This window comes from Oncorhynchus nerka, linkage group LG4, assembly GCF_034236695.1.
Source record: "Oncorhynchus nerka isolate Pitt River linkage group LG4, Oner_Uvic_2.0, whole genome shotgun sequence".
NCBI classification, from domain to species: Eukaryota; Metazoa; Chordata; class Actinopteri; order Salmoniformes; family Salmonidae; genus Oncorhynchus; species Oncorhynchus nerka.
Window position 1 is genome coordinate 22,378,754 of NC_088399.1, and position 288,358 is coordinate 22,667,111.

The 288,358-nt window shown below is 43.7% G+C and overlaps 5 protein-coding genes and 1 non-coding gene across 30 annotated transcripts in view; 1 reads left to right on the forward strand and 5 right to left on the reverse strand.

Moving 5' to 3' along the window:
• Positions 1-83,168: 83,168 nt before the first annotated feature.
• Positions 83,169-83,297, reverse strand: LOC115129108 (U6atac minor spliceosomal RNA). The gene has a single exon (XR_003863630.1). It is a non-coding gene; the product is annotated as a U6atac minor spliceosomal RNA (small nuclear RNA).
• Positions 83,298-97,187: 13,890 nt separating this feature from the next.
• Positions 97,188-211,720, reverse strand: LOC115120520 (formin-binding protein 1-like). Of its 18 annotated transcripts, none has more exons than XM_065017363.1 (18): positions 211,410-211,720; positions 176,918-177,033; positions 163,909-163,965; positions 163,526-163,673; positions 145,455-145,517; positions 142,405-142,509; positions 129,103-129,231; positions 123,916-124,062; positions 120,917-121,120; positions 118,965-119,147; positions 113,429-113,443; positions 113,131-113,166; positions 109,148-109,257; positions 102,840-102,972; positions 102,548-102,678; positions 102,254-102,426; positions 101,944-102,102; positions 97,188-100,161 (listed from the first exon to the last, which is right to left on the reverse strand). In XM_065017363.1, the coding sequence occupies exons 1-18, from the start codon at positions 211,431-211,433 to the stop codon at positions 100,154-100,156; spliced, it is 1,941 nt and encodes a 646-aa protein (XP_064873435.1). In that variant the 5' UTR covers positions 211,434-211,720; the 3' UTR covers positions 97,188-100,153. The 18 variants fall into 18 exon arrangements, with proteins under 18 accessions (XP_064873435.1, XP_064873427.1, XP_029505358.1 ...); XM_065017355.1 differs by lacking the exon at positions 211,410-211,720 and adding an exon at positions 201,215-201,336; XM_029649498.2 differs by lacking the exon at positions 211,410-211,720 and adding an exon at positions 201,215-201,333 and having other exon boundaries at positions 118,965-119,060.
• A 16,928-nt stretch (positions 211,721-228,648) lies between these two features.
• On the forward strand, positions 228,649-234,427 carry LOC115120624 (RNA exonuclease 4-like). Its single transcript, XM_029649579.2, has 8 exons — positions 228,649-229,364; positions 229,495-229,901; positions 230,296-230,448; positions 232,989-233,182; positions 233,361-233,449; positions 233,547-233,621; positions 233,721-233,795; positions 233,892-234,427. The coding sequence occupies exons 1-8, from the start codon at positions 229,149-229,151 to the stop codon at positions 234,033-234,035; spliced, it is 1,353 nt and encodes a 450-aa protein (XP_029505439.1). The 5' UTR covers positions 228,649-229,148; the 3' UTR covers positions 234,036-234,427.
• LOC115120633 (calcium channel flower homolog) lies at positions 233,801-245,114 on the reverse strand. 2 transcript variants are annotated; one of them, XM_029649589.2, is made up of 5 exons: positions 244,499-245,114; positions 238,765-238,837; positions 238,489-238,614; positions 238,228-238,335; positions 233,801-237,840 (listed from the first exon to the last, which is right to left on the reverse strand). In XM_029649589.2, the coding sequence occupies exons 1-5, from the start codon at positions 244,602-244,604 to the stop codon at positions 237,753-237,755; spliced, it is 501 nt and encodes a 166-aa protein (XP_029505449.1). In that variant the 5' UTR covers positions 244,605-245,114; the 3' UTR covers positions 233,801-237,752. The 2 variants fall into 2 exon arrangements, with proteins under 2 accessions (XP_029505449.1, XP_029505456.1); XM_029649596.2 differs by lacking the exon at positions 233,801-237,840 and adding an exon at positions 237,847-238,102.
• A 2,590-nt stretch (positions 245,115-247,704) lies between these two features.
• On the reverse strand, positions 247,705-252,160 carry LOC115120651 (pentatricopeptide repeat-containing protein 2, mitochondrial-like). 7 transcript variants are annotated; one of them, XM_065017369.1, is made up of 7 exons: positions 251,954-252,124; positions 250,280-250,647; positions 249,756-249,899; positions 249,391-249,508; positions 248,859-248,933; positions 248,648-248,761; positions 247,705-248,522 (listed from the first exon to the last, which is right to left on the reverse strand). In XM_065017369.1, exons 3-7 carry the CDS (start codon positions 249,815-249,817, stop codon positions 248,433-248,435), a joined length of 459 nt encoding a protein of 152 aa, XP_064873441.1. In that variant the 5' UTR covers positions 249,818-249,899; positions 250,280-250,647; positions 251,954-252,124; the 3' UTR covers positions 247,705-248,432. The 7 variants fall into 7 exon arrangements, 5 of the variants coding, with proteins under 5 accessions (XP_064873441.1, XP_064873440.1, XP_064873439.1 ...); XM_065017368.1 differs by having other exon boundaries at positions 250,280-250,656; XR_010463756.1 differs by lacking the exons at positions 250,280-250,647; positions 251,954-252,124 and having other exon boundaries at positions 247,705-248,128; positions 248,278-248,522; positions 249,756-250,262.
• A 15,579-nt stretch (positions 252,161-267,739) lies between these two features.
• Positions 267,740-288,358, reverse strand: part of LOC115120662 (microtubule-associated protein 1B-like) — a 41,145-nt gene continuing 20,526 nt past the window's right edge. The window contains exons 3-7 of the mRNA XM_029649614.2: positions 278,822-278,904; positions 277,243-277,383; positions 272,023-276,997; positions 271,668-271,906; positions 267,740-271,508 (exon numbers count right to left, since the gene is read on the reverse strand). Of these exons, the coding sequence (XP_029505474.1) occupies positions 271,353-271,508; positions 271,668-271,906; positions 272,023-276,997; positions 277,243-277,383; positions 278,822-278,904 (5,594 nt within the window). The 3' untranslated portion in view covers positions 267,740-271,352. The remainder of the gene's footprint in view (positions 271,509-271,667; positions 271,907-272,022; positions 276,998-277,242; positions 277,384-278,821; positions 278,905-288,358) is intronic.

Genomic DNA, 288,358 nt, shown 5'->3' on the forward strand with positions numbered 1-288,358 from the left:
GCGTGTGTGTGTATTTGTGAGTATGTGTGTGAGAGAGACAGAGAGACAGAGAAAGAGGGAGAGAGAGAGAGAGAGAGAGGAGAGAGAGAGAGAGAGAGAGAGAGAGAGAGAGAGAAAAAAAAAAGAGAGAGGGGAAGATAGACAGAGAAAGAGGGAGAGAGAGAGAGAGAGAGAGAGGGAGAGAGAGAGAGAGAGAGAGAGAGAGGAGAGAGAGTGTGAGAGAGAGAGAGAGGAGAGAGAGAGAGAGAGAGAGAGGAGAGAGAGTGTGAGAGAGAGAGAGAGAGAGAGAGAGAGAGAGAGAGAGAGAGAGAGAGAGAGAGAGAGAGAGAGAGAGAGAGAGAGAGAGAGAGAGAGAGAGAGAAAGAAAGAAAGAAAAAGAGAGAGGGGAAGATAGACAGAGAAAGAGGGAGGGAGAGAGAGAGGGAGAGAGAGGAGGAGAGAGAGAGAGAGAGAGAGAGAGAGAGAGAGAGAGAGAGAGAGAGAGAGGGAGAGAGAGAGAGAGAGAGAGAGAGAGAGAGAGAGAGAGAGAGAGAGAGAGAGAGAGAGAGAGTGAGAGAGAGAGGGAGAGAGAGAGAGAGAGAGAGAGAGAGTGAGAGAGTGAGAGGGAGAGAGAGAGAGTGAGAGAGAGAGAGGGAGAGAGAGAGAGTGAGAGAGAGAGAGTGAGAGAGAGAGGGAGAGAGGGAGAGAGAGAGAGAGAGAGAGAGAGGAGAGAGAGAGAGAGAGAGAAAGAAAAAGAGAGAGGGGAAGATAGACAGAGAAAGAGACTAACTTCAGTACATTTCTTCTTTTTATTTTTATTTTTTTTACCCCTTTTTCTCCCCAATTTCGTGTTATCAAATTGTTTTAGTAGCTACTATCTTGTCTCATCTCTACAACTCCCGTACGGACTCGGGAGAGACGAAGGTTGAAAGTCATGCATCCTCCGATACACAACGCAACCAAGCCACACTGCTTCTTTACACAGCGCCATCTAACCCGGAAGCCAGCCGCACCAATGTGTCGGAGGAAACACCGTGCACCTGGCAACCTTGGTTAGTGCGCACTGCGCCCGGCCTGCCACAGGAGTCGCTGGTGCGCGATGAGACAAGGATTTCCCTACCAGCCAAACCCTCCCTAACCCGGATGACGCTAGGCCAATTGTGCGTTGCCCCACGGACCTCCCGGTCACAGCCGGTTACGACAGAGCCTGGGAGCAAACCCAGAGTCGCTGCAGTACAGCGCCCTTAACCACTGCGCCACCCCAGAATGTACATTTCTAAGATTATTTTAGACTCCTGCTCTGAGTGATTAGATGATAAGATAATTATAAGAAACAGATTTGATTATGTAATAACCCTATGTTTCTTTTCCTTTGGACAACAAAACATGTGCCCTTGTCTGTTTCTGTATGTGTCTGCATCTGTGTAAGTGTGCATATATGTACAGCACAGGAGGTTGGTGGCACTTTAGTTGTGGAGGACGGGCACGTGGTAATGGCTGGAGCGGAATAAGTGGAAAGGTATCAACAACATCAAACACATGGTTTCCATGTGTTTGATGCCATTCCAATCACTCCGTTCTAGCCATTATTATGAGCCATTCTCCCCTCAGCGGCCTCCACTGATGTACTTGTTAGGAATACTGTCAGCTGAATGAGTATCATTTCAGCAGATAAGTGGATTTGAATTATTCTCTCTCTCTCTCTCTCTCTCTCTCTCTCTCTCTCTCTCTCTCTCTCTCTCTCTCTCTCTCTCTCCTTCTCTCTCACAAACCCAGAGTAGCTTTCCCTCTGTCACCAGATGCGTCAAAGACGGCCATGGAGGGTTTTTCTGACTTCAGACACTTCTCCATACTACAATATGACTGTATGAGAGTGTGAGTACCATATAAATATAATGACTAGAATGGGGTTGGAACCTCTAACCCTGGTAATTTGGGGGTACACTCATAATGGCTGACTGGTATTGAGATGACATAATTCATTATATTTCTATGATGAGTACAGTATGACAGTCTTGGAGAGCATCTCAGCAGTCTAATGGCTTCCTCTCCTTAATCTGATGTCAAAGAACTGAACTGGAGTAATACAGCACATGGTTCTGGTTCTCCATCACTTTCACTTCTCCTCTGATTTCACAGCAGTGAAGAAGAGGTAGAGGAAATAAAGGGAGGAAGCTATATAGAATGTAACTTGGCAAATGCATGATAAAGGAATCCAGTAGATGTAGCAACAGCTTATTTTTGCTTGTTTAAGTTACAGAAGTTATTTTAAACTAAATCTCAGCATTGGCTGACACCTGGGCTCTCACATACAGCTACTCTGTCCTATAGTTTTCTAGTCTCAGAAATGCCAGACCTCGGAGCAATGTAAGCTAGGCAACGGCATAAGGTCTGGGGAGGGTGTCAGATTCTCTTGGACATTTCGAAAGGGGTGAACTCTCTATAGTCTTTCAAACTTACCCCTGCATCCCCCAAAGAGCACACTACCCTAACCCTAGCCCTAAATGTCTTCAAATCTTAGAAACGCCCCTGCAAATCATCCCCATATCCTCACATCCCATCCCAACCCATCCAAACCCAGACCCAGGGCCCATAGCACATATGGGCTCCAGCCTGTGCTCTTGGCTCTGACCTGTCCCTTTCGCTCTCTCTCTAGTTGATGTCATAAATTAAACATCACAGTACAGAAAAGGAGCGAGAGAGAGAGCGACAGAGAGAGTGATGCTAATCAGAGGGTCTGGGGTGGGAGGGTAAGGTGGTACGGCGCCGGGCCAGCTGAGGATGGGGTGGGCAGGGCAGGTGGGTGTGGTTCTGTAGGAGGAGCCCCTCCCCACAGCCGCCCCAGCATGCCCACATGGCACCACGGCGCCACGTATGAAGTGGTGGAAATGTAATAAAATTTGACTGTGATGTCACCAACGGGGATTGAACGTTCCTTTTCATAAAATCTGGATAACATTTTTCATCAGTCTGTGTCACAAATAGTACCCTATTTCCTTTATAGTGCATGACTTTTGAACAAACAAAGTACATTATAGGGAATAGGGTGCTATTTGGCACACAGCCTCAGTCCCAGTCCCAGCTGGATTAATTTTGTTTTGGTTGGTTGCAGTTTAGATGGGTCCGGGTGTTCTGGGGTCATTCTCCATGCAGATGGGGTGCCATATGAGATGAGGGAGCCATAAAGTGCAGTGCCCATAACAGCATAGTCACAACTGAGGGCATAAAGCATATTATGTCAGTGAAAAAAGTATTTCTGAACATGTAAACAATTTGTGGATAAAACCAGAAAAACAAATCAAATCAAATCAAATGTATTTATACAGCCCTTCGTACATCAGCTGATATCTCAAAGTGCTGTACAGAAACCCAGCCTAAAACCCCAACAGCAAGCAATGCAGGTGTAGAAGCACGGTGGCTAGGAAAAACTCCCTAGAAAGGCCAAAACCTAGGAAGAAACGTAGAGAGGAACCAGGCTATGTGGGGTGGCCAGTCCTCTTCTGGCTGTGCTGGGTGGAGATTATAACAGAACATGGCCAAGATGTTCAAATGTTCATAAATGACCAGCATGGTCCAATAATAATAAGGCAGAACGGTTGAAACTGGAGCAGCAGCACGGCCAGGTGGACTAGGGACAGCAAGGAGTCATCATGTCAGGTAGTCCTGAGGCATGGTCCTAGGGCTCAGGTCCTCCGAGAGAGAGAAAGAGAGAGCACACTTAAATCCACACAGGACACCGAATAGGACAGGAGAAGTACTCCAGATATAACAAACTAGCCCCCCGACACATAAACCAGCATAAATACTGGAGGCTGAAACAGGAGGGGTCAGGAGACACTATGGCCCCATCCGAGGACACCCCCGGACAGGGCCAAACAGGAAGGATATAACCCCACCCACTTTGCCAAAGCACAGCCCCCACACCACTAGAGGGATATCTTCAACCACCAACTTACCATCCTGAGACAAGGCTGAGTATAGCCCACCAAGATCTCCGCCACCGCACAACCCAAGGGGGTGGCGCCAACCCAGACAGGATGACCTCATCAGTGACTCAACCCACTCAGGTGACGCACCCCTCCCAGGGACGGCATGAGAGAGCCCCAGTAAGCCAGTGACTCAGCCCCTGTAATAGAGTTAGAGGCAGAGAAACCCAGTGGAAAGAGGGGAACTGGACAGGCAGAGACAGCAAGGGCGGTTCGTTGCTCCAGAGCCTTTCCGTTCGCCTTCTCACTCCTGGGCCAGACTACACTCAATCATATGACCCACTGAAGAGATGAGTCTTCAGTAAAGACTTAAAGGTTGAGACCGAGTTTGTGTCTCTGACATGGGTAGGCAGACCGTTCCATAAAAATGGAGCTCTATAGGAGAAAGCCCTGCCTCCAGCTGTTTGCTTAGAAATTCTAGGGACAATTAGGAGGCCTGCGTCTTGTGACCGTAGCGTACGTGTAGGTATGTACGGCAGGACCAAATCAGAGAGATAGGTAGGAGCAAGCCCATGTAATGCTTTGTAGGTTAGCAGTAAAACCTTGAAATCAGCCCTTGCTTTGACAGGAAGCCAGTGTAGGGAGGCTAGCACTGGAGTAATATGATCACATTTTTTGGTTCTAGTCAGGATTCTAGCAGCCGTATTTAGCACTAACTGAAGTTTATTTAGTGCTTTATCCGGGTAGCCGGAAAGTAGAGCATTGCAGTAGTCTAACCTAGAAGTGACAAAAGCATAGATTCATTCTTCTGCATCATTTTTGGACAGAAAGTTTCTGATTTTTGCAATGTTACGTATATGGGAAACAGCTGTCCTTGAAATGGTCTTGATATGTTCTTCAAAAGAGAGATCAGGGTCCAGAGTAACGCCGAGGTCCTTCACAGTTTTATTTGAGACGACTGTACAACCATTAAGATTAATTAACAATCTTGTATAGCCGCCTCAGATACGATACATTTATGCTAATGTCACGCCCTGACCTTAGAGAGCCATTTTATTTCTCTATTTGGTTAGGTCAGGGTGTGATTTGGGGTGGGCATTCTATGTTGTCTATTTCTTTGTTTTTGGCCGAGTATGATTCCCAATCAGAGGCAGCTGTCTATCGTTGTCTCTGATTGGGGATCATACTTAGGCAGCCATTTTTCCCACTTTCTGTTGTGGGATCTTGTTTGTGTGATCTTGTTTGTGGTTTAGCGCTACATTACTTTAAGTGTTGTTTATCTTTCTTGTTTTTTTTGCTGTTAATTTAATACATTTCGAAATGTACGCCTACCACGCTGCACCTTGGTCTCATTCCGACAACAGCTGTAACAGAAGATCCCACCACCAAAGGACCAAGCAGCATGGTCAGGAGGAATGGACCTGGGAGGAGATCTTAGACGGGAAAGGAACCTGGGCTCAGGCTGGAGGCAGCTAAAGCGGAATGGCGACATTATGAGGAGTTGGCTCAATGAAGCAAGCACGAGAGACAGGGGGGGGGGCACGGGGAGATTGGCGGAGTCAGGGTTCAGACCTGAGCCAACTCCCTGTGTTTACCGTGGGGAGCGAGTGACTGGTCAAGCACCGTGTTATCCGGTTCTGCGCACCATGCCTTCGGTGCGCAGCCACAGCCCGGTGCTCTCTCTGCAAGGTCCCTGCAGTTGCCGTGCTAGAGTGGGCATTCAGCCAGGAGGGATTGTGCCGGCTCAGCGTTCCTGGCCTCTGGTGCGTCTCTTCGGCCCAGGTTATCTTGCGCCAGCTCTACGCACGGTATCCCCAATTTGCCAGCACAACCCAGTGCGGCCTGTTCCAGCTCCCGGCACTTGCCGGGCTATGGGGGGTATCCAGCCAGGACGAGTTGTGCCAGCTCTGCGCTCCAGACCTCCGGTGCGCCTCTACGGTCCAGTGTGTCCTGCGCTGGCTCTACACACTATGCCTCCAGTGCGCCGTCATAGCCCAGTGCGTCCGGTGCCAGCTCTCCACACTCACCGAGCTAGAGTGGGTATCCAGCCAGGATGTGTTGTGGCAGCTCCACTCACTAGGCTGCCAGTATGTCTCCTCAGTCCGGTGAGACCTGTTCTGGCTCCACGTATGAAGCCTCCAGTGATGATCTATGGCCCGAACCCTCCAATAATAATCCATGGCACGAAGCCTCCAGTGATGATCCATGGCCCGGAGCCTGTAGTGATGATCCATGGCAAGGAGCCTGCAGAGACGGTCCCCAGTCCGGAGCCTCCAGCGACGGTCCCCAGTCCGGAGTCTCCAGTGACGGTCCCCAGTCTGGGGCCTCCAGCGACGATCCCCATTCCAGAGTCTTCAGCGAGGAGCTGCAGTCCAGAGCCTCCAAGGGGGTTCCCAGTCCAGAGTCTCCGGCGACGATCCACGGTCCGGTTCCACAGCAGCGGAGGGATCAGTGTAGGGAGCGGGGGCTACGTCCCGAACCGGAGCAGCCACCGAGGGTAGATGCCCACATGGACCCTCCCCTATAGGTTCAGGTTTGCGGCAGGGAGTCCACACCTTCGGGGGGAGGGGGGGGGGGGGGGTACTGTCACGCCCTGACCTTAGAGAGCTGTTTTATTTCCCTATTTGGTTAGGTCAGGTTGTGATTTGGGGTGGGCATTCTATGTTGTCTATTTCTTTGTTTTTGGCCGAGTTTGGTTCCCAATCAGAGGCAGCTGTCTATTGGGGATCATACTTAGGCAGCCCTTTTCCCCCTTTCTGTTGTGGGATCTTATTTTTGTTAGTTGCTGGTTTAGCGCTACATTACTTTATGTGTCGTTTATCTTTCTTGTTTTTTTTGGTGTTCATTTAATACATTTCAAAATGTACGCCTACCACGTAGCACCTTGGTCTCATTCCACGCAACACAACCCAGTCTCATTCCGACGACAGCCATATACATCTGTCCATTAGATATTGACTTTGGTATGTGGTATTTAATTTTTTTCTCCCCAATTTCATGGTATCCAATTAGTAGTTAGAGTCTTGTCCCATCCCACTCGGGAGAGGCAGAGGTCAAGAGCCAAAACACAACCGAGCCAAGCTGCACTGCTTCAAAGCCAGATTAAGCCAGATGCCAGCCACACCAATGTGCCATACACCTGGCGACTGTGTCAGCGTGCATTGCACCCGGACCGCCACAGGAGTCTCTAGTGTGCGATGGGACAGGAACAACCCTGCCTGCCAAACCCTCCCCTAACCCGGACGACACTGGGCCAATTGAGCGCCATGGGTTTCCCGGTCGTGGCTGGCTGCGATAGAGCCTGGACTTGAACCAGGATCTCTGGTGGCACAGCTAGCACAGCAGTGCCTTAGACCACTGCGCCACTCGGGATGCCTCACCTAGCTATCAGAAAATTAATCCACTAACTGTAAGTCGCTCTGGATAAGAGGGTCTGCTAAATGCTCAGCACCATTATCCTTTACATAATTATCCATTACTGGACCTAGCACCATTATCCATTCTCCATTGTGGTACCCAGCATCATTATACATTACAGTATCCAACTCCCTTATCCATTACAGTACCCATCACCATTACCAACTACAGTACCCAGCAACATTATCCATTAGAGTACCCAGCACCATTATCCATTACAGTACCCAGCACTGTTATCCACTACAGTACCCAACACCATTATCCATGACAGAACCCAGCACCTTTATTCATTACAATACCCAACACCATAACAGAGCCCGGCACCATTATCCATTACAGCACCCAACACCATAACAGAGCGCAGCACTATTATCCATCACAGTTCCCAACACCATTATCCATTAAAGTACTCAACACCATAACAGAGCCCAGCATCATTACCCATTACATTACCCAACACCATTATCCATTACAGTACCAACACCATTATCCTAAACAAAACCCAGCACTATTATCCATCACAGTACCCACCACCATTATCCTTTAAAGTTCCCAATACCATAACAGAGCTCAGTATCATTATCAATTACAGCACCCAACACCCTTACCCATTACAGTACTCAACACCATTATCCATTACAGTACCAAACACCCTAACAGAGCCCAAGCACCATTATCCATTACAGTACCCAACACCATCATCCATTACAGTACCCTACACCATTATCCAATTCAGCACCATTATCCATTACAGTAACCAACACCATTATCCCATTACAGTACCCAACACCATCATCCATTGCAGTACCCAACACCATCATCCATTACAGTACCCAACACCATCATCCATTATAGTACCCAACACCATTATCCATTACAGTACCCAACACCATTATGACCTGCTCCTTCATTTTACAAGCTCCTCCATGCGTGTCACAAATAAGGGATTTCCTTGTTTCTTTCACACAGCACTGGGAAGGTGTGTTTGTGTACATGTATGTGTGCTTGTGAGTGTGTGCGTCTGTGTGTGTGTGCATGTGCATGCCTGTGAGTGTTAAAGAAGGAGGAGAACCTGAACTAAATGGATCCATCCTCCAGGCCCTGGCTCTGAGATAAATACTTAGCATGTTTGAGACGGGTGCTCCTGGCTGTGTGTGTGTGAGTGTATGTGCCTGTGTGTGTGCGTGCGTGTGTGTGTGTGCGTGTCTGTGTGTGTGTGTGTGTGTGTGTGTGTGTGTGTGTGTGTGTGTGTGTGTGTGTGTGTGTGTGTGTGAGATATGAGCATGGATATGGTAGGCCTTAAGCTACCTAAACACAAGAATCTCCAGCAAAATGTAATGGGTGAGCCCATATTCTGACTTTATTCAATACTTTGGACTGTAGGAATGTTTGACAGGACTGTCTGGGTTAGAGAGGGAGACAGTTACACCACTTAATGACATTCATACCATCTCTCTCTCTCTCTCTCTCTCGCTCTCTCTCAAGGCTGGTCCTACCATTGGCTTAGAATGTATGGTTCTGTACAGAGGGAACTGAAAGGAAGTTCTCCAGACAGAGTGGAGTTGAAGAGGGACACGTATTGTATCCCCACTGACTGACTCAGAGTTCCAACTCCGCTGTCTGGTCTGTTACAATGGGAGCGCTATTAGAGCTGGTTGCACCATTAACAGTTTTGGGAAAACAGAACAGAACAGAGCTACAGAGCCAGCTAGATTACCTCACTCACACGTGGCTGGTGGAACCATAATTGGGGAGGACAGGCTCATAGTAATGGCTGCAACGGAATAAATTGAATGGTATCAAACACATCACACATGGTTTCCACGTGTTTGATACCTTTCCATTTACTCCTTTCCAGCCATTATTATGGGCTGTCCTCCCCTCTTCAGACTCCTGTGACCTTCACAGTTAACCTCAACCACTCTCCTAGATGGCTCACAATGTTTCTAAGAGCTCTACTGAACCCAATTGGAATGTTCAATGTAATGATTTGTAATGCATCTATGAAGGCTTTATGAAGAGTTTACAAAGTCGTTGCTCTTTAAAGTTGGATGACTGTTAGATATCCATTGTTATTTAATAAATTCATAGTTAGGAATAGTCACTAGTTAAGAATAGTCCAAGGCACATACACAAACACAAACACAAACCTTCCCCCCTCTCTATAGTGTAATCTTCCCGTTTATCCCAGTGAAATACTGTTTCCATCTGATGTGATGCATTGCAAACATCTTATTAAGGTTTGGCAGCAGTCTTATGGAAACTCTTAACATGGCAGCACACAGCCAAGACACTGATTAGTCTGGATAAACACTCTGGAACACACAATGTAAAGTGTCATTACTTACAGCCCTGTGCTAGATTCAATCTGACGTGAACAAAAGCACACACACACAGACTCACATACGCTGGGATAATCTCACATACTGCAAACACATGTAGATTCAACCTACACACACATGAACACACATACACACACTTTGGGTTTCCACATCTCTTCTCATAGCATGGCAAAAAAGAGGTGAGTCGTTTGCTATGTACCGGCTTGCACTTTCAATCCAGATGTTTTTTAGTGAATGCATAGTCGGAAACGGGTGGGGGGTCTTATTCTATGCGTCTCTCTCTCTGTGGTGTGTGTGTGTACGTGTTTGTGCGTGCGTGCGAGCGAGCGAGAATGTGCAGGGGGAGGTGTTTTGGGAAGGTAGAAGAGTTAGTGCTGGAAAATACTATATGGTATAAAACTGCCATGGAATCTTTATTAAGACAGAGCGGGAAAGCCAATATCTTAAGTATGCAGATGACCACAGGTTAGAGAGTGAGCGAGAGAGATAGTTTTTGGGCGGCGGGTAGCCTGGTGGTTAGCGCATTGGGTCAATAACCAAAAGGTTGCTAGATCAAATCCCTGAGCTAACAAGGTAAAAATGTGTCATTCTGCCCCTGAACAAGGAAATTAACCCACTGTTCCTAGGCTGTCATTGTAAATTAGAATTTGTTCTTAACTGACTTTCCTAGTTAAATAAATACAATTTTAAAAATTCCCCAACGTTGACTTAAGAAACTGGCTCAGGGAGTCAGAGTTCCCAGTTGTGTGACTATGGGGATTGTTCTCGTAGGTGACTCATAGAGACATGTTCAAATAGTATTGGTTTTCTTTCAAATACTTTGAGTGTTTGTAATAGTCCCAAAAGTGTAAACCTTGCCCATCTGGCACTCCAAGCAGACTAAATCATTGGTTCCATTGCACCAGCCAAGCTCAATTAAGTACTGTACAGCTACTGTATTTAAAATATAACAAATACTATTTGAACCAATGTCAGGACTCATGACAAACACAACCCACCACAAAACCATGGTATTCTGTTGTAGAGGGATGTTTTAAGTAGAGCCGATAAGTAACACCTTGACATAGATAAGCTAATGGAGTCATAGATGGGAAAAGAGTGGGAAAACTGGCTTGTGTTTGTGCTAGTCAGTGGAAGGGCCGGAGTACTGTGTGTCTAGCCTCACAGTGTCTAGCAGAAAGAGAGTAAGGGAAAGAAAGAGGTTGAAGGTAGGAAAGAAGGCTAAAGGGAGGGGGGAATGGACAGATGGAGAGCGACAAAAAGGAAGGAGAGTGAGAGAGAGAGAGAGAGAGAGAGAGAGAGAGAGAGAGTGTGCAGGGGACAGGTCAGAGCCAAGAGCACAAGCTGGAGCCCATATGTGCAATGGGCCCTGGGTCTGGGTTTTGATGGGTTTTGATGTGAGGATATGAGGATGATTTGCAGGGGCATTTCTAAGATTTGAAGACATTCGGAGCTTAGCCCAAAGCCAGTCAGGGGTCCGGGACATCTCCCCCAGCAAAAAAATAAGTAATTTCAACAGCTAATTGCATGAATTTGGTGTACTTTGAGATGAACGTTGAGAGATTAGAACATTGAGAGATGACATTTTTAAGGTACCTTGCACCTTCCACAGCAGACACTGACAGTATTCATTTACAGTTGCTACAGTGGGTCTCTCTACTCTGGAACACTCTCTACTCTGGAACACTCTCTACTCTTGGACACTCTCTACTCTGGAACACTCTACTCTGGAACACTCTATACTCTGGAACACTCTCTACTCTGTAACACTCTCTACTCTGGAACACACTATACTCTGGAACACTCTCTACTCTTGAACACTCTATACCCTGGAACAAATATATCTACAGTGAAAGCGAGAGGAAGAGTCTAGACTGTCCTAGCTTGCCTGAGCCCTGCTCTTTGAAGTGTGTCAGTGATGCGTGCTGTCCTCTCAGGGCATGTGCTCTGAGTTCAGATGAGCCTTACTCTAGATCTCTGACTTGAATTTGATGGATAGACTTAAAGCCATGTCAGGATTCACTTCCTTTCTCCTCACTCCCTTTATTTACTCTCCCCTGTGTACACTGAGTATACAAAACATTAAGAACACCTGCTGTTTCCATGACATAGACTGACCAGGTGAATCCAGGTGGAAGCTATGATCCCTTATTGATGTCACTTGTTAAATCTACATCAATCAGTGTAGATGAAGGTGAGGTAACAGGTTAAAGAAGGATTTTTAAGCCTTGAGACAACTGAGACATGGATTGTGTATGTGTGACATACAGAGGATCAATGGGCAAGAGAACATATTTAAGTGCCTTTAAATGGGGTAAGGTAGAGGTGCCAGGTGCACTGCTTTGTGGCAAGAACTGCAACACTGCTGGGTTTTTCACATTTGACAGATTCCCCTGTGTACAGTGCATTGCAAAAGTATTCACCCCCTTGGCATTTTTCCTATTTTGTTGCATTACAACCTGTAATTTAAATGGATTTTTATTTGGATTTCATGTAATGGACATACACAAAAAAGTCCAAATTGGTGAAGTGAAATGAAAAAAATTACTTGTTTAAAAAAATACTAATAATAATTAAAAACTCAAAAGTGGTACGTGCATATGTATTCACCCCTTTGCTATGAAGCCCCTAAATAAGATCTGGTGTAACCAATTACCTTCAGACGTCACATAATTAGTTAAATAAAGTCCACCTGTGTGCAATCTAAGTGTCACATGATCTGTCACATGATCTCAGTATATATACACCTGTTCTGAAAGGCCCCAGAGTCTGCAACACCACTAAGCAAGGAGCACCACCAAGCAGGCGGCACTATGAAGACCAAGGAGCTCTCCAAACAGGTCAGGGACAAAGTTGTGGAAAATTACAGATCAGGGTTGGGTTATAAAAAAATATCAGAAACTTTGAACATCCCACAGAGCACCATTAAAAAATTGAAAGAATAATGCACCACAACAAACCTGTCAAGAGAGGGCCACCCACCAAAACTCACGAACCAGGCAAGGAGGGCATTAATCAGAGAGGCAACAAAGAGACCAAAGATAACCATGAAGGAGCTGCAAAGCTCCACAGATGAGATTGGAGTATCTGTCCATTGGACCACTTTAAGCCGTACACTCCACAGAGCTGGGCTTTATGGAAGAGTGGCCAGAAAAAAATAAGCAAACATGTTTGGTGTTCACCAAAAGGCATGTGGGAGACTCCCCAAACATATGTAAGAAGGAACTCTGGTCAGATGAGACTAAAATTGAGCTTTTTGGCCATCAAGGACAACGCTATGTCTGGCGCAAACCCAACACCTCTCATCACCCCGAGAACACCATCCCTAACAGTGAAGTATGGTGGTGGCAGCATCATGCTGTGGGGATGTTTTTCATTGGCAGGGACTGGGAACCTGGTCAGAATTGAAGGAATGATTGATGGCGCTAAATACAGGGAACTTCTTGAGGGAAACCTGTTTCAGTCTTCCAGAGATTTGAGACTGGGATGGAGGTTCACCTTCCAGCAGGACAATGACCCTAAGCATACCGCTAAAGCAACACTCGAGTGGTTTAAGGGGAAACATTTAAATGTATTTGAATGGCCTAGTCAAAGCCCAGACCTCAATCCAATTGAGAATCTGTGGTATGAATTAAAGTTTGCTGTACACCAGCGGAACCCATCACACTTGAAGGAGCTGGAGCAGTTTTGCATTGAAGAATGGTCAAAAATCCCAGTGGCTAGATGTGCCAAGTTTATAGAGACATACCCCAAGAGACTTGTAGCTGTAATTGTTGCAAAAGGTGGCTCTACAAAGTATTGACTTTGGGGGGTTGAATAGTTATGCAAGGTCAAGTTTAGATTTTTTTGTCTTATTTCTTGTTTCTTTCACACTAAAACATATTTTGCATCTTCAAAGTGGTAGGCATGTTGTGTAAATCAAATGATACAACTTCCCCAAAAATCCATTTGAATTCCAAGGTGTAAGGGAACAAAATAGGAATAATGCTGAGGGGGGTGAATACTTTCGCAAGCCACTGTATCAAGAATGGTCCACTACCCAAAGGACATCCAGCCAACTTGATACAACTATGGGAGGCATTGGAGTCAACATGGGCCAGCATCTCTGTGGAACTCTTTTGACCACCTAGTAGAGTTCGTGCCCTGATGAACTGAGGCTGTTCTGAGGGTAAAAGGGGGTGCAACTCAACATTAGGAAGTTGTTCCTAATGTTTACTATACTCAGTATACATCCATTCATAATTTCTTTCTATTTCTCCATTTCCTATTTCTTTCCTTTCCTAATCCTCTGCCTTTCCTGTTGATTCGCATCTCTTTCTCTCTCTCGCCCCCTTGATTTCTTATTTGTGATTCCACTCAACCATTCGGAACTGCGAGAACATTTGAGAGAGAGAAGGGGGATATTATCCCTGGACTTTATACCATTTGTGTTCTGTCTGATCGTTCTTGAGTCTGAGCCAGTAGCACAGTAGTCAGGCATAGATGCGGTAAAGAGGTCAATGGAACGCAGACCGTGGAGGATAGAAGGATTACACTGATGCCATCTAGTGGCCAAAATCGAAATTGCCCCTGGGCTGGAATAATACATTATGGCCTTTCTCTTGCATTTCAAAGATGTAACAAAGAAATACAAAATAATGTTTTTTTTGTCTTTGTACTATCTTTTACTGGATCTATTGTGTTATATTCCACTACATTCTTTTTACATTTCCATAAACTTCAAAGTGTTTCCTTTCAAATGCTACCAAGAATATGCATATCCTTGCTTCAGATCCTGAGCTACAGGCAGTTATTTTAGGCAAAAATTTGAAAAAAGGGGCTAATCCTTAAGAGTTAACATTTATTTTATAGCATAACTGCACTGTACCAGGACAAAAAAAATGCAGTGAATGTTCCTGGAAAAATGCACATTGGTTGGTGGAAACATTCGGGAGAGACTCACATTTGAAGAGAAACCCTGTTAAATTAGGGATTTGTAGAAGGGTGAGGTAGCACTTTCCAGCATCTCCCCAAAATTACAAGGAGGCTGGTGGTGAGGGGAAAGGGATACTGATGGCGGCAGGGAGGGAAGGAAGGAAGGAGCGAGGGAAGAGGACAAAATGGAGAGAGAGATATAGAGAGTGAGAGAAAGGCCTGAGGGGGAGATTAAGAGCGGGATGAAGGAGAAAGGGAAAGAGGGAGGAATGGAGTGAGGAGAAGGGGGTACTCATCTCGACTGGGAGCTGCTGCTTTCTGGCTGTTAGCTATTAAACTACGCAACACAAGGAAAATGTACACCCAGAATCTTGTTAAAGCTACCATGGCAGGCAGTCTGTGTTCGTAATGTAGAGTTTTCACAGAAAAAGGGAGAGGATTAATGACCTAAGTGCTTTAAGCAAGATGACATAGTATTTTGTGGCCAATTTGATGTAGTTTTATGTTGGCACAACGCAACACACGGTATTCAGATGGTCTGATACAGAGTTGAAGTGATGTATGTCATGTGATGTCAGGTTAGGTTAGGTTAGGTTAGGACAGGGGAAGAGGGGGTCGGTAAACTCTCTGGATAATGAGAGAAGAAGAGTTAAGAGTAAGTTTTCCTGAGTGTAAGCAGATAAGCAACTACAATACTCTTATCATATAGAATTGATTGGGAGTGAGTGTCAAGCCAACACGCACTGTTTTTTCAACATAATGGCTAAGAAATCAAGAGTGCACAAGCATCTAATTTTCTGAGGTCACAGAGTTTTATAGGTGTGAGTCCAGTGGTGAAATGGATAGCTGGTGCAGGAGCAGCCTATGGAAAGCAAGAGGGCATGGCTAACGATGAACAGTGTTACAGCCACGATTCACACTCTCGTGAAGAGAAACAACCCTTAGAGCTTGAGTTTATAAAGAGCTGGTTTTGTACCTGGTTCTCCTGAGCACAACACAACTGTGTTAGCCCACTGAGCTAATGGTTCACTAAACCAATTCCACAACAAGGACACCTACACTCTTAGAAACAAATAGGTGCTTTCTAGGACCTACAAGGGTTCTTCGTCTGTCGTCATAAGAGAACCCTTTGAAGAACCCGTTTTGGTTACAGGTAGAACCCTTTTGGGGTTCATATACATCCCTTTCCACAGAGGGTTCTTACATGGAACCAAAAAAGGTTATCCTATGGGAACAGACAAAAAACTCTTTTGGAACCCCTTTTTCTAAGAGTGTAAGATTAGCTGAACACTTGGATAATTCCTGCATTATATAACATTGTATACTCAAGAATATAATAATTGATTGAAAATGAACATTCTTAGAAAAAACGGTTTGTGTAAAGACGTTGAGAGATCGGAGGGCATTGAGAGTCGCCGGTGAAGAGAAAATGCCAGTGGTTAAAAATTCATACATTTTCACCCAAGGATCACATAGTTTTCCCTTGATCCACCAAACCGTCAGTTAAAATTTCAGCCTTTAAAAATGCTGTGGTTTTTAATGGCACTCCAGGACATGAATCCCAGGCCCCTGTATCATTAGTCACGCTTCTAGGAAACGCCATGGGTGATGTGTGGAAATTGTGAGTTCGCTGACCATGGGGTCATTTGGAAGCTATGGGGTCTGGAGAGTGATGGACGAGGGTATAGAATGAGTAATATCAGCCAGCACATGGCGTCATCATCAGTCATTACCAGTCAAGATTCTGGCACACTCACAGGTACTCTTTCTCTCTTTTCTCTCTCTGGTGCTCTCTCTCTCTCTGTATCTCTCTCTCCCTCTCTTCCTCCATCGCAGTCTCCTCTTCCCTCTCTCTTTCGCTCTCTCTCTCTTTTCCGCACTCTCTCGTTCTCTCCTTCCAACATGAAAAAATACTAGTTTACTGTAGAATACTACAGTACTTACTATAGAATTCTGTAGTAAACTGTTGTATACTGTAGAATACTATACTTCACTGTTAGTATCCCTCTTTCATGTGGAGTACTTAGTATGTAATTCTGTAGTATACTGTGGAATACTATGGTAAATACTACAGTATTCCTCTTGGAGTTTGCCAAAAGGCACCTAAAGACTCTCAGACCATGAGAAATGAGATTCTCTGGTCTGATTAAACCAAGATTGAACTATTTTGCCTGATTGCCAAGCGTCAGATCTAAAGAAAACCTGCCACCATCCCTACGGTGAAGCATGGTGGTGGCAGCATCATGCTGTGGGGATGCTATTCAGCGGCAGGGACTGTGAGACTAGTCAGGTTAGAGGGAAAGATGAACAGAGCAAAGTACAGAGAGATCCTTGATGAAAACCTGCTCCAGAGCGCTCAGGACCTCTGACTGGGGCAAAGGGCAACGGGGCAACAGGACAACGACCCTAAGCAAACAGCCAAGACAACGCAGTGGCTTCGGGACGATTCTCTGAATATCATTGAGTGGCCCAGTCAGAACCCGACTTGAACCCGATCGAGACCTGAAAATAGCTGTGCAGCGACGCTGACAGAGTGTGAGAGGATCTGCAGAGAAGAATGGGAGAAACTCCTCAAATACAGTTGTGCCAAGCTTGTATCGTCATACCCAAGAACACTCACGGCTGTAATGGCTGCCAAAAGTGCTTCAACAAAGTACTGAGTAAAGGGTCTTCTTTTTTTATAGACATTTGCTAAAATTTCTAAAATCTGTTTTTGCTTTCACATTATGAGGTAATGTGTGTAGATTGATGAGGGGAAACAACTATTTAATACATTTGAGAATAAGGCTGTAACGTAACAAAATGTGGGGAAAGTCAAGGGGTCTGAATACTTTCCAAATGCACTGCATATATACCATAGTATACTATAGTATTTTTTTCATGTGGGTTCACACACACTGTAGAGCTCCATGGGGAGTTCTGAGGAAACTCTGAATAATGGCTAAAAATGTGTAGAGATGCTTTTAAAATATGGACCACCTGTCTGTTTTTTGGTAGCACGGTAAAAGGAATGAGTGAACAGCTCGATCCAGAAAGAGAAAATGTAGAAGAAAAAACAACAAATAAAGGAAACAGTAGGTGTCTTTCAGACAGGACCAAGAATTTTATTGAAGAAGCCAACTGGCCAGGTTGTGCTTTCTGGACTTCTGAGATGAGCAACATCACAAATCAAATCAAATTGTATTTGTCACATTACTTACAAGCCCTTAACCAACATTGCAGTTCAAGAAATTGAATTAAGAAAATATTTACAAAAAAACGCAAGTAAAAAAAATTAAAATAACAAGGCTTTATATACAGGGGGTACCAATACCGAGTCAATGCTAGTCAAGGTCATTTGTACATGTAGGTAGGGGTAAAGTGACTATGCATAGATAATAAACAGCTAGTTGCAGCAGTGTAAAAACAAAGTGGGGGGGTTATTTCATTTCATTTCAAACACCAGTCTCAACGTCAACAGTGAAGCGGCGACTCCGGGACGCTGGCCTTCTAGGCAGAGTTGCAAAGAAAAAGCCATATCTCAGACTGGCCAATAAAAAGAAAAGATTAAGATGGGCAAAAGAACACAGACACTGGACATAGGAACTGTAATCGAGCCTGTAATCAAACCCACAAATGCTAATGCTCCAGATACTCAACTAGTCTAAAGAAGGCCAGTTTTATTGCTTCTTTAATCAGAACAACAGTTTTCAGCTGTGCTAACAAATTTGCAAAAGGGTTTTCTAATGATCAATTAGCCTTTTAAAATTATAAATTTGGATTAGCTAACACAACGTGCCATTGGAACACAGGAGTGATGGTTGCTGATAATGGGCCTCTGCACGCCTGTGTAGATATTCCATTAAAAATCAGCTGTTTCCAGCTACAATAGTCATTTACAACATTAATAACAATGTCTACACTGTATTTCTGATCAATTTGATGATATTTTACTGGACAAAAAATGTGATTTTCTTTCTAAAACAACGACATTTCTAAGTGACCCCAAACTTTTGAACGGTAGTGTATATATACACTGAACAAAAATAAAAAGTCAACATGCAACAATTTCTAAGATTTTACTGTGTAACAGTTCATATAAGGAAATCAGTCAATTGAAACAAATTCATTAGACCCTAATTTATGGCTTTCACATCACTGGGAATACAGCTCTGTTGGTCACAGATACCTTTATCAAAAGTTCAGAAAACCAGTCAGTATCTGGTGTGACCACTATTTGCCTCATGAAGCATAGAGTTAATCAGTCTGTTAATTGTGGCCTGTGGTTGTACACATCAACCTAGAGTATCCAAACATTCTCAATATGTGACATGCCATGGAAGAACTGGGACATTTTCAGCATCCAGGAATTGTGTACAGATCCTTCCGACATGGGGTCTTGCATTATCATGCTGAAACATGAGGTGATGGCACGACAATGTATCTTTGTGCCGGTATCTTTGTGAATTCAAATTGCCATTGATAAAATGCTATTGTGTTCATTGTCCGTAGTTTATGCCTGCCCATACCATAACCTGACCGCCACCATGGGACACTCTGTTCACAATGTTGACATCATCAAACCGCTTGCTCACACAACGCCATACACGCTGTCTGCCATCTGCCTGGTACAGTTGGAATCGGGATTCATCCGTGAAGAGCACACTTGTCCAGCGTGCCAGTGGCCGTCAAAGGTGAGCATTTGCCCACTGAAGTTGGTTACGACACCGAACTGCAGTCAGGTCAAGACCCTGGTGAGGACGACAAGCACGCAGATGAGCTTCCCTGAAATGGTTTCAGTTGTGCTGTTTCATCATGGCTGGTCTCAAACGGACTGGACTGGCCTGGTTACACGTGGCCTGTGGTTGTGAGGCCGGTTGGACGTATTGCCAAATTCTCTACGACGTTGAAGGCGGCTTAGTGTAGAGAAATGAACAATATATTATCTGGCAACAGCTCTGGTGGACATCCTTGCAGTCAGCATGCTAATTGCTGTTTAATTGCTGCTTAATCAGCTTCTTAATATGCCACATCTGTCAGGTGGATGTATTATCCTGGCAAAGGAGAAATGCTCACTAACAAGGATGTGAACAAATGTGTGCACAACATTTTAGAGAAATAAGTGTAATGTTCGTTTGGAACATTTCTGGGATCTTTACATGTTGCATTTATATTTTTGTTCAGTGTATTTATAAAAAATGGTGTTAAAGGGGATTTGGCATTTAGGTGTAGCCTACAACAAGACACTGCACAGAATGGCAAGCCATCCCCTTTTACAGAACCACTGATACAGCTGTGGTCAATTCCATCTTAACTCAAAGTCAATGCTGGATGCAAATTCCACTCCCTATGGAGAACCTCACTAGAAATTGGAAACTCACAAAAATTTGAATGGAACTGACCCAAACTCCGGCCTCTGTCTCTGTGCTGCTGGCCGCCCATGCCAAATAGCTTTGTGCTCTGAGAGAGAGACAGACTTGATTGTTTGTGCTGGACAAATCTTCAAGAATGGGGCTAGGAGGAGAGGGTGGGGGAGGGGTGGGGAGTGGGCAACAATTTATTTAGGGAGGACGGGTGGAGCCTCTCCCATGTCACCCCAGTCAGTCATTATGTCCCAGTCTGTCTGTCTGATTAAACAAGGTTATATTTGAGTTCTGTTGACATGGGATACACACACTGACCTTCCCTTACTTTTGTAACAAAATTAAACTAGCAAAGACACAGACACACACTCTCGTACACACACACATGCGCTCTAACACTCCCCAGGTGACATGTATGTTTAAACTCATTGACATTAGCCTCACCCTCTCATCCCCCTTTCTTTCTTTCTTTCTCCCTCTAATATGAAAAGTAAACCAACACACAGTATGTTTGACATGGCTTTCAGCTGTGTGTGGATGGAAATAACTGTTCCACCTCTCTCTCTCTCTCTCTCGCTCTCTCTCTCTCTCTCTCTCTCTCTCTCTCTCTCTCTCTCTCACACTCTCTCTCTCTCACTCTCTCTCCCTCTCTCTCTCTCTCTCTCTCTCTCTCTCTCTCTCTCACACATTATGTGTCCCTCTATATTCAGAGACCCTATTTCCAGTCACACTCAATCCCACCCAGGAGAATAGACTGGAGATTATCAGCCAAAGCAGAAGCTCTTCTGAACTAATCATCTTGGACAGCAGGGTTACAGTAACTGTGAAGACACTACTACACAGTCAATGTTTGCTCAAATTCTCCTTTTGGAATTGAAGTAATAATAATACGTTCACCAAAACCATAACAGTCAGTCTAGGCTTCCCTATTGGATCTGTTCTGCTGTCAATCAATATCCTTAGGAAAACCATAACAGTCAGTCTAGGCTTCCCTATTGGATCTGTTCTGCTGTCAATCAATATCCTTAGGAAAACCATAACAGTCAGTCTAGGCTTCCCTATTGGATCTGTTCTGCTGTCAATCAATATCCTTAGGAAAACCATAAACCTGGAAGCCTGATGACCTCGTCTGATGACATTATAGGCGTCACCTCCATGAGCCCCTAAGCTCCTCTCTGTAAGTCCTGTGCACACACACGGGACTAACACACAGTGACCATGGCGACAGCAGTCAGACAGCGTGTCACACGCAGCAGGCAGGCGGGGCTGGTGACATCACGTCCCTGTCCTCACCCCTGAAGCAGCATGGTTAACGACTCGTGAATTTAACACCGACATAGTACGAGGGTCTGAGAACATCTCAACGACAAGTGGAAGCATGGTACACGTCATTGTTACTGTAGCTGCATTACATGTCATCGCTATGGAGATGACAGTAGCTATTAAGTCAACAGGGTCTGTCTTGCAACAGTGTTTTACAACATGTGACAGGGATAAGGTAGTATGGTAAAACCAGACTGAACAATGCACTCATTTTCATTTCATTTTAGTTTTGGGCTCACAAGTGGCGCATCGGATCCTGAACTGTTTCACAACCGGCCGTGATCGGGAGTCCCAAAGGGCGGCGCACACTTGGCTCAGCGTGGGTCGGGTTAGGGGAGGGTTTGGACGGGGTAGGCCGTCATTGTAAAAAGAGAATTTGTTCTTAACTGACATGCCTAATTAAATAAAACATTTATTAACTAGAGACAACATAACGAGCCTGAACTGGAAAGCTAGAGCTGGAATTGAGACCCGTTGTCTTGTAAGTCCTAGCCTCAGACCAGGCCTGGACCAGATGCTGTGTGGTTTCAAACATAAAGCTAAATTATAAGATCCATCATAGAATTTAATGGCATGTGCTCTACTGGCCCCATTCCATCATGAATTGGGGCCACAAAAGGCCCAGACACCCAAGGGGCCTCACATTCCCTTCATGTTCAAGCACAACTCCAGGTGGACACAACAGGCAGCTTTATGGAAACTCACCATGGTGACATCACTCACATGTTTCAGTGTTCAAGAAACTTGAGAGGGAATGTGTGTCAGTAAGTGTACTAGTACTATTCTCACATTCTTCAATCATAGAAACAGGAAATAATACTCTGATAGAAATCATACAGATTTGTGCCATTCACCTGACCTGTTCCCCTCATTGTACAGTTTGTGTGAGAGGGAGTGTATGTGAGAGAAGGGTTTGTTCTGTGTTCTGTATATCTATGTTATTGCTTGAGGAAGGAGGAGGCATTTCTACAGAGAAAGCAGAGAGAGGAGGAACAAACTCATTGTTGGAGGAGACCGCCCCATCCATTTATTACACCACCTTTCTTTCTCCCTCTTTCTCCTCCCTCATTCCCTCCCACGCAGGCACAGATAAGGTTTTCCTATAGTGCCTCCTAAGCCGATCATGTAATAGCAGAAACATATGTGATCTCTCTCTCGTTCTCTCTCTCTCGTTCTCTCTCTCGTTCTCTCTCGCTCTCTCTCGTTCTCTCTCTCGTTCTCTCTCTCTCGTTCTCTCTCGCTCTCTCTCGTTCTCTCTCGTTCTCTCTCTCTCTCTCTCTCTCTCTCTCTCTCTCTCTCTCTCTCTCTCTCTCTCTCTCTCTCTCTCTCTCTCTCTCTCTGCTGCTGCTGACATAATGTTCACAGGCCCAGTGGTCCAGAGGGAGGGTCGGGGAATCACGGTGAACTGAAAAAGGCTATTCATTATTTTCTTTTTTCCTCTTGTGCTTCCAGTTCCTCCTTTTTTACTGTTGGTTGAGTAGTTTCTCCTGATTCTCCTTCTCTTCTCTCTCTCCTTCCCTCCCTCTCTACCACTGTCTCTCTGTTACCATGTCGTCCTACTTTTCTCTCTCCTACAATTTGTATCTGTTCTCTCATTCTCTCTCTACTTCCTCTCCTATCGTCTCTCTCTGTTGTGTGTTGTCGTTCGCCTCTGAGCCCTCTGAGCAGCAGTGTTAAAACAAGTCCCTGGCCTGTCTGGATCGCAGCTCTGGATCGCATCTCCGACATGTTTTTAAAGTGAACAAAAGTACCCGACAGCTGTACATTTGTCTTGGCGTACACTTTTGAAAGAATTCCATTCCACCCCTCTGTATCCCTCGTTTCTCCACCTCTTTTTTTCTCTTTCTCACTCGCTCCAATTCTGTCTCTGAATCAACCTTTTATTCCTCTCTGCTTTCTCCTCTCTCCTAATCTCACTTACTGTCTCTCTCCTATTCTCTCTCTCTGTCACTCTCCCATTCTCTCTCACTGTCTCTCTCCTAATCTCACTCACTGTCTCTCTCCTATTCTCACTCACTGTCTCTCTCCTAATCTCACTCACTGTCTCTCTCCTATTCTCTCTCTCTGTCACTCTCCCATTCTCTCTCAGTCTCTTTCCCAGTTTCACTTTATCGTTCACTCACTTTTCTACTCTTTTCTCAGCTCTCTCTCTCCCACCTCTTTTATCTATTTCTCAATGTCTTGTCTGCCTCACTCTTTTCTTTTCTACTCTCTTCTCTTCCCTTTCTCGCTATTCTCCTTCTTTCCCCGCTCTGCCTCTCTCAAATGGCTCTTTTTTCTCTCTCTACTACCCTTCTCTCTTGCTCTCTCTTCTCCTCTCCTCTCTTCTCTCTCTTTTCCCCCCTTCCTTCTTTCTCACTCCTACACCGGGTTGGCTATAGTTACCTTGGGGTCGAGAAATACAATTCAAAATGATCCTGTTCCAATTTTCCAACGGGAACAATGTCTTTAAGCCAATCAGTGGGCTGTGGGTGTGGTTTTGGCCAAAGCCAATCTCAAGCCAGGTAGCATCCAGTTAAAGAAGGAGAGAAGGAGAGCGAGAAAGAGAGAGAGAAAGAGAGCGAGAGAGAGACAGATTTTACAGCAACTTAATGGAAAAGCCATACCATTATAGCAAGTGGAATTATTTTCAAGACCATATCCCAAACAGCTTGGAATTTTAAAAAACTATTGAAAACTAATTTTCTTTGAGATTCTGTCTCGTGAGTGTAGTCTGGGGAGGAGGGGGAGGCAGGGGAGACTTGGGGAAGGGAAGGGTAAGTGGAGGCTTAAGGAAGTTAAGAAAAGAGGGGAAAATGGCTCTAGAGTCTGGGAAGAGTAGAAGCAGACTGCAGCTAGGAGGGAGGGAGGGAGGGAGGGAGGGAGGGAGGGAGGGAGGGAGGGAGGGAGGGAGGGAGGGAGGAGGCAGAGATCCCCCTCTCCATCCATTGGGAAAATAAACAACAGAGTCTTCCTGGAAACAATCAGCAATATTTTTTACAGGACCTCCTCTTAATGAGGCTAAGTGTGGTCATGATGACGGGCTCCAAGCTCAGTGTTATCTATTTGTCAAACTCTGTTGCCATCTAAGGACCACAACTGAGCTTACCATCTCTGTGGTGATGGGAGACAAAAGTCCATCCTAGGTAGTGTCATGGATGTCAAATAAAAAGGGCCTCGATAAGAAAGGCAGAACAGGATTTGTCAATATCTTGTTCCAAACAGACAAGACACACTCAACAAGATAAGATACACTCAACAATATCTCAACAATAATGTCAGCTGTTACAGCTCACTTTTTTGAATCTTGATCTTCCACTTCCATAACAAAATAGGGATGACTCATTCCCCATGGTTCAGAAGAATTAAACGTCAAACCAGTGGATCCTAAACTATAGCACAGCAGCACATGAAGGCACACAATTGAAAATCTGGTCATATCTAAGTCCAAACCGGTAATCATCTTTCCCTGCTGTTCCGACTCTCTGTTCAACCACTCCAGTGGAAGAACAGTGGAGTATGGACTAAAGGAGATACTGTGGACAGTTTGGGTTTCTCTTCAACTGCTACTTTCCTGGTCTGGAATCAAACAACAACATCTTAAATCATGCCTTAAACGAGCTTGGAGGAGGTGCTGTTGTCTATCTTTAAAGCTATGGTTCAATCTTTGTTGGGAATTAATGCATCGCTACTGTTGCCGGTGTGTTGTCTTTTTTTGTTTTGGGCCAACGCCTCCTGGTAGGTGACAGTCAATTAAGGTGTCAGGTGAAGTGACATCAAGTTTGATTTAGGAAGATGGCAGATGACAGACATGCACATTCTATCAACTGTTGTTTCAAACCTCTCTCTCTCTCTCTCTCTTTTCACATTAGTCTCACCCTCCTCCTCCATGCTGCCAAACCCTAGGGTCCGTGCGGCAGGAGATCGAGCCAAAATAACCATAGATCAGCTTCAAACTTCAGCACACAAAGACCAAACACAACATTGCAAACTAGTGTATCAGTTACTCTAAGTCAGCTTTCAGGGTTTTTGAATTTCTGTCTCTGTCTGTCTGTCTGTCTGTCTGTCTGTCTGTCTGTCTGTCTGTCTGTCTGTCTGTCTGTCTGTCTGTCTGTCTGTCTGTCTGTCTGTCTGTCTGTCTGTCTGTCTGTCTGTCTGTCTGTCTGTCTGTGTCTGTCTGTCTGTCTGTCTGTCTGTCTGTCTGTCTGTCTGTCTGTCTGTCTGTCTGTCTGTCTGTCTGTCTGTCTGTGGAACGCTGAGTAAAGTGGAACGCTGAGTGAACCCCTATAGAGCCTGCTGCTGTTCGTTTCCAGTGGGATAGATTCAGATTCAGAAAACTTTAATGTCCTCAAAGAGGCAATTCATCTTGCAGCAGTCATAAAATATATAACATCTAAAAATGTTAAATAAATAGCAAAGGATATTTACAAGGCAATAGGCAGGGTAAGTGCAATTCATAGTGCCATGGCTAAGTGCAATTAGTCCAACATTTGTTAAGTTGCAGAATTGCATTCGGAATAATAAAGTACTTGGCCCAATTTTTTTTAACCTTGGGTAGTCTGTACCTGCGACCAGAGGGAAGGAGCTGGAATTTTATTCTCCTTATGAAGGGCTCTGGCCAAGTAGAGAGTTGACAGTTCTTGCTGTTGCTGCCCCATGATTTTTCCGTAAGTCCTGACTATCTAGCCCAACCTATTTTTCTGTACAACCTTAATATTCCCAAACCAGCAGGTCAAGCAGTAGGACAGAATGCTCTCAATTAATGATTTATAAAAGAGATGGTTACATCAACATTAAAAAAGTGCAGTTTCCGTAGGAAATACAGTCTGTTGACCATTCTTAAAAATAGTGTCAGGACACTGATCCCAGGACAGCTTGTTGTCAATGACTAGCCCAAGGTATTTGTACTCCTCCACTATTTCAATGGGCTCACCTTTTATCAGTGATGGTGTGTGCATGGTAGTGTTCCTTCGAAAGTCAATCACCATGTCCTTTGATTTTGATCTAATTAAAATGAGATGGGATGACTCACAACAGACAGTAAAATCATTCATAGCCAGTCCGTGCTCCACCTCATCCCCTTCGAGAAGACTGACCAAAGCAGTATCGTCAGCATATTTGATCAGGTGGCGCCCTGTGAACTGGCTCTGGCAGCTGTCTGGATACAGTATGTATAGTACTGGTGAAAGAACACTGCTCTGGGGGGTTCCTACTGAAGTAGTGCGCACCTCAGAGAGTGTGTTGTCAACTCCTACCTGCTCAGACCTATCAGTTAGGAAGTTGGTGATCCATGTGATAAGCATAGCATCAAGTCCAAAGTCTCCTCTCAGTCTGTCTGCAGGGACCAATGGATTGATTGTGTTAAATGCTGAGGAGAAATCTGCAAACATGATACGCTCATGGGTTTTACCAGATGTAAGAGTGAAAGGATGGCATCATCTGTCCCTCTCTCTGACCGGCATTGGAGGGGGTCAAGAAGGTGACTGTTGGTGTTGAGGATGTATGTCTTGATCTTTTCAAGAGATTTAATCAAGAGAGAGGTCAGAGCGACAGGTCTGTAATCGTTTGATGCAGATGGATGAGAGGTTTTTGGGACAGGTACAACAATAGATTTTTTTCCATAGAGATGGAATTTCCAATGTATCCAGGGACCACTGAAAGAGAGAGCAGAAGACACCGCTCTGCTGAGTGGAACAGTGTTTCAAGACATGACAACTTATGTTATCAGGCCCCGGGCTCTTTCGTGCTCCAGTGCTTTTGAACACTCGTTGTACAACTTCCTCATCGATGACAAGCTCGCTCTTGGTTGCCATGACATCCTTCTCCAGACAGGCCAGGGGAGCGGAGGTGGCCACTGTTTCAAAGCGGGTGAAGAACTTGTTTAGTTAATTGGCTGTAGAGAGGCACACCCTCTCATCCAGGCAGGGTTCGATACGTTGCCTACCTTTGAAGGGGGTGTTTGCCATATTCTTAATGCCCAACCAGGCAGACAGTCTCCCTGTAACATTATCTGTTGCACCTTATCCTTGTACTGGAGAGTCTCCCTGTAACATTATCTCTTGCACCTTATCCTTGTACTGGAGAGTATCCCTGTAACATTATCTGTTGCACCTTATCCTTGTACTGGCATCTCGTCTTTTTTATCTCTTTCTTCACCTCTCTCTGAAACTCTTTCATTTTGAGTGGATTCCCGGAGACAAACACTTGTTTCTTCTCATTAAGCAACACATTCAATTCTTTGGTCACCCATGGTTTGTTGTTAGCAAATATCGTGCATGTTTTTTGGGGATCACCTAATCAACACAGAATTCAATATAGCCAGATATTACGTTAGTCAACTTGTTCAGGTCAGCTGACGATTCTTCAAATACACTCCAGGTGGTACAATCAAAGCATCCCTGCAATTGATCAATACTGTCAATGTCTATAAGTTGGTCGTAGAAAAACAGTGTTATGATCTGATCCACCCAGTGGAGGTCTGGCCAAGGATGAATATGCTTTGGGGACCGAGCCATAACATAAGTCAATGATCTTATTTTTCCTTCTTAGACATCTCACATAAGTACTCACATGTAAGTACTCAAAGTGTGCTTAAGAGTACAGCTATTGAAATCCCCCATGATGAATTTGGGCGCATCAGGAGAAATCGCATCAAGCTCTTGAGTGAGGTTAAAAATGATGTCAGCTGCATTGACACTGTTTGCTCGAGGATGGATATAAACAACAGTCAGAAAAAGCTGGGTGAATTCACAGGGGAGGTAGAAGGGGCGTAGTGACACTGACAGTAGTTCTATATCAGTAGTGCAGATTTATTTCCTGACAATCGTAGTTTTACACCATCTATCATTTATCAGAACACAGACTCTGCCTCCTGACCAGTAGCGTCACTGTCTCTGTCCATATGAGTGATAGTGAATCCGTCAGGGGTGACTTCAGAGTTGGGCACCGCCTCCGACAGCCAAGTTTCAGAGAAGGCCATCACACAGGCCTCCCTGTATTCATATAGATACCATGAGTATCAATTTTTCCCTTAAGCGATTGGACATTGGAGAGCAGGATAGTCGGAAGCCGAATCTTTGTTTTGTTCCTTCTCAACCTCTGCTGCACACAGCCTTTCCTGCCCCTATACCTCTTCCTTCTTTGTAGTCCTTCACTCAGGTTGTTTTGTCTCACGATCTCTGCAGGTATGTCCCCTTCGGTCCATTCTCCCCAACGTGAGTTATTACATTGTGAAAGATAGTTTCTGCTGTAGCGGATGTGTGGTGCCGTCGACTTTCTCAGAAGTTTGCTGTTTCAGGTACCAGAAAAAGTCATCCAAGTAGGAGAATAATCCACTGTCGCTCTACCGTAGCCTAATCGGTAATCCGATGCAACATAAAACACTATTAAACTACTAAAAGCAAAGCAACAAAAACGGGCGAGTTTAAACAGGTTCATACAACAAACAAGGACTGTACAAACTCTGTAGGTCACCACTGCGCAGCGCCCCAGTCCATCCCTGATCGATAGATGATGCCAAGTATACTATTTTTATCCTGCCTTCCCAGAACCAAGTCCCTGGCCATCAAACATTGTTATGTTCACAGTCTCTCCTCTCTCTGAGGTTGTGTCCCGAAGGGCATCTTATCCTCTATACACTGACTGTATAAAACATCTTTCCATGACAGAGACTGAATCCAAATGAAAGCTATGATCCCTAATTGATGTCACTTATTCAATCCACTTCAATTAGTGTAGATAAAGGGGAGGAGACAGGTTAAAGAATATGTTTTATTCCTTGAGACAACTGAGACATGGATTGTGTGTTTGTGCCATACAGAGGGTGAATGGGCAAGACAAAAGATTTAAGTGCCTTTGAATGGGGTATAGTAGTATAGTAGGTGCCAGGCACACCGATTTGTGTCAAGAACTGCAACGCGGCTGGGGTTTTCAGGCTCAACAGTTTCGGGTGTGCATGAAGAATGGTCCACCCAAAGGACATCCAGCCGACTTGACACAACTGTGGAAGCAGTGGAGTCAACATGGGCCAACATCTCTGTGGAAAGCCTTCAACACCTTTGTCATGTCTTTACTATCATTAAATTGAAGAGTTTTTATCAAAGATTCTCTGTAATTAGTATTACGCGATCAAACTGATTAATCATGTAACTGTAATTAACTAGGAAGTCGGGGAACCAAGGAAAATATTCAGATTACAAAGTTATAATTTCCCAATATAACCTTTCAGATATTTGATATCTGATCAATTAATGAATTATCTACTTTACCTCACGTTAGCCTCATTCCAAACGTCGTAAATTGTTGGTTATCTGCACGAACCCAGTCTTCACTATGAGTCATCCATACATCAATTGTCTTAAATCATTTATTTATTACTAACTAAGTAATTCACAGAAATGCATAAACAAACAAACAAAGGCAATATGGTTACAAGAAATTATTGGAAAATGTGCCCTAGTGGGCTAAAACGGCATGGCGGCTTGTCAGACAAAAGGGAAGTGGGGTCGACTAAGAAGTCACTACAGAAGGAACACCTTCGTGAGAATGCTATTCATTGACTACAGCTAAGCGTTCAACACCATAGTACCCTCAAAGCTCATCACTAAGCTAAGGATCCTGGGACTAAACACCTCCCTCTGCAACTGGATCCTGGTGGTGAGGTTAGAACACATCTGCCATGCTGATCCTCAACACTGGAGCCCCTCAGGGGTGCGTGCTCAGTCCCCACCTGTACTCCCTGTTCACCCACGACTGCGTGGCCAAGTACAACTCCAATACCATCATTAAGTTTGCAAACGACACAACAGTGGTAGGCCTGATCACCGACAAAGACGAGACAGCCTATAGGGAGGAGGTCAGCGACCCGGCTGGGTGGTGCCAGAATAACAACCTATCCCTCAACTTAACCACGACTAAGGAGATGATTGTGTAAGGAGGACCAAGGAGGAGGACCAAGCACACCCCCATTCTCATCGACGGGGCAGTAGTGGAGAAGGTTGAGAGCTTCAAGTTCCTTGGTGTCCACATCACCAACAAACTAGAGTGGTCCAAACACACCAAGACAGTCTTAAAGGGGGCACGACAAAGCCTATTCCCCCTCAAGAAACTAAAAAGATTTGACATGGGTCCTCAGATCCTCAAAAGGTTATACAGTTGCAACATCGAGAGCGTTGCATCACTGCCTGGTATGGCAACTGCACGGCCTCCGACCGCAAGGCACTACAGAGGGTAGTGCGTATGGCCCAGTACATCACTGGGGCTAAGCTGCCTGCCATCCAGGACCTTTACGCCAGGTGGTGTTAGAGGAAGGCCCTAAAAATTGTCAAAGACCCCCCCCAGTCATAGACTGTTCTCTCTACTACCCCATGGCAAGTTGTACCGGAGCACCAAGTCTAGGTCCAAAAGGCTTTTCAACAGCCCCCCACCAACCCCTCTTTTAAGCTGCTGCTACTCTCTGTTTATCATATATGCATAGTCACTTTAACTTTACATTCATGTATATACTACCTCAATTAGCCCGACTAACTGGTGCCCCCGCACATTGGCTACCCGGACTATCTGCATTGTGTCCCGCCACCCACCACCCACCAACCCCTCTTTTACGGTACTGCTACTCTCTGTTTATCATATATGCATAGTCCCTTTAACCATACTGACATGTACATCCTACCTCAATTAGCCCGACTAACTGGTGCCCCCGCACATTGGCTACCCGGACTATTTGCATTGTGTCCCGCCACCCGCCACCCACCACCCACCAACCCCTCTTTTACTCTACTGCTACTCTCTGTTTATCATATATGCATAGTCATTTTAACTATACATTCATGTATATACTACCTCAATTAGCCCGACTAACTGGTGCCTGTATATAGCCTCGCTACTGTATACAGTGTCATGACGTTGCCCTCTTTGGGTATGGCGAGCACCCCTCCCTCTGCACCGGCCTTTTCTATGCACCATCCCCTACCCCCCTGTCTCCTACACCCAGGCTGCTGTGGTCAGAGAGAAGTCATAAATTCCTGGAGGAGATTATCTCCTCATGGCCACAGTATAGAGACAGAGTGAATTTTCATAGAGAACAAAGGAATTTCTTCCACTTCACACAACTTGAGGTCCGAACAAGATTTATGTTCTGGAGAAGGTATAAAAGATCGGTGAAGTATCCAGCTACGAACTGGTCCGTTTGGTACAATTTTGTGAAACTCATGTGAGTCAATACTGCCACATTACCATAACGCTGTTTATATAATAGCCTCAGATATGAGGCGTACATCTAATTGTTGTATAAGATTAATGAGTGAGGATGATACTGTTTGTGAAATTGTGTAATATGATTTTGGACTGTTAAATGAAGGAAACTCCAATTCCCTTTGGAGTTTAACTAAATCAGAGGACCGCCCATGAGCACAGTTATGGTCTGGCATCCTGGGACAGGCCCTTTTCTGCTCTTCCGAATAAAAAACCCACCCGGGTTTTCTATCAGCAGACCATGTTTCTCTCAATTACGAGAGGACAAAGGTTGCAGACCAGCTTACCTCGATAACGAGAGGGCCAAGGTTTGAGACAATTGCTGAATCTTTTAACCATCCCACGTGGTTAAACTCTTAGACTATCGATACCGACAGAATAAGAACAAGTCTTTGATCAAATTCAAATCAAATTTATTTATATAACCCTTTTTACATCAGCTGATAATTTGATATTAATTACTATCTGCAGCTAGGAATTTGGTATCATTGAATTCGAAGACCAACAACCGCCGAATCACCTATTCACGACAGAGAGAGAGAGAGAGAAAGAGAGGATGGACAGACTCTCCAACAGAAACAAACTTTTCAACAGAGATCCCGACGACACACTGAGCGTAAATATATATAATGATTGCAATTATTCCCGAATGAGTGAGCGTTCATGTGCAAAGGATTAGCATTTCAATTGTTATAATTATCAACTGTGTGTTGTCTTCTCAGTCGACCCCCACTTCCCTTTTGTACACCAAAAGGGAAGTGCCGGTTTATCCCACTAGGGAAATTTCTATCTACTGTTTGTTTATGCATTTCTGTGAATTATTTAGTTCGTAAATAAATTAAGACGATTGATGTATTGATGACTCATAGTGAAGACTGGGTTCGTGCAGATAACCAACCATTTACGACATTTGGAATGAGACTAAGGTGAGGTAAAATAAAGAATAAGTCATTAATCAGAAGACTAATTGATCAGATATTAAAATATCTGAAAAGTTATATTAGGAAAATTATACACTTTCCTGTCTAACTCTGAGCCCGCCTGCCTGACCACTCTGCCTGCCCCTGAGCCTGCCTGCTGTCCGGTACTGTTGCCCCACCTCTGGTTTACTGACCCCTGCCTGCCTTGACCTGTCTATTGCCTGCACCTGTTGGATTATTAAACCATTGTTAATTCGACATCTTTTGTTTATTTTATTTTTATATTTTTTTTAAATACCTGCCGGCCCCAGCCGCGAACTCAGGCTCTGTGTGTATTTAACTGACCCTCTGCCCATTCATCGCCATTTTACCTGTTGTTGTTTTAGCTGATTAGCTGTTGTTGTTGTCTTAGCTAGCTCTCCAAATCAACACCTGTGATTACTTTATGCCTCGCTGTACGTCTCTCTCATATGTCAATATGCCTTGTATACTGTTGTTTAGATTAGTTATCATTGTTTTAGTTTACAATGGAGCCCCTAGTTCCACTCATTATACCTCTGATACCTCCTTTGTCCCACCTCCCACACATGCAGTGACCGCTCCCAGTATAACCAGCTTGTCCAGAGATACAACCTCTCTTATCATCACTCAGTGCCTGGGCTTACCCCCGCTGTACCCGCAACCCGCCATACCCCTGTCTGCACATTATGCCCTGAATCTATTCTACCACACCCAGAAATCTGCTCCTTTTATTGTTTGTCCCCAACGCCCTAGGCGACCAGTTTTGATAGCCATTAGCCGTACCCTCATCCTACTCCTCCTCTGTTCCTCGGGTGATGTGGAGGTAAATCCAGGCCCCGCGTGTCCCCAGGCACCCTCATTTGTTGACTTCTGTGATCGAAAAACCCTTGGTTTCATGCATGTCTCATCAGAAGCCTCCTCCCTAAGTTTGTTTTACTCACTGCTTTAGTACACTCCGCCAACCCTGATGTCCTTGCCGTGTCTGAATCCTGGCTTAGGAAGGCCACCAACAATTCTGAGATTCCCATACCCAGCTACAACATTTTCCGTCAAGATAGAACTGCCAAAGGGGGAGGAGTTGCTATCTACTGCAGAGAGAGCCTGCAAAGTTCTGTCATACTTTCCAGGTCTATACCCAAACAGTTTGAACTTCTAATTTTAAAAATGAACCTCTCCAGAAATAAGTCTCTCACTGTTGCCGCCTGCTATCGACCCCCCTCTGCTCCCAGCTGTGCCTTGGACACCATTTGTGAATTGATCGCCCCCCCATCTAGCTTCAGAGTTCGTTCTGTTAGGTGACCTAAACTGGGATATGCCTAACACCCCGGCAGTCCTACAATCTAAGCTAGATGCCCTCAATCTCACACAAATCATCAAGGAACCCACCAGGTACAACCCTAAATCTGTAAACTGTTTTCAATCAGGATCTCAGCGATCACTGCCTCATTGCCTGTATCCGCTATGGGTCCGCGGTCAAACTAACACCCCTCATCACTGTCAAATGCTCCCTAAAACACTTCTGCGAGCAGGCCTTTCTAATCGACTTGGCCCGGGTATCCTGGAAGGATATTAACCTCATCCCGTCAGTCAAGGATGCCTGGTCATTCTTTAAAAGTAATTTCCTCACCATCTGAGATAAGCATGCCCGTTAAAAAAATGCAGAACTGAGAACAGATATAGCCCTTGGTTCACTCCAGACCTGACTGCCCTTGACCAGCACAAAAACATCCTGTGGCGGACTGCCATAGCATCGAATAGTCCCCACAATATGCAACTGTTCAGGGAAGTCAGGAACCAATATACGCAGTCAGTCAGGAAAGCAAAGGCTAGCTTTTTCAAGCAAGAATTTGCATCCTGTAGCTCCAACTCCAAAAAGTTTTGGGACACTGTAAAGTCCATGGAGAACAAGAGCACCTCCTCCCAGCTGCCCACAGCACTGAGGCTAGGTAACACGGTCACCACTGATAAATCCATGATAATCGAACATTTCAATAAGCATTTCTCAATGTCTGGCCATGCCTTCCTCCTGGCTACTCCAACCCCGGCCAACAGCTCCGCCCCACTCCCCAGTTTCTCCTTCACCCATATCCATACAGCAGATGCTCTGAAAGAGCTGCAAAACCTGGACCAGCACATATCAGCTGGGCTAGACAATCAGGACCCACTCTTTCTAAAACTATCAACCGCCATTGTTGCAACCCCTATGACCAGCCTGTACAACCTCTCTTTCGTATCGTCCGAGATCCCTAAAGATTGGAAAGCTGAAGCGGTCATCCCCCTCTTCAAAGGGGGTGAAACCCTAGACCCAAACTGTTACAGACCTATATCCATCCTGCCCTGCCTATCTAAAGTCTTCGAAAGCCAAGTTAATAAACAGATCACTGACAATTTCGAATCCCACCGTACCTTCTTCGCTGTGCAATCCGGCTTCCGAGCTGGTCATGGGTGCACCTCAGCCACACTCAAGGTACTAAACAATATCATAACCGCCATCTATAAAAGACAGTACTGTGCAGCCGTCTTCATCGACCTGGCAAAATCACCGTATTCTTATCGAAAGACTCAATAGCCTTGGTTTTTCTGACGACTGCCTCGCCTGGTTCACCGACTCCTTTGCAGACATAGTTCAGTGTGTCAAATCAGAGGGCATGTTGTCCGGATCTCTGGCAGTCTTTATGGGGGTACCACAGGGTTCAATTCTCAGGCTGACTCTTTTCCCTGTATATATCAATGATGTCGCTCTTGCTGCGGGCGATTCCCTGATCCACCTCTACGCAGACGACACCATTCTGTATACTTCTGGCCCTTCCTTGGACACTGTGCTAACTAACCTCCAAACGAGCTTCAATGCCACACAACACTCCTTCTGTGGCCTCCAACTGCTCTTAAATGCTAGTAGAACTAAATGCATGCTTTTCAACCGTTTGCTGCCCGCACCCGCCCACCCGACTAGCATCACCACCCTGGTCGGTTCCGACCTAGAATATGTGGGCAACTATAAATACCTAGGTGTCTGGTTAGACTGTAAACTCTCCTTCCAGACTCATATTAAACATCTCCAATCCAAAATCAAATCTAGAATCGGCTTTCTATTTCACAACAACGCCTCCTTCACTCACGCCGCCAAACTTACCCTCGTAAAACTGACTATCCTACCGATCCTCGACTTCAGCGATGTCATCTACAAAATAGCTTCAAACGCTCTACTCAGCAAACTGGATGCAGTCTATCACAGTGCCATCCATTTTGATACCAAATCACCTTATACCACCCACCACTGCGACCTGTATGCTCTAGTCGGCTGGCCCTCGCTACATATTCGTCGCCAGACCCACCGGCTCCAGGTCATCTATAAGTCTATGCTAGGTAAAGCTCCGCCTTATCTCAGTTCACTGGTCACGATAACAACACCCACCGTGTTCAGCAGGTATATCTCACTGATCATCCCCAAAGCCAACACCTCATTTGGCTGCCTTTCCTTCCAGTTCTCTGCTGCCAGTGATTGGAACGAATTGCAAAAATCGCTGAAGTTAGAGACTTTTATTTCCCTCACCAACTTTAAACATCAACTATCTGAGCAGCTAACCGATCACTGCAGCTGTACATAGTCCATCTGTAAATAGCCCACCCAATCTACCTACCTCATCCCCATACTGTTTTTATTTTATTTACTTTTCTGCTCTTTTGCACACCAGTATCTCTACTTGCACATCATCATCTGCTCATTTATCACTCCAGTGTTAATCTGCTAAATTGTAATTATTCACTCCTATGGCTAATTATTGTCTACTTCCTCATGCCTTTTGCACACACTGTATACATACTTTCTTTTCTCTACTGTGATCGTTGACTTGTTTGTGTTATTGGCTTGTTTATTGTTTACTCAATGTGGAACTCTGTGTCGTTGTCTGTGTCACACTGCTTTGCTTTATCTTGGCCAGGTCGCAGTTGCAAATGAGAACTTATTCTCAACTAGCCTACCTGGTTAAAGGTGAAATAAAAATCTGAGTCTTACCTTCATACCAGAAAAAGATGGAGAGACAGATACAGAAAGAGAGAGAGAGAGACAGCGAAAGGGGTCCAGTGCTGACTGGGTCAGGGGGGTGGTGTGCTGCCTGCCTGTTTGGAGAGAGGCCTGTCTGAACTTCTTCAGGATCGGTGTCCCTTCCACGGGACGGTTGCGCTAACGTAGGCTAAATTTCCCAGGACATAGACATATCTGATATTGGCAGAAAGCTTAAATTATTGTTAATATAACTGCATTGTCCCATTTACAGTAGCTATTACAGTGAAAGAATACCATACTATTATTTGAGGAGACTGCACAGTTTTCAACATGAAATTAACCTCTTAGCGTCCCCTGAGACGTCTGCGTCCCACCCAGCCATCAGGAAATGCAAATGCACTAAGCCAAATGCTAATAGCACTCGTTAAAACTCAAACGTTCATTAAAACACACATGCGGGGTACTGAATTAAAGCTACACTCGTTGTGAATCTAGCCAACAAGTCCGATTTTTAAAATGTTTTTCGGCGAAAGCATGAGAAGCTATTATCTGATAGCATGCAACACCCCGAAATACCTGAAGGTGACCTAAACAAAATAATTAGCGTAGCCGGCGCTACACAAAACGCAGAAATAAAATATAAAACATTCATTACCTTTGACGAGCTTCTTTGTTGGCACTCCTATATGTCCCATAAACATCACTATTGGGTCTTTTTTTCAATAAAATCGGTCCATATATACCCAAAATATCCATCTATGAAAACTGTGTGATCCAGAAAAAAACACTGTTTCAAAACGCAACGTCATTTTTTTAAATAAAAAAAGTTGCCTATAAACTTTCACAAAACACTTCAAAATGCTTTTGTAATCCAACTTTAGGTATTAGTAAACGTTAATAATCTATCAAATTGATCACAGGGCAATGTGTATTCAATAGCTCCACGTCTTCAAATCATGGTCGGAAATATCTCTTCCAAAACATCCTGTCGTACACCGGATGGTATGGGGTCTCTCTTCTTCGTTTGACCAAGAAACAACCTCCAGGCAATTGCCAAGACTGGCGACATCGTGCGGAAGCTGTAGGACTTGTAATCTCGGAGCCATCTATTTTGCTGTGCCATAGACAACACATGCAAGTGGCGCATTGATATTTTTTCCACTTTTTGGTGATCAGTTTTCCTTGGGCTTTTTGACGAAACACACGTTCTGTTATAGTCACAGCCGTGATTTAACCAGTTTTAGAAACGTCAGAGTGTTTTCTATCCACACATACTAATCATATGCATATACTATATTCCTGGCATGAGTAGCAGGACGCTGAAATGTTGCGCGATTTTTAACAGAATGTTCGAAAAAGTAAGCCATAGCCCTAAGTTAAACAAAAAATTATTAATAAACAAATTAGGCACATTTGGGCAGTCTTGATACAACATTTTGATATGCAATGGTTCATTGGATCAGTCTAAACCTTTGCAAATACACTGCTTTGCACATACACTGCAAAATACAAATTGCCTCTTGGCTGGAATAATACATTGTGGCCTTTCTCTTGCATTTCAAAGATGATGGTACAAAAAAATAATAAAAGAACGGTTGTCTTTGTATTATCTTTTACCATATCTAGTGTGTAATAATAACAATTTTGAACATGAAAAGTTATTAATAAACAAATTAGGCACATTTGGGCAGTCTTGATACAACATTTTGAACAGAAATGCAATGGTTCATTGGATCAGCCTAAAACTTTGCACGTACACTGCTGCCATCTAGTGGCCAAAATCAAAATCGCCCCTGGGCTGGAATAATACATTATGGCCTTTCTCTTGCATTTCAAAGATGTAACAAAGAAATACAAAATAATGTTTTTTTTGTCGTTGTACTATCTTTTACTAGATCTAATGTGCTATATTCTCCTACATTCCTTTCACACTTCCACAAACTTCAAAGTGTTTCCTTTCAAATGGTAATAGGAATATGCATATCCTTGCTTCAGGGCCTGAGCTAATGGCAGTTAGATTTGGGTATGTCATTTTAGGCGAGAATTTTTTTAAAGGGGCGGATCCTTAAGATCCTGAAAGACATTAGAGTCCCTCTCATCCATCACTGTTTCAAATAAACACACATACAGCCTCTCGTTTGGCCAGGAAACACGTTGCTACGCACACACATACACACACGCTCACACAAGCACACACGCACAAATGCACACAAACAAACACATACGCACACAGACACACGTACACACACAGTCATGGAATTTCATAAAGATATGCAGAAAGACGAAAGAAAACATTCTATATCAAACATAAGCAAAATGAGTCTGGTAAACCCTTTGTTGACAATGACCAACGGAAAACCTTTCCTTGTATATGTTCTACTTCAGATGACTGTCTCATTAATAATCTAGCTGAAGGGTCCAGTAGGTTGGTGGGGGAGTACAGCACTGACTTGGAGGATCTCTCTGGGTAGGGGATGCTTTGCTGTTGAGTCATTCCAGCCAGAGTGAGCCGTACCATGGCAAGTCATTGCCCCTCGCCCCCCTCTCGCCTACCTCGACCCCCTGGGACCAGGGAGGGTTGGAGGGTGATTTGGCCCCTAGCAGGAAGCTGGCTCCACGTGGAACTTCAGAATCCCTCACCCTCCTCTCTGGGTGATTGGTGATAGGGTTTTCCTATTGGCTCTTGCAAGGGACCAACAGATGTGAATCTGTTCATTGTAAACTACTCACAACATGGCTCAAGACACCCCACCCCCCTGGATATCTGACACACACACACACACACAGACACAGACACAGACACACACACACACACACACACACACACACACACACACACACACACACACACACACACACACACACACAGTGTCGGATAATTGGCCAATAATTTGTATCTAATGGCAGGTTTTGAGCATGTTGAGAAATATGTCAGTCTTACAGTTACATTATCCTTATACAGTTACATTATCCTTATACAGTTACATTATCCTTATACAGTTACATTATCCTATTAACTATCATAGCAGACCAGCTGGGCTGTTAACATGTCTGTGTTTCTGTTGTTTTAGTTGTTTATTTCTTCATTATTTAAGGTTAAAACTTCACTTGTTTTCTCTTCCTTTATCTTTTCACTGTCTTCTAAGCTCGCAGTGCTCCTGGCCTTCATGGTAGTCGCAGACCAAGTGTTAAGGGAGTGTTTTCCTACTATAAAATACCTACAATACAGAGAGACAGTAGTATAGAGCTGTGGCTCTGAATATTGTTTCAGTGAATTTGGTGATGTTTTTTCCCCTATTCAGAGAAATTAGTCATTGAAGTTGTTTAGTTTATGTCCCATCCGATATTCTGATATTACCAAGTTCTGACCACTAGATGGTGCTGTTCTTGCTATGGGACTGCCGAGTGCGTAGCGAGTAAAAATCCTCTGTCCTCGGTTGCAACACGCACTACCGAGTTCCAAACTAAATCTGGAAGCATTGTCAGCACAAGAACTGCTCTTTGGGAGCTCCATGAAATGGGTATTCATGGCCGAGCAGCCGTACACAAGCCTAAGATCACCATGCTTAATGCCAAGCGTCGGCTGGAGTGGTATGAAGCTTCCAACTTTGTGGCAACAGTTTGGGGAAGGCCCTTTCCTGTTTCAACATGACAATGCCCCCGTGCATAAAACGAAGTCCATACAGAAATGGTCTGTCGAGATCGGTGTGGAAGCCACACAGCATGGGGCTCACCCACAGAGAGTTAGCCAGCGATGACTCCCCTCTGCTTTGCAAGGGGTCACACCACTGGAATATGGAAAAAGTGATGGATAAGTACTCTCTTCTTGTCTGTCTGTCTGTCTGTCTGTCTATCGGTCCGTCCGTCCGTCCGTCCGCCCATCTCTCCCGTGCATCCGCCCCTTTTCTCCCTTTCCCCTTTATCTCTCTCAATCTCCCCATCTTTCAGTCTCTGTCTGTCTGTCTGTCTGTTGTCTGTCTGTCTGTTGTCTGTCTGTCTGTCTGTTTGTCTGTCTGTCTGTCTGTCTGTCTGTCTGTCTGTCTGTCTGTCTGTCTGTCTGTCTGTCTGTCTGTCTGTCTGTCTGTCTGTCTGTCTGTCTGTCTGTCTGTCTGTCCATCCGTCTGACCGTCTCTCCCTTGCATCCGCCCCTTTTCTCCCTTTCCCCTTTATCTCTCTCAATCTCCCCATCTTTCAGTCTCTGTCTGTCTGTCTGTCCGTCTGTCCGTTCGTCTCTCTCTTGCATCCGCCCCTTTTCTCCCTTTCCCCTTTATCTCTCTCAATCTCCCCATCTTTCAGTCTCTGTCTGTCTGTCTCTCTCTCGCTCTCTATACATTTCTCCCCCTCTTCCGTCCCTCCCTCCCACTCCGTGTCTCTGAATGGAGGATGAGGGGTTTGGGATGGTGGGAAAAAACACCAACCAGCTGCTTGAAATTGTTTCTTTTTCTCCTCCATGTTAACGTGTTCACCGGCTGGAGAACACATTCTTTCCACCTCTGTCAGCCTCGCGGGTCAAACTGAACCATAGCCATTCCTCCTCTCCCCTCTCTCTAGTTTACATAAAGAACTTACGCTGCTTACTGCACTCTGCTCTGCTTGGTGCAAGTCCCGCAGAGGGAAGGAGGGGCGGAGGGAAGATGGTGAAGGAGGGAGAGGGAGACTGAGGGCTGCCTACCAGACATTTGCAGTCGATCACACTTTCCAGTTTCCTCCCAGTGTTATTCAGGTGCCATTTATTTCTTTATTTAAAAAGGGGAATAAAGTTTTTAAATATTAACACTTGCAGCATGCCAGTTTCCATTTTTAAACACTTGACTTGTTTCAATAACAAGAGGGAGAGAGAGCGAGAGAGAGAGCAAAAGAGAGAGCAAAAGAGAGGGGGAGAGAGAGAGCAAAAGAGAGAGATGAGGGCAGGATGGAGAGAGTAAATCAGTGACAGACAGACAGACAGACACAGACAGACAGACAGACAGACAGACAGACAGACAGACAGACAGACAGACAGACAGACTCACAGACTCAGACAGACAGACAGACAGACAGACAGACAGACAGACAGACAGACAGACAGACAGACAGACAGACAGACAGACAGACAGACAGACAGACAGACAGACAGACAGACAGACAGACAGACAGACAGACAGACAGACAGACAGACAGACAGACAGACAGACAGACAGACTCACAGACTCACAGACTCACAGACAGACAGACTCACAGACAGACACAAACACAAACCATGTAAACGTTCTGTGAAACAGAGATCTGGAGAGTGTTCTGTGATTCACCATGTTAACATCTTTAGGCGTACAGTATGGAGTGTGGAAAGCACATTTGCTTACTCTTTTAAGTGGGTTGGGTTGTGTCTGTGTCTAAAACACTCCAACACACACATAGGCGCAACCACCCGCACAAACACAAACACACACAGCATAAACATACACACACTTAGGCAAGATATGTAGGGTAACCTACAATACATGGGACAACACTATTTCCACTGTGCCTCTACTGTTTACAACAATGACTTTCTACTGATTACAACAATGACTTTCTACTATTTAAATAAATGACTTTCTACTGTATACAACAATGACTTTCTACTCTATACATCTGATCTAAGGACATCAATGAGCATCCAGCCCTACATGGAAGGAACAGACACATTCATATCATCTGATGTCAAGTAACCCACACTCTCTGTGGGAGAGTTGATGCTGATCCCTCACCTCTGTCTCTCTCTCTCTTACTCTATCTCTATCTGTAAGTCTGTCTGCAGATCAGGAGATGACAGAGAATTGAGAGAGAAATTGATAGAGATTGAAAGAAAGAAAGAAAGAAAGAAAGAAAGAAAGAAAGAAAGAAAGAAAGAAAGAAAGAGAGAGATTGAGAAAGAGATTGAGAGACAGAGAGAGGGGGAGAGAGAAAGAGAAAGAGAGAGAGAGAGAGAGAGAAAGAGAAAGAAAGACAGATAGACAGAGGGAGAGAGAGTGAGAGAGAGTGGCCAAGTTTACTTTAGGCATTGAGTCATCGGGCTGTGAGATGTTTCCCAGGCTGTGTGTGTCCATCTATCACTCCTTATCCTAGCATCAGTACCACAGAGCCAAGAGCCAGGAGATCTGGGTGGGTTGTAAGCCTGAGAAGAGAACAGACCCAGGTTCAAATAGTGGTTGGATTTCTTTCAAACACTTTGGCTGAGCTTGATTAAGCTTGAGTGATGTAAGGGAATCAAACAGAAGAGTTCCAAAAGTGCAAAAAGTGTCCATCTGGAAATGTGTAAAGTATTTGAAATAATAAATACATACTAGTTGGACCCAGGTCGAGTAGAGAGCATAGGGAAACTGCAGTAGGCCAGGAGAAGCAGAGAGCCAGAGAAGAACATGTACAGGTATATGTGCTTATAATGAGCTGTGTGAAGGTGAATAATGCACACTGAGAACCCCACCACCACACAGGAGCTGATACATGATCATGTGGGGGGAGTCTGTTGTCTCCAGGGATGCTATTGGTGTGTAGAAGTACCAAGTAGGGATGGGCACGGTTATTTGAATATCCGAATGGATGTTATTAATCGAATACTTGCGAGAGTTTACATTTTTTGATGAAAAAAAATCATAGGCCTAGTTTAATGATGTAAAGACTTTGTCTCAGTAAAATAAAATTATCTATGTGACATTGCTACACACAAGGATATACCATGAAATTTGAATTCTTAATTTAATAAAACAACAAACAACGAGCAACATACAGGTAAGCTGTTGTTTAATCTGAATTAAATTGTTGTAGACATGAACGGGGAACACAGCAAAATAGTGTGAGCTAGCCTAGTTAACTAGCTAACCGGCTAGCTACAGTAACACCTGGCTATCTTAGCTAGCTTCTTTACATCAAACCGATTGATGCAGTAAGGACAGGCACTGCCAGATGGGATGTTAGATAACCTATGGCATTTACATGTTTATCTAACTAGCCCGAGTTCTACTTTTCCTCTCTCCCCCTCCCATGCACACACCACATGCTGCAGCGGGCACAGTCTCTCCTTGTGTGCAGGCTGTCAAATCAAGTGTCCTAGTTTAAACAAAGAAACAAAAACATATTTTTAGACTATCCGGATATCTGACAAAATGTCATGATATTTGAATAGTGAAATTATTTAAAATTCCCATCCCTAGTGCCAAGAGGCAAGAAGAAGGGGGCTACAGACCAGACTAGAACATGGTTTCACTGGTCTAGGAGTGGTGCTAGAGACAGAGGGCTAAGTTGTGAGAGGGGGGTGGGAGGTTAGGAGGTAGTACAGGAGACAGTGTTTTTCAGTGGTATGGCGAGGGAAGAGGGGGTTGTTGAGGTGTAGTTTTGTACAGATCCCCTGGATGAGGTCATTTAAACCACCTCTTACAGAGACCAAAGTTGACAGGGGGGGAAGAGGGTGAGGTCATGACTTTTTTCTCCCTGAGGCCCGGAATGGTGAGGGGTCAGAGGGGACGTGGTGTCAAGGGGAAGATAGATGGGGTGTCGAAAGGAGGGAGGAATGAAGGGAGGTACAGTAAATGACGGCCATTTACCATGTTCATCAGGTAATGGAAAGTGGGGGGTTATTTTCTCCTTTTCTCTCCTTTCTCCCTTTCTCTCCCTGTCTCTCTCTATATCTCTCTTCCTGTCTCTCTCTCCCCCTCTTTCTCCCAGTCGCTCTCTCTCTCTCTCTCTTCCTCTCGCTATCACCGTCACTCTCTCTCTCTCTCTCTCTCCCTGTCACTCTCTCTCTCTCCCTGTCACTCTCTCTCTCTCCCTGTCACTCTCACTCTCTCTCTCTCCCTGTCACTCTCTTTCGCTCTCTCCCTGTCACTCTCTGTCGCTTTCTCCCTGACTCTCTCCCTGTCACTCCCTGTCACTCTCTGTCGCTCTCTCCCTGACTCTCTCCCTGTCACTCTCTCCCTGACTCTTTCCCTGTCACTCTCTGTCACTCTCTCCCTGACTCTCTCCCTGTCACTCTCTGTCGCTCTCTCCGTGACTCTCTCCCTGACTCTTTCCCTGTCACTCTCTGTCACTCTCTCCCTGACTCTCTCCCTGTCACTCTCTGTCACTCTCTCCCTGACTCTCTCCCTGTCACTCTCTGTCACTCTCTCCCTGACTCTCTGTCACTCTCTCCCTGACTCACTCTCTGTCGCTCTCTCCCTGACTCTCTCCCTGTCACTCTCTGTCACTCTCTCCCTGTCACTCTCTGTCACTCTCTCCCTGTCTCTCGCCATGTCTCTCTCTCTCTCTGAAATTGTAGTCCATGATATCAACTATTTCTATGATAAAACTCGAACATCCTCAAACATAAACACATACTTGAATACACACACATTCATGTCCTCGTTTATTCTGACATTTGACTGCCAAATGGCATGTCTAACTGTTTACTCTTTTTACCATTTTGAGTTAGTTCAATGAACAGGCAGGAGCAGCGATGATGGGGAAAGGAGAAGAAAACCCAAACACTTGTGTTCCTTTAAGAGTAGATACCAGGGCTTTATTTTCAAAGGTAATCACATCCCAAAGACAGGCCTCTGTGAACACTGGCTCAGATGTCTCAATCTGAATGATTGTCTGACTGGCTGGTTGACTGGCTGACTATCTGACTTACTGTCTGACTGGCTAACTGACGGATTTCCTGACTGACTGACTGCAGAGCTCTAACAGTCTGTGGGAGGTTTGCTTCCAAAATAAAAACGAAGTGAAACAGAGGCGAGGGAGAAAGAGGAGGGTAATTTGGGGAAATTATTGGCTACCTAGTGAGTTTTCCCCTGATGTGTTCTCTCACTGCTCATTGTTGATTGTTAATTACTGACATATGTACAGAGAGGTGAGTAGAGGTACTGAACATGAGCAGCTAGGAAACACACACACATTTGCACACGTTCATGCATATGCACGCTGTAAAACATACAAACACACACACACGCACAACACGCAACTTCCAGAACAGAACAGAACAGAATAGAACAGAACAAAATAGAACAGAACAAAATAGAACAGAACAGAGCAGAGCAGAGCAGAATAGAACAGAAAAGAACAGAATAGAACAGAACAAAATAGAACAGAACAGAGCAGAGCAGAATAGAACAGAGCAGAGCAGAGCAGAACAGAATAGAACAGAACAGAATAGAACAGAACAGAACAGAATAGAACAGAGCAGAACAGAATAGAATAGAACAGAACACCTTAACCCCGTTGAGACGAGCCTTGCACAAGCCTCTGGTCTCTGGTTAGTCTCCTACTGGCTGAATGTCCTTGTGTTTTGGATAGACTGGAAGTAGTCTGGTAATTACAACACATTACAACACGTCTCAACATCTGGGTTTAAAACACTAGGAAAGAAAAAGAGGCTCAGAGGGAACAGCATGGTCTAATAGACTGGACGTAACATAGTAAATGTAAATCCAGGACACTCAAATTAGTATGATATGTTATGTTTGGTATGGTTACATGCCAATGCTGTTACATGTTACATAACCATGCTGCAGTGTCTGTCTGCTTGTATAGACTAACCATGCTGCAGTGTCTGTCTGCTTGTATAGAAAGACAGTCGGGATGGATGGTTGGGTGCATAACGCAAACGTCTAGCAAACCAAAACTTTAGCAATTGAGCAATTAGTAACTTTTCAACTACTTGCTTCTTTTTTTAGCTACTTTGCAAGTTAGCTAACCCTTCCCCTAACCCTAACCCTTTAACCTAACTCCTAAACTTAACCCTAACATTAACCCTGACACCTAGCCTAGCTAACGTTAGCCAGCTAGCTAACATTAGCCGCCTAGCTAGAATTATTAGCATATCTGTCACGTCCTGACCTTAGTTCCTTTTTTTATGTCTTTGTGTTATGTTGGTCAGGGCGTGAGTTGGGGTGGGTAGTCTATGTTCTCTTTTCTATGCTGTTATATTTCCATGTGTTTGGCCTAGTATGGTTCTCAATCAGAGGCAGGTGTCGTTCGTTGTCTCTGATTGAGAATCATACTTAGGTAGCCTGTTTTTCCCATTTTGGTTGTGGGTGTTTAATTTCTGTTTAGTGTCTGTTCGCCTGGCAGAACTGTTTCGTTTTCTCTTCGTTGTTATTTTGTGTAGTGTTCAATTTTTCTATTAAAATATGACGAACACTTACCACGCTGCATTTTGGTCCTCCTGTCCTTCCACCAACGAGAATCGTTACAATATCACACATTTTGCAAATTCTTTACATATAATATGAACTGCAATTCGTAACATATCTTACGAAATGGGTGATGGATGTCCACAAATTAATACATACCATATAAAACTTAACAATATCAAACTAAATGATGCATCTCGGATTTACATACAGCATAATACAAAATGCTCTGAGACCAGGTTGGAGGATAGGGAAAGGAAGGGGGAGGGAAACTCTTGATTGTGTTGTTTGATGGAGTACAGCCTGTTTTGCTGTTGGCTTCACTGTTGATGGGAGTGTTGCAGTGAGAGCTAGAGGTAGAGATGCAGCTGTGTGTTAGTTAGTGTGGCCTTAGGCTTGGTCTTAGTCTTAGCCAGCAGTGCATATTCAGGAGATGATTCACACAGCTGTTGGTTCATTCATCTCGTCACCAGTTTGTTTCTACTCTTTTTCCATCCGTTTGTGATCTGCTCTATGCTTGATGTTTTAGTGAAAACTTTTCTGCAGCTGAATTATTGTATTACTTGAGCTATGAAGAAATTAAATGTGCAATTGCCCAACCAGCTGTGTACAAATACAAATATTGATACCGTGGAGTAACTATGTACAACATGTTCTCTCTAGCTACGATGAAGAACAATCAAATCCAAGCCAACCAGCATGAGCACAGAGAGCGATCGTTTCTCAGCCCAGAAACAAGGGTGACGCAACGTGGTATCTGCTTCTCAGAAGCCAAGCTCTGACTGAAGTGTTTGAAAGACCACAGCACTGGCAGGGTCCAACCACACTGTGTTTGAAAAGTCACCAAGGAGAAAAAACAATAACATGGAAAATGTGAGACACGCAAAAGGCCAGAAGGAAGGAACAGCCGGAGATCTGGGCACAGTGAGAAGAGAACCAGGATTTGATCAACTTCAGCACCAAATCAAAAAATGGTCATGCTCATATGGGCCAGCAGTCATGGTCAAGCTGGGGTTTCCCCAGGCTATGGACATGGGTATAACCAGCTCAACCAGCTAACTTATATTTTTCCCTCAAATTAACAGACTAGTCTCTGCCTCTATAAGTTAAATGTTTAAAAAATTTCCTATCCGACGATATTCTGGAAATGTTACATTTATCAAATGTGAATCTAGTTCCACTGAGATAATATTACATGCAATAAAATACTAAGTGTTTCCCCTGAGAATCCCCTGAACATAACTTTTCCAACTTGTCTGCTGCGAAGGGAAAGCCCTCTGGAGGTTCTGGCTGACATTCGGAGGGAGGTGAGGCTGGCGCCCCCCGTCTCCTCAGGAGTGGTCCCGGATGGTTAGAGTGACTCAGAACACAGTCACAAGGGTGTGGAGAGGAGGGGTTGAAGGAAACCCAAACATTCTGGAACATTCTCATACAGAATGGGGGTGGAGTGAGAAGCTACACTGGACAGTCCATTAAGACAGTTCATATCCACTCATGAGGGAGTTAGAAAGAGAAAACTGTAGCCCTGAGAAAGTAGACGAGGGAAAACTGTAGCCCTGAGAAAGTAGAAGAGGGAAAACTGTAGCCCTGAGAAAGTAGAAGAGGGAAAACTGTAGCCCTGAGAAAGGCGAAAAGGGAAAACTGTAGCCCTGAGAAAGGAGAAAAGGGAAAACTGTAGCCCTGAGAAAGGAGAAGAGGGAAAACCTTAGTCCTGAGAATAGAGAAGAGGGAAAACCTTAGCCCTGAGAATAGAGAAGAGGGAAAACCTTAGCCCTGAGAATAGAGAAGAGGGAAAACTGTAGCCCTGAGAAAGGAGAAGAGGGAAAACCTTAGCCCTGAGAATAGAGAAGATTGAAAACTGTAGCCCTGAGAAAGGAGAAGAGGGAAAATCTTAGCCCTGAGAATAGAGAAGATTGAAAACTGTAGCCCTGAGAAAGGAGAAGAGGGAAAATCTTAGCCCTGAGAATAGAGAAGATGGAAAACTGTAGCCCTGAGAAAGGAGAAGAGGGAAAACTGTAGCCCTGAGAAAGGAGAAGAGGGAAAACCTTAGCCCGGAGAATAGAGAAGAGGGAAAAGGTCCATTGACCCAAGGCCTGGAAATGTGGCCAGAAAGTCATACAGTATCAGTGTGAGTGTCTGTGGTCCCTGGCTCAGTGCTGCAGGAGGAGTAGGTTGTGGTATTGTTCTGACATAGTGTAGGGTCCAGTGTGTCCTACGGGCCATGCTGGAGATGACTGTGCTGCAGGCCTCTCTGCTCCAACAGAGCGTAGTTGTGTCAGAGTGGAGAGGAGAGAGAGAGAGAGAGAGAGAGAGAGAGAGAGAGAGAGAGGGAACTTACACATGTGTGCTCTCTGGAGAGACTGCATTCCACGTGTTTTGCTCTCTCCATATCTCCCCTCTCCATGATTGTATTTTCTCTTGCTGCATAATGACTTTGTCCCTCCCCTTCTATCTTAAACTCCACATCTTTCCATTTTATCCCTCCTCTCTCATCCATCTTTCTCTTTTATACTTAACGTCTATCACAACTTTACTCGTACCTCGCTCTCCTCCTTCTTTCTGTGAAATCTGAGTAGATTCATTATTGCAGTCATCTAAATCATCTCCAAACCAAACCAGCCCATAGAACAGATAGCATCATGGAAAAGAGGAGGAAGTAAGGATGGTGAGAAAATGGAGGTAGAGAGATGAGATAAGGGCAAGTAGTAGTGGAAAAGGGAAGCAAGGAAGCAGGGACGAGTAGAGAGGGGAAGAAAATGGCATAGAAGAGGTACTAAAAGAGCCGAGAAGAAAGGAGAGAAAGGTTAACAACAGAAGAGATGGGGAAAGAAAAGGGATGAATCACAGGAAAAATGAGGAGAGCTTTAGTCTAGATAGTTATTGAGAGATAAACCAACGTTGAGAAACTCCCCTAATTGAGTAATACTATAGCCACCCGAACAGACATCTGGCCAACAGCTCTCTCTCTCCCTTCCTCTTTCACTCTCTCTTTCCCAAATCTCTCCCTCCCTACCCATTACCCTCCCTCCCTATCCCCTACCCTCCCTCTATCCCTCCCTCCCTCCCTCCCAAATCTCTTTGCCACTCACATCCTTCAGTCCTCTGTCATTTCCTGTCTATCAGGCAGTGGAGGCTGCTGAGGGGAGGATGGCTCATAATAATGGCTGGAACAGTGAGGATGGAATGGCATCAAACACATGGAAACCATGTGTTTGATGTATTTGATATCATTCCACTTATTCCTCTCCAGCCATCCACACGAACCCATCCTCACCAATTAAGGTGCCACCAACCTCCTGTGCTGCCAGTGTACAGTCTGTGTCAACCTGAGTGATGGTACAGGTTGTCAATTTGCTAATCTCACCTCCCTATCCAGTGTCATGGCCACTGTCTTTCTTTACACCCACTATTGATCCAACACCCTCAAAGACTGTATCTTACAGTAGTTGCCGAGACAAGGACAGAAGATCTGCCAGAAATGCTCATCCTGAATGAAGTTAGAACTCATTGCATCAAATGCTAGACATCTTTGTCCTGTCATACAGTTTGCCCCTATTCCTTTGTCATCAGTTTGATCAGAAGGCTGTAAGTAAACGCAAGTGCCCCCTAGTGGTCAAAACAGGAACTAAACCGTCAGTACCAGCCAGCTCCCTTCTTCCTACCGATCATCACCACCTTTTTCCCTTATCAGACAGACCAGCTGGAAATGCTATTAGTCTATAAACAACTAAACCAGCTCTGGTGTCCTCTAAAACAACAGGAAATACAGAAGAAAGTAAACATCTAAAACAGTTAAAGGTCCAAAGGGTGGGAAGGTTATCAGATTAGACCTTGAACCAAGCAGTCTGGGAGGCACTGGGAACATTGCTTACAGCCAGGAATTTACTTTTACACTAGTGCCATATCACTGTAATGCTTTCCAAATGGAGGCGTGTGGTTGTAGTGGAGAGCATTACACTTAGCCAGAGAGCTAAGAGCTTCTTCCCCCATAACCACACTTCAATTTCCGGCATGCCGTATAGAATATACCCCTTAAGAATAGATCTAATGTGATGTTTCTCAGCTGGAATGAGCGGGCTTATGACAACTCTGCTTGGCAGGGGTAATGTTTAATGACCGAAAGCTCAGGATGCATCAGTGTTTTGGCCGAGAATGTTTGCCCAGTTTGTTCTCTACTCTCTCCCCTCTTTCTCTCTTTCTTCTATGTCTTTCTCTCTCCCACCTCTTTTCAGCTGCCGATGTGTCACCGGCCCCTCTTTCCCTCCTCCAGCTCCCACATCTATCATCTCCTAAACACCCCATCCACACACACACACACACAAACGCACACGCACGCACACACACACACACACACACACACGCACACGCACACACACACGCACACACACACACACACACGCAGACAGTCGATCTGTTCCAGATGTGTGCTGTGCTGGATGATGTCATGGAGGCAGACCGGAGGCAGTGGGCTCTGATCCTGTTTTTTCTACAGAAAACATTTGGTTTCAGACGGAGGAAAGGAAGAGGGGGAAGAGCCAAGAGGTGATAAGTTCCGAAAGAGCTAAGCGGCTGCTTGAAAAAAGCTAAAAGTAGAGAGAGCTATCTCGCTCTGATTAGTACGCTGGATAGGATTGTCTGAGTCACAGACCGTTGCTCATGGAATAGACAGCCACACATACGTACACACACACACAAACAAGCGCACGTACACACACACACACACACACACACACACACACACACACACACACACACACACACACACACACACACACACACACACACACACACACAGTGTCGGATAATTGGCCAATAATTTGTATCTAATGGCAGGTTTTGAGCATGTTGAGAAATATGTCAGTCTTACAGTTACATTATCCTTATACAGTTACATTATCCTTATACAGTTACATTATCCTTATACAGTTACATTATCCTTATACAGTTACATTATCCTTATACAGTACTCAGAAGTAGGGGTATTGTAAAGCAGTTGGCTACTGTTGTATCCCATTTATGCCCCATGCAACATTGTACAAGATCACCTTTTCAATGTGAATTGTCAACTGATACAGTATAGCCTGTCTCTCAGCTTATATTGTATCAATGTTATTCTGATAATGAATGGAATATATTGTTATATACAACCCATGTATTTCAGCAGTGCATTGTACAATGCACTATAATTGGAAATAGTAGCACATAGTGACTCTTTCCACATTGTCTTATTGAAGCGCTGAAGAAGAATGATGATGTAGCATTTAAAGCCACATCCATATATGATTTGGTTTTACCTTCCAACATAAATGTATGTACAATTGATACATTTATAAGGTATAAATATAGAATTTTACAGTGTTCAGAAGTTATCAAACAAGTATGCAAAACTAACTACGCAAGAGATTTTCTTGTACGCAGAATGCGCTGGAGTAGGATACTAATTGCACTGACAGGCACAACTCAGCAGGTACTCTACAGACCGGCGACATAACCAATCAGAGCTGCAGTATCCCTATATGCAAATAGACCATTGCCATATATGTCATTCAGTATGATGTAATATAAATTAGGCCATGCTCATAAAAAAAAGAAATTGTCCTCCCTAATCTTAAACGGCACCGACTGCCACTGAATACAACACATTACTGAGTACCACTCTCCATGATTTCAAGCACAGTTGTAACTGTATGATGTTATGGATATGCTTGTAATTGTTAAGGACTAAGGAGTTTTTCAGGCTAAAAAAGAAACAAATGGAGCTAAGCAAAGGCAAATTCCTAGAGGAAAACCTGGTTCAGTCTGCTTTCCACCAGACACTGGGAGATTAATTCACCTTTCAGCAGGACAATAACCTAACACACAAGGCCAAATCTATACGGGAGTTGCTTACCAAGAAGACAGTAAATGTTCCTGAGTGGCCGAGTTATAGTTTTGACTTAAATCTACTTGAAAATCTATGGCAAGACCTGAAAATGGTTGTTTAGCAATGATCAACAACTAATTTGACAGAGCTTGAATAATTTTTTAAAGAATAGCGGGCAAATGTTGCACAATCCATGTATGGAAAGCTCTTAGAGACTTACCCAGAAAGACTGTGCTTCTACAAAGTCTTGACAAAGTATTGACTCAGGGGTGTGAATACTTATGTAAATGAGATATTTCTGTATTTCATTTTCAATACATTTGCAAAAATGTTTAAAAAAACACGTTTTCACATTTCCATTATGAGGTATTGTGTATAGATGGGTGAGAAAACATTTATTTTAATCTGTTTTGAATTCAGGCTGTAACACAACAAAATGTGGAATAAGTCAATGGGTATGAATACTTTCTGAAGGCACTGTACTTGTGAAAATTTCCGTAAGAACATGTCTCAAGCCCCTCCCCTGTTTCTCTAGTAACAGCATTGATGGACAGGAGGATGTTCACACAGGAGGAAGGGCTGGGTCCAACAGTCACACCCTGTGAGGTTATCCAGAAAGGTATACACACACTCTCCCCCAGACTACCAATGGTACCTGGACATCCCAAAAGGACATGCAGTCTGTCTGTTGGTCTGTTTAAATACGTCAACTGGAAATTGAACATTTATTACTGAGGTGGGGGAAGAGAGAGAGAGAGAGGCGGTAAGATGGGAGAGGGAGGTGAGGTGGGGGTCGGGTGTTGTAGCCGTTACTAGGCGACCTTTGCATGAACAAATTAGGGAGAGAAAAAGAGGTTGTGTCACAGGACTCCAGTGAGACGTAAACAGTCAGAGGTTGTGTAGTGTGGCTAGCCTGTCAGAGGTTGTGTAGTGTGGCTAGCCTGTCAGAGGTTGTGTAGTGTGGCTAGCCTGTCAGAGGTTGTGTAGTGTGGCTAGCCTGTCAGATGTTGTGTAGTGTGGCTAGCCTGTCAGATGACTCAGAGAAACGTGAACAGTCAGAGGTTGTGTAGTGTGGCTAGCCTGTCAGATGACTCAGAGAAACGTGAACAGTCAGAGGTTGTGTAGTGTGGCTAGCCTGTCAGATGACTCAGAGAAACGTGAACAGTCAGAGGTTGTGTAGTGTGGCTAGCCTGTCAGAGGTTGTGTAGTGTGGCTAGCCTGTCAGATGACTCAGAGAAACGTGAACAGTCAGAGGTTGTGTAGTGTGGCTAGCCTGTCAGAGGTTGTGTAGTGTGGCTAGCCTGTCAGAGGTTGTGTAGTGTGGCTAGCCTGTCAGATGACTCAGAGAAACGTGAACAGTCAGAGGTTGTGTAGTGTGGCTAGCCTGTCAGATGACTCAGAGAAACGTGAACAGTCAGAGGTTGTGTAGTGTGGCTAGCCTGTCAGAGGTTGTGTAGTGTGGCTAGCCTGTCAGAGGTTGTGTAGTGTGGCTAGCCTGTCAGAGGTTGTGTAGTGTGGCTAGCCTGTCAGATGACTCAGAGAAACGTGAACAGTCAGAGGTTGTGTAGTGTGGCTAGCCTGTCAGAGGTTGTGTAGTGTGGCTAGCCTGTCAGAAGTTGTGTAGTGTGGCTAGCCTGTAAGATGACTCAGAGAAACGTGAACAGTCAGAGGTTGTGTAGTGTGGCTAGCCTGTCAGAGGTTGTGTAGTGTGACTGCCATGACCTCGCTGCCTGTCCCTCCCTGAGTCTGGTAAATACCTAACATAATCTCCAAAAAAAATGCCATACCTGCAGAAACAAAGATATGGCATGGCTGGCCACTTTAAATATTCTCTTCTTTTCTTTCATACTGGTCCTCCATGGGAATCAAACCCACAACCCTGACATTGCAAGTGCCATTCCCTACCAACTGAGCCACACAGGACAACATTTGTGGCACTTGGAGCCATCTGTGGTGCAGTCTACAGATGATGGAGTGTGTATCTAAGGGTTGGAAGCTAACCGGTAGACTACTCCACCCTCATGTGAACTAAGATGAGGGAAACAGATCTCAATTCTAAAACCGAGAAAGAGGCCTAACTAGGAACCACCATTGATGAGGGCAACATTAAATTGATATATAAAGCACACATACTGTAGGGATGATATCAGTGCATGATTTACACCAAACTCTGAGTTACTGATATAAAAACACAATGTTTTGGGCTAAAGTACTGGTCCCATAGTGTGTTTGTCATTGAGTGTATGTGTGGAGTGTGACAGCAGCCTGTGTTACATTGTGTGGTCTAGCAGTGCTTTAACGGGTGAACTGATCCTGTTGGTGGCTTAGTCTTGAGCTAAATCAGTTGAGCTTTCTTCAGTCACCTAGCCTATGGAGCTACGGAGGCCCATAGCCCACCCACACTGAGCTTGGTCCCTTTCTCTCGGTTTGGTTCTCTCTCTGTCTCTCTCTCTCACACTTTCTCTCTCTCTCTAATTATAGTCAAAGGAGCTTTATTGGCATCTGAAACATATACTGTCAAAGCAAGTGATTCAAATGAATTACGCAAGTAATTAACTATTTCCTCTTCCTTTTCTTGAAAAACAACACAACAGGCCCAATTCCTTCAAGCATCAGAAAACACAGTGGGAACAAGCCATGCATCAAATGAACGATTGCTTTAATCCGATTCGCCCCTGTGGCTACAGTAATCCATGAGGTATAGGATGTTGGATATTTTGAGCTCAATTGCAAGTAGTCTGTGTCTCAAATGGCACCATATTCCCTATAAAGTGCACTACTTTTGACCAGGGCACAGGGCTCTCGTCAAAAGTAGTGCACTATATAGGGAATAGTGTGCCATTTGGGAAGCAAACTAAATCCCCTTGTAGTCCCTTGGCTGGTTCCACTACCAAGCCCACTGAGACGGACCAGCCGGTCGTCTCTAATCTAACCTGATCTGTAGGGCCACACTGGTCCCTTTATTCTAACGTGATCTATAGGGCCATGCTAGTCCCTCTGGTCTAACCTGATCCGTAGGGCTAAATCTCTCTAGTCTAACCTGATCTGTAGGGCCACGCTGGTCCCTCTAATCTAACCTGATCTGTAGGGCCACGCTGGTCCCTCCAATCTAACCTTATCTGTAGGGCCACGTTGGTCCCTCTAATCTAACCTTATCTGTAGGGCCACGCTGTTCCCTCCAATCTAACCTGTAGGAACATGCTAGTCCCTCTAGTCTAACCTGATCTGTAGGGCCACGCTGGTCCCTCTAATCTAACCTGATCTGTAGGGCCACTCTGGTCCCTCCAATCTAACCTGATCTGTAGGGCCACTCTGGTCCCTCCAATCTAACCTGATCTGTAGGGCCACGTTGGTCCGTCTAATCTAACCTGATCTGTAGGGCCACGCTGGTCCCTCCAATCTAACCTGATCTGTAGGGCCACGTTGGTCCCTCTAATTTAACCAGATCTGTAGGGCCACTCTGGTTCCTCTAATCTAACCTGATCTGTAGGGCCACGCTGGTCCCTCTAATCTAACCTGATCTGTAGGGCCATGCCGGTCCCTCTAATCTAACCTGATCTGTAGGGCCACGTTGGTCCCTCTAATTTAACCAGATCTGTAGAGCCACGCTGGTCCCTGTATTGTTGTGGATGATGGTCATAATGGAGCAATTTCAGAGAAATAGATTGATTTCTACTGTAATGTCCAAAACCCAATTGACCCTAACAACTATGGCTGCCTGCTTCAGGCTTTGAAATAATGGAGCAAAATAGAGCTTACTTAGGTTTCTCTTTCTCTTACTTCAGCAAACGTTATGGTGGTGCCTGTCACATATCCAGGTCTTTATACAGTAGTAGGCTACCTGTAGCTATTTGATTTTGGTTTGTACTAAACTGTAGGGTAACATGTAAAACAACCAAATATTTGGGAAAAATACTTCCGAACAGTGCATTTTTTGCTAGACCTCATTCAAACCAACATAGTGAGGCATGATACACTTGTTTTAGACTACCACATGATTACATCACTGTGCCAGAGGAACAAGGTACATTCTGTGGGTTTTCGTAAGGAAACAAACAATAACATCGCTGGACCTCTATCCATATTATTGTGACATTTCTGTCAAGCCAATTGCCAACTTTCCAACAAAATGTCTCAAGTAGCTATTCGCTTGTGATTTTCCCATACAGTATCATCAGAATGTATTTTTAGAGGGAAACATTTAAGAAAAAACTATTTATCAAATTAGAAGCCAATAATTTTGTAGCGGACAATATCAATAAAGTAGGCCTATATGTACTTATCCAAAGCTCTCAGTCAGTCATTTTCTAAAACATTTTATTTCGACCACGTTGAGGGCATTTCAGTCATAACCTTGTGTTGTAGTTGGGTTTTGTTCAATTTCTATAATGGAATTTATGGAAAACTATTCAAAGGTACTGTATCCAATAATCTCCTTGCCCCGGTGCTTGAATTAAAATGAAAAAGGAATGTTTTATTCTCACAGATTGTTTGTCCAAGGCCCAGCCCTACAGGGCCCTAAAAACAATGGGATATAGGATGCACCATCCTCTCCTGGACAGTCAGTTCCAACCCCTAAATACCCCTTCTACTCGGCCATAACGCTTCACCCCATAACTCAAATGTGCCAGCATCATGCTCTGATGAAATGTGTCCACCGAGCAAGCCTAGATATTTCTCCTGACCATCCATGATGCAACAGAAACCTGAATAAAGACATCTCCCATGGAGGCCACCTGTCATAAACTGCCTGTTTGTTTCTAACCCTGCCCTATTTGGCTGGGCTCGAAAACATGATATAGGATCTCCACTATCCACAACACACCACTACACACCACTACACAGCCTCCGCTCTCCGCCCTCCTGGACAACGGACTGTAACCAGACTATGTCCAACATTACTTTTAATAGATCTCCAGTGCTGAGGGGAGGAAAGAGATGTAATGGTGATGGAATTGACTGTCAGCTGAAGCAAATAATAGGATGGCATCATAATAAAACCTACATCTGTTACCAAGAAAATAATGCAATAGTCAAGTGAAACAAGCTGTTCGCAAAACCGGTTTCCTTCGATGAGTGTAAAGATGATTGATACTGTAGCTTTCAGGCCTATATTTGCTGTGCTATAGAATTATGTGCAACAACACAGCCCAATACCATGTATTTGGAGTCCAATATTCTAACCACCACTGAACTAACATTTGGGTTCTAACCAATGAGGATCACAGATTCCTGGCTCCACCATGGTGAGGGCTGGGAGATCTGGTTGGAGGACACAGGGCTAACCAGAGCCATGTCAGGGATCAAGTACATTTACATTTACATTTACATTTAAGTCATTTAGCAGACACTCTTATCCAGAGCGACTTACAAATTGGTGCGTTCACCTTATGACATCCAGTGGAACAGCCACTTTACAATAGTGCATCTAAATCTTTTAAGGGGGGGGGGTGAGAAGGATTACTTTATCCTATCCTAGGTATTCCTTAAAGAGGTGGGGTTTCAGGTGTCTCCGGAAGGTGGTGATTGACTCCGCTGTCCTGGCGTCTTGAGGGAGTTTGTTCCACCATTGGGGGGCCAGAGCAGCGAACAGTTTTGACTGGGCTGAGCGGGAACTGTACTTCCTCAGTGGTAGGGAGGCGAGCAGGCCAGAGGTGGATGAACGCAGTGCCCTTGTTTGGGTGTAGGGCCTGATCAGAGCCTGGAGGTACTGAGGTGCCGTTCCCCTCACAGCTCCGTAGGCAAGCACCATGGTCTTGTAGCGGATGCGAGCTTCAACTGGAAGCCAGTGGAGGGAGCGGAGGAGCGGGGTGACGTGAGAGAACTTGGGAAGGTTGAACACCAGACGGGCTGTGGCGTTCTGGATGAGTTGTAGGGGTTTAATGGCACAGGCAGGGAGCCCAGCCAACAGCGAGTTGCAGTAATCCAGACGGGAGATGACAAGTGCCTGGATTAGGACCTGCGCCGCTTCCTGTGTGAGGCAGGGTCGTACTCTACGGATGTTGTAGAGCATGAACCTACAGGAACGGGCCACCGCCTTGATGTTAGTTGAGAACGACAGGGTGTTGTCCAGGATCACGCCAAGGTTCTTAGCGCTCTGGGAGGAGGACACAATGGAGTTGTCAACCGTGATGGCGAGATCGTGGAACGGGCAGTCCTTCCCGGGAGGAAGAGCAGCTCCGTCTTGCCGAGGTTCAGCTTGAGGTGGTGATCCGTCATCCACACTGATATGTCTGCCAGACATGCAGAGATGCGATTCGCCACCTGGTCATCAGAAGGGGGAAAGGAGAAGATTAATTGTGTGTCGTCTGCATAGCAATGATAGGAGAGACCATGTGAGGTTATGACAGAGCCAAGTGACTTGGTGTATAGCGAGAATAGGAGAGGGCCTAGAACAGAGCCCTGGGGGACGCCAGTGGTGAGAGCGCGTGGTGAGGAGACAGATTCTCGCCACGCCACCTGGTAGGAGCGACCTGTCAGGTAGGACGCAATCAAGCGTGGGCCGCGCTGGAGATGCCCAACTCGGAGAGGGTGGAGAGGAGGATCTGATGGTTCACAGTATCGAAGGCAGCCGATAGGTCTAGAAGGATGAGAGCAGAGGAGAGAGAGTTAGCTTTAGCAGTGCGGAGCGCTCCGTGATACAGAGAAGAGCAGTCTCAGTTGAATGACTAGTCTTGAAACCTGACTGATTTGGATCAAGAAGGTCATTCTGAGAGAGATAGCGGGAGAGCTGGCCAAGGACGGCACGTTCAAGAGTTTTGGAGAGAAAAGAAAGAAGGGATACTGGTCTGTAGTTGTTGACATCGGAGGGATTGAGTGTAGGTTTTTTCAGAAGGGTGCAACTCTCGCTCTCTTGAAGACGGAAGGGACGTAGCCAGCGGTCAGGGATGAGTTGATGAGCGAGGTGAGGTAAAGGAGAAGGTCTCCGGAAATGGTCTGGAGAAGAGAGGAGGGGATAGGGTCAAGCGGGCAGGTTGTTGGGCGGCCGGCCGTCACAAGACGCGAGATTTCATCTGGAGAGAGGGGAGAAAGAGGTCAGAGCACAGGGTAGGGCAGTGTGAGCAGAACCAGCGGTGTCGTTTGACTTAGCAAACGAGGATCGGATGTCGTCGACCTTCTTTTCAAAATGGTTGACTAAGTCATCTGCAGAGAGGGAGGAGGGGGAGGGGGAGGAGGATTCAGGAGGGAGGAGAAGGTGGCAAAGAGCTTCCTAGGGTTAGAGGCAGATGCTTGGAATTTAGAGTGGTAGAAAGTGGCTTTAGCAGCAGAGACAGAAGAGGAAAATGTAGAGAGGAGGGAGTGAAAGGATGCCAGGTCCGCAGGGAGGCGAGTTTCCTCCATTTCCGCTCGGCTGCCCGGAGCCCTGTTCTGTGAGCTCGCAATGAGTCGTCGAGCCACGGAGCGGGAGGGAGGACCGAGCCGGCCTGGAGGATAGGGGACATAGAGAGTCAAAGGATGCAGAAAGGGAGGAGAGGAGGGTTGAGGAGGCAGAATCAGGAGATAGGTTGGAGAAGGTTTGAGCAGAGGGAAGAGATGATAGGATGGAAGAGGAGAGAGTAGCGGGGGAGAGAGAGCGAAGGTTGGGACGGCGCGATACCATCCGAGTAGGGGCAGTGTGGGAAGTGTTGGATGAGAGCGAGAGGGAAAAGGATACAAGGTAGTGGTCGGAGACTTGGAGGGGAGTTGCAATGAGGTTAGTGGAAGAACAGCATCTAGTAACGATGAGGTCGAGCGTATTGCCTGCCTTGTGAGTAGGGGGGGAAGGTGAGAGGGTGAGGTCAAAAGAGGAGAGGAGTGGAAAGAAGGAGGCAGAGAGGAATGAGTCAAAGGTAGACGTGGGGAGGTTAAAGTCGCCCAGAACTGTGAGAGGTGAGCCGTCCTCAGGAAAGGAGCTTATCAAGGCATCAAGCTCATTGATGAACTAATAAGGATGTTAAGCTTGAAAGGGCTGGTAACTGTGACAGCATGGAATTCAAAGGAGGCGATAGACAGATGGGTAAGGGGAGAAAGAGAGAATGACCACTTGGGAGAGATGAGGATCCCGGTGCCACCACCCCGCTGACCAGAAGCTCTCGGGGTGTGCGAGAACACGTGGGCGGACGAAGAGAGAGCAGTAGGAGTAGCAGTGTTATCTGTGGTGATCCATGTTTCCGTCAGTGCCAAGAAGTCGAGGGACTGGAGGGAGGCATAGGCTGAGATGAACTCTGCCTTGTTGGCCGCAGATCGGCAGTTCCAGAGGCTACCGGAGACCTGGAACTCCACGTGGGTCGTGCGCGCTGGGACCACCAGATTAGGGTGGCCGCGGCCACGCGGTGTGGAGCGTTTGTATGGTCTGTGCAGAGAGGAGAGAACAGGGATAGACAGACACATAGTTGTCAGGCTACAGAAGAGGCTACGCTAATGCAAAGGAGATTGGAATGACAAGTGGACTACACGTCTCGAATGTTCAGAAAGTTAAGCTTACGTAGCAAGAATCTTATTGACTAAAATGATTAAAATGATACAGTACTGCTGAAGTAGGCTAGCTGGCAGTGGCTGCGTTGTTGACTTTGTAGGCTAGCTGGCAGTGGCTGCGTTGTTGACACTACACTAATCAAGTCGTTCCGTTGAGTGTGATAGTTTCTACAGTGCTGCTATTCGGGGGCTAGCTGGCTAGCTAGCAGTGTTGATTACGTTATGTTGCGTTAAAAGAACGACAATAGCTGGCTAGCTAACCTAGAAAATCGCTCTAGACTACACAATTATCTTTGATACAAAGACGGCTATGTAGCTAGCTATGTAGCTAGCTACGATCAAACAAATCAAACCGTTGTACTGTAATGAAATGAAATGAAAATGTGATACTACCTGTGGAGCGAAGCGGAATGCGACCGGGTTGTTGAGTGAGGAAGTTCTATTCGGTAGACGTTGGCTAGCTGTTGGCTAGCTAGCAGTGTCTCCTACGTTAAGGACGACAAATAGCTGGCTAGCTAACCTCGGTAAATTAAGATAATCACTCTAAGACTACACACTCTAAACTACACAATTATCTTGGATACGAAGACAGCAAAGACAACTATGTAGCTAGCTAACACTACACTAATCAAGTTGTTCAGTTGAGTGTAATAGTTTTTACAGTGCTGCTATTCGGTAGACGGTGGACGTTAGCTAGCTGGCTAGCTGGCTAGCTGCAGGGCAGATAGCAGTGTAGACTACGTTAGGACGACGAAATACGATAATTACGCAATTATCTTTGATACAAAGATGGCTATGTAGCTAGCTAAGAAGAAATTGCTAAGATTAGACAAATCAAACCGTTGTGCTATAGTGAAATGTAATGAAATGTAATGAAAAATTATACTACCTGCGGACCGAAGTGCGAATGCGACCGCTCGCTCCAACCCGGAAGTTCCAAGTAGGAGTCATGGCAGGAACAGAACACACAAGGGAAAGACACTAAGAAAGAAAAGGAGAGTAGGAGGGAGTAAAAGGAAGAGTTGGGTTTTTTCGTAAAGGCAATTGTGACTTTACCGATACTCTAGAGAGAGAGAGAGAGAGAGAGACAACATCCAGAACAGAGAATAGATTGATGGGAGAGAGGGGAGAGAGACAACATCCAGAACAGAGAATAGATTGATGGGAGAGAGGGGAGAGAGACAACATCCAGAACAGAGAATAGATTGATGGGAGAGAGACAACATCCAGAACAGAGAATAGATTGATGGGAGAGAGACAACATCCAAGAACAGAGAATAGATTGATGGGAGAGAGGGGAGAGAGACAACATCCAGAACAGAGAATAGATTGATGGGAAAGAGGGGAGAGAGACAACATCCAGAACAGAGAATAGATTGATGGGAGAGAGGGGAGAGAGACAACATCCAGAACAGAGAATAGATTGATGGGAGAGAGAGAGAGAAACAACATCCAGAACAGAGAATAGATTGATGGGAGAGAGGAGAGAGAGACAACATCCAGAACAGAGAATAGATTGATGGGAGAGAGGGGAGAGAGACAACATCCAGAACAGAGAATAGATTGAGGGGAGAGAGGGGAGAGAGACAACATCCAGAACAGAGAATAGATTGAGGGGAGAGAGAGAGAGAAACAACATCCAGAACAGAGAATAGATTGAGGGGAGAGAGAGAGAGAGACAACATCCAGAACAGAGAATAGATTGATGGGAGAGAGAGAGAGAGACAACATCCAGAACAGAGAATAGATTGATGGGAGAGAGGGGAGAGAGACAACATCCAGAACAGAGAATAGATTGATGGGAGAGAGACAACATCCAGAACAGAGAATAGATTGATGGGAGAGAGGGGAGAGAGACAACATCCAGAACAGAGAATAGATTGATGGGAGAGAGGAGAGAGAGACAACATCCAGAACAGAGAATAGATTGATGGGAGAGAGGGGAGAGAGACAACATCCAGAACAGAGAATAGATTGATGGGAGAGAGGGGAGAGAGACAACATCCAGAACAGAGAATAGATTGATGGGAGAGAGACAACATCCAGAACAGAGAATAGATTGATGGGAGAGAGACAACATCCAGAACAGAGAATAGATTGATGGGAGAGAGGGGAGAGAGACAACATCCAGACAACATCCAGAACAGAGAATAGATTGATGGGAGAGAGGGGAGAGAGACAACATCCAGAACAGAGAATAGATTGATGGGAGAGAGGGGAGAGAGACAACATCCAGAACAGAGAATAGATTGATGGGAGAGAGGAGAGAGAGACAACATCCAGAACAGAGAATAGATTGATGGAGAGAGAGAATAGGGAGAGAGACAACATCCAGAACAGAGAATAGATTGATGGGAGAGAGGGAGAGAGACAACATCCAGAACAGAGAATAGATTGAGGGGAGAGAGGGGAGAGAGACAACATCCAGAACAGAGAATAGATTGAGGGGAGAGAGAGAGAGAAACAACATCCAGAACAGAGAATAGATTGAGGGGAGAGAGAGAGAGAGACAACATCCAGAACAGAGAATAGATTGATGGGAGAGAGAGAGAGAGACAACATCCAGAACAGAGAATAGATTGATCCAGAACAGGGAGAGAGGGGAGAGAGACAACATCCAGAACAGAGAATAGATTGATGGGAGAGAGGGGAGAGAGACAACATCCAGAACAGAGAATAGATTGATGGGAGAGAGACAACATCCAGAACAGAGAATAGATTGATGGGAGAGAGGGGAGAGAGACAACATCCAGAACAGAGAATAGATTGATGGGAGAGAGGGGAGAGAGACAACATCCAGAACAGAGAATAGATTGATGGGAGAGAGGGGAGAGAGACAACATCCAGAACAGAGAATAGATTGATGGGAGAGAGGAGAGAGAGACAACATCCAGAACAGAGAATAGATTGATGGGAGAGAGGGGAGAGAGACAACATCCAGAACAGAGAATAGATTGATGGGAGAGAGGGGAGAGAGACAACATCCAGAACAGAGAATAGATTGAGGGGAGAGAGGGGAGAGAGACAACATCCAGAACAGAGAATAGATTGAGGGGAGAGAGAGAGAGAAACAACATCCAGAACAGAGAATAGATTGATGGGAGAGAGGGGAGAGAGACAACATCCAGAACAGAGAATAGATTGATGGGAGAGAGACAACATCCAGAACAGAGAATAGATTGATGGGAGAGAGGGAGAGAGACAACATCCAGAACAGAGAATAGATTGATCCAGAACAGGAGATTGAGGAGAGAGAGAAACATTCAGAACAGAGAATAGATTGATGGGAGAGAGGGGAGAGAGACAACATCCAGAACAGAGAATAGATTGATGGGAGAGAGGGAGAGAGACAACATCCAGAACAGAGAATAGATTGATGGGAAAGAGGGGAGAGAGACAACATCCAGAACAGAGAATAGATTGATGGGAAAGAGGGAGAGAGACAACATCCAGAACAGAGAATAGAGAGACAACATCCAGAACAGAGAATAGATTGATGGGAGAGAGGGGAGAGAGACAACATCCAGAACAGAGAATAGATTGATGGGAGAGAGAGAGAGAACAACATCCAGAACAGAGAATAGATTGATGGGAGAGAGGGGAGAGAGACAACATCCAGAACAGAGAATAGATTGATGGGAGAGAGGGGAGAGAGACAACATCCAGAACAGAGAATAGATTGAGGGGAGAGAGGGGAGAGAGACAACATCCAGAACAGAGAATAGATTGAGGGGAGAGAGAGAGAGAAACAACATCCAGAACAGAGAATAGATTGATGGGAGAGAGGGGAGAGAGACAACATCCAGAACAGAGAATAGATTGATGGGAGAGAGACAACATCCAGAACAGAGAATAGATTGATGGGAGAGAGGGGAGAGAGACAACATCCAGAACAGAGAATAGATTGATGGGAGAGAGGAGAGAGAGAAAACATTCAGAACAGAGAATAGATTGATGGGAGAGAGGGGAGAGAGACAACATCCAGAACAGAGAATAGATTGATGGGAGAGAGGGGAGAGAGACAACATCCAGAACAGAGAATAGATTGATCCAGAACAGAGGGAGAGAGGGGAGAGAGACAACATCCAGAACAGAGAATAGATTGATGGGAAAGAGGGGAGAGAGACAACATCCAGAACAGAGAATAGATTGATGGGAGAGAGGGGAGAGAGACAACATCCAGAACAGAGAATAGATTGATGGGAGAGAGAGAGAGAAACAACATCCAGAACAGAGAATAGATTGATGGGAGAGAGGAGAGAGAGACAACATCCAGAACAGAGAATAGATTGATGGGAGAGAGGGGAGAGAGACAACATCCAGAACAGAGAATATATTGAGGGGAGAGAGGGGAGAGAGACAACATCCAGAACAGAGAATAGATTGAGGGGAGAGAGAGAGAGAAACAACATCCAGAACAGAGAATAGATTGAGGGGAGAGAGAGAGAGAGACAACATCCAGAACAGAGAATAGATTGATGGGAGAGAGAGAGAGAAACAAACATCCAGAACAGAGAATAGATTGATGGGAGAGAGAGAGAGACAACATCCAGAACAGAGAATAGATTGATGGGAGAGAGGGGAGAGAGACAACATCCAGAACAGAGAATAGATTGATGGGAGAGAGACAACATCCAGAACAGAGAATAGATTGATGGGAGAGAGGGGAGAGAAACAACATCCAGAACAGAGAATAGATTGAGGGGAGAGAGAGAGAGAGACAACATCCAGAACAGAGAATAGATTGATGGGAGAGAGAGAGAGAGACAACATCCAGAACAGAGAATAGATTGATGGGAGAGAGGGGAGAGAGACAACATCCAGAACAGAGAATAGATTGATGGGAGAGAGGGGAGAGAGACAACATCCAGAACAGAGAATAGATTGATGGGAGAGAGACAACATCCAGAACAGAGAATAGATTGATGGGAGAGAGGGAGAGAGACAACATCCAGAACAGAGAATAGATTGATGGGAGAGAGGGAGAGAGACAACATCCAGAACAGAGAATAGATTGATGGGAGAGAGGAGAAGAGACAACATCCAGAACAGAGAATAGATTGATGGGAGAGAGGGAGAGAGACAACATCCAGAACAGAGAATAGATTGATGGGAGAGAGGGAGAGAGACAACATCCAGAACAGAGAATAGATTGAGGGGAGAGAGGGGAGAGAGACAACATCCAGAACAGAGAATAGATTGAGAGACAACATCCAGAACAGAGAATAGAGAGAGAGAGAGAAACAACATCCAGAACAGAGAATAGATTGATGGGAGAGAGGGGAGAGAGACAACATCCAGAACAGAGAATAGATTGATGGGAGAGAGACAACATCCAGAACAGAGAATAGATTGATGGGAGAGAGGGGAGAGAGACAACATCCAGAACAGAGAATAGATTGATGGGAGAGAGGAGAGAGAGAAAACATTCAGAACAGAGAATAGATTGATGGGAGAGAGGGGAGAGAGACAACATCCAGAACAGAGAATAGATTGATGGGAGAGAGGGGAGAGAGACAACATCCAGAACAGAGAATAGATTGATGGGAGAGAGGGGAGAGAGACAACATCCAGAACAGAGAATAGATTGATGGGAAAGAGGGGAGAGAGACAACATCCAGAACAGAGAATAGATTGATGGGAGAGAGGGGAGAGAGACAACATCCAGAACAGAGAATAGATTGATGGGAGAGAGAGAGAGAAACAACATCCAGAACAGAGAATAGATTGATGGGAGAGAGGAGAGAGAGACAACATCCAGAACAGAGAATAGATTGATGGGAGAGAGGGGAGAGAGACAACATCCAGAACAGAGAATAGATTGAGGGGAGAGAGGGGAGAGAGACAACATCCAGAACAGAGAATAGATTGAGGGGAGAGAGAGAGAGAAACAACATCCAGAACAGAGAATAGATTGAGGGGAGAGAGAGAGAGAGACAACATCCAGAACAGAGAATAGATTGATGGGAGAGAGAGAGAGACAACATCCAGAACAGAGAATAGATTGATGGGAGAGAGGGGAGAGAGACAACATCCAGAACAGAGAATAGATTGATGGGAGAGAGACAACATCCAGAACAGAGAATAGATTGATGGGAGAGAGGGAGAGAGACAACATCCAGAACAGAGAATAGATTGATGGGAGATGGGAGAGAGGGGAGAGAGACAACATCCAGAACAGAGAATAGATTGATGGGAGAGAGGGGAGAGAGACAACATCCAGAACAGAGAATAGATTGATGGGAGAGAGGGGAGAGAGACAACATCCAGAACAGAGAATAGATTGATGGGAGAGAGGGGAGAGAGACAACATCCAGAACAGAGAATAGATTGATGGGAGAGAGACAACATCCAGAACAGAGAATAGATTGATGGGAGAGAGACAACATCCAGAACAGAGAATAGATTGATGGGGGAGACAACATCCAGAGAGAATAGATTGAGAGACAACATCCAGAACAGAGAATAGATTGATGGGAGAGAGGGGAGAGAGACAACATCCAGAACAGAGAATAGATTGATGGGAGAGAGGGGAGAGAGAACGCGAGACAATGAAGAGTGGGGAAGACAGTACATACATAGGAGAGCACTGGCAAAAAGGAAGCAATATATCTTGATTGGTTGGTGCTGGGGAGGGGGCGAGTTTGGGGGGGTTGCACATACAGTGCCTTCAGAAAGTATTCACAACCCTCGATTTTTTCCACATTTCGTTGTGTTACAGCCTGAATTTGAAATAGCCTACACACAATACCCCATAATGTCAAAGTGGAATTATGTTATTAACATTTTTTTTAAATTAAGAAAAAATGAAAAGCTGAAATGTCTTGAGTCAATAAGTATTCAACCCATTTGTTATGGCAAGCCTAAATAAGTGCTTAACAAGTCACATAATACGTTGCATGGACTCACTCTGTGTACAATAATAGTGTTTAACATGATTTTTTAATGACTGCCTCATCTCTGTACCCCAAACATACAATTATCTGTAAGGTCCCTCAGTTGAGGAGTGAATTTCAAACACAGATTCAGCCACAGAGACCAGGGACGTTTTCCAATGCCTCGCAAAGAAGGGCACGTATTGGTAGATGGGTAAAAAAAAAAGCAGATACTGAATATCCCTTTAAGCATTGGTGAAGTTATTAATTACACTTTAGATTGTGTGTATCAATATACCCAGTCACTACAAAGATATGGGTGTCCTTCCTAACTCAGTTAACGGAGAGGAAGGAAACAACTCAGGGATTTCACGATGATGCCAATCAACAGGCACGGAGTTCAATGGCTGTGACAGGAAAAAACTGAGGATGGTAGTTACTTGTAGTTACTCAACAATAATAACCTAATTGACAGAGTGAAAAGAAGGAAGCCTGTACAGAATAAAAAGATTCTGAAACATGCATCCTGTTTGCAACAAGGCAATGTACTCATGTAATATTGCAAAAAATGTGACAAAGTAATTCACTTCTTGTCCTGAATAGAATAGTGTTATGTTTGGGGCAAATCCAATACAACACATTGCTGAGTGCCATGCTCCATAAGCATAGTGGTGGGTGCAGCATGTTACGGGTATGCTGGTATTCGTTAAGTGCTGGGGAATACATTTGCTAAAATGTCTAAAAACATGTTTATACTTTGTCATTATTGGTTGTAGTGTGTCGATGGGTGAGAATTAAAAAACAATCTATTTTGAATTCAGGCACAACACAACAAAATGTGAATAAGTCAAGGGGTATGAATACATTCTGAAGGCACTTTATGTGTGTATCATAGTGAGAGTGAAAGGGCTGCATGTGTGTGTGTCTGTGTGTGCAAACGCACAGTGTGTGTGTGATTGCATGCGTCTGTGTGTGTGTTGGGGATTTGGAGAGGTACGGTACTATGTCATCCTAGGTTCAGCACTGGTCATACTGGCTCCAGGTAAGTGTGTTTTATCCATCTCTGGAATACTGTGGTCTAGGGTACTGTGGTCTGGAGTCCTGTGGTCTACAGTCCTGTGGTCTAGAGTCCTGTGGTCTAGAGTCCTGTGGTCTAGAGTCCTGTGGTCGAGAGTCCTGTGGTCTAGAGTCCTGTGGTCTGGAGTCCTGTGGTCTACAGTCCTGTGGTCTAGAGTCCTGTGGTCGAGAGTCCTGTGGTCGAGAGTCCTGTGGTCGAGAGTCCTGTGGTTTGGTCTGGCTGCTGAAGAGTCAGAGGTTGTCAAATGATGTGGAGTGTCCATCCACTCGGTCCATCTCACTGCAGTCACACACCGTAGAAAGTCATCATTTAAAACGTCCCTTCCAAAAATATCTAAAACCTACAAAGAGTGGTCAGGCAAACAGAGGTTTCTATGTGCTGTGGCGAACAGATTCCTTTCACTCAACCTTCTGCTATTCATTGTGATTCAAGGCAAAACGCAGCAGCAATTTATTTCCCAAATGTCATGTTCCATAATGGCACACGCACTCAAGCCACTATAAGACTTATGAAATGGAATAGGTGTGTGTGTACACGTGCACATACACATACACGTATACATACACATACATGTGCATGTGTGATTTATTGCTGGTGTTAAAAGAAGATGACGACTCCAAGAGTGTTACAAGAGTGTTAAACTCAGAGTCCCAGTGAGGTTTCCATTCCTCTGGTGAAAATGCCACTGTTGAAACGTAATTACACCCCAAGGTGAGGTCACAAGCAGGAATTCCATTGTTGGCAATTACATTTGTTTTAATGGGTCGTTTGGAAGGGGCAATACACAATCACAGAGTCACAGACACACACACACTCACTCACACAAACACACACACAGGAATAAGTGTACATACACACAAACAGAGAGAGACACCCACTGTGCTGTAAATGGAAGCACGGGGGTCATCCGTCAGTTGACCCTTGACCTTTCTAAGTTTAAAGCATCTCTGCATATCTCACAAACCATGCCTATTCTAGGCTTCTGAAATGCTTATATCCACATTCATAAAAGTGAATAGGTCTTGAATTCACTCTTGAATAGGTCTTTAATTCACTCCTGGTTCACTGCTGGCTGGGCGTGTTGGCTATTCATGGCTTTAATCAGTGTCATTACATTGCTCAAAACGAGGTTGTTCGAAGGCTTGAACGTAACCCCAGACTCACAATTGTTTTCCAGACCATTTTGGGACTGATAGAGAACTAATCAATTGTAATAGGGATGTGGGAGAACCATACTAAGCAAACACTACTTAATGATTACAACACTAGGAGTGTATGTGACAAGAAAAGATATGAGAGGAAAATGTAAAAAAGAGAAGACCAGAAAATGAAAAAGAGATTGAGAACGGGTAAGAAAAATAGTTTCAAAAGTTGGAAAGGAGATGAATTGTTGGCTCATGGCTTCAGATCTCTGGATCAATCTGGGTCATAATCTATGGCCACTTTCAGTCACTAAACCTGCCCCTCTCACCACAAGCCAAATCACAGCAGCTCGTACTTATTTTATGAATATATTTTTTCTTTGCACTTCCAGATGTTTCTCCTTTTTCATCAGGAAATCCTTCTCTCCCTCCCTCCCTCTCTCTCTATGGCTCTCTCGCTGTCTCTCTCTCACAAAGGCTTTGCGTGGCTAGGCAACCAAACATGAACCCAATGTATCCTATGACTCATCTTATGTAGAGCACAAACATACTAGAGGAGGCTGGTGGGAGGAGCTAAGGGAAGACAGGCCCATTGTAATGGCTGGAATGGAATAAATGGAAGGGTATCAAATTCATCAAACATGGAAACCACATATTTGGCTCCGTTCCATCTATTCCATTCCAGCCATATAGCTCTTCCACCAGCCTCCTCTGCAACACACACCATTTTGAATTTCTAGTTTAAATGTAATATGAAAATACTGAGACAGAAATGCTGAGCAAGCTCCAATGTACCTCAGGGGTAGAATACTTTCCTTCTGAAATTTAAGTCACTCTTCTTTTTTTACCTGCAAAGTTCATGGGATCCTACCAACATGCTTGCAGCAGAGAGAGAGAGAGAGAGAGAGGGAGAGAGAGAGAGGGAGAGAGAGAGAGAGAGAGAGAGAGAGAGAGAGAAATCTCTCTGGTTGCTTGGGGTTTATAGTTTGTGACCCACTGACCTCAGTCTCCATCTCCATAGATGAACTCTGCTTCAAGCCTTTCTTCCCATAATCATTAGCACCTAGCAAATGAGAGAGGCCAAATGATAGACTGTTCAGCAGTGGCCTGGCTGCCCGTTGCCTGCAGGAAAGTGACAAGTCATTAGTAAGTGACTGAAACAACTTCAGGCCTTAAAGCACAGGCAGGCCTGCATTTTAAATGGATGACATCACCAAATGGTGACTTGAAATGTTATGACCACAGGCTACTGTGGCTAGAAGGGCATGTTCACACACGAAAATGTACAGTCCACGCCAGGGGTACAACTTTCACTGGGGACGAGGGGACATGACCCACCCACATTCTAAAATTGCAGTTTTATTTTTGCACTGTGATACAAAAAGTGGCATGCATGGGTGTGCTTTAGGACCATGCGGATACCTCAGAGCTGTCGGGTAGGCTGTTTGGCGGTTTCAGACGGCTGAATTTAGTACTAGCAGACACCACAGAGCATGCGGACAGGCTGTGTGAAGGCAAAGCTTCTGAAAGGCTGGACCAGCACAATGCTGCTGTCTGCAGCTGCTGTCTGTGTGTGTTGCACTTTTTCTCCCAGTTGTAAAAGCATGCAGAGCAGAAGCTGGCTAATCTTTATTAACTAATGTAGCTGGCAAGGTAACTGCTGTTTGACTTAACAGAAATTGCATTTTATTTTATATTTATTCCCAGTGCTGAGCTATCTATATGGAAATCTTTTGTAGCCTTTTTGTCCCGTTTCAACAGAAGTAAATTAACTTGGGTAGTTTTCGCCAGTTGATGTACCATTCGAGCTAGCCAAAAGTTGGCTGACGTTACCTAGCTCACTAACTTTAGCTATTATTTTTGCTTCAATCACACTAGGCCTGAATCAAACGATGAAACCAGTAGCCAAATGATTGAAGATTTGAACCATTGATTCTATTCTTGGATAATATAATGTATAAATGTACACCAAGGTCATTCTTTGTCATGCCTCATCTGAGCAGGATTATATGTTGACTGTGGTCTCAGCAGGGTCAGGCCACCAGGGAAGACCAGTCTGTGACAGCACTGAGGTGAACTTTTGCAGATACAACACTTTATTCTCTCTAAGCAGCAAACACTGGACAAGTCAGAAGCTTCAAATATTGAACTATTTTAAGGTAGTCTGACAAACCTCTGAAGTTGATTTCCAAACTGTAACAAAACGATTGATAGAGGCTTTTCTTGATGATACAAAACATGTCATACAAAAATGTGAGGAAGACCTGGAATACACAATTGATGATGATGAATAGATACAGATACAGTATGATGAATGCCCAGTGATGGTCATATAATCTTGGACATACATTACTGCAGTTTAAAACCATCCACAGAACATACCATATGCCAGTGAAACTGAATATTATGCACTCAGAAAAGTCTTGTGAAGGCTGGCTGAAATCTGGCAAAGAGTATGTTATTTTATCTCAGCATGTCTACAGATTCTCCCTTCTTCCTGTTTATGTTTGCTTGGAAATGTTGATACTGGAGACTGTTATCGGAAGAACCTGTGTAACCTAGCATTTATAGCTACTAAGAAATGCATTGCCATTAATTGGAAGGTTGGTTATCTTCCCACAATGTCACAATGGATGGCAGAAATGTCAAGTTATGTATCTGTCATGCCTGCTCCTGCTCTTCCCCCCTAGCGCTCGAGGGCGCCGGGTTCCCCAGCATTACGCACTCCTGCCACCATCATTAGCACACCTGCTTCCCTCGTCACGCGCAACAGCGATCATTTGGACTCACCTGGACTCAGTCACCTGTGTTATTTCCTTCCCTATATGTGTCTGTCCCTCAGCTCTGTTCCCCACTTCTGCATTAACATTCGTATGTCATTTTGTTACCCGTGTGCTGATGCTGTTCCTGTCTTGTTGTCTGTTCCTCATGAAATGTTTGTCTCCCCGTACCTGCTTCTCGACTCCAGCGTCGGTCCTTACAGTATCACTAGATTTGATTTATTACAAGATTAAGGGTATACTGTGCAAATGTAATAAATTATGGGTGCTTTATTTGGAATACTGTATGACAAAAGGGGTCTGTATTGAAAACATTAGCTTTTAAATGTCGAGCAGTTACAAATTGATTTAATTTGATTTAATCAGACACCTGTCTGATTTGTGCTTATCTCAGTGGACTAATCCATTGAGGAAGCCGCGGGGATTCCATGGTCCAAGAATATGGGGATTGTGGCTCAGGGCATGTCTCTCTCCAGAATGTGCTCTCTCCTGCCATTTTGTGGGTATTCATTGTTTCATAACTTTATTGTGTGAATTGTTTACTGTGTCTATCAATTCCCATTTCCTATTTCACCAGTAGTAGGCTACCGTTAATTTCCATAATTTCTCATCTGCAATGCTTGTTTTGTTATGGTCATCTCTGTTAATGCATTCAATATATTATTATTAATATTATAGTCATTTACCGTTCTCATTGTCAGAGTGGACGTGTGTTTTGCAGAACCCACAACCCACAACCCATGCTACATTTGTGAAAAACAAGTTTTTGTTTATTTCATTCCATTTACGAGTTTGATCAATTTATTCATCGTCTTTAGTTTGAAACGCTCCTGTCAATGTTGATTAAGGACGCACACCTGATTACACATATAGAAGTAGGACTAGTCTACCTGGCCTGCATACAAATGCAGGCCTATAAATGTGCCCATTCGGGGATGTTTGATAGTAGTTCTGATTGTCTTAACTCACCACCACTAATGAGCTGTGGTAATTTTTCTTCACCTCAAACATTTACATTTACATTTAAGTCATTTAGCAGACGCTCTTATCCAGAGCGACTTACAAATTGGGCAAACAGCAAGTTAACAAAGTCTGTTTGTAGAATCAATTGAGAATGACAATAGTTCCTCAAAGTATTTGAACAATATTTCAAGCTTTCTCCTTTTCTATAACCACTGGACATGAAAGGGAAAAATGTAATGGTCTGATTCAGAGGAAACGTCATAAAATACCCGTTGCACAAATAGCCTACAGCTGTGTCTGTCCCAAACTTACTGACTCGAAACTCTGAAGGCCCAGAATATATTATACAATGTTTCAAGTTTGCTCACTCGAGTTTCTGGGCGACCCAGTTGATAGTTGATACAATGTTTCAAGTTCGTTGCAGACATGCCATGCGTATACTTGCAGGCTGCAATGTTTTAATGTTTTGGCTTTATATAGGCTATTTTTAAATAGTTGGCAATAGCAATAAAAGTTACTTTTAGATCATTTTTTAAATGTACTTTTTACCATTTATCTCCCCAATTGGTAGTTAGTCTTTTCCCATTGCTGCAACTCCCGCATGGACTCGGAAGAGGCGAAGGTAAAAAGCCATGCGTTCTCCGAAACACGACCCTGCCAAGCTGCACTGCTTTTTGACACACTGCTAGCTTAACTTGGAAGCCAACAGCACCAATCTGTCGGAGGAAACACCATACAGCTGGCGACCGAAGTCAGCGAACATGCGCCCGGCCCACCACAAGGAATCGCTAGAGTGCGATGGGAGAAGGACAGCATGGCTGGCCAAACTCTCCCCTAACTCGGACAATGCTTGGCCAATTGAGATACAAAAATGATTATGAATTAAATGAAATTGTTCCATGAAATTGTGCATATGAATATCCTTACTGACATGCATATTATGAATTTAACTGAGAAGGATCATACTGCCCTTCCTCCTCTCAGGAGCCTCCACTGACTGACATGTTGTTCATCAAAAGATCAGAGAAGGAATATAGTACTGAAAGCACAAGCTACAGCTAGCTAGCACTGCAGTTCATAAAATGTGGTGAGTAGTTGACTCAAAGAGAGAGAAAGACAATAGTTGAACAGTTTTGAACAAATTACTTTCTTCCAAAATGAAGTAGAAGCTAGAGAGAGAGAGAGCTAGCTATATTGGGTTGTATTTTTAAAACTTTCACTTAGGTAGCTGAATGCAACTAGCTAGTTTAGCCTACTCAAACACCCGGCTCAAACAGAGAGGGATGCTATGTTAGCTAGGTGGCTATGGCTGTCCAACACCGGAACTCTTCCAAGTCAAGGTAAGCTTTTGGTTTTATAAATGTATTGCCACCGTGTCCCGCTGGTGTAACTGCTAAACTGCTTTCTGACTGTACATTGTACTGCATGATTGTAGTGGGTTTACTAACGCGTTAGTTCTAGTAGCTTTGTTGACTATGAGGTGACAACGACTGTGTGTAGCAGTTAGCAGTCATGATATGAAGGTTTGGCTTATTTTTTGCCTGGTCACAGACAGCTGATCTGTTGCGAACTGAAGTCCACAAGTGAAAGGAAAAGGTGAGAGGAAAGCGCATAGATATTTGAGAGAAGGAATTACAATATATACTGTATACATGGAACAAAATTATCATGCTGTTTTTATATGGCTGCTATGAAAGTGAACTGTGTTTGCGTGTAATCAGGGGTGTACACATACCGCCGATTCTGTTGAAAAAAAAATCTTAAACGGAAGCAAACGGAACGAAACGAGGATAAACATAGATAGAATTTGTCCAATAGAAACTCTCATTTGCAACTGTTGGACTAATGAGTACACCCTAGATCCGATAGATGTGCAAGGGGTATTGAATGTGTCACTGCCTATCACCTTGATAACTCAAAATTCTCTCAACCTGTGCACCTACATTGTAAACGTGCATTCATAGGTTAGGTTGTAGCAACCTCATGAAGGATACAGGGAAAAAGTGAGTAACATGTAGTAGCCTAAACCAATCGATGTTACATTGAGCTGGGTGTATAGAATATGAATGACAGTCATCAAATATGCTGTAATAGAAAAAAGGCCATGCTCATAAAAAAAATCATCCTCTCTCATCTTAAACGGCACTGACCATCACTAATGTCAGTTCATGCTACAAGAGCTCTGATAGGTTGGAGGACGTCCTCTGGAAGTTGTCATAATTACTGTGTACAGTGCATCCGGAAAGTATTCAGAACCCTTCTGTCACGAACCGGCTCAAAGCCCGTAACAAAAGGGAGACAACGTGGAGATAAGGAGTAACAAAAGATATATTTATTAACTAAAGCAACTAAGGAAAATATACAATGGTGTGTGTAATCAGTAATGTAAGTGAGTGTTTTGCATGCATGAATGTGATAATGCAGGGTTTTGAAAGGTGCTAAGGCAAACAATCAAAAACCACCAAGAAACACAACAAAAACTATCAAAGTATCTGCATGGAGAGAGTCTCCTCCATGAATGGGGAAGTGGTGTATTTATCCTGGGAGACACCGGGCCCAGGTGTTTCCCATGTAGCTGACGACCCTCCCAACTCCGCCCACCAGCATCCTAATAAGGAAACAACAAAGAGAATACGGCAGACAGAGTGGGAGGGTCGTCACACTTCCCCTTTTCCGCATTATGTTAAATTACAGCCTTATTCTAAAATGTAATACATTAAAAAAAATCCTCATCAATCTACACACAATAAGTATTCAGACCTTTGCTATGAGACTCGAAATTGAGCTAAGGCGGATGCTGTTTCCATTGATCATCCTTGAGATGTTTGTACAACTTGATTGGAGTCCACCTGTGGTAAATTCAATTGATGGGACATGATTTGGAAAGGCACACACCTGGCTATATAAAGGTCCCAAAGTTGACAGTGCATGTCAGATCAAGAACCAAGCCATAAGGTTGAAGGAATTGTCCGTAGAGCTCAGACACAGGATTGTGTTGAGGCACAGATCTGGGGAACTGTACCAAAATATGTCTGCAGCATTGAAGGTCCCCAAGAACACAGTGGAACACAGTGGCCTCCATCATTCTTCCTAGAACTGACCGCCCGGCCAAACTGAGCAATCAGGGGTGAAGGGCCTTGGTCAGGGAAGTGACCAAGAACCTGATGGTCACTCTGACAGAGCTCCAGAGTTCCTCTGTGTAGATGGGAGAACCTTCCAGAAGGACAATCATCTCTGCAGCACTCCACCAATCAGGCATTTATGGTAGAGTGACCAGATGGAAGGCACTTCTCAGTAAAAGGAACATGACAGACCGCTGGGAGTTTGCCAAAAGACACCTAAAGGACTCTCAGACCAAATCAAATCAATCAAATAAAATAAAATCACATTTTATTTGTCACATACACATGGTTAGCAGATGTTAATGCGAGTGTAGCGAAATGCTTGTGCTTCTAGTTCCGACAATGCAGTAATAACCAACGAGTAATCTAGCTAACAATTCCAAAACTACTACCTTATACACACAAGTGTAAAGGGATAAAGAATATGTACATAAAGATATATGAATGAGTGATGGTACAGAGCAGCATAGGCAAGATGCAGTAGATGGTATCGAGTACAGTATATACATATGAGATGAGTATGTAAACAAAGTGGCATAGTTTAAAGTGGCTAGTGATACATGTATTACATAAAGATGCAGTAGATGATATAGAGTACAGTATATACGTATACATATGCGATAAATAATGTAGGGTATGTAAACATTATATTAAGTAGCATTGTTTAAAGTGGCTAGTGATATATATTACATCAATTCCCATCAATTCCCATTATTAAAGTGGCTGGAGTTGAGTCAGTGTGTTGGCAGCAGCCACTCAATGTTAGTGGTGGCTGTTTAACAGTCTGATGGCCTTGAGATAGAAGCTGTTTTTCAGTCTCTCGGTCCCAGCTTTGATGCACCTGTACTGACCTCGCCTTCTGGATGATAGCGGGGTGAACAGGCAGTGGCTCGGGTGGTTGATGTCCTTGATGATCTTTATGGCCTTCCTGTGACATCAGGTGGTGTAGGTGTCCTGGAGGGCAGGTAGTTTGCCCCCGGTGATGCGTTGTGCAGACCTCACTACCCTCTGGAGAGCCTTGCGGTTGTGGGCATAGCAGTTGCCGTACCAGGCGGTGATACAGCCCGACAGGATGCTCTCGATCTGTAGAAGTTTGTGAGTGCTTTTGGTGACAAGCCAAATTTCTTCAGCCTATTGAGGTTGAAGAGGCGCTGCTGCGCCTTATTCACGATGCTGTCTGTGTGGGTGGACCAATTCAGTTTGTCTGTGATGTGTACGCCGAGGAACTTAAAACTTACTACCCTCTCCACTACTGTTCCATCGATGTGGATGGGGGTGTTCCCTCTTTTTTATTTTACCTTTATTTTACTAGGCAAGTCAGTTAAGAACAAATTCTTATTTTCAATGACGGCCTAGGAACAGTGGGTTAACTGCCTGTTCAGGGGCAGAACAACAGATTTTGTACCTTGTCAGCTCGAGGATTTGAACTTGGAACCTTTCGGTTACTAGTCCAATGCTCTAACCACTAGGCTACCCTGCCACCTCTGCTGTTTCCTGAAGTCCACAATCATCTCCTTAGTTTTGTTGACGTTGAGTGTGAGGTTGTTTTCCTGACACCACACTCCGAGGGCCCTCACCTCCTCCCTGTAGGCCGTCTCGTTGTTGTTGGTAATCAAGCCTACCACTGTTGTGTCGTCCGCAAACTTGATGATTGAGTTGGATGCGTGCGTGGCCACGCAGTCGTGGGTGAACAGGGAGTACAGGAGAGGGCTCAGAACGCACCCTTGTGGGGCCACAGTGTTGAGGATCAGCGGGGTAGAGATGTTGTTACCTACCCTCACCACCTGGGGGCGGCCCGTCAGGAAGTCCAGTACCCAGTTGCACAGGGTGGGGTCGAGACCCAGGGTCTCGAGCTTGATGACGAGTTTGGAGGGTACTATGGTGTTACAAGATTCTTTGGTCTAATGAAACCAAGATTGAACTCTTTGGCCTGAATGCCAAGTATCCAAGTGGAGGAAACCTGGGGCACCATCCCTCCAGTGAAGCATGGTGGTGGCAGCATCATGCTGTGGGGATGTTTTTGAGCGGCAGGGACTGGGAGGCTAGTCAGGATCAAGGGAAAGATGAACGGAGCAAAGTACAGAGAGATCCACGATGAAAACCTGCTCCAGAGCACTCAGGACCTCAGCTTGGGGCGAAGGCACACCTTCCAACAGGTCAACCACCCTAAGCACACAGCCAAGACAATGGAGGAGGGGCTTTGGGACAAGTCTCTGAATGTCCTTGAGTGGCCCAGCCAAAGCCTGGACTCTGGAGAGACCTGAAAATAGCTGTGCAGTGATGCTCCCCATCCAACCTGACAGAGCTTGAGAGGATCTGCAGAGAAGAATGGGAGAACCTCCCCAAATACAGGTAGCCAAGCTTGTAGCGTCATACCCAAGAAGACTCAAGGCTGTAATTGCTGCCAAAGGTGCTTCAACAAAGTACAGAGTAAAGGGTCTGAATACCTACGTAAATGTGATATTTTTCTATATATATATATTTTTTTATAAATTAGCAAACATTTCAAAAAAACTATTTTTGCTTTTTCATTATGAGGTATTGTGTGTAGTTTAATGAGGGAACTATTTTATCCATTTTAGAATAAGGCTGTAATTTAACAAAATTTTGAAAAAGTCAAGGGGTCTGAATACTTTCCGAATGCACTGTAAGTGAGAACCAAGAGCCTCCTAGGTTTTGTATTGAAGTCAATGTACCCAGAGGAGGACAGAAGCTAGCTGTCCTCTGGCTAACGCATGGTGCTGCTGAGACTACTGTAGACCTTCATTGCAAAACAGTGCATTTTAATAAATTATTTGGTGACGTAAATATATTTAGTATAGTTTTATCGTAAAATTTATGTTTGCTATTTTTATTTTTATGAAATTCACTGAGGAGGCTGGTCCTCCCCTTCCTCCTTTGAGGAGCCTCCACTGATTCAGAAATAATTCCTCTCAGTAACTAGTCTATTCTTCTATACTGCTTTATTGCAATCTGGTAGGCTTAATCCCCAATGACCTTTTTTAATTGACTTTTGTTGACAATTTAGAGGTCCTCAAGCCAGCTGGCAGTTGACCATAGTCATGATGTTGTTGTAGGGGAGTTGGACAGCGTTTGGTGCTTTTCATTGGGACCAGCACAGCACTGTAGCTAATATAATCCAAAGGGCTCCACTCGGCTGTAGCCCCGGTCCAAGGAGTACCTCAAGTCTCAGCTCACCGTGTGGAGGGGAGTGGAGCGGCGGTGACAACATATCTATTCCAGATGGAGGAGAGGAACGACCAACCAACAGACCAACTGCTGCTGACCTACTTTTACACTCTCCCTTTTCAAAATCATGCCACTACATAATAATGAGTGTGAGTTTTTGTCACAACCAAGGCTTGTGGGAAGTGACAAAGAGCTCTTATAGGAACAGGGCACAAATAATAACATAATAATAATCAATAATTTACTCTTTATTTAACCATCTTACAAATAAAACCTTATTTGTTCATCGAAGATTGTGAATAACTCCACACAGGTTAATGAGAAGGGTGTGCTTGAAAGGATGCACGTAACTCTGCAATGTTGGGTTGTATTGGAGAGAGTCTCAGTCTTAAATAATTTTCCACACACAGTCTGTGCCTGTAGCTTTCATGCCAGTGAGGGCCGAGAATCCACTCTCACATAGGTACGTGGTTGCAAAGGGCATCAGTGTTTTAGCAGCAGTTACGTTTGGCTACATACGGACCGTTAGTGGAATTCCCGTGAGAGAGTAACGGTTCATGTGATTGGATGTTAATTATTTGACTAGGCTACCTGTATTTGACATTGTGTTGTTATTTCGCTGAACACTAGATGGCGAGAAAAAAACCTCACCCAAATGTATAGCCACATTGGAAAATATACATTTGTATTTTTATTTATTTTTCATGTGATTTTTAATTGGCGTACCCCCGACGGCCAGGGGTATACCTGCCGTAGAGGTTAAAACTGAAAGGGGAAAAATCAGCCTTGTGACAAAATGCATTATAAAACTGCACATTTTTCTCATGGCAAAATGTGTTGAAATGTGGGAAGTTAGCTGTCCCCCCCCCCCCCCCCCCCCCCACACACACACACACACAAAAAAAGTTGTTTGTGTCACATCCTGATCTGATTCACCTGTCTTTGTGCTTGTCTCCACCAACCCTCCAGGTGTCGCCCATCTTCTCATTATCCCATTTGTATTTGTACCTGTGTTCTCTGTTTGTCTGTTGCCAGTTCGTCTTGTCTTGTCAGGTCTTACCAGCGTTCTTTCCCACATTCCTTTTTTTCTAGTTCTATTTCCTAGTTTTTTCTGGTTCTGACCATTCTGCCTGCCCTGCCGTCCTGTACCTGCCTGACTCTGACCTGATCACGAACCTCTGCCTGCCCTGCCGTCCTGTACCTGCCTGACTCTGACCTGATCACGAACCTCTGCCTGCCCTGCCGTCCTGTACCTGCCTGACTCTGACCTGATCACGAACCTCTGCATGCCCTGCCGTCCTGCCTGACCTGCCTGACTCTGACCTGATCACGAACCTCTGCCTGCCCTGCCGTCCTGTACCTGCCTGACTCTGACCTGATCACGAACCTCTGCCTGCCCTGCCGTCCTGTACCTGCCTGACTCTGACCTGATCACGAACCTCTGCCTGCCCTGCCGTCCTGTACCTGCCTGACTCTGACCTGATCACGAACCTCTGCCTGCCCTGCCGTCCTGTACCTGCCTGACTCTGACCTGATCACGAACCTCTGCCTGCCCTGCCGTCCTGTACCTGCCTGACTCTGACCTGATCACGAACCTCTGCCTGCCCTGCCGTCCTGTACCTGCCTGACTCTGACCTGATCACGAACCTCTGCCTGCCCTCCACAAGCCCTTTTCCTGCCCGTGTTTCTAATAAATCATCTGAGAACCGTACTATCAGCCTCCCTGTCTGCATCTGTGTTGTGATAATTTGTTTGTCTATTAGGTGGGCCCCCTACCCCTAGGGCCCCAAATGCGGTAGTCCGGCCCTGTGCCTATCCCTATCTCACCAGTCTGCCTGCCTAATTTTTATTTATTTTTATTTCACCTTTATTTAACCAGGTAGGCGAGTTGAGAACAAGTTCTCATTTACAATTGCGACCTGGCCAAGATAAAGCAAAGCAGTTCGACAGATACAACGACACAGAGTTACACATGGAGTAAAACAAACATACAGTCAATAATACAGTATAAACAAGTCTATATACAATGTGAGCAAATGAGGTGAGAAGGGAGGTAAAGGCAAAAAAAGGCCATGGTGGCAAAGTAAATACAATATAGCAAGTAAAACACTGGAATGGTCGTTTTGCAATGGAAGAATGTGCAAAGTAGAAATAAAAATAATGGGGTGCAAAGGAGCAAAATAAATAAATAAATTAAATACAGTTGGGAAAGAGGTAGTTGTTTGGGCTAAATTATAGGTGGGCTATGTACAGGTGCAGAAATCTGTAAGATGCTCTGACAGTTGGTGCTTAAAAGCTAGTGAGGGAGATAAGTGTTTCCAGTTTCAGAGATTTTTGTAGTTCGATCCAGTCATTGGCAGCAGAGATCTGGAAGGAGAGGCGGCCAAAGAAATAATTGGTTTTGGGGGTGACTACAGGTGACTACAGGTGGGAGATGCTATGGTGACCAGCGAGCTGAGATAAGGGGGGACTTTACCTAGCAGGGTATTGTAGATGAATGCAGTAGCCCCAGACACACACACACACATGCACACTGAGGTGGCCTGCTGTGGCCTGGGCAATGATTCCTGATGGCTTTCACGGAGGAAGAAAGGGCGGATGGATCTCTGGAGGTCTGCTGCCCCCATCAGCCTCACAGCATTTCTGATTCGGGTTCAGAGAAAAGTATGGGGGACTTTGCCAACAATAAGCTACTGTATGTCTCATATTCACCAGCATAGTAAGTCTATGGCCTATCAAGATCTCTTCACATTCAAGGAATGTTCAGCTGAAGCTTATTGAAAACACATCTTTATTTCACATGCTTACAAACCAGGCATACCTTTTTGAAGGATGATGGATTGAAAGCAGGAAGTCTTAGCTCTTCTATCTTTGGTAGAACATGACTGCCCTCTTCTGGTTATTGAAAAACCCTACACAAAGAGTTCAGGATGTACGCAGCATTGAGTCAATGCGTTACATGCTGTTGTCTGTTGGTTATGCTATGGGGGCATAACTAGCTACCTAGTTTAGTGAATATGAATGCCATAGTGATAATTATTCAATCAAAACAGCCAATTAAATAATTGTCCCGTTTCATTTTTCCGGTCAGGATGTCTCATAATTCTTAAAATACTAAGAAAAATAGTATATATTCCTGTGAGGATGTACCATTAACAAAAAATTGGTTGAAGATGCCACGAAGTAAGTGACAATGCCTTAACCATATGTGTGTTGAAGACCACTAAGGGCCTCTTCCATCCTTGTCAAGGGGAGTGCTAACCTTCTCTCCTTTCATACAACACAAACTGTTACTGTCAAATAATCTCTATATATATGACTGCGAGAGTATAAACGTATTTCCTAGGGTTACTCAAATTGAATCTACCAATATGGCTAAATATACAATAACAAGTATAAAATATCCTATTTTCTAATACGTGCAATGTTTTTCTAAATCAGTTTCAAATTAGTAGTTATATTAATTTATTCGTTCTATCTACGAAAAAGCCCAGAATGCATTGCCTAAAACTTCCATATCATTGGTGTGAGCCAATGACATCGAGTTATTGACCGCCTCAATCCAGGAAGTCAACAACATATTTTAGCATTTAAACCAGACCGTTTTGGTGTATGCTATGAAACAACTACCTATTCGGTTTCTGATTGTAGTTGTCTACTTACTCCATCAGCTGACGCCAATTACGTATAGTAGGTTAAAGTTCAAACAGAACAGAATAGATTGGATTGGTTCAATGAGAAATGTCTTTAACGAGAGAATTTGAATGGGGAAGGGAAGTATGGCAAAATAACACGTTTTGAAATGTTCCGCTCAAGACAAAACAGTACTGCATGGATGAGAAGCATTAAGTAGCGTTGGAAGTTGTTGATATCCCTCTCCATCTGTGGTCAGATTATATACTTATTGACAGATGAGTGGTCAAAATGCTTAAACTAGGTATAGCTAATTTTACATTTATAGCTGCTGGTTGTCAGTTTACTTTACCAGTCTTAACTAGCTACGCCCTTTAGACGCCAATGATAGCTAACAGAAACCCAGCCTTCCTAAAGGGTAGGAAGCAGGTGTTTTTACTCAAAGTAACAACACAGTCTGGTCAAAGACTTAGTAGTAGGTAGGGTTACCTATAACAACAAACAGTTGTGTTTTTACATATCTATTAACTTATTTCCGGATATCTTCAGAACTACCCACAATGCACAATTTTCTCAACATCATATGCAGAACCGGTGCTACCTATCTAGATCCCAGCCTCAGTGGTAACGTTATTTACTAGCTGTGCTAGCATGTAATTACAAATCCATATGTTAAATGTGGTTACGTTTACGCTACATACACTTTAAAAGGGGGACAGTTAGCTATAGCTAGTTAGTATCTAGCACATGATCATAACTCTCAGCTTTACACCACTCCAGCCGAACCTTGGCATTGTGCATGGTGATCTAAGGCTTGTGTGTGGCTGTTTGGCCATGGAAACCCATTTCATGAAGCTCCTGACAAACAGTTCTGGTGCTGACGTTGCTTCCAGAGGCAGTTTGGAACACGGTAGTAAGTGTTGCAACAGACACATTTTTATGTCCTCCAGCACTCGGCGATTGTGGGTTCCTACCTAGACGTTTCCACTTCACAATAACGGCGCTTACAGTTGACCGGGGCAGCTCTAGCAGGACAGAAATTTGACAAACTGACTTGTTGGAAAGGTGGCATCCTATGACAGTGCCACTTTGAAAGTCAGTGAGCTCTTCAGTAAGGCCATTCTACTGCCAATGTTTGTCTATGGAGATTGCATGGCTTTGTGCCTGATTTTTATACACCTGTCTGCAACAGGGATGGCTGAAATAACTGACTCCACTAATTTGGGGTGTCAGGGGTGTCCACATACTTTTGATTATATGTAGTGTAGATAGTATGTGTAACAGCATAGTTGTCTGTCCTCATTCTCCTCTAGCTTTCATGCTTATCTTTGCTGATACACAAGTATTTTAAAGTGTGCATGTGACAACTGTTAAAAGGGCTTTATAAATACATTTGATTGTATGTGAGTCTGCACTGCATGTATTGTTTATCTAATCTTTGTCACTGGTGTGTTCTGTTTTCGCAGATGGTGCTGGTGAGAGGCACACTACAGCAGTGGACTTGTCCAACCTGTGGTTGTACTGGACATCGCTCAGGTAAGCTGACCCCCTTGCCTGGATACCCATCCACATCGCTCCGGCCAACTGATGTTTCTTCTCCAAGATGAGTCTGTATTTGGCTCCCTCCCCAATGATTTCTAGAATGCAATCAAATTATGGCCGTTCTGATTTGGTTCTAGAAGTTGTTGGGGAGGGCTAGGGCTGTGGGGGTCAAGTAATTCTGTCTGTCAGTTGCAGTTGTTGTCAGGCAAAAGAGTGCCAGTTTTATGGTAATTAAATGTTAATTAATAAGTCATTTTTGCATCTCCAGGCCTCTATGCGTACAAGCTGCTGATGCGAGCCTTTGGAACGTCTACATTTTAGAAAGTCTAATAAATCTATTTAATATACATCATCACAATAAATCCATTACTTATTTTAGTCTGGTCTAAAGAATATAATTAAACTTAGATAAATGGAGAGGATATTTTTCCCATTCCAGAGCGAGTGTGCATTTGAAATGGCTATGTTGAGCATTAAGGTGATCATTTGAAACAGGTCCTATATGCTGGATTTAGATTTATTTGGCAACTTTAGTTGTGAATGATACAAACCTTATTATGTCTTAGAAATCAAAACATATATGGACTGTATGGTGCGATATATAGGCTATTGAAACTTGCTCTCTGTTCCTTGCCTCAGGCTGTACAGTCGTGGCCAAAAGTTTTGAGAATGACACAAATATACAATTTCACAAAGTCTGCTGCCTCAGTTTGTATGATGGAAATTTGCATATGTAAACAATGTGAAATGGCTAGCTAGTTAGCGGTGGTGCGCATTAATAGCGTTTCAATCGGTGAGACCATGAAGTAGTTGTTCCCCTTGCTCTGCAAGGGCCACGGCTTTTGTGGCGGGGTGGGTAACGATGCTTCGAGGGTGGCTGTAGTTGATGTGTGCAGAGGGTCCCTGGTTCGAGCCCAGGTTGGGGCGAGGAGAGGGACGGAAGCTAAATTGTTACACATATACTCCAGAATGTTATGAAGAGTGATCAGATGAATTGCAATTAATTGCAAAGTCCCCCTTTGCCATGCAAATGAACTGAATCCCCGAAAAACATTTCCACGGCATTTCAGCCCTGCCACAAAAGGACCATTTGACATCATGTCAGTGATTCTCTCATTAACTTCTTGCGTCGAGCCATCCCGGATCCGGTATCGTGACTACAGCCTCAAGCTCATTACCATAACGCAACGTTAACTATTCATGAAAATCGCAAATGAAATGAAATGAATCTATTTGCTCTCAAGCTTAGCCTTTTGTTAACAACACTGTCATCTCAGATTTTCAAAATATGCTTCTCAACCATTGCAAAACAAGCATTTGTGTAACAGTATTGATAGCTAACGTAGCATTTAGCGTAGCATGTAGCTTTAGCATTCAGCAGGCAACATTTTCACAAAAACCAGAAAAAGCATTCAAATTAAATAATTTACCTTTGAAGAACTTCGGATGTTTTCAATGAGGAGACTCTCAGATAGCAAATGTTCAGTTTTTCCTGAAACATTATTTGTTTAGGACAAATCGCTCCGTTTTCTGCGTCACGTTTAGCTACGAAAAAAAACCTGTATCCAGGATTGTGTAAATCTATCCGCAAGCTCATTAGCATAACACAACGTTAACTATTCATGAAAATCGCAAATGAAATGAAATTAATCTATTTGCTCTCAAGCTTAGCCTTTTGTTAACAACACTGTCATCTCAGATTTTCAAAATATGCTTTTGAACCATAGCTAAACAAGCATTTGTGTAACAGTATTAGTATTAGCCTAGCATAGGATTATGCCTCTATTTCAGCATGCAACATTTTCCACAAAAACCAGAAAAGAATTCAAATAAAATCATTTACCTTTGACTTCAGATGTTTTCAATGAGGAGACTCTGTTAGATAGCAAATGTTCAGTTTTTACAAAAAATATTATTTGTGTCGACTAATCGCTCCGTTTTGTTCATCACGTTTGGGTAAGGAAAAATAAATTAAAATAAGTCATTAAAACGCGAACTTTTTTCCAAATTAACTCCATAATATCGACAGAAACATGGCAAACCGATGTTTAGAATCAATCCTCAAGGTGTTTTTCACATATCTATCGACGATAAAATCCATCGTGGCAGTTTACTTTCTCTTCTGAAGAAATGGAACGCGCATGGACCTACAGATTACGCACACAGGACACTGGGCGGGACACCAGGTAAATGTAGTCTCTTATGGTCAATCTTCCAATGATATGCCTACAAACACGTCACAATGCTGCAGACACCTCGGGGAATAGACAGAAAGCGCAGGCTCATTCCTGGCGCATTCACAGCCATATAAGGAGACATTGGAACACAGCGCCTTCAGAATCTGGGGCATTTCCTGTATGAAACTTCATCTTGGTTTCGCCTGTTGCATTAGTTCTGGGGCACTCACAGATAATATCTTTGCCGTTTTGGAGACGTCAGAGTTTTATCTTTCCAAGGCTGTCAATTCCATGCATAGTCGAGCATCTTTTCGTGACAAAATATTGCGCTTAAAACGGGCACGTCTTTTTATCCAATAATGACACAGCGCCCCCATAGGTTGAAGAGGTTAACATAGGTGTGAGTGTTGATGAGGACAAGGCTGGAGATCACTCTGTATGCTGATTGAGTTTGAATAACAGACTGGAAGCTTCGAAGGGTGGTGCTTCGAATAATTGTTCTTCCTCTGTCAACCATGGTTACCTGCAAGGAAACACGTGCCGTCATCATTGCTTTGCACAAAAAGGGCTTCACAGGCAAGGATATTGCTGACAGTAAGACTGCACCTAAATCAACCCCATTTATCAGATCATCAAGAAATTCAAGGAGAGCGGTTCAATTGTTGTGAAGAATGCTTCAGGGCGCCCAAAAAAGTCCAGGAAGCGCCAGGACCATCTCCTAAAGTTGATTCAGCTGCGGGATCGGGGCACCCACCAGTACAGAGCTTGCTCAGGAAGGGCAGCAGGCAGGTGTGAGTGCATCTGCACGCACAGTGAGGCAAATACTTTTGGAGGATCGCTTGGTGTCAAGAAAGGCAGCAAAGAAGCCACTTATCTCCAGGAAAAACATCAGGGACAGACTAATATTCTGCAAAAGGTATAGGGATTGGACTGCTGAGGACTGGGGTAAAGTCATTTTCTCTGATGAATCCCCTTTCCGATTGTTTGGGGCATCCGGAAAAAAGCTTGTCCGGAGAAGACAAGGTGAGCACTACCATCAGTCCTGTGTCATGCCAACAGTAAAGCATCCTGAGACCATTCATGTGTGGGGTTGCTTCTCAGCCAAGGGAGTGGGCTCACTCACAATTTTGCCTAAGGACACAGCCATGAATAAAGAATGGTACCAACACATCCTCTGAGAGCAACTTCTCCCAACCATCCAGGAACAGTTTGGTGACGAACAATGCCTTTTCCAGCCATAAGGCAAAAGTGATAACTAAGTGGGGGAACAAAAGTTGATATTTTGGGTCCATGGCCAGGAAACTCCCCAGACCTTAATCCCATTGAGAACTTGTGGTCAAACCTCAAGAGGTGGGTGGACAAACAAAACCCCATAAATTCTGACAAACTCCAAGCATTGATTATGCAAGAATGGGCTGCCATCAGTCAGGATGTGGCCCAGAAGTTAATTGACAGCATGCCAGGGCAGATTGCAGAGGTCTTGAAAAAGAAGGGTCAACACTGCAAATATGGACTCTTTGCATCAACTTCATGTAATTGTCAATAAAAGCCTTTGACACTTATGAAATGCTTGTAATTATACTTCAGTATTCCTTAGTAACATCTGACAAAAATATCTGAAGACACTGAAGCAGCTATCTTTGTGGAAATCAATATTTGTGTCATTCTCAAAACTTTTGGCCACGACTGTACACAGCTGTTCTCTCATCAAGTGGTCATATGTTCATGTTCACCAATCAGACTATTCTGAATTTATTCTTAATCTAATATGTAAAATTTGTTTTGATTTAGAATGGCCCATTATTAAATGGGCAGGCGCAGGGGGAAAAAGACGTCATACATATACTCAAATAGCAAATGGAGGCCAGGCGCTTTCCATCCAGTAGCACCTTTCTGATTCAGAGGGGTTGGGTTACATGCGGAAGACTCATTTCAGCTGAATGCATTCAGTTAACCAGGTATCCCCCTCTACCTTTTGTAGGCTACTTCAATTTTATAGCAGCGCATGTGCTTAACATGAGCAGCTGAGAAATAAATATAACAACACTTATTTCACTCCAAGCATCAACCACTATTTGAGGAGCATGTGCTCGCGGCCAGACAAGTGATATTCTGCCCAAACTCTGTATGCCATGGGCTCTCCAACCTTGTTCCTGCAGCCACCTAGTGCTTAATTTAGGAAACAATGTGAAATAATTTCAGGAACATCGCAACAAAACATACTTTTGGCCATGTAGTGTATGTGGACACCCCTTCAAATTAGTGGATTAGGCTATTTCAGCCACACCCGTTGCTGACAGGTGAATAAAATCGAGCACACTGCCATGCAATCTCCATAGACAAACATTGGCAGTAGAATGGCCCGTACGGAAGCGCTCAGTGACTTTTAATGTGGCACCGTCATAGGATGCCACCTTTCCAACAAGTCAGTTCATCAAATTTCTGCCTTGCTAGAGTTGCCCCAGTAAACTGTAAATTTATTGTGAAGTGGAAAGTCTAGGAGCAACAACTGTGCAGCTACACAAGCTCAAAGAACGGGGCCGCAAGTGCTGAAGCGCATAGTGCTTAAAAATGGTCTGTCACTGGTTGCAATACTCACTACCGAGTTTCAAGCTGTCGCTGAGTGCAACATCCGCACAATAACTGTTTGTTGCGAGCGTCATGAAATGAGTTTCCATGGCTGAGCAGCTGCACACAAGCCTAAGATCACCATGCACAATTACAAGTGTCTGTTGGAATGGTGTAAAGCTGGCTGCCATTGGACTCTGGAGCAGTGGAAACACCATCTTGCAGTCCGACGGACAAATCTGGGTTTGGTGGATGCCAGGATAATGCTACCTGCCACATTGCATAGTGCCAACTGTAAAGTTTGATGGATGAATAATGGTCTGGGGCTGTTTTTCATGGTTCAGGCCCCTTAGTTCCAGTGAAGGAAAATCTTAACGCTACAGCATGCAATGACATTCTAGACGATTCTGTGCTTCAAACTTCAAATCAAATCAAATTTTATTTGTCACATACACATGGTTAGCAGATGTTAATGCGAGTGTAGCGAAATGCTTGTGCTTCTAGTTCCGACAATGCAGTGATAACCAACAAGTAATCTAACTAACAATTCCAAAACTACTGTCTTATACACAGTGTAAGGGGATAAGGAATATGTACATAAGGATATATGAATGAGTGATGGTACAGAGCAGCATACAGTAGATGGTATCGAGTACAGTATATACATATGAGATGAGTATGTAGACAAAGTAAACAAAGTGGCATAGTTAAAGTGGCTAGTGACATAAGGATGCAGTCGATGATCTAGAGTACAGTATATACATATGCATATGAGATGAATAATGTAGGGTAAGTAACATTATATAAGGTAGCATTGTTTAAAGTGGCTAGTGATATATTTACATCATTTCCCATCAATTCCCATTATTAAAGTGGCTGGAGTTGGGTCAGTGTCAATGACAGTGTGTTGGCAGCAGCCACTCAATGTTAGTGGTGGCTGTTTAACAGTCTGATGGCCTTGAGATAGAAGCTGTTTTTCAGTCTCTCGGTCCCAGCTTTGATGCACCTGTACTGACCTCGCCTTCTGGATGATAGCGGGGTGAACAGGCAGTGGTTCGGGTGGTTGATGTCCTTGATGATCTTTATGGCCTTCCTGTAACATCGGGTGGTGTAGGTGTCCTGGAGGGCAGGTAGTTTGCCCCCGGTGATGCGTTGTGCAGACCTCACTACCCTCTGGAGAGCCTTACGGTTGAGGGCGGAGCAGTTGCCGTACCAGGCGGTGATACAGCCCGCCAGGATGCTCTCGATTGTGCATCTGTAGAAGTTTGTGAGTGCTTTTGGTGACAAGCCGAATTTCTTCAGCCTCCTGAGGTTGAAGAGGCGCTGCTGCGCCTTCTTCACGACGCTGTCAGTGTGAGTGGACCAATTCAGTTTGTCTGTGATGTGTATGCCGAGGAACTTAAAACTTGCTACCCTCTCCACTACTGATCCATCGATGTGGATAGGGGGTGTTCCCTCTGCTGTTTCCTGAAGTCCACAATCATCTCCTTAGTTTTGTTGACGTTGAGTGTGAGGTTATTTTCCTGACACCACACTCCGAGGGCCCTCACCTCCTCCCTGTAGGCCGTCTCGTCGTTGTTGGTAATCAAGCCTACCACTGTTGTGTCGTCCGCAAACTTGATGATTGAGTTGGAGGCGTGCATGGCCACGCAGTCGTGGGTGAACAGGGAGTACAGGAGAGGGCTCAGAACGCACCCTTGTGGGGCCCCCGTGTTGAGGATCAGCGGGGAGGAGATGTTGTTGCCTACCCTCACCACCTGGGGGCGGCCCGTCAGGAAGTCCAGAACCCAGTTGCACAGGGCGGGGTCGAGACCCAGGGTCTCGAGCTTGATGACGAGCTTGGAGGGTACTATGGTGTTGAATGCCGAGCTGTAGTCGATGAACAGCATTCTCACATAGGTATTCCTCTTGTCCAGGTGGGTTAGGGCAGTGTGCGGTGTGGTTGAGATTGCATCGTCTGTGGACCTATTTGGGCGGTAAGCAAATTGGAGTGGGTCTAGGGTGTCAGGTAGGGTGGAGGTGATATGGTCCTTGACTAGTCTCTCAAAGCACTTCATGATGACGGAAGTGAGTGCTACGGGGCGGTAGTCGTTTAGCTCAGTTACCTTAGCTTTCTTGGGAACAGGAACAATGGTGGCCCTCTTGAAGCATGTGGGAACAGCAGACTGGTATAGGGATTGATTGAATATGTCCGTAAACACACCGGCCAGCTGGTCTGCGCATGCTCTGAGGGCGCGGCTGGGGATGCCGTCTGGGCCTGCAGCCTTGCGAGGGTTAACACGTTTAAATGTCTTACTCACCTCGGCTGCAGTGAAGGAGAGACCGCTTTGTGGCAACAGTTTGGGTAAGTCCCTTTCCTGTTTCATTATGACAATGTCCCCGTGCACAAAGCAAGGTCCATAGAGAATTTTTTTTTTTTCGAGATCGGTGTGGAAGAACTGACTGGCCTGCACAGAGCCCTGACCTCAAACCCATCAAACAGCTTTTTGGATGAATTGGTACACTGACTGCAAGTCAGGCCTAATTGCCCGACCTCTAATACTCTTGTGGCTGAATGGAAGCAAGTCCCCGAAGCAATGTTCCAACATCTAGTGGAAAGCCTTCCCAGAAGAGTGGCTGTTATAGCATCAAAGGGGGGACCAACTCCATATTAATGCCCATGATTTTGGAATGAGATGTTCGACGAGCAGTGTATTTCTGTAGGGTATTTCTGTTGACAGCACGTCTGCGTGCTCGAGAAAGGAATAAAGAAGAGAGAAGGAGATGGGAACACATGGTGGTGAGATATTCTGTATAGCTAAAGGTAGTATCTCACCCAATTAATTTTGAAAATATAAAAAATACCCTTATTACTTATTCAAAAATCAAATTCAGTAATTGTAACTGTAAACCACCCTGCACAATGAATGAACCAACCACACCGCCAAGGGCTATACTACTCTCACAGACTCATGAATAGAAATGTTGGAGCATAAGGTAACCAGTCCATCCAGTATGCATAATAATACAGTCCACACTCAATGCCTAGACCAAATATGTACCAAAGACATTTTAAGAAATGTTGTTTGTTTTTCTGCCATGCATACTGTAGGCTATGTATTGTATAAAGGCACAATCATATGTTTACATCTGTATTTTTTTTCGTGCTTGGGCTCATAAGCCTATGAATATGCTCTGATATGCATATAGGTGTTTTTAATTAATCATCACCTTAGAAAGAGCTGTCCATTTCGTAGTGTTAGGTTTTGAAACAACATCCACAACAACCCTGTTTTACACTGTTTCAGTCTGCTGTTGAGCTTTCAGATTGATTGTCACAGTGAGGTGAGTTTTAAAAGTATGATAGGCCTTCTGTTTTGATGTTTGATGTGATTTTTGATAGCATTTCTTTTGAACCTTTATTTAACTAGGCAAGTCAGTTAACTTCTAGGGTAGGAGGCAGCATTGGGAATTTTGGATGAAAAGCGTGCCCAAATTAAACTGCTTACTACTCAGCCATAAAAGCTAGAATATGCATATAATTAGTAGATTTGGATAGAAAACACTGAAGTTTCTAAAACTGTTTGAATGATGTCTGTGAATATAACAGAACTCATATGGCAGGCAATAACCTGAGAAAAAAATCCAACCAGGAAGTGAGAAATCTGAGGTTTGTCGTTTTTCAACTCTTGCCCTATCGAATACACAGTGTCTATGGGGTCATGTTGCACTTCCTAAGGCTTCCACTAGATGTCAACAGTCTTTAGAACCTTGTTTGATACTTCTACTGTGATGTGGGGGCGAATGAGAGGGGAATGAGTCAGAGGTCTGCCAGGAGCCACGAGCTGACCGTGCGTGGTCACGTGAAAGTTAGCTTGCGCTCTATTGCTTTTCTACAGACAAAGGAATTCTCCGGTTGGAACATTATTGAAGACTTATGTTAAAAACATCCTAAAGATTGATTCTATACATCATTTGACATGTTTCTACGGACTGTAACGGAAATTTTTGACCTTTTGTCTGCTGCTAGTTACCGCGCGTCGTGAGTTTGGATTGTGTACTGAATGCGCAAAAAAAATGAGTTATTTGGACATAATCGAACAAAACAAACATTTATTGTGGAACTGGGATTCCTGGGAGCGCATTCTGATGAAGTTCATCAAAGGTAAGTGAATATTTATAATGCTATTTCTGACTTCTGTTGACTCCAAAATGGCCAATATCAATTTGGCTTGATTTGTCGTCTGAGCGCCGTACTCAAAGTTTAAAAAAAATCTGACACAGCGGTTGCATTAACGAGAAGTGAATCTATAATTCCATGCATAACAATCTTTTAGCAATGTTTATTTTGAGTATTTCTGTAAATTGATGTGACTCTGCAAAATCACCGGATGTTTTGGAACTACTGAACATAACGTGCCAATGTAAATATAAATATGAACTTTACCGAACAAAACATACATGTATTGTGTAACATGAAGTCCTATGAGTGTCATCTGATGAAGATCATCAAAGGATAGTGATTCATTTTATCTCTATTTCTGCTTTTTGGGACTCCTCTCTTTGGCTGGAAAAATGGAAAAACTCTGTCCCTTTAACCACTCTGAAATAAATGCAAATGGGGCAGCAGGTCGCCTAGTGGTTAGTGTTGGGCTAGTAACCGAAAGATTGCAAGATCGAATCCCCGAGCTAACAAGGAAATAATCTGTAGTTCTTCCCCTGAACAAGGCAGTTAACCCACTGTTCCTAGGCCGTCATTGAAAATAAGAATTTGTTCTTAACCTCTCGGTAGCGTCACACCTGTCAACAGCCAGTGAAACTGCAGGGTGCCAAATTCAAAACAGAAATCTCATAATTAAAATTCCTCAAACATACAAGTATTTCACACCACTTTAAAGATAAACTTGTTGTAAATCCAGCCACAGTGTCCGATTTCAAAAAGGCTTCATGACGAAAGCACACCAAACGATTATGTTAGGTCAGTACCTAGCCACAGAAAAACACAAAAAGCAGAAATAGAGATGATAAAATGAATCACTAACCTTTGATGATCTTCATCAGATGACACTCATAGGACTTCATATTACACAATACATGTATGTTTTGTTCAATAAAGTTCATATTCATATCCAAAAATCTCAGTTTACATTGGCGCGTTAAGTTCAGTAGTTCCAAAACATGCAGTGATTTTGCAGAGAGCCACATCAATTTACAGAAATACTCATAATAAACATGGGTAAAAGATACAAGTGTTATGCATGGAATTTTAGATCCACTTCTCCTTAATGCAACCGCTGTGTCAGATTTCGAAAAAGCACACCATGCAATAATGTGAGTACAGCACTCAGACAACAAAACAAGCCATACAGATATCCGCCATGTTGTGGAGTCAACAAAGTCAGAAATAGCATTATAAATATTCACTTATCTTCATCAGAACGCACTCCCAGGAATCTCAGTTCGACAATAAATGTTGATTTGTTCGATAAAGTCAATTTATGTCCAAATACCTCCTTTTTGTTTGCGCGTTTAGTACACAATCCAAACTCACGACGCGCGGGCAAGTCCAGGCGAAATTTCCGATGTAAAGTCGTAGACTTAGTCGTAGTCGTAGAAACATGTCAAACGAAGCATAGAATCAATCTTTAGGATGTTTTTATCATAAATCTTCAATAATGTTCCAACCGGAGAATTCCTTTGTCTGTTGGAACGCAGCTACGTCTCACATGAACGCGCGTGATTCGCTCATGCCACTCTGGCAGACCTCTGACTCAATCAGCTCCCATTCCCCCCTCCTTCACAGTAGTAGCATCAGTCAAGGTTCTAAAGACTGTTGACATCTAATGGAAGCCTTAGAAAGTGCAATATGGCCCCTTGGACACTGTATATTCGATAGGCAATGATTTGAAAACCTACAAACCTCAGATTTCCCACTTCCTGGTTGGATTTTTTTCTCAGGTTTTTGCCTGCCATATGAGTTCTGTTTTACTCACAGACATCATTTAAACAGTTTTAGAAACTTCAGTGTTTTTTTATCCAAATCTACTAACAATATGCATATATTAGCAACTGGGCCTGAGTAGCAGTCAGTTTACTCTGGGCATCTTATTCATCCAAGCTACTCAATACTACCCCCCAGTCCCAAAGAAGTTAACTTCTTGGTGACGGGGCAGTATTTTCACATCTGGATGAAATGCAAGCCCAAATTCAACTGCCTGCTACTCATCCCCAGAAGATAAGATATGCATATTATTAGTATATTTGGATAGAAAACACTCTGAAGTTTCTAAAACTGTTTGAATCATGTCTGCGAGTATAACAGAACTTATTTAGCAGGCGAAACCCAGAGGACAAACCATTCAGATTTTTTTTTTGAGGTCACTCTTTTCAATGGGTTTTCATTGGGAATCCAGATTTCTAAGGGACCTTCTCTTGCAGTTCCTACCGCTTCCACTGGATGTCACCAGTCTTAAGAAATTGGTTGAGGTTTTTCCTTTGTGTAATGAAGAAGTACGGCCATCTGGAACGTGGGTAACTTGAAGTGTACTGTTAGATAGAGGTGCGTGACCAGAAGGCAGGCTACAGTTTGTTTTCCTCCTGTATTGAACACAGATCATCCAGTCTTCATTTTGATTGATTATTTACGTAAACAAATACCTGAAGTTGTATTACAAAAGTAGTTTGAAATGTTTTGGCAAAGTTTACAGGTAACTTTTGAGATATTTTGTAGGCAAGTTGGAACCGGTATTTTTCTAGATCAAACCCTCCAAATAAATGGACATTTATCGACGGTATTAATCGAACAAAAGGACCATTTGTGATGTTTATGGGACATATTGGAGTGCCAACAAAAGAAGCTCGTCAAAGGTAAGGCATGAATTATATTTTTTATTTCTGCATTTTGTCGCGCCTGCAGGGTTGAAATATGGTTTCTCTCTTTGTTTACTATGGTGCTATCCTCAGATAATAGCATCGTTTGCTTTCACGGCCTTATTGAAATCTGACATGTTGGCTGGATTCACAACAAGTGTAGCTTTAATTTGCCATCTTGCATGTGCGATTTTTATAATAAGTTATTTGAATTTGGCGCTCTGCATTTTCCCTGGCTTTTGGCCAGGTGAGACGCTAGCGTCCCACATATCCCAGAGAGGTTAACAAGTGACAGCCGTAAGGGATCATAGCTTTTACCTGGTCAATCCGTTATGGAAAGAGCAGGTGTTTTGTATGTTCCAGTGTAAGCCTGACTCAGACCACTCACACAAGAAAAAAAGTAAGTTATTTTCAACATGTATTTAATTGGCACAGTTAACACAATACAAAGTATTCAGTGCTCTAAAACATAAGCATATACCAACTTGAACACAAACAAAAGTGCTACACACACCATTTGGCAGACTTTACAAAAAAAACAGTCTTAGCAAAGCAGAGAAAACAAAGTAAGGCCTTTAATACTTAACCTTAAAAATATATTTATTTCCTTTTTTGTCTTAGTTTAATCCATATTTATTTATATATATTCTCTCTAATTTCAACAAGCCATTTTCTTTTGTACAGGTGCACTGGGGCCTGGCTGGAGGTCTGGGTTGGTCTCAGTCGAGAGTTAGGCAGATTTTTCTCTATACTGGCTCTCTGAGTGGGTATGTCTGTCAGTCAGCACAGCATAGAGATGCACCTTCTGATGGTCTGCATAAAAATCAGTTTTGCCTTCTCACAAACAAACAAAACAACTGCCAAGTCAATATCTACACTAGTCAAAATAAGAGCTGGACGGCTGGGAATAGCAAAGTGAAACTTTGACCTGACCTGATTCTCGGCCACAGAACATGCAGATTTGCGCTGCTTGTCTTTTTAAATTATGTCAAGTAACTGGGACTCCACATGGTGATGGATCACTGTTCAATTGTGGTTCTGCTGATAATATACATGGTTTGCATTGATACAATTTCAGTTGCTGCTCCTTGAAATGTTGCTTGAGTAATAATACTGGAATACATTGTTTTTCAAAACACTTAAGGTGGAGTGCCAAATGGCACACTATTCCCTACATAGTGTAATTCTTTTGACCAGAGCAGGATCAAAAGTAGTGCACTATATAGGGAGCCATTTGGGACATACCTGAAGCTAATAATATCACTAATTGCTTCATTACACAAAACAAATGTTTTTCATTACTTTATCTACAGTGACTTCAGGCAGATCAAACAACTGGTTTCATCATCAAGTGGTTTGTAATTCAGGTGCAACAGTTTTCCAGCTAGAAACTAGCTACAAATTAAAAAGCAATCTCTTCGACCAAACACTGTTAAAAAATAATTACAAAATTAAAATGTTTATATGCGTTCAAGAAAGGGAAACAGTGGACATCATCATCTCTGTAGACATTGAGAGTAATCTTCCTTCACCACCTTTATAAAAAAACGAGATGTCTCGACCTAGTCAACATACCATAGATAATAGAATGGCATCTTACTCCCCCTGATTACTGCACAGTTGGGTAGAGCATGCAAGTTAAGCATTTCACTGTACTTGTGCATGTGACACAACTTGAACTTGTTTTTAGATTAAGTGGTAGCTAGGATCAACCCAGTTAAGGCCCAATAGGAAGTTTGTCTTGTCTCATATTCAGTCACAACATTGTGGGAAAGTGTGTGGATCATAGTATACAATACTTCCACACGCAGTAGTAAGTGGCCCAAGCAAACTACATGAGAATTTGAAATAATCTTCAAGTTCTCTTCCAGGGGACACTGTCTGTTGGATATACAGTGGAGACGTGAAACACCGCAGCATGTATCCACAGGATGACGCTAACGACCGCTTGCCTTCAACACACTTCTCAAACACGTACAATGTCAGCCAACAACATTACATACATACAGTATAACAAATAGACAAATTCAATGTTTTACTGTGCATGATATCATTCAGAAACAGACATTTTGGAATCCCACATTTTCTTCTCTTCTGGTAATGAGATTTGAGCTAGAGGAGTTACTGTGAGGGAGAGCACACACTCACTGTTAAAAACACAGGTAGGTGAACATGCTTTCAGAGACGACGAACAGTCAAACAGCCACAACAAAAAAACTAAATAAGGAACAGCTAGTAGATGATCCACAGGCACAGAACCCAAAAGGTGACGAATGAATAAACTGGTTAAGAAGTGTAACAGGCCGTGGGGGTTAACTTAAACAAAAAAGGCCGGGTGACGAGCATAAGCTAGCCCCCTGAACCAAGCGGGAGGGGGCGAGCCAAGGAGGAGACAGGGCAAGCATGCACACCGCACGCACCACCTGAGAGATGCCCCACCATAAGCGGTGACATGGCGCTCAACGACCAGCGACTGGCACTTGCAGGGGAGGGGAGGGGTGTGGCCAGAGAGGAGCAGACGGGATGCCAGTAACAACACATGATGGTACGGTAAGGTGAGAGAGTGCAGGTGAGTGAAGTAATGTGAACCTGTCTCCAACCCCACATTCCTGGAACTCCCAGTCCTGTCCCTTTCTCAGTCATGGATGGAGTGTGTATGGGGGATGTACATGATACTGACAGGCACCCACACGCGTACACACACTATAAATGAACTTCAGTCATACAGATGACAAATCAGAGAGTGGAATAAATGTGTTGTTTCCATGGAAACTCCATGTGATGCTGGATCTGGACTGTTCCTTCTGCGATGATGGCTCTGAGTCAATGAGTGAGAGATTCTGCAACTGCATCCACCTGATTGATTTGTATGGGAGTGTGGACTGGAGAGGGATTGGGTTGCTTCAGAGCTGGTCCCGGCCCTGTCTGACCACACCCTGCCGTGCTTTAGGAGGGGGGTTAGGGAGGAGTGGCAGGGAAGTGGGTTGGGACTCGGGGGGGCATTCGAGGTGAGAGAGCCAACAGCGTCCATGGTAACGCCGCATAGCGGAAGCTGAGTTAGTACATTGAGAAGCAAAGCTTTGCAGAGACAAAAGAAGCAAAATGATAAATGGGTAATAACCTATTAAAAAATAAAAGATTTACGAGCGCTCAATTTGGTTTGTTTTTCTCTTATTGTTGCTTCTGGTCAGAGACCGTTGCAGAAGGAGAGAACTCTACAAATGTATCAGGTTGGAAATTGAGATGCATCATAGGCCTCCTGCCTTTGCCTCGGTCATGTCGCTCTCTCTGACTTTCTGACCGTAAAGGAACGTGGTCGCTCTGTCGCTGAGGCTGCTTGCCCTGCCATTCCTGAGCCAGCTCTCACACTTTTAGGAATCTGCAATTTGAAAAAAAAGTATAAATAACACGAGAATCTCAGAAAGAAAATGTAGTTCACTATTCTTTGCATTCGTCTTCTGAAGGAAATATTGTTCTGTAGTCAGATAACTATCTAATCCAGAGAACCCAAGAAGCTCCTTCTCTCTGGCTTTAATATCAGTTGCTATACCTTAAAAATAGAATCTTTTGATTCTGCTACTGTTTCTAAATGTCAGCTTTGTGTGTGAATCTATCATTTCCAAAAACCAAGAGACACTTAAGCTTCTAACAATTTCAAACATGCACCAAAACATGTTAGGTAAAACATAAAATGACTACAAATTGAACATGCCTCACATTTAATTTGGACCCTGGTTTGGGGGAAGTGTGTTAGCACTGACAGAAATGGGATTACTTTACTGCTTGAGGAGAAAGGGTTGTGAAGGCATATTTGTTGAGCTTTTTGAGATTTGACAAAGTTGGAATCTCTTCCAAGAGACCTTTTGGGCCTATGATTGCACAATTCAGTAATCTTCAAAAGATAAATGCCTGGATATTTTAGAGGCATAAAACAGTTTGTCAACACCATACTTTAGCACAGATGCTTCTCAAATCGACTCATCTGCACAAGGGTGCTACTCAAAACCCATGCATGAGCTGGCAACCAACCAAGCACCAACGTTCCAATCAGCCCCACAACAGTCCGTTCTCACAATGTTCTCACCGAGAGGGAAAATGACGGTACAGCTCATTCTCAATCCTGTATTCCTGTATGAAAAGAAAGGTCCAGAATAGTCCAAAACTAAAATATATATATATATATAAAGTTGTCTCTTTCTTGGACCTTTAAGTATGTGATTGGTGCATGTTGACTGTAGAGGAGTGAGACAATCTAAGGGATAGGGGTTGTTATTCAAAACAATATATTTGTCATGAATTAGGTACAGCATGTAGTCATTATGTATAGCAGAATCAGTAATTTCTCATTAGCATATTTCTACATTGTACAATCTAGCATGCTTTACTACTGGGGACAGCAAGCAACTGGTGTTGATTTTTTCCCCACATGCTCTTTAAAAACTATCCTGTGGTTTTAACCCCCCAAAAAAGTTTATTTGAGAGCCTATATTAGTTATCTTCAAATACCACCTCTGTGTGGGAAGATGATACAGACCATCAACATCTTATGTTAGTCAAACACAGATACAGACACAAACTTACATTTGCCATTTTGTTTTCATCCTGACCTCAACTAGTCTATCTTTGAGGCCATTGGCTATGATAAAATATATCTTTGAGGTCAGTTGATTACATGTCTGGGGAGAAAGAAATGGCAGCAGATTCAAAAAGTTGGGAAATATGACCCTATGCATATCAAGAACAATAAGACAGCAGCACTCATTGAAATCCTCATTAAAACTGGCCTGATTCCCATTGAGTTGACTGGAGAGGTAATGACAGTGCTCCCGGCTGGCCACTCAGTGGCACTAAAGCAAACGAGGAGAGGATTCTCTCAGAACCAGTGGGAAAACAACGCTCCCCTAGATACCGATCTAGGATTAGCTTCCACAACCCTAACCTTCACCTTTCTAGGTTAAAATGCAAAACTGACCCGGGTGGAAACCCTGACAGAGCAAGATGGAAATTCTGATTGGTCCATCTTTCAGAGAGGGAGAGAGTGGGAGGAGTCTACTCTGGTCTAACCAACCATCACCCTCACTCCTCCCATCTTCTCTCACCAAATCCTTATTTTGTCCCATCCAAAAAGAAAACCCCTTCAGTTAAATGTATGTCATAGCACCTTTGGTGTTCGTTTCCAAAAAGACCTCGACGTAGGACGTGGGTACGTAGCCTTCTTCCTCTTCGTTCCTGCGGACCCTCGTCCAGCCATCACCTTTATCCTGCTCTATTACAAACAGCAGCTCTCCTTCTGTCACTGAGATAGTCCCCTCATTATGACCTGAGGGAGGAGGAAAGGAAGGAGGGAGGGAGGGAGAGAGACAGTGTAAAAAAAATAGGTGGGAAAGTAAAATTGTTGCGTTTCTCTCAAATAGTCAAATAGATGTGCCAGCCCACATTACCCGTGTTGTTGTCTCTGATTGGTGTATTACCTGTTAAAGGTGTATTACCTTCAAATGAGTAGACGGCTTTACAGGTGCCGATGGTGGGCAGTGTCTCCTCATCCCCATCATCAAACTCATCATCAAACTCTGGAGTGTTTGCTATGGCCACCTTGACCTGAGTCTCTGAACTCTGCTCCTCTGTGTAACTGCCATCCGGGCTGCTCAAGGACCACACACACACACACACACACACACACAGTAACTATAGCAATCTCACAACACATACTGTAACAAACTAGAAAGCTGTGTTGATTAATGGAGTGTGTGTTGTGTGTACTGTACCTCTCTCTGTCCTGTGCACAGTTGTTGTCGACCATGGTGCTGTTGCTGTTCTGTGACTCGTACAGACCACTCTGTCTCCTGGGAGTGTCACTCCTCGATGGTAACCTCCCCTCCACCTCCGCCAGCCATCCCTGGTAGGGACAGTCAGACACACACACATACGTTAGGGATGTGAGATGAGATCTGCTAGTGTAGTTCATTCCAGAGCTATACTAGCAACACTCACAGTTCGTCCAGCATCTAAAAATAAATTAATGTCTGGCATAGGTCAAGAGGGCTTAGGATGACTCACCTCGAATTTATGGACCTCGGACTGCAGTTTCTCGATGTTCATTGCCATCTCTACTAGCCGGGGGTCCACACTGGCAGGGTCTCCCATCTGGGGATTCTTCTCATACACACCCTTCATCTTAGTTAGGGCATCTCTGATGGATGGACACAGAGGAAGAGATATTAACTAATTTCATCGTCCGTTCCCCCGCAGAAATCTAATTAGCATAATAACCAAATCCCCATACATTTCTCAGTTTAAGCTAGAGATATCGTTTATTTTGCATTGGATCAGTGGCGACGTGTCATTCAGAGAAGAGCCCCACCTGTTTAGCCATGTTTTTCTTCTTTCTGTTTTGCATGTTATTCTGGCATTAATACGTGTCACATATCAGTTTGCAAACAATATAAAAATGAATCCATTATTGAGTTAATAAAGCTGCATGCAGGTGTTTCAGCCTAGCTCAGTTCTTTCTGTGGTGGTGGAGCAGCCAGCGGATAATACGTAACTAGGGGTTCTCTAGTTGCGCTGTGATTGGCTCAGTGTTATTTCACTCATGGGGACACTACGTCACCACAAAATCTACAGGTAGAGCTCGAAAATTCAAGTCCCTTGGGTGCTGCCATAGAGTTACATTAGAAGTGCCCATCCAAGAAGGCTCAAGGTCATTGGCCACAGATAAAATATATAATCACGTTATATCTACCATAGCTTTGATTGGATTGATGTCAACCTCATACTTTCAAAATCTTGATGACAAGCAGTCATCATCATGCATCAAGTCGGCAATCTACTGGCAAATCCTTTTCAATCCCTGCCATATAAAAATAGATTATAGATAAAACATCATCGGCCATTGGACATAAACATTACATACAACAATGAGTGATAAGGCGCCACTACAGCCCGGGGTTCGATCCCAGGCTGTGTCACTGCCTGTCGTGATCGGGAGACGCATGGGACGGTGCACAATTGGTCCAACGTCGTCCGTGTTAGGCCGACCGTGATGTCCTTGTCTCATCGTGCTCTAGCGACTCCTTGTTGTGGGCCGGTCGGTCCACTTCGGGCGTCAGAGCGACAGTGTTTCCTCCGACACATTGAGATGGTGCGGCTGGCTTCCAGGTTAAGCGAGCAGTGTGTCAAGAAGCAGTGCGGGCTCTCGACCTTTGCAGAGTCCGTAGGGGAATTGCAGCGATGAGACAATATCATAACTACCAAATGGATATCACGAAAAAGGGGGGTAACGCCATGGGCCAGAGAGTTTTGAATACATCGGCCATGCTGTCAATCCAGCATGATTTCTGCCACGTTCAAGACAACTGGGAACTCGGATAAAAGTAGCTCCGACTGGGAAAATACGGAAAATCATTTTGAACGGTCATCCAACTCTGAATTCCAAGTCTGGATTTCGGTCCTCTTTCTAGAGCCCACAAGAAGGCCCGCCGCGCCACATTCCTGTTCAAGTGAGCACAGCACAACAAGGTGAGTCCAAAAATATATTGTATGCTGTTGCATAAATTATGTAATATGCCAGGGGGATATATATACTGTAGCTAAGAAAGTAATATTTAGTGTATGTTGTGTAGTAAGCTGTTAGTAGCCCATGTACCTCACCCTAATAATTTGCTCCTTTTTCACCGCACAACTTAGCCTACTTGGTGGTGCAGATTAGGCCTATAGCCTGTTTAATATTGTAAGAGCTTTCATTGTCTGCTTATATGCCCCCTTTATTTATCCTACAGTTCTAACTTGCTGTACAGGGACAATACTGTAATAATGGCCCATGTTCTGAATTCTATCGCCGTGCATTAACAAACAGTTATATTGACTACGTCCATCCTAGCGCACTCATTGTCTTATTCTAAATTATGGATTGCCTCTTATGTGCGCGTCGTCCCCTTATGTCATAGTTTGTACATATCAATTGTCAGTAGAAACCACATTTGTTTAAGCAGGTCAGCCGTGTCAGCTCTGTTTTTTTAAAAGGCAGTAAATGAGGCTGAATGAACTGTTTCGCTGCCAGATGAGGCTCTGCTAATAGTCAGGTGTAGCAGTGTTAAGGTTTTGAGACAGCTTTATATATGTCCTAATAGTTTGTGGGCATCGTTTGTCACCGCTATAGTGCAATTAATGTATTGTTTAGTGTTGTGTAGTGGCTTTGCTGGCATGCATCAAACTCCACCCCCCCAATAAGTGGCTAAAATCGCCACTGCATTTGATTCTTCTCAATCCATCGCATTCTCTTATGTAACACCTCCCCATCTGCGGTGACAGAGCTAGAGCGGTGTTTGTCAGACCATGAGACATCCTGAAAATCGGTCTCTCACAAAATTGTGTGTAGGGGCCGAACGATTTGGCCTAAAAACTATTATGACCCCTCTATGGAAAGATGGGACTCTCACAAGCACGATGGTGTTCTCCATCTTGGGACTTATCTGAAGTCGGTACAGCCGATCTGCCAAATTCTGTCTGTAGCGTTTGAACAGTTTGGGCTACACACTAATATGTAAAGGTGAGACTAACGAACATGTACATGTCAGTTGTTTTGCTCCAGAACACCCACAGGTCTCACAAGACTTGTCTGAAGGTACAAATGTATGGAGTGACAAAAATAAGGAGTTAAATACAGTTGAAGTCTGAAGTTTACATACACTTAGGTTGGAGTCATTAAAAGTCGTTTTTCAACCACTCCACAAATTTCTTGTTAACAAACTATAGTTTTGGCAAGTCGGTTAGGACATACACTTGGTGCATGACACAAGTCATTTTTCCAACAATTGTTTACAGACAGATTATTTCACTTATAATTCACTGTATCACAATTCCAATGGGTCAGAAGTTTACATACACTAAGTTGACTGTGCCTTTAAACAGCTTGGAAAATTCCAGAAAATTATGTAATGGATTCAGAAGCTTCTGATAGGCTAATTGACATTATTTGAGTCTGTTGGAGGTGTACCTGTGGATGTATTTCAAGGCCTACCTTCAAACTCAGTGCCTCTTTGCTTGACATCATAGGAAAATCAAAAGAAAACAGCCAAGACCTCAGAAGTCTGAGTCTGGTTCATCCTTGGGAGCAATTTCCAAACGTGAAGGTACCACGTTCATCTGTACAAACAATAGTACGCAAGTATAAACACCATGGGACCATTCAGCCGTCATACCGCTCAGGGAGGAGTGTTGAACATACTTTGGTGCAAAAAGTGCAAATCAATCCCAGAACAACAGCAAATGACCTTGTAAAGATGCTGGAGGAAACAGGTACAAAAGTATCTATATCCACAGTAAAACGAGTCCTATATCGACATAACCTGAAAGGCCGTTCAGCAAGGAAGAAGCCCCTGCTCCAAAACCACAATAAAAAAGACAGACTACGGTTTGCAACTGCACATGGGGACAAAGATCGTACCTTTTGGAAAAATGTCCTCTGTTCTGATGAAACAAAAATAGAACTGTTTGGCAACAATGACCATCATTATGTTTGGAGGAAAAAGGGGGATGCTTGCAAGCTGAAGAACACCATCCCAACCATGAAGCACGGGGGTGGCAGCATCATGTTGTGGGGGTGCTTTGCTGCAGGAGGGACTGGTGCACTTCACAAAATAGATCAGCATGAGGGAGGAATATTATGTGGATATATTGGACCAACATCTCAAGACATCAATCAGGAAGTTAAAGCTTGGTCCCAAATGGGTCTTCCAAATGGACAATGACCCCATGCATACTTCCAATGTTGTGGCAAAATGGCTTAAGGACAACAAAGTCAAGGTATTGGAGTGGCCATCACAAAGCCCTGACCGCAATCCCTTATAAAATTTGTGGGCAGAACTGAAAAAGTGTGCAAGCAAGGAGGCCTACAAATCTGACTCAGTTACACCAGCTCTGTCAGGAGGAATGGGCCAAAATTCACCCAATTTATTGTGGAAAGCTTGTGGAAGACTACCCAAAACAATTTAACTTTTTATGGCTGCAGGGGCAATATTGAGTAGCTTGGATGAAAAGTGCCCATTGTTAACGGCCAGCTCCTCAGTCTCAGTTGCTAATATATGCATATTATTATTAGTATTGGATAGAAAACACTCTAAAGTTTCCAAAACGGTCAAAATAGTGTCTGTGAGTATAACAGAACTGATATTGCAGGCGAAACCCTGAGGAAAATCAAAACAGGAAGTGGCTTATATTTTGAAAACTCCATGTTCCATAGCCTCCCTTTGCTCCATTTAAAGGGATATGAACCAGATTCCTTTTCCTATCGCTTCCTCAAGGAGTCAACAGTCTTCAGACATAGTTTCAGGCTTTTATTTTGAAAAATGAGCCAGAACGATAACATCGCGTCAAGTGGTCACATGAGTTTTGAGTTTGGGTAGGTATTGCTTTTCCCTCTCCTACTGAAAGACATTTGCGGTTGATATATTATTGAATATATATTTTAAAAACAACCTGAGGATTGATTATAAAAACGTTTGACCTGTTTCTGTGGACATTATGGAAATTATTTGGAATTTTCATCTGCGTTGTTGTGACCGCTCTTTCCTGTGGATTTCTCAACATAACGCAACAAACAAACGGAGGTATTTTGGATTTTAAAAAATCATCTTTATGGAACAAAAGGAACATTTGTTGTGTAACTGGGAGTCTCGTGAGTGAAAACATCCGAAGATCAAAGGTAAACGATTAATTTGATTGCTTTTCTGATTTTCGTGCCCGAGCTACCTGATGCTAAGTGTACTTAATGTTTTATCGTGCGATCTATAAACTTACACAAACGCTTGGATTGCTTTCGCTGTAAAGCATACTTTCAAAATCTGACACGACAGGTGGATTAACAAAAGGCTAAGCTGTGTTTTCCTATATTGCACTTGTGATTTCATGAATATAAATATTTATAGTAATATTTATTGTATGTAGCGCTATGCTATTCAGCGGTTGTTGATGACACTTATCCCGATAGTGGGATTGCAGCCATAACAAGTTAAAGGCAATGTTACCAAATACTAATTGAGTGTATGTAAACTTCTGACCCACTGGGAATGTGATGAAAGAAATAAAAGCTGAAATAAATCATTCTCTCTACTGTTATTCTGACATTTCACATTCTTAAAATAACGTGGTGATTTTAACTGACCTAAGACATTTTTACTAGGATTAAATGTCAGGAATTGTGAAAAACTGAGTTTAAATGTAGTTGGCTAAGGTGTATGTAAACGTCCAACTTCAACTGCACATATTACCTCAACTATTTTTTACTTAACACTTACTTTTCTTAAAACTGCATTGTTGGCTAAGGGCTTGTAATTAAGCATTTCACTGTAAGGTCTACCTGTTGTATTCAGTGTATGTGACAAATCACATTTGATTTGATGTTCCAATTAAATATTTTTTCTATCATTAAAAAAAAATCAATCTCAAATAGCAAAATTATCCTTGGCATCGCCTACTTAAAACAATTCCAGATAAATTAGTAGAACCACCCCCCTCCCCCAGTTTACACAGGGCTTAGACGGTTTAGTGCCAAAAAACGGTTAAATACCGTTAAATACATGTAAAAAATATATATATACATATATATATATATATACACATATATATATATATATATATATACACACACAAATAACAAATGTTTCCTGGTCTTTCTTATATCACGCAGCTATAGGACAGACAATTTTTAACAAACTTCCTTTAGATTTTTTGGGGGGGACTATCTGTTGTTCTATGTAGTGAATCTGTTATTCAATGCGTTTCTATGGACTAATAGCAATAAGGACTAAAATATTTGAATATCAAATAATTGTTTTATATTTTTGGGGGGTACATCAAGTGGTTTTAAAATTCAAAATAGCTATATGATCCCTAGTATGACCTTCTTAAAACAATTCCATATAGCTTAGTAGTACCCCCCTCTCCCGGCTTAGACTCACATTGGTTAATAACACTCAGACGGAAACAAATTAGAGACCCTGGGATTTACAACTCCTTGGTTGGGTCTGAAGCTTTCTTGAGGCTTAAGCAATTTTTTTAAAGGAAAAATCTATAAAAAAAACTATTTTGGTATTTGTTTAATTAGTCCACTGTTAAGACAATCCAAATGCTTTTGCATGTTTTCAAGATATAGGATTTTCAAGAAGCAATGTGTCACTTGCCACATCATGATGATGCGTTTTGCATCATATGATGGCTTTTGCATCATCGCCGCAGTTTTACTGGGGACATTTTGTTTCCACAACAGGGCTGACACTAAAGGAAGTGAGCTTTTAGGGACGAGGTAGGACATCATTTCCAAACAAATATGGCTGAGGCTTATGTTGAAAACACAGACACAAACTTACTTCTGGTCCATCTCTTTCTGGATGTCCTTATTTATGTCGTCTATCTTGGCCTGAAGCTTCTTTCTCCTCTGCTCTGGGGGCAGGTGGCTGAAGTCCTCCGGTCCAGAGCCCTGAGAGACAGAGAAATGGAGAAAGAAATGGTAGCAAGAGAGTGGGAGAGAACAAGACAAGTTGGAGACAAAGTGAGTTTCAGGAGCGTTGTACACCCTCTTTGTAAAATATATGAATAACATGTAACATCCCTCTCGGATGTCCAGGCTCTCTATCTAACACTAGGAACCTTTAGGTGCAGTATCCCCCTTACAGAAAATCCATTAGGATAAATGAATTCCCTATCATTTAGGGTTGTGTATCTGATAGAGTTATGGCAGCTGGTGAAGGAGATACTGCAGCACTATACTCTACCACTAACCTCTGAGCTCTGGTTGGGGGGGGGTCTCTGTGTAAAGGTAAGCCCTACAACCACCTTTCACCTATTCAGTCCCAAGCCTCAAAAGTTATTAGGCTGTATCACTTCATATCCAGTCCATTTCTGTGTTCATTTCATAACTGTCGAGAGAGAAGATGACTCCTGTTAAAAGGAGGTAGTGTTTCTGAAATGAAATCTGTGGGACCATTTGAGGGCAGACGGTATAATGTTTCCTGATAAAGGAGATTCTTGGATAGAATACATATCGATCATCTCTGATGATGGTGAGTCATTCTCTCTGTTCTGTGCTCGACCTGCCTTTTGTCTTCTGTTTATGCTGCAGTTCAGAGATACAGCACTTTGTGGTGCTATTTGGTCAGTTAAATTTTTAAAACTTTTTTTATTTTCACAAATGCATGTATTACAATACAATAACTGGATAATTGTTGAATGCATGTCAATATAGAGTAACCCACTGGAAGTTTTATTTACTGTGGCATTACTCACATGTTCATGTATTATTGATGTAAGATTTTACCCTGCAGTAATATTATGGTATTTGTGTGATCATGAGCTTGGACTGGATCGGTTAAGGCTCAGACAATACTCTGTGGTAACATAGCAGAACCAAAGGACAACGTCCTACTGGCCAGGGGTCAGAGGTCACTGGAGTTTACTGGTACGTAAGCCGATTGAAACGCAGCAGCAGGCTAGGCTACCATGGCGATGACCTTCCTTACCCCATCTCTCTGCACCGCTGTGCAACACTTACCGGACAACATGCAACACAACAAACAGGTTTCATTCAATATGCTCTGGATCTTTATCCTATAGCGCTGCAACGCTGTGCAACACTTACCAACCAGACAACATGCAACACAACAAACAGGTTTCATTCAACATGCTCTTGATTATGCTCCAAAAAATACTTATATTATTTACTGTATATAAATAGTTAATCACAAGAATAAAGAACAACATGCTTGCTATTGATTTCTGTAGATGTTGGTAAAAACGAAATACTCCACACCACTCACAAGACAATATGCTATACATGTTTTTTTTTTTATCCAGTAACTTTTTTTTATCCAGTAATATAAAGTTCACACTCAGACATACAGTACCAGTCAAAAGTTTGGACACACCTACTCATTCCAGGCATTTTCTTTATTTTTACTATTTTTGAGATTGTAGAATAATAGTGAAGACATCAAAAATATAAAATAACACATATGGAATTATGAAATAATCAAAAATATGTTAAACAAATCAAAATGTATTTTATATTTCAGATTCATCAAAGTAGCCACCCTTTACCTTGATGGCAGCTTTGCACACTCTTGGCATTCTCTCAACCAGCTTCACCTGGAATGATTTTCCAACAGTCTTGAAGGAGTCCCCACAGATGCTGAGCGCATGTTGGCTGCTTTTCCTTCACTCTGCAGTCCAACTCATCCCAAACCATCTCAATTGGGTTGAGGCCAGGTCATCTGATGCAGCACTCTATCACTTTCCTTCTTGGTCAAATAATCCTTACACAGCCTGGAGGTGTGTTGGGTCATTGTCCTGTTGAAAAACAAATGATAGTCCCACTAAGCGCAAACCAGATGGGATGGTGTATCGCTGCAGAATGCTCTGGTAGCCATGCTGGTTAAGTGCGCCTTGAATTCAAATAAATCACCTACAGTGTCACCAGGAAAGCACCCCCACACAATCACACCTACATGCTTCACGGTGGGAACCACACTTGCGGAGATCATCCGTTCACCTACTCTGTGTATCACAAAGACACGGCGGTTGAAATAAAAAAATTGGACTCATCAGACCAAAGTACAGATTTACACCAGTCTAATCCCCATTGCTTGTGTTTCTTGGCCCAAGCAAGTCTCTTCTTCTTATTGGTGTGCTTTAGTAGTGGTTTCTTTGCAGCAATTCGACCATGAAGGCCTGATTCATGCAGTCTCCTCTGAACAGTTGATGTTGAGATGTGTCTGTTACTTGAATTCTGTGAAGAATTTATTTGGGCTACAATTTCTGAGGCTGGTAACTCTAATGAACTTATCCTCTGCAGCAGAGGTAACTCTGGGTCTTCCTTTCCTGTGGTGGTCCTCATGAGAGCCAGTTTCATCATAGTGCTTGATGGTTTTTGTGACTGCGCTTGAAGAAACTTTAAAAGTTCTTGAAGTTTTCTGGATTGACTGACCTTCATGTCTTAAAGTAATGATGGGCTGTTGTTTCTCTTTGCCTATTTGAGCTGTTCTTGCCATAATATGGACTTAGCCCTATTTGGTAAAAGACCATCTTCTGTATACCATCCCAAGCTTGTCACAACACAACTGATTGGCTCAAATGCATTAAGAAGGAAAGAAATTCGACAAATTCACTTTTAACAAGGCACAGCTGTTAAATCAAATTAATTCCAGGTGAGTACTTCATGAAGCTGGTTGAGAGAATGCTAAGAGTGTGCAAATATGTCATCAAGGCAAAGGGTAACTACTTTAAAGAATCTCAAATATAAAATATATTTTGATTTGTTTAACACTTTTTTTGTTACTACATCTGTCTTATTTCATAGTTTTGATGTCTTCCCTATTATTCTACAATCTCAAAAATAGTACAAATAAAGAAAAACCCCGGAATGAGTAGGTGTGTCCAAACATTTGACTGGTACTGTCCATTCAAATCTACTTGATTACATTTAATCACTGTTGACAGATCCTGATCTCTTCTAATCTCTACACAAAGGGTTTGATATGCATAGTTGACCATTCAATCATTATTACTACACACAAAGTTATTAACTAATGATTATCATGGATTATGTTATTGTGATAGACTAAGGAGATCTGCAATAATTTCAGGGCAGTTGATTATAATTGATCAATCCAAATTCTTCACAGGGCTTGAAATTTAGAGGTGTAGATAATTCATCAAAACATTACATTACATTGAATAAGTCCTGATAGAAACCTTTTTCAAAGCCCATCTCTATCTAATCTCATCCACCAGCCAGCTCTCTCTCTGTAGCAATTGAGCCTGGAGATGAGTTTAGTTTCTACCTGACAGACCAAAAGCTCCCATTTCCTTTGTTCCCATCTGTTCTGCATTTCAGTGGAAAATAAATGGTATTCCTGGAAGGCTTAGAATTATCTGGATGTTTTAGTCTAGCTCTTTTTTCATGCCATTAATTTCTACATCAGAACCTCGGAGTCTGGCAGCGAATGCTGAACAACATCTTTAAAGCCCTGCATTGTGAATGCACTGCATCTATCTCTTTAAACATCTTTGATTCTATCTACCCTCTATCTTTATCAGCTATGATTATGATTTATCTATTGGGATCATCTGTCTTTTATTCTAATGATTATGGTGATAGATCAAAGGGAATGGAACTAGCAGATGGACAGACAGAACTAGGTTCAAAATACTATCTGAAAAAATGTCAAAATCCTTCAGCTGTGCTTGTCTGTTGTAATGGATTAGAAAAGTGGCTTAGGTTAAAAGATTTCAAATAGTACTTGAAACCCAGTTCTGACAGACGGACATACAAAACAATAACAGTAATTCTGATCACCTCAATCAGATTCCGGACGTGGGAATTGAATGTGATCTGCACAGAGCACACAGGCACAGTGGGAGAGACACAACAAACAAGACACACAACAAAATAAACAAATGAGACAACAAGGGTCTGTAAAATCCATCGTCATGTCACAACAAAATGAATAAATAAGTCCGGACGAAAGGAACTGAACACAAACAACGGTCACACAGAATTATCAACCATTTTTGTGTTGCTAGGAGGACGTGCACGCTACGCTCAGAATACGGTTCATGCCACTACGGTCATGCAGTGTTACGGTCATGCTTACCAACTTGAGAGAAAGCTTCATGGGAGGAAGAGGGGAGAGGGAAACGGCAGGAGAAAGAGAACAGACAAGTCAGACAACAGCAGAATAACATGTAGCATTGGTCATGTTTCCCCCTGGCATAGCATGCACATGTACGTTGACATGGATATATTGATTACAAAGCAGCTCCTTAGCCACACTTCCCAATATGATGAAAAGAGGTGGGTTTTAACCTGGAAAGGGGAATGTAGAAGTATTGGATGCCTTGTATGATATATTGCTGAGCTTTGATCATCAAACCCACACCAAATATGTCCCTGTGGTATTGACCAAAGAGATAACCGGCACTTTCAAAACCAAACAGCAAATGCATAGATCCATCAGGTATGAGAGCATTTGTGAAAATGACCGATGAGATATGAGAGGTGCTAAGGGTCTGTGGTTCTTTGCAGATGCTGGTTAGTTTGGATGCTCATGTATATCCGTGGATATCGGAAGCCCGGTATGCCACAGTTTGTTCTGATTACAATGGAAAACTAAGTTTGCGTTACCACAGCAATAGGTCATGCCAAGACCATACCTGGTCATTCTCAGGACCCTTCTAATGTCTTCCTCAGCCATATGTTACTCTAACGTATGGCTCTGGTTAACTTTTTTCTAATTTGGCCAAGTTCAATGTCAGCTTTCAGGGATGAATGAAAAAATAAGAAAAGCGTTATGAATGACTTGAGATGATAGGTAAGCCAACTCACAAGTCTATACTGCACAGGACGGCAAATGAGAGCGAGCAACTTGAGAGAAGAGAAAGATGGAGAGAGACGAGTGGACGCACCCACACTCATTGTAGGGAAACAGGAGGTCAGATTAGGGGATGATTCCACAACCCTCTCCTCTTCCCTTCCTGAATCCCTCATTTCTTCCCCCACAATGACAGCATTGTAACAGCAGGGGGTGATAGCAGCATGTGTCATGGCTAAGCATGATGACAGTTCAGAGGCAGTGTGTATGTTTCAAACTGACTGGACATTCACTCCTAAAAGAGGTTAGCCTAAGTCTGTTTGTGCCAATCTGAGTTGGCAAAAGAGCATAACCAGACTGGAACTCATGCTAGGGAGAAGTTGCTCCTAGATTCAAAGCTATACCAGGACCTACAGTAGTAACGTTCTGTATCAATGAGTTCAATAAAACTATAACCATAATGACTTTCATTCACCTTCTTCAATGGTTAATTGAGGGGGAGGGGTCTTGCAAAGAAACAGTGACTTATGATTGATAACTGTTAAATTAAAGGACAATTAAGGAAAATTATAGATAGAAAGTAGAACTGGAAAAATAATTTAAGGCGGAAAAGAGGTTTATGTTAATTGCTTTGGTTTAATTGCACATGTAGTGAGGTCACTATTAAAGATCATTAGAGCTCATTGTTAGCTCCATAGTTCTAGAGAGGAGAGATACTTTAACACAGTGGGTCACTCCAGTCTGAATCATTGTAATGACTTATTATGAGGACGTAGTTTGTACGACATAAAAGAGAGATACTTTAACATGCACTGGGCTGCTATAGCTACAGTGAATGATTTGTAATCCAGTTAACAGCTCACAGGCTGCACTCAGGAGCTAGGATGAGGCAGGGTTATACTCACTTCAGTCCTGTAATCAAGTCATCCACATGGAATGGCCCAGGATCAGCCTATTTCTCCCTCTCTGTACACTTCTCTACACTTCAAATGGTTCTCACGTTTGTTATTTCCTTCAAGGAAATAGTCAAATTCCTGCGGGGTATATTGAGTCAAATCCTGACTCAGCAGACATCCCAGACAGACAGGTGTATATACAGGTACATATTCATACATGGTCTATATACATACAGGCTATGGTGCAATGGTGTCAGCACACTGAAAGAAGAGCTGGGTAGACTAAACTTCCTGAAAGTGTAACGAGCACCACAAACCCAATGTTGTGCACCCCAAAAAATAAGATATAGGAGCAAACGGTGGGGTGACCATCATCCACCATGCTCCAATCCTACTTCCTTAGTTTAAATGTAGTGCTTGTGACACTTTGAGAATTAACCACTAACAAATGTGCACTGCAGCAACAGAAAGTCCAAGGCAATTCTGCTGTTGTGACAAATAGTGCCTCAAGCTGAGATGTGGGACAGGAAATGAGGTCCTCTTTTGTTCTGATCATTTGACTAGTGTGGTCTTATGACAGGGCAGCAGGGCCATGTGAAATAGCCTGACGCAGTCACAGACACTAGCCTCATTTAGAAGGAAACAAAACTACCGAAAATGACTAAAGAAACAGATAACAGGAAATAAATGATTATTTCTATGTTTTTGTGTGACTGTAAATGTGATAAATGTGTGTGTATATATATATACTGGCAATGTTATCATCATTAAATGAGACTACTGTCTATGCCGCACATGGCCCAGACACACACATATATTTCCTAATGCAAACGAACACACAGTCGGCCAACATACGCACTTACGACATGTTGACTAGCCTCGAAAGCGTAAGTGGGTATGCCCAGAGTCCTCCAGTCTTTGTGATAACAGAGCAAGCGAGGGCGAGTAGGAGGCTGCTGCCGTGGTTATCAGAGAGAAAACAGCTTCATCAATTAGCACAGGGCTACTAATGAAGCTAATGGGTTTACTACTTCCCCCCCCCACACACACGCTCACTCATTCAAAGGCTTACATCATTCATCTCTCTCCCTCTCTTTCTGTCTTTCACACACACACTAACTAACTCTCATGATGCTGTCATCAGTTATCCTCACTCTCTCACATAAACACTCTCTCTCACTCCCTCCATCTCTCTCTCTCTCTCTGTGTGTGTATCTGAAGTTGGATCAGAGGGCCGGGCCCCAGAAGGCAGAGGAATAACAGGCCCTCCCACTGGGGCATGCTGGTGGAAAAATCCCTCTGCTGTGCAGCCCTCAGCCAGAGACTGAACCCAGAACCCCACCTACAGACACAACTAGCATGATATTCAAATACAGACTCATAACACATTTTATATAACCAAGTCAATGAAAAAAAGTAATAATATGCTCAAAAACTGACATTTGTCCTCTCAAAGATACTGTATCAAGGGAAGTAAACTTTTATTTCAGAACTAATATTCTGCTTAGTACTGAGCTTTATTAAATTGATAATGTGAATACTTTCACTCATTAACAGCACCTGTACAGTATAGTGCTGTACTACGATACAGACTAATAACTAGACCAGGCTGACCCAGAGATGGAGTACTTCTTTAAGAGGTATTCTGGATTACTATTACACTGGGGTGCTGTCCAACTGAGCAGGCGTTTAAGCAATATGTCCGCCCGTGCCAGCTTGGGCAGAGCAGAAAAGGCTATAAGGACACACCTGAAGCCCAAACCGATATTTCATTTCAGAATTGATAAAAATGTGGTTAATAAGGTAAGGGTCAGTTTTTGGCTAATCGGTTTAAGTGTCTGCTGTGTCCTTATCTCTCAAGGACAGAGAAGAAAGCTCTTGTTTTGAATTGACTTCTAAATAAAAAAGGTTAAATAAAGTTTAACACAAAAATAAAGTGTAAATGTATTCTTAACAATGTTAATATACAGACAAAAAAACAGAAATACTAAATCAATATGGAATATGAAAAGGGTTGAAGATGATATTGAGAGATTCAGATATAGCGATATGAATCTTCAAAAACAGGTCATCTGGTGCTCAATATATCAACCTGACCGACCAAAACAAAAACCAGAACTTTCTTATTCTCCCTTCCCTGCAATACAGTACTACATAAAAGGAATACAGTAAGGGACTAACTTAAATCTGCAACATTGACAGAAAACAATGCTTCAGATTTAAAACCACTACCCTGGCCTGCACGTTTAGAATATGACCGTTACTCCACGTCCTCTATTGAAGACGTTCACTTCCTGCTAGATTCGCCCCATTTCCTCATTCTCCTGACCTTCAATTATTTCCTCCTTGATATGATCCCAGAGAACATTGTTTTACTATTACTACTACTTATCCTCTGTTCTTATAGACGTCATACTGTCACGTCCTGACCATAGAAAGCCTTTATTTTCTATGGTGGAGTAGGTCAGGGAGTGACTGGGGGGGGGGGGGTGTTCTAGTTTATTATTTCTATGTGTAGTCTAGTTTTTGTATTTTTATGTTGGCCTGGTATGGTTCCCAATCAGAGGCAGTTGTCTATCTTTGCCTCTGATTGGGGATCATACTTAGGCAGCCTTTTCCCACCTATTGTTTGTGGGATCTTGTTTTTGTATTGTTGCTTTTGACCCCTTCAAGGTTGTACGTTCGTTTGTTTGTTTCTCTTTATTGTTTTGTTGCTGGTTCACATTTAAATAAATCATGATGAACCCAAATCACGCTGCGCCTTGGTCTACGCATTTCGTCGAGCGTTACACATACGTTGTGGGCCGAGCTATGAGAAATGTATGGCTCTGGTCCATTCCTTCTGTTGCCGTTCAGAAGATAGGAACATAAACAAACTTTATTCGTAGAGGCCGGAAAGAACACGTGAGCAGCCTAGCCCATTCCTGAGGTCAAGGGGAGCCTTGTGTGGTGCCGTGGGCATGGCCTGACCTGGACAGGGATCATGGTTTAGGAATAGAAACTCAGCGTGACACCAGATAGCTGCAGCGTGTATGTCTGCAGATAAAGAGGGTGTGTTGAACCTCAGGGGCTTGCTTCTAAAATAGCACTTCTAAAAGCCGGGCCTGGCCCGACAGAATCAGTGACTCAATCAGCATACAGCGCAACATCATATTCAATATACTCCGACTTTTGACTTTATGCATAATCATTATACATTATACTGTTACTGATATTCAGTTCGACCCAGATAGGCTGTTTAGGAGGAAGTCATTCTTGACTAAAGAACAAAACTTCTTCCAGTTGCTTATACTCTCCCCATTACTACTTTTAGCAATGTATTACTTGTGATTTCCTTCATTGCATCATTATGGCAACACTTCAAGGAGAGCTACAATATAGCAGGACACCTACTCATGTCTGTCACGAGGAGGGAGCTCAGACGACACGGTCATTGTGTGTGAAGCAGTTTTAGAGTTCAAAGTGGAGACAGGGTGGAGAGTTCGAGTTTATGTCTGGAGAGAGACGGACACAGACTGTGTGGTTCTGGTAGAGCAGAACTATGGAAGCATGCTAGAGAGAGCGGTACACAGAGACTGATACAGGCAGAACGCTGAATGGAGGAGGCTGGAGGATAGACAGATGTCCAAGATAGATTTGGCCCAGTACAGTTTTTATAATTTTTTTGTTGAGATGATTCCCCAGTGTTCCTGAGATAACATGACACTGATGATGTAATACACATAATATATAGCCAATTAATGATTAATAACGGAAGAATATAGGCCTAATGTCAACACTACCTGATGAACCTCCGTCATACAGCGGCGCTACAGAGCCCGGGGACAGGCGAGCACACACGCAACACACACACGCACACACACACACACACTCTCTCACACACAAACAACCACATCCACAGCACAACACACACACACACTTACCCCTCGCCTCAGGCTCCGGAGGCAGGTCATTTTGGGTTTGGAGGCCATGAACTCGTTGAAGCGGTTGGAGAGGGGCTCCTTGTTCTGCTTGGGAGACTGGGGGTCGTTGGGAACAGCACAGGGTGAGGGGGGCTGGAGGCTGGGGGCGGGGGGCTGGTGCGGGGACGTTAACAGGGACATAAGCTACCATTAAGAGGTAGCCGTGACCGAGGAGGAGGAAAAGGTGCAGAATCAAAACAAGAGGACAAAAAAGGAAGGAGGGAGGAACACAAAACGAGATAAATAAATAAGGGCCCAAATAATGTTAAAAACAGGTAAGAGAAAAACCCAACGGAAACAGAGACAACCAAGAGAGATGTCAAACACAAACAAACCCAGTGTCATACCCAGCTGTTATGTAGTAATGTAGTCTTGTCAAACAAACAAAGTAAAACAAAGGTCGAAGGTCGTAACGTAACCAGAGTGAGTGAGAAGCGTTAATAGTGTTAGAGCTAGGTGCTGCTGCAACACATTTAAGCAGACAGTTTCACAGAGAAGCACATGCAAGCTTCCATTTTGTAATATCAATTTTCTGGAAACCTCATCACATGCGAGCGGTTGGACTAGAAATTCCCCACATCCTCTGAGATGCGACAGCAGCTGAATTTCAGGTCATCATCACAGAAACCTAACTCTCTCTGCCCAAACCCTTTAATGCTCAATTAATGAGCTACCAGCCATTTGGGAGCAAGAGAGAGATCTGCAATTTGTACTGACAGATTGCTTACATTACTCAGTGAGTGAACATGCACACAAGAGCTCAGTATACCGGTCTTTTTAAAACCAAAGGAGTAAATAAATGTACGTAAATGGTTTGCAATATCATTTTTTTATATTCAAAGAGGAGTTCTGTTTATAGAAAGGGATACAACTTGGACTAGGGTCTCCCATCTCTGCTATGCTCGGATATAAATGTCTCACGTTTTCACCATGCTGTGTGAACGTGAGTGTGTGTGTGTGTCTCCTCTCCTTCCAGGACATTCTGTTCTCCTCACACTCTCAGGGTACAGTACGTGCATGGCCTCACTCAAAAGGTGAGGACAAATACTCTGTCATCAGCTGTCCCTTATGCTCTTGAGTTTGAACACAGACACATTATGAACAGGAGGAACACCAAACAAACAACACACACATCATGGGGTTCCCTCTCTCGGGATTAAACCTCAGGGAGTCGGAGCTAGGGAAGGACACCCCCGCACACACACACCCAAGTGCTCTGCTCTATCATGGTGCCACCTCAAGCTTAAAACCTCATCCCAAATGGCCCCATGTTAGACAGCTGAGTCACACAGAAGCAAGGGGCTGTGAGAAGGCCATTCCAGACAGACCACCATTGTAAGAGCACGATCAGGGAGTGAGACTGTTATTAGGCTACAGGACATACAGTCAGAGTGCAGAGGAGTGAGTTAATCTGTCATTTGAGTTTAACACCAGAGAGAGAGGGGGAGAGAGAGAGAGAGAGAGGATGGGGTGGTGGGACTCAGTTATCAATGTATTAGTGGGTTTTGGTTAAGTTGAGAGTTGGTGGCTCAACGACAATGATGGTGACGATGATGACTAGTGAGTAACCAGGAAAAGGATGGCAAATAATAACAACCACACTGACAATACTACTGACGTACTGTAACGACAGAATTATTGCAATTACAATGATAAATTAAAACGAACTGAACAGAACTATAACAATAACCAAAATAGAGCATTAAAGTCACATTTGACAGTGTAACCTACAACAATGTCCCCTGAAGTTACATTATTTAAGCCTTGTTATAGCCAAATGTGTGGCCAAAAACATTGGACATTCTTGTACAGGGAGAATGAAGTGATGTCACAACCACTCCACAAATAATACACTTGACCCTGTGAGGTATCACTATACACAGTACCTTTGAGTATGTGGGAGTGTATGTTACCTTGTTCTTGTTCTTAATGAAAGGCCACAGTTTGCCTTTGCTCTTGCCCCCGCCGGGACGTTCCTTGGCCTCTCCTCGTGAGTTGGACAGGCTGGTCTCAGAGACAGTCCTCTTCATGGTCTGTCCCGGCCCGTAGTCCTCAAACTCTACGTCCCCTGGGGGCTCAAACCCAGACTTGTACGACTCTACTACTTGCTTAGAGTCCTGGTGGGGTGGGGTAGGGGGAGAGATGGTAGAGTGAGAGATAGGAAGGGGAGAGATAGGAGAGACCTAACAGATCTATCTCTTATGTCAACAGTTTCATAATAACATTTGAATATGACCAGAAAACTCAATTTCTATTCCAAGAATTCCTAAAAAGCAGGTTAAATGTAAAAGTCCAGAAATATAAAGTGTCAATTAGGACACCGCTCATTGTTCACTACAGAGTTACAGGGTCTGTATCGGTATCTCTATCTTTATACTGATAAGGCCAGAGGGAAGAGGTAAGAGGTCATCAGCCTGACTGCTGCTGGCGGTAGAGACAGAGCCATAGGGTTCTGTGTAGAGAAGATATGGAAGGGAGCCATTCCATGTGAATCTATTATTCCTACTCTTTTTACTGGAACAGCACAGGCCTTCATTTAGTAATCTCCCCTCCTTCCCTTAGTGACACCCCAGGGATAGGCTTTGTCAAACCAGGCATGCAGCCAACATGAGACATCTCAATATATTAGGCTGATGATTTTCTATAGCTAGCACTAAAATAGCGTCCGCCATCTTGGCATACTGGATTGAATGCTTGAAAAATCCAATGTTTTTTTACTCAATGAGTCGCATATAAATGACTCACGTGTGTGTATGTATACTGTCAAGCGTGTGTATGTTTTCTGGTGAAGTGGGGAACTCATAGTTAACCTTGTGTGTGCAGACAGTGAAGTGGCCACATCCAGACTAGCTGCTCCCTCCTTACACAATGTAGTGTGATACTTCACGCAACACTCACACAAGCGAAAACTTTTACTTTGGCACTATACTCCAGCCTATTTTTTTTTTTATAGATCAAATGTTTAATATGAGGCGACAGTACAGAATGTCACCTCATATTTGAGTTTATTCATGAATAAATCATGAATAATGATGAGTGAGAAAGTTACAGATGCATAAATATACCCAACAAAAAATGCTAACCTCCCGTTACTGGTAATGGTGAGAGGTTAGCATGTCTCAGGGGCATGATCTTTGTGCCTCTGTACATTTTTACCTCATCATTATTCACAATTAATTCATGATTAGCTGTAATCATGGTAGCATCCACATTCATATAGAAGTGCAGAGCAACGTATTCTTATTATTATTTTGCTATATCTGTGTAGTATTGTGTTGAGTTAGGACCAGCCACTCTTAGAAAAAAGGGTTCCAAACGGGTTCTGTGGCTGTCCCCATAGGAGAACTCTTTTTGGTTTTAGGTAGAACCCTTTTCGGTTCCAGTTAGAACTCTTTTAGGGTCCATGTAGAACACTCTGCGGAAATGGTTCTACCTGGAACCAAAAGGGTTCTTCAAACGGTTCTCCTATTGGGACAGCCTTTTTGGTTCTAGATAGCACCTTTTTTTCAAAGAGTGTATGGGTCCAGACTGGTACCATATCGGTCAAACAACGGTAGTGGCAGCATCACGCTACTCTGCTCAATCAAGTACTCGCCCCACCTCTCAGTGACTCCAAAATGACACAATACATTATTTACCATTAATATCTATTGGGCACAACAATCTGAAACACAACCAAAAATAAACCTGCAAATGCATCCAACAAGTTTGTAGAGTTACATGCTTGATGTAGTCATTGCGTGTTAGGAATATGGGAACAAATACTACTACTACTACTTTAATACACAAAAGTGAATTTGACCTTCAAATGCTTGATTTCTAAATGGTAAATCTGATTTTTATGAAAATACCCTAAAATAAAAGGTGACATTCTGTACTGTCACCTCATATGAAACATTTGATCTCAAATCCAAAATCCTGGAATATAAAGCCAAATTAAAAGTTTTAGCTTCACTGTCCCAATACATTGCATTCGGAAAGTATTCAGACCCCTTTCACATTTTGTTACGTTACAACCTTATTCTAAAATGGATTTTTTTTTAAAATCCCCTCATCAATCTACACACAATAGTCCATAATGACAAAGCAAAAACTGTTTTTTAGATTTTTTTGCATCCTCTGTAGAGATGGGAGAACCTTCCAGAAGGACAACCATCTCTGCAGCACTCCACCAATCAGGCCTTTATGGTAGAGTGGCCAGACGCAAACCACTCAGTAAAAGGCACGACAGCCTGCTTGGAGTTTACCAAAAGGTGACTAAAGGACTCAGACCATTAGAAACAAGATTCTCTGGTCGGATGAAAGCAAGATTGAACTCTTTGGCCTGAAAGCCAGACACTACGTCTGGAGGAAACCTGGTACCATCCCTACGGTGAAACATGGTGGTGGTAGCATCATGCTGTGGGGATGTCTTTCAGCGGCAGGGACTGGGAGACATGTCAGGATTGAGGGAAAGATGAACGGAGCAAAGTACAGAGAGATCCTTGTCTGTACCTATCTCTCACCTTCTCTCTCTCCCCCCATAGGCCTCTCTTTCTCTGCACTCATTCTCTCATTATTGCTCCTGTTACATTGCTGTTTTCCCAGCTCTCTCTCTGAAACCATTAACTGTGGGAGTGTCAAGGGATGGGGCTTAATTTAGCCCAGAGATGATTGGCTGAGTCAGGCGGCTGAGTGAATGAGAAGGCTCCAAAGAAAGCATTCTCACCCGTTTTAATCCCAGGTCTTGTTATGACTTAACAGATGAGCATTTGAGGTGGATGGGTGAGGCAAATACCTCAGTATCTCTGAATTTTGTAAGGCCAAGAGCCTGGACTCTGGTGAGGGAGGAATACCATCAACAACACATAGTACCCACATGGTTCTAGCCTGGAAGAAGACTGTACATACAATCTTGTGCATGCATACTCACAGTCTTTGGCTCGATGGACTCAGCAGCCTTGGTCATTCCGTCTAGACATTTCCCTACAATAGGCAGCACCTCACGGTCCACCTCTGCGTATGTCTTCATGGACACACCCACCCTCTCGATCCGCCTCTCCTCCATCTCCTGGAGTTTCTACATACACACAAACACACAACGATCCTTATTACAATGCTGTAACACCAGCATCCTATTACATACTATAAGACAGTAGCTCTGTGGTCGTACCGCACTATACTGCTGCCAAGTATGTAAGGTACTGTAAATCTATGAAGATGTCTATAATTGGTTCAAAGATACCATAGTTCGGAGGTTGCTTTTCAAACTGGCTCTGACACCACTGGCCAGCAAGCCAACTCCATTACTATCACCGGCTGTAAAGAGGCCAGGGTTAACATCAGAGTCTGCAAGCCAACTCCATTACTATCACCGGCTGTAAAGAGGCCAGGGTTAACATCAGAGTCGGCAAGCCAACTCCATTACTATCACCGGCTGTAAAGAGGCCATGGTTAACATCAGAGTCGGCAAGCCAACTCCATTACTATCACCGGCTGTAAAGAGGCCATGGTTAACATCAGAGTCGGCAAGCCAACAGTGTTAACGTCATGTCATCACCTGGCATCACTATCATCAAACTATCATCTAACTCAAATGGGTTGCCAGCAGATGCACCAGTCTTCACCATGAGTGGGCACAGTCCGTTGTGAAGGAACTCTATGATGATCATCATCAACCTCTGTTTTATTCATCTACATTATTGTTAATTGTTAATAAGAGGACCAAAATGAAAATCTTTGTATTATTAACTTTAGTGTCATCTTCAAATGCATTGTGTCCATAAGTTGGGGTTGTAATGTATTTATAAATTGTCAATTAAATCAAAAGACATTGAGACAGATGAGGGCATCACTGTCTGTAGTAATGTGTATTTTCTTTACGTTATCTGGAATATATTGTGGATGAGGATGTAGTAATGTGTGGTATTGCCTGGAATATATTGGGGATGAGTGTGTAGTATTACCTGTAATATATTGGGGATGAGTGTGTAGTATTAACTGGAACATATTGGGGATGAGTGTGTAGAATTAAATAGAATATATTGAGGATGAGAGTGTAGTATTAACTGGAATATATTGGGGATGAGGGTGTAGTAATGTGTAGTAATACCTGGAATATATTGGGGATGAGGGTGTAGTATTGCCTGGAATATATTGGGGATGAGGGTGTAGTAATGTGTAGTAATACCTGGAATATATTGGGGATGAGGGTGTAGTAATGTGTAGTAATACCTGGGATATATTGGGGATGAGGATGTAGTATTAACTGAAATGTATTGGGGAGGAGTGTGTAGTATTACCTGGAATATATTGGGGATGAGGTTGTAGTATTGCCTGGAATATATTGGGGATGAGTGTAGTATTAACTGGAATATATTGGGGATTAGGGTTAGGCAATGTTTAGTAATACCTGGAATATATTGGTGATGACGGTGTAGTATTACCTGGAATATATTGGGGATGAGGGTGTAGTATTACCTGGAATATATTGGGGATGAGGGTGTAGTAATACCTGGAATATATTGGGGATGAGTGTGTATGTCACGCCCTGGTCGTAATATATTGTGTTTGTCTTCATTTATTTGGTCAGGCCAGGGTGTGACATGGGTTTATTGTGGTGCGTTTTGTCTTGGGGTTTTGTGGGGTGTTGGGTGTGTGGCTTAGTGGGGGTATCTAGCAAAGTCTATGGCTGTCTGGAGTGGTTCTCAATCAGAGGCAGGTGTTTATCGTTGTCTCTGATTGGGAACCATATTTAGGCAGCCATATTCTTTGAGTGTTTTGTGGGTGATTGTTCCTGTCTTTGTGTTTGCACCAGATAGGGCTGTTTCGGTTTTCACATTTCATTATTTTTGTAGTTTCTTCATGTATAGTTTTTTCCTTCATTAAAATATCATGAATCATCATCACGCTGTATTTTGGTCCGACTCTCCTTCACCACAAGAGAACCGTTACAGTGTAGTATTAACTGAAATGTATTGGGGAGGAGTGTGTAGTATTACCTGGAATATATTGAGGATGAGGTTGTAGTATTGCCTGGAATATATTGGGGATGAGGGTGTAGTATTATCTTGAATATATTGGGGATGAGGGTGTAGTAATGTGTACCTGGAATATATTGGGGATGAGGTTGTAGTATTGCCTGGAATATATTGGGGATGAGGGTGTAGTAATGTGTAGTAATACCTGGAATATATTGGTGATGACTGTGTAGTATTACCTGGAATATATTGGGGATGAGTGTGTAGTATTAACTGAAATGTATTGGGGAGGAGTGTGTAGTATTACCTGTAAAATATTGGGGATGTGGGTGTAGTATTAACTGGAACATATTGGGGATGAGTGTGTAGAATTAAATAGAATATATTGAGGATGAGGGTGTAGTATTAACTGGAATATATTGGGGATGGGGGTGTAGTATTACCTGGAATATATTGGGGATGAGGGTGTAGTATTGCCTGGAATATATTGGGGATGAGGGTGTAGTAATGTCTAGTAATACCTGGAATATATTGGGGATGAGTGTGTAGTATTACCTGTAATATATTGGGGATGAGAGTGTAGTATTACGCGTAATATATTGGGGATTGGGGTGTAGTATTACCTGGAATATATTGAGGATGGGGGTGGGGTATTATCTGGAATACATTAGGGATGAGGGTGTAGTATTGCCTGGAATATATTGGGGATGAGGGTGTAGTAATATGTAGTAATACCTGGAATATATTGGGGATTAGTGTGTAGTATTACCTGTAATATATTGGGGATGAGGGCGTAGTATTAACTGGAACATATTGGGGATGAGTGTGTAGAATTAAATATAATATATTGAGGATGAGGGTGTAGTATTACCTGGAATATATTGGGGATGGGGGTGTAGTATTACCTGGAATATATTGGGGATTGGGGTGTAGTATTACCTGGAATATATTGGGGATGAGGGTGTAGTAATACCTGGAATATATTGGGGATGAGGGTGTAGTAATGTGTAGTAATACCTGGAATATATTGGGGGTGAGGGTGTAGTATTGCCTGGAATATATTGGGGATGAGGGTGTAGTAATGTGTAGTAATACCTGGAATATATTGGGGATGAGTGTGTAGTATTACCTGTAATATATTGGGGATGAGAGTGTAGTATTACGCGTAATATATTGGGGATTGGGGTGTAGTATTACCTGGAATATATTGGGGATGAGGGTGGAGTATTATCTGGAATACATTAGGGATGAGGGTGTAGTATTGCCTGGAATATATTGGGGATGAGGGTGTAGTAATATGTAGTAATACCTGGAATATATTGGGGATGAGTGTGTAGTATTACCTGTAATATATTGGGGATGAGAGTGTAGTATTACGCGTAATATATTGGGGATTGGGGTGTAGTATTACCTGGAATATATTGGGGATGAGGGTGGAGTATTATCTGGAATACATTAGGGATGAGGGTGTAGTATTGCCTGGAATATATTGGGGATGAGGGTGTAGTAATATGTAGTAATACCTGGAATATATTGGGGATTAGTGTGTAGTATTACCTGTAATATATTGGGGATGAGGGCGTAGTATTATCTGGAATATATTGGGGATGAGGGTGTAGTAATATGTAGTAATACCTGGAATATATTGGGGATTAGTGTGTAGTATTACCTGGAATATATTGGGGATGAGGGTGGAGTATTCTCTGGAATACATTAGGGATGAGGGTGTAGTATTGCCTGGAATATATTGGGGATGAGGGTGTAGTAATATGTAGTAATACCTGGAATATATTGGGGATTAGTGTGTAGTATTACCTGTAATATATTGGGGATGAGGGCGTAGTATTACCTGGAATATATTGGGGATGAGGGTGTAGTATTGCCTGGAATATATTGGGGATGAGGGTGTAGTAATGTGTACCTGGAATATATTGGGGATGAGTGTGTAGTATTACCCGTAATATATTGGGGATGTGGGTGTAGTATTAACTGGAACATATTGGGGATGAGTGTGTAGAATTAAATAGAATATATTGAGGATGAGGGTGTAGTATTACCTGGAATATATTGGGGATGGGGGTGTAGTATTACCTGGAATATATTGGGGATTGGGGTGTAGTATTACCTGGAATATATTGGGGATGGGGGTGTGGTAATACCTGGAATATATTGGGGATGAGAGTGTACTATTACCCGTAATATATTGGGGATGTGGGTGTAGTATTAACTGGAACATATTGGGGATAAGTGTGTAGAATTAAATAGAATATATTGAGGATGAGGGTGTAGTATTAACTGGAATATATTGGGGATGGGGGTGTAGTATTACCTGGAATATATTGGGGATGAGGGTGTAGTATAATCTGGAATATATTGGGGATGAGGGTGTAGTAATGTGTAGTAATACCTGGAATATATTGGGGATGAGTGTGCAGTATTACCTGTAATATATTGGGGATGAGAGTGTAGTATTACCCGTAATATATTGGGGATTTGGGTGTAGTATTACCTGGAATATATTGGGGATGAGGGTGTAGTATTTTCAGGAATACATTAGGGATGGGGGTGTAGTATTGCCTGGAATATATTGGGGATGAGTGTGTAGTATTATCTGGAATATATTGGGGATGAGGGTGTAGTATCACCTGGAATACATTGGGGATGAGGGTGTAGTATTACCTGGAATATATTGGGGATGAGGGTGTAGTATTATCTGGAATATATTGGGGATGGGGGTGTAGTATCACCTGGAATACATTGGGGATGAGGGTGTAGTATTACCTGGAATACATTGGGGATGTGGGTGTAGTATTATCTGGAATATATTGGGGATGGGGGTGTAGTATTACCTGGAATATATTGGGGATGAGGGTGTAGTATTACCTGGAATACATTGGGGATGAGGGTGTAGTATTATCTGGAATATATTGGGGATTAGTGTGTAGTATTATCTGGAATATATTGGGGATGAGTGTATAGTAATGTATTGTAATACCTGGAATATATTGGGGATTAGTGTGTAGTAATGTGTGGTAAAACCCGGAATATATTGGGGAGTAGTGTTTAGTATAAATATAATATATTGGGGATGAGTGTGTAGAATTAAATACAATATATTGGGGATGAGGGTGTAGTATTACCTGGAATATATTGGGGATGAGTGTGTAGTAATGTTCATTCTGCTCCTGGTTGAACTTGGTCAGGTAGTTGGAGTATTCAGTCTTACTGTCTGCTGCAATCTGGTGTCTCATCTGAGCCTGCTGCCGCGCCTGAGGAGAAACAAACACACATCACACTTAATGAACTTGGTGCCTTCATGACTCACACGTGTGCACGCATACACACATGCACACACACCCACACTATCCCAGATGCAGGTCTGTTGAGGGAGCAGCAGTAGCAGAAGCCATTAGCAACACACAGTGTATGTTGAGTGATACACACACAAACAGGAAATAACCTAAAGAGCCATAAATACCCAACATAACCCTTGAATGAGAGGAATGGAATTCACCACAGACTACATACAGAGTTCTATGTCATGTCATCTGTCATGTGATACTCAGACAGTCCTCACCATAGTGCAGGTCATGGCTGCCCAAAGTAAGTTCCTTCCAACGGTAAACCAGGCCTGTCCCTCTCCTCCCTACAGTACACCAGGCCTGTCCCTGTCTGTCTCCTCCCTACAGTACACCAGGCCTGTCCCCGCCTGTCTCCTCCCTACAGTTCACCAGGCCTGTCCCTGTCTACCTTCTCCCTAACTTACACCAGGCCTGTCCCTGTCTACCTTCTCCCTAACTTACACCAGGCCTGTCCCTGTCTGTCTCCTCCCTACAGTTCACCAGGCCTGTCCCTGTCTAACTTCTCCCTACCTTACACCAGGCCTGTCCCTCTCCTCCCAAAAGTACACCCCGCCTGTCTCCTCCCTACAGTACACCAGGCCTGTCCCTGTCTGTCTCCTCCCTACGGTACACCAGGCCTGTCCCTCTCCTCCCTACAGTACACCAGACCTGTCCCTGTCTGTCTCCTCCCTACGGTACACCAGGCCTGTCCCTCTCCTCCCTACAGTACACCAGACCTGTCCCTGTCTGTCTCTTCCCTACAGTACACCAGGCCTAACCCCGCCTGTCTCCTCCCAAAAGTACACCAGGCCTGTCCCAGTCTACCTTCTCCCTACAGTACCCCAGACCTGTCCCCTCCTGTCTCCTCCCTACAGTTCACCAAGCCTGTCCCTGTCTACCTTCTCCCTACAGTACACCAGGCCTGTCCCTGTCCCTCACCTCCCAAAAGTACACCAGACCTGTCCCTGTCTGTCTCCTCCCTACAGTACACCAGGCCTGTCCCTGTCTGTCTCCTCCCTACAGTACACCAGGCCTTTCCCTCTCCTCCCTACAGTACACCAGGCCTGTCCCAGTCTACCTTCTCCCTACAGTACCCCAGACCTGTCCCCGCCTGTCTCCTCCCTACAGTTCACCAAGCCTGTCCCTGTCTACCTTCTCCCTACAGTACACCAGACCTGTCCCTGTCTGTCTCCTCCCTACGGTACACCAGGCCTTTCCCTCTCCTCCCTACAGTACACCAGACCTATCCCTGTCTGTCTCCTCCCTACGGTACACCAGACCTATCCCTGTCTGTCTCCTCCCTACAGTACACCAGGCCTGTCCCTGTCTACCTTCTCCCTACAGTACCCCAGGCCTGTCCCTGTCTGTCTCCTCCCTACAATATACCAGGCATGTCCCTGTCTGTCTCCTCCCTACAGTACACCAGGCCTGTCCCTCTCCTCCCGACAGTACACCTGGCCTGTCCCTGTCTGTCTCCTCCCTACAGTACACCAGGCCTGTCCCTCTCCTCCCTACAGCACACCTGGCCTGTCCCTGTCTGTCTCCTCCCTACAGTACACCAGGCCTGTCCCTCTCCTCCCTACAGTACACCTGGCCTGTCCCTGTCTGTCTCCTCCCTACAGTACACCAGGCCTGTCCCTCTCCTCCCTACAGCACACCAGGCCTGTCCCTCTCCTCCCTATAGTACACCAGACCTATATTTGTGTGTCTCCTCCCTACAGTACACCAAGCCTGTCCCTGTCTGTCTCCTCCCTACAGTACACCAGGCCTGTCCCTGTCACCCAAGCCATACCATATTTCTATCAATGTTAGGTTCCATTCGAATTGAAGGCAGTCAATTCAGGAAGTAAACAAAGATAATTTATTTTCAGTGACTTCTCAATACACTGAATTCCCAGCTATTTCTTTTTAATGTGTTTACATTTCAGAATTTTACATTCAAATCACTTGAATTGACTGCCTTCAATTTAACTGAACAAAAATATGAATGCAACAATTTCATTGATTTTACTGATTTACAGTTCATATTGAAATAAATTAGACCCTAACCTATGGATTTCACATAACTGGGATAAAGATTTACATCTGTTGGTCACAGATACTGTACCTCACAATTGCCCTCAGGATCTCGCAACGGTATTTTGGTGCATTCAAATTGCCATCGATAAAATGCAATTGTGTTCATTGTCCATAGCTTATGCCTGCCCATACAATACACCCCCCCCCCAAGACACAGAAACAGACACAAACACAGGGCTGGCATAATAATCAAATGGAGGAGGGACACAACTTCTTGACTACCACACCTATACAGAGTGAACAGAGCGGTGAATGTGTGTAAAAGAGAGGCAGGTGTGTGGAAGGATAGATACACCCTGACAACACTAATGATCAACAAACCTCAAACTCTAACCTCAGCTGCCTCACATCCTGTTGACTCACTAGGCAGTAAACAGTGGATAACCTAGCTCAGTATGATACACACACCAAACACACACCTCTTCTGCAGAGACACTTTAATCTCTGAAACAAATCTAAAACCACAAAGCTAAAATGAGACTGAAATGTCTTAAGGCTCGCACATATTGCACCTAATCTAGCGTTCGTCTGCCGCTCATTCATCGTGTGGTAGAATAGCCGTGCACTCAGTTTGCAAATTACATTCAGAGGTGCTAAGTATTCTGGGCCAGCAAAAGCTACTGGTGTGTCCGAGACCTTCCAGAAATAAATAAATGCACCTTACCGACATACATGTCTTGTCAGTGTTTTGAATAAAGAAAAAGGAACAGAAATAAATGTCTGATGCTTTTGCTTGCATAGCCACATTAGCCAAGCAGTACGTTGATTAATGTCAACGGTGCTAAGGATAAAGCAAGCAGAAGGTTTTGACAAATACACACATGAAGAGACTGAGCGATATAAGCCTAAACTCACAGAAAAAACAACAGGTATGAAGACACAGCAAACAGACCACCAAAGACAACTTATTATGCTAAAAAGTAAAAAGCAACCCTACAAACAGAGATATATAGACACACCTGAGAGGACAGAGAACAGTGCTCAGTATTGGACAGAGTCCAGATATAGCACAGTGCTCAGTATTGGACAGAGTCCAGATATAGCACAGTGCTCAGTATTGGACAGAGTCTAGATATAGAACAGTGCTCAGTATTGAACAGAGTCCAGATATAGCACAGTGCTCAGTATTGGACAGAGTCCAGATATAGCACAGTGCTCAGTATTGGAAAGAGTCTAGATATAGGACAGTGCTCAGTATTGGACAGAGTCCAGATATAGGACAATGCTCAGTATTGAACAGAGTCCAGATATAGCACAGTGCTCAGTATTGGACAGAGTCCAGATATAGGACAGTGCTCAGTATTGGACAGAGTCTAGATATAGCACAGTGCTCAGTATTGGACAGAGTCTAGATATAGCACAGTGCTCAGTATTGGACAGAGTCTAGATATAGCACAGTGCTCAGTATTGGACAGAGTCTAGATATAGCACAGTGCTCAGTATTGGACAGAGTCTAGATATAGCACAGTGCTCAGTATTGGACAGAGTCTAGATATAGCACAGTGCTCAGTATTGGACAGAGTCTAGATATAGCACAGTGCTCAGTATTGGACAGAGTCTAGATATAGCACAGTGCTCAGTATTGGACAGAGTCTAGATATAGCACAGAGCTCAATATTGGACAGAGTCCAGATATAGCACAGTGCTCAGTATTGGACAGAGTCTAGATATAGCACAGTGCTCAGTATTGGACAGAGTCCAGATATAGCACAGTGCTCAGTATTGGACAGAGTCTAGATATAGGACAGTGCTCAGTATTGGACAGAGTCGACATATAGCACAGTGCTCAGTATTGGACAGAGTCCACATATAGCACAGTGCTCAGTATTGGACAGAGTCTAGATATAGGACATTGCTCAGTATTGGACAGAGTCCAGATATAGGACAATGCTCAGAATTGGACAGAGTCCAGATATAGGACAATGCTCAGTATTGAACAGAGTCCAGATATAGGACAATGCTCAGTATTGGACAGAGTCCAGATATAGGACAATGCTCAGTATTGGACAGAGTCCAGATATAGCACAGTGCTCAGTATTGGACAGAGTCCAGATATAGGACAGTGCTCAGTATTGGACAGAGTCTAGATATAGCACAGTGCTCAGTATTGAACAGAGTCCAGATATAGCACAGTGCTCAGTATTGGACAGAGTCCACATATAGCACAGTGCTCAGTATTGGACAGAGTCCAGATATAGGACAATGCTCAGTATTGGACAGAGTCCAGATATAGGACAATGCTCAGTATTGGACAGAGTGCAGATATAGGACAATGCTCAGTATTGGACAGAGTACAGATATAGGACAATGCTCAGTATTGGACAGAGTCCAGATATAGCACAGTGCTCAGTATTGGACAGAGTCCAGATATAGGCCAGTGCTCAGTATTGGACAGAGTCCAGATATAGGACAATGCTCAGTATTGGACAGAGTCCAGATATAGCACAGTGCTCAGTATTGGACAGAGTCCAGATATAGGACAATGCTCAGTATTGGACAGAGTCCAGATATAGGACAGTGCTCAGTATTGGACAGAGTCTAGATATAGCACAGTGCTCAGTATTGAACAGAGTCCAGATATAGCACAGTGCTCAGTATTGGACAGAGTCCACATATAGCACAGTGCTCAGTATTGGACAGAGTCCAGATATAGGACAATGCTCAGTATTGGACAGAGTCCAGATATAGGACAATGCTCAGTATTGGACAGAGTCCAGATATAGGACAATGCTCAGTATTGGACAGAGTACAGATATAGGACAATGCTCAGTATTGGACAGAGTCTAGATATAGTGTCACGCCCTGGCCTTAGTATTCTGTGTTTTCTTTATTATGTTGGTTAGGCCAGGGTGTGACATGGGTGATTATGTGTTGTCTTGTCTAGGGGTTTTGTAGATTGATGGGGTTGTGTTCAGTGTAGTATTCTAGGTAAGTCCATGGTTGCCTAGAGTGGTTCTCAATCAGAGGCAAGTGTTTATCGTTTTCTCTGATTGGGAACCATATTTAGGCAGCCATATTCTTTGGGTATTTCGTGGGTGATTGTTCCTGTCTCTGTGTTTTGCACCAGTTAGGACCGTTTCGGTTTTTCCACGTTTTCTTATTTTGTATAGTGTTCACGTTTTCATCTTTCATTAAAGATGTTTATAAATAACCACGCTGCATTTTGGTCCTCCTCTCCTTCCCAGGAATAAAACAGTTACAGAATCACCCACCACAACAGGACCAAGCGGCGTGGTGACAGGCAGCAGGAGCAGCGCAAGGAGGAATGGACATGGGATGATGTGTTGGACGGCAATGGTTGCTACACTTGGGAGGAGATCCTGGCGGGAAAGGATCGCCTCCCATGGGAACAGGTGGAGGCAGCTAGGAGAGCAGAGGCAGCCGGAGAGAGGAGCCGTCGATACGAGGGAACACGGCTGGCAAGGAAGCCCGAGAGTCAGCCCCAAAAATGTATTGGAGGGGGAACACAGGAAGTGTGGCGAAGCCAGGTAGAAGACCTGCGCCAACTTCCTGTGCTTACCGGAGGGCTAGAGAGACCGGGCAGGCACCGTGTTATGCTGTGGAGCGCACGGTGTCCCCAGTGCGGGTGCATAGCCCGGTGCGGTACATACCAGCTCCTCGTATCGGCTGGGCTAGAGTGGGCATCGAGCCAGGTGCCATGAAGCCGGCTCTACACATCTGGTCTCCAGTGCGTCTCCTTGGGCCGGCGTACATGGCAACAGCCTTACGCATGGTGTCTCCGGTTCGCCTACACAGCCCAGTGCGGGCTATTCCACCTCGCCGCACTGGCAGGGAGACCGGGAGCATTCAACCAGGTAAGGTTTGGCAGGTTCGGTGCTCAAGAGCTCCAGTGCGCCTGCACGGTCCGGTCTACCAATACACGCAGTCAGTCAGGAAAGCTAAGGCCAGCTTCTTCAGGCAGAAGTTTGCATCCTGTAGCTCCAACTCCAAAAAGTTCTGGGACACTGTGAAGTCCATGGAGAACAAGAGCACCTCCTCCCAGCTGCCCACTGCACTGAGGCTAGGTAACACGGTCTCCACCGATAAATCCACGATTATTGAAAGCTTCAATAAGCACTTCTCAACGGCTGGCCATGCCTTCCGCCTGGCTACTCCAACCTCGGCCAACAGCTCCGCCCCCCCCGCAGCTCCTCGCCCAAGCCTCTCCAGGTTCTCCTTTACCCAAATCCAGATAGCAGATGTTCTGAAAGAGCTGCAAAACCTAGACCCGTACAAATCAGCTGGGCTTGACAATCTGGACCCTCTATTTCTGAAACTATCTGCCGCCATTGTCGCAACCCCTATTACCAGCCTGTTCAACCTCTCTTTCATATCGTCTGAGATCCCCAAGGATTGGAAAGCTGCCGCAGTCATCCCCCTCTTCAAAGGGGAGACACCCTGGACCCAAACTGCTATAGACCTATATCCATCCTGCCCTGCCTATCTAAGGTCTTCGAAAGCCAAGTCAACAAACAGGTCACTGACCATCTCGAATCCCACCGTACCTTCTCCGCTGTGCAATCTGGTTTCCGAGCCGGTCACGGGTGCACCTCAGCCACGCTCAAGGTACTAAACGATATCATAACCGCCATCGATAAAAGACAGTACTGTGCAGCCGTCTTCATCGACCTCGCCAAGGCTTTCGACTCTGTCAATCATCATATTCTTATCGGCAGACTCAATAGCCTCGGTTTCTCGGATGACTGCCTTGCCTGGTTCACCAATTACTTTGCAGACAGAGTTCAGTGTGTCAAATCGGAGGGCATGCTGTCCGGTCCTCTGGCAGTCTCTATGGGGGTGCCACAGGGTTCAATTCTCGGGCCGACTCTTTTCTCTGTATATATCAATGATGTTGCTCTTGCTGCGGGCGATTCCCTGATCCACCTCTACGCAGACGACACCATTCTATATACTTTCGGCCCGTCATTGGACACTGTGCTATCTAACCTCCAAACGAGCTTCAATGCCATACAGCACTCCTTCCGTGGCCTCCAACTGCTCTTAAACGCGAGTAAAACCAAATGCATGCTTTTCAACCGATCGCTGCCTGCACCCGCATGCCCGACAAGCATCACCACCCTGGATGGTTCCGACCTTGAATATGTGGACATCTATAAGTACCTAGGTGTCTGGCTAGACTGCAAACTCTCCTTCCAGACTCACATCAAACATTTTCAAATCGAAAATCAAATCAAGAGTCGGCTTTCTATTCCGCAACAAAGCCTCCTTCACTCACGCCGCCAAGCTTACCCTAGTAAAACTGACTATCCTACCGATCCTCGATTTCGGCGATGTCATCTACAAAATGGCTTCCAACACTCTACTCAGCAAACTGGATGCAGTCTATCATAGTGCCATCCGTTTTGTCACCAAAGCACCTTATACCACCCACCACTGCGACTTGTATGCTCTAGTCGGCTGGCCCTCGCTACATATTCGTCGCCAGACCCACTGGCTCCAGGTCATCTACAAGTCCATGCTAGGTAAAGCTCCGCCTTATCTCAGTTCACTGGTCACGATGGCAACACCCATCCGTAGCACACGCTCCAGCAGGTGTATCTCACTGATCATCCCTAAAGCCAACACCTCATTTGGCCGCCTTTCGTTCCAGTACTCTGCTGCCTGTGACTGGAACAAACTGCAAAAATCGCTGAAGTTGGAGACTTTTATCTCCCTCACCAACTTCAAACATCAGCTATCTGAGCAGCTAACCGATCGCTGCAGCTGTACATAGTCTATTGGTAAATAGCCCACCCATTTTCACCTACCTCATTCCCATACTGTTTTTATACTGTTTTTTTATTTATTTATTTATTTACTTTTCTGCTCTTTTGCACACCAATATCTCTACCTGTACATGACCATCTGATCATTTATCACCCCAGTGTTAATCTGCAAAATTGTATTATTTGCCTACCTCCTCATGCCTTTTGCACACATTGTATATAGACTGCCCATTTTTTTTTCTACTGTGTTATTGACTTGTTAATTGTTTACTCCATGTGTAACTCTGTGTTGTCTGTTCACACTGCTATGCTTTATCTTGGCCAGGTCGCAGTTGCAAATGAGAACTTGTTCTCAACTAGCCTACCTGGTTAAATAAAGGTGAAATTTAAAAAAACGGTCCGGTCTATCCAGTACCACCTCCACGCACCAGCCCTCCGGTGGCAGCTCCCCGCACCAGGCTTCCTGTGCGTGTCCTTGGCCCAGTACCACCAGTGCCTACACCACGTACCAGGCCTGCAGTGCACCTCGCCTGTCCAGCACTGTCAGAGCCTTCCTCCTCTCCAGCGTCGCCTGAGCTGCTCGTCTGTCATGCACCGCCAGTCGCCCGTCTGTCATGAGCCGCCAGAGTCGCCCGTCTGTCATGAGCCGCCAGAGTCTCCCGTCTGTCATGAGCCGCCAGAGTCTCCCGTCTGTCATGAGCCGACAGAGTCTCCCGTCTGTCATGAGCCGACAGAGTCTCCCGTCTGTCATGAGCCGACAGAGTCTCCCGTCTGTCATGAGCCGACAGAGTCTCCCGTCTGTCATGAGCCGACAGTCTCCCGTCTGCAAGGAGCCGCCAGAGCCGACAGTCTGCAAGGAGCCGCCAGAGCCGACAGTCTGCAAGGAGCCGCCAGAGCCGCCAGTCAGCATGGAGCAGCCAGAGCCGCCAGTCAGCATGGAGCAGCCAGAGCCGCCAGTCAGCATGGAGCAGCCAGAGCCGCCAGTCAGCATGGAGCAGCCAGAGCCGCCAGTCAGCATGGAGCAGCCAGAGCCGCCAGTCAGCAAGGAGCAGCCAGAGCCGCCAGTCAGCAAGGAGCAGCCAGAGCCGCCAGTCAGCATGGAGCAGCCAGAGCCGCCAGTCAACATGGAGTAGCCAGAGCCGCCAGTCAGCATGGAGCAGCCAGAGCCGCCAGTCAACATGGAGCAGCCAGAGCCGCCAGTCAGCATGGAGCAGCCAGAGCCGCCAGTCAGCAAGGAGCAGCCAGAGCCGCCAGTCAGCATGGAGCAGCCAGAGCCGCCAGTCAACATGGAGTAGCCAGAGCCGCCAGTCAGCATGGAGCAGCCAGAGCCGCCAGTCAACATGGAGCAGCCAGAGCCGCCAGTCAGCATGGAGCAGCCAGAGCCGCCAGTCTGCCAGGATCCGCCAGAGCCGCCATTCAGCCAGTATCCGCCAGAGCCGCCATTCAGCCAGGATCTGCCAGAGCCGTCAACCTGCCTGAGCCATCTCTTAGTCTTGGGCTACCTATCAGTCCCGAGCTACCCCTCAGTCCCGAGCTACCCCTCAGGCCCGAGCTACCCCTCAGGCCCGAGCTACCCCTCAGGCCCGAGCTGCCCCTCAGTCCCGAGCTGCCCCTCAGTCCCGAGCTGCCCCTCAGTCTGGAGCTGCCCCTCAGTCCGGAGCTGCCCCTCAGTCCGGAGCTGCTCCTCAGTCCGGAGCTGCCCCTCAGTCCAGTGGGGCCCTTTGTTAAGGTTACTAGGCCAAGGTTGGCGGCGAGGGTCGCCACTCAAGGGACGCTAAGTAAGCGGACTAAGACAGTGTTGGAGTGGGGTCCACGTCCCGCGCCTGAGCCGCCACCGTGGACAGACGCCCACCCAGACCCTCCCCTATGGGTTTAGGTGTGCGGCCGGGAGTCCGCACCTTTGGGGGGGGTACTGTCACGCCCTGGCCTTAGTATTCTGTGTTTTCTTTATTATGTTGGTTAGGCCAGGGTGTGACATGGGTGATTATCGGTTTGTCTTGTCTAGGGGTTTTGTAGATTGATGGGGTTGTGTTCGGTGTAGTATTCTAGGTAAGTCTATGGTTGCCTAGAGTGGTTCTCAATCAGAGGCAGGTGTTTATCGTTGTCTCTGATTGGGAACCATATTTAGGCAGTCATATTCTTTGGGTATTTCGTGGATTATTGTTCCTGTCTCTGTGTTTTGCACCAGTTAGGACTGTTTTTCCACGTTTTCTTATTTTGTATAGTGTTCACGTTTTCATCTTTCATTAAAGATGTTTATAAATAACCACGCTGCACTTTGGTCCTCCTCTCCTTCCCAGGAATAAAACCGTAACATATAGGACAATACTTAATACGGGATGCTGAGGCCACTAACATCCCACTGGGCACAGACGTCAATTCAACGTCTATTCCATGTTGGATCAATGTAATTTCAATTAAATGAAGTGGAATCAAAGTTGATTCAACCAGTGTGTGCTTGAACAGGTGATCGTGTTTTGGGGTGACCTGTGTAAGCGATGAGAAACAAGGTTGAAACTTGAGACAGTTATAGCACATGCTCTGCCCAGTGTGGACCTACCTTGTAGGAACTTTGCTTCAAGGTATGGCAGAAAAATAAATGACAACAAAAGCACACAAAGTTAGCCACTTCCTGCTGAACAGGAAGCAGAAACTTTTATAGACACTGCATAGTCATTGCTCCAGGGGCTCTAGGTGGTAGGCCAATAGGCCTAGTTCCTTTACAACTGACACTTGAGGGCCACCGAGCAGTAGGCCATCTTTTCTACTTCCTTCAGTGCTTTCCAGCGGAGACTACTTATCATAGGATACTCAGTAAAAGTCCACACAGAGTCATAAGGGGACATGTCTTAATCTAAGTGGCGAAGCGGCCAAACCGTAATTTGAAGGATTTGTCTGCCAGTGGAGGATAAGGGAGCAGTTTGAGGTTGGCACCAGCTGCTTACCAGACCACCAGAACCCCAGCTCAACAAACTAGCCTCTCTGGAATATACCCAGTGCTCTGAGATATGGTCCTAACTAAGACTACACGGCTCAGATTCCCCAAGTCCAAATATATCCCAAGTGGAATATTGCTATTAATTTAAAACATAGCAAGTGAGTGTATCTGAAGATTTACGCAACAGTTTTTCCATTACTGAATTATCTGAATTCTCTCAGCAGTGCTTGAAATGTCATACCACAAAACCACAAGAAGACTGCTAAACAGGCAACACACAATCCAACACTTAGCCTATAACCATCAGTATAACAAATCAACACATTAATGCTTAGGGTGGTGACATGTCATGTTTTCCGATGATGTAATACTCCAATGTCTCCTAAATGATGGAGGGAATCTGCAGTCAGAGGAGGAACACATGGAAGCGCTTGGTTTATCAGGATCATCTAGCAGCGTATTATGTGGCCTGGTTAATACACTAAATAGTGAAAGGCAGATCCTAACAGACCATGATACATAGAAAGTGATGGATTTATTACATTATTTAGTACTAATGGCATCAGAGTGGTGGCAAATTTGTGTCCATGATATCATGTGCCAGTGTGTGTTTCCAGAATGAGAGAGTGTTAGGAGTAACACAGGTCACATTAAAAGAGTAAGGCTTCATCCACCTCAGCTGCCTGGAACAAAGAACTGCCACGACAACCGAAACAAGACAAACGTTGAGTAACTGTTGGAAAGAAAAGCCACAGAGTAAAAGAGCAGATGCCGGAAATTATGTAAAAATAAAAGGGAGTAAAAAAACGGAATTAATGTCCGTCCCAATGTCAGCTGGGTATTGTAGAAGAAGAAATTAAATAATGTATATTTATTTTGTTTTCTCAATGTAATCAGAGAGAAAGTGAATCTGAGTAAGTGAGAGGAGGCGAGTGAGGTCAGAGTCAGACAGACACGCACACAACACATACTATGTATGAATAATGTAGGGTCTGTTAACATTACTGCAGTCTTCCATTAGATAGCGACACACACACACACAACTGGGAACACAGCAGTGTGTGTGCGTGGGGGAAAGCGAGCACCTACAGAATCACGCTTATCTATAAAAGTGCCAGTTTAGACTTTCCACTGGCAATAAACTCTCCATACAAAACTCCAGATCAAGAGCTACGTTGCCTTGCCATAATATCATATAGAGAATCACATATTGAGTGTACATGACTAACACCAATCTTCAAATGCATTAAAACCATCCTTGTTATGACTAAAAACTGGTTTGTTTCTCAAAACCAAGGAGTGAATAATTTAATTTCCACTAACACAGGGGACTCAGACACAGTGCCAGACTTGGTATGTGTTTGTGTTGGTTGCTTAGGGAGAAGCAGGGCTGATGCTGTATGTCAGTTCAGTTCCTGTCAGTCCAGTGCTGTACAGTGCTGCTCTGGTCCGAGCCAATGGTCTGAGCCCATCCATTGTGACTGTTTGGCTGTGAGAGACTGAGGACATAAAGGCTCCTTGTGCAGGCCTGTATTAGCATCATAATCGGATCTGAACCGTGTCCGCTCTGAGCTCTGAGCCTGGTCCGCTGCTGGGTGGACTGCTGATGAAGCAACACACCGGGGTGGTGTACCCCATGATGCCTTGAGACATGGCAGCGCGTGGGTTAAAGACACGTACGTCAGAGGCAATCCCAATTCCCGATGATTAGGGACACAGGATGTGACATCAACACAAGACTCCAAAGTCTGATGACTGTTGAGATTCACCAGCGAGAGCAGAAACGCAAATATACAGATAAACAACACATTCACACGACACAATACTCATTTTCCAGCATGCAAGGAAGGAAGGTTAGATAGGGACAACAATGTGCACACACACACACACACACACACACACACACACACACACACACACACACACACACACACACACACAAAGCTGGTTGTGCTGCCAAGCGACGCACATGGTAGACAGGCAGGTCACAATGACTGGCTGCTCTGCTCCTGGTCTGCCTGGCCAACAATGATAATGACTCAGTCAGTAAGACCTGCTATCGCCGTGGTGAGAAGCGGGAGATCACTATTACTGTGCTGCTGACAGAGAGACGCAATGCCAGCCTGTGCAGAAAGCCCTGGAGCAAAACCAACTGTTACTGATGCCTCACGTGGGGTGGGTCAGGGAAAAGAGGGGGTTGTTGTACAGTACATTAACTATTTTCTCTTTTCATGCACAGAGGGGAGAGATAAAGCAGTTATGTTTAAGCAGTGTGATTATAATGCACTTGCTTGTGATTGGTCAGTGGTGGGCAGGCTAGTTTTAGATTGGTTGGTGGTGAGCGATGACAGGACATACCTTCTCCACGTCTGCTTTCGTTACATTGATGTCGGCGTCCATTCTCTCAAAGTACTGCTGCGCCCGGTCCGCCTCTTTACAGTCTCTCTCGAACCGCCGTTTACTCTGAGGGGGGAACAGTCGCATAGTTATTTTAGGTGTCACTTATACAGTATGGCCTATAGCTCACTAATATAGGCTAATAAACATTTACCCTTTGGGAACTTGGAGAGGGATAGACGTCACATACAGTGTAGGTTACATGGAAGTCATATCGTTTTAGACCAGGCATTGTGTGACATAGATGTCAGTTAGCCTACATTGGACATGTGATTCTGACACAGCCAAAGGGTCTATCTCTCAAAGTCAAGTCTGTCGGAAGATTAAATAAATGTTGGTGGCTGTTTGTGCTCAAAATCATCCCTTCTTCCATCCCTCGCTCGGAACAATCAGTGTTTGTTCGTTGAGGATGCACTCTAACCCTTGCCTCGCTGCCCTGAACACAATGGGAACATTGAGCGCTCAGAGAGGGAGGAGAGGAATGGGACTGTAATGTTTCTCTCTCTCTCTGTCCAGATAGTGATAAGGAAGGCCCTGTAGAGACTCAAACAATCACAGGGATAGGCTCTCCTTTACAGAGAAAACAAATACACGGACACTCATTCCTTTTACTCCTTAATTTGTTGGCCTCTCCTCCTCCACTCCTTGTGATCAGCTTGGAGGGATGCCTTTATGCTAGGCTTTAGGAATGCACAACAATCTACTGCACTGTCCTTGAGAAACTCAGTCTGAATTAATGCAGTCTTCAGACCTGTTGTTAACCTGTTAATGAGGTAATGTCTTAATCTACCCTGCATATGGAACAGTCTGATGGTTCATTCAACGTTTACGGTCAAATTGTAGACCAATGAACCTTGGATATATCTCTATTTCGATGTGTCTGCTTGGGGGGGAATATATACGGCTGTGATTATAATCGAAGAGAATTCCCTTGGTAGATAATGCAGTCGACATTTGATTGTGAGGAATTCTAAATCAGGTGAACAGAAGGACTTGAGTCTCTTTAACCATTTGATTTTGATTTGATATTTGTCCAGGAAGCCTACGACGCCTACCATCTCCACTTCCCTTCTACATTTGGTCTAAATTCAATCTGAGATGCAGCTACTGTATGACCGTTGATAAACTTTGAGCTCTGCAGTCCTATCCTCAACAATCTTTCACATTCACAAGAAAAAGGGCCATTGTTTTGGTTTAGTTTCTCATTGGGATGGAATGGCTTAGGGATAAAGGCTGTATGTTATGAGTGTAATCCTGTGTAAATCCCTGTCTAGTGATTTTTATTAAACACACAGTTCCATACATTCGATACCAACTTATCCTTAAACAGGAGTGATTCCATTCACTGCCAGGTAATGGGTTTCAGTTTCTCCACCTGCAATACTGCAATTTAGCAACTACATGCATACTATAACCACTAAACTGTCATGACTGTAGTAGTACTAAGACTACTGGGATGTCATGACTGTAGTAGTACTACAACTACTGGGCTGCCATAACTGTAGTAGTACTACAACTACTGGGCTGCCATAACTGTAGTAGTACTACGACTACTGAGCTGCCATAACTGTAGTAGTACTACGACTACTGGGCTGCCATAACTGTAGTAGTACTAGGACTACTGGGCTGCCATAACTGTAGTAGTACTACGACTACTGGGCTGCCATAACTGTAGTAGTACTAGGACTACTGGGCTGCCATAACTGTAGTAGTACTAGGACTACTGGGCTGTCATAACTGTAGTAGTACTAGGACTACTGGGCTGTCATAACTGTAGTAGTACTACGACTACTGGGCTGTCATAACTGTAGTAGTACTACGACTACTGGGCTGTCATAACTGTAGTAGTACTACGACTACTGGGTTGTCATAACTGTAGTAGTACTACAACTACTGGGTTGTCATAACTGTAGTAGTACTACGACTACTGGGCTGTCATAACTGTAGTAGTACTACGACTACTGGGTTGTCATGACTGTAGTAGTACTACAACTACTGGGCTGCCATAACTGTAGTAGTACTACAACTACTGGGCTGCCATAACTGTAGTAGTACTACGACTACTGAGCTGCCATAACTGTAGTAGTACTACGACTACTGGGCTGCCATAACTGTAGTAGTACTACGACTACTGGGCTGTCATAACTGTAGTAGTACTACGACTACTGGGCTGCCATAACTGTAGTAGTACTAGGACTACTGGGCTGCCATAACTGTAGTAGTACTACGACTACTGGGCTGCCATAACTGTAGTAGTACTAGGACTACTGGGCTGCCATAACTGTAGTAGTACTAGGACTACTGGGCTGTCATAACTGTAGTAGTACTAGGACTACTGGGCTGTCATAACTGTAGTAGTACTACGACTACTGGGCTGTCATAACTGTAGTAGTACTACGACTACTGGGCTGTCATAACTGTAGTAGTACTACGACTACTGGGTTGTCATAACTGTAGTAGTACTACAACTACTGGGTTGTCATAACTGTAGTAGTACTATGACTACTGGGCTGTCATAACTGTAGTAGTACTACGACTACTGGGTTGTCATAACTGTAGTAGTACTACAACTACTGGGTTGTCATAACTGTAGTAGTACTACGACTACTGGGTTGTCATAACTGTAGTAGTACTACGAAAACTGGGTTGTCATAACTGTAGTAGTACTAGGACTACTGGGCTGCCATAACTGTAGTAGTACTACGACTACTGGGCTGCCATAACTGTAGTAGTACTACGAAAACTGGGTTGTCATAACTGTAGTAGTACTAGGACTACTGGGCTGCCATAACTGTAGTAGTACTACGACTACTGGGCTGCCATAACTGTAGTAGTACTACGACTACTGGGCTGCCATAACTGTAGTAGTACTACGACTACTGGGCTGCCATAACTGTAGTAGTACTACGACTACTGGGCTGCCATAACTGTAGTAGTACTAGGACTACAGGGCTGAAATAGTATTATAGTAGTACTACATACTCAGTAATACTACTCTATACAGTACTTACCGACTCCAGCTGTTTCCACAAGCTCTCAATCTGTTGCTGCGCTTTACGTCCATCATGGAAGTGCTGATCGAGAAAGAGAAAAAAGTTTGCTCATAAATCATATCTACAAGAGCAGTGGGCGGGTTGGGGGGGGTAAAGAAAGGAGAGAGTTTTCTTTTGATTAAAGAGATGGAAGGCAGACGAGATGATGGGTGACTGATGTTTCTGTCGGATGTATGATTTATGCTGTGACACACCAGGAGATTATGGATTAAAAGCAGCTACCCTGTGAGATGCAGGTTAGCCTCACCATGTCCCAGACCTAGGGCTAATACAGAAGACCAGGCTTCCCTAACTGGCGGAATTTTCATTGTTGTACATAAAAGACCTTAAAAACACCAGAAAATCAGCTCCAATTGATTTAGATGATTTTGGACATCTGTTCCCAAGTATTCCCACGCATAATAGAGACGGCATCTTATACAAATGTAAACATGGTTTGAAATGATTGTTTATGTCAAATATTATATCTGTTTGGGCTTCTTGCGGTCAATTTGCAGTCTCCAAATTATTTTGTATTATTTTCAGGCCCCATGACCATCTGCTCAAGAAAGAAATTGGTCCGCGGCTGAATCTAGTTGATGATCCCTGCAGTAGACGTTTGTACTTAATCCCAGTAGATGGCACAGATTTGATTACAGTGACAGGCCAATTGGCACAAAGCACTAGATCACAGGTGCACAGCTACAGCCTGCGACTTCAAAATGACCTATCCATTCATCATCAAAAGGATTGTCCCAAAACAGATGGAGATTACTACTTTCTGCACCTTTCTGAACCTACAGATGGATATTACATTACTGCCCCTTATTAGATTGAAAAGATGATGGCGTTTCAGTCACAATGACCTTCTTCATTGGTGTAGAGGAGCGTTACATGTCTGTGTGAAAGCGATGCATTATGTCCATGAGCAGAACAGAAGCTGGTTGATTGGTTAGAGTGTCCGGACACTAGTGACATATGACAGGAAGGTGAGAGAAGCTGCTAATGGCTACCCTGCCTGGGGAAGGACACCCATCTTCATTTCCCCCAAATGTTACACGTGTGTACTGAGGCATGACCAACATATACAGTGGCAAGAAAAAGTATGTGAACCTTTTGGAAATACCTGGATTTCTGCATAAATTGGTCATAACATTTGATCTGATCTTCATCTAGGTCACAACAATAGACAAACACAATATGTTTAAACTAATAACACACAAACAATTCTATGTTTTCATGTCTTTATTGAACACACTGTGTAAACATTCACAGTGCAGGGTGGGAAAAGTATGTGAACCCTTGGATTTAATAACTGGTTGACCCTTCTTTGGCAGCAATAACCTCAACCAAACGTTTTCTGTAGTTGCGGATCAGACCGGCACAACGGTCAGGAGGAATTTTTGACCATTCCTCTTTACAAAATTGTTTCAGTTCAGCAATATTCTTGGGATGTCTTTTGTGAACCGCTCTCTTGAGGTCATGCCACAGCATCTCAATCGGGTTGAGGTCAGGACTCTGACTGGGCCACTCCAGGAGGCGTATTTTCTTCTGTTGAAGCCATTCTGTTGTTGATTTACTTCTGTGTTTTGGGTCGTTGTCCTGTTGCATCACCCAACTATCTGTTGAGCTTCAATTGGCGGACAGATAGCCTAACATTCTCCTGCAAAATGTCTTGATTAACTTGGGAATTAATTTTTCCGTCGATGACAGCAAACTGTCCAGGTCCTGAAGGCAGCAAAGCAGCCCCAAACCATGATGCTCCCTCCACCATATTTTACAGTTGGGATGAGGTTTATGATATTGGTGTGCTGTGCCTTTTTTTCTCCACACATAGTGTTGTGTGTTCCTTCCAAACAACTCAACTGTAGTTTCATCCACAGAATATTTTGCCAGGTGCAAAATATTCTGGAACATCCAGGTGCAGTTTTGAAAACTTCAGACGGCAATGTTTTTTTAGACAGCAGTCGCTTCTTCCGTGGTGTCCTCCCATGAACACCATTCTTGTTTAGTGTTTTCTGTATCGTAGACTGGTCCCCAGAGACGTTAGCATGTTCCAGAGATGTCAATAAATCTTTAGCTGACACTAGGATTCTTCTTAACCTCATTGAGCATTCTGCGCTGTGCTCTTGCAGTCATCTTTGCAGGACGGCCACTCCTTGGGAGAGTAGCAACAGTGCTGAACTTTCTCCATTTATAGACAATTTGTTTTACCGTGGACTGATAAACACCAAGGCTTTTAGAGATACTTTTGTAACCCTTTCCAGCTTTATGCAAGTTAACAATTATTAATCTTAGGTCTTCTGAGATCTCTTTTGTTCGAGACATGGTTCACATCAGGCAATGCTTCATGTGAATAGCAAACTCAAATTTTGTGGGTGTTTTTATATAGAGCAAGGCAGCTCTAACCAACATCTCCAATCTCGTCTCATTGACTGGACTGCAGGTTAGCTGACTCCTCACTCCAATTAGCTTTTGGAGAAGTCATTATCCTAGGGGTTCACATCATTTTTACAACCTACATGGTGAATGTTTAAATGATCTATTCAATATAGACAAGAAACATACAATAATTTGTGTGTCATTAGTTTAAGCAAACTCTTTGTCTATTGTTGTGACTTAGATGAAGATCAGAGAGAGAGAGCGAGCGAGAGAGAGAAATAAGTGACTGAAAAGATCTAGAGCTACCAGACAGACACAGATAGTGACAAAGGATCTAGAGCTACCAGACAGACACAGATAGTGACAAAGGATCTAGAGCTACCAGACAGACACAGATAGTGACAAAGGATCTAGAGATACCAGACAGACACAGATAGTGACTGAAAGGATCTAGAGATACCAGACAGACACAGATAGTGACTGAAAGGATCTAGAGATACCAGACAGACACAGATAGTGACTAAAAGGATCTAGAGATACCAGACAGACACAGATAGTGACTGAAAGGATCTAGAGATACCAGACAGACACAGATAGTGACTGAAAGGATCTAGAGATACCAGACAGACACAGATAGTGACTAAAAGGATCTAGAGATACCAGACAGACACAGATAGTGACTGAAAGGATCTAGAGATACCAGACAGACACAGATAGTGACTAAAAGGATCTAGAGATACCAGACAGACACAGATAGTGACTGAAAGGATCTAGAGATACCAGACAGACACAGATAGTGACTAAAAGGATCTAGAGATACCAGACAGACACAGATAGTGACTAAAAGGATCTAGAGATACCAGACAGACACAGATAGTGACTGAAAGGATCTAGAGATACCAGACAGACACAGATAGTGACTAAAAGGATCTAGAGATACCAGACAGACACAGATAGTGACTAAAAGGATCTAGAGATACCAGACAGACACAGATAGTGACTGAAAGGATCTAGAGATACCAGACAGACACAGATAGTGACAAAGGATCTAGAGATACCAGACAGACACAGATAGTGACTGAAAGGATCTAGAGATACCAGACAGACACAGATAGTGACTGAAAGGATCTAGAGATACCAGACAGACACAGATAGTGACTGAAAGGATCTAGAGATACCAGACAGACACAGATAGTGACGGAATGACAGAGAGATTCTAAGATGGCTGCCAGTACCAGCCTTGCCAAGTGGGGCATATTGCACAGGGAGGACATGGCAGCTGTCGGTCTGGGCATGCTCAGTAAACACGCTGGGTGTTTTTCTAACAGGCCGCACTTGGCCTTCCCCCCTCCAGGGAATTAATGAGAGAAGGAGTGAGAGAAGGAATGAGAGCCCAACTCAGCCAAAAGGCAGAACACGTTTCTCTGCAGTCTTCTCTGGATTGTCTCTGAACATTTCAAAAGATACATAAACGGACAGAACATGGTGTGTTATAAAGGCCTAATAATGAATGTATCACTCCTATTATAAAACAGTGTAGAACATTTCATTGAAGCAGTTGATATCAATGAAACAAATGAAAGAGAGCTATGCCCAGCAAGCACCAGTCTATGCTGGTCTCAACCTCAGTAGCTGTGTGGAATATCGATGTCTTCCCCAGGCGTTCAATAAAAGACACAGACTATTATAGAGAATGAAAAGCCCAGCGCTTGTATTTCAGTGGCGTATCAATGCTTCTAATCTAAATGGCCCGACAGTAACTCTTGTATTCTGCACACACACGCCGGCCGGCATACATGCGCGCGCACACACACACACACACACACACACACACACACACACACACACACACACACACACACACACACAAGAGAAGAAAGACAAGGAGTTCATTTCTACCCAATTTAGTATTTAGAGCACATATCTGTAAATGTCTAGGCCAACTCAGATCTCAGGACCCCAAGGGGTGCATGTTTTGGTTTTTGCCCTAACACTACACAGCTGATTCAAATGATCAAACCTTGATGATTAGCTGATTATTTGAATCAGCTGTGTAGTACTAGGGCAAAAAACTAAACGTGCACCCCTTGGAGTCCCAAGGACTGAGTTTGGGAAACCCTGGTCAAGTTAATATGACTGAACTGGGTTTAGACAGAACCTTGGAAATGTCACTTCTCACATCCTTGTCTTACTGGGGAAGTTCTCAAACTGTTTTAGGGGAATTCCTTCAGCTCTTAAAGAGAATGGCCCACCCTGGAGCCGGTCAAAACTTGTAGACTTGTTTACATGCTGCTGCGAGGTTTGTTGCTAACGTTTCTTTGCTACCTGCCAACTTTACAGTTTTTATTTTTTATTTTTCCCCTCTATCAACTTTTTTCATTCAACTTTTTCACTCCGGACGCTTTATCTGGGTATGGTTCAACAGGACCTCCACCAGCCGAAGCTAAGTAGTAACATTAACATTATGCATTTTAATTGCAGTCGCTGTACTCATAATATACAGGAGAACGATCGCCTTACGGCGAGGATAGCTGTGCTACAAGCCCAGTTTCAGACGCAATCATCATGCAAGGGTAATTTAAATGTAGGAAAGCATGAAACAGCATCTGTGCCACCAATAAGTACAGATAGTAGTATAAATCCCCTCGCACAGTCCCTGCAGCCAGACAATTTTGCCATGGCTTCTGGAAGGAAATGCTGCAGGAATGCTCAACCGGTGTCGCTCATTCAGCCGACAGAAACTTTCAACCGGATCTCCCCATTAAGCAACGAGTGAGAATCCAAGTCTTCTCTGGTCTCTCCTCCACCCGTAAAAGGGGTCTGAGACACCGAAGCCTCCCACCATTAGCTCTGAAAAATTGAACACCCTTGTCATTGGCGACTCCATTACCCACAGTATTAGACTTAAAAAGAATCATCCAGCGAACATACATTGTTTACCCGGGGGCAGGGCTACCGACGTTAAGGCTAATCTGAAGATGGTGCTGGCTAAGGCTAAAACTGGCGAGTGTAGAGAGTATAGGGATATTGTCATCCACATCGGCACCAACGATGTTAGAATGAAACAGTCAGAGGTCACCAAGCGCAACATAGGTTCAGCGAGTAAATCAGCTAGAAAGATGTGTCGGCATCGAATAATTGTCTCTGGCCCCCTCCCAGTTAGGGGGAGTGATGAGCTTTACAGCAGAGTCTCACAACTCAATCGCTGTTTTCTGCCCCGCCTCAAAGATAGAATTTGTAAATAATTGTCCCTCTTTCTGGAACTCACCCACAAACAGGACCAAACCTGGCCTGCTGAGGAGTGACGGACTCCATCCTAGCTGGAGGGGTGCTCTCATGTTATCTACCAACATAGACAGGGCTCTAACTCCTCTAGCTCCACAATGAGATAAGGTGCAGACCAGGCAGCAGGCTGTTAGCCAGCCTGCCAGCTTAGTGGAGTCTGCCACTGGCACAGTCAGTGTAGTCAGCTCAGCTATCCCCATTGAGACCGAGTCTGTGCCTCGATCTAGGTTGGGCAAAACTAAACATGGCGGTGTTCGCCTTTTCAATCTCACTGGAATAAAGACCTCCATTCCTGCCATTATTGAAAGAGATCGTGATACCTCACATCTGAAAATAGGGCAACTTAATGTCAGATCCCTCACTTCCAAGGAAGTTCTAGTCAATGAACTAATCACTGATCATAATCTTGATGTGATTGGCCTGACTGAATCGTGGTTTGAGCCTGATGAATTTACTGTGTTAAATGAGGCCTCTCCTCCTGGTTACACTAGTGACCATATCCCCCACGCATCCCGCAAAGGCGGAGGTGTTGCTAATATTTACGAAAGCAAATTTCATTTTACAAAAAAAGAAGACTGCGTTTTCATTATTTGAGCTTCTAGTCATGCAGCCTACTCAATCACTTTTTATAGCTACTGTTTACAGGCCTCCTGGGCCGTATACACCATTCCTCACTGAGTTCCCTGTAGTCCGATCGGACCTTGTAGTATCAAATAATCTGCTCAGACCCAAACCAAGGATCATCAAAAGCTGTGCTATAAATTCTCGGACAACCCAAAGATTCCTAGATGCCCTTCCATACTCCCTCTACCTACCCAAGAACGTCAGAGTACAAAAAAATTGGTTAACCACCTAACTGAGGAACTAAATTTAACCTTGTGTAATACCCTAGATACAGTCGCACCCATAAAAACAAAAAAACATTTGTCATAAGAAACTAGCACCCTGATATACAGAAAATACCAGAGCCCTGGAGACAGGGCTTTCTCCTATAGAGCTCAATTTTTATGGAATGGTCTGCCTACCCATGTGAGAGACGCAGAATCGGTCTCGACCTTTAAGTCTTTACTGAAGACTCATCTCTTCAGTAGGTCCTATGATTGAGTGTAGTTTAGCCCAGGGGTGTGAAGGTGAACAGAAATGCACTGGAGTGGCGTACCACACTTGCTGTCTCTGCCTGGCCGGTTCCCCTCTCTCCACTGGGATTCTCTGCCTCTAACCCTATTACGGGGGCCGAGTCACTGGCGTACTGGTGTTCTTCCATGCCGTCCCTAGGAGGGGTGCGTCACTTGAGTGGGTTGAATCAGTGACATGATATCTCTCAGACTCCCTCTCTCAGACTCCCTCTCTCAGACTCCCTCTACCACACCTGCTGTCTCTAACTCTGAATGATCGGCAATGATGTAAAAAGGGCTTTATAAATACATTTGATTGATTGATTGATTGATTGATGTGAGCCCCTAGAAATGCATTGGAGAGTCCAGTGACGTAGTCAAGTGTCTCAGCTCTACAACTGAAACATAAAGGGTGAGCGCCAAAGGGAACTCCCCTTTAAAAGATCACAGGTTTGTAAGCCGATCATAACTGACAGTAAAGAAGAATGTTTACCTCTCCAGGTCACCGCACAGAGAGAGGCAGGCGGCAAGTCTTTTCACAAGACACGTAACATCATTGTTACTGTCAAACTCTCTCCTTCAAGCAAATATTTTCTTCTCCATGACAACATTTCAGAGGGAAGTTTGCAAGAGCAGAGGCAACTGAGACAGTGTGTTAGGGGGAAGACGTCTATAAAAGATAAACAAATCACATTGTTCCAAATGCACTATATAGAGAATAGGATTCCATTTGGGACGCGGACACTGAGACACAAATATTGCTCCCCAAACAAGCTGCTATAAAGAATATCCAATGTTCCAGTATAGAAGACAGGGATGTGGTGGAATATCTAAGCATACAGTACTGTAGGAGTTTTCTAAGTGTATGATTTGAACTCAGGCAGCTTTACAAGGCATGGGCACCATATGATGCTATTCACTCTAGAACAAAGCCCAGTGTTTTTGATTCAGACCCAACTGCAGTAGAAATATACAGTATCTGTCAGAAGTTTGGACACACCTACAGTACTCATTCAAGGGTTTTTCTTAAATTTTACTATTTTATACATTGCAGAATAATAGTGAAGACATCAAAACTATGAAATAACACATATGGAATGATATAGTAACCAAAAAAGTGTTAAACAAATCTAAATATATTTTATATTTAAAATTCTTCAATGTTGCTACCCTTTGCCTTGATGACAGCGTTGCACACTCTTGGCATTCTCTCTACCAGCTTCATGAGGTAGTTACCTGGAATTCAGGTGTTTAAAGTTAATTTATGGAATTTCTTTCCTTCTTAATACGTTTCAGCCAATCAGTTGTGTTGTGACAAGGCAAACGTGGTATACAGAAGAAAGCCCTATTAGGTAAAAGACCAAGTCCATATTATTGCAAGAACAGCTTAAATAAGCAAAGAGAAACGACTGTCTATCATTACTTTAAGACATGAAAGTCAGTCAATCAGGAAAATTTCAAGAACTTTGAAAGTTTCTTCAAGGGCAGTCGCAAAAACCATCAAGCGCTATGATGAAACTGTCTCTTACAAGGACCGCCACAGGAAAGGAAGACCCAGAGTTACCTCTGCTGCAGGGGATAAGTTCATTAGAGTTACCAGCCTCAGAAATTGCAGCCCAAATAAATGCTTCACACAGTTCAAGTAACAGACATCTCAACATCAACTGTTCAGAGAAGACAGGAATCAGGCCTTCATGGTTGAATTGCTGCAAAGAAACCACTACTAAAGGACACCAATAATAAGAAGAGACTTGCTTGGGCCAAGAAACACGAGAAATTGACATTAGACTGGTGGAAATCTGTCCTTTGGTCTGATGAGTCCAAATTTGAGACTTCTGGTTCCAACCGCCATGTCTTTGTGAGAAACAGTAGGTGAACGGATGATCTCCGCATGTGTGGTTTCCACTGTGAAGCATGGAGGAGGAGATGTGATGGTGCTTTGCTGGTGACACTGTCAGTGATTTATTTACAATTCAATGCACACTTTACCAGCATCGCTACCACAGCATTCTGCAGCGATATGCCATTCCATCTGGTTTGCACTTCGTGGGACTATCATTTGTTTTTCAACAGGACAATGACCCAAAACTCTTCCAGGCTCTGAAAGGGTTATTTTACCAAGGAGAGTGATGGAGTGCTGCATCAGATGACCTGACATCCACAATCACCCAACCTCAACCCAATTGAGATGGTTTGGGATGAGTTGGACCACAGAGTGAAGGAAAAGCAGCCAACAAGTGCTCAGCATATGTGGGAACTCCTTCAAGACTGTTGGAAAAGCATTCCAGGTGAAGCTGGTTGAGAGAATGCCAAGAGTGTGCAAAGCTGTTATCAAGGCAAAGGATGGCTACTTTGAAGGATCTAAAATATCAAATATATTTTGATTTGTTTAACACTTTTTTGGTTACTACATGACTCCATACGTGTTATTCCATAGTTTTTATGTCTTCACTATTATTCTACAATGTAGAAAATAGTAAAACAATAAATAAAATAAAAAAAACCTTGAATGAGTACTGTAGGTGTTTTGACTGGTACGGTTATTATTTATTTATTTTTAAATGTTAACCCCCTTTTTTTCTCCCCAATTTCGTGGTATCCAAATGTTTAGTAGCTACTATATTGTCTCATCGCTACAACTCCCGTGCGGGCTCGGGAGAGATGAAGGTTGAGGGTCATGCGTCCTCCAATACACAACCCAACCAAGCGGCACTGCTTCTTAACACAGCGCGCATCTAACCCGGAAGCCAGCCGCACCAATGTGTCGGAGGAAACACTGTGCACCTGGCAACCTTGGTTAGCGCACACTGCACCCAGCCTGCCACAGGAGTCGCTGGTGCACGATGAGACAAGGATATCCATACCGGCCAATCCCTCCCTAACCTGGACGACGCTATGCCAATTGTGCGTCGCCCCACGGACCTCCCGGTCGCGGCTGGTTACGACAGAGCCTGGGCGCGAACCCAGAGTCTCTGGTGGCACAGCTGGCGCTGCAGTACAGCGCCCTTAACCACTGCGCCCTTACCAGGTAAGTAGACTGAGAACACATTCTCAACAACAACCTGGGGAATAGTTACAGGGAAGAGGAGATGAATGAGCCTATTGGAAGCTGGGGATGATTTGCTGGCCATGATGGTATGAGGGCCAGATTGGGAATTTAGCCAGGACACTTGGGTTAACACCCCTACTCTTATGATAAGTACCATGGGATCTTTAATGACCACAGAGAGTCAGGACACCAGTTTAACATCCCATCCGAAAGACAGCATCCTACACAGGGCAATGTCCCCAATCACTGCCCTGGGGCATTGGGATATTTTTTTTTCAGACCAGAGGAAAGAGTGCTTCCTACTGGCTGTCCAACACCACTTCCAGCAGCATCTGGTCTCCCATTTAGGGAATGACCAAGACCAACCCTGCTTTGCTTCAGAGGCAAGCCAGCAGTGGAATGCAGGGTGGTATGCTGTAGGTATTCTGGTGAGTACATAGACTATATTGGCATCTGTATGGGCAACATGGTCTACAGACAGTGCTTCTCAGTGTCTGCCAGTCTATCTGTCCATATTTACATTTCTGGACTAGGCTGCTGCAGCGATCCTCTTGGCCTAGGTCCATCCAGCCTGTATAGTTAAGGAAACACCACTTTGATCTCCCCAACAAAGCCTCCACTCGTCCTACCCCCCTCTCCTACCTCCCTCTTTCCCCTCTCCTCACCTCCTCAGAACAGCAACATGTGACTGCCAGGGCTTGGGGCTACCAGGGAGTAATGATTTGGGGTAATGTTTTTAAAAAATGGGTTGAGTCCCAGTCAGGTAGAAGAGATTTTGAAATAATTTGTCTTGTGATGCCAGGTTCAGTTGGCAGCCCTTCACTTGGACACATGTTTTCTTATCCCAGACAAAGTAATTGTCCATGCTTGCCCACTACGCTCCTGGTACAGTAGAGAGCAGACTAGTGAACCATTATATAGAGATAACCTAACATGACCCTGCTCTGGCTGGATGGATTGGCTCCAGGTACCATAGCCACCAGCCAAGCATGACCAATGAATGTGGCTGTGAAGAGAGCAAAACCACAACACTGTATAGAGCCTTGAAACCGTCACAAGTTAGATTATTTTGCTTCCAAGCTTTGCACTCTGACTCTCCCGTGACACGAAACGACTACATGTCCTCTCTTTCTCTCACACACACTCCTTGGTTCTCTCTCACATGTACACAAGCACGCACGCACGCACACACACACACACACACACACACCACGCCAGACTCATTAGTCCAATCATCATCCTCTCTGAAAGATGTGTATTATGGTAGGAGCTGTGGGACTGGAGAAGAATAGACGGACCGGGCAAGAGGATCAGAGGGGTCTTCTCTCTCTCTCCACACTGGCTTCCCTCCCTCTCCTTGCCCTGGCCCGTCCAGAGAGAACCGTGCCCCAGCTCTGTGTAGAGGCCGAGATACATGTATATGGTGCTGTTGGTGCACACAGTGAGTGTGAGAAAAACAACTCACAAACAGACTGATATAGAGTGGCAAGAAAAAGTATGTGAACCCTTTGAAATTGCCAGGATTTCTGCATAAATTGGTCATAAAATTTGATCTGATCTTCATCTAAGTCACAACAATAGACAAACACAGTACGCTTAAACTAATAACACACAAATTATTATATTTGTCTTGCCTATTTTTTATATATAATTTAAACATTCACAGTTTTGGTTGTAAAAAGTATGTGAACCCCTAGGATAATGACACATTTTTCAGATCACATTTTATGACCAATTTATGCAGAAATCCAGGTATTTCCAAAGGGTTCATATACTTTTTCTTGCCACTGTAGTTCCCTATTATGACACGATAGTGCAGATGTCAGAAAAAGACAAACTGTCCTTCAATGTTCTCTTTGTCTTACATTGTTCTCTCTCCAGTGAAATGGTCTGTGTTGTCCATTTGATGTGTTCCATGTTTTTACTAGCTCTCAGGGAGACACACGAGGACACTTTCTTCTTCCACACTGAGCTACTCTGTGGACCTCTGTGTGTGTGTCTCTCTGCAATTTAATCAGTGCGCAGGTGCACATTTATCACTGTCAGGTCTGGAGAATTAGCGACCCAAAGCAGCTAGGTTATGCAACCTTAGCAAGACAAACTAACTCTGACTGACTGACTGATATAAAGACCCACAATTCATCCACCAGTGTGTCTACACCGACACATCAGATGCTATGAAAACAGAGTGAAACACTACCCCTCATGTTTAGCTCATCGAGGGCCACTTCCGTCAGTGTGGAGTTACAGTGAGAAACCATCATTTATGAATGAGGTCTGGGTCTGTCTGGGCTGAGGAGACAACAGGAGACCTCGACCCTGATCCGCCTCTCCTCCCTTCCTGCCCTCCTTCCTTGCCCCCCAGAGCTGGGCTTACCGAGGGTTCAACCAGGGAGAAATGGGAGGGGTTGAGGAAGGAGGGAGGGAGGTTACAGTACAAAACAAGTTCCATAACTGTGGAAATAATGGAGCGTATTCAGTTAAGGTGTGGCTGCGGTTCAGGATTGTCTGGAACCCGAATTGCTGAGAAAATACAGAGATTTCTACGCATGCAGGATCCACTAGCCTACCACCTTTCGGCTGCTGCTCAGTCACTCCGCTGCCACTTGTACACAAAACAGTTCCAACAAACATTTATTTGTCTGCTGTAACAGTAGGCTATTGCAAACATAAGCTGGACACAAACAGGTTGTCAAGCAATTTAATGTTTTTTCAGGAGGGGTGCTATATGCAGCTATTTAGGCCAACTATGTAGCCTACACAGCATAACACACAAGCAAGACACAGGCAGGCAGTCATCACCAGTCCGTCAAATCAAATCAAATCAAATTTATTTATATAGCCCTTCGTACATCAGCTGATATCTCAAAGTGCTGTACAGAAACCCAGCCTAAAACCCCAAACAGCAAACAATGCAGGTGTAAAAGCATCACCATTGAAAACATTGACTCCTGGCTATAGGGCAGCATAACTATAAAGATGACATCATCACACAAAACGCTAATTGTTTTGCCCCAATGCAATGTGAAGACTGCGTCTTGCTTGTGCTACAGCAATATCCGTTCTAACAGACAGAGAAAGTTGTAGCCGGCCCTTCATATATATTTCTGGAACGTTCCTTTGAATTGCAGCGGTTGAGAAATATGCGTCAGAGACAGACAGAGGCTACATCATCATATCGATTATATTGGTTGAGGGTTCAGAAGAGGGTGAGTAAAGAGAATGTGTGTTAATAACACACATGCAGAACGTGATTCGGATCCTTACACTTGACAAATACATTTCTAGAGGGCAGGGGCGAAAACTCAGTATTCATAGCCTCAGCCATTCAATTATTGCTCCTCTCCTTCTGTACTGTAGACAGATTAACCTGTCCTGTCCTGTCCCAATGAAAGGCCAGTAGGCAGGAACTTGACGATCCTGTCTGTCTGCAGATCGTTCAATTGTAAAACAAATGACTATGTTAGATACTGATGACTAGTGTTTATGACTATGAAGGTGTGTGTTAATGATTACATGTGTGCGATAGACTACAAGAGACCTGCTGTCTCTAACTCTTAATGATCAGCTATGGAAAGCCAACTGACATTTACTCCTGAGGAGCTGACCTGTTGCACCCTCTACAACCACTGTGATTATTATTATCTGACCCTGCTGATCATCTATGAACGTTTGAACATCTTGGCCATGTTCTGTTATCATCTCCACCCGGCACAGACAGAAGAAGACTGACCACCCCTCAGAGCCTGGTTCCTCTCTAGGTTTCTTCCTAGGTTCCTGCCTTTCTAGGGAGTTTTCCCTAGCCACTGTGCTTCTTCATCTGCATTGCTTGATGTTTGGGGTTTTAGGCTGGGTTTCTGTACAGCACTTTGTGACATCAGCTGGTGTAAAAAGGGCTTCATAAATACATTTGATTGATTGATTGATTGAAGAGAGGCAGAACGTATTCCTGTTCTTGCCCAGCTGAATAAATAACCATGCAGTGTAAATAATAGGCTACTTACTCTGGGCCAAACGTTTACCATAGAGGGTCTCTCTGAACAAGGCCACCTGTTTCTATTCTAGACTGCTTCTTCAGATGTTTTATATATCCAGTACTGTTACTACAAGCAAACTAGTAACAGACACAGATAGAATCAGAAATTATGAATGAGCATGTGTAGCTCTCGAGCTTTGCATATTATCGACATGCACTGACATACTGTACAGTATAATATTCAACAACACAGTCACAACACAGGTGCACTGCACAACAGGCTGTCTCTTTCTGCTGTGTGTTTGGCATGACAACGACAAGGATGTTGGCTGCTAGACAGAGTGACACACTGACCACCAGGTCACAGCCCATCAGGCTGACCACCAGGTCACAGCCCATCAGGCTGACCACCAGGTCACAGCCCATCAGGCTGACCACCAGGTCACAGCCCATCAGGCTGACCACCAGGTCACAGCCCATCAGGCTGACCATCAGGTTACACCCATCAGGCTGACCACCAGGTCACTGCCCATCAGGCTGACCACCAGGTCACAGCCCATCAGGCTGACCACCAGGTCACAGCCCATCAGGCTGACCATCAGGTTACACCCATCAGGCTGACCACCAGGTCACAGCCCATCAGGCTGACCACCAGGTCACAGCCCATCAGGCTGACCACCAGGTCACTGCCCATCAGGCTGACCACCAGGTCACTGCCCATCAGGCTGACCACCAGGTCACTGCCCATCAGGCTGACCACCAGGTCACAGCCCATCAGGCTGACCACCAGGTCACAGCCCATCAGGCTGACCACCAGGTCACAGCCCATCAGGCTGACCACCAGGTTACAGCCCATCAGGCTGACCATCAGGTTACACCCATCAGGCTGACCACCAGGTTACAGCCCATCAGGCTGACCACCAGGTTACAGCCCATCAGGCTGACCACCAGGTTACAGCCCATCAGGCTGACCACCAGGTTACAGCCCATCAGGCTGACCACCAGGTCACAGCCCATCAGGCTGACCACCAGGTTACAGCCCATCAGGCTGACCATCAGGTTACAGCCCATCAGGCTGACCATCAGGTCACTGCCCATCAGGCTGACCACCAGGTTACAGCCCATCAGGCTGACCACCAGGTCACAGCCCATCAGGTCACAGGTCACAGCCCATCAGGCTGACCACCAGGTCACAGCCCATCAGGCTGACCACCAGGTCACTGCCCATCAGGCTGACCACCAGGTCACTGCCCATCAGGCTGACCACCAGGTCACTGCCCATCAGGCTGACCACCAGGTCACAGCCCATCAGGCTGACCACCAGGTCACAGCCCATCAGGCTGACCACCAGGTCACAGCCCATCAGGCTGACCACCAGGTTACAGCCCATCAGGCTGACCATCAGGTTACACCCATCAGGCTGACCACCAGGTTACAGCCCATCAGGCTGACCACCAGGTTACAGCCCATCAGGCTGACCACCAGGTTACAGCCCATCAGGCTGACCACCAGGTCACAGCCCATCAGGCTGACCACCAGGTTACAGCCCATCAGGCTGACCATCAGGTTACAGCCCATCAGGCTGACCATCAGGTTACAGCCCATCAGGCTGACCATCAGGTCACTGCCCATCAGGCTGACCACCAGGTTACAGCCCATCAGGCTGACCACCAGGTCACTGCCCATCAGGCTGACCACCAGGTCACTGCCCATCAGGCTGACCACCAGGTTACAGCCCATCAGGCTGACCACCAGGTCACTGCCCATCAGGCTGACCACCAGGTCACTGCCCATCAGGCTGACCACCAGGTTACAGCCCATCAGGCTGACAACTTCTCCTGGAAGCACAAGGAAAAACCAAAATCCACATGCTTGAAGCATTCTTATCATGTAGTACTCTAGTAGACCAACAACAAACTGTGACAACATTGAACAAACACAGACAAAACCGAGCGCCAGACATTGTGCCAACGAACCAGTCAAAGACTGACACGATTTGGTTCCATAATAGAGGGAACTATGCGATAGTGATATGTGTCAGTAACAAAGACGGACTATAGATGAATAGGAGAACACAGGGTCAGTCATCACCATCATACAGATAAAACTCATTAACTGCCCTCCAAACCAATAAACTGACAAAAGCTATGGAATTGAGTGAGGGAGGGAAAAGCCACTTTAATGTTGCTTAACAGAGAGCCTACTATCTCTGGATGAAGGGTATTTGTTGGTATAGAGCTGATATAATCTCTTGTGGACAGATCTACGTCAACATAACTGGTACCATAGAATCCGCCAGGAAGGAATGGGATGTGTCGGGTAACGAGCAACAGTAGTTCCAATGTTGTTGTTTTTTATCACTGGTTATTGTATCACTGGTTACTGTATCACTGGTTATTGTATCACTGGTTATTGTATCACTGGTTACTGTATCACTGGTTACTGTATCACTGGTTATTGTATCACTGGTTATTGTATCACTGTTTACTGTATCACTGGTTATTGTATCACTGGTTACTGTATCACTGGTTATTGTATCAATGGTTACTGTATCACTGGTTACTGTATCACTGGTTACTGTATCACTGGTTATTGTATCACTGGTTATTGTATCACTGGTTATTGTATCACTGGTTACTGTACCACTGGTTATTGTATCACTGGTTATTGTATCACTGGTTATTGTATCACTGGTTACTGTACCACTGGTTATTGTATCACTGGTTATTGTATCACTGGTTATTGTATCACTGGTTATTGTATCACTGGTTACTCCTTGTTCTAGCATCTCTTGATTCTTTCTCTTAACACGTATGGTAGAGACTGCCGAGAGGACAGCTCATAATAATGGCTGGCACAGAGTGAATAGATACCGTGTGTGTGTGTAGGCCACAGTAGCATCTTGCAGATAGTCTGAGGGGGAACATTCGAATGAATGAGGGCCAATCCTCTGGAAGCAGTGCCAAACACAAGACAAGACACTAGACAGACAGAGACCCAGACCCGGGGCCAGAACAAACCAGAGCCAGAGCCAACAGACCAGTGCAAACCCTGAGGGCCTGAAGATTCTTCTTCAAACAAACCCAGAGACAGTTAGAGCTCACTGGAAATCCCCCCTGCCCTCTTTGTTGTTCTAAATGAGCTTTAAGAGGAAAATGGATGAATCAATAATCCGTTAGTGTTTCCTGTCTTCCTGACGTGGTCTTTTAAAAGGTAAGGAGGGAGATCATACAGTTTTGCTGCTTGTTCTTGAATGTGCGGTGTGTATACAAATGCTTAGAGAGGTCAGTCTGAAAGGTCATGTCAGCCACTGGCAACCTGCTCTTTGCAGTTTTCTACGATGGATTCCCCTCGCTGAGCTTCTGTGACATGAGAGGTTGTGATGGCTTTTCTGACAAACTGCTCTTTTTCCAGTTGAGTAATTTCCCCTCTTGTTTGACGAAGGTTGATGTCTAAAAGGTAGCCCCTCTTTTCTGTTCTCTTTTTTCCTCCTAACTAAGATACTATTACTGTGTTAATGCTGCATTCTGCACCTCTCCTGTGAGTTCAGAGTTTAAATATACTGTATGTTCCATGCATCTTTGCCAGGTGGTTTATAAGAGAAAAATAAACTCTTAATGATAAGATATGATAGGTTCCATATAAAGGAGTCATAGACAGCATCCCAAATGGCACCATATTCCCTATATAGTACAGTACTTTTTACCACAGCCCTAGGGAATAGGGTGCCATTTGAGATGCAGGCATGGAGTCATGTTGGCCCAGTGGCATGTCTTTGTGCGGTTGGCTGCAACTGGACCAAGGTGAAGAGTGGTGCACATACATTTGATTTGATTTGAAACACAAAACATAGAATGCCCACCCCAACTCACGCCCTGACCAAACCAAAATAGAGACATAAAAAGGATCTCTAAGGTCAGGGCGTGACACACACAGAGGGGATGGGCCTGGCTGTCTCTCTCTTTCCTGTGGGCAAATGTGCCTGGTTTCTGGCTACAGCCTAGTTTTACTGTCTATAAAGTAAACTGTATGTTTAAGGGTAAAAAGTGTAGGAGAGAACAATATATGTAAAGACAGAACGAGACAGAGAGGGACAACATACACAGAGATATAAACAGACAGAATACTGAGAAACAGACCAGGAAGATGGATGGACGGATGGATATAGATGTAAAATAAAATATATAGCGCACACAAACAGTAGATGGATCAGAATACAAACAGGAAGTGTATGTGTTCTCACCGATTTCCTCTCTGCCTTGAGCTCTGTGAGGTACCGTGAGAGTTCAGTGATGATCTGAGAGGTCAGGTTCTCAGCAATGACCTCGTGCTGTCCTGCATAGTCGTTCAGCTCGTTCAGCGTAGACAGGAAGGCCCGGCATGACGTGTATCTGACAGGTCACATGTCAAAGGAAGTGATGTCAGAGAAGGCGACGACGTAGAGGGGCCTGACACAGCATCTTATCTAGGCTGCTATAAGATGCTCAGATGTCGGGAGAAACATTAGGCCTACTTCATTAGCTACCAAATGAGAGGAAATAGCCTAATAACGAACAATCCAAATGCAATACAGTATATAACAGTGATTTAAGTAACTTTGTGGTTGTGTCTGGGTGCCAAACTCACTTGTTCTCCTCCTCTTCTCTTGAGTTCTTCTTCGGTTGATACTTCTTTGATAGATTCCTGTGAAAAAATAACAAGCAGCAGGGTTCTGTTACTACTAGATACAACCACAATAATATATATATATATGCATATATATATATAGTTACTACTAGTTACAACCACAGTAATATACTGTATACAGTTACTACTACAGTACTACTATGGTATGTTTATGATTTGTTTGGGTGGCAGGTAGCCTAGTGGATAGAGCGCTGAGCCAGTAACCGAAAGGTCACTTGTTCGAGTTCGAGCCCTTGAGCAAGGCACTTAACCATAATTGCTCCAGTGTCACCGCTGATAGTGGCTGATCCTGGCCGTGACCCCACTATCCAAGGGTGTCTCAGGGGGAGTTGACATATAAAAAAATAATTTCCACATGTGAAGCAGGAAACATATAAGTACCCACCAATTGATTATTATTACAATGTGTTTACTATCCCAATGGGTTATTATAATGTGTTTACTATCCCAATGGGTTATTACAATGTGTTTACTATCCCAATGGGTTATTATAATGTGTTTACTATCCCAATGGGTTATTATAATGTGTTTACTATCCCAATGGGTTATTATAATGTGTTTACTATCCCAATAGGTTATTATAATGTGTTTACTATCCCAATGGGTTATTATAATGTGTTTACTATCCCAATGGGTTATTATAATGTGTTTACTATCCCAATAGGTTATTATAATGTGTTTACTATCCCAATGGGTTATTATAATGTGTTTACTATCCCAATGGGTTATTATAATGTGTTTACTATCCCAATGGGTTATTATAATGTGTTTACTATCCCAATTGGTTATTATAATGTGTTTACTATCCCAATAGGTTATTATAATGTGTTTACTATCCCAACTGGTTATTATAATGTGTTTACTATCCCAATGGGTTATTATAATGCGTTTACTATCCCAATGGGTTATTATAATGCGTTTACTATCCCAATGGGTTATTATAATGCGTTTACTATCCCAATGGGTTATTATAATGCGTTTACTATCCCAATGGGTTATTATAATGTGTTTACTATCCCAATGGGTTATTATAATGTGTTTACTATCCCAATGGGTTATTATAATGTGTTTACTATCCCAATGGGTTATTATAATGTGTTTACTATCCCAATGGGTTATTATAATGTGTTTACTATCCCAATGGGTTATTATAATGTGTTTACTATCCCAATGGGTTATTATAATGTGTTTACTATCCCAATGGGTTATTATGTGTTTACTATCCCAATGGGTTATTATAATGTGTTTACTATCCTAATGGGTTATTATAATGTGTTTACTATCCCAATGGGTTATTATAATGTGTTTACTATCCCAATGGGTTATTATAATGTGTTTACTATCCCAATGGGTTATTATAATGTGTTTACTATCCCAATGGGTTATTATAACGTGTTTACTATCCCAATGGGTTATTATAATGTGTTTACTATCCCAATGGGTTATTATAATGTGTTTACTATCCCAATGGGTTATTATAATAGCACTCCACTGTGTTCCTCCTCCATTACTGATATTCATGTCACCGTGCCAACAGACCATCGATACGAGAGTGCTTTCTGCCATGCCTCCCTCCCACCTCCATGCCTCCCCTCCCACCTCCATGCCTCCCCTCCCACCTCCATGCCTCCCCTCCCACCTCCATGTCTCCCCTCCCACCCTCCCCTCCCACCTCCATGTCTCCCCTCCCACTCTCCCCTCCCACCTCCATGTCTCCCCTCCCACTCTCCCCTCCCACCTCCATGTCACCCCTCCATCCCTCCCCGCCTCCCCTGCCACCTCCATCCCTGCCCTCCCACCCTTCCCTGCCACCTCCATCCCTCCCCGCCTCCCCTGCCACCTCCATCCCTGCCCTCCCACCTCCATGCACTCTGTTCCATTAATAATGCTTATGGCCCCAGGACCAAAAATTCACAGTCACCATGAAGAAACATGCTTTTCTCCTCCAGACTACACCCTCTTTCTGACATAGGCTGCACAAGCCTGCTGGCACAAGATGAGTGTGTCAAATAAAACAGGCTGGCATACAGATTTAGTATGTAGTATGCTGTTTAAAACTGTCAGCTGTACTGTAGGTGAAGGGTTAATGAGAGGACCCCAGAGTTCTGAACCTGAACCATGTGACGAATATACTGAGATTCATGCACTCACATCTCTACCTCGCTTTTGTCTTGCTCGCTTCCACCTCTCTCTGCCTCTCTGTCCCTCTGTCCCTCTGTCCCTCTGCCTCTCTGTCCCTCTGCCGCTCTGTCCCTCTGCCTCTCTGTCCCTCTGCCTCTCTGTCCCTCTGCCTCTCTGTCCCTCTGCCTCTCTGTCCCTCTGCCTCTCTGTCCCTCTGCCTCTCTGTCCCTCTGCCTCTCTGTCCCTCTGCCTCTCTGTCCCTCTGCCTCTCTGTCCCTCTGCCTCTCTGCCCCTCTGCCTCTCTGCCCCTCTGCCTCTCTGCCCCTCGCTCGCTCTGTCCCTCGCTCGCTCTGTCCCTCTGCCTCTCTGTCCCTCTCTCGCTCTGTCCCTCGCTCGCTCTGTCCCTCTCGCTCTGTCCCTCTGTCCCTCTCTCGCTCTGTCCCTCTCTCGCTCTGTCCCTCGCTCGCTCTGTCCCTCGCTCTTTAACCCTCACTCTGTCTCCCCAGTGTCCTGTCTTTCTCTCTGTTGCTGTGTTTGTTTGTTTAATAGTGATAGTCGGATCAACTCATCACCTAGCTCCATTTTTTCTGTGTGTCAACACAGTTTAATACAGACTAACAAGCACACGCATGGATTCACACACAACCACACATACTAGGCTACTCAATCAGCCAATAAAAATAGGTAAACCTATTAGAAGAATCCACCTACAAACGGCAACAGACCAGACAAGCCAATTAGATTTCAGCAGACAGACGCAGAGTGAATCAGGAAGCATTGAGGCATGCTGGTTGGCAGGCAGGCAGCAGAGTCATATTGTAGCTAGGTCCTCTTCACTCATGCATGGTGTGCTGCTGTTTACTATGCTGATGTCTGGACCATTAACCCTTTCAGTAGGAATAGGAGGTCAGGTCCTACATGGTGAGTAGAATGAAGGTCGACAGAAACAGTAGAATAGAACCCCTGCAACAACATGGTCATACCTGCCCTTTTAATGTCAACTGTATAATGGAAGAAATAAATTGTGCTACAATAAAGACTATTATATTACTGTACCAATATAACATGGACAATATTAATCATGCTGACTAACAACTAGTCTATAATTAATTGGTAGAAGAAAAATGAGACAATCATCATTATTAGACTACCATGCAAGCCGAACTCCACCCTTAACAAGGCAGTATAGGCCTCCCGAGTAGTGCAGCGGTCTAAGGCACTGCATCGCAGTGCTAGAGGCATCACTACAGACCCGGGTTTGATCCCAGCCTGTGTCTTGGGCCGGGATGTCCTTGTCCCATCGCACTCTAGCGACTCCTTGTGGCGGTCCGGGCACATGCACGCTGATTTCGGTAGCCAGCTGGACGGTGTTTCCTCCGACATATTGGTGCGGCTGGCTTCCGGGTTAAGTGAGCAGTGTGTCAAGAAGCAGAGCGGCTTGACATGGTCGTGTTTTGGAGTGCGCAGGGCTCTCGACCTTCGCCTCTCCCGAGTCCGTATGGGAGTTGCAGCTATGGGACAAGACTAACTAACAATTGGATATCACAAAATTGGGGAGAAAAAGGGGTAAAAAAGATGTGTGTGTGTATATATATATATATATATAACTCCATCATGAATGAATCATGCACGTGGTAAAAGCACTAAAGCATGTATTCTCTCTCTGTCACGCCCTGACCTGCAATATCTCTGTTTTCTTATTATTTTGGTTAGGTCAGGGTGTGACTAGGGTGGGTACGCTAGTTTTTGTATTGTCTAGGGTTTTTGTAGGTCTAGGTGATTTGTATGTCTATGGTGGCCTGATATGGTTCCCAATCAGAGGCAGCTGTTTATCGTTGTCTCTGATTGCGGATCATATTTAGGTAGCCATTTCCCTTTGGTGTTTGTGGGATCTTGTCTATGTGTAGTTGCCTGTCAGCACTATTTTGTATAGCGTCACATTTTGTTTTGTTATTTTGTTGGTTAATTCGGTGTTCATTCAGTTAATAAAAAGAATGTACGCATACCACGCTGCGCCTTGGTCTGATCCTTATAACAAACGTGACTCTCTCACTCTCTCTACCACAACCCCCCTACTCCTCTAACCTTGTGTCTGCTCTGTTGCTAGGCAGATCTACCTCTCTTCCCTCGCTTTTGAACCTGGCCGTCTCTCACTCATGGCCAGATGTCATGGCAGAATGCATTTGCCCTTCCTCCTCCTCCGTAGCGTAGTTAACCAACACATAGACAACCAGAGGGTGCCTACTTAATGAGGATTAGACCAATGTGTGTGTGTGTGTGTGTGTTGGGGTAATATAATATGAATTATTGTGCCCCATATTGAGTGATACTGTGCCACACAGTGTATTTTTAATACCCATTCCCCTAAGTAGTATGCACACAGACCTTAACCTACTGTCCTGTACTGTGGATTAAACCAATGTGTGTTACCGTGCTGGGCAACTCCGTTAAGAACAAATTATTATTTTCAATGACTGCCTAGGAACAGTGTGTTAACCTCCTTGAAACATTGTGCACGTTTATCCATTCGATACAGTGGAGGTCAAACTTTCCACCATTTTTCTTTTGATATGTCTTTTGATATGTCTACTGATGCATTGTAGTGCCATGTTATCTGCAGAGCAGAGTGAGGTGTTTGTCTTGTTGAGCATTTAGTGCTAATGGCTGAAGCAGTGGTGCCAAACTACTCACCAACCATCTGTAAGATACTTCACACACAGCAGAGAGCTATCACCATGTTCAGCCCCAGAGACCATAGAACAGATCTACCAAAGATCTAACAGACTCCAGACAACGTGAAGATACAGTACAATTACAACACAGGGGAAAGGGAGAGGGAGGAGAGGAAAAAGAGACAACAACAGGGGAGAAGAGAGTCAGGAAAGAGTGGGAGGAGAGGAAAAAGAGACAACAGGAGAGAAGAGAGTCAGGAAAGAGTGGGAGGAGAGGAAAAAGAGACAACAACAGGGGAGAAGAGAGTCAGGAAAGAGTGGGAGGAGAGGAAAAAGAGACAACAACAGGGGAAAGAGAGGGAGGAGAGGAAAAAGAGACAACAACAGGGGAAAGAGAGGGAGGAGAGGAAAAAGAGACAGAGGCAGGAAAGAGAGGGAGGAGAGGAAAAAGAGACAGAGGCAGGAAAGAGAGGGAGGAGAGGAAAAAGAGACAGAGGCAGGAAAGAGAGGGAGGAGAGGAAAAAGAGACAACAACAGAGACAGAGGAGGGAGGAAAAAGAGAGGGAGGGAGAGGGAGGAAAAAGAGACAGAGGCAGGAAAGAGAGGGAGGAGAGGAAAAAGAGACAGAGGCAGGAAAGAGAGGGAGGAGAGGAAAAAGAGACAAGAGAGGGAGAGAGGAAAAAGAGAGGCAGGAAAGAGAGGGAGGAGGAAAAAAGAGACAGAGGCAGGAAAGGGGGAAAGAGAGACAACAGGAAAGAGAGGAAGGAGAGGAAAAAGAGACAACAACAGGGGAGAAGAGAGTCAGGAAAGAGTGGGAGGAGAGGAAAAAGAGACAACAGGGGAAAAGAGAGGCAGGAAAGAGAGGGAGGAGGAAAAAGAGACAACAGGGGAAAAGAGAGGCAGGAAAGAGAGGGAGGAGGAAAAAGCGACAACAGGGGAAAAGAGAGGGAGGAGGAAAAAGCGACAACAACAGGGGAGAAGAGAGGCAGGAAAGAAAGGGAGGAGGAAAAAGAGACAACGACAGGGGAAAAGACAGGCAGGAGAGGAAAAAGAGACAACAGGGGAAAAGAGGCAGGAAAGAGAGGGAGGAGGAAAAAGAGACAACAGGGGAGAAGAGACAACAACAGGGGAAAAGAGAGGCAGGAAAGAGAGGGAGGAGGAAAAAAGAGAAAAACAGCAATAGCGAACCAAACTTCCTCCAGCATAAAGGAGTGACGAATGGATGATCAAAGGGCCCATTTCAGTGTGTTTATTAGATTGAATGTTTATTAGATCTACTGTAGCAGGGCTGTGTTCTATGGGTCTGAGCGTGCCCAGTAGATTCAACCTGCTTTAACGAGCTAACTTTATCAGGGGGAGAATAATTAGTCTGGATGCAGAAACAAACACACACAAAGATGCACATTGTGTCCAACCCAAAAAGCTTTATAAACAGGCCAATCCATTCTGTAACTTGAAAATCGTATCTTCCTGTGATAGCAGAAGGCCGTCCACGTGGAAAACAAATGTGTTTCAGATGGAGAGATATGAGTCCTACAGTTATACTGTTTAAGCAGAGTGAATTAAAACATCTGACTGCCACATCTGCAGAGTCGTCAGGTTCAATAAAACACATTACAACATGGAAAGACTATCCCTGGGTCACAGATACCAAAGTGAGACACATACGGAAACTAATTAGGTCATTACGTGAGTGTGTGTGTGTCTGTGTGTGCCATGCAAACAGAGTAAGGATCTGCTAGTCCTATTATCTCCTTAGTGAAGGGAGATTTATCTAGAATGAGGTGGGGTTAGGGGTTTAGGGGTGCAGATGAGGGGTGCCCGGTGGGGGTTGGTCAGTAGTCAGTAATTAGATTCTTTAGCCTTCCTCTTGGCCCTCTCTAGGCAACCAGATAAGGGATTTTTTGGGGCAGACTGCTGTCTGTTGTTGGGGTAGAAGAGAGCCTAGGAAGAGTATGCCCTCACACCCTCACCCCTACTCTATTTGAGGAGAGGAGGGCTTGGGGGTATTTAAAAGGGGGCGGAACTAAACGACTGATACTCCACCATGATTGGATAAAGAGAAATGTGGGTCAGCGCTGGCTGGGGATGATAATACTGATACCTTGTTACTATGGAAACACATGCCTCCCACCCCCCACCCGTCGCCAACCTTATTTCCTCTGTCCTCAAGCAAAAAAAACATAAAGAAAACACTGTCATGAGAGAGAGAGAGAGAGAGAGAGAAAGACAGAGAGAGAGAGAGAGAAAGACAGAGCGAAAGAGAGAAACTACAGACACAGAGAGATGGAGGGAGACAGCGAGAGAGAGACAGGGATGAATAGAAAGAGAGAGACTTCCGCTACAGGCATCATCATTCTGTTTATTTATTTATTTTTATTATTTTTTTATTTCACCTTTATTTAACCAGGTAGGCTAGTTGAGAACAGATTATCATTTGCAACTGCGACCTGGCCAAGATAAGGCATAGCAGTGTGAACAGACAACACAGAGTTACACATGGAGTAAACAATTAACAAGTCAATAACACAGTAGAAAAAAGGAGAGTCTATATACATTGTGTGCAAAAGGCATGAGGAGGTAGGCGAATGATTACAATTTTGCAGATTAACACTGGAGTGATAAATGATCAGATGGTCATGTACAGGTAGAGATATTGGTGTGCAAAAGAGCAGAAAATAAAATAAATAAAAACAGTATGGGGATGAGGTAGGTAAAAATGGGTGGGCTATTTACCAATAGACTATGTACAGCGGCAGCGATCGGTTAGCTGCTCAGATAGCAGATGTTTGAAGTTGGTGAGGGAGATAAAAGTCTCCAACTTCAGCGATTTTTGCAATTCGTTCCAGTCACTGGCAGCAGAGAACTGGAACGAAAGGCGGCCAAATGAGGTGTTGGCTTTAGGGATGATCAGTGAGATACACGTGCTGGAGCGCGTGTTACGGGTGGGTGTTGCCATCGTGACCAGTGAACTGAGATAAGGCGGAGCTTTACCTAGCATGGACTTGTAGATGACCTGGAGCCAGTGGGTCTGGCGACGAATATGTAGCGAGGGACAGCCGACTAGAGCATACAGGTCGCAGTGGTGGGTGGTATAAGGTGCTTTAGTGACAAAACGGATGGCACTGTGATAAACTGCATCCAGTTTGCTGAGTAGAGTGTTGGAAGCAATTTTGTAGAGGACATCGCCGAAGTCGAGGATCGGTAAGGATAGTCAGTTTTACTAGGGTAAGTTTGGCGGCGTGAGTGAAGGAGGCTTTGTTGCGGAATAGAAAGCCGACTCTTGATTTGATTTTCGATTGGAGATGTTTGATATGAGTCTGGAAGGAGAGTTTACAGTCTAGCCAGACACCTAGGTACTTATAGATGTCCACATATTCAAGGTCGGAACCATCCAGGGTGGTGATGCTGGTCAGGCGTGCGGGTGCAGGCAGCGAACGGTTGAAAAGCATGCATTTGGTTTTACTAGCATTTAAGAGCAGTTGGAGGCCACGGAAGGAGTGTTGTATGGCATTGAAGCTCGTTTGGAGGTTAGATAGCACAGTGTCCAAGGACGGGCCGGAAGTATATAGAATGGTGTCGTCTGCGTAGAGGTGGATCAGGGAATCGCACGCAGCAAGAGCAACATCATTGATATATACAGAGAAAAGAGTCGGCCCGAGAATTGAACCCTGTGTCACCCCCATAGAGACTGCCAGAGGACCGGACAGCATGCCATCCGATTTGACACACTGAACTCTGTCTGCAAAGTAATTGGTGAACCAGGCAAGGCAGTCATCCGAAAAACCGAGGCTACTGAGTCTGCCGATAAGAATATGGTGATTGACAGAGTCGAAAGCCTTGGCAAGGTCGATGAAGACGGCGGCACAGTACTGTCTTTTATCGATGGCGGTTATGATATCGTTTAGTACCTTGAGCGTGGCTGAGGTGCACCCGTGACCGGCTCGGAAACCAGCGGAGAAGGTACGGTGGGATTCGAGATGGTCAGTGACCTGTTTGTTGACTTGGCTTTCGAAGACCTTAGATAGGCAGGGCAGGATGGATATAGGTCTATAGCAGTTTGGGTCCAGGGTGTCTCCCCCTTTGAAGAGGGGGATGACTGCGGCAGCTTTCCAATCCTTGGGGATCTCAGACGATATGAAAGAGAGGTTGAACAGGCTGGTAATAGGGGTTGCGACAATGGCGGCGGATAGTTTCAGAAATAGAGGGTCCAGATTGTCAAGCCCAGCTGATTTGTACGGGTCCAGGTTTTGCAGCTCTTTCAGAACATCTGCTATCTGGATTTGGGTAAAGGAGAACCTGGAGAAGCTTGGGCGAGTAGCTGCGGGGGTGGCGGAGCTGTTGGCCGAGGTTGGAGTAGCCAGGCGGAAGGCATGGCCAGCCGTTGAGAAATGCTTGTTGAAGTTTTCGATAATCATGGGTTTATCGGTGCTGACCGTGTTACCTAGCCTCAGTGCAGTGGGCAGCTGGGATGAGGTGCTCTTGTTCTCCATGGACTTCACAGTGTCCCAGAACTTTTTGGAGTTGGAGCTACAGGATGCAAACTTCTGCCTGAAGAAGCTGGCCTTAGCTTTCCTGACTGACTGCGTGTATTGGTTCCTGACTTCCCTGAACAGTTGCATATCGCGGGGACTATTCGATGCTATTACAGTCCGCCACAGGATGTTTTTGTGCTGGTCGAGGGCAGTCAGGTCTGGAGTGAACCAAGGGCTATATCTGTTCTTAGTTCTGCATTTTTTGAACGGAGCATGCTTATCTAAAATGGTGAGGAAGTTCTGACGGGATGAGGTCAATGTCCTTCCAGGATACCCGGGCCAGGTTGATTAGAAAGGCCTGCTCACAGAAGTGTTTTAGGTAGCGGATACAGGCAATGAGGCAGTGATCGCTGAGATCCTGGTTGAAGACAGCGGAGGTGTATTTGGAGGGCCAGTTGGTCAGGATGACATCTATGAGGGTGCCTGGGCTTTTTCGATCACAGAAGTCAACAAATGAGGGTGCCTGGGGACATGCAGGGCCTGGGTTTACCTCCACATCTCCCGCGGAACAGAGGAGGAGTAGTATGAGGGTGCGGCTAAAGGCTATCAAAACTGGTCGCCTAGAGCGTTGGGGACAGAGAGTAAAAGGAGCAGATTTCTGGGCATGGTAGAATATATTCAGGGCATAATGTGCAGACAGGGGTATGGTGGGGTGCGGGTACAGCGGAGGTAAGCCCAGGCACTGGGTGATGATGAGAAAGGTTGTATCTCTGGACATGCTGGTTGTAATGGGTGAGGTCACCGCATGTGTGGGAGGTGGGACAAAGGAGGTATCAGGGGTATGAAGAGTGGAACTAGGGTCTCCATTGTAAACTAAAACAATGATAACTAACCTGAACAACAGTATACAAGGCATATTGACATTTGAGAGAGACATACAGCGAGGCATACAGTAATCACAGGTGTTGAATTGGGAGAGCTAGCTAAACAGTAGGTGAGACAACAACAGCTAATCAGCTAGCACAACAGCAACAGGTAAAATGGCGTTGACTAGGCAGGGAGGGTCGGATTAACTACACACAGAGCCTGAGTGCGGCTGGGGCCGACAGATAAAACATAAACAAGCAGAATGGAGTACCGTGATTAATGGACAGTCCAGCATGCATCAGCTATGTAGCCAAGTGATCAGTGTCCAGGGGGCAGTGGTGGATGGGACTGGCGAGTATTATCCAGGTAAAAAAAACTGTCTGGCTGTGCAGAAGGTAAAGCCGCTAGCAGTGGCTAACAATGACTAAATAGCTTGTAGCTAGTTAGCTGGTTAGCTTCTGGAGGTTCTTGAATGTGTTCTAAAAATTTAAAATAATAGCGATTCCGTATCACATTGGGTGAGGCAGGTTACCGGAAGGTATAATCGAATTAAAAATCGAAAAGAGATTGAAAGTAAATATGGGTCCAGTGAGTGGTTGGGCTGGCTGGGGACGCGGCGATTCAGACAGTTAGCAGGCCTGTGCTAACAAGCTAACAGTTAGTAGGCCGGGGCTGAGCAAGGTAGCAGTTAGCGGACCGGGGCTAAACAAGCTAGCAGTTAGCAGGCCGAATTAGCAAGCAAGCAGATAGCAAGGGCTAGCCATCCACCTGGGTAAAGCTAACATCCCTCTGTCTGTCAGGCTGAGCTCTCTGATAGGACCTCACTTAAACAAACTCAGTAGTGATGTGTTCACTGCAGGCTGAATAAGGTGTACACTGTCAAACTGTCAGTGAATTTGTCTGTGATAAAGCTTGTTTTTAATGGCAGTGAAATACAGTATCTTAAACAATACTGCTTTGCTTTATCTTGGCCAGGTCGCAGTTGTAAATGAGAACTTGTTCTCAACTAGCTTACCTGGTTAAATAAAGGTGAAATTAAAAATACATTTAAAATAATTAAAATAATTCATTTTAAGCATTTTTCAAGACACTAAAAGTCAGTTTATGTACACAAGATATATGTTATAATTACAGTGCATTTGGAAAATATTCAGACCCCTTGACTTTTTCCACATTTTATTACTTTACAGCCTTATTCTAAAAAAAAAGTCCTCATCAATCTACACAAAATACCCCATAATGACAAAGCGAAAACATGTTTTTGTACATTTTTGCAAATGTACAAAAAAAATAACAACAGAAATACCTTATATCCATAACTATTCAGACCCTTTGCTACAAGACTTGAAATTGAGCTCAGGTGCATCCTGTTTCCATTGATCATCCTTGAGATGTTTCTGCAACTTGATTGGAGTCCACCTGTGATAGATTCTATTGATTAGACATGATTTGGAAAGGCACACACTTGTCTATATAAGATCCCACAGTTGACAGTGAATGTCAGAGCAAAAACCAAGCCATGAGGTAGAGGGAATTGTTCGTAGAAGTCCGAGACAGGATTGTGTCGAAGCACAGATCTGGGAAAGGTTACCAAATAATTTCTGCAGCTTTAAAAGGTCCCCAAGAACACAGTGGCCTCCATCATTCTTAAATAGAAGAAGTTTGGAACCACCAATACTCTTCCTAGAGCTGGCCGCCTGGCCAAACTGAGAAATGGGTGGTGAATGGCCTTGGTCAGGGAGGTGTCACTCGGACAGAGCTCCAGAGTTCCTCTGTGGAGATGGGAGATCCTTCTAGAAGGACAACCATCTCTGCAGCACTCCCCCAATCAGGCCTTTATGGTAGAATTGCCAGACGGAAGCCACTCCTCAATAAAAGGCACATGACAGCCCCCTTGGAGTTTGCCAAAAGGCATCTGAAGACTCTCAGACCATTAGAAACAAGATTCTCTGGTCTGATGAAATCAGAGAAGCCTGAATGCCAAGTGTGACGTCTGGAGGAAACCTGGCACCATCCCTATGGTGAAGCATGGTGGTGGCAGCATCATGCTGTTCGGATGTTTTTCAGCAGAAGGGACTGGGAGACTAGTCAGGATCAAAGGGAAATGGAGCAAAGTAGAGAGATCCTTAATGAAAACCTGCTCCAGAGCGCTCAGGACCTCAGACTGGGGCAAAGGTTCTCCTTCCAACAGGACAACAACCCTAAGCACACAGCAAAGACAACAAATGAGTGCCTTCGGGACAAATCTCTGAATGTCCTTGAGTGGCCCAGCCAGAGCCCAGACTTGAACCCGATCACAAATCTCTGGAGAGACCTGAAAATAGCTGTGCAGCGACGCTCCACATCTAACCTGACAGAACTTAAGAGGATCTGCAGAGAATAATGGGAGACTCCCAAAATACAGGTGCGCCTAGCTTGTAGCATCGTACCCAAGAAGACTTGAGGCTGTAATTGCTGCCAAAGGTTTCTTCAACAAAGTATTGAGTAAAGGGTCTGTAAATGTGATACATATATTTTTTGATACATTTGCAAAAATGGTGCTTTGTCATTATGGGGTATTGTGTGTAGTTTGATGAGGGGGAAAAACGATTTTGTCCATTTTATAAAAAGGCTGTAATGTAACAAAATGTGGAAAAAGTCAAGGGGTCTGAATACTTTCCGAATGCACTGTATGTTATACTCTGTATGCTGAAGAAGGCTGAGGCCGAAATGATTGAATTATTGAAGAAAACTATCCATTTCATTCACTGGTGAAATATCTAGACAGAGAACTAGACTTACAGTATCATAACAGGGCAAAACAGAAACACTCACCTAATCTGCTTTGCATAGCTGATTTCAATGTCCGATCTCTCTTTGACAAATTTACTGTACCTCTCCACGAACTCGATGCCTGACTGTGTATGCTTCTCTAGGTTATCAAACTGATCCTGCAAACAGAAGAGAGAGAAAGAAAAACAGGCATGAATATAACATCCCAATACTTAGGAAGAGCTTTCTGCGATTTTGTTGTGGCGGATTCTCAGTGCCAAACGCAATCCTTTCTAGCTGCGAGGACGAAAAGTTTCCTACATGACCTTTTACATGTGTTGACAACATGTTAGCCTCACTTTTTGCCAGTAGTACTGAAATGCCAACGAGTTTAACGTTTCTAGATATACATTATAATGGCTGTACAACGCCTGCTCACATTACTCACAACGCCGTGCTAATATTTTCCCTTCACTAAGGCCAAGGGTTTCACAGTCAACATTTAGCTATACTCTCTCACTTTGCTGTGGGCACTTAAAGCTCTAACATGTAACTTTTTAGACGACCCGACAAAATTCACATAGAGATGTGAAATATTAGATCTGTCATTCTCTTTGAAAGCAAGTCTAAGATGCGGTAGATCTGTTCTATATGCACTATTCCTATGCATCCCATTTTTTATGTTTGTTTTTGCGTCTTTTACTTTCGATTTTGTACACCAGATTCAAACAGCTGAAGATATATTTTTGTTTATGGAAAAGGTATTTCACAGCAGTTTAGGTGGTACCATAATTCTCTACACTACTTGATTGTTTTGCCACAAACTGAAATTAGGCAAACTATTCAAATTTTAGCAACAAGGAAATGGCAGAGTGCTTTTCTGCATAGTGCATGTAACTTATTATCCAAGTCTGTTTGGCACACCTGCCTTCTAATAAGCTAATAGTGTCGAATAAAAAGAGTTCAGGTAATTGAATTTAACAGTGGAACAAGCTGGCCTTTCTACCTTAGTGCCTAGTCCTTCTTGGAGCTAGCTGTACCAATTCTACCTTAGTGCCTAGTCCTTCTTGGAGCTAGCTGTACCAATTCCAAAAGAGACTTCCCAGCCAAAGCCACCAATCCGATAAAATGCTTGACTTATTGATAGGTGTAATTCATGTTTTTGACGTCATTGTGATGTTTGGAGGTTCCATAAACAGCTAATAGTGTGGCTATGACCCACATTGTCCTCTATGTGATAATATATGCCTGTAGTATTGCTGTACTTTGGTTACAAGCAGAAACACTAATCAAGCGCGAACCACTGCTTTTAATCAGGGCAAGGTGTCTGGCAACATGACCGAATACAAACAGTGCAGCTATTCCCTCCGCAAGGCTATTAAACAAGCTAAGCGTCAGTACAGAGACAAAGTAGAATCTCAATTCAACAGCTCAGACACAAGAGGCATGTGGCAGGGTCTACAGTCAATCACGGACTACAAGAAGAAACCCAGCCCAGTCACGGACCAGGATGTCTTGCTCCCAGGCAGACTAAATAACTTTTTTGCCCGCTTTGAGGACAATACAGTGCCACTGACACGGCCTGCAACGAAAACATGCGGTCTCTCCTTCACTGCAGCCGAGGTGAGTAAACGTGTTAACCCTCGCAAGGCTGCAGGCCCAGACGGCATCCCCAGCCGCGCCCTCAGAGCATGCGCAGACCAGCTGGCCGGTGTGTTTACGGACATATTCAATCAATCCCTATACCAGTCTGCTGTTCCCACATGCTTCAAGAGGGCCACCATTGTTCCTGTTCCCAAGAAAGCTAAGGTAACTGAGCTAAACGACTACCGCCCCGTAGCACTCACTTCCGTCATCATGAAGTGCTTTGAGAGACTAGTCAAGGACCATATCACCTCCACCCTACCTGACACCCTAGACCCACTCCAATTTGCTTACCGCCCAAATAGGTCCACAGACGATGCAATCTCAACCACACCGCACACTGCCCTAACCCACCTGGACAAGAGGAATACCTATGTGAGAATGCTGTTCATCGACTACAGCTCGGCATTCAACACCATAGTACCCTCCAAGCTCATCATCAAGCTCGAGACCCTGGGTCTCGACCCCGCCCTGTGCAACTGGGTTCTGGACTTCCTGACGGGCCGCCCCAGGTGGTGAGGGTAGGCAACAACATCTCCTCCCCGCTGATCCTCAACACGGGGCCCCACAAGGGTGCGTTCTGAGCCCTCTCCTGTACTCCCTGTTCACCCACGACTGCGTGGCCACGCACGCTCCAACTCAATCATCAAGTTTGCGGACGACACAACAGTGGTAGGCTTGATTACCAACAACGACGAGACGGCCTACAGGGAGGAGGTGAGGGCCCTCGGAGTGTGGTGTCAGGAAAATAACCTCACACTCAACGTCAACAAAACTAAGGAGATGATTGTGGACTTCAGGAAACAGCAGAGGAACACCCCCTATCCACATCGATGGATCAGTAGTGGAGAGGGTAGCAAGTTTTAAGTTCCTCGGCATACACATCACAGACAAACTGAATTGGTCCACTCACACTGACAGCGTCGTGAAGAAGGCGCAGTAGCGCCTCTTCAACCTCAGGAGGCTGAAGAAATTCGGCTTGTCACCAAAAGCACTCACAAACTTCTACAGATGCACAATCGAGAGCATCCTGGCGGGCTGTATCACCGCCTGGTACGGCAACTGCTCCGCCCTCAACCGTAAGGCTCTCCAGAGGGTAGTGAGGTCTGCACAACGCATCACCGGGGGCAAACTACCTGCCCTCCAGGACACCTACACCACCCGATGTTACAGGAAGGCCATAAAGATCATCAAGGACATCAACCACCGAACCACTGCCTGTTCACCCCGCTATCATCCAGAAGGCGAGGTCAGTACAGGTGCATCAAAGCTGGGACCGAGAGACTGAAAAACAGCTTCTATCTCAAGGCCATCAGACTGTTAAACAGCCACCACTAACATTGAGTGGCTGTTGCCAACACACTGTCATTGACACTGACCCAACTCCAGCCACTTTAATAATGGGAATTGATGGGAAATTATGTAAATATATCACTAGCCACTTTAAACAATGCTACCTTATATAATGTTACTTACCCTACATTATTCATCTCATATGCATACGTATATACTGTACTCTACATCATCGACTGCATCCTTATGTAATACATGTATCACTAGCCACTTTAACTATGCCACTTTGTTTACTTTGTCTACATACTCATCTCATATGTATATACTGTACTCGATACCATCTACTGTATGCTGCTCTGTACCATCACTCATTCATATATCCGTATGTACATATTCTTTATCCCCTTACACTGTGTATAAGAGAGTAGTTTTGGAATTGTTAGTTAGATTACTTGTTGGTTATCACTGCATTGTCGGAACTAGAAGCACAAGCATTTCGCTACGCTCGCATTAACATCTGCTAACCATGTGTATGTGACAAATACAATTTGATTTGATTTGTAGTGTTGAGGTTACAAGAAGAAACATTGTAGCTACGCAGTATTGAGGTTACAAGAAGAAACATTGTAGCTACGCAGTATTGAGGTTACAAGAAGAAACATTGTAGCTATGCAGTATTGAGGTTACAAGAAGAAACATTGTAGCTATGCAGTATTGAGGTTACAAGAAGAAACATTGTAGCTATGCAGTATTGAGGTTACAAGAAGAAACATTGTAGCTATGCAGTATTGAGGTTACAAGAAGAAACATTGTAGCGATGCAGTATTGAGGTTACAAGAAGAAACATTGTAGCGATGCAGTATTGAGGTTACAAGAAGAAACACTAACCCTGTAGTATTGCTGTAAGCTATTTTGGCTACAATCAGAAACGCCTCCACCGATGAACTGGCCCTGACTCAGAGGGACTTTTCACCATTTACAGAAACCCATTCAGTCTCCTTCACTCAAGTAAAGACTTCAACTGTAGGCTAGTTTTAGAGTAACCTAACCCACAATGGGTTGTACATTATTCATAGCTTAATACAGTTATTCCGACCTAAACACTGTCCCTCATCAGTTCTGTACAGTCTAACAAGAACGAAAAGGTGCACGATTGTCAAATTCAACATTTCTATGCATTGTCTCTCCTCTGTCATATAACCTAAGCATGTGTAGAATACGGACAAACTGAAGGATGCTGCATAATGTTGCCTTATCTATCACCTTGTTAAAACACCTGATTTCAGCCTAAATGTCTGGAGAATAGAAATAGGCTACACTACAAACAGGCTAGTCCATATACAACAGTTACACTACACTGTACAACAGCCTACAAAAAACATCCCTACTGTAGTGGATCACACACTCGAGTAGCCTACCCCTCAGAACATTTTGCAATGATGCGTCTCCGTCCTTTATCAGTACTAGCAAAGGAACACAGACGATACAGCTTGGTTAGGGTTAGTTTTACATTCACCTTGGTATAGCTCCAACAGTTCCCCATCCTCTCCTCCATCATCTGTAGTCCACCTCAACCCAAACCCAATGTCTGTCCTCCTCAACCCAACCAAAGCTGCCTGCAGCACTTCATGCAGTATATTCCCCAACGGTCACTGAGCTACTGTCCCAGACCAGTCCTATGAGCTCGACAGGGTTCTGAGTGGGGGTGTCTTTGTGCTGCTTTAATCCCTTTTTTACACTGCCTGACTGCTACAGCTAGCTGCCTCAGACACAGGAAGTGGATGTGGTTTGAACAGCTTAACATAAGTGCTTGATGCTCAACATTTCGGTCTTTGTGGGGGGGGGTGGTGACTGTGGATCAGAGTCTGTACCATTGCTGCAATGAACATAATGCTACAGCCAACATGAAGGCAAACACATGTTTAATACATGATGATTGTTAATGTGGGGATGAATGGAAGCATCAAACCAGGAATGTAGCTTGGTACTGTCATAAAACATGGATGTTTGCCATCTAGGGCAAACAAGGACAACATTCAGTTGGAGGGTCTTTTCACACCAACGTCCCTCAGTTGCAACAACCACTCATTCATGAACCCACTCACCAACCCACTCATGTGAAGAAATGTGAGATGCAAAACAATTGGCTATTCGATTGATTTAAAAAAGAAGCCCTAGTAGCTTCCTCTCTATCATATTTTTTCTTTGTCACTCCCCCCTCTCTCTCTCTACAGCATGCGCTGCTCCCCTTCCCTCTTTCTCCTCATCCCTTCTTCCCTGAGGAAGGGCTCGACGCTCGTTGTCAGCCTCTGTGTCAATTAGATTCAGCAGATCTCCCCACAGTGAATGGTTCATTAAAACACTGTATAGCAGCGGCTCAACAGGATCTCACCATAGAAACACATAATTCTGTTCCTCCAAATACATAAGTGCTATAATAAAGTAATCCTCCACAACCTCACTGCACCCAAACACACCCTTAACTCACACGCACAACACACACCCTTCACTCACACGCACAACACACACCCTTCACTCACACGCACAACACACACCCTTCACTCACACACACACACAACACACCCTTCACTAACTCACACACCAACCCTTCACTCACACACCCTTCACTCACACAACACACACCCTTCACTCACACAACACACACCCTTCACACACACACACCCTTCACACACACACTTCACACACACATACACCCTTCACACACCCACTTCACACACACACACACACCCGTCACACACACACACACACCCTTCACACACACACACACACACACACACCCTTCACACACACACACACGTGGATGACAACATTAAAAATAAGTGTTTAAATGAATGTTTTCAAGTGATATCCTCTGGAATCCAACACAGATCTTGTTGATGCATCAATTATTTGGATTTTGCACCAAAAAAAAAAATCACATTACCCTTCTCAGTTGAGGTAGCATGGTATCCTATAGTTGCAGAGGGGAAAGGTACACCCCTGTCCAATGTTAAAATCCAACGAAGGTCCAACCCTCCCCTTCCCAGAGTAATAGCTAAGGCAGCCTCACTGTGGTTAGGTTAGAAAGGGTATCATTCCCCAGACAATTCTGAAGTTTAAGAGCAATATGTTATTCCTTGTCCCCATTTCCACCACATGGACCAAAATCTGGTCTGTCTGAGAGAAGCACTCCTCTGTCTGAAAGCAACGAGGGTCCCGGAGCAAGAGATTCAGTACTGACTGAAACAGACATTCACAATCCTACACACACTACATCTGAGACCAGCCGTAGCCTGGGAGCACGCAAGCTAAATGTTCCGTCAGGCGTGAGGTGGTCTCAGTGGGACCTGAGACGGGGAATGATTCATTGAGTAGAGGAAAAAAGGGGGTAGGAAAAGAGGTGGAGTGGAGAGAAGGAGGAATTAAGAGGGAGGGCACTGGAGTGGAGAGAAAGAGGGACCACTTTGACTAAGGATAATGCAGTGATGACCAACATCACCTCATTCATTACCTGGACAACACACGGCAGCAGGACTGTGGGGACACTTCTGCGAAAGATGTGTCACAATTACAATGTGACAAATGTCTGAATAAATGAATACTAGGCTAGTTCATGAGAGAGCGAGAGAGAGAGAGCGAGAGCAGATCTGAGATAGAGACTGGCTTTCCAGTAAAAAAGGACAAACTCTTGGCCAGACGATTCCCACAGGCGGAAAAGGGCTAATAAATGTTGAATAACAGGCACATTGGAACAAAATATCAAGGAAAACTACAGAGAGGGAATATGTGTCAAAGGCTCAAGTTAATCACACAGAGCCATCATCACCACATTCTATTACCTTGACACATCAAAACAGCAGAAAAAAGGGAGGGGCAGACAGTCAAAGCTCACCAGCATCTTGGGGTTCCTCTTCATGAAACACTTCATCATCGTTTCAATCCATTTCTGAAGTCTATAGAAAATCTGCCTTCATATTGAAAACACCTCAGATGAAAACATGACTATGGGACATAGCGCCTCTCTCTCCTTCTCTTTCTGTGCTACAATACCATATCACTCCTGGTATAATCCAGGCTGCTCTGCCTTTTATATCAGACACAGTGTGGACAGCAGCCAGCTTCTATATAATACATTAGCTACCACTAGAATGCTGCTGCCGCTGTGTATGAGAATGGACTATCTGGCTGCATCCCAAACCACTCTTCTTCTTACCACCTCCTTACCATCCTCCCATTCTCTCCTCCTCCTACTCCTCCCAACACTTTCCACTTTTCTAACATGGAATGAAAGGTAAAAGATGACTTTTGTTGCTACTGTAAACTAATGCAATGATTATGCATAAAGCCCCCTAGGTAATAACCTGGTTTGTGCATTTCTTATTTATGCCACAGGGGGCGGGAGAGGCCCCTGAAGGTGATCGGTCAACAACACTCAGAGAGGGTCTGCAAATCATTGAAGTACTCACTCCCCCCTCTCAATCTCTATTGCCCCCCCCCCCCTCTCTATTTCCCTCCCGGTCTCTTGCACACTAACAAACACATTCCATTGACACATCAGTTTTCCAGAGGGACTGCCTGCTGTGGTTGCTTCTCTTTAATCTGTGTCAGAACAGAACACCAAAGAGCTACAATTCAACAGCCAGAAACAAGACCGGCATAATAATTGTCCTGTAAGCCTTGTTACATGTTGATTCACTACGACAGGTCTTAGAAGAAGGAAGACAAAAACTTCTGATGAAATGTTTGACATGGTGCCCTCTCTTTCTGAGGGGTTGTGAAAGAGGATAAAAGGAAAGATAATGAAATCATCCATTCAGAGCCTTCAAAAATAATAGATGGGCAAGTAATGTTCACAGATCTAGAGAAACCTCCTATATAAGCTTTTTATATTCAGATTCAGATTCATTTGTTGGCACATAACCACAAGTTGGTGGTTTGCTGTTGTACTTTCATACTAATGGAAGACTGCTGATGCTAGCCAGGATTAGGCTGACTCAAAGACGCCTCCAATCATGACAGGCTAGGACTGGTCTGTGTCAAACCCTACAGTAAGTTACACTCCATTTGTTGTAGGCTGTATAGCCACTACAACTACCTCATCTTTACAGGTCAGTGCTCTCAATAAAAACCCTTGTCAGAGTCACAAGAGGAAATCAATAGGCCATTAGGAAGAGCCAGAGAGGTGAGGGGTCAGTGTTCCTAGCAGGTCATCTGAAATATGGGAATGATATCTAATATACAGCTGACGCCAATTAGTAGACTGGTAGATTGTTTGGTCGATAGGCTGTTGGTCTACCGAGATTGTTTTAGTAACATCTCAGTGAGCTAATCCATTGCAGAGGCTAAAAGCCAATTTATGCTTGATCCAAAAATGTGGTGGGAGGCTCCATATGGAGGGTGTGACACAATTGCACAGCCTCCAGAGGCATGCAAAGGTCAAATCCAGCTCCGTACTGCATCGCCATGCGCCTCCCAAATGTTGTATGCAGAGGGTTCTGTACAGCTCTGCATTGACATGATTGGTTGATGGTAGGTGGGGGCAGTACATCCTGTAGAAAACACAAACTCACTTTCTTGACAACAGCTCTGCACTGCCCCGCAAATGCCCTGACTTCTGCTGAGGCCGTATCACCGTAAATGCTGCACGGCAGGGCTGAGGCCGTATCACCGTAAATGCTGCACGGCAGGACTGAGGCTGTATCACCGTAAATGCTGCACGGCAGGGCTGAGGCCGTATCACAGTAAATGCTGCACGGCAGGACTGAGGCCATATGACCGTAAATGCTGCACGGCAGGACTGAGGCCGTATCACCGTAAATGCTGCACGGCAGGACTGAGGCCGTATCACCGTAAATGCTGCACGGCAGGACTGAGGCCATATCACCGTAAATGCTGCACGGCAGGACTGAGGCCATATCACCGTAAATGCTGCACGGCAGGACTGAGGCCATATCACCGTAAATGCTGCACGGCAGGACTGAGGCCATATCACCGTAAATGCTGCACGGCAGGACTGAGGCCGTATCACAGTAAATGCTGCACGGCAGGGCTGAGGCCGTATCACAGTAAATGCTGCACGGCAGGACTGAGGTCATATCACCGTAAATGCTGCACGGCAGGGTTGAGGCCGTATCACCGTAAATGCTGCACGGCAAGGTTGAGGCCATATCACCGTAAATGCTGCACGGCAGGGCTGAGGCCGTATCACCGTAAATGCTGCATGGCCAATGCAGATGTCGGATTGACCATGCGCCCAGATGCACTTCTCTCTCCAGAATGCGCGCTCTCCCACCAATTTGTGCACCTTCATTATTTCATAACTTCATTGTGTGAATTGTTTGTGTTTGATAGTTAGTGTCTATCAATTCCTAATTAAAGTGAAAGACATTTGCTTATATATTATAAAAAATGTTTGACATGTTTCTGTGGACATTATGGAAACTATGTGGAATTTGTCTGCGTTGTCGTGACCGCTCTTTCCTGTAGATTTCTGAACATAACGAGACAAACAAACGGAGGTATTTTGGATGTAAAAATAATCTTTATGGAACAAAAGGAACATTTGTTGTGTAACTGGGAGTCTCATGAGTGAAAACATCCAAAGATCAAAGGTAAACGATTCATTTGATTGCTTTTCTGATTTTGAAATTATGCTTTACAGCGAAAGCAATCCAAGCGTTTGTGTAAGTTTATCGATCGGACGACAAAACATGAAGTACACTTAGCATCAGGAAGCTTGGTCACGAAAATCAGAAAAGCAATCAAATTAATCGTAGTTAATCATAATAGTTTCCATAATGTCCACAGAAACATGTCAAACATTTTTTATAATCAATCCTCAGGTTGTTTTTAAAATATATAATCAATAATATATAAACCGCAAATGTCTTTCACAGTAGGAGAGGGAAAAGCAATACCTATCCAAACTCTGTTGCGCGAGCAAAACTCATGTGACCACTTGACGCGATGTTATCGTTCTAGCTAATTTTTCAAAATAAAAGCCTGAAACTATGTCTGAAGACTTGACTCCTTGAGGAAGCGATTGGAGAAGGAATCTGGTTCATATCCCTTTAAATCCAGCAAAGGGGGGGCTATGGAACATTGAGTTTTCAAAATAGAAGCCACTTCCTGTTTTGATTTTCCTCAGGGTTTCGCCTGCAATATCAGTTCTGTTATACTCACAGACAATATTTTGACAGTTTTGGAAACTTTAGAGTGTTTTCTACCCTAAGCTGTCAATTATATGCATATTCTAGCATCTGGTCCTGAGAAACAGGCGGTTTACTTTGGGAATGTTATTTTTACAAAAATGAAAATAGTGCCCCCTAGTTGCAAGAGGTTTTTAACAAAAGGCTAAGCTGTGTTTTCCTATATTGTACTTGTGATTTCATGAATTTAAATATTTGTAGTAATATTTATTGAATGTAGCGCTATGCTATTCAGCGGTTGTTGATGACACTTATCCCGATAGGGGGATTGCAGCCATAACAAGTTATTCCATGTGTAACTCTGTGTTGTTGTTTCTGTCGCACTGCTTTGCTTGATCTTGACCAGGTCACAGTTGTAAATGAGAACTTGTTCTCAACTAGCTTACCTGGTTGAAAAAAGGTGAAATAAATAAAAAATAAAAAATTCTGATTGGCTTAACTCACCACCACTAATGACCTGTGGAGCTTCTCAAAGTAATGTTGTTTTGGTACTGTTAATTTTTAGGTGCAGGAGCTCCACAATACTTTAGAGCTAATATTCTATAAAAGGAACAGGAGCTCAAGCAGTTGAAAATTAGAGGTGCCGGTACTCAGCTCCGGTGAGCTCCTGCCCAAGCCCGAGTTCACTGGCACGGGAAACTCTTAGGGCCCAGAATATTTTCTACAATGTTGCAAGTTTGCCAGTGCAAGCTTCGTGCCAGACCCAAGTTAACAGTTGATACAATGTTTCAAGTTTGTTGCAGACAGACCATGTGTAGCCAATGTGATATATAGGATATTTTAAAATCAGGATATTTTCTATCTGCAAGCTGCAATGTTTTTATTTGTTGGCTTTATGTAGGCTATTTTTAGATAGTTGGCGATGGCATTAGAAGTTACTTTTTAGGTTTGTATCATTTTCATTTAGATTAGGATAGAATTTTGATTAACCACATGACAATGATTTTGAGATACGAAGACATTATTATAAATGAAATAAAACTGTTATGGTAATGTACATATGAAAACCATAGCTGGCACGCAGATCGGTAGAAAGAGTAAGGTAAATTGGCATTCCACATGAGAAAGGTTGCGGACTCCTCGTGTAGCCTATTACCGGCATCTTCAGGAGAGTAATGGCAGAATCTGTGAAAGCCAGCACGAGCGGGAGGAGAACAGTTGGGTCAGGTAAAGTTTTTTTCTTCTCGTTATCTAGATCTCTTGTACCCACTTGAGGCATTTGTCTTATTTCATCAAACCAAAAGAACAGATGACTTTCGGTCAACAAATATGTTTTTTTAGTCGAGGGCAGCCCTAATCTAATAGACCGTTAAGTAGTTGTCCAAATGAGCAAGAGTCATGGACCTACATGTTTCTGTAAATCACATTATTTATTTATCCATTATTTTACCAGGTAAGTTGACTGAGAACACGTTCTCATTTTCAGCAACGACCTGGGGAATAGTTACAGGGGAGAGGAGGAATGAGCCAATTGTAAACTGGGGATTATTAGGTGACTGATGGTTTGAGGGCCAGATTGGGAATTTAGCCAGGACACTGGGGTTAACACCCCTACTCTTACAATAAGTGCCATGGGATCTTTAATGACCTCATAGAGTCAGGACACCCATTTAACATCCCATCTGAAAGACGGCACTACACAGGGCAGTGTCCCCAATCGCTGCCCTGGGGCATTGGGATATTTTTTTAGACCAGAGGAAAGAGTGCCTCCTACTGGCCCTCCAACACCACTTCCAGTAGCATCTGGTCTCCCATCCAGGAACTGACCAGGACCAACCCTGCTTAGCTTCAGAAGCAAGCCAGCAGTGGTATGCAGGGTGGTATGCTGCTGGTATACATGCACACACCGATCAGGTGCTAAAGATAAGCCTAAACATAGTCAGCATATTACCGCATAATCACAGAAATACCCTAAATAGGAGTGTTTTTTCAAAGCATCATGGTTTCAAACGTATCTTATACTCATCATCTGGCCTAAACGTTTTCTTCACAAGGGAAATTCTATAAATTGTATGTAGCAAATTATTTTAGGAGTCTCTTTGCGGTATACCACCAGTATTACTATAATGCAGACAGACAGAACACATTAAAAAGCTGTCTCCCACTGTTCCTCCAGAAATACCATTCCACCACAGGAAACGTGGAGAGAGGGACACCAGATGTCCCAACAGAGGAGTGGGGGGGAACAGAGGACACAGATGTTCTGCTGGGTGTTTAAAGAGGAGGAAAATGACAATAGCTAAAGAGGGCTTAGAAGTAATTGTCTCAGTCAGTGATCCTTTACATAATAGTAGAATAGAAGTGTGGACCAGATGTTATGTGTAGGGAGGGCTAAGAGGTGATTTTCCTGACCATGTGACCTGACAAGGTAAAATGCCGCGGCTATATGCCTAACTAGGGCCCAGAAGTTTTCCTTGGCTATAGGCCTAACTACGTCACAGAGGTTTTCCTGGTCAGTTCACATGGACAGAGACAAACTCTGTGTCCTTGTTATAAGGAAGGAATAAGTAGTTCCACTGAAAACTATCACATAGGCTACAGTAGTATCAAATATTAGGCTGATTAGAGAGATTTGGTTTCTATGTATGACATAATAGATCAGGAGGGAGCATCTTGAGGAAGCTCCCCACAGCTTGATGCTGAGTTACAGAACTGGACCTATGTGCACCAAGTCACATGATGTAGCCTAGAAGCTATCCTGTTGGCACTTGTTGGTAAACATCCAACTCATTATCTAGTAAATGAAACATACAGAGCCAAAGGTGAGGACCACAGGTCAGTATAGCAATATTATCACTGTTTTACTAACAGGGGAAAAGTAATTTTGTAATACAGCATTATTTTTGATCTCCTGTAGTCTAAATGTCATATCTATTTAACAGAAGTGAGAGGTGAGAGGGGGTTTTCAATGAGGTCATTCTAAGACTCTCTCTCATTGAGATTCTCTGATGCACAAAATATCCCTAATTGGTTGGTTGGTAGTGTAGGACAGACTCATTAGTCATTAACCCCCCCCAATGAATATCCCATCGCTGCTAGCAAGTCTACAGTACATGCACCAACAGAAGCTCTGGACCTGGCCTGTCTAATAAACTACAGCACACAATGGAGCAAAATATCGGTTTCCTCTGAGCCCTGTGTATGTCAATATGTCAATGCATTTCTTCAGTGTGTCTCACGAGAGTGGGCATCCGACCACAAGGACAAATATTTAGTGGGAGATGCTGACCCGGGTCCCGAGCACAGTCTTTGTCCAGCGGACTGGGTGGGAACAATACTCTCTACAGGAGAAGTCAGTAACCCCTGGGCCGAGGGGACAGACACACACACAAACTGCATATCCTCACAAATGCAAGGACACACGGTACACAAGTTTGTGCACACACACACAAACTTGTCCACTAGACCAGTGAGTATCACCACAAACATTTGCCTTAGTGACATAAAGGCCTAATGTAGATTGCATATTTCTTTATCTCAGAGATTACACTGTAAAATCACACCACTGTTCAGTTAGTCAAACCCTCTAAAATGTTGGTCAATGTTGAGTCAAACCTGTTCGTCACCTCAATTAATGGACTAATCAATGCTGATAAATAGACTATGGACATGCTGCATGCATTTCTTTATATTTTAATGATTGTCAATTTCATACTATTGCCTATCTGTCTCTCTCTCCTTTTCTTGTCAATTCATTCTCTTGTAGCATACTTTCGGAAAGCCTAAGGTAGGCTGAGTTTTTTAAATACTTTTTATAAAAAAAGAGAAATATTTGCTCATTTCTACCTTGGCCCCAGTGATGTATTGGGCAGTACACACTACCCTCTGTAGCGCCTTACGGTCGCATACAGAGCAGTTGCCATTTCAGCCGATGATTCAACCAGCCAGGATTGTCTCAATGGTGCAGCTGTAGAACTTTTGGAGGATCTGGGGACCTATGCCAAATCTTTTCAGTCTCCTCGCTGTACTGCAGTGCCAGCTGTGCCACCAGAGACTCTAGGTTCGCGCCCAGGCTCTGTCGTAACCGGCCGCGACCGCGAGGTCCGTGGGGCGACGCACAATTGGCCTAGCATCGTCCAGGTTAGGGAGGGTTTGGCCGGTAGGGATATCCTTGTCTCATCGCGCACCAGCGACTCCTGTGGCGGGCCGGGCGCAGTGCGCGCTAACCAAGGTTGCCAGGTGCACGGTGTTTCCTCCGACACATTGGTGCGCCTGGCTTCCGGGTTGGATGCGCGCTGTGTTAAGAAGCAGTGTGGCTTGGTTGGGTTGTGTATCGGAGGACGCATGACTTTCGACCTTCGTCTCTCCCGGGAGTTGTAGCGATGAGACAAGATAGTGGCTACTAAAACAATTGGATACCACGAAATTGGGGGGTAAAATTAATTTTAATTTTTTTAAATGTTTTGTTTAAATAAAAAAATTCAGTCTCCTGGGGGGGAAGAGGCATTGTCGTGCCGTCTTCACGACTGTCTTGGTGTGTTTGGACCATAGTTTATTGATGATGTGGACAGCAAGGAACTTGAAAATCTCTCGACCCGCTCCACTACAGCCCCGTCGATGTGAATGGGGGTGTGTTCGGGCCCTCCTTTTCCTGTAGTCCACGATCAGCTCCTCAGTCTTGCTCTCTGACCTCCTCCCTATAGTCTGTCTCATCGTTGTCGGTGATCAGGCCTACCACTGTTGTGTCGTCAGCAAACTTTAATGATGGTGTTTGAGTCGTGGGTGAACAGGGAGTACAGGAGGGGACTAAGCACGCACCCCTGAGGGGCCCCCCGTGTTGAGGATCAACATGGCAGATGTGTTGTTGCCTACCCTTACCACCTGGTGTTTACACAAGTTATTCAACTAGATACATTGGTTTCAGAAACTGCCAGAAGCTTCTGTTTACCACAGAGAGCATTTGATTATATCTGTTCTATTCTACCTTTCCTGGCTGGCAAAGTACCAGGATCTCTGGTTTTAAATTTAATTTAGAGAACTGAATTTGAAAACTGAATCTGAATGCATCTAAGAAGTTGAATATTATCATTTAAATTATAGTTTGTATGCTTGATACATAAACAATGAATGCAATATCTACCATATTGTAACTGAATATATAACTATTGAAATTGAATATTCAATTAAATTGAAAATGACATTTTCTATTTAATTTCAGAAGCAGCCCGTCTGGCGCATGACTCAATCCTTCTCCAAGGCCACTAACGCCAGGCCCATGAAGACCCAGACCGCAGCGGGCGAGGAAAACCTTCATTTCAGCTATGTGCTACAGTGACGTGTCAAGTGTATACATTTAATATGCATATAACAAAAGGATTTGTTGTCGTGCAGCTGGTTAAAATAGCACCTGGTGAAATCTCTGACATATACAGGATTTGTAACCACTGACCAGACTTGAGCCCTCTGTTTATAAATATCCCATTGAGCAAGGATCAAATCACACACTAGTAAGAATCCACCTCATGCCAACCTCATTCCAGGCACCGTACATACACCGAACGATGGGGGGCTCAGATTGCCTATAATGCATGTAAACTCAACAAAAAGAAACATCCCTTTTTCAGGACCCTGTCTTTGAACGATAATTCTTAAAAATGTAAATAACTTTACAGATATTCATTGTAAAGGGTTTAAACTGTTTCCCATGCTTGTTTAACTTCTTCGAGATAGGGGGCGCTCTTTGAATTTTTGGATAAAAAACGTTCCCGTTTTAAACAAGATATTTTGTCACGACAAGATGCTCGAGTATGCATGTAATTGACAGCTTTGGAAAGACAAAACTCTGACGTTTCCAAAACTGTAAAGATATTATCTGTGAGTGCCCCAGAACTAATACTACAGGCGAAACCAAGATGAAATTTCATACAGGAAATGGTCCAGATTTTGAATGCCCTGTGTTCCAATGTCTCCTTATATGGCTGTGAATGCGCCAGGAATGAGCCTGCCCTTTCTATCGTTTCCCCAAGGTGTCTGCAGCATTGTGACGTATTTGTAGGCATATCATTGGAAGATTGACCATAAGAGACTACACATTTACCAGGTGTCCGCCCGGTGTCCTCCGTCAGGTCCATGCACGTTCCATTTTCTTCAGAGGAGAAAGTCAACTGCCACGAATGATTTATCGTCGATAGATATGTGAAAAACACCTTGAGGATTGATTCTAAACAACTTTTGCCATGTTTCTGTCGATATTATGGAGTTAATTTGGAAAAAAGTTTGCGTTGTAATGACTTAATTTTTGGGTTTTTTCTTACCCAAACGTGATGAACAAAACGGAGCGATTTGTCCTACACAAATAATATTTTGGGAAAAACTGAACATTTTCTATCTAACTGAGAGTCTCCTCATTGAAAACATCTGAAGTTCTTCAAAGGTAAATGATTTTATTTGAATGCTTTTCTTGTTTTTGTGAAAATGTTGCATGCTGAATGCTAGGCTTAATGGTATGCTAGCTATCAATACTCTTACACAAATGTTTGTTTAGCTATGGTTCAAAAGCATATTTTGAACATCTGAGATGACAGTGTTAACAAAAGGCTAAGCTTGAGAGCTAATATATTTATTTCATTTCATTTGCGATTTTCATGAATAGTTAACGTTGTGTTATGCTAATGAGCTTGCGGCGATAATTACACTCCTGGATACAGGTTTCTTTCGTAGCCAAACGTGATGAACAAAACGGAGCGATTTCTCCTACACAAATAATCTTTTTGGAAAAACTGAACATTTGCTATCCAACTGAGAGTCTCCTCATTGAAAACATCTAAAGTTCTTCAAAGGTAAATGATTTTATTTGAATGCTTTTCTTGTTTTTGTGAAAATGTTGCATGCTGAATTCTACTGACTGAAAAGGGGTGAGCAGGGTCCCTGCTCATCTGCGTGAACGTACCTTAGGCATGCTGCAAGGAGGCATGAGGATCGCAGATGTGGCCAAGGCAATAAATTGCCGTATGTGAGACGCCCAAGACAGCACTACAGGGGGACAGGATGGACAGCTGCTCGTCCTCGCAGTGGCAGACCACGTGTCACAACACCTGCACAAGATCGGTACATCCGAACATCACACCTGCGGGACAGGTACAGGATGGCAACAACAACTGCCCGAGTTACACCAGGAACGCACAATCCCTCCATCAGTGCTCAGACTGTCCGCAATAGGCTGAGAGAGGCTGGACTGAGGGCTTGTAGGCCTGTTGTAAGGCAGGTCCTCACCAGACATCACCGGCAACAACGTTGCCTATGGGCACACACCCACCGTCACTGGACCAGACATGAATGGCAAAAAGTGCTCTTCTCTGACGAGTCGCAGTTTTGTCTCACCAGGGGTGCTGGTCGGATTCGTGTTTATCATTGAAGGAATGAGAGTTACACCGAGGCCTGTACTCTGGAGCGGGATTGATGGGTGGTGGGTGGTGTGTCACAGCATCATCGGACTGAGCTTGTAGTCATTGCAGGCAAACTCAACACTGTGCGTTACAGGGAAGACATCCTCCTCCCTCATGTGGTACCCTTCCTGCAGACTCATCCTGACATGACCCTCCAGCATGACAATGCCACCAGCCATACTGCTCGTTCTGTGCGTGATTTCCTGCAAGACAGGAATGTCAGTGTTCTGCCATGGCTAGCGAAGTGCCCGGATCTCAATCCCATTAAACATTTCTGGGACCTGTTGGATCGGAGGGAGAGGGCTAGGGTCATTCTCTCAGTCCATGAGGAGGAGATGCACTGCAGTACTTAATGCAGCTAGTGGCCACACAATATTCTGACTGTTACATTTGATTTTGACCCCCCTTTGTTCAGGGACACATTATTCAATTTCTGTTACTCACGTTTGTGGAAACTGTTCAGTTCATGTCTCAGTTGTTAAATCTTGTTATGTTCATACAAATATATACACATGTTAAGTTAGCTTAAAATAAACACAATTGACAGTAAGAGGACATGTCTTTTTTTTGCTGAGTTCATTTCAAGTAGAGATGCACTCACTGTCCAGGTTAACACAACAGTGTATGGTGTCTGTCCCCATGTTTTTATTAAGTCAACACTCCAACAAAGTAATTAAATATTCAACTAACGGCATAATACCTCTCTCTACATCACGTAGCAGCACGGAACAGCCATAACCACATGGTCTGTATGGGCATAAACACAGAAAGAAATGGCCATTGCAGCCATAAAGGTTAAGGTGTTGAGATGGGGCAGTATAGCATTACTCTGTGCTAAGTTTACAAGACCAGGGTAGCTACAGATGTAGGATCTTCATTTAAAATCACCCTGTTCAAGGAGAAATTTCCTGCGATGAATGAAATTGCAAACGTAGTTTATTTTAGGGTTAAAAAGGCTTCTGCAGTTTGTAATTTCCACTTTAAAATTCCAGACTTGATTTTTTTCTTACAAAAATGTCCATTAATTATAATCCACATAATAATTCACATTTCCTGTTGCTATAGGATTATTTTCCTGATATAGTAAACTGGCTCAAATTAAGATCCTACATCTGTAGGCTACTCTCTCTCTTAATATATACATGTATATAGGACACGTCCTAAAGCTCATATTTCCAGTTGCTTTTCTGCTGATTTAGACCACGTGAAGAAGCAACTCTTTCTCGCACACGCACAGAGAGAGAAGTTCAATTCAGTCGAGACATTTCTGTTTATCAGCCATGTACCGGTCCATGAATAAAGATATTCTCTTAAATCACCAGTCATCTAACCACCAAATAAAGGAGTTTTGTTTTAGTTGCATACTGCTCTGCCTCCTGGCTGTCACTATGGCATGTTCAAGTCAAAGTGTATTGGTCACGTACACAGATTTGCAGAAGTTATCTGCAGCAAGATGCTTGTGTTAATAGAAAACGTTTGACCTCTGTCATTGCCAACAAAGGGTATATAAGTATTGAGATAAACTTTTGTTATTGACCAAATACTTATTTTCCACCATAATTTGCAAATAAATTCATTAAAAATCCTACAATGTGATTTTCTGGATTTTTTTTCTCATTCTGTCTGTCATAGTTGAAGTGTACCTATGATGAAAAGTACAGGCCTCTCTCATCTTTTTAAGTGGGAGAACTTGCACAATTGGTGGCTGACTAAATACTTTTTTGCCCCACTGTAATGTATATAAATATATATACATATAATGGTGTGTAAAGACAGTATGGACTGTTTATGAACAGAAAAGGTGTGTACAGCAGTCATTATATTGGATGAGCCTTGACTAGAATACAGTATATACATATAAAGTGGGTAAAACAGTATGTAAACATTATTAAAATGACCAGTGTTCCATGACTCTATGTACATAGGGCAGCAGTGTGGTCAAACTCTACTGTACTTCCATATGGCCATTTGAAGACTAGCTGCATTCATGGGTATGTGTCAAAGAGTAAACCATTGTGGAAATGGATGTTGGCTGTGTCTTGGGGTGTGTTCTACACTGCTTTACAATCTAACACGGACTGACATCTGGTTATACATTTTTATGCAAAAATTGAGCATTAATCTAATTAATTTAAGGATGAGGGGAGTTTTAGACAGAATTAACCCACTTTTCCTCACTAAAAACCTCCCCCATGAGCCTTTAGTGAACCCCCAGAACCACACACACTATCTATTTAGTTCATCAGAGCATTAGATCTGTGTCAGTTGCAGTCTTGAAAGAGGAGTAATGGAGAGAAAGAAGGAGAGGGGGAAGGAGGAAAAGAGACCTAATGAGAGAGAGAGAGAGAGCTTGTGTGAGTGTAATATTTACTGTTCACTTTTTATTGTTTATTTCAATTTTGTTTATCCATTTCACTTGCTTTGGCAATGTTAACATTTGTTTCCCATGCCAATACAGTCCTTGAATTGAAAGAGAGAAAGAAAGAGGGGAAAAAAAAGAGAGAGAGCGGGGAAGCAATGGAGGCTGGATCTACCTAAAAGGATATGGTTCATTCTCACACAGCTACTTTTATTATCATTTATTCACCTTTATTTAACCAGGTAGGCCAGTTGAGAACAAGTCATTTACAACTGCGACCTGGCCAAGATAAAGCAACGCAGTGCGACACAAACAACAGAGTTACACATGGAATAAACAAACGTACAGTCAATAACACAATAGAAACATCTATAAACAGTGTGTGCAAATGTAGTGAGATTAGGGAGGTGAGGCAATAAATAGGCCATAGTGGCGAAATAATGACAATTTAGCAATTAAACACTGGAGTGATAAATGTGCAGAAGATGAGTGTGCAAATAGAGATACTGGGGTGCAAAGGAGCAAAACAAAAAAATAACGGTATGGGGATGAGGTAGTTGGGTGGGCTATTTACAGATGAGCTGTGTACAGGTGCAATGATCGGTAAGCTGCTCTGACAGCTTATGCTTAAAGTTAGTGAGGGAATTCGTTCCAGTCATTGGCAGCAGAGAACTGGGAGGATACTTAGCAGACAATGAAGATGAACTGAAACAAGAAATAGGCCTGGGCCAAATCATTAAATCCCTGAATCACTTCACATCAAATGGCCATTAAATTCACCTGCCTTCCAAAGTACAGAGTCCTCACTCTTTCATACAAGCACATCTGGTAGGCATGTTATATATTTTTTTATATAAAAGACTTGTACTGTGAAATCAGTGGCACGCTAGATGTGCCTTCTAGCCGTAGAACCCTTTACACAGACATTTGTCCAGAGTGACTTTTAGCAAGTATCTGGCCCTTGAGTCTAATTTGTGTTTGGAGGTGCGCCAATAGCTTTTCGACCGTTTCCCTGCATTCTAGATCACTGGGGAGGGAGCACATGGTGGTGGACAGATTTATGATAGATATCATGCCTGGTCTGGTTTAATTTTCTCTCTTTTCGCTATCATCCTTCACAGTACATTTCTGGAAACACTGCAGGATAGAACTTGATGCAGAACTATCAGGGCATCACAACAACTTCCTGTTTCTAATGTACATTTCCCCTCCAGCACAACATGTATTGGCTTCCCTCCAAGCCAACGCCAAAGAAACAACAGTTCCTCCTTCCAGGGGACCAATCAATGGTCCTGTTTCCTCCGAAAAGGAAACATCCACACAACACCAGGCGTAATGAAGTGCTGTCAAGGGTGAGGAAGCAACAGGAACAATACCTAATGGTGGAGATATGAGCAAACAGACAGGCTGAAATGCAGACAGGCTGAGAGAACAGACAGGCTGATAGGCACACTGTTCATTTCATATTTATTAGACTCCAGAAGATGTTGAGCTCATTTGTAACTCTGTTCCAATATTTCTCTCAAAAGGGTTGCTAATGAGAAGATTGAGACCAGCACTGGCAGTCTGTTTATAGCAGAGCTACAACAACCAGCACTTTACTCTATACCACCCTGTTTTAAAATCACAGAGAAAAGGTGATCAATTCACCAGATGTAATGCTGACATTAGCTGGCCAGTCCATTTCACAGTTCCCTACTGGTGGCTCTGGTTGAGGTCACAGAGAGAACAGTAGTGAAACCTGACTTAAGTAAAGCGGAAATAATGCAAAAGTTTACAAGGAAGAAACATGGAACAGGGCCTAATTAAAGTGAGAGGGTGTTCTTCTTCTTTGTGTTAGCTAGGTGATGCGAAAAATTTAGACTGGAGAAAATCACAGATGAATGACCATAATTGGCTTTTCATGGCCATCTGACTACATTTGTAAGTGAGAAGTGATGCTAGCGGTCTCTCTGTCATCCAAAGGCAAAGACCTGTCAGGCTCTTATAGAACACCTGACAGCAGGAGAATGAATAGATTTACCTTGAGGCAATTGTCACTGTTGGAGACTCGCACTAGAACTGACTGAAGCAATCAGCCAATCATTCGCCTTCACCAGTAGAGAGAGCAAAATCAATGACGAGTCAGGAGTGGTCACACATGATGGCTGTACCCAATACACATCAATCTAGGCTATTTATAATTTAAAAAACACACATCATTATAGCCTACATACAGTGCAGGGATGAGTTGGCTTTGGATATGGGATCTCAAGTGTGTTGTCTCAACATTCAACCTGCAATGATTCAATAATTATTTCATTGCTAACAATATTCACTCTCTCTGACATATGTCAGATCCCAGATATCAACCCTGAAAAGTATTAGCCTGTACTGACTCATCACTTGAGGGAAGACCAATTGAACACGCAATCAAACATGAGAGGGATACTGAACCAGATCAGTACATGGACTGAAACGGTCTTCCCCTCAGGCCTAAGGCAGACACAGAGGTCCAGGCTCATAAACACTAGATGGATGATCTCAAGGAGGGATCTGGCAAGTGGGGCACATGCCATAATCTTATCATTGTCAGACAGGGGAAAAAGCTAATTGTAAGATCCGAGTATGGCACGTGTCACAAACTGTTACCCATGGAGACGGGACTAGTTCCTCCACACCCCGCCCAGCCCAGTGTGGCTTGAACTAAGACAGAGAGAGAAAGAGAGAGACAGACCGAGACAGAGAGAACATTCTGTGGTCTGACGTAGAGATTAGTTGAAACATTGAAGGAAATCCTGTTCTCATACGACACACACAAACACACGACTTGCATGAAAACATCTTCAATTCTTACTCTCCAATAAACATCTGTAAATCTCAACTTTTCAATCTGTAAGTCAAGAGTTTGCTTTGTTTGTGTGTTTTCACTGTCATTCGATGTAAAATCTGATAAATATTTATTCAGTTCCTTTTTTAGGTTGCTAAGGAACACGGGTGGTGCGTGAGAGACAATATTCAGCATGTGAGCCCAGGAGCAACTTCTGCTTCAGAGAAAAACTAGTAGCACTCTCACTTCTTCTGACTTCACCCTGTTTGCTTCTGATCAAGGCTCATCGTGTGTAGGTGTAAATCACTGATTAGTTCAGGGGAAATCTGCTGTGAATGTTTCAGTTCAATTAACTATTGGTTAGTTCCTCAACACAAGCCTGTAGCTTCAAACAATCTCAGTATGGCTCCTCAACAACAGTATACCCTCTCCAACTCAGCAGAAGACCAGACACTCTGACACCTGTCTTAACAAGCTGTGTCAGCGGTAGACCTGAAACAGAACCCTATTGTATCGTAGAGTCAAGGTTCTGCTATTAGTCTTAGAAACGTTGTGGAGAAGTTTCACTTTTATAGCCTGGCGTCGTTGAGATGGCTACCGGTTTCAGGAGAGCAGTTCCCTATAGAGGAACGAATGAGAAAGAGGAGGCAACTCCAGTGAAACCACCCAATGACAGAAAGGCAGACGTCATATGAAAAGGACCCATAATATCATGCAAATCATTAGGCTGCTGCTACCCTTTTCCTGCATATCTCAACACTCAATCACAGACCTCCTTTTTCCCTCTCAACACTCTCTTTCTCCTTGTCCCTTGTTCTCCTCTCCTGTGGAGAAATGTGGTTCTCCCTATCTCCAACACTCCTCTCTTTCTTTTCTAATTTCCTCCTTGGAGTAATGTGGAACACGCAGATCAGAGGTGAACCTACTCAACGCTCTGTAGGCCTCCTGGGGAGGTCAGAGAGGGAGTCAGAGAGGAAGGGGAGGGGGAAACAATAACACTGCCACTCGGCAGGTGGGTGAAGGAGTAGTGAAGAGGAGGAAGCGGAGAATGGAGACCCCTGTGACAACAAGAGGAAGGGGTTGTAGACTTAATATTAGACTATCTCCGCCCCCGCACACTCACGGAGAGAAAACAAGCAGGCTCAGGTTTCAGCCCCAGAAGTGCCCTGAATGTAAAGTGAACCACAGGGGAGCCATGGCAGGGATCAGCGGGGCCAGGATGGGGAACAGGGGGGCCAGGACAGGGGATGCTGGGGGACTCCAGGGCCAGGCAAGGGAAAAGGAACTCAGGAAACCAGAGTGAAAACTCTAAAACCCTCGGCCCGTTCACAGCTCAGTACAGCACAGACTAACTTACCCGACAACAGCTCGGCACTACCTCTATTACAACTATCGATGCATGAGTGTCGTTCAAACAAACAATGAGGTTCATGAGGTTTCTTAGAGCAATACTTAACTTTGTTAAAAGCAGTGGCTTAGCATGCACCCCCGCAAGGCGATATGGAAAATCATACCATTGGTATTTTGAAATACTAAGTAAACGGTATATCGTACAAGCCTTGTTGTGTCCACGTCATTTACAATGAAATGATGTTGAACCAAAATGGAATAGACATCTGTCGTGTTCGATCAATGTGGAGTAGTGTTTCAGCCAAAACTTACCTTCAGTTGCTGCTCTTTGAGCAGTGTTGCCCTCCCTGACTCCATCGGCAGGCCCGTCAGAAATGGGGCTCCCTCAGTCTGCGTATAGGAATGTGTGAGTATAAATGTGAGTATCTGTCTGTATGTGTTTGTCTGTCTCTTTCTCATACCGCGCCTGACCAAATTCCTAAGAGAAGTGAAAAAGGTGTGTTAAAAGTAACGACCACTAACGGTTACTGTCCTATTTCCCCTTTCAGAGCTGAGATTGAGCAGTATAGGATTGAGTACTAAAGTGAATTGTGTAGTATGTATATGGACTCCTTGCTACGATCCATTTAGTGTGTAACTGAATTAAGAAAGCTTATTAAGATTATGGGAATCTAAATGTCTAGGGCTCAATCTGACATGGAAAATACATCACCTGGCTGGTTGCCATGTTACGGCATTATATACACAGTGGAACTACAAAACACTCAAAACTCCTTCCTAATATTGAGTCCCCCACTTTTTTGCCCTCAGAACAGCCTCCACTCTTTGGGGCGTGGACTCTACAAGGTGTCGAAAGCTTTCCACAGGGATGCTGGTCCATGTTGACTCTACAAGGTGTCGAAAGCTTTCCACAGGGATGCTGGTCCATGTGGACTCTACAAGGTGTCGAAAGCTTTCCACAGGGATGCTGGTCCATGTGGACTCTACAAGGTGTCGAAAGCTTTCCACAGGGATGCTGGTCCATGTGGACTCTACAAGGTGTCGAAAGCTTTCCACAGGGATGCTGGTCCATGTGGACTCTACAAGGTGTCGAAAGCTTTCCACAGGGATGCTGGTCCATGTGGACTCTACAAGGTGTCGAAAGCTTTCCACAGGGATGCTGGTCCATGTGGACTCTACAAGGTGTCGAAAGCTTTCCACAGGGATGTCGACTCCAATGGTTCCCACAGTTGTGTCAAGTTGGCTGGTAGTGGATTTCTACTCCGAATAGCTCGTTCCATCTCATCCCACAGATGCTCAATTGGATTGAGATCTGGTGACTGGGTGCATCTGGTGACACTGCAGTAAGCTGAATTCACTGTCATGTTGGTGGAACCATTCCTAGCCTTCTGGCATGGGGCATTATCCTGCTGCCAAGAAGGGATGCACCTGTTTGGCAATGATGCTCAGATATCCTGTGGCATTCAAACATTGCTCCACTTTTAACAAGGGGCCCAATGTGTGCCATGAAAACACACCACACGCCATCACACCACCACCACCAGCCTGCAATGTTGACATGTGGCATGATGGATGCATGTACTCGTGGTTTTCTCCATACCTTAGTCCTCCCATCAGCTTGAAACAGCAGGAACCAGGATTCATCAGACGAGGCAATGTTTTTCATATTCTCCAGTGTCCAGTGTTTTCTTTCCTTAGCCGACTCCAACTACAGTTTATTGTTTTTTGCTGAAAGAAGTGGAAGTCTAAGGTCGTCGGCTGCCATACCCCATTCGTGTCAAGGTACGACGAGATGTGCATTCTTTCATGGGTCTTTGGGTACCAATGCTGTACTGGGATGTCAGTTGACTAACTGTAGCCTGTCTGTTGCTCTGCACAACTCGTGCCAGCCTCCTTTGTCCTCTTTCATCAATGACCCATTTTCGACCACTGGCCTCCCGTTGGCTGGATGTCCATTGGGTGATGGAACATTCTTTATACACACGGGGAAACAGAATGTTTGTGAAAAACTCAGCAGCGTTGCAGTTCTTGACACACTTAAACTGGTGTACCTGGCACCTACTACCATACACCGTTCAAAGGCACTTAAATATTTTGTCTCCCCTTCATCTACATGATTGAAGTGGATTTAACAGGTGACATCAATAAGGGATCATAGCCTTCACCTGGATTCACCAGGTCAGTCAATGTCATGTATTCCTAATGTTATGTACACACAGTGTATGTGCACTTGTTTTGGGGAATTTCTCTCCTTATTTAATTGTCTTTCTTCCTTTAATAATCTAAGTGACGATCTTATCATATAAGAGGTTCAACTTCAACTCCATTATGACATTCTCCTGGGGCTTGCAGACCAGAAGAAAGGTTAACCCTGGCTGATGCCCCATGTAATTCCATCCCAGAGTCACATTTCCAGATGAAATAGCTTAGAGATCTGTCGTCTTTTTTAAGACACGGTGGCAGAAACATTATGTACAAAATAACTTACAAATAACGCTAAAAAACATACACAATTGCACATTTGTTTCCGGGATCGAAAAACGGCAGCCATCTCCTTCAGTGGCATTTAGAACCTAAAAGGGATCTCCAGCTGTCCCGATCAAAGAACCCTTTGTGGTTCCAGGTAGAACCATTTCCACAGAGTGTTCTACATGGAACCCAAAAAGGGTTCTCATATGGGGTCAGCTAAAAAACAGTTTTGGAACTATTTTTTCTAAGAGTGTAGGCCTAGGTCAAGAACAAAAATGTAAATATCCCTATACAAACATGTCATGTGGATAATGACATTGACTACCATCAACAGCATGACCTGTGACCCTTAACCCCTGATTTTTATGGCCAAGGGTGACAGTTCCAACTTTCACCTAATTTCTAAATGTAGGTATGTAACATCCTAACTGAACTGTTTGGGCTATTCCATTTGGGGCGTGTTCCATTTGTTTTAAAGTAGGCCTTCATTGTAAATAAGAATTTGTTCTTAACTGACTTGCCTAGTTAAATAAAGGTTACACACACACACCAAAAAGTTATTTTGTTGGCATTGACGTGTCATATAAGCTTGTTGACCAATCAGGACCTGAATATGACTGCACGTCACATGATAATTTTACACGTTCATTCATTTATTTCACTTACTTGCTGTGCTGTTTCGTTGTGCATTTGGTGAGTCATTTCATTCTCAAACAGGATTTCATGGAACGCCATTTGGGTCTTTTCAGTTCTTTTGGGGGGTTTACCCCTTTTCTCCAATTGTTAGTAGTTACTATCTTGTCTACAACTCCCGTACGGGCTCGGGAGAGATGAAGGTCGAAAGCCATGCGTCCTCCGAAACACAACCCAACCAAGCCGCACTGCTTCTTAACACACAACGCATCCAATCCGCACCAATGTGTCAGAGGAAACACTGTGCACCTGGAGACCTGGTTAGCGTACACTGCGCCCGGCCCGCCACAGGAGTTGCTAGTGCTCGATGAGACAAGGATATCCCTACCGGCAAAACCCTCCCTAACCCGGACTGCGACAGAGCCTGGGCTCGAACCCAGAGTCTCTAGTGGCACAGCTAGCACTGCAGTGCCCTAGACCACTGCGCCACCCAGGAGGCCCTTATTTGAGTATTTTCTATGGAACGCCGTTTGGGTCTTTGCGTGTCGAAAAAGATACACGTTAAACAACACTATTTGACGTGTCATATAAGCTTGTTGACCAATCAGGACCTGAATATGACTGCACGTCACATGATAATTTTACACGTTCATTCATTTTTTACGTAGTTATTAGACATCGATTACACTATCACTTGTATTTCATATGTCACAACGATTCATCAATACGTATGCTATGATGCTGGTAAAGTTGTCTCGTGCACCTACAGTGCTGGTCATAAAAAAAGCTAGCCAGCTCATGGATGCAAACAATGTTCTTCCCCAAAAACATAGCAAAATGACAATCGCGCCTCACTAGCCAGATGAAGCCAGCTGGCTGCTTATAACGTTAGCTTTGAGGCAACAGGGTTAAGTAGCTGGCTAGCTATTTATTTTCATGAACTGAAGTTCAATTTCAATAGGCGAACAACAAGTGGCAACCTAGCTAATACTTACTCACAAGGATTCCTAAATCATTGCTAAGAATAATGAAAATGACTGCAGTTCCTACTGGTAATTGTTTTCAGGCTGGTTGTATTGGTGCTAGCTAGGTACCAAACTAAAGCTAGCTACCCCAGAAGTTGCGGTCTAACAAATTATGCTTTATTACCAACGTGGTATTGCAAACACATCGTTCGTGGCCAGTATTTGCTTGTTTGCAGACTTCTTCGTACAGCTTTGACCGTGCTACTGTATATCTTTTGACATGCAAAGACCCAAGCAGCGTTCCATAGTATGTATGTCGTGAAGCTAATAGCAGTGGCGCTATTACTGTGCAACTCCGGTAGGGCAACATCTGAACAATAGCTCACTTGGTAGTGTGTACTGGTGTTCGACCAGTCGGCAAAAGCCAACATCACCCACGACAGAGAACAATTGATTGTCAAGGGCAATGAATTCCATTATCTTGGCATTAATGGATTTTGCCTTTGTTGTCTCGCTGAAATGTTCTTACTCTTTCAAATGACTGCTCGACTTGTTGACTGCTCAATCCACACAGCAGACACAGGCTAGGTTAGGAATGCTGTGTTGCACGTGTAGCGCAAACTTTTCCTTGGCATCATTACGTCATGTACCTACATTATATAGGTATGCACGTCAGCTTTGACATCGGTTTTGCACATCGGCGTTAAACTAGACATCGGCCAATATCAATGTTGGCATTTTTAGATAATATCGTCCGATTCTGATATGTTCAGCGATATATCGTGCATCCCTAGTTTATGCCTCCTGCTGGACTGGAAGATAAACACAGCCACCTGAGGACAGACTACATGCCCTCTGGACCAAAGAATAATCTACAAAATTAGGCCTTCACATGAAATATGGAACCAGTGGGACTATATTTAGTACCAGCTAAAAAAAAAAAAAAAATAATATTCACAACAGAACAAAACATACCAAGTTAACAGGTAAGAGTAATATGACCTATTTTTGTCATAGGCCATACTCCTTTTTGAATCATCAAGAATACCAATGAGAAACAACTCGGCCGACTGTGTAACACGGAATTTGGAACTGCAAGGCTGAGAGAAAGGATTTGTCCAAATATAACAGAGACCTAATAGAATGTGGTTTAGATTTACCGGGTCAACTCTCTGTGTTTGGTCTAGACTGTTCAATACTCTCTCCTCTCTATGTCAAGTGGAAAATGCAAGTTTGCAGGTCAATAGAAATCTGTTTCTCTCTTAAGTCAGCCTCATGCAAGAGGAGAGAAGCGAATGGCTTTTCCAATAAAATGACTAACTGATACTCCCTTTACTTCAGTGACTGGCAGTGCAGTGTAGGAGTCGCCTATGGATGACATCACTAACTAAAGGGATGAGATGATGAGCTCACACTAGCCAGGAACCTATTGCTTTTAATTTAGACATGACAACATTCATCCCCAGTATCATTACATGGAGGTAGACTATTATCTATAATCACTATGATGGAATGCAATAACTTTAAATCTGTTATCTTAACCCATTGGTAGTATATTACTGGTATTACTCACTCATAGTGAATCACACACACACACACACACAAAGGTGTCCATTTGATGTAAGGAAAAAATGACTGGAATTACCACATACGGTGTAGAGCTACAGCTCATTCTGCCTCAAAAGTCACTCTCACAACCATTCGGAAAGCATTGGCGAGTTGCTGCATTGTTAAAATGAAGCGATAGCTAAAAACAGATTTCAGCTAAGACTGATTCAAAATTAAACCGAAAAGAGTGACTGAACAGCAATGTACCACTAATAGCAAAATGGAACACTCTCTAATGATGCTAAACGCATTATTTAACCTAGAATGCAATTAAGCGTAGGCTATTTTGGTATTTCCCTGCCTTTTCTCCTCAAGACCCACAGAAAAAAAAAGCTGAGAGCGTCACATCACAGGAAGGCCTATAACTATCTCCAGTGATGTTCTTCTCGAGTGGTTCAGAAACACAGCTTGACTGTGACGGTGACTACACTTCCTGAAATATCACTTCCTTCCTCTCTGTGCTTAGGCTGAAAACACCAAGAGCTGAGCCTGACAAGCACCATGTGGTGCCCCACCACTCCTTCCCCGTCTGTCACATAGCCATTTAACAGCAATCAGTGTAATAACACACCAATAAATGGCTGAACTCTGCTCGCATCATGTTCCTTCTACTAGGCCTACAACAAGAAGTTAAGATGCACTTGTTCTACAAATGACAACAGAGATGTCACCACAGGACAAAGGAGAGAGGACAGTGCACATCCCATCCTAACTTGAGTTTAACATGACAGCCAGGGACACTGAACTCACTACCAGCTTTACCACTTCTAGCCTTCATTCCCAGCTCACACCTGTAGAGTTCTGTTTGGTTGTAACTGGAATCTAAACTACAACTAGTGTCTGGTTGTCATTCCATCCTATCAAAGCACTGAGCATCTGGTTGTAATACACCATTATTTGCAACATTAACACATGCTTTTTAGAGAGAAAGCATGTCGGAAAGCACACATGAGTGTTTGGAACACCCTGGGGCAATGCTCTATCCCCATTGCCTGGGCAGCAGAGCAGTGCTTCTTGTTCAGGCATTCAGGTAGTAAGAGAAATAGGGCTGAAGTCATAACATAGAAATACTAGGCCTCTGAAGCACTAACATTGGTCTCCATGAACTTTAGACCAGGAGAGCTGACCTTCAAGAGGAGATACACGTACCAGATTTTACCTTCTCCAGACCTTGCTGTTTCTGACTTCAGCAGGAGGCAAAGAACTCGCCACAACCACACACAATTTACAACTTCCCTGTTCCCATCGCTGAGATTGAAGCATGTATCAGATATGAAGTACACAATAGGCCACTAGGATCTAGGCCTAATTGTATCCCACACAGTACATTCACCAGTAAATGTTTAACCATTGGCAAATTTTACTTGCCTGGCTACCCAAACGCAATACCACACCCACGGCAGTTAGTTTATCCTCTGCAATGAATCTGGATATGAATACCTCCCCGACGATTTCTAGAACACAAACACATTCTAACCATTCTGATTGGTCCCAGAAACTGATGGGTTGGGCCCAAGGGTGGAATGGCCATGTGATAGAGTGTTTTTTTTGTGCAAAATTATAATTATCATGACTAATAATGGGGGGCCCAACCCAAAAAAAAAAAGAGGAAAAAAATGGGTCAGTATGGAGGTCTCGAGGAAAAGAAATTGGCCTGTGTGTTCAAAATGCCTGGACCGATTTCTTGCCCAGTCCACCCCTAATTGGGCCAGAGTCAGAAAACATGTGGGTAAAGCGACATTTAGAAAATGAATAATTGGCTTTGATACTCTGATTGGTTAGAGATGATCCAATTGCTGATGACTTTGTTTCGTACAACAGCTCTCATTGTGACATCACCACAAACTACTTTAATGATGGCAGTCTCAGACTGAAGTATGTAGTGAACGGTAGAGCAGCGGAAGCATCATGATGAGACATCAAGCTATCATTTTACAGCACAACTACAACAAAATCTGAAACAAAAGGCAAACAAGGAATTCCAGAGGCTGCGACTACTTATTAGGGCTCTGTAAAAATTGCTGTAGCAGTCCTATAATTTTCAGAACGCTCGTGCCGGAGTTTACAACACATGGCGCGGGATTTGTGTGTATGTGTGTGGTCTTCTGGGAATCCATCCTTCTGAACATCTGAAGCCCCTCTTAAAATGTAGTTTTTTAAGAATTAAGGTGTCCGCCTTTGGGCACCAAAAGCAGACAAGCTGAATAAAGGCAGAGCCTTTCTTCAACGTTGGATGTCTGTTGTAGCTTAACTAACTAGTCTACATTTAGTACCAGGGAACATGAGTGGGTGGATGAAATGTGGCGTCATAACTGTGGAATTGTCAGTGGTATTCAGCTCCACCCTTGCCTGGAGACCTGACATTAAATTACATTGAATTCTACGTCGGGCAGAAATGCATGTTCAGGACAGTTTTCTCTCACGACCTCTACAAGCCAGAATTTTGAATAAAATTATATTTGAACATACTTTACCAGTATCACCTGAAGCATAAGCAGAACTATGCAAACACGTGCATGAGCTCGGCAAGTATGCATGTGTCTCATGCATGTATTTATATCTTGTGCGAATGCTTCAGGTGCTCAACATCAACTTCATTAGCTGATCCCTTCTGATGACCCTGTTGGAGTCATGTCCAACCGGGTCATCAGTAGGGTTCATCCAATCATGAAGAGGAAAATTGGCTTCTTCAAAATGGAGCTCGCCTCAATGGCGCTGCTCTCTATCATTCACTACGGTGGTGCCGGCCTACAATTTCCGTGAATCGGATTGGTCAAGACATGCACAGAGCCTGCAGTAGGACTCCGATGTGAAGGACAGAGCAATTGTGAGCTAACTGTCAAATCATGAGGCAAATCGGTAAAAAAAATGACACACTTTGCTCCATCTTTTTAACCCGTATCGTCAATATATTTTATTAAACTAAATCAAAAAGTCACACCTGATTGAAAAGTGCTGGGAAAATTCCGCCTCGTCACACGTTCTCTGGCAGACCTGCCATATGTAATACTTAGTGGAAGCACCATTGGCACACATTACAGGTGTGAATGAGTATTGTGGTGGCAGCATCATGTTATGGGTATGCTTGTTACCAGCATAGTCTGGGGAGTATGTTAGGATCAAAAGAAATATTAAAGGTGCAAAGGACAGGTAAAAAGTTAAGAGGAAAAACTGCCATAGTTTTCTGAAAACCTAAACCTGCGATAGAGTTGTATTTTTCAGCGGAACAAGTACACAAGTCTTAATTTTTCCTGACTGAAATCGGCTTGAAAATCAGTGACAAGCATTGAATATTGTTGTCCATCAATGATTCCAAATCAAATTGACTGAGCTTGAGTCATTTTGACAAAAACAATGATTATATTGCCCTAAGAGTTGTGCAAGGTTAGTAGAATCGTATTCAAAATTATTAATAGCTGTACTATGCTTCCACCAAGTATGAATAACTCTGGGGTGTGAAGACATACAGCAATCAATACATTTTTCTTTCCTTAGTTTTTTTATTAATTTGGAAAATGTTTTACTTTCTCTGAAAAAGATGAGTAAATTGTGTAGCGCTGGTAGTGCGTTAGATTTATATCACCTGAAGCATAAGCAGAACCATGTAAACACGTGCATGAGCTCGGCAAACAAAATCTAATGTAATCCTTTAGAGATGTCATTTTAATTCAGCAAAATGTGAAGACTGTGCAAGGGGTGTGTAGACTTTCGCTAGCAACTGTTTGTAGGAGCATGCAAAAGTAATCCCACCCACATAAAGGTCATTATCATAGAATGTTTTACATTTTTAAATATCATTATTGATGCAAAAGATGATATTAAAATATGTTCATAAAACAGCTTTCACTAAATCAAGCGAGTTCATGTCAATCCGTGGCACAACCGGTTTTGATTATGATGCTGTCTTGGTTGTATGTGTGAGACATGGGAGGAGAGCTGACTGGCTGCATTGTGAAAATCAGCTGTCACTTGGCTGATTGCAACATGGCTGACAATGACAGCACAGTGTGGTGTGTGTAACATTAGCTTCTGAAAAAGTAGCTTCTGAGAAGCCACAGCCCTATATCCTGTCAACTCAGACCTTCCTATTAAGACTCTCCTTCTTCTATGGTGTGGTTCCAAGACAAATCCATTAGGACATAGGATATGTAGTGTGTGTACTGCCTACATCTAGCCTAAACAAAACGTCAAACACACTGACTGCATCCCTAATTTTCAGCTACAATGCTGACTGCTCTGCTGCTGTTGTTTATTTTCGTACAGGCCATTGAGTATTTTCAGATGACCCAGGTACCACACCAACAAGCATTAAATTACATTAAATAAAAGTGTTAGTATTATAATGCATTCTGCTTTCTCGGTCACAAGGGAGACAAGTGTGGTCTGGAATGGTAGTGGAATAGCTGATCTACAAGCACTGCCTGGACTTTATAGTGAAAAACATCAAGTGGTGGTGTGTTTTATAAAAGCATGTTAGTGTTATGTTGAATTGTATTGAATTGAACGCGTAAAATAGCTCAGTGCGTATCGTTATTATGATGTAGGCTACAGTAGGCATAAATGCACATCGTTGTGGACAAGGTAGCTAGTTACATATCAATGGCCTACATGTCAGTCAGGCAGGGAACATGATAGATTTCCAATAGGAATTAACCTTAATTTGGATGAACTGATTGACGACTGGGAAAATGGACGGTGTAGCTTGTTTTGCAGGTATTGCAATGTAACAAAAAACATTCGGGCTTGGTTTGCGAGCACTGTTGAGTCGTCGGGGTGTTTCTCACTATCGATAGCCACTAATCCTGGCTAATAAATTAAGAGATTATCCTTACCCATAGCTCTGACCCCCAGCTCATGGTTCCAAAGCGATTTCCTCGTAATAATCCACGATTCAGACGGGGTGTATCGAAACCACTGAGGCGGATATAATTGTTTTATTTCTTTGAGGTAGACGGTCTCTTTGTGAGCGCCCTCGGAATGTGTCCTTATTCCCTCCTAGTGCGTAAATGCAAGATTTTTTCACCTCCTCAATCTGTCTGTTTTCTACAAAATGGGCAGAAACCACAACATAATCTTCAAATTGAGTGTGTGTGGCGCTGTGCTGTTCCGTGCAGAGTGCGGGCACCCGCTTTTCAAACAAGAATGACAGCTGCTGAGGCGCGTGCATTCATAAAAGGCACACAAGAGGAGAAGTAGCGGGGGGTCGTTGGGGCGATGGTGGAGCCACAGATGGTTGTTGTCTGGTGATGAGGAATTAATATTGTTTTTGTGTGGAAATTGGTAATTACAATGTTATGATTTGCATTTTACACTATACGCGGACTGCCACGGATTATTTAAAGGCCCAGTTCAGTCAAAAACGTGTTATTTCTGTGTTTTATATATATATTTCCACACTAAAAGGTTGGAATAATACTATGAAATTGTGAAAATAATGATTAGTTTAGTGTAAGAGCTTTTTTAAAAAGAAAGCCTGAAATGTCAGCCTGTTTTGGTGGGATGGAGTTTTGGCCTGCCTGGTGACGTCAGGTAATAGACCAATAAGAAACAGTTCCAAACAGTGGAACCTTAGAGGAGGAAGGGGAGGACCATCCTCCTCAGGGAATTTCATAAATTATTTTATTTCCTTTTTGATAAAACTATATTAAATATATCCTGTTCAACAATTAATTGATTAAAACACACTGTTTTTCAATGAAGTTCCACAGTAGACTCGACTGCACTTTCTGGGGTAGCATGGTTCTCACCCCATTCCATAGCCACAGTAATTATGACAACTTCTGGAGGACGTCCTCCAACCTATCCGCCAAATTTTGGGAAAAACATTTCTTAAACTGAAGCAAACCGATCAAAATGGAGATAAACACAGCTGTACACACTTGTACAATAGAAACTAATTTGCAGCTGTTGGACTAATGATTACATACTAGATCAGCTAGATGCAGGCGAGAGTGTGCACGGCGGTATTGAATCTGTCACCCTGATTACTCAAAATGTTAAAATGTTCTCTCGACCTGTGCACCTATCTTGTAAACTTTAATTCGTAGGCTAGGTTTTAGGAACCTCATGATGGGTATAGGGGAAATTAGAGTATCATGTAGTAGCCTAAACCTACCAATGTTACATTGAGCTGGATGAAAGGGAAATGAATGGCACTCATCCAATATGCCGTAATATAAATTAATTAAAGGTGTCCTCCCTAATCTTAAACGTCACCAACCGCCACTGGTTCCAACCCTCTACTATGCCAATAACAGGTAGTTTTCACTTGTCCCCTCTCCACTCAGACCACTCCCGGACAGTCCTAGCAAAATTCTTGCTTGAGAAATTGCACATTACAAAGAAGCAATTTTTTGCTTCTTTTTAACAATTTTATTTTAAAACAACCACAGTAAGGTACTTAATTATGTTGACCCAGAATAATTTTATATTGAGATAAAGACGGCTGCATTGTACTTTTAAAGCTAGAATTCTTAGTTGCTACATACATTTTTGGACTCAACTAATGATATACTCATTGCTTCTTGAAGAATATAACTTATAAATGCGTTTAGTTCAACTGTCATACCCCATCAGAACTCAAAATATAAGCTTGCTTTACTACAATGTGTGTAAACAATGCAAATGTAAACAAACACTGTATAGCCTCAAAAAAAATATTTAAAGTATAATTTTGATATCATGGACGGGCAGTCCTTGCATCCATACATCTGTCTATGAATTTGAGAGTAGTTACATTTCTCTCATCGCTCAGCTTTTTACCTAAACTGAGGCGGGGTAACGCCTTTGTTATTGTTACAATTAAGTATTCTTGCTTTAATTCATTCATATTTTCTTTGTACTATTAAGACAGACACAACTAGCGCAGTAGAGAGCAGTGTACAATGACAATAGATGTGACAGGGTATTTGCTCCACCTAGTGGCTGTGAACAGTTTTACAACCACCCTAAGAGTGGAAAAGGTGTTTCAAAATGCTATCTAATAGTGTGGTGACCTCACCTGGCCAAGTAGTGCATCATGTGTAGAGAGCGGTAGAGAGTAGAGAAGATGGCGTTGGATGAAAGTGGATTCAGAAGTTGTATCCAGTGTCGTTAGTGTATGTTCGAGATTGCCTTGAGTTGTTGTTGTGGGCGTCAGAAATGAGAAGGAAGTTTAAATTATATTAAGAATCTCTTTGCACAGGATCCATTTTGAGACTAGAGAGCAGAATATCATCTTCAAAACGAAGAGGAGAACATAAAGTAAGTATTTCAGAATCTACAAGACAGAGCAGAGTGACTGAATGGAGTGGGCCTAAATTATTCATCTTATTTGCCTATCTAACATTTTCAAAGAGGAGGTGAAGTGGATCAGTACAGCCACTTATCTGGAGATAGTTCTTCTGAATTTTTTAAAATGTCAATATTATTTTGTTCAATTTTATTTTATCAAACCAGTGTGTTAGCTCCATATTACAGAAGTCCAGAAAGGACTTCCAGAAAAAATATTCCCTCATTATGTTACGATCACTTATCGTAACTTATTTATCTCATGATCACCACATATCTCATGATCACCACATAACAAAAGTTGTTTTGTCGAGATCACAAGATCATTTTCTCATGATCATGACATAAGAAAAGTTGTTTTGTGGAGGTCACGAGAAATGTCTGAGTTGTTAAAGCCCACAGTGGATCAGTGCATACGTTTTTATTGATTGCTACCCTAAGGGATGGTACATGTACATTTCATGCTAACATCACACGTTCATTTGTGTTTGTAGCTCATTATCAGTTTATAAATTAGAATGTTAGTGAGCTAAAGGTCCCTTACCTTGAGCTAAGAGCATTTAAGCCCTGAACGATGCCTGACAGGCAACCTCGTCTCCCAGGCTTTTTGCCAACCTCAAGACCACAGCCAATCGCATGCAAGCAGCAATGCTAGTCTTGTGAGCGAGAGACCTAGTTAGGTAGGTAGTGTTGTTATCTATCCTGGATGTTAGCTTGATATTCTTTAAGGATGATATTAATATTTAGACACTTTATGTTTTGTGGATAATATTTACAGTGGTTGAGCTCCATTCCTGGCAGGCTGATAAGAGTCAATAGCAGCCTAAGAGGCTGAATAGTCAGAATGCTGCCTGTAGTCTATTTCATAAGTAAAAGCTTCTTGCCGACAGATTAGCAGTCACTGCATTATGTGATCAAGAGTGGGTGCACTCTATTCCTGGCAGACTGATCAGATTCAGTAGCAGACTCGGGCTGATAAATCAGGATGCTGCACCTTGTCTGCAAGGAGCCTTACATATGATACAGACTATTATTGAATCTTGTCATAATGCCAGGAATAGAGCACATCCACTCTGGTTTCTATGCATCAGTCTGACGGCTAATACAAGGCAGCATCCTGACATAAAGCTTCTGAGGCTGCTATTGAATAAGATCAGCCTGTCAGGAATGGAGCTCACCCACTGTAAATATTATTATGAAGTGTCCCTTATATTTATACACATTGTTTTATTGTCAGATACACTGTATAGGAATACACATACACTGGAGCAAATTAGGATTAAGGGCACATTGACAGGTTTTTCACCTTGTCAGCTCGGGTATTGAAAACAGCAACCTTTCGGGTTACTGACCCAAAGCTCTAACCGCTAGGGCTCCTGCCGCCCTTTATCAGTTATGCACGCTAACAACCAGCATAGATAACAAGCTATCTTGCTAGCTAGCTAAATAGCTAACAATACTACCTAGCTAACTAGCCAGCTCACAAGACTAGCCAAGTTAACTAGTCCTTGCATGCGATTGGCTGTGGTCTTGGGGTCGACACGCAGCCTGGTAGACAGAGTTGCCTGTCAGGCATCGTTCAGGGCTTAAATGCCCGCATTGCATCAAGCAGCCACAGGGCTCCTTGATCAAATCAACTTTTATTTGTCACATGCGCCGAATACAACCTTACAGTGAAATGCTTACTTACAAGCCCTTAACCAACCATGCAGTTTCAGAAAAATACCCCCAAAAATAAGAAATTAAGTAACAAATAATTAAAGAGCAGCAGTAAAATAACAATAGCGAGGCTATATACAGGGGATATGTCACGGGCGTCGTAAGAAGTGGACCAAAGTGCAGCGTGGTGAGCGTACATAGTATTTTTATTTAGGTAAAAATGTAGCCAAGAACACGACCGTGAAGCTTAACTTCGGATATAATGCCTCTAACAAAGTCAACTACTCACAAATACAACAGGGAAAGAAGGCTGCCTAAGTATGATTCCCAATCAGGGACAACGATAGACAGCTGTCCCTGATTGAGAACCATACCCGGCCAAAACAAAGAAATACAAAAACATGTAACAGAATGCCCACCCAAATCACACCCTGACCAAGCCAAAATAGAGACATAAAAAGTCTCTCTCAGGTCAGGGTGTGACAGGGTAACAGTACAGAGTCAATGTTTGGGGGCACCAGTTAGTCAAGGTAGTTGAGGTAATATATACTTGTGGGTAGTTATTAAAGTGACTTATGCATAGATAATAACAGAGAGTAAAAGCAGCGTAACATGGGGGGGGGCAAGGCAAGTAGTCTGGGTAGCCATTTGTTTAGATGTTCAGTTTTTTTTTTTTACCGTTATTTTACCAGGTAAGTTGACTGAGAACACATTCTCATTTGCAGCAACAACCTGGGGAATAGTTACAGGGGAGAGGAGGGGGATTAATGAGCAAATTTTAAACTGGGGATTATTAGGTGATCGTGGTGGTTTGAGGGCCAGATTGGGAATTTAGTACAGTACAGTAGTCTTATGGCTTGGAGATAGAAGCTGATTAGAAGCCTCTTGGACCGGTACCGCTTGCCGTGCGGTAGCAGAGAGAACAGTCTATGACTAGGGTGGCTGGTGTCTTTGACAATGTTTAGGGCCTTTCTCTGACACCGCCTTGTATAGAGGTCCTGGATGGCAGGAAGCTTGACCCCAGTGATGTACTGGGCTGTACCTTCTGTAGTGGCTTGTGGTCGGAGGCCAAGCAGTTGCCATACCGGACAATGATGCAACCAGTCAGGATGCTGCAACCAGTCAGGATGCTCTTGATAGTACAGCTGTAGAACCGTTTGAGGGTCTGAGGACCCATGCCAAATCTCCTGAGGGGGAATAGATTTTGGCGACTGTCTTGGTGTGCTTGGACCATGTTAGTTTGTTGGTGATGTGGACGGCAAGGAAATTGAAGCTCTCAAACTGCTCCACTGCAGCCCTGTGTATGAGAATGGGTCCTCCTTTTCCTGTAGTCCACAATCATCTCCTTAGTCTTGCTCACGTTGAGGGAGAGGTTGTTGTCCTGGCACCTCTCGGCCAGGTCACTGACCCCCTGCTATATGTTGTCTCGTTGTTGCTGGTGATCAGGCCTACCACTGTTGTGTCATCAGCAAACCTATGACGCTGTTGGAGTCGTGGCTGGCCGTGCAGTCATGAGTAAACAGGGAGTACAGGAAGAGACTGAGCACGCACCCCTTGAGGGCCCCATGTTAAGGATCAGCGTGGCGGATGTGTTGTTACCTACCCTTACCACCTGAGGGCGGCCCATCAGGAAGTCCAGGATCCAGTTGCAGAGGGAGATGTTTAGTCCCAGGGTCCTTATCTTAGTGATGAGCTTTGAGGTCACTATGGTGGACAACAATGATGAAGTGTTTATAATGCATCTGAATAAATAAATGGATGATGCGTGGTACTTTTGTTGATCTCGTGATCTTGACAAAACATGTAGTTATGTAGTGATCATGAGATAAATAAGTTGTGATCTCGATATAACGAGATAACTGTTGTTGTTTTTTATTCATAGGGCCTCTCAGGACTTCCATACCAGGAAGTTCCGTTGAGGTCAGAAGACGTTTGTTGTTGTTTCTCAGGGTGCTGCATTTTAAAGTGAGAACTGTTTTTGAGACAGACAGGTTAAAGTTAAAAAATATATATTACATTATCCATTCAACAGTTGTATTATGCTATCCAGCTATTTATTACATCAACCAGTGTTATTACATTATCCTTTGTTCACCTTCTCCAAGTCACAGCAACACAGTGGTGTAGCCCTCCACCATTTCATGCTTGTCATTTCCTGTCATACGTTCACATAACGCCTGGATAGGTGTTTAACATATCAACTAACCACATCATATGATCATAGTAGTGTTCCACTGCTTAGATGTTAGCAGATCTTACAATGCCTGGACAGGTATTTCAAAATATCAGCTAACCACATATGTCATAGAAATCTGTCAGTCGTTGATGAGGCATGCAATCTTTGGTTGATGCATCCAACGTCTAATCGACCCATGGTGGTGTTCCTGCCAGATCTCACAACGCCTGGATAGGTGTTTAGCATATCAGCTAACCACATCATAGAGCAATCGAATGTCCGACTGAACAACCAATGACATGGAAAGCAACCATACAATTAAACTATTTCAATGTACTATAGTCCATAAATCCGAGAGCATCTGCTCAGTCTTTTATTGGAGGGCTTGTTAATATGTTAATATTCTACCTGTTCTGTTGTTTCCCCGTGTCTGGTAATCTACAACAGCTACACCTGAGCGGCTGCTGGCCACTCTGGAGGAGCTTGTCACTGATGAACTGAAGATGTTTCAGTGGTTCCTAAATCAGGATGTACTGGAAGGCTTCTCTAGCATCCCAAGTAGCAGACTGGAGAATGCTGACAGACAGGACACTATGGATAAGATGGTGGAGACCTATGGTCCTGAAGGAGCTGTGAAGATCTCACTGGAGATCCGGAGGAGGATGGAACAGAACAATCTAGCTGAGCAGTTAAAATAAACTCAGCAAAAAAAAGAAATGTCCTCTCACTGTCAACTGCTTTATTTTCAGCAAACTTAACATGTGTAAATAAGTGTATGAATATAACACGATTCAACAACTGAGACATAAACTGAACAAGTTTGAAGTTCCACAGACATGTGACTAACAAAAATGGAATAATGTGTACCTGAACAAAGGGGGAGTCCAAATCAAAAGTAACAGTAGGCATCTGGTGTGGCCACGAGCTGCATTAAGTACTGCAGTGCAACTCCTCCTCATGCACTGCACCAGATTTGCCAGTTCTTGCTGTGAGATGTTACCCCACTCTTCCACCAAGGCACCTACAAGTTCCCAGACATTTCTGGGGGGAATGGCCCTTGCCCTCACCCTCCGATCCAACAGGTCCCAGACGTGCTCAATAGGATTGAGATCCGGGCTCTTCGTTGGCCATGGCAGAATACTGGCATTCCTGTCTTGCAGGAAATCACACACAGAACAAGCAGTATGGCTGGTGGCATTGTCATGCTGGATGGTCAGGATGAGCCTGCAGGAAGGGTACCACATGAGGGAGGAGGATGTCTTTCCTGTAATGCACAGCATTGCGATTCCCGAAAATGACAACAAGCTCAGTCCGATGATGCTGTGACACACCGCCCCAGACCATGACGGACCCTCCCCCTCCAAATTGATCCCGCTCCAGAGTACAGGCCTCAGTATAACGTGCATTCCTTCAACGATAAACGCGAATCCGACCACCACCCCTGGTGAGACAAAACTGTGACTTGTCAATGAAGAGCACTTTTTGCCAGTCCTGTCTGGTCCAGCTATGTGCCCATATGTTGCCGGTGATGTCTGGTGAGGACCTGCCTTACAACAGGCCTACAAGCCCTCAGTCCAGCCTCTCTCAGCCTATTGCGGACAGTCTGAACACTGATGGAGGGATTGTGCTTTCCTGGTGTAGCTTGGGCAGTTGTTGTTGCCATCCTGTACCTGTCCCACAGGTGTGATGTTCGGATCTACAGATCCTGTGCAGGTGTTGTTACACGTGGTCTGCCACTGCGAGGGCGATCAGCTGTCCATCCTGTCTCCCTGTAGCGCTGTCTTAGGCGTCTCACAGTACGGACATTGCAATTTATTGCCCTAGCTACATCTGTAGTCCTCATGCCTCCTTGCAGCATGCCTAAGGCACGTTCACGTTGATGAGTAGGGACCCTGGGCATCTTTCTTTTTGTGTTTTTCAGAGTCACTAGAAAGGCCTCTTTAGTGTCCTACGTTTTTTATAATTGTGACCTTAATTGCCTACCGTGTGTAAGCTCTTAGTGTCTTAACGACCGTTCCACAGGTGCATGTTCATTAATTGTTTATTGTTCATTGAACAAGCATGGGAAACAGTGTTTAAACCCTTTACAATGAAGATCTGTGAAGGTATTTGGATTTTTACAAATTACCTTTGAAAGACATGGTCCTGAAAAGGGGACGTTTCTTTTTTGTTGCTGAGTTTAGGTATCAAGATTCATTCAATTGCCTCATGAGTGGTGCAGCGGTCTAATGCACTGCATCGCAGTGCTTGAGGCATCACTACAGACCCGGTTTCGATCCCAGAACGTGTCGCAGCGGGCGGCGACCGGGAGTCCCATGAGGCGACGCACAATTGGCCCAGCGTTGTACGGATTAGTGGAGAGTTTAGGGTCAGGGTTAGGATGTCCTTGTTCCACCACACTCTAGCAACTCCTTGTGGCAGGCTGGGCGCATGCACGCTGACTTCTGTCGCCAGTTGTACAGTGTTTCTTCCGACACCTTGGTGCGGCTGGCTTCCGGTTTAAGCGCGCAGTGGGTCAAGAAGCAGTGCTGCTTGACAGGGTTGTGTTTCGGAAGATGCATGGCTGTCACGCACTGACCTTAGAGATCCTTTAAATTCTCTATTTGGTAGGTCAGGGTGTGATTAGGGTGGGAAATCTATGTTTATATTTCTTTGTTGGCCGAGTATGGTTCCCAATCAGAGGCAGCTGTCTATCGTTGTCTCTGATTGGGGATCATACGTAGGCAGCCCTTTTTCCCACCTTCTGTTGTGGGATGTTGTCTTTGTGTGTTGCATGTGTTTGCACTCCTACCTTTACATTCGTTGATTTGTTTATTGTTTTTGATGGAACTTTTAAAATTAAAAGAAAATGTACACCTACCACTCTGCACCTTGGTCTCCTTCTAACAACGGACGTAACAGAACATCCCACCACCAACGGACCAAGGAGCGTGGTCAGGAGGACTGGACCTGGGAGGAAATCCTGGAGGGAGCAGGACCCTGGTCAAGGGCCGGGGAGTATCGCCGTCCGAAGGAGGAGATGGAGGCAGCGAAAGCGGAACGGCGATGTTACGAGGAGTTAAACCAACAAAGCAAGCACGAGAGGCAGCCCCCGGCAGCACACGGGGAGATTGGCGGAGTTAGGGTTTAGACCTGAGCCAACTCCCCGTGCTTACCGTGGGGAGTGTGTGACTGGTCAGGCACCGTGTTATGCGGTGATGCGCATTGTGTCTCCAGTGAGCATTCACAGGTCGGTGCGCTCTGTGCCAACGCCCCACATTTGCCGGGCGGAAGTTGGCATCCAGCCAGGACGGGTTATGCCAGATCTATCCTCGAGACGTCCAGTGCGCCTCCACGGCCCAGTGTATCCGGTGCCTGCTTCACGCACCAGGCTTCCAGTGCATCTCCCCAGTCTGGTGAGACCTGTTCCAGTTCCGCGTACCAGGCCTCCAGTATGTCTCCCCAGCCTGGTAAGCCCTGTGGCAGCTCCACGCACCAGACTTCCAGTACGTCTCCTCAGTCCGGTGAGACCTGTTCCGGCTCCACGTACGGAGCCTGTAGTGATGATCCATGGCACGAAGCCTCCAGTGATGATCCATGGCCCGGAGCCTGTAGTGATGATCTATGGCCCGGAGCCTGTAGTGATGATCCATGCCCCGGAGCCTGTAGTGATGATCCATAGCCAGGAGCCTGCAGTGAAAATCCAGGGCACGGAGCCTCCGGACTGGGGACCGTCGCTGGAGACTCCAGCGACGGTCCGCAGTCCGGAGCCTCCAGCGACGGTCCGCAGTCCGGAGCCTCCAGCGACGGTCCGCAGTCCGGAGCCTCCAGCGACGAGCTGCAGTCCAGAGTCTTCAGCGACGAGCTGCAGTCCAGAGCCTCCAGCGGTGGTTCGCAGTTTGGAGCCTCCGGCGATGATCCAGTGTCCGGTTCCTCCGGCGACGATCCACGGTCCGGAGTCTCCGGCGACGATCCACGGTCCGGAGTCTCCGGCGACGATCCAGTGTCCGGTTCCACAGAAGCGGAGGGATCAGCGTAGGGAGCGGGGGCTACGTCCCGAACTGGAGCCGCCACCAAGGGTAGATGCCCACCCGGACCCTCCCCTATAGGTTCAGGTTTACTGCCGGGAGTCCACACCTTTGGGGTACTGTCACTCCCTGACCTTAGAGATCCTTTAAATTCTCTATTTGGTAGGTCAGGGTGTGACTAGGTTGGGGAATCTATGTTTATATTTCTTTGTTGGCCAAATATGGTTCCCAATCAGAGGGAGCTGTCTATCGTTGTCTCTGATTGGGGATCATACTTAGGCAGACCTTTTTCCCACCTTCTGTTATGGGATGTTGTCTTTGTGTGTTGCATGTGTTTGCACTCCTAGCTTTACGTTCGTTGAGTTGTTTATTGTTTTTGGTGGAACATTTCAAATTAAAAGAAAATGTACGCCTACCACGCTGCATCTTGGTCTCCTTCTAACAACGGACGTAACAATGGCTCTCGACCTTTGCATCTCCCGAGTCCGTATGGGAGTTGCAGCGATGGGACAAGACTGTAACAACCAATTGGATATCACGAAATTGGGGACCGATCTCTTCTGCTCGTCTGTTTATTGTTGAGTAGTCAGAAAATGTATCTTGATGAGAATAGCCCATAGGAGAGGCATTATCTATGATGAAAGAAATATAAAAAAAATGTGGTCCACAATGGATTTCTAGATGTTCTAAATAAGCTCAACAATTATTCATCTATGTCCTTTCCCCTTCCTCGTTTTCGCTCAGCAGATGTCAGTGTTGAGGAAGAAGCGGCTGAGGAAACATAAACTCTTGTTTCTGATCGTTCTTCTGACAGTGCTGAGACTGAAGGCCATGTTACAGCCACGACATGTCCTGCTGGAGATTCTACACAACATGGTAAATAATTGGTGGCGCAGAGACACAAATACAATGAAACACAAATACAGCATCAACAAAAAAACGCTTTAGGTCTAGGGCGACAGTACTTCACTTTTTTTAAAGGTACCTTCAAGCTTTATTTAGACTTATTTAGGGGATACAAAGGTAGATCTTATAACACATTTAATACATCTTATTTTGTTTATCACAATGTTTGCCTGAAATCTTTATTATATCCCAGTTCAAAGTAAAATGTTGTGTTCATTCTCAGATCCTTAAGAGGAAAATGTTGTGTTGTACCAACAGAAACTTCAATCCAACCTAAATAAAGACGTTTCAGCATGTATTTGAGGATTTGGCAAAACTGTGCCATAAAACACTTCTCATTAAGGTCTACACAGAGCTCTACATCACAGAAGGTGAATGTGGAGAGGTCAATAGTGTACATGAGGCAAGTCACGACACGACACAATCCAAGAATTCAGATAGACTAGAGACATCAATCAAATGTAACTATTTATTTCAACCCACACCTGGACAAAACACACTGTAATCGGGATAACAGTCTCTGTGCAGAATTTCATGCTGGACTGGGCTGAAGGAAAAGCCCATCAAGATATCCAGTTCATCTTTTCACTTTCTTTTCGGGAGCTGAATGTGGTAAGTGAGGAACAGCATAATTTGCTTGGACTTGTTCATACATGTATCAGAGAGACTAAAGGGATTAAGATGGGGTTTCTCAGTCAGCTTTTCATGAAGTTACAAGAATCAGGAGACTCAAACGATAATGAGAGCAAGTACAATGTCCTGTTTGTTCTTGATGGTCTGGATGAGTGCCGACTGCCCCTAGAGTACAGGACCAGTAAGAGCTGGTCTGATGTCATAGATCCAACCTCAGTGGACATGCTGCTGACAAAGCTCATCAAGGGGAATCTGCTTCCATCTGCTCACATCTGGATAACCTCCTGGTCAATCTGATCCCTTCTGTGTTGATTGGGTGACAGAGGTATGAGGGTTCAGAAGGAAGAGATCTCGACTTCGTCTTGGGCCTAACAACACCCATGCTAATATATCCTCCAAACACAGGCTTCTCAGGCATTACCACTTAGATATACTTCAAATATATATAAAACGCAACATGCAAGGATTTGACTAAGTAACAGTTCATATAAGGAAATCAGTCAATTTAAATAAATAAATTATGCCATAATCTATGGATTTCCCATGACTGGGTAGGAGCGCAGCCATGGGGGGGGCCTGGGAGGGCATAGGTCCACCCACTGGGGAGCCAGGCCCAGACATGGGGGGCCTGGGAGGGCATAGGTCCACCCACTGGGGAGCCAGGAGCACAGCCATGGGGGGGGCTGGGAGGGCATAGGTCCACCCACTGGGGAGCCTGGGAGGGCATAGGTCCACCCACTGGGGAGCCAGGAGCACAGCCATGGGGGGGGCTGGGAGGGCATAGGTCCACCCACTGGGGAGCCAGGCCCAGACATGGGGGGCTGGGAGGGCATAGGTCCACCCACTGGGGAGCCAGGAGCGCAGCCATGGGGGGGCCTGGGAGGGCATAGGTCCACCCACTGGGGAGCCAGGCCCAGCCATGGGGGGCCTGGGAGGGCATAGGTCCACCCACTGGGAGCCAGGCCCAGCCATGGGGTGGCCTGGGAGGGCATAGGTCCACCCACTGGGGAGCCAGGAGCACAGCCATGGGGGGGGCCTGGGAGGGCATAGGTCCACCCACTGGGGAGCCAGGCCCAGCCATGGGGGGGCCTGGGAGGGCATAGGTCCACCCACTGGGGAGCCAGGCCCAGCCATGGGGTGGCCTGGGAGGGCATAGGTCCACCCACTGGGGAGCCAGGAGCACAGCCATGGGGGGGGCCTGGGAGGGCATAGGTCCACCCACTGGGGAGCCAGGCCCAGCCATGGGGGGGCCTGGGAGGGCATAGGTCCACCCACTGGGGAGCCAGGCCCAGCCATGGGGTGGCCTGGGAGGGCATAGGTCCACCCACTGGGGAGCCAGGCCCAGCCATGGGGTGGCCTGGGAGGGCATAGGTCCACCCACTGGGGAGCCAGGCCCAGCCAAACAGAATGAGTTTTTCCACACAAAAGGGCTTTATTACAGACAGAAATACTCCTCAGTTTCATCAGCTGTCAGGGTGGCTGGTCTCAAATGATCCCACAGGTAAAGACACCGGCGTGGTGACACGTGGTCTGCGGTTGTGAGGCCAGTTGGAAGTACTGCCAACTGGCCTCACAGCTTATGGTAGAGAAGTGAACATTGAACACCCCTGTTTTCAATACCTCAACTTGCAAGGTTAAATGCCCTGAGCCTTTTTCTAAAATGTTTTTTGAGTTGGAGAACACATTGAGAGTGATCATAGACCATTTCTCGATACATGATCCTTCCAAATCCTTGATATCCTTCGTCTGCGCTTATGGACCGCCTTCTTCAAATCAAACCACAGGTTGTCAATGGGTTTCAAGTTCAGAGACTGAGACGGCCATTGCAAAATATTTATTTTGTGACCAATTAACTATTTCTTTGGATTTTGATTTGTGATTATTGTATATCTGGAAGATCCAATTGTGGCCCAGTTTCAACCTCCTGGCAGAGGTAACTAGGGTTTTGGTTAACATGTCCTGGCACTGGGTAAAGTTAATGATGCCGTTGACCTTAACAAGGGCCCCAGAACCAATGGAAGCAAAATAGTGCCATCACATGTTTTGCTATGGTGTGCACTAATGAATACACACCCCTGAATTTGTCCAAAAAGAAACGCTTGTTTTTGTTTTTTGTTTGCGAAATGTCTTGCTATGGTGTGCAATAATTAATACAACCCTGGTTGGTTCACAAACCACAGTGTAGACCCAGGATTCTGGAGAACTAGCTACTGGCTAACATCTCACATCGGATTCAGCTAATCAGCTGCTCTTCGGGACTTTGATACCGTGAATCAGGTGTGTTAGAGCATAGAGTCCCACAGTGGTGGTGTCATAATACCCATAAAACCTAGTGGTCAAACAGGGAAATGGCTCCAAATGCTTTCCACTATACATTTTTCCCGCGGGGAATTTTAGAAACACAAAAATAAGAGCTGTGTGTACAGCTTTTATTTTAAGTGTTTCTAAAATCCTCTATAGGAAAAATGTATGGTGGAAAAACGATTAGAAGCATTTCCTTGTTTGATCGCTAGGTTTTATGGGTATTATGACTCATACCGTGGTACTTTATTACTGGAGCAAAAGCCTGCACACACCCACTCAGCAACAAAGTCATAATGATAATAGCTGAATGTTATTTGGTAAAGCTAGCAGCACACTTTCAAAGACAACTGAGGCACGAGAGTAAAGAAAACCTATAATATGCAGTATTATTATTTTTATTTAACTAGGCAAGTCAGTTTAGAACAAATTCTTATTTTCAATGACGGCCTAGGAACAGTGGGTTAACTGCGTGTTCAGGGGTAGAACAACAGATTTGTACGTTGTCAGCTCGGGGATTCGAACTTGCAACCTTTCAGTTACTAGTCCAACGCTCTAACCACTAGGCTACCCTGCCGCCCCTGACAAGAGAGACACCACAATACTACATAAAGAGAGACCTAAGACAACAACATAGCATGGCAGCGACACGTGAAAACACAGTATGGTAGCAACACAACATGGTATTAACACAACATGGAGGCAGCACAACATGGTAGCAGAACAAAACATGGTACAAACATTATTGGGCACAGACAACAGCACAAAGGGCAAGAAGGTAGAGACAACAATACATCCCACAAAGCAGCCACAACTGTCAGTAAGAGTGTCCATGATTGAGTCTTTGAATGGAGAGCTTGAGATAAAATGGCCCAGTTTGAGTGTTTTTTGCATCTCGTTCCAGTCGCTAGCTGCAGCAAACTGAAAAGAGGAGCGATGTGTGCGCTTTGGGGACCTTTAACAGAAAGTGACTGGCAGAATGGATGTTGTATGTGGAGGATGAGGGCTGCAGTAGGGATCTCGGATAGGGGGGAGTGAGACCTAAGAGGGTTTTATAAATAAGCATCAACCAGTGGGTCTTGCAACGGGTATAGAGATGACCAGTTTACAGAGTAGTATAGATTGCAGTGATGTGTCCTATAAGGTGCATTGGTGGAAAATCTGATGGCCGAATGGTAAAGAACATCTAGCCGCTCGAGAGCACCCTAGCCTGCCGATCTATAAATTATGTCTCCGTAGTCTAGCATGGGTAGGATGGTCATCTGAATCAGGGTTAGTTTGGCAGCTGGGGTGAAGGAGGAAACCAAGTCTAGATTTAACCTTAGCCTGCAGCTTTGATATGTGCTGAGAGAAGGACAATGTACCATCTAGCCATAATCCCAAATACTTGTATGAGGTGATTACTTCAAGCTCTAAACCCTCAAAGGTAATAATCACACCGGTGGGGTGAGGGGGAATTCTTCTTACCAAACCACATGACCTTTGTTTTGGAGGTGTTCAGAACGAGATTAAGGGCAGAGAAAGCTTATTGGACACTAAGAAAGCTTTGTTGTAGAGCGTTTAACAAAAAATGCGGGGAGGGGCCAGCTGAGCATAAGACTGTATCATCTGCATATAAATGGATGACAGAGATTCCTACTGCTTTAGCTATGCTGTTTGATGTAAATTGAGAAGAGCGTGGACCTAGGATCGAGCTTTGGGGTACTCCCTTGGTGACAGGCAGTAGCTGAGACAGCAGATGTTCTGACTTTATACACTGCACTCTTTGAGAGAGGTAGTTAGCAAACCAGGCCAAAGACCCCTCAGAGACACCAATACTCCTTAGCCGGCCAACAAGAATGGGATGGTCTATCGTATCAAAAGCTTTGGCCAAGTCAATAAAAATAGCAGCACAACATTGCTTAGAATCAAGGGCAATGGTGACATCATTTAGGACCTTTTAAGGTTGCAGTGACACATCCATAACCTGAGTGGAAACCCTATTGCATACCCAAGAGAATACTATAGATGTCAAGAAAGCCAGTCAGTTGATTATTGACAAGTTTTTCCACAACTTTTGATAAACAGGGCAACATAGAAATTGGAAATCAGCTTTAATCTCCCTCTTTAAATAAAGGAAACACCGTGGCTGCCTTCGAAACAATGGGAACCTCCCCAGAGAGTTTAGACAGGCTTGGTGATGATAGGGGCAGCAACCTTAAAGAAGTAAGGGTCTAAACCATTTGACCCAGATGTTTTTGGAGGTCAAGTTTAAGGAGCTTCTTTAGCACCTCGGACTCAGTGACTGCCTGCAAGGAGAAACTTTGTAGCGAGGCAGGGGGAAAAGGGGGGGGGGGAGCATCGGGGATAGTCGCATTAGACGGGATGGGAGATGAGGAAATGTTGGACGGGCAAGGAGGCATGGCTGAGTCAAATAGGAATCCTGACTTAATGAAGTGGCGATTAAAGTGCTCAGCCATGTTCTCCTTGTCAGTAACAACCACATCATCAACGTTAAGGAACATGGGCAGCTGTGTGGAGGAGGGTTTATTCTCCAGGTATTTAACCATTTTCCAGTGAGAGAACTCCTCCTTAAAGAAACTAACTTTGGCCTTCCGGATAGCCTGAGTGCACTTATTTCTAATTTGCCTGAACGAGAGTATGCGTGCCCCGAGCGATTTGACAAATGGAATTCTTGAGGTGGAGTAACAAATCAGTAATAACAATTCATAATCTTATAAATGTGCCATATATTACAATATATTGGCCATTATCAAGGTGATAAAGTTTCTGATGTATAAAAATAATGTTTGCAACTTCAAATGTAGGTCTACATTTATTGTCTTGTATGTTGTAATTTGGGTGTATTGTTCTGAAACCAGGACGAAAGTGATTAATCAATTAGACAACACTGCCCCCTTGTGTTGAAGTATTTTAGTGCAAGACCTTTCAACGCAATCCCCTCTTGTCACTGGTTGTCTGCTATGGTTCTCTTTTGTGTGCTTGTCACTTTACTGGATATTATGTATAGATTTTCAGCCAACATCATTGATTACAGTTTTTATTGGTAGAGTAGTTAATATTAAGCAACATAATTCAGGATGAACGGAAAGAACTCCTTAATCTAGGAACCAAGCGCAACCGTGGACGTGTTTCCTTTCGGACATTCACACTTGTGACAAATTTCCGAAGTACACATTTCAGCATGGCGTGGAGAAAAATGTGTAACGTTGGATCTCTAATTGTGTACAGCATAACGATTGTTGCGGCGTTGTAATTATTCATTTAGCTCTTTGTAGAGGTGAAATATTCCTGTTTAAACCATGAGTACCGATTAGTTATGTTATTGTTACTTAGCAAATGTAGCGAAAGTTCATTCGTTCATGTTTAAGCTTCTGATCACATGTTAGCAGAGCTAGTGAACTTATAGCAAGTAGCTAACTTACTGAGCTACAGAACGTTTGAAGTATATTGGGCTGTCAAAAGCTAGTCATTTAGCAAGGTTAACTTTTTTTAAATGAGATATTAAGAGTATAACGTGGAAGTTCTGGCTGTCATTACTCTCACACTGCTTCCCACCAAGAAATCAGAACCGAGTTGACAGCAAGATTTTCAAAAGCAAAGCTCACAGCCATCGAGACATGATGTGTAAAGTCAAACCAGAGAAAACGGACTCTGCTGCTTCTAAAATGCCAAAATCCAGTCAGAGCCAAACGAAAAAGAAACCTCTAAAGAAAACGTTTTATCAACACAGCAAGAAAAAAGATCCCATTTCAAAAGATCAAGGTAAAACCATGGCGTTGCTTCCCCCGAAAGATGCCCAACACTTTTCAACCAACTGGAAAACGTTACTAGAGGTAAGGACTTGGTTATGTCACAAATGGCATGTTGTGATACAGACTTTTGGATAGATGACAGACTTGAATGCATTAGTACCACTGTCATCCCTGTCAAAAATGTGGTGTTATTAGAGCTCTTTATTTGCAGGTGTTCAAATCCAACCCCCCTCCTGTGAAAAGGCAACTGTTTCAGCAGAACTCAAAGAAGGAAGTCCCTAATAAACCCACCAAAGACATTTCAAAGAAGGACGAGACTCATAAGAAACCAACTAAAGACATTCCGAAGGAGGTGGCGGTGGTGCATAAGAAGCCTGCTAAGAACTTATCAAAGACAGTGACTGATGCCAAGGCAACTAAGCCCAAGCAGGTGAACAGTGGGAAAGCATGGAAGGACAGTTCTGTTCCTAGTCAAACTCAGGTGAATGGGATAGATCCAGGACGATCGGGGACAGAACAGCCCAAAGCCAAGAAGAGGAAACAGAGCAGTGTCCAGATAGACAGCAATGCACAGTTGAAGAAGAAGAAAGTAGAATTGGAGGAAAAGAAACCCACTGAGTAAGTCTTTCAGTGTTACCAATATTGCCTTGACTTGGGCAGGAGCTTACCAGAACTAAGTACCAGCACCTCCACTGTTCTACTGCTTGAGTTTCTGCACATCTTTTATAGAATATCAGCTCAAAGGTGTTGCAGAGTTTCTGCACCTAAATATAAACAGTACAGGCACCCAAAATGAATACCGGCAAGTAAGTGTGACTATTGAGGTGTTGACTTCAAGAACTTCTCACTGTTGTAAAAAGCAAGTGTGTGGTTTGTCTGTGTTTAGTCACTTCTGTAGTCAATTGTCAAACTTGCATCCAAACCTACGGTCAGATTATCAGATATTATTTCCACAGGCACCTCAGTGTTGGTTAATGTATGTGATGGTTAATGCATATCTGTCCTCCAATAGATCGGACATGTGGTTTGATGATGTGGACCCTGACGACATTGAGGCCACAGTGGGAACAGAGGCAGCCGATATCATGAGGAAGATCCAAGGCACTCAGAAGACAGACGCCCAGACCACAGAGAGCGCGCTGGTCAAGGACAGGGCATTTGAGGGGTAAGTTAGGCAGCGATTCTCAACTGGTGGTTTTTGAATGGGTTGCAAGTGTTGAGGTTTTTTTTTTTATTATGAAAAAATACTCCAGTCTGAACTTAAACCAGGTAGAAAGTGTGTCAATTATAATGAATTTAGATTTTTACTTCATTTTAATCTCAATAATTTTTCTTCACAGTATTGCAGTGTTTTCAATATAAAGCTATTAGCAGATTTGTGCTACATGAACAGCAGTGCATATTCCACACCTATCTTAGCCTGGTAGGCAAACTGTGGGGGGGTAAAGAAACCCGGAGCACCTGCTGCTGTAGTTGTGCCAGGACCACTCTCTCACATACCTTCATCAGCTGGGAAGTGAGTGCAACAGGCTTGAAGTTGTTTAGGCCCTGCCCTTGCTGTTTTTGGGAACAGGCACAATGCAGGGGGATTTCCATTGTGTAGGTACAGTAGAGGTAGACAGTGACTGCATGAAGATAAAGTGCAGGGTGCCGCTCACCTGCACAGTACAGTCACTGAGCACCCGGGTCTGATTCTATCCGGTCCAACAGCCTTCCTGGCATTTGTCCATTTGAACTGTTTCCTCAACTGGTCCACAGTCTGAGTAATTACCCGTACTGTGGCAGTCACTATCCAAGCGCATGACAGAGAACCCATCCAAAGTCACTGATTCAACAAGTGTATCCTCCCTAAGCCAAGTTTTGATGAAAGAAGGAAAGCTCACATCGTAAAAGTCCTGTTGGCATTGAATGTTTGCGTACAGCTCATCTACCTTGTTGGGGAGTGGGTGCACGTTCCCCCCCATGATGATGAAGGCTTGCATTTTCTCTGTCTGTTCCGCACTCTCACACCAAATGTATTTATAAAGCCCTTCTTACATCAGCTGATATCTCAAAGTGCTGTAAAGAAACCCAGCCTAAAACCCCAAACAGCAAGCAATGCAGGTGTAGAAGCGCGGTGGCTAGGAAAAACTCCCTAGAAAGGCCAGAACCTAGGAAGAAACCTAGAGAGGAACCAGGCTATAAGGGTTGGCCAGTCCTCTTCTGGCTGTGCCGGGTGGAGATGATAACAGAACATGGCCAAGATGTTCAAATGTTCATAGATGACCAGCAGGGTCAAATAATAATAATCACAGTGGTTGTTGAGGGTGTAACAGGTCAGCACCTCAGGAGTAAATGTCAGTTGGCGTTTCACAGCCAATCATTCAGAGTATCTCTACCGCTCCTGCTGTCTCTAGAGAGTTGAAAACAGCAGGTCTGGGACAGATGGGACGTCCGGTGAACAGGTCAGGGTTCCATAGCCGCAGGCAGAACAGTTGAAACTGGAGCAGCAGCACGGCCAGGTGGACTGGGGACAGCAAGGAGGCATCAGGCCAGGTAGTCCTGGGGCATTATCCTAGGGTTCAGGTCCTCCTCCGAGAGGGAATTCGAGAGAGCATACTTAAATTCACACAGGACTCCGGATAAGACAGGAGAAATAGTCAGATATAACAGACTGACCCTAGCCCCCCGACACATAAACTACTGCAGCATAAATACTAGAGGCTGGGACAGGAGGGGTCAGGAGACACTGCTCCACTTTGTCTGGTTGGAGCGCATACAGCTCCTTGATTGAGTATATCATTACAGCATTAAAAATAATGATTTTTCATGATGTGAGTATTGGTTTGTGACAGACAAACTGGTTCAATTTGGGTCCCGAAGCAAAACCAGTTGAGAACCACTGAGTTAACCACATAAGAGTTTAACAGGTTGTTTTTTGGAAATCGTACTAGAATCTTACTCCTGGCAATGTCATAAGAATCCCCGCCCCATAAATGATGCCCTGTGGACATATTCATAGATTATGCAATGTAGGTCAAGTCACCTTTTTAATATGCATGAAGGGTACGCCTGATTGTCATTGTAAAGAAATGCATTTCCTTCTCCCACATTACCTTGTATGCGTCGTTTAGCTAGCTGGGAATAGAAGTTTGATGTTTCTTCACCTATTGGTGTCCTTATTTAAAAAATAAAAATAATTCCATAACTTGAAAGCCCCGTTTGCTACATTCATTTTATGATGTCAGATTTGAAAACCCATTCAGCCATTTGGGCACAGTGACTCACTACCCAAACACCTCTGGTTTCAAGTGGCCAAGAGATGTCATGTGACCTCCTACTGCTATCTAGTGCAGGGGTTCTCAAACGTTTTCACTCAGGCCCCCCTTCCAGCATTGGGAAACGTCCTCCTATTTCTATGAGCACAAGCACTGTTAATAATACAAACTGTTAACAGCCCTCTAGTTGGAGAGTTTTTTTTGCAGGTTTATAGCTTATTTCCTGCAATTCTACACATGTTGTCATGAGTAGCAGAGAAAAACGTGCAGTTCTAAAGCTCTGTCTTGCAATTGTACACTGTGTTTTTATGTGATATGAGTGACTCAAACATTACTACAAAATCAATGGGCTAAAAAACCTAGGGAATGGGGGGGTGGTCAAGCTTCAAGTCAAGTACCAGGTGTGACCAAGGCTTTTTCTTTCCCTGTTCATCATGGCACCTGTCAGCCTGACCAAGGCGGTGGCTATGGACTGTGAGATGGTGGGTGTGGGGCCAGATGGCGAGGACAGCATCGTAGCCCGGGTCTCCCTTGTCAACCAGTTTGGAAAGTGCATCTATGACAAATTCGTCAAACCCACAGAGAAGGTGACGGACTACAGGACAGCTGTCAGTGGCATCCGACCAGATGACATCAAAAACGGTAAGCAGGATGAGCTGACCTCCTTAGTGATTATTTTACCACTGTATTAATATGGTCTTATGGTAGCATTGGAAACGGCAACAAACTCACTAAAGACCAAAAGAGTCTTATTTTAGGATGAAGTTATCTGCGGGTCGTTTTCAAATGCGACTTTTGTGTCGTCTGTTATATTCTGCAGGTGAGAATGTGAAGACCGTACAGAAAGAGGTGGCTGAGATCCTCCAGGGGAGAACGCTTGTGGGACACGCCATTCACAATGACCTCAAGGTACACTACTATGATGTAACTTGCATTGTTTATCATTCTAACTAAAACCTGACCATTGTCAACATTTACATATACTTTCCATGCTAACATTTTTCAGATTTTGTTCTTGGATCACCCAAAAAAGAGAATCAGAGACACCCAGAAGTATAAACCTTTCAAGAAAATTGTGAAGGTAAAGACTGGTTTGTGGGCAGATATTTTGTATTAATATGCGTGACTGAAGGGGTTGTAATATCACTATAAGAGGAAGATAATGTTATTTTATTTTCAGAGTGGTCGGCCCTCTCTGAAACTCCTGTGTAGAGAAATACTCGGTGTCAAAGTACAACAGGGAGAACATTCATCCGTAAGTCAGCTTTTTATCAATCTTTTTTTATTTTGTAGCTCACATATACAGTAGTACAACTGTGAACCGTAGCCAATGTCTGAGAATGTGTTGCAGGTCCAAGACGCCCAGGCGACCATGAGGTTGTACACAGTGGTGAAGAAACATTGGGAGGCAGAGATCAAGGCTAGTCATAACAACCCGGAGTTGACCAAGAAGACCAAGGAACCAAGGAAGCCCAAATCGCCCAAACACAAATGAACCTGACTGACTGAACTGCATCAGTCTGTAATGGGACTGGGGACTCGCCCTTGACTAGATGGCACAGGACAGGAGGCTTGATTGAATTAACAATTGTTTCTTTTGGAAGTGAACTTGCACTTTGAGGTCTTAGTGAATTGAGGAATTTCTTGGTGACCCATAAGGATTACATAAAGTGGTTTGATCAAATTAATATGGACTTTATTCAAATCCCACTCAACCCTAATCATTCAGAAAGTTGGTCATCAGAAACAGCCTAGTGCCGCTTTAACTATGCATGGATCTTTCATTCATTGTCTGGTTCGAATGTTTTAAAATGTGGTATTTTTCTGATCTAACATCCATGTCTTGATGTTGAATATCTGCAGTTAAAATTCCAAGTGTATGGATTATGTGTTGCCTTTGTGTTTGAGTTTTTCATGAATTAAAGGTTAGATATTTAAATCACAAGTAATAAATAGGAGGAAAAATGTTTAGCCATATGGAGAGAATACCATGGGCGCGTTCGTAAATTTGCTCTGGCCATCTATAACTGATGAATTTAAGAACGTTCCACATGACCGGTGTCAGTAAATGTCGGCAAAAATGCGAATTAGTGTTGCCAGCAGCAAAGTTAGTCACCAATGCTCTGGATAACATGAAAAAAGCCTAACCAGTTCTGCTAGGGTGAGTAAAATGGTCAGAGTGAGGTGTTCTCTCATTTTTGTATGGAAGTAGCTATCAAGCTAGCTAATTTTCGCCGGATAGCTTGACTGCCGTTAAGGTCAAAACGCTCGGATCAACCCTACTCCTTGACCAGAGCAAAACACTCTCTGGCACTCCACAGTGAATTTACAAACGCACCCCCATGTAACTAGAAACCAAGTTAGTATGCTCATTTTGACCTTATAGTACATTTACATCATAAAAAAGCAACAAAGACAAACTAAATTCACTTCGATTCAACATAACTAAACAGAAGAATACACAGAAACCCCTTACAGCAAACTAGAGGTCTGGGCTGCAAAACTCATTCCTATTGCATGGGGCAAGCTGTTAGTGTTTGAGGTTCCAGAGTGATGCAGCAGTCTAAGGCACTGCATCTCAGCGCAAGAGGTGTCACTACAGTCCCTGGTTCAAATCCAGGCTTGTATCTCATCCAGCTGTCATTGTAAATACAAATTTGTTATTAACTGACTTTCCCAGTTAAGTAAAAAATATTTTAGATCATTGTTCCATAACGCTATAGTGTAACCATTAAGGACTTGTATGTGCCCAGAGATCATAAGGTAAGGATTAGTGTCCCTCTTGTATATGGGGGTGAATCTCTCTTTTAAAATATGTCTAGCAAATTGAGTTACAAAACCATGATGAACCTGCCAAAATCAACTATCATTCCGAGAACCAAGATGTCTTTTTGGGAAGGTGTCTTATTTTAAACCCATTTTACATTTACCTGAATTTTTCACATTTTCACCCCAAAATCTTATTACCGAAATGCACCCGGATTAAATTCTCAGGTCATTTTATAAAGCTTAACTTATTTGAATAAAACACAAAGTTTACATTAAACTATATTTAATACATACAGTGTCTGGACATGTGTCAAAAAACTTTCTAGTTCCTGTAAAAACTCCAGGTTTTATTAATCCATTATGCATCATCTAGAGTACCCCATTTGGCCTTCTCATTGCCAAAATGTCTGAAGAGCTCAAATTGGGAAAAAGTTATTTCATTTGAAATATTTATTTTCAGTGTTATGTTTAACTCAGGCCTTTTCATTAGGGGAGCAATGTTAAAATAAAATATTGATTTGTTTAACTTTTTGGGGTCTGTTACAGTAATGAAAATGTTGGTAAAATGCATAATATCTGATAAACTATTGAAATATATGTTGAACCTTTATTTAACTAGGCAAGTCAGTTAAGAACAAATTGTTATTTACAATGACAGCCTAGGAACAGTAGGTTAACTGCCTTGTTCAGGGGCAGAAAGACACATTTTTACCTTGTCAGCTCGGGGATTCAATCTAGCAACCTTTCGGTTACTGGCCCAACGCTCTAGTTAACTGTGAAGCTACATTGGATAGCTGCTAACACGCCTACGTTGCATATTATTTTGAACTATGAGCCTAAATAGTGTTCCATATATTCCTAAGTGATATATCGCTTGTGTGCCTGTAGTGTTTGATTCCATTTAACAAAAGCTGGTTCATTTGTACGTGTATGTGGATAGTACCTATGCATTGGTTAAAGTGACCTGCAATAGTGTTCTTGCTAGTTACCCTGTATGATGTATATAGAAAATAAAAATATGCCTAACTGAGAACCAATCATGGGTGACCATTTTACTGATTGAAATGTTTTCCAATCCAGAGATAATGTGCGAGATGCACTACTGTAAGAGGTGTGGCCAAACAAGCTAACTCAATGCATTATTTTTCACCAAAAGAGTCAATCAAAAAAACAACAGTAGCATGTTGCCGAACAACACCTGTGATCAGAGGTTGGACAGAAGATTGTATCTCCTATCTGACTAAGGAAAAAGCCTAATATTTGCTTTGTGTGCTGTGTTAAACACTATTAGTCTCTGAATCAAGACATTATCTCATCAGTCATAAACCTTTAACATTCTGCTTCCATGGGTCAGAAGGATAGATCGCACTCGGATTTGTAGAGTCGAAAACAAACATTCTGAAGTGGCATAGATCAACCGGGTTCCAGAAGAGAACAACAATAGATAGGTTCTAAAGCACTATAGCCTTTCTTTAGGGCCCAGTTCGTATGGCAGAGGTTCAGCGCTATAGCGTGATTTAAATGTTAAAGTAGTTTCCGATTGAGCCGACACGTGCATCGTTTACCGTGAATGCAGTCTCCACGAAAGTGGGAACATTACCTTTGAATTTCAATTGCACTACAGCGCTGAACTTCAGAGAGATGTATTGAATTGAGCCCTTAATCTGTTTTTCTTCTCATGATATACACACTCTGTAGTAACCTGTGACTGTTTGATTACAAGCAAATTTGTAGAATGCCCCAAAAGCTGATAAGATAGTTCATCTTATCTGTGCACTGAAAACCATTGTTAGAACTATGATGTCACAGTGAATCCTATGTCCTCTGTAAACATGCAATGTTGTCAATGTTTGTTCAAAGTGTTCAGTTGAAAACTGAATATTGGTTACTTCATATCTCAAGTAATCAATATAAAAGAGGACTCCCATCTTTGGGTACACTGGATGGATATACATTTAGGATTACTGTCCCAATGGCCGAATTTCCAATTGCCGGTGGCACAAACAGAGGAAGATGACTTGGGAAAATCCTGAACAAAAACTACAATTCCACTTTCACTATCGCCCAGGTTTCCTGAAAGGCGGATTGGCTAAAATGGTACATTCCTTTTCCTACTTGCAAAAAATGGATACCCCAGTAACCAGGACAACAAAAAAAGCACACAAAAATTAATTTAAAATAAAAAAAAACCTATTAAAACAACCGCTAAACCTTTACATGAACTAAAATGTCAAACTAAATTCACACTATAAAAGGACCAAATGACATAAAATCTATACGGACACATTAAAGATGCAGCAGTTTAGATACATAAATAAACCCAGTAACAGAGAGGGAGAGGTGGGGTAAAAGAGAAGAGATGGTGGGGGAGAGGGGTTGACATCTTTATCCCTTGATAAAGGATAGTGTTCCTCCTCTGAGACCGGAGGGATGAGCCATGTCACTATATTGACCCGTCAGTCGTCCCGGTCAGCTTCTCCTCATCCCCCAGTTTCTGGTGATTCAGCCTTGCGTAACTCACCGCATCGCCCCTGAAAGAAACAGAGTGGTGGAAGAGAGAGAAACAGGGCCGAAAGCATGACACCACAGAGGAAAGGGGAGATGTTAGATATAATGTTGAATGAGATAATTTACAGGGTTACTTTTTGCCACTCAAAGTTACAATGAGAGTATGGAATGAAGCTGTTATCTCCTGTTACAAGATGTTACATTATTTTAAATGTAATGCATCTTACTACTGATTAATAACACTTAAACATCTAAATGTTGATTAAAAATGCATGTTAATTTGAACTGAAAGGGGAGAAAGTGTGAGAAAGAGGGGCGAGAAAGAAACAAATTCAATCTCAAGTACACTATGTAGGCCTACACACATATATTCAAATCTTATCACAAAAGTATGAATAGAAAAGCCTCACTTTTTGCCCAGTGAGACGAGACCATAGAGGACTCCCGTAGCGAAGGCAATGGCATTTCCAAACAAAGTGGTGATGGAGAAGCTCAGGAATATGGGAAACAGTGCCATCCTGGAAATAAAAGAAACAGGGTTTGATTGAGTGGTTGATTACAGAAAACTTGAAGTATGTTTTTCAACTGGTTAAAAGGTCATTTAAAATTGCAGGCCTAGACAATGGACAGCTGAGTCATGTGAAGACAGCAGGTCTCAGTCCAGTTCTTACCCGCAGTAGAAGAAGGCTTTCTGCCATGGCTTGAATTTGTCAGCTCTAGCTGCCACTGCGTTTGCAAACTCAATGAACTGGCAGCAGAATGGAACTTCACACAGGAACAGCACAAAGGCATTCAAACTTGAAAAAGAAGGAGGACATTAGCACAGTAATGGATCTTATATATATATAAATAATATATACACACACACTCTCTCTCTCCAATATATGTAGGCGTGTATGCAAATCTAAAGTCTTGGCTAAGGATCATATAGTGCAAGACAAACTTACACCATCCATACTCCAGCAGCGATGTTTAAAGGGTTGACAGTGACACACATCCACACTCCTGAGATGGCACATGCTTCAGTGGGAGAGAAAATATCATATTACATGCAATGTTACAGTTCTGATAATGCAACCAGATCAAGTCCAAACAGGTATAAATATGCATGTGGACGCTTCAGGCATATAGGGTCACCATGAATACCAATTTACCAGAATAAAGGAGGCTTTGTTCCAATTTAGAAATATGACAAACAGTGCTATTACCCTGACTGGGGACGTTATTCATCCACACTTAAATCAAATATAGCCTAACTGGAAACCACAAGGGCCTACATTTCTGTTTAAACAAACATGAGTGGTTTTGATAGCAGGAGCACCAGAGGATCAGCTCTTCTCCTCTGGCAGAGAGCCATAGAATACGAGCCAAACAGGAGACAGATGAGTATTAATCTGAGGTTACAGGCCCCATGCTAAGATCCCGCTAGGTCCCTGATATACATTGCCTGGTTGGCTCTGCTGGGTGCAGCTACCAGTCCAGTGGCCACACTGTGAGCATGGGAAGGGACCCAGACAATGAAAAGACGGGACAATTACACACATGACATCCATTGTACTCTGTAGTACACACACACACACCACACACACAGCCCACCAGTGTCTCAAAGCTGAGACAGCTCATATTGTATTTTGTACCCAACTTTGATTTTGGTTAAATTATTAACTAGTGGGGCTAGAGTTGTATTGGTTTGAAACCATTAAAGCTTGAAAACACAGCAGAGGATTTCTATCAAGAGAGAAACATCACGCTAACCTCATGCTAGTAATGACAGATTGGAGATCCCATACGAGTGTGATTAAATTAAATGGCTGCCACTGGCAACAACCTCCCACAGTACCAGATGAGACCATTCGGCTAGCTAGCACACTCATGCCAAACACACACAGAGACGCCCACACATAAGCACTGCTAGTCTCAGAGACACACATATGCAGTCTACTCTGCAGTAGCTAAAGTCAGAGGAATCATATACAGTGCCTTCAGAAAGTATTCATACCACTTGACTTAGTCCATATTTTGTTGTGTTACAGCTTGAATTCAAAATGAGTTACAGAAGATTATTTTCCTTACCCATCTACACACAATACCCCACAATGACAAAGTGAAAACATGTTTTTAGACATTTTTGCACATTTATTGAAAATTAAATACAGACATATTTAATTTACATAATTATTCACACACCTGAATTAATACTTTGTAGAAGCATATTTGGCAATGATTACAGCTGTGAGTCTTCTGGGTAAGTGTCTAAGAGCTTTCCACACCTGGATTGTGCAAATTGCACATGATTGTTTTTAGGATTCTTCGACCTCTGTCAAATTGGTTGTTGATCATTGCTAGACAACCATTTTCAGGTCTTGTCATTTATTTCTGCAGTAGATTTAAGTCAAAACTGTAACGTGCCAACTCATGAACATTCAAGATATCCCTCTAGTGGTGTGGTGGCTGTGCTTTGGCAAAGTGGGTAGGGTTATATCCTGCCTGTTTGGCCCTGTCCGGGGGTATAATCGGATGAGGCCACAGTGTCTCTTGACCCTTCTGTCTCAGCCTCCAGTATTTATGCTGCAGCAGTTTATGTGTCGGGGGGCTAGGGTCAGTTTGTTATATCTGGAGTACTTCTCCTGTCTTATCCGGGTGTCCTGTGTGAATTTAAGTATGTTCTCTCTAATTCGCTCTTTCCTTCTCTCTCTCGGAGGAGGACCTGAGCCCTAGGACCATCACTCAGGACTACCTGGCATGATGACTCCTTGCTGTCCCCAGTCCACCTGGCCGTGCTGCTGCTCCAGTTTCAACTGTTCTGCCTGCGGCTATGGAACCCTGACCTGTTCACCGGACGTGCTACCTGTCCCAGACCTGCTGTTTTCAACTCTCTAGAGACAGCAGGAGCAGTAGAGATACTCTCAATGATCGGCTATGAAAAGCCAACTGACATTTACTCCTGAGGTGCTGATTTTCTGCACCCTCGACAACTACTGTGATTATTATTATTTGACCATGCTGGTAATTTATGAACATCTTGGCCATGTTCTGTTATAATCTCCACCCGGCACAGCCAGAAGAGGACTGGCCACCCCTCATAGCCTGGTTCCTCTCTAGGTTTCTTCCTAGGTTTTGGCCTTTCTAGGAAGTTTTTCCTAGCCACCGTGCTTCTACACCTGCATTGCTTGCTGTTTGGGGTTTTAGGCTGGGTTTCTGTACAGCACTTTGAGATATCAGCTGATGTAAGAAGGGCTATATAAATACATTTGATTTGATTCACTGTCTACTTGGTAAGCAACTCCAGTGTATATTTGGCCTTGTGTTTAAGGCTATTGTCCAGCTGAAAGATGAATTAAATCTCCCAGTGTCTGGTGGAAAGCAGACAGTCAGGTTTTCCTCTAGGATCTTGCCTGTGCTTAGCTCCACTCCATTTATTTTTTATCTTGAAAAACTCCGGTCCTTAATGATTAGCCGCATACCCATAACAACACCCACCATTATGCAGTATACTTGAAAATATGAAGAGTGGTACTCACTAATGTGGTGTATTGGATTTGCATCAAACATAACACTTTTTTTGTATTTAGGACTAAAAGTTGCCATTTTGTTGTTGTATTAATTCAGTGCCTTGTTGCAAACAAGATGCGTGTTTTAGAATATCTTTATTCTGTACAGGCTTTTTTCACTCTGTCAATTAGGTTAGTATTGTGAAGTAACTACACTGTTCCATCCATCCATCTTCAGTTTTGATTCTATCACAGCCATTAAACGTAACTGCTTTAAAGTCACTATTGGCCTCATGGTGAAATTCCAGTGCGGTTTATTTCCTCACTGACAACTGAGTTAGGAAGGACACCTGTATCTTTGTAGTGACTGGGTGTGTTTATACACCATCAAAAAGTAATTAAAACCCTCTCCATGCTCAAAGGGATATTCAATGTCTGATTTCTTTATTTTTACCCATCTACCAATAGGTGCCCTTCGTTGCGGGGTATTGGAAAACCTCCCTGGTCTTAGTGGTGGAATCTGTGTTTGAAATTCACTGCTCAACGGAGGGTCCTTACAGATAATTGTATGTGTGGGGTACAGAGATGAGAAACACTATTATTGCACACAGAGTGAGTCCATGCACTTATCCAGGGTAAACCATAGCAAAGGGTTCATTCTTATTGACTCAAGACATTTCAGCTTTTCATTTTTTATTAATTTGTAAAACTAATTCCACTTTGACATTATGGGTTATTGTGTGTAGGCCAGTGACACAAAATCTCAATTGAATCCATTTAAACTCAGGCTGTAACTAAATGTGTAAAAAGTCAAGGGGTGTCAGTTTGTTTCATCTGGAGTACTTCTCCTGTCCTATTCGGTGTCCTGTGTGAATCTAAGTGTGCGTTCTCTAATTCTCTCCTTCTCTCTTTCTTTCTCTCTCTCGGAGGACCTGAGCCCTAGGACCATGCCCCAGGACTACCTGACATGATGACTCCTTGCTGTCCCCAGTCCACCTGGCCATGCTGCTGCTCCAGTTTCAACTGGCCTGGGCCCTAGGACCATGTCCCAGGACTACCTGACATGATGACTCCTTGCTGTCCCCAGTCCACCTGGCCATGCTGCTGCTCCAGTTTCAACTGTTCTGCCTTACTATTATTCAACCATGCTGGTCATTTATGAACATTTGAACATCTTGGCCACGTTCTGTTATAATCTCCACCCGGCATAGCCAGAAGAGGACTGGCCACCCCACATATGCTCTCTCTAATTATCTATTTCTTTCTCTCTCTCGGAGGACCTGAGCCCTAGGACCGTGCCCCAGGACTACCTGACATGATGACTCCTTGCTGTCCCCAGTCCACCTGACTGTGCTGCTGCTCCAGTTTCAACTGTTCTGCCTTATTATTATTCGACCATGCTGGTCATTTATGAACATTTGAACATCTTGGTCATGTTCTGTTATAATCTCTACCCGGCACAGCCAGAAGAGGACTGGCCACCCCACATAGCCTGGTTCCTCTCTAGGTTTCTTCCTAGGTTTTGGCCTTTCTAGGGAGTTTTTCCTAGCCACCGTGCTTTTACACCTGCATTGTTTGCTGTTTGGGGTTTTAGGCTGGGTTTCTGTACAGCACTTTGCGATATCAGCTGATGTACGAAGGGCTATATAAATACATTTGATTTGAATACTTTCTGAAGGCACTGTAGGACATATCCTATCCTGAGCTCGGATTCAACAGCATGCTGAAGTATACAGAGCCAATTTCAAATGCAGCGGTCCCGCATGTGAATGTGATACAGCGACCACTACTCCGGAATCATAGCTACAGCGAGCAGGGAAGGGATAGGTGGGAAGGGAGGGCAGGGATGTGATTGGCCTACTGCTTGGGAACTGCAACGCAGGCAGAAACAACACCTCTGTATGTCTCGCACTGAGTACTCTACTCTAGTTAACATTATAAAATAGAAGCTATCACTGAACATAGCTTATGACTTATTGTGCCAGCCAGGCAAGTAGAAAGCCTATGGCACAAAAAGATATGTGACAGCCAGGAGAGCAGACAGACAGTGCCAACTTCCAGCCTCTTAGTTCCTGTAAGGAACAATGTGAACATGTGACTAATGGGTTATTGTTGTACAGAGAGATGCTGGGGTAGAGTGATGTGGCAGTGCTTTGTCTGGGCAGACAGAGGCACTCAGTAAGAACACTGAAGGCCTCAACTAAACACTGTAATATTTCAAAGACAGCAGATCAGCAGAGCTTCCTAAAGAGAGTATAGCCTCACACTGTCATTGCATGCCCTTCCGTCATGTGCACGTACCTTCAGTCATGAGAGAGTAAGCATGCATCGCATGTCAATTGAAGTCAGCTAGTATTTACATGGTTTTGTGCCTGTGTTATATTTTTTTTATGATTGCAACATTGCTGCAAAAATTGAGGAGGCAAGTGGAAGAAGGTAGAGAACTGTCATATATTAAATTAGCAGAATTGTCTGGAAAATATTGGATCTAAATAGATAAATACAGACCAATAAATATGGATATTTTGTCTCAAGTTTCAACCATCTGAAGGACCAACACCACAGACAACCGGTAGAGTAAGTTCAAATGTAATTGTATTCAACATTCAGGCTGTGTATACCATCAGCCTAAAGTCAGCAGGTGAAACCACTGACCTGTGTTAAGGTAGAGACAATAAGGATTAGCCACAATAGTGGAATTTGCAGTTCACCTTGAAAACAAAAAGTTCCTCATTGAAATGTATCCTAACAGACATAAATAGTGGAATAATTCAGTCTAGATAATGAAACAGATCCAAAAAATAGTGGAATAATGCCATATTTGGACTAGATAATGCTAAACAGGTTGGAATATTGATACATAACTTAAAAATAAATACAGTAATTAATAAGTAAACTCTACATAGTTGTGATCTGTGGGTTTTGCTGAGTTGGGTGATTCCACTGTGGATGTATTAGACAAAATAATTGTACAGCCTTAACTATAGAGTGTGAACCGATGAAACTGGGAACCAGCCCAGCACTCAGTGAAAGCCACAGATTACCATTCCAAAGAGTTAACACAAATATTAGCGTCACAGCTCTTTTTGTGGGACGTTGACTGTAGGAAATCGCCTCCCTATGTATTAGACATTCAAATTTGACTGTCAATCACAGTAGTTATGAAAACGCTTAGTTCGTTTTTACTTACATACTCCGCCCAGGACCCCAACGATTTTACAGAGCCATCGGTACCACCATGTCATTCCATCATCGTCGGTGACAGGTTTCGGAGCTGCCGCCTCGTCGATGTTCATTTTGACCCAGTAAATGATTCAGCGACTCGCCTCAGTTAATTTAACAATAGCCACTACCGGCTGTGGCTCACTTGGACAAGGAAAACTAGCGTTAGTTAGCCAACGTCAATGGTCTTGTTGATAGTTGAAGAAATCACAGAGATGTGTGTTTTAATGATAGCTTTGATCCGGTCTATACTCTGGCTAGCTAAATAACAAACTATGGTTATCAACGGAGCATTGTTTTGTCGTCAAGATAGCTGACAGCTAACATTAGCTATGAAGCTGGCTAACTCTGCTGTCCCTGTCGCCAAAGCAAAGTCTGGCTTCTGTCACACCGCTAACCTCCACTAACAAAGTTGGAACTTACTAAACTTTTTTTTTCTTAAATTTAGGCAGCTAGAGCTACCACTATTAAATTACACCATTCACAAATTATCGTTTTAACGACCTGCTTTGTCTTAATTTGTCTCTAATCTGTTTTTTTTTTTTTTGTCCCGTCTTCTCGGAGGATCCCCCAGGTTCCTCCGCGTTGCATTGTGGGTGTAACTAAAATAGTGTACGTCACTATTTGTTTATATGTGGGTGTGTTCCAATCCAAACAGTTCGGTAGATGGTGCAAAGCGACACAACAAAATCCTGTAATGTTTTTTTTAAATCCCTAATTAATTATGAGCATTTATGTATTTAATTATGATTTGCCTGAGACATATGAAGATCCTACTTTTGCCAAAGACTCCAGCCACCCTAGTCATAGACTGTTCTCTCTGCAACCGCACCTAATCATTCAACGGTTTTCCTTTATTTTGTACTATTTTCTACTTTGTAGAATAATATTGAAGACATCAAAATTATGAAATAACACATATGGATTCATGTAGTAACCCAAAAAGTTTTAAACAAATCAAAATATACGTTATATTTGAGATTCTTCAAAGTAGCCACCCTTTGCCTTGATGACAGCTTTGTATACTCTAGACATTCTCTCAACCAGCTTCACAAGGAATGCTTTTGCAACAGTCTTGTAAAAAATATATTTTGATTTGTTGAAAACTTTTTTTTGTGACATGATTCCATATGTGTTATTTCATAGTTTTGATGTCTTCACTATTATTCTATAACGTAGAAAATAGTAAAAAAAAATAAGAAAAATGAGTAGGTGTGTCCAAAAGTTTGATTCTCATTTGTGGGCTGTTTTCCTCAGCCTTGGTGCCCCCCAATCAGAAAATGGCATGCTGGACTTTCCCGCCATGGGTATGCTAATACATGTGCCCCCGGGCACATCGCCTCTGTACCGGTACCCCCTGTGTATACTGTAGCCTTTTTACTGTTATTTTATTGTTGCTCTTTAATTATTTATTAGTTTTCTATTTTCTTCTTTATTTTTTTAACTTCAGTTTATTTTAGTAAATACTTTACCATGTATTTTTCTTAAAATACAGTTGTGGCCAAAAGTTTTGAGAATGACACAAAAATTAATTTTCACAAAGTTTGCTGCTTCAGTGTCTAGATATTTTTGTCAGATGTTACTATGGAATACTGAAGAATAATTTCAAGCATTTCATAAGTGTCAAACGGTTTTAATGACAATTACATGAAGTTGATGCAAAGAGTCAATATTTGCAGTGTTGACCCTTCTTTTTCAAGACCTCTGCAATCCACCCTGTCATGCTGTCAATTAACTTCTGGGCCACATCCTGACTGATGGCAGCCCATTCTTGCATAATCAATGCTTGAAGTTTGTCAGAATTTTGGGGGTTTTGTTTGTCCACCCACCTCTTGAGGATTGACCACAAGTTCTCAATGGGATTAAGGTCTGGGGAGTTTCCTGGCCATGGACCCAAAATATCAATGTTTTGTTCCCCGAGCCACTTAGTTATCACTTTTAACTTATGGCAAGGTGCTCCATCATGCTGGAAAAGGCATTGTTCGTCACCAAACTGTTCCTGGATGGTTGCTCTCAGAGGATGTGTTGGTACCATTCTTTATTCATGGCTGTGTTCTTAGGCAAAATTGTGAGTGAGCCCACTCCCTTGGCTGAGTAGCAACCCCACACATGAATGCTCTCAGGGTGCTTTACTGTTGGCATGACACAGGACTGATGGTAGCGCTCACCTTGTCTTCTCCGGACAAGCTTTTTTCCGGATTCCCCAAACAATCGGAAAGGGGATTCATCAGAGAAAATGGCGTTACCCCAGTCCTCAGCATTCCAATCCCTGTACCTTTAGTAGAATATCAGTCTGTCCCTGATGTTTTTCCTGGAGAGAAGTGGCTTCTTTGCTGCCCTTCTTGACACCAGGCCATCCTCCAAAAGTCTTCGCCTCACTGTGCGTGCAGATGCACTCACACCTGCCTTCTACCATTCCTGAGCAAGCTCTGTACTGGTGGTGCCCCGATCTCGCAGCTCAGTCAACTTTAGGAGATGGTCCTGGCGATTGCTGGACTTTCTTGGGCTGAAGCCTTCTTCACAACAATTGAACCGCTCTTCTTGAAGTTCTTGATGATCCGATAAATGGTTGATTTAGGTGCAATCTTACTGGCAGCAATATCCTTGCCTGTGAAGCCCTTTTTGCGCAAAGCAATGATGACGGCACGTGTCTCCTTGCAGGTAACCGTGGTTGACAGAGGAAGATCAATGATTCCAAACACCACCCTCATTTTTAAGCTTCCAGTCTGTTATTCAAACTCAATCAGCATGACAGAGTGAGCTCCAGCCTTGTCCTCGTCAACACTCAGACCTGTGTTAACGAGAGAATCACTGACATGATGTCAGCTGGTCCTTTTGTGACAGGGCTGAAATGCAGTGGAAATGTTTTGGAGGGGGATTCAGTTCATTTGCATGGTAAAGAGAGACTTTGCAGTTAATTGCAATTCATCTGATCACTCTTCATAACATTCTGGAGTATATGCAAATTACCATCATACAAACCAAGGCAGCAGACTTTGTGAAAATTTATATTTGTGTCAATCTCAAAACTTTTGGCCACAACTGTACATTGTTGGTTAAGGGCCTGCAAGTAAGCATTTCACTGTAAGGTCTGCACCTGTTGTATTCGGTGCATGTGAAAAATACATTTTGATTTGACTTATGTAAAGAAGGACTCTTTATTCAACAATAAAATAATAAAGAGTTCTACATCAGCTTTTATTTCATTCAATATGTATTATCCTATAAATCACAAATAATTACATGTTTATACATATCTGTCTCACATACACCATTATATTCTTCTTTTGCACACATTGGTGTCCCTTGGATTCAACAAACCTTTCCACAGTCAGCAGTTAAAAGTCTGAAATGCTCTGAAGGGGCTCCCCAGACGTAGAACCAACTAGTATACCTGTACCATTGCATGTGAACGAGTGAAGAATATGATCAAAAAGGAGGAATACAGAAGGGTCTCTGGCTGAGAGGAGAGGTACATTGCACTGAATGGTACACTATAGGTCTCTATAAAGTCCAGGTCTGGGTGTAGGGAGAGAGCGCATCTCTGTTCAGCCTGCTTGGGTGGTGTGAGAGCAGACCCCCATGGCTGTGACAGGGACTGGTACAATTAAGGCAGAGTTTAGAATGAAACAATGTTTGTTTAAAATCGACTACATTGCACTCGGACTGCGCAGAATCACTGATCTGCAAATCCCCTCCCAAAAACCTACTCAGTACTTGATCAAGATTCACAATTCTGCGCCTCACCTTGATCCCCTCAAACACGCTGAGAGATACACCTAGTCCCATTCACTCTGACTGCAGAGGCCTCAGAGTCCTCTGGCCGATCCTTCTCTCGTCCATTCTCCCCATGGGCATCCTCTTCTTCCCCATGGGGGTATGACACAACAGGTTTCGTTGGGTCACCTGACCTGCCTGCTGGAGGTGGGCACTGCCTGCTCCACGCTCGCCATCAGAGGGCTGTCCTCGCTCCGAAGACGCACTAAGTCCACCTGAGAAAGAGACCACGCACACATAGATGTATTGATTAATTATATTTGCGACTGGATGACTCAGATAATTACACATAGGTTATGCATCAGACATTAAACATCCATTTGGAGTTTTTTTTACTTACCACTTCCTGTGCGAATTCAGGCTTCTTTATAAATGCAGGGCTGCTGGATCCCAATGTTAAGGTCAAGACAGAGAGTGATTCTTTCACAGCTCCTGCCATAGCCAGCATCAGCACCTGAAACACCAGAAATATCATCAAATAGCCTGCTCCCTGACTGACAGCTTGACACTGTCACAAAGTTATTGTAAAGACAGTGAATATTAGCACTCACTTTGAGATTTTGACATATTCCGCTGTCAATGCTCATAATCTGACCGAAAATAGATTGTGCTTTTTCAACATCACTCTGGAAGGAGAATAAAATATATTTAAACACATTTGTATGCCAGAGAGAGAGAGAGAGAGAGATAGATGTCTCTTAGTACATTCAGAGAACCTAGTATAATAGACATTGTTTAGTGATGACAAAGATCAGTCATCTAAAAAAATGTACCTTTATAGTTTAATGTGTCTGCCTTCTAATAGTAAAAGGATGCCACCTACTCTCATATAATCCTTTCATAAACAACATGTCTATGGCAATATTGAAGGAGGTTGAGTCCGAAAATAATCCTCTCATGTCCTGTTAGAGAATATAGATAAATATTAGTATTTTTACAACTTCACAAACTACAGTATGTGTAAACGTCAATCAATGCCCTAGTCAAGAGGACTAGAGTTACTATGACAGCACTTAGTCCAGATGTTGATTATGACTGTTCCCTGATTGTTGTAGTCCAAATGCTGCATATAAATATTGTTACCTTGTCTGTCAGAGTGGCAGCAGCCATGTCCTCCAGCCCCAGCTCATAGCACAGCCTCATGAACGGGGGACCAAACTTAAACTCTCCAAATGCTACGTTACTGTTCTCTTCGTGGTCCCTGGTCAGTGGAACGAACATGCAGAACACACAAACATACACGTAAATAATACAGAACCATAACTAAGAAAGAATGACAACATTAGTCAAACTCCAAGATTGCATTCAATTATTTCAAACTAATGCTTTATCTGTCCGTAACACAGCTGATGAGTAGACTTGATCTTCAGGTCTGTTTTGACAGCTAATTGTCAGGATACTCATCTGGCCAGTGGCCACAATATATTAGTGAGAAACTAGTATTTTACTGTGTGACCCATAGCTGTAGATGGCACCTCTGGCTGTGACCATGTCCTCTGCAGATTGGCATAGGTGTAGAAGCAGTTTCAGGCCATCCTTCAATATTAACTCGTTCTTCTTTAGCTTCCGATTGAATACCTCCAAATAATGACCTGCAGAATAGAAAATGGTCTGTCAACTTCAAAAGAAGTAGTTGAGGTACAGTAGTTAGACCCAAACAGTAAGGACATGCATATATACACACATACATATACAGTGCATTCAGAAAGTATTCCAGCCTCTGGACTTTTTCCACGTTTTGTTACAGCCCCATTAAAAATGATTCAATTGTTGTTTCGCCCTCATAAATTTACACGCAATACCCCATAATGACTAAGCAAAAACAGGTTTTTAGAAATTCTTGCAAATTTATTAAAAAACTAAAACTAAAATATCACATTCACAGAAGTATTCAGACCCTTTAATCAGTATTTTGTTAACAGCGATTATAGCCTCAAGTCTTCTTGGGTATGACGCTACAAGCTTGGCACACCTGTATTTGGCGGAGTTTCTCCCATTCTTCTCTGCATATCCTCTCAAAATCTGTCACGTTGGATGGGGAACGTCGCTGCACAGATATTATCAGGTCTCTCCAGAGATGTTCGATCGGGTTAAGGTCCAGGCTCTGGTAGGGCCACTCAAGGACATTCAGAGACTTGTCCCAAAGGCACTCTTGCGTTGTCTTGGTTGTGTTCTTAGGGTCATTGTCCTGTTGAAAGGTGAATCTTCGCCCCAGTCTGAGGTCCTAAGCGCTCTGGAGCAGGTTTTCATGATCTCTCTGTACTTTGCTCCGTTCATCTTTCCCTCGATCCTGACTAGTCTCCCAGTACCTGCGCTGAAAAACATCTGCACCGCATGATGCTGCCACCACTATGCTTCATTAATACATTTGCAAATATTTCTATCTATCTATCTAGATATTTGCAAATATATCTATCCATCTATCTATCGATCGATATATTTGCAAATATCTAGATAGATAGATAGATAGATATATTTGCAAATATCTAGATAGATAGATAGATTGAACACACATACACTACCATTCAAAAGTTTGGGGTCACTTAGAAATGTCCTTGTTTTTGAAAGAAAAGCTAATTTTTTGTCCAATAAAATAACATCAAATTGATCAGAAATACATTATAGACATTGTTAATGTTGTAAATGACTATTGTAGCTGGAAACGGCAGATTTTTTATATAATATCTACATAGGTGTTCAGAGGCCCATGATCAGCAACCATCACTCCTGTGTTCCAATGGCACGTTGTGTTAGCTAATCCAAGTTGAATCTTTTGCCGTTTGTCTTTACTTTATTTTAACAAAATGTATCTGCTATCATTTCTTACAACCGACAAGCTGTTTATCATATACCCTGTTGCCTAGTCGCCTTACGCCTATACATATCTACCTCTATCACTCCAGTATCCCCTGCACAATGTAAATATGGTATTGTGACTGACCCTGTATATAGCTTCTTACTTTCTTGTGTTCTTATTTTAATTTATTGTGTGTTTTTGTTCACAATACCCCAAAATAACACAATGTTCTACCTTGTGTTTAGTGCTGCATTTACTGCATTGTTGTATTTGGAGCTTGCAAGAGAGGCATGTCACTGTACTTGTCCATGTCACATTAAAACTTGAGTAGCCAACTTTTTGATCCGGGACACTTGATGAGCCACTGCCTGTTTCGGCTGCTGAAATTCTGGTTTGACAACATACTCTGACAATAGATGCATTTTTGCTGAAATGAATGGAGCAACAGGAGCAGAGATGATATTAGACTAGATATTCTCGACCGTCTCTGACAGGAGTACTGTGTTACTGTACTTGCCCATTGAGCTGAACAACTTGTGGAAATTGAGTGCATGCATTACAAATTCGTCTAGAAATGTGAAATAGTTCCAGGCTAAATATGAAAACCGGACAAGAAAAGACATCTCAACCGCTGTCACAGTGTAACTCTGTGTTGTCTGTTCACACTGCTATGCTTTATCTTGGCCAGGTCGCAGTTGCAAATGAGAACTTGTTCTCAACTAGCCTACCTGGTTAAATAAAGGTGAAATAAAAAAATACAAACAGTGACATTGATTGAGACAGATTCCTCGTGTGGTGGTTTGTCGACAAGGTACTGCACCATAACCATAAAATAAGTTATTCATATACCTCCTACTCTGCATGCCATACAGTCCGATTGTATGCGGCCACAAAGTAATCCTTTTGAGGGACAATCGTGAAGCAGTATTCGGATGCAGCCGCCGACCCTGCCAAGCGCCATGTTGCCCCTGACTGTACTATTGCGAGAACAAAGGGTGAAATGGTTTGGCAATTAAAAAACATTCTGCTTTCGCTGCGCTGGATTTGTTATAAGCACAGCAATTTATTATGCATTGACTAATTATATTTATTGTTTTACCATACAACTCATAAGTTCAGTGAAGAGGAAAAAACGAACAGATAGACATATATACGTTTTATTCTCCACTTTTTCACGATTTAGTTGGAACATTCAAAAATGGCTGCGCCCTGTCGTGGCTGTTGACTAGTTTTACGCTGGATTTCCAAATGTCTAGCTAAGACGCATATTTCTTCTGACAAATGGACTATCGGGGAGTAAAAGTATCATTATCTTGCCATCTCAATTCCCATTAGCTGTCCGACGTCTGGTTGTGTTTATAACAAACGAAACGAATTTCGCACACGCACATACTGAACATAAATCTATTACATCCTACAACCGGAAGGGGGCAGTGTCCCATACACAATATGCACCCAACAAACTATGACCTGAGCTTTCCTTCCCTGTTTTAGAGAGCAATAGTAATTGTGTCTTTTTATGGGCAACTCACGACTGTACATGCACTAACTCTGCCATGGCCTTTTTCTTCTTCTTCTTTAATTTTTATAAACGCTTAAAATAAGGTCTGTGGAGCAGTGGTGTAGTAAGTGGTGCCTTGAGAAGTGGGTATACACAAATTGCAGTATATGCACTAACTCATTACTAAATTATTTAATGTAATAAATTAAACATTAAACCTTGCAAACAATTCATGGTAACCTCGTAAACAATTCATTTAGACACAGCGTTTATTTGAAACGGGTGTTTATTTGATGAAATGTGTGCCGTTGCCTGGCTATTAAAAGGGACAGGCAGCAATTTGAGACAGCGTTTAGTTGAAGTTTTACAGTATGCGTTCTCCTAACCTATTGGTTTTCTTTCAACTTTCTTTTTGTCTAGCAGCCCATGATATTTGTTGCATCTTTAGACCCCCCCTCTTTCTAAATTTCTAACCAATATTTCCATCTCTGTCCATGAAATGTATGTGCTGTGTGCATTTTGGAGCATCCACACATAGGCATATTGCCTTGCCTTGTGCACATTTCACTCGGGTACTAAATTATGTCTAAGATTGAGGGAGGGGGGTTAATATATAAACATGCCTGATGACCTCATCGTTGTCATAAACTACTCCTATTGGGACTCTCTGACCCATAACAGTATGCTGCCTGTCAGTGCACATTTTTCGACAGGAGAGAATATATAGCTCAGCACCAGTGAGCAGTGCTGGTCCAGATAACCCTAGTTCCTTCAGAAAGGTACAGAAGGGTCTGATCAATTTGCTGCTGGCTAATTTCCCAGTTTCATATTTCTCCTCTGCAGCAGAATGAGCATCCCTAATGGACCTGAGAGAGAGAGAGAGGGAGAGAGAACAGGGAGGGAGGAAAAAGAGAGAGACCCAGTGAGAGAGAGAGAGATACAGAGAAATAGAGAGAGTTTCCTGTCTGCTCCCTAACGGCTGCAGCGCTAGACTATTTGGGAGCATCCTAAATTCATTATTGATGACATCTCTAACCTATGAGAGCTTTTCTACACAGCCATGTTGATTTGATTCACATGGTTCTCAATACATTAATGCCCAAAGAGAGAGAGAGAGAGAACAGGGAGAGAGAGATAACAGGGAGAGAGAGAGAGAGAGAGAGAGAACAGGGAGAGAGAGAGAGAGAGAGAACAGGGAGAGAGAGAGGGAGAACAGGGAGAGAGAGAACAGGGAGAGAGAGAACAGGGAGAGAGAGAGAACAGGGAGAGAGAGAGAGAGAGAACAGGGAGAGAGAGAGACCCAGTGAGAGAGAGAGAGATACAGAGAAATAGAGAGAGTTTCCTGTCTGCTCCCTAACGGCTGCAGCGCTAGACTATTTGGGAGCATCCTAAATTCATTATTGATGACATCTCTAACCTATGAGAGCTTTTCTACACAGCCATGTTGATTTGATTCACATGGTTCTCAATACATTAATGCCCAAATTCTCCCATAAGTGGTTGCCTCAAACTTAAACTCAAGAGATTTGGCTAAGTAATATCCATATATTACCAGTTTGTTACAGAAATCCAAGCATTTGTTTTTTTGAGTAAGTAGTACATATATTAAAGTGATTTGAATAATATCCAAAGATAGTTGTTATCTCTTGCTTTGAGGCAGAACAGTGGGAGTGGAATGGAAACTATTCACAATTACTTTAAGTCCCATAGAATCCTGAATGTGTCTCTCTCACACTTAAACTTAGTGTGCTTTGTTAGAAGCCTGCCCAGTTCTCTAAGTTAAAAGCACAATCTGTAATATATGAACTTGAGGTTTTTAGGGATTGATCCTGTGGTTCAAGTCAAGGAGGGGTTTCTATAGAGCACTAAAGAACTGTAGCTTGTCCGTTTAATGTTCTGGTGCATGCCATCCCAGCTAGCACATTATGTTCTAAGAACCATATGTTTCTTAGAGCTTGGTGAGCGCGTGGTTGTCCTATGGTTATTTTGCGTACAACCTTCCCACAACTTTATGGGAATGGTGCAAGATAGTTGTTTGGCTTTGGAATATTCTCAGCCCATTTACTGAACTTGACAAAAACATTTTGGGGGGTAATTTAATTACTTTAACGGAATGTTTCGTAAAAGTTCAAATATGCTTACATTTAGTTCAGAGAACATTAAGAAACAATGTTCTTCTGTGGGAATTTCAGTACTTCAGCATAATGTTGCCTACAAGTTTCCTCATGGTTCTATTTAAAGTCAAATTGTTCCAAGAACGTTAAGAATAAACATTATTCTGTGGGAATTTCAGTACTTCAGCATTACATTATCTAGAGGTTTCCTCATGGTTCTATTTAAAGTCAAATTGTTCCAAGAACGTTAAGAATAAACATTATTCTGTGGGAATTTCAGTACATCAGCATTACATTATCTACAGGTTTCCTCATGGTTCTATTTAAAGTCATGTTCACAAATTGTCCCGAGAACGTGAAGAAAACTTTCCATAAAATTCAAAATAGCCTCCAACACTCTGCACAGCAAACTGGATGTAGTCAATCACAGTGCCATCCGTTTTGTCACCAAAGCCCCATACACTACCCACCACTGCGACCTGTATGCTCTCGTTGGCTGACAATCACTACATATTTGTCACCAAACCCACTGGCTCCAGGTAATCTATAAGTCAATGCTAGGAAAAAGCCCACTTGTCATCATAGCAACACCCACCCGTAGCACGCGCTCCAGCAGGTATATATGTCACCGGTCACCCCCAAAGCCAACACTTCCTTTGGCCACCTTTCCTTCCAGTTCTCTGCTGTCAATGACTAGAACGAGTTGCAAAAATCACTGAAGCTGGAATCTTTTATCTCCCTCTCTAACTTTAAGCATCAGCTGTCAGAGAAGCTTACCGATCACTGTACCTGTACACAGCCAATCTCGAAATAGCACACCCAACTACCTCATCCCCATATTGTTACTTATCCTCTTACTATTTTGCACCCCAGTATCTCTCCTTGCACATCACCATCTGCACATCTATCACTCCAATGTTAATGCTAAATTGTAATTATTTTGCCTCCATGGCCTATTTATTGCCTGCCTTCCCTACTCTTCTACATTTGCACACACTGTACATAGATTTTTCTATTGTGTTATTGACTGTACGTTTGTTTATGTGTAACTCTGTGTTGTTGTTTTTGTCTCACTGCTTTGTTTTATCTTGCCCAGGTTGCAGTTGTAAATGAGAACTTGTTCTCAACTGGCCTACATGGTTAAATGAAGGTGAAATCAAATTTAAATAAATAGAAACCACAACAAAACTTTAGTACTGTTCAGAGAAAAGTCTAACAATGTTATTTAAAAACAAATACAGCACCAGTCAAAAGTTTGGACACCTACTCATTCAGGGTTTTTTCTTTATTTTCATTATTTTCTACATTGTAGAATAGTGAATAGTGAAGACATCAAAACTATGAAATAACACATGGAATCATGTAGTAACCAAAAAAGTGTTAAACATATTTATATTTTATATTCTTCAAAGTAGCCTTTGCCTTGATGAGGGCTTTGAACACTCTTGGCATTCTCTCAACCAGCTTCACGAGGAATGCTTTTCCAACAGTCTTGAAGGAGTTCCCACATATACTGAGCACATGTTGGCTGCTTTTCCTTCACTCTGCGGTCCAACTCATCCTAAACCATCTCAATCGGGTTGAGGCCAGGTGATTGTGGATGTCAGGTCATCTGATGCAGCAATCCATCACTCTCCTTGGTCAAATAACCCTTACAGAGCCTGGAGGTGTGTTGGTTCATTGTCCTGTTGTAAAACAAATGATAGTCCCACGAAGCGCAAACCAGATGGAATGGCATATCGCTGCAGAATGCTGTGGTAGCCATGCTGGTTATGTGGGCCTTGAATTGTAAATAAATCACTGACAGTGTCACCAGCAAAGCACCATCACATCTCCTCCTCCATGCTTCACATTGGGAACAGCACATGCGGAGATCATCCGTTCACCTACTCTGCGTCTCACAAAGACACGGCAGTTGGAACCAGAAATCTCAAATTTGGACTCATCAGACCAAAGGACAGATATCCACCGGTCTAATGTCCATTGCTCATGTTTCTTGGCCCAAGAAAGTCTCTTCTTTGTATTGGCGTCCTTTAGGAGTGATTTCTTTGCAGCAATTCGACCATGAAGGCATTATTCACGCAGTCTCCTCTGAACAGTTGATGTTGATATGTGTCTGTTACTTGAACTTTGTGAAGCATTTATTTGGGCTGCAATCTGAGGTGCAGTTAACTCTAATGAACGTATCCTCTGCAGCAGAGGTAACTCTGGGTCTTCCTTTCCTGTGGCAGTCCTCATGAGAGCCATTTTCATCAAAGCTCTTGATGTTTTTTTTGCAACTGCACATAAAGAAAAGTTCTTGACATTTTCCATTTTGACTGACCTTCATGTCTTAAAGTAATGATGGACTATCGTTTCTCTTTGCTTATTTGAGCTGTTCTTGCCATTATATGGACTAGGTATTTTACCAAATTGGGCTATCTTCTGTATACCATCCCTACCTTGTCACAACACAACTGATTGGTTCAAACACATTAAGAATAAATACATTCCACAAATGACCTTTAACAAGGCACACCTGTTAATTAAAATGCAATCCAGGTGACTACCTCATGAAGCTGGTTGAGAGAATGCCAAGAGTGTGCAAAGCTGTCATCAAGGCAAAGGGTGGCTACTTTGAAGAATCTCAAATATAAAATATATATTGATTTGTTTAACACTTTTTTGGTTACTACATGATTCCATCTGTGTTATTTCATACTGTTGATGTCTTCACTATTATTCTACAAAGTAGAAAATAGTAAAACATAAAGGAAAACCCTTGAATGAGTAGGTCTGTCCAAACGTTTGACTGGTACTGTACATTCGTTCTCAGCATCAACAAAACTCTATCCTTTATCTTGTTAAGTGTGTTCAGGTGTGTTGGCCGCACCCACTAATTTGCCACACCCGATCTTAATGAGTGCTTGCTTTCTTTAAAATGGGGTCTGTGTGAATAGACTAAAATGAACAGCCTTGAATGAGTAAAAAAACATGGCATGCTAGCGCCATCCTGGTGGAGCAGTGAACTAATTCAATGTATTGAGAACAGAAGAATATACTGTAGGTTTGAATTTCATGATTAATGCCTAAGGTATTAATTGCCCTGTGTCCTATCTGTGCTTGGAGTTCAAAAAAGTTAACCAAAAATAAGATAGCAGTGTTATTAAAAATCATATTGAAACATTCAGTTAAAGTTTTAAGGAAGTTATTCAAAAACCTCCAAATAACCTATAACTTCCATTCTCAGTGTTACTAAAAACCTCCCAGGAAAACTTTCAATGAACCAGAGTAAAACTTTCTTAGAACCTCCCTGCAACCTAAAAATCAACATTCCCAGAAAAGGTAACATTTTCACTTCTGTTCTCAAAACGTTTAAAAAACGTTCCGTTTTACAAGTCAGGAAACGTATAGCTTCGTTCCCAGAACCAATGTGATACCAAAAACATACGTTCCCACAACTTCCAAGGAACCAAATGTGCTTGCTAGGATGAAAGCTTTATTTTACAGGATATTGTTTTCCTTGCCTTGCAAATTTAGAGGCTAATGTAATGTGAGTTATTAATTGGGGAGGAGAAAGGGATATGGTTGCAGAAAAGATAAGAAAAACAGATTCATTTCCAGGGCGATACTCAGACACTTGGGATGATTTTGCCTGCTGGTGGGAGTATCAAACAACCTTTGTGGATTGGACAAATCAGAGAGAGATATACTGTAATGTTATTGGATAATACAGAAAGAGAGGAGATAGTTGATTGGTTGAGAAAGTAAACATTGGGAATGTTTTCATCTGTGGCTATATTGAATGAGAATTCTCATATTTCTGACTGTGTGATTGTTGAATGAGGGTTGAGGACGATCATTTCGCTGTTTTAAAAAGCCAGTTTACATAATCAACAGTTTCATATCACTGTAGACCAGTGTAGCCTGTAGCCTCTTCCTTTGTTCTTCTCGGTGTGGGCGTGTGTGTGTAGGTGTGTGCGTGAATATGTGTGTGTGATATGTGTGTGTGTGTGTGCCTGTGCGTGTGTATTGCCTGCGATTATTTTGTGTCAGAGAGGGATTCCCTTGTTGTCTGTTGAGGAAATGTTGTGAGAGCAGAGCAGACCCAAGGATCTAACAGTCGTCCGCCCATTATGACACAGTTAACTGGTAGAATTATATCTTGCAAGGATTTTGTAAAGGGGTCTTTCATAGCAGAATAGGCAGCGCCGTCCCATGGGGAATGTCATCTTTGCCTGTATCAAAGGAAAATGTGTTGATGCAAAAACTAACTGAAGCAGAATAGTTGTCCTCTCATGAACCAAGCTTTCTACATGGTGTTTGTTTGATCAAGTCCAGATCGTGGGAAAAATTATCTAACTGAGGATCATAAATTGATGACATGGTTCTGTAATGAAACTTGAAGGTCAGTAATCACAGAGAAACTCTGCCTGTCAAAAAAACTAATTTGGTGGGAGACTGAGATAGACACGAGGCATTAAACAGACTTCATTTTGTCATTAATCTTCCTCTCTTTTCTCTGTCTGATCCCAGGCCGCCTCCTCTGACAGTAGGGAAACATTAAAGACAGTAGGTGTCAGGGGACCTGCAGGCCTCAGTGATGTCATTATGAAGCTGTGTAAATGCTGGTCGCCTCTGTGATAGATGGATGTTTCGGAGCTCTTTCCACTTATGAGGTAACTGTCTCATAGAGGAACTGAGAGCGAGGTGAGTGGGGGGAGGTTCACCTCCGTTGCTGTAGCAACAGGATCCCATCTCACCCGTCCCGCTGAGATTTCATCTTCCCGGCCAATCAGACATAGCTAGGGCTTCTTCTCAATGCATTGGGTTATTTATGATATGAGGTGGCAGAGGTGTGTGTGTGTGTGTGTGTGTGTGTGTGTGTGTGTGTACATGTGTATGTGCGTGCGTGTGCATGTGTGTGTGTACATGTGTATGTGCGTGCAAGCGTGTGATATAACTTGAGAGATTTATCTTGAATTTATCTGTATTTCTGACTCACAAATCTAGTGACCTCCATGTTAATTTCTTCTGTATCTCACCCATGTCCACAACCAGATGGATACTGGATGTTCTGTTCTCATTGTGATGCAAAGTATTATAGACTAGCCCAAATGTGTGGAACAAATCACCACAGAATACCAGTTCCAGGAAATGAGTGAGTTCCCCAGTAAGGGGTGGCAGGTAGCCTAGTGGTTAGAGCACTGGGCCAGTAACTGAAAGGTTGCTGGTTTGAATCCCCGAGCTGAGAAGGCCCCTGAACAAGGTAGTTAACCCACTGTTCCCCGGTAGGCCGTCATTGTAAATAAGAATTTGTTCTTAACTGACCTGCCTGGTTAAATAAAAAAATAAGGATTTATTTTTGTCCTTGAGAATGAGAGCAATAGAGAGAGCAGGACAAGCACATAGCAAAGCTAGTCAGGACAGGCCCCTGAGGGTCAGTCAGACAAGGTCCCACTGTAGACAGAGGCTCCTGGGTCATAATGGGACAACAACACAGAGAGAGGGGTAAGAGATGTCATGTCGAGTGCAGCTGAAGTTTTGTATTTGACCCTGTTGACATCTCACATGAACCCTTGTCCAGTAGCCAAGTCACGCAATGACAAAAAATGGACATAGCATTTCAACCCCTCTATCTATTTAGCACAGCAGATGGAATTGACACAGCTAACCAACTGATGGGACTGTAAACAAGATACCCAGTGTGTAGAGGTTGTTGAGACACATAGAAAGTGGAAGATATAGGTAGTAGTATTAGTATATGTATTAGTGGTAGTAGTTAGGCTTGGGGCGATATACCATTTATACTGTATACTGGGGGGAAATACCTACTTTTTGTTGTTAAAAATACACCTACTTTTGAATACTAAAATAAATCTAAGATGTGTCAAATAAAAAATCGCTACATTTCTTTTTGGCTAGATGTGAAGATGGCTCTGGTTACAGGGTGAAGCTTTTTGGTTCTCAACATCAAATCCCTGTTGCTTATTAGTTAAGTATAACTAAAATAAATCTAAGATGTGTCAAATAAATGATATGCAGCTCAGGGCTATGCATTTGGCTTACTAACTTGCTAGCTAAGTGGCTAGATGTGAAGATGAAGCTTTTTGGTTACAGCAGAGACATGAAGCTTTTTGGTTACAGCAGAGACATGAAGCTTTTTGGTTACAGCAGAGACATGAAGCTTTTTGGTTACAGCAGAGACATGAAGCTTTTTGGTTACAGCAGAGACATGAAGCTTTTTGGTTACAGCAGAGACGTGTGGAATAACTGCACGCCAGTGCTGAGCGTGTAAAAAGCTTTTTGGTTAGCTGCAGCTGAAGATCATCATGCGCAATGCCAAGTGTTGGACATGTACCTGCCGCAATGCATAGTGGCAACTGTAACGTTTGGGCTGGAGGAGGAATAAGCTTTTGGTTACAGCAGAGACAACTCCATATTGATGCCCATGATTTTGTAATGAGATGTTTGACAAGCAGGTGTCCACATACTTTTGGTAATGTAGTGTATATACAGTGCATTCGGAAAGTATTCAGTCCATTGACTTTTTCCACATTTTGTTACGTTACAATCTACACATAATATCCCATAATGACAAAGCAAAAACGTTTTTTTTTTATGTTTGCAAATGTATTACAAATAAAAAACAGAAATAACACATTTACCTAAGTATTCAGACCCTTTACGCAGTACTTTGTTGAAGCACCTTTGGAAGCGATTACAGCCTCGAGGCTTCTTGGGTATGACGCTATATGCTTGGCACACCTGTATTTGGGGAGTTTCTCCCAGTATTATTACTAGTAGTAGTAATAATAGTAGTAGTAGATCTAATAGTAGTAATAGTGGTAGATCTAGTATCAGTAGTAGATCTAGTAGTAGACGTATATCTAGTAGTAGTAATAGTAGTATATCTAGTAGTAGTAGATCTAATAGTAGTAGTAGTATAACTGCTCGGTCCAGAACATCACTGGGGCCAAGCTTCCTGCCATCCAGGACCTCTATACCAGGCGGTGTCAGAGGAAGGCCCTAAATATTGTCAAAGACTCACATTTAAGTCCAGCCACCCTAGTCATAGACTGTTCTCTCTGCTACCGCACAGCAAGCGGTACCGGAGCACCAAGTCTAGGTCCAAGAGGCTTCTAAAACAGCTTCTAACCCCAAGCCATAAGACTCCTGAACATCTAGTCAAATGGCTACCCAGACTATTTGCATTGCCCCCCCCCCACCCCCCTCTTTACGCCACTGCTACTCTTTGTTGTCATCTATGCATAGCAACTTTAATAACTCTACCTACATGTACATACTACCTCAACTAACCAGTGTCCCCACACATTGACTCTGTATCAGTACCCACCTGTATATAGTCTCGTTATTGTTATTTTACTGCTGCTCTTTAATTACTTTGATCTCTTATTCTTATCCATATTTTTTTTAAACTGCATGTTGGTTAGGGGCTCATAAGTAAGCCTTTCACTGTATTTCACTGTATATCTAGTAGTAGTAGTAGATCTAGTAGTAGTAGCATTATTAGCAGTAGTTGTAGATGTAGTAGTAGATCTTGTAGTAATAGTAGTAGATCTAGTAGTAGATCTAAAAGTAGCATCATTAGCAGTAGTTGTAGATGTAGTAGTAGATCTTGTAGTAGTAGTAGTATATATTGTAGTAGTAGTAGTAGTAGTAGCTCTAGTAGCAGTAGATCTAGTAGTAGTATATCTAGTAATAGTAGTAGTAAGAGATCTAGTAGAAGTCGAAGTAGTAGATCTAGTAGTAGTAGATCTAGTAGTAGTAGTAGATCTAGTAGTAGTAGTAGTAGATCTAGAGGTAGTATTAGGAGTAGTAACAGTAGTAGTAGATGTTGTAGTAGTAGTAGATTTAGTAGTAGTAGTAATAGGAGTATATCTAGTAGCAGTAGATCTAGTAGTAGTATATCTAGTAGTAGTAGATCTAGAGGTAGTATTAGGAGTAGTAACAGTAGTAGTAGATGTTGTAGTAGTAGTAGATTTAGTAGTAGTAGTAATAGGAGTATATCTAGTAGTAGTAGATCTAGAGGTAGTACTAGGAGTAGTAACAGTAGTAGTAGATGTTGTAGTAGTAGTAGATTTAGCAGTAGTAGTAATAGGATTATATCTAGTAGTAGTATATCTAGTAATAGTAATAAAGCACAGGATGCCCTGGGGGATAACTATTTTCTCAGACTGGTTCAGAGGCTCACACAGCCTGGAATACCCCAGACTGGCTGATTGGTATGCTGCCTGCACTTCATGAACACACTGGTGGTGAAGAGTTAAGCTCATCCTCTTGCTCTCTACAGTATGTGTGTCGGTGTCCTCTCTCTCTGCTTCTCTGTCAATCAGTCTCTCCCTTCCTCTCTCCCTGCTTCTCTCCCTGCTTCTCTCCCTGTCTGTCTGTCTGTCTGTCTGTCTGTCTGTCTGTCTGTCTGTCTGTCTGTCTGTCTGTCTGTCTGTCTGTCTGTCTGTCTGTCTGTCTGTCTGTCTCTCTGTCTCTCTGTCTCTCTGTCTCTTTCTTTCTGCCTGTCTCTCCCTCTCATTCTATCTAATTCTCTCTCCTCTCTCTCCCATGCATGTTGACAGATGCTGTGGCCTTGGTGTGTGTCCTTGACTAGACACATTCTCCTGACACTACCCCCTCTTCTGTGTTGCTGGTCCTCTCCTCCCATGTCCTGTTTGGTTAACAGTACATCCCTTGCTGAAGTATCTGTGACATTGTGGAGTCTCTGATGCAGTATGTACTTCTTGCAAGACCTCATAGACCTTAAAAAATGCTGTTTTTTACGTAACTTATTCCACTTGATGGTTAGAAAAACTGTGTCACAAGACACAGGCCTCCTAATTGTCCCTAGAATTTCTAAGCAAACAGCTGGAGGCAGGGCTTTCTCCTATAGAGCTCCATTTTTATGGAATGGTCTGCCTACCCATGTGAGAGACGCAAACTCGGTCTCAACCTTTAAGTCTTTACAGTGGGTCATCTGATTGAGTGTAGTCTGGCTCAGGAGTGTGATGTTGAACGGAAAGGCTCTGGAGCAACGAACCGCCCTTGCTGTCTCTGCCTGGCCGGTTCCCCTCTCTCCACTGGGATTCTCTGCCTCTAACCCTATTACAGGGGCTGAGTCACTGGCTTACTGGTGCTCTTTCATGCCGTCCCTAGGAGGGGTGCGTCACTTGAGTGGGTTGAGTCACTGACGTGATCTTCCTGTCTGGGTTGGCGTCCCCCATTGGGTTGTGCTGTGGCGGAGATCTTTGTGGGCTATACTCGGCCTTGTCTCAGGATGGTAAGTTGGTGGTTGAAGATATCCCTCTAGTGGTGTGGGGGCTGTGCTTTGGCAAAATGGGTGGGGTTATATCCTTCCTCTTTGGACCCTGTCTGGGGGTATCTTCGGATGGGGCCACAGTGTCTCCTGACCTCTCCTGTCTCAGCCTCCAGTATTTATGCTGCAGTAGTTTATGTGTCGGGGGGCTAGGGTCAGTTTGTTATATCTGGAGTACTTCTCCTGTCTTATCCGGTGTCGTGTGTGAATTTAAGTATGCTCTCTCTAATTCTCTCTTTCTCTCTTTCTCTCTCTCTCTCTGAGGACCTGAGCCCTAGGACCATGCCTCAGGACTACCTGGCATGATGACTCCTTGCTGTCCCCAGTCCACCTGGCCGTGCTGCTGCTCCAGTTTCAACTGTTCTGTTATAATCTCCACCCGGCACAGCCAGAAGAGGACTGGCCACCCCTCATAGCCTGGTTCCTCTCTAGGTTTCTTCCTAGGTTTTGGCCTTTCTAGGAAGTTTTTCCTAGCCAACGTGCTTCAACACCTGCATTGCTTGCTGTTTGGGGTTTTAGGCCGGGTTTCTGTACTGCACTTTGAGATATCAGCTGATGTACGAAGGGCTATATAAATACATTTGATTTGCACATACATTCCTTAATCTCATTTAATGTTCTGTCTTCAATTTAAATAATGACCTTTCTCTTACATGGAACCATCAATTACAGTCATTCAAACATACTGCAGGGTTTGTACAGACAGACATAGCTAGTGGACCTAGCCACATAGCTTATACAATGGGTCCAGTTTGTGACCCAGACTTCTTCCTCTGACTCTCTGCCAAATTATTCCACCAGCGAATGGCTGTTCTTTGATTTATCCCTGTGTGCTCTTCGTCTGGGTGCTGGAAAGGGCCCGGGGTGAGCTGTGCCATCATCATTAATACATGTCCTGAGTTTCTCTCTCACCTACTATGGTGCTTAGTAGTGGGCGGTTTACCACCTATGTCCTTTTAAAGTGAATGAAACGACTCAGTGACTAGTGGTTTGTCTTTATTTGTGAAGATGAATGAATGATTTTGAAGGGGTGATCGTAAGATCCATCTCTTACATTTATGATATTAGATTGTTTTTGTCCACCTTAAATCAATGTGGGTTCACTTTAGTGAGGCTGCTACACTCCAGAGTTTCTACATCTGCATATGCATTCTAATTTGTATGCATTCTAATTGAGTAAATCATACAACCCTTCAACCCTTCAACCTCTGTATGTACAGGTGTCATATGCCCAATGCAGCCATTTTTTATACCAATATCAAATCATTTCTGGGTAACAATTAAGTACCTTACTGTAATAGATTTCCATTAAAATGGGTAAAAATACAATTTTAGCAAAAAAACTATTTCTCAAGCAAAGATTTGGCTAGGATTGTCTGGGAGTGAAAACTAGCTGTTATTTGCCGAGAGGTTTTGAACTCTCTTTGTTATTGGTCTATTAACCAATTTACCGCATGGGGATGTCACCATGGAAAGCTGAAACTCCCACCAATGAAAACCTGCTGATGAGAAGGTTCTGTGTAGAATGTATATTCAACCAGCAACTATCAGGAAATAACACTGACAAGAAAAAAGTCACACTTTTACAGTGTTAGTTTCATCCGTTGTTGTACAATATGATATAAAACACAGGAAAACTGAATTTTAACTGCACTGGGCCATTAAAGACAGTATATTACAGTATATTACAGTATTCCCACCCTCCCCAAAGTTGAATATACACACATATGCTTTTTGGGGGATAAGAAGTCTTCAATTAATGAAATATTCTTAAATTCCTGAAAATTACAACACCCTGTCCTGTTGAGGATTTAGCAATGCTATGTTTTCCCTCAGTGTAATAAATCAAATAAAATACACTAAGAGTACAACACATTAAGAATACCTGCTCTTTCCATGACATAGACTGACCAGGTGAATCTACTTGAACACTATGATCCCTTATTGGTGTCACTTGTTAAATGTTCTTCAATCAGTGTAGATGAAGGGGAGGGTTAAAGAAGGATTTTATGCCTTGAGACTATGGAGACATGGATTGTGTATGTGTGCCATTCAGAGGGTGAATTGGCAAAACAAAAGATTTAAGTGCCTTTGAACAACAAGGTATGGTAGTAGGTGCCAGGTGCACTGTTTTGTGTCAAGAACTGCAACGCTGCTGGGTTTTTCACACTCAAAAGTTTCCTGTGTGTATCCAGCCAACTTGACACAACTGTGGGAAGCATTGGAGTCAACGTGGGCCAGCTTTCGACACCATGTAGAGTCCATGCCCTGAGAAATTGAGGCTGTTCAAAGGGCAAAATATTAGGTTGGTGTTCTTAATGTTTTTCACACTGTAGATTGCAAGTGACAAATAACTGCACATTTCTGCACTTAGAATGACCCCATATGGCTCCTGGGCTGGACAATTAGTCAGGGGACTTCTCTATCAGCAACCGGTTAATTACTGTACTCTGGAGGGGTTACAATTAATGTGTGTGTGCATGTGTTAATCTGGAAGTGTTGATTGATTATCTCCCCGTTGATTATCTCCCTGTCTAATGAACTCATTAGGACTCTGTTCCAACACCCTCCCCCTAAACGTATGTTTGTGACCTAGACTGACAGACACCTGCTAACAATGCTGCTGTGCTGTTAATGTTGCCATGAGAAAGGTCACCTTGAGAAGGCTATAGACCACATGCAGGTGCAATGCTTCCAGGTTCTATATATCTTATTGGTTGGTTGATTCTTTATTCTATCAGTTTCAATGTTGATTGTTGATTGCTTGTTCTATCTTTTCGGTTTCATTTTCAGCAAGAGTAAAATGATTACATTGTCATGCTTCTCACACCCTCATTGCCTAAAAATCTGTCCAACATGTATCTTATGGGAAAATGTGTCTCAAGCCAGGCTGATGCCCCTACCAAGCACTGTGGGGACAACATGACAAACAGGGTGACTGTCTGAGCCTCGAATCTCTCCTCCCTTGTCTCCCTCTAATCTCTCACCCCAAACCCCATCTTTCTCCCTCCTCTACACCTCTTCCTCCAATCTCTCTCCCATCTCTCGGGATCATAAATCCCCTTGCTGGGCCTGTCTGCTTGGGCTTTCTGCCTGTCAGGGACACCTGTCATCCCGAAGGCCATGGAGCCTGTCTCTGCCTGGGGCCTCATTGTCCTTTTATAGCCAATCACACTCCCAGAAGTGATGTTAACCATTAACCTACCAGCCAGCCTCCATACAGCCAGGAAACTGTGTGTCTCTGAATCTACAGTCCACGAGAGCAGTTATTATAGTTACAACAACCTTTTGTTTCTGTCCACGGTTGTTTGGTCGGTAGCGGGGGTTTGCTTTGCTCCAATGGTCTTCCTCGCTCCTATGGGGTAGAGGGTTTGTGTTACTGCTGTTTGTTTTGATGTGATGTATTGATTTTGAGTCTGACCCCTCCCTACCTGTCGGTAAAGAGCTAATGCCTCTCCATTAGGGTGAAGCACACACACAATTAAGGTTTGCTCTCATGTCTCTCTGTCATGTATTTTAGAGAAAAGCACAGCTTTTCATTGAGTCATAAGTTGAGCCATTTAGCCCTGTTTTGTTTTATGAGCCTTAGGTCACCAACATATGGTAAGCTTGTATAGTGAGTCCATTCTTCTTGTTGATGTCATCATCGTGATCATCATTATCATGAAGCCATTACTTCCGAATATACCTTCATTCAAGAAAAAAGAGACAGATTCATGATTTTCCACAAGAGTTTGTGGCTCTTTTTTTTGTAGGTTTTAATAGTAGGCTTTACATCAAATGTCCCATAGGAGGGAGAGGAGACATTGCACACAAATATCAGAAAAGCACTAAATAATACTTTCACTTGAAACTAACCGCTACATTAGATATGAGTTTGGAAAAGGAGAGGATGCAGAGATCACAAGACAATTTTATACCACACAGTTGCAGACAGACAGTATTAACAATCACCCAAAATAGAGGAAGATAGAGCAAGGAATACAGTACAGTAGTTGAGTGAGGAAAGATCAAGAAAGAGTGGTGTGTGGTCGGGCGGTCACTATAGTTTGTGGTAGAACAGCAGGATGGTCATGCTTATGATTAAAGTATCCGGTTGCAGTGCTGTACAGGACAACTGGATAAATGTGTTGCCATGGAGACCTGTTGTGGAGGCAGTAACTAGGTCCCAGGCCCTGGTTGGTTGACTGTAATATTTTGCCTATGTGACTTTTTACTTAACCAGTGACCGTTTGTTCTGAGTGGTGGACGGCTGTAGTATGTTGGTGGCCTCCCTATAGGCGTGGTCATGAAATCGTTTGGTTGATGTAGACGGTTGGTGTTTGAACATCTGTTTTCTATTGTTCTGTTCATGGCTTCGCATTTACAATTATCATCATTTGTCCTGGCTTTAAAAGTGTCTCGTTTTTTTGTCTTTCACACCCCAACTCATACCCAAAACAGTCACTCTCCCCCATGTTTTACTCTTCTCAAGGCGTATCTATACAGAGCTTTACCTGACTCGTAGGGATTTGGCAGAGGTGCTGCCATCTTGCAACCACAAATGGCATACTGACTGACCACTGCTTTATATAGACCTGTGGTAGGCCGAGGTATTACATATCCTCCTTGAGTAGCTAGGGCCATGGTCTATGATGAAGCAGATTTAAAGATCTTAAAATTGCCAACATAGTCAGAAGATAGGGCGTTTAGTTGAACTTTTCACTCCATGCCATTATGGCGTAGCTGGCAACACCTCAAGGAACAACCAACACTCTTAATGCATGTCTTCATTTCTATTAGCACAGCCTTCAGTTGTTGTTTTGGCAGATAAGAACAGATTTCCCCAATCCTTAAAAAGAGAAAAAAAGCGTATTACTCATGCATATTTCTTCCAACCATTCACCCTGCTACAAAGCTTTTTATAATTATAGTACAGTGTTTTAAAAAGAGAAAAAAATGTAAGGTTAGGAAAGTGTCTCACTTCACAAGCCTGAAGATATTCTAGCACATTCAAGCAGTCGCTAGGGCTCCATTTGTGGTTCTACACAAAATGCTGGGGAGGACTAGCTAAGTAAAACTCAACTACCCTGTGTACCTCACATCAACAGAGTTCAATAACGTGACTAACTGATGAATGAACGGACTGAGAGATCCACAGACCCCTCCCCGGGCTATTTTGTGGGTGCTGAAATCCGTCGTTTTTGTTAAAAACCTTTGTGACGTCGGAGCTCCAGTCCATCCACTCTCATCTCCGCTCAACTCCATTGATGTGAAGTACATCGTGGAGTTGAGTTTTACTTGGCTAGGGAGGACGGACTGAGCAGAAGTTTACAGTACACTACATAGAGTTCTATTTAAATCAATAGAAACCAATAAGCTATAAAGATCAAATCTGAACATAAGACATTATTTTAAAACAACGCGCTTTTGAAATTAAGTTTGGCCGATTATACACATACCTTTCATATTGTATATCTTTAAGAGACTAGATTACATTTTAAAAGTTAGCCAATAATAAATTAAATTAAATAACAACTCTTAAAACACTGAGATGAAATAACAAAATTCATGGCCCCCGAAGAAAAGGTTTGCATTAACTGATGTTAACAAAGACAAATCAACAATTGTTTGCTCGAACAGGATCACAAAGCCTGCAGCGTAATTCTAAATCAAGATAGTGTCAGAGTCATGGGCAAATCTTGACTAGAATTGTCTTGTTCTCTAAATAATTACAATGAATTAAGACAAACATGTGTAATGTTTCATAGGCCCCTCAGTGCAGTTGAAACTTCATCTTGCTCTATGTATTTACTCCATCAGTATCAAACTAAACTAACTCTACACAGAGATTATCTGACAGTTGGGGACGGACTCTTGTTAAATTGTGTTTTACGTTTTCTAATAATTCTTACATAGGCTATTTGTCCTCAGTGCATCAATCTGTTACATTCAATTCACTTCCTAAGGCAATAACTTAAACGTGTTTTCATCGATCCTTTGGTGTATGCAGCTGGGTTAAATCAATTTGATAGATGAGTTATATTTATAGACAGAGATATAATCAGTGGTTTGAGGCATTGTTTGATGACCTACAATCACACTCGGGGGAGTAACTGATTACATGGGAAATAACTGATTACATTACACGGGAAAAACTGTGACTGTAATCAGTTGTATTGTAATCGGATTACAGATACTTTTGAAAAACTAGATGACTACTAGTTGGATTACTTTTTCAATTCAGAAAGGATGCTTGCGAAAAATACATTGACACCTTTCTGTTTTCTCAATGACATTCAATTCAGCATTGAACAAAGGCGCAAGTTTAAGGTTGTTCCACCAGTGAGTGTGGCCACAAGTCAGAGATCAATAGGATGACACACCAAATGCGATTTGATGGATCCTTTGTGTCTTCTTCTAATGTGTCTAAAGGGGAAAGTCACCCAAAAGTAATCAGATTACATTACTGAGTTTGGGTAATCCAAAATGTGTGTTACTGATTACAATTTTAGACAGGTAACTAGTAACTGTAATGGATTACATTAAGAAAGTAACGGCATGTACCAGAATTGTACATATTTTGACGTGTAGTCCCAACCTTGAGGACAAATAGATTTCATCATAATATCTCAATAATTTTGTATTATTGACAGACCTTTTTTGTCCCCAGTATGAACAAGTATATTCTCATGAATTTTTCTATATTGTTTTGACTTGATAATTAATTGATAATTGGTGCTCATGGGAAATGTTGTTTTCTGAAGAAATCAATCTACGTCAAGAGCTCCAATTTATACAGTTGGAGCATTCTATGTTCTCATTTTATGTTCTCTATAGTGGTCAGATACAATTTTTCATTCCGTACAGGATATTGCTATGACATTTCCTTACTCAAAGTGCTCCACAAAGCTGATACTTGTGTCAGATACTTATTTTGGGTATTGTGGACTTCATTAAAACAATTATGTTTGCCATTGTTTTTTCAAACCAGAACATCATTTTAATGAAGGCTATGTATATTTCATTAATGTTGGCACACAGCCTTTGTTTAAATGACATGCGTTTACATTTACTCTATGTCTACGTCATCCCTCACCCCAACTCAAAGATACCACTAACAACATGATCCACTTGATCACTAGATCTCTCGGTTACTAGATCATTTGATCAGGAGAGTCCAGAGGGTTGTTCCAATCCAAATTACTACGACCCCTTCCCTCCATCAGAAGGTGCTCCCTAACAGAAACGTCTTGGAACGTCAATAGAGTGCACACTCCAGTGAAGGGAGAAGTTAAGGGAAGAAGAGAAGCATAATTTGGAATGGAACGAGGCCCAGGATCAGGTTCACAGCTCTATCTTGCAGGCGGGGAAGGACTCGTCCTGCATGACCACGGTGGAGCTGGAGGCCAGCACCATGATGTTCAGGTCCTGCTGCTTCTCATGGGTCTCCTGGTACCACTCCCTCATCACCTCTGAGTCATGAGTTGGGATCAGGGTCACCTGCCAACAAAGAAGTGTTAGGGTTTGCATACAATTTTTTTTCACAAAACTCTCAATGTATACTATTTAAGTCTTGTCTATGTTCTCTATGGCACCTCTCTCTCTGATACTATGGGATTATAACATGGTTATTCTGTTAAATTGACTGTCTCACTGTACCTGCATGTTGTTTCCCCACGTGGCTTTGCCCTCCAGCAGTGAGTTCAGGACAGCCTTGCTGGGCTCCTGGGCTGTCTGGTCATTGCCACTTGCTACATAGTAGGAAGACCTGACCCGTTTGAAGAACTCTGCATCCACATTCTTGGCGCTGCAGTGGTTTGGGATGTAAACCAAATCCATGTACATGGGAGGGCAGTTGGGTATGGGTATTGCAGTTGCTGCCTTTCCACTACCTGAACCTGAGACAGAGATGCAGCTTTGTTAGAAAATCTATGTACATAATGGATGAAAAACAATCAGAAACTAACCAACTCTTCCAGACTCATGACCAAGTAAGAAAATATATGAGTCTTACCTGATGTGGCACTTTTCACACCCCTGGATGCAGAGCTATTGGTTGCATTTTTGGCATCTTTCCCTTCTCCTACACTTTTCTTAGGAGAGGCCATTGCTTTTGAATCCTTTACTTTTGAAAGGCCAGTCTTTCTGACTGGCGAGGAGGACTTGGTCTTGGTGAGTTTCTTCTTCTTAGCTTTCTCAGCTCCCTCTGCCTTTGAGTCCTTGTCCTTAGTCTGGTTGTTGTCGTCAGCGGGGGGCTTGTCGGCCTCCGGATCCACCATGGTGACATCTGGGTGGGCTGGAGACGGAGCAGAGTCCCTGGGAGCCACGGGAGGAGGATCAGCATGTCTGTAAGTCAGGGTCCTGTCTGTTGGTAGTGTCTCAGAATCATCCTCAGAGTCTATGTTTGCGTCCGCAGTAATAGAGGGACACTCCTCTGTCCCAGGGGGAACATCCGAATCCGTCTGGGATGGGGCGGATTCACTGATGGAGGTTGGTGGGGTCTCTTCACATTGCTTAGCATGGAGTTTACTACCAGGGGGTGGAGGTCCTCCACCTGACATAGCCAGAGGCTTTTCCTCCTCCAGAGGGTTCTCCTCATTCATGAAGTACTCCAAAGGACTGGGATTGATGAAGGATGGGGACAGCTCTGTCTTAGGGTGGCGGTACTCACAAGAGGTCACAAGGCAAAGGTCAACATCTGTCCTGGACCCAGGAGAGGGGCTCTTCTGGGAGGAGTCTGGGTCCTTGGAACCACCTGCACACTTCTTATAGTCGGAGTGGTTGAAAGAGAGTGGTATGTAGGATGGGGAGGGAACCTTGGGGCTGACAGGGGATTTGGAATCTCCACCACATTTGAAGGGATTAGTCTCTGCTCCTAGCGACATATCTGTATTCTGAGTGAAGCGAGAATAGGAGGGGGAAGAGGGGGAAGACCCTTTCGGGGTGGCAGGGGATTTGTCCATCTGCTGGGCTAAGCCCGGTGACATTTCCCTCATCTGACAAGGCGTAGTTGTCGAGGGGGTGGACTGAGATGCGTCTGATGGGGACGCAGAAGTGGCGCGACCTGAGTCATTGTCTTTGAAAAGCATAGGCTTGTCTACAGTGGGTCTGTACTGCTCAGAGGATCTCAGATCATTCCCCTCTGAGGGGCTGTAGTCCACCTCTGTTGGTCCGTTCTCTGTGGCTCGCAGGCTGCCTGCAGAAGGGTGCTCTGGAGACTGTTTGCTGAAATCTAGAGCTAATGAGTGATCAGGGGACTCCTGGCCAAATGACATGGTGGAATGCTCTGGGGATTTAGGCTCCTGCACTGGTGTCCTTAATTTGGCTGTCTTTGGTGAGATGTCTGGAGATATTGACATGGGCCTGGGGCTCTCCCCCTTAGGAGAGACCTCTGCCTCCTGAAAAGGGGTTGGAGTCTGAACCACAGAGACAGATAGGGAGTCCTCCACCTCTGTTGATTGAGGGGAACCGGCTTCACCATGGAGAGCAGGGGAAACGTCATCTGTCATAGGCTCTGGGAATGAGCTGGTGGCCAGTGAGGCAGTGGAAGCCGAGGCGATGTGTGAAAAAGTGTCCTCTGCTACAGCCTCATCTACAGGGCTACCCGATTTATCAGACGTGGTTGCCTCCGAGATCGACATTTTACTCTCCTCTTTGAAACCTGCGAATGGGTTTGTGGATGAGAATGAGGTACTGTCGCTAGCCCCATTTTTCTTCTCATCTTGACTCGAGTACATTGTTGACATATGATCTAAATCAAAGTGTAACTTTCCTTCTACTACAGGCGGCGGGCTCTTGATTGGGAACAGCACCTTCTCTACAGTCGAGGTGTGGTCAGGAATTGGGTCGTCCATGGGGCTGACCCTGTTGGAATCTTCTTTATCACTTGTAACTTCTACAATTACAGGCCCATGGTCATTTGCAGGTGCTATAGAGCCAGCCTTCTCATCCACGGGAGACTGAAAGTAAGGGGTGTGACCAGAGGAATGAGGTGAGGTGGTACCTTCCAATGTCTTGTCATCTGGGCTAGTAGAAGACCCAGCTGCTGCCTTTGATGATCCTGAAAGTGTTGTGCACAGTTCAATTGGTGCCGCGAATCCAGATAAATATGAGTCAAAGGTTCCTTTGGGAGCTGAAGGGGAGCGGATGAGAGGTGAAGTAGTGGTGAGTATAGAGCTTGCTGAATCAAGACCAAATTTGTCGGACTTGAACCCTTCCTCTTTGTCCTCTTCCAGTGACGATGGTGGAGATATTGTGGATGCAGAAGCGTTGTAGTCCCTGCCTTCGGTGGCATCGCTCTTTGAATGGTCTGACTCTGGGCCGTCGTGTAGTGGAGACAGCCGCTTCCTCTCAAGGTCTCCTAACATTGTTCCTCCAAACCTGGCAAAGTCCTGAGAGGGAGAATCCTCTGTCTCATCGTTAGTAGTCTCGTCACTCATAATGTCCCTTGGAGTGGACATTTCGTCCATTGGAGTTGGCACACTGGAGATCTCAATAGTTGACTGGGTGTGGCCAGATGTAGCAGTGTATGCCTCGTCACGGTTCTCATCATCTGAGGCTGCTTCGTCATCAGAGCCAGCTGGAAGGGTCTCATCATGAATAGATGCAGACGGAGAGAGAGGCTCAGAAGTTTTGGGAGGGGGTGTCACCGACAGGCCCCACTTCTGTACTTCTCCTTCATTTCTGTTAAGATCTTTTCCACATTGGTCTGGCTCTGCGTCCTTGTCCTCAGAGTCCTCATCTTCACTGTCATCAGCATGTTTATGGTTGTCCATTTCCCTTCTCATTGGCTCATGGACCTCTTCTGTCTCTCCCTTCTCTTCATAATCTAGCCCAGTTCCTTCATCTTCAAACCTCTCACTGCCGCTGCCGCTCAACTTCCCTTTATGCTCTTGTTCCTCTGGAGTCTCCCCGCTTTCTCCTTCATGCTCAGTGGTTGTGATCCCCTCATCCAGAGACTCTGCTGCTTCAGGGGACTCCTTAGAGTGCATGAGGTCCTCTCTGTGGATCACCACCGGCTCTTCTTCCTGAAAAATCTCCTCTTCTTTGAGCTCTTCAAAGTCCTTAGTGAGGTCCTCTGGAGAAGACATCATGGCTCTATCTGTCTCAAGGACCTCTGCAGCACAAGTGGCAGTGGCTACCACTCCTGCTGTGACAGCTGCAGCTCCTGCAACAGCAGATTTAGCATCTGTGGCCTTGAGGTCCTTCTTGGTGACTTTCGGTTTTGGCTTGGACTTGGAAGGGCTTCCAAAGTCTTTCTTTATCATGTCATCTTTTTTCAGAGGTTTTGGTTTTGCTGCAAGTTTTTTCCCTTCGCCTAAAGCAGATGGAGTATTTTTTAAATCCTTGGATGGCTTCTTAATGTCTTTCTTTTGCTCCTTATTCTCTTCCTTCCTCACCTTCATGGGGGAATCCCTCCTGAAATCTCTGTCTTTCTTTAAAATGTCTTTCTTCACCTTCTGTTCCTTTTTGGGTGTTTCTTGCTTCTGTTCCGTTTTGGGTGTTTCTTCCTTTTTAGATGTTAGCTTATCATCTTTCTTCACTACTTCTTTCTTTACCTCCTTTTCATCATTTTTCTTTTCTACAGACTTCCTGGGTTCTTTTTTGATAATCTTCTCCTTAAGAGCTTTTGGTTTCATTTCAGCCTTCTTCTTTTCTGGAGTTTCGGTAGTTGGCTCTGCTTTCACCTTCACTTCTTTTTCCGGTGCCTTCGCTTTTTCTTTTTTCACCAAAGGTTTGTCTTTTTTCTCAAATTTGTTAGTCTTTTCTTGAGCCGATTCTGCATCTGTCTTTGCCTTCTCTGGAGCCTCCTCCTTTGACTCCTTTTTGAAACTTTTGCTTGGTGATGGCCTAGAGACTGACTTCAAGCTCTCCTTGCTGTCAGTTTTATGTTTCAGCTTTGCTTGCTTTAGAGCTGGTGCCAAGTTAGAAGATAGCTCCTTCTGGGTGACAACTGGCTGCTTCAAGAAGTCCAAGTGTTTTAGTTTTTCCAAACCTTCAAGAATGTGATACTGAGAGGCATTGCCTGGAAACAGGACACGTACTATCTTCTCTGAAGGGTTTGATGGGTGCCACACAATCAAGGAAGAGATTGAGGTCATATAAGAAATTGGGAGCTCAGATTCTTTTCCATTGGGCAGAATAACAGTGGCTTTGTCCTTCTCGCTGCCTGTCCACTGCTTCATAAAATGTTGCAGCTCCTTGCTGTTCTTCGACGGGTTCAGCACATACATCTCAAGCTTCCCCACACCCATCTTCTGAAACAGAATGATGGGTTCGATAGTGTTCCCGACCGGCCTCTGCAAAGGTTCGGGCCTCAGATTCAACTTGCTCAGGTAATGGAGTGTGTGTGCTGCCTCTTCAATGTTCCTCCTCACCCTGAAGTTGGGTTCAGCAGGGTTCCCCAGATTATCAGGGGTGTTCAAGAACACAACCCCAATGTCTGGGGATATGAGGTTCTTCAACCAGTCGCCAGTAGCTTGGGAACCCTGTGACTGCTCTTCCTCCAGCTCAGCCATCTTCCTCTGAAGCATACTGTTGATGCCTGGCAGGTTGTCGTCCCCGATGTGGGTCAGGAGGATGGAGTCTACCCGGTCTAGGTGTCTCACCAGCTTCCAGAAACAGGACTTGCGGTCGGAGCCCCCGTTGATGAGCATGTTGAACCCATTCACCGCAAAGAGGGCAGAGTCACCGTGGCCGCCGGGGAAAATGTAGCAGCATGGTTTTGAGAGCTTCAGGAAACCGCCAGAGGTCGGAGGCTCCAGCATGTCAAATGGTGATGGGATTTCTACTGACTCCGACAGGTATTCTGTGAACTCTGAGAGACCTTCCATCTCTGGGAGTATCAGTGGTGAATTGAGCTTCATGTTGATGAAGTCTTGTAGGTTGTGTTTGTCCAAGTTTGAGTTTTTCCAGTCACCCTGCTCAGGGCAATAGAGGGTTAGGCTTGCCTTGTTTGCTGGGCGAATAGTGCTAAGTAATTCACCAATCTGGGGATAAGAGAGAGAGAGAGAGAGATTTGGAGACATGGGATTAAAATCATGAGACTATGATCAAACAGAACATTTTCACAATTATGACAAATATTAGAGGAATTGTATTCAATCAGATGTAATCATGAGGTTTGCTCATTGGGAGGTCAGTAAACTTCAGCAGATCATGAATAGTACTGCAAACTGTAACATTATAATGAAACAGTAATTGCTTAGCGAACTATTTTCTCAATTTGACTCACCTCTTGGTCTGTGAATATATCTATGAAGTTGAAGAAAGAGAAGGAGCCAGACTGCAAAATCAGTGCTCCTGTGTTTTCAAAGCTTTGTCCTGAAAGCACCAGCAGCTTGTTTCTGGCTGTGTCTGAGATCATCTGACAAACCTATGCAGAAAAAAGGGCAAACATGTCAGAATGAAAGCCACATCTGTATCATTGGAGTTTCCGTGCAATTGTGGCATGAATTTATTTTGCAATCACAGTCCGTATTGCTCAGTTGGTAGTGCATGGAGCTTTCAACGCCAGGGTTGTGGGTTCGATTCCCACGGGGGACCAGTATGATGTGTGCACTCTACTGTAAGTCACTCTGGATAAGAGTGTCTGCTAAATGACAAAATAATAATAATAGCTAATATGAAACATTTAATGAAACGTTTATGCTCAGAGACAAGCTTTGTGAGCTTGGAAAATGTTGTCAGCTGTAAAAATAGGAACGTCTGATGCAACGGTAAATGTTGTACTTTATGTCTGTAATCCTTGTAGTCCATTTCAAAGTCAATTTGTCATGTCAATGTCCACTTAGGCTTTTACTGCCAACAATCTTGATTAGAAATATCACCCATTTCACTTCAATCAAATCCATTAGATAATTAGGGCACTCGCTCTCGCTCGCTCTCTTTCTTTCGCTCTCTCTCTCTAGTGCCCAGCCTTTTATCCTCTTCACAGGCATGGACTGTTCCAGAATGCTAGACAGGGTCAAACCTGCAGTACTGTGAGATATTATTAATGCACAGATTGCAGACACCGCCAGGCAGGAAGGGAAGCTGGAAGAGTGAAAGAAAGGATTGACAGATCTACCCTTGTGTAACAGCCTTCTGTTTCTTTTTTCAATTTTGAACCTTCTAGTAATTTATAGTGAATTCACTTAGTAAAATGCTGCACTACTAAGTAAATATATATAGGGACAAAACAGTAACCTAGAATCCAAATTGAATAGAATTAATCTTTCGCTCATGTTTCACTATTCGGTCAGTATTTAGATTAGATTCCAGGCCAGAATCTGAGAAACTATCTGTTGGTTGAGTAAACCAAGGCAGTATTCTTCGTCCCCAGAGCTTCTTATTGTGATGGTTCTATTCTAGTCCACATAGCAGAGTAGCAGAAAACAAAGGACTGGGTAGGATAATTGGCCAATTAAGCGTGCCAAGCAGTCATCCATTTCAAGTTGCAGTTGCTTTGAAATGTGTTTATGTCTATGAAGATGTCTTCTATGTATGGGAGTCAAGAGTATGTTTGTGTACACATTCTTGCAGTGTGAGAGAAGGAGGTAAGTTGAGAGGAACAAACAGATCAAGAGTAGAAATGTCTCCATAAAGGAGTATAGAAAATATCAATGAGACCATACAGTACCATTCCATCTATCCAAGGTTGTGTTCAGTAAAGGGAATATGTTTTGAAGAGCTTTGAAACGTTTTGAAACAGTGAGGTGCTAACCTGAGCTCGTTCAATAAGAACATATTTGATTTGGTTCTTTTGCAAAGCCTTTTGCTAAAATGTGCCCTACTGAACGTAACCCAGGTGTGTTTGAATGGAATGTACTTACCTCAGTGCTGACAGCTTCATCTGAGGGGTTGATAAGCACTACTGTCTCGAGAACGCTGCTTTTGTGGTGAAGAATTCTCTGCCCTGAAAACAACACAGCGATACAGAACAACTAAATCAATGTGTGTTATGGGGGAAAAACGATCAACACAATGTCTAGATCAATCTAAAATGAAATGCTTTAATTATTTCTGCTTGTTTGATTTTTCTGATTATGGGTGCTTGTAAAAGCATGTTTTAAAGGGATAGTTCAGGATTTTGGCTATGAGGCCCTTTATCTACTTCCCCAGAGTCAGATGAAGTAGTGGATACCAACATATATACACTACATGTCAAAGGTTTTAGGACACCTACTCATTCAAGAGTTTCTTTATTTTAACTTTTTTTCTACATTGTAGAATAATAGTGAAGATGTCAAACCTATGAAATAACACATATGGAATCATGTAGTAACCAATACTTGAGATTATTCAAAGTGGTCGCGGTCGATTGCTGCAAACAAACCACTACTAATGGACACCAATAAGAAGAGACTTGATTGGGCCAAGAAACACGAGCAATGGACATTAGACCGGTGTAAATCTGTCCTTTGGTCTGATGAGTCCAAATCTGAGATTTTTGATTCCAACTGCCGTGTCTTTATGAGATGCAGTGTGGGTGAACGGATGATCTCTGCATGTGTCGTTCCCACTGTGAAGCATGGAGGAGGATGTGTTATGGTGTGGGGGTGCTTTTCTGGTGCCACTGTCGGTGATTTATTTAGAATTCAAGGCACACAACGAGCATGGCTACCACAGTATTCTGCAGCGATACGCCATCCCATCTGGTTTAGGCTTAGTGAGAATATAATTTGTTTTTCAACAGGACAATGACCCATAACACCATGCTGTGTAAGGGCTATTTTACCAAGAAGGAGAGTGATGGAGTGCTGCATCAGATGACCTGGCCTCCACAATCCCCCAACCTCAACCCAATTGAGATGGTTTGGGGTGAGTCGGACCGCAGAGTGAAGGAAAAGCAGACAACAAGTGCTCAGCATACGTGGGAATTCCTTCAAGACTGTTGGAAAAACATTCCAGGTGAAGCTGGTTGAGAGAATGCCAAGAGTGTGCAAAGCTGGCATCAAGGCAAAATGTGGCTATTTGAAGAATCTCAAATATATTTCGATTTGTTTAACACTTTTTTGGTTACTACATGATTCCATATGTGTTATTTCATAGTTTTGATGTCTTCACTATTATTCTACAAAGTAGAAAATAGTAAAAATAAAGAAAAACCCTTGAATGAGTAGGTGTTCTAAAACTTTTGACCAGTAGTGTATATTTTTTTTAAGTTGTATTATCACATTCACTGGATTGGTGTAGTGAAATTTTAGGGTAGTAGTGCAGCCATAGTAGTACGGTGCCCATGGAGAAAATTAGGGTTAAGTGCCTTGCTCAAGGACACATTGACAGATTTTTCAACTTGTCAGCTCCGATATGTACGTGCAGTTTGAAGGAAGTTGATAACTAGTGTTAGCGAAATTGCTAACTGGCGTTAGTGCAACAACTGGAAGTCTATGGGAACAGCTAGCATGCTGTTCCTGTAGACTTCCAGTCATTGCACTAAGCTAGTTAGCATTCGCTTGCAAAACTACTAAACTTACTTCATACTGGATGCAGATACATCAAAATGGTATCCACAAGTTTATCTGACTCTGGGGAAGTAGATAAAAGGCCTCACTGCCAAAATCCCAAACTTAATATGGCCCTATTAAGCAGAGGCTACAGTTGCAGCAGATAAGTATTACTCACTTGTCAATGATGCACACAGACAATTACCCCCCTTACCCTGTCACCAACCACCCACCCCAGCCACTCCCAAGTCAACCAGGGAATCAGTGAGAAGGAACCGTCTCTTTGTACTCTCTTAGTTTCAGTTTTATCTAACAACTCCAGTCTCTCTCGTTCTCCCAGAAATGCAGGCCATGGAAGAACTGGGACATTTTCAGCTTCCAGGAATTGTGTACAGATCCCTGGCAACAGCTCTGGTGGACACGCTCCCTCAAAACTTGAGACATCTGTTGCATTTTGTTGTGTGACAAAACTGCACATTTTAAAGTGGCCTTTTATTGTCCCCAGCACAAGGTGCATCTGTGTAATGATCATGCTGTTGCTCACTAACAGGGATGTAAACAAATGTGTGCACACAATGTAAGCAAAGAAAGCTTTTTGTGCGTATGGACAATTTCTGGGATCTTTTATGTCAGCTCATGAAACATGGGACCAACACTTTACATGTTGCGTTTATATTTTTGTTCAGTGTACGTTGAATAGACGTTGAACTGGCGTATGTGCCCAATGGTAATCTTTCAGCAGCTTGCTTTATCTTAATCCTTTCCTTCACCATTATTATATCTTAAGAACCAACTGGGTAACCCTTCAACATGTAAATGCAGTAATTCAGTGTTCTTTAGCCAGATCTGATAATAGTCCTGATAAAATGGGACCTGTACTTCCTGATAACTACCCAATCAAGAGCAAGAAGTGAATATAACAAGAGCAGCATGGGAATATAACATCAATACAAAACTGTCACGTTGTCTATATTCCATTTGATTGGATGTTTCTGCCCTTTGTCTGTGCTCCTCTGGTCCAGGTGGCACCAACACACTTGAGAGTGCAACCACAGACTCATCACTCACCTACAGTAGTTGAGATTCCTTCCTTTAATCACCTGAGTGACATCCCAATCCATCTTTCTCTCGGTTTCCTTATCCTCTCTCCTTTTCACTCATTGTGGCTATACTGCTACATGAGTTAACTGAAGAGCCTGGTCTTTGTTCCTCATAATTTACAAAAACTGAGCTTGATTCTATCACAGATCGTAACATGATAACCCTCGTAAAAGCTTAAGTTCTATCGCTATGGCAAAACCAGCCCAAGGTTTGTAACACTAACAGCCGGATTCCAACAGAACAGAAATAATGGAAATACAGTGCATGCTCAGTTGGAGGTTGAGGGCTGGGTCGGGGAATCTGCTGCTCTGTTGGTATATTGAAAGAATACAAGTGTCATGTGATTATCTCAGAGAGAGAGTCTGGTCTCTCGGGTTCCGTACTGCAGTTGGTTCTGGCTGCAGGGCCGATTCATCCGTACATATTTCCTATTCTATATAGATCTACCTCCTCATCACACAGCTGTACCCATTAACCCTCCTGCTATTGCTTCTCCCTGAGGAGTGTCCCCCACTGTGGAGGAAGTGCTCTATTCACTGCCGCTAACGCTAGACTGGCTCCAACATCATGATTGGCCTAACATATCAGAGGAATAGATTCAGCGAGATGGTAATGTTTCTCTTTTTAGTTGGATATCCTGTCTTCAACTGCCAAGGATTAGGCACTATAATTTAGAAAAGGAGGAATATGTTGCGCAGACGCATCTCCTAGGGCTCTATTCAATCTGGATCGCTGAGGCGTTACACATTTCCAAATAGAAATGTAAAGGTCATTTCTATGCGTTTACCGCGACTGCAGTCTCCGCTAAAGTGGTAACATTGCCTTTAAATTTAAATTGCGCTGTAAAGCTGAACTTCCGCAATGCTGAATAGAGCCCCTAGTCTAATACTTATAGAGCCCCTAGTCTAATACCTATAGAGCCCTTAGTCTAATACCTATAGAGCCCCTAGTCTAATACCTATAGAGCCCCTAGTCTAATACTTATAGAGCCCCTAGTCTAATACCTATAGAGCCCCTAGTCTAATACCTATAGAGCCCCTAGTCTAATACTTATAGAGCCCCTAGTCTAATACTTATAGAGCCCCTAGTCTAATACTTATAGAGCCCCTAGTCTAATACCTATAGAGCCCCTAGTCTAATACCTATAGAGCCCCTAGTCTAATACCTATAGAGCCCCTAGTCTAATACTTATAGAGCCCCTAGTCTAATACTTATAGAGCCCCTAGTCTAATACCTATAGAGCCCCTAGTCTAATACCTATAGAGCCCCTAGTCTAATACCTATAGAGCCCCTAGTCTAATACCTATAGAGCCCCTAGTCTAATACCTATAGAGCCCCTAGTCTAATACCTATAGAGCCCCTAGTCTAATACTTATAGAGCCCCTAGTCTAATACCTATAGAGCCCCTAGTCTAATACCTATAGAGCCCCTAGTCTAATACCTATAGAGCCCTAGTCTAATACCTATAGAGCCCCTAGTCTAATACTTATAGAGCCCTAGTCTAATACCTATAGAGCCCCTAGTCTAATACCTATAGAGCCCCTAGTCTAATACCTATAGAGCCCCTAGTATAATACCTATAGAGCCCCTAGTCTAATACCTATAGAGCAGGGGTGTCAAAGTCAAATGGACGGAGGGCCAAATAAAAAAATCAGCTACAAGACGAGGGCCTGACTGTTCGAATGTTCATTGAAAAATTTTTAAATGACGCATATAGTCTAGTGAACCTAATTGAACCTACTGAAAACCTAACAAATATATTACAATATGATCAGATAAATAAAGCAATATTTTCTTATGGCTCTGTCAGTAATCTTTAATTTTCAACAGACACAAAAGACAAATTTCCTTTATATAAATATCCCCATAACATGAACATTAAATGAAAGAAACCGGTATTCAAGGCACCATCAGTAGACTATATTTTCTATTTTAGCAAAAGTGGGCTAAATTTACTTCAAAGAAAAAACAATAATAGCAATTTTCTATCATCCACTCAACTGAAATATTTTAAAATATAATTGGATTGAAATACAAAAAATAAAGTGCAAAAATCTATTAATCAAAAACAACACTTTGTTTAAGGAGAAGTAACATGCAGTGAAAACAAATATTAAATTTTAACTTTTAAACTTGAACTGAGTAAAAACTCTAAATATGTGATTGCACAGTAATGTTCACTTGTTTGAGGTTGAGGTGATACTTGGTGGTGTCCCATCTTTTCCACAAGTTCATCAATGTTCGGGGTAAGGCTCTGAGCTGAAGAAATCCTCAGAATTGAGTGGAGGTGTTCAGCAGTAAGTCGACTTCTGTGTGATGTTTTGTTCAGGTTCATCAAAGAAAACAGTTGTTCACACAGGTATGTGCTGCCAAACATAGACAACGTTTGAGCAGCCTGGATGCGCAGCTGGGGCATTGTGCCGGGGAGGAAACGGGCGAACTCCGCAGCACCCACTGCCGCATATTTTGCCCTCAGTGCATCATTGCATTGGAGGTCAATCAACTCCATTTGGAGGTTTGGTGGTGAGCTTTCCACGTCAACAGCAAATGGGTTGCGAGCAGTTCCAACCTGCTTTTTTGTGCTTCAAAGTCAGCAAATCGTAGGCGTCGAAAGTCAGCGGCAAGCATACCTATTTTATCAGCCAACTGTGTGCTCGGGAACGCACTGGTAGAGAGCTTCTCTTTCATGGTCTGGCAGCTGGGAAAGTGGCTCAAATTTTCTTTCCGCATCTGCGTCTCCCACAGAGTCAGTTTGGTTTTAAATGCCTTCACTGTACTGTACATATCAGAGATGACACGATCCCGACCCTGCAGCTGCAAGTTTATTGCATTCAGATGACTCGTAATGTCACACAGAAAAGCCATTTCACACAGAAACATTTCGTCTCGGAGTTGTGTTGTGTCTTTCCCTTTGCTGTCCAAGAACAGACAAATCTCCTCACGGCTCGAAACATCTTTGAAGCACCTTTCCCTGGCTTAGCCATCGCACCTCTGTGTGATAAGGCAAATCACCATGCTCCGTTTCTAACTCCGTCAGAAATGCCTTGAACTGGCGGTGATTCAAACCTTTGGCTCTGATAAAGTTAACTGTGCGCGTGATGATGCTCATTACATGCTCCATTTTCAAGGCTTTACCGCACAACGCTTCCTGGTGTATGATACAATGATAAGCTGTCAGCTCACCTGTCGCGTTTTCCTCTTGCATCTTTTCCCGTATCTTCGCCACCAGTCCGCTCCTGTGTCCACACATCGCAGGTGCTCCGTCGGTTGTCAAACCCACGAGTTTTCCCAAGGCAGCTCCATCTCATTTACACATCTTGACACCTCTTCATACAAATCATGCCCCGTAGTTGTGCCATGCATAGGACGTAAAGCCAAAAACTCCTCTGTCACGCTTAGGTTGAGTCCACTCCGCGGATGAAAATTGACAACTGGGCAATGTCAGAAATGTCGGTGCTCTCATCCACAGCCAAGGAATATGCAATAAAATCTTTTCCCTTTTTCACAAGCTGCTCTTTTAGATTGATGGACAACTGGTCTACTCTCTCGGCAATGGTGTTTCTGCTCAGACTCACATTTAAAAAGAGTTGCCTTTTTTTCTGGGCAAACTTCGTCACAAACTTTAATCATGCAGTTTTTGATGAAATCCCCCTCCGTAAATGGCCGGGCTGATTTAGCGATCTCTTCTGCCAAAATAAAACTGGCCTTGACAGCAGCCTGGCCTTGTGATTTGGCTTTTTTGAACAGAGCCTGTCGAGATTTGAGGCCTCGTTTTAATTCCTCTGCCTTTTGTAGCCTTTGTTCCATGTCCATATTCTTGTTTTTGTCCGCGTGTTTCGTTTCATAATGTCGTCTCAGATTATACTCTTTCAGTACCGCCACACTTTCTCCACACAGAAGACACACAGGTTTTCCAGCTACCTTCGTGAACATATACTCCGACTCCCACCTTGTTTGAAACCCCGGTTCTCAGTATCCACCTTCCGTTTTGCCATTTTTGATGGGTATCTGAAAGTTAATTTTACTGTGATGCTGACGACTGCTGTGCCAATAAATATTGAAATGAAGCAGCCTACTGCTCGGTGCGTCACCTTTGCATTGTGGGAAATGTAGTATTGGTGCGTGTAAAAGATCTGCGGGCTGCCGGCTTGCTGCGGGCCGGTTCTAATAATAAATCAAGATCATCCCAGGGGCCGTAAAAAACCTTCTTGCGGGCCGGATGTGGCCCGCGGGCCTTGACTCTGACATATGTGCTATAGAGCCTCTAGTCTAATACCTATAGAGCCCCTAGTCTAATACCTATAGAGCCCCTAGTCTAATACCTATAGAGCCCCTAGTCTAATACCCATAGAGCCCCTAGTCTAATACCTATATAGCCCCTAGTCTAATACCTATAGAGCCCCTAGTCTAATACCTATAGAGCCCCTAGTCTAATACCTATAGAGCCCCTGGTCTAATACCTATAGAGCCCCTAGTCTAATACCTATAGAGCCCCTAGTCTAATACCTATAGAGACCCTAGTCTAATACCTATAGAGCCCCTAGTCTAATACCTATAGAGCCCCTAGTCTAATACCTATAGAGCCCCTAGTCTAATACCTATAGACCTAGTCTAATACCCCCTAGTCTAATACCTATAGAGCCCCTAGTCTAATACCTATAGAGCCCCTAGTCTAATACCTATAGAGCCCCTAGTCTAATACATATAGAGCCCCTAGTCTAATACTTATAGAGCCCCTAGTTTAATACTTATAGAGCCCCTAGTCTAATACCTATAGAGCCCTAGTCTAATACCTATAGAGCCCCTAGTCTAATACCTATAGAGCCCCTAGTCTAATACCTAGATAGACCTATAGAGCCCTAGTCTAATACCTATAGAGCCCCTAGTCTAATACCTATAGAGCCCTAGTCTAATACCTATAGAGCCCTAGTCTAATACCTATAGAGCCCCTAGTCTAATACCTATAGAGCCCTAGTCTAATACCTATAGAGCCCTAGTCTAATACTTATAGAGCCCCTAGTTTAATACTTATAGAGCCCTAGTCTAATACCTATAGAGCCCCTAGTCTAATACCTATAGAGCCCCTAGTCTAATACCTATAGAGCCCCTAGTCTAATACCTATAGAGCCCCTAGTCTAATACCTATAGAGCCCTAGTCTAGAGCCCCTAGTCTAATACCTATAGAGAGTCTAATACCCCCTAGTCTAATACCTATAGAGTCTAATACCTATAGAGCCCCCTAGTCTAATACCTATAGAGCCCCTAGTCTAATACCTATAGAGCCCCTAGTCTAATACTATAGAGCCCTAGTCTAATACCTATAGAGCCCTAGTCTAATACCTATAGAGCCCCTAGTCTAATACCTATAGAGAGCCCTAGTCTAATACCTATAGAGCCCCTAGTATAATACCTATAGAGCCCCTAGTCTAATACTTATAGAGCCCCTAGCCTATAGAGCCCTAGTCTAATACCTATAGAGCCCTAGTCTAATACCTATAGAGCCCCTAGTCTAATACCTATAGAGCCCCCCTATAGAGTCTAATACCTATAGAGCCCTAGTCTAATACCTATAGAGCCCTAGTCTAATACCTATAGAGCCCCTAGTCTAATAGAGCCCCTAGTCTAATACCTATAGAGCCCCTAGTCTAATACCTATAGAGCCCCTAGTCTAATACCTATAGAGCCCCTAGTCTAATACTTATAGAGCCCCTAGTCTAATACCTATAGAGCCCCTAGTCTAATACCTATATAGCCCCTAGTCTAATACCTATAGAGCCCCTAGTCTAATACCTATAGAGCCCCTAGTCTAATACCTATAGAGCCCCTAGTCTAATACTTATAGAGCCCCTAGTCTAATACCTATAGAGCCCCTAGTCTAATACTTATAGAGAGCCCCTGGTCTAATACCTATAGAGAGTCCTATAGAGCCCTAGTCTAATACCTATAGAGCCCCTAGTCTAATACCTATAGAGCCCCTAGTCTAATACCTATAGAGCCCCTAGTCTAATACTTATAGAGCCCCCCCTAGAGTCTAATACTTATAGATAGTCTAATACTTATAGAGCCCCTAGTCTAATACCTATAGAGCCCCTAGTCTAATACCTATAGAGCCCCTAGTCTAATACTTATAGAGCCCCTAGTCTAATACCTATAGAGCCCCTAGTCTAATACCTATGAGCCCCTAGTCTAGTCATTTATGGTGGAAATGTTATGTCATGTATGGGTGGTTCTTGTATTGGATAGCTCCCTATAGGGTCTACAGCTTTAGCTACTGACACTCAGACTGCTGTTGGAAATCCACAGTGCTTATCATTATTATTCCAGGGAGAGATATGTGATTTTAATATTGTGGAACAAGTTCAGTTCAAGTTCAAAATAAACTGGTGTGTCTTTAACGCTGTACTGTACCTCTTAGTGCATTTCAAAGCTGGAGCTAATACTGTATTCACTTGCTGTGTATTCATTTGTTTTCTAAGGCTGGCGTAACAGCATCAGATATATTACTTTAAACCCCCAGGGAGAATGTTTCAAACCCAGCAGAACCGGCACCCTATAACTAGAGCCTCAGGATTTCTGTATGAGAATACTAAGTGACTGAGGGAAACAACCTTTAGCTTGTCCGTAATTATCTCCATACACAAACTACACAAACAGGCTATTTCTCTACCTGCCCCTGTTGTATTAGCAGGCTGAAGCTAATGGAAGGGAAAAGTAGGTGTTTTGTCCCCTTTTTCTGGTTCTCTATGTAGAGTGTAAAGTGTTTTGGTTATTGCCCTACTTGACTTTTCTACAGAGAACATGGGGAACTACCCCAAAACAAAA

Excerpts from the sequence above, each read along its gene's own strand:
- LOC115120651 (XM_065017365.1), bottom strand. The coding sequence starts at position 249,997 with ATGTATGTGTGTATATATGCATGTCCTTACTGTTTGGGTCTAACTACT. Across the intron at positions 248,762-248,858 it reads GAATATGTCAAAATCTCAAA|GTGCTGATGCTGGCTATGGC; the intron begins GTGAGTGCTAAT and ends CTGGTGTTTCAG. Across the intron at positions 248,523-248,647 it reads CTGAATTCGCACAGGAAGTG|GTGGACTTAGTGCGTCTTCG; the intron begins GTAAGTAAAAAA and ends TCTCTTTCTCAG.
- LOC115120520 (XM_065017362.1), bottom strand. The coding sequence starts at position 181,349 with ATGATGGAGGAGAGGATGGGGAACTGTTGGAGCTATACCAAG. Across the intron at positions 145,518-163,525 it reads TCAAGGCAGAGAGGAAATCG|CACTTCCATGATGGACGTAA; the intron begins GTGAGAACACAT and ends TTTCTCGATCAG. Across the intron at positions 121,121-123,915 it reads AGTCCATCGAGCCAAAGACT|GACTCTAAGCAAGTAGTAGA; the intron begins GTGAGTATGCAT and ends CCACCCCACCAG.
- LOC115120624 (XM_029649579.2), top strand. The coding sequence starts at position 229,149 with ATGATGTGTAAAGTCAAACCAGAGAAAACGGACTCTGCTGCTTCTAAA. Across the intron at positions 229,902-230,295 it reads GAGGAAAAGAAACCCACTGA|ATCGGACATGTGGTTTGATG; the intron begins GTAAGTCTTTCA and ends GTCCTCCAATAG. Across the intron at positions 233,183-233,360 it reads ACCAGATGACATCAAAAACG|GTGAGAATGTGAAGACCGTA; the intron begins GTAAGCAGGATG and ends TATATTCTGCAG.
- LOC115120633 (XM_029649589.2), bottom strand. The coding sequence starts at position 244,604 with ATGAACATCGACGAGGCGGCAGCTCCGAAACCTGTCACCGACGATGAT. Across the intron at positions 238,838-244,498 it reads TGGGGTCCTGGGCGGAGTAT|CATGTGCCATCTCAGGAGTG; the intron begins GTAAGTAAAAAC and ends CTCCCACTGAAG. Across the intron at positions 238,615-238,764 it reads GCTGCTGGAGTATGGATGGT|TTTGAATGCCTTTGTGCTGT; the intron begins GTAAGTTTGTCT and ends TTCTTTTTCAAG.